The 288358-nt window shown below is 45.5% G+C and overlaps 1 protein-coding gene and 1 long non-coding RNA gene across 2 annotated transcripts; one reads left to right on the top strand and one right to left on the bottom strand.

The window, feature by feature from the left end:
- Positions 1 to 52858: 52858 nt before the first annotated feature.
- Positions 52859 to 94684, bottom strand: LOC141097185 (uncharacterized). The gene is made up of 2 exons (XR_012233868.1): positions 93985 to 94684; positions 52859 to 53102 (listed from the first exon to the last, which is right to left on the bottom strand). It is a non-coding gene; the product is annotated as an uncharacterized lncRNA (long non-coding RNA).
- Positions 94685 to 94964: 280 nt separating this feature from the next.
- On the top strand, positions 94965 to 210130 carry ZSWIM6 (zinc finger SWIM-type containing 6). Its single transcript, XM_073584273.1, has 14 exons — positions 94965 to 95553; positions 139853 to 140209; positions 160651 to 160799; positions 163577 to 163727; positions 184649 to 184828; positions 185033 to 185209; positions 185414 to 185560; positions 187830 to 187976; positions 197277 to 197537; positions 198592 to 198727; positions 199804 to 199961; positions 203951 to 204114; positions 206595 to 206676; positions 207291 to 210130. The coding sequence occupies exons 1-14, from the start codon at positions 95028 to 95030 to the stop codon at positions 208151 to 208153; spliced, it is 3498 nt and encodes a 1165-aa protein (XP_073440374.1). The 5' UTR covers positions 94965 to 95027; the 3' UTR covers positions 208154 to 210130.
- The last annotated feature ends 78228 nt before the right edge of the window (positions 210131 to 288358 follow it).

The raw sequence follows: 288358 nt of genomic DNA, 5'->3' as shown, positions 1-288358 counted from the left end.
ATTGCAGTGGACAGCACCTAGTAAGTTGGAATAGGCTTGGAAATAAATCTTGTTGCAACATGGAAGTTAGGAGATGCTGAGGAGGTGTCAGACACCTGGTCAAGTGAAGTAGATAAAATCTCCCGACCAACTTAAGACAGCTGTGGACAATTCCACTTAGTTCCCAAGCCCCTGGTCTCTGACAAAGCTGGCTTCAAATTGATTATCCAGATGATGTCAAATATGTTTGCCAGATTACCTGAAAAACCCAACATGGAATACTGTAAAGGAAGGTAGCCCTTGGAGAAAGGAGCAAACCTGGCACTTGTGCATTGTTAGGTGAATAACAGATAAATGCTTGAGATTACAATAGCCCTTTAATGTCTTTTTCTCCAGTATCATACAAAAATGGAGGTGATCATGAGGCTGTTTACTTCTGAGGTATCTGCCATATTCCAATAATACTACTTAAAGGAAGATCAAGAAAATCATACGGACTAACAATCAGGGTGGGCAGGTTTTCTTTAATCATTCATCTGAAGGTTTTGTGTTCCTTGAAGTATTTCTCTTTCAATTGCAGTGAATATGGATGTCTGACACAGAGCTCCATGCTTCCATTGACAACATGCAAGGTGATGAAAGGAAAATAAAGCATGACATGCCTTTCTGGAGCTCAGACGGCCATGCATGGTTAGCATTTTTGTTCCTATACAGAATTGAAAAAAGCTTTTCCATGCTACATAATCATAAGGTTCACTATTGTCTATTCAGTAATTCTACTATTGGGCATTTCTGGTATTACCGGTATTACACCATTTTTAAATATAGCGTATTGGGAAATATATGTCTTCATATGATCTTAGGATATACCGTGTATATACGATATTAATGCTACATGTGATATTAAATCCACTGCCTCTTAACAGGAAAGATAAAAAAACTAATAGTGCAATAATGCTTTTTATATCTGCCCATAACAAGTGTTGACTGTTGATATAAAAATATGCAAATTGCTTCTTCAGAAAGAGAGAGGACTTTTACTCTACAGCGCCACCTATTGGTAGTAGCGATCCTACATATAAAAATAGACTGCCACTCAATGAAGGTTCTTTTTCATGGGCTGATTCAAACTGTATGGGGACCGAAAGATGCTGGTAATTAATAGAATCACTATGTTCCCGTACATAATGCATATTGTCGGCAGCACATCCCCTGTTTTCAAAGGGAGAAAAGATGATTTTTGTACGCAAATTTACAATACAATCAACTGATGAACAAGTATTTTGCTCATTCATTGGCTGATCGGTGTTTTTTTTCAAAAGGCCCGTAAACTGAGGCTTCAGGACTGCGGCACCGTTTGGCGGCATCTAAGACACTTAAATATGTGGCAAACTCTAATTAAAGTGTATCTACTATTTGAAAAAGCTTTGTGTACAAAACATGTTAGGCTAGTTTCACATTTGCGGACGGAGGGCTACGGACTTCCTCCAGTTAGCTCCGCCTATTTCTGCATGCGGCTTCATGCGGCCTGCTTACCCTATCTTTAACATTAGGCATGCAGGTCGTGTAGCAGTATGCGGATACCACCACATGCGTCGTTTTGACGATGCGGCGCCCGCATAAAATTCCAACATGATTCGTTCTACGCGGGTTACCGCACCGTCAAAACGACGCATGCAGTGGCATCCATATACTGCGGCACGGCCTGCGTCCCCAATGTTAAAGATCGGGTATGCAGGCCGCATGAAGCCGCATGCAGAAATAGGCGGAGCTAAGTGGAGGAGGCGCGGCAGGGGACCGGGCTTCACGGAGGAAGTTCTCAGCCCTCCGTCCACAAATGTGAAACCAGCCTTACAGGGTTTCATGAAACCCGACTTTCGCAAAAGTCGGGTCGACCGCAATCGGCCGATTATTGTGAAAAGTCGAAGGCCGACTGAAACACGAAACCCAATGCAAGTCAATGGGGAAGAAAAGTCGGCAGTGAGTGGAGGACAGGAAACACACCTACAGTGCCCATTTTAATGCCAAAAACATCAATTCTTATTACTTAAGCTTGTCAACCTTAATTTACTTTATAATAATAGTTAGGCACTGAAAACTGGGGGTTATTTGGCTAAAGTTGTGGGGAGGGGAGGGCTGGCTCCAGATTTTCGTGGGCCCAGGGCCAAAGAGTGTCACTGGGCTCCTTTAACACATGCCACAATTCATGATCCTCTGATACGGCAGAGAAATAGAGAAATAGCGGTATAGTACAATGAAAAATACTTCACTTCTTACATCACATGACTGATATCCATTTTAAATTCTCCAATAGCTCCAAAAACGGATAGTATATTACTCCATACAGTATTATGGCCAGCGCATAGTGCGCCATACAAAGTAACGAGGCCCATATATTTCTCCACACAGAATCATTGGTCCCATATAATGTTCGATACAGTATATGATGAGCTCCACATAATGCTACCTACAGTATATGTTGGTCCCTATGGATGAAGCTCCACAGTCTTATGGGCCCAAATAATGCTCCATATATAATGGGCCCCATTTCTAATGCTCCAGTGTATAATGGACCCTGTAAATGCTGCTCCTGTGTCTGATGTCCACCTTTCACAAGTTGAGGATCAAGAAAAGCACTTCTGAGCAACCGCGCTGCTACAGTGACACGAATTATTCAGAAATCCATATAAATCTTTCAAGTTCTTTATTAAATGTACTACAAAAACTACGCGTTTCGAGGAGACAAACCTGCACCTCTTCTTCCGGTTACAGTACAGAGTTGTAATCGGTCTATACAAATGATTGTCTGAATGGGATACACAATACTATCACTATCTGGAATATATGTTTTTTGATATATATGTTATTTTGCCTGTTTTTGTTTTTCTTCTCAAATATCTTTATGTGCAACATGTGTGGGTTGACGCCCTTTTCTTATGACGGGGGGCCATGTCCACACAGCATATAAAGCTATCATTTGTATAGACCGATTACAACTCTGTACTGTAACCTGAAGAAGAGGTGCGGTTTGTCTCCTCGAAACGCGTAGTTTTTGTAGTACATTTAATAAAGAACTTGAAAGATTTATATGGATTTCTGAAGAATTCATGTCACTGTAGCAGCGCGGTTGCTCAGAAGTGCTTTTCTTGATCCTCAACTTGTGATTCTTAGTGGACATTTCCACCTGCACAAGCTCTGCAGCAGCTATACAACTGCAAAAAATGTTGTGAGTGGTTGTGTCTGAACACAACCCATAAAGGGTGAGTACTTCAGAGTACTTTTTTCATTTTCATTGATTTATACCAGGTGAAGCCCTATGTCTGCGCCCCCTCCCTTGTTTTTCCTTTGATGTCCACCTTTGGAATGCTCCAGTGTATGGTGGGCCCCATATATCATTCTCCAGAGTATAGTGCTCCCCAAAAATTGCTCCCAACCTTTAAAACAATTAAATAAGTCTCCTCACTAGGGAATCCCTGTACTCTGGACTCCTCATCGTCCCCATCTTCCATCTCTCTGCACTTGGACTGTTTAGGCAGAGGGAGTACAGATGTGATGTTATCGCGCTCTCTGACCAGAATGTCACTGTCAGGAAACGTGGAAGACGTCACAGCGGTGGAGCAGGGAGAGGTAAGTATTTCAACTTTGCAAGTGCTGTGATCCTGAGCAAGCAGGGGGGGCCCACTCGTTGGTGACGGCACTGGCACAGGGCCCCTCATAGTAGGGCGGTGTGTCTGATGGCGGGTGGGGTGGGGGTGGGCCCTCCCACCGGCAGGGACCCCACCCTCCCACCAGCAGGGACACTTTTGCGGACACTTTTGCGTACTATGAGGGGCCCTGTGCCAGTGCCGTCGCCCATGAGTATGCCCCCACCTGCTTAAGGAAGCTGCACTTTCATCTGCACCTTCCTCTTTGTCACCGTGTAAGGTGGTATAGTATGCGGGAAGGGGAACCTGAGTTTCATCAAGGTCAGATTCTGGCTGTGAAGAGTGCGAGGGGAATGTAGTGGTCTGGGTCAATGTACCAGCAGAATCATCTAGCAGTGGCTGGGCATCAGTGCACTTGTGGCGCCCCCAGGAGTACGGTTGCCACAGTGGCATTACCTTCCTCCTAGGGAGTGTGATGTCATGCTTGGGAGCAATGAAGGATTTCTCTAGCAGTTAAACCAACACACAACACAGTTCCCACTCCAGGCCAGCAGGGAGACCTCTGAACCTGACTGCTGATGAGCTGCTCTCTGTGGTCGGGAGGAGGGAAGTTAGGGCAGTCTGTGAAGGGAAGGGGAAGTGTTTGGACGTGAGAAGGGGAGCTGGAGGATGAGCAGAGTTAAGGCTCACTCTTAGCTGGAGCGCATGGTCCAGATTCCGGTCTCCGAGTTTGTAGGGACACTGACGGTCCTGCAGCAGAAGCCGGAGGAAGTAGCAGCTGTAAATGCTCTGTTCCCAACTAAGGCTCGGAGGCCCCAGTAGCGACATGTGTGAGCCAGAAGGAAAAGGTTACGGCTGCCTGCCATACGAGAAAGTTCCAAAAGAGAGTCAACAGGAGGAACTTCAGTGAACTCAGTACTGCGAGTACCTCAGATAAGCACTACCTATCTGCAGAGAGAGAATTCCTAATTTGCTTCCAGGCTGACCAACTCCTTCTCCATCTGTACTCTGGGTCCTGGACGGCACTTACCAAGTACAGGTAAAGGAACTGCACGACAGTGTCTGTCATCTTTCTCCTGCGCCTGGTGCACGGCTCTGCTACATCCTGCACTGCACACCATCTACCAACTCTTTCATCTGCCCTGCGACTACGGCCCTACCTGTGCAGGGCTTCTACATCTTAGCTGCACCACAACATCTGTCCCAGAGAAGTGACACTGCAGCGCGGGTCAATCTGATCAGAAACCACAGGTGGCGTCACGTATCATTCACCTATAAACGTTATTCACTCCTTTGCATGGACGCCCATGCCCACGGACCGGGTCACCACCACCATGACACATCCCTCTGAGACACCGGCCCGGTACCGATTAACCCCACTGCCCTGGCTGGCCACCCACACTCGATGTCAGATTCATCTTGGACTGGGGAATTCACGATTTGAATTGATAACCCAGGCATGGTATGTGGGAAAGAGCTACATGGACTAATGTGAAATGTGGCCTGCTGCATTATTCACTTTTGGTGGGGGTGAAGGACACAAGGAAAGGGGTTCTTCCTGACCAGGAGCTAGCACTTGACAACTCAGTGCTTGCATTTTTTTGAAACTTCAGAAGAGGAGGGCATATTAGCTGGAGTCTGTTTCGGCAATGTAAGCCCAAACCATTTCCTGATGCTCCGGCTTTAAAAGCGTTTAACCTACTCCCAGAAAAGGTAGCCTTCCAGGCGTTCCGTAGGCAGACCATGACGCAGGCTCAACACCTCCTGCCTTAGCTGCTATTGTGCTTTTGCCACTACCAGCAGATGCACCACCACCATCAGTACCAGCTGGCCCCCCAACATCCGTGGCCTCTTCCACCATACTTCAAAATTTAGGAGAAAATGTACCCAAAATAACATCAGATATATGGTACTGTATCAGAAGCGTACAGCTCTATACAGTCAAAGGACAATTGTTAATCTCCCTACATATTTCATGAGTCACACAGAGACGCTCACAGACTCAGTATGGATTACGCAAGAATATAAAAAGTAGAAAAAGGGTACAGTATCATCAGATAGCAGGTATATATAGTATAGTTTAAACATTCTAAATCTCTGTGTATATTTCAGGAGGCAGACACAGACGCTCTCAGGCTCAGTATGGATTACAACACAATATAAAAAGCTGTAAAACGGTAATAGATCTGAAGCGTACAGCTGTATACAGTGTAGGGGTCATTGTCAATCTCAGTATTTATTTCCAGAGTCAGAAACAGACTCTCACTTGGTCAGTTTGGATTAGACCAGAATATAAAAACCAGTAAATGGGTAATGTATCACAAGTGTAGAACTGTACACAGTGTTGGGGTAATTTTTAAATCTACATATAAATTGCAGGAGTAACCCTCAGACTCTCACACGCTCAGGATGGATCACATCTCAATATAAAAAGAAGATCCACAAGAAATAATCACACATGTGGGCCAATGTTCCAGGTGTCAATGATACACTTAGAGTGGTGGGTGGAGAAGGACTTTCTGGCAGAAAGGGTACAGTATCACCAGATACCAGGTATATATAGCATAGTTTAAACATTAAAAATGTACGTCTATATATCAGGAGTAGTGTTGAGCCACCCCGCTAGTGTTCGAGTTCGGTTTGGTTCGTCGAACAGGAGGCAAGTTCGTCGAATGTTCGTCGAACGTTCGACGAACACCATCGAACCCCATTGAAAACAATGGCAGGCAAACACATTTAAAACACATACAAAACACCTTAAAAGGTGTCCCAAAGCAGACAAAATGCTCAGAAGACACAAATAACATATGGAAAAGGGCAACTACATATAGAAAAGAGGTGGAGGAGTAGAAGGAGGAGGAGGAGACACAGATATAGGCATGTCATGCCCTTATAAAGTCAAGAAAAGCTGGAATAAAAATCTAAAACACAAACAAAATTCTAAAATTCTAAAATCAAAGACGATCATATACCGTCTGACTTCCCACCATAAATTATGCCAACTGCCGATCGGGCGGCGTTATTCGCATGACCCTCTAAACAGCGTCCATGAAGGCAAAGTGTTTGGTTTACGGGGGCAGTATGGTTGCAAAGCTGGACCTTAAAGGAATGTCCAGAAGGGCACCACCACAAGGAGTGGAGCCTGCGGTTTAATTGGACTCCACACGGGCAAACTCAACCATGCCAGCGACTGAAAAGATGGACAGATTGCAAGCTTTCTCGATTCTGTGGGTGGTGGTGCATGGCCGTTTTTAGTTGTGCTAGCGATTTGTCAGCTTAATTCCGTTAACGAACGAGACTTCGGCATGCCCCCGTGGTCCGCATCCAGCTTACTAGAGGGACACGCGAGGCTCTGGCACGCGAGATCGAGCAATAACAGGTCTGTCATGCCCTTACATGTCCGGGGCTGCATGTGCGCTACACTGAAAGGACCAGCGTGTGCCGCTTACAGGTGCGGATAACCCGCTGAACCCCGTTAGTGATGGGGATCTGGGATTCCAATTCTTCCCCACGAACGAGGATTTCCCAGTAAGTGCAGCTCAACCGGAATTCCGGAATTAGGCCTAACCGGCATTCCAGAAAGAATGTGCAAAAATTAAGTGTCCAAACCACAGGTTTGCTTAACAGCTGGGCTCCTCAGCTGAGTAGCACACAGTTCTTACATAAACAGGTGGCATAGCTAGGTTCCCGGGTGCGCTCCTCTGCTGAGCATTAGACACAGGTACTAGGCCCAAAGTATTGACTGGGCTAAATGGAGTTAAAAAATGGTTCTTACATAAACAGGCGACATAGCTAGGTTCACGGGTGGGCTCCTCTGTTGAGTAGCAGACAGTGCTACAAGGCCCAAAAGGATTTCCTGGACAAGATGCGGTAAAAAATTATTAGAAACACACACGGTGTAGCTCCTTGACAGGTGTACTACACCGCTGACTACCAGACACCGCTACTATGCCATGAAACTGTCTATTAACATTGAAAAGCATTATTAATGTGAGAATAAAGTTACGCTTTTGGCGAACGAACCGTTCTTGAACGGAACCTCGAACAGTCGAATTTTAAGCAAAGTATTCGAGTTCGACGAACGGCTCGAACACCGCCCAAAACAGCTCGAATTTGAACTTGGCAAACAGTTCGACTCGAACACCGCTCATCTCTAATCAGAAGGCATACTCAGACGGTCTCAGGCCCAGTATGGATTCGACAAGATTGTAGAAAGTTGAGAAAGGGTACAGTATCACCAGATAACAGGTATATATGTAGCATAGATTAAACATTAAAAATCTCTGTGTATATTTCCGGAGTCCGACAAAGACACTCACAGCCTCAGTATGGATTAGACAAGAATCTAAAAAGTAGAAAAAGGGTTATGTATTCGAAACGTACACCAGTATACACTGTTAGGGTATTTTTCAATGTTCATATATATTTCAGTCTCAGTAAGACAGTCCAGACTCTCCGTAAGAGGAAACGAGATGGATACAAGTACAGACGGAAAGTCGAGTGATTGCAGAAATTTTGGAATTACTAATCACGGGAAAAACTCCCGGGAGAATTCTCAGAGGTGATGCTGACCCTCAATTACTTTGTCTGTGGAGACAGCGAAAACAGTTCTTTGTGAAGAAAGGGTTGCTGTATCGCAGTACCGTGGATCCCATCACCGTTGCTCATCTCCATCAAATTGTGATCACAGGGAGAGATGTAGACATGGTCCTCACTGCCTATCATGATCTGTCAGGTAACTTTGGAGTGCAAAAGACAGAAGCCACAGGCCATAGGCGATTCTATTGGATTGGCATGAGAGGACACATTTAAAAATGTGGGCAGGAATGTCACACGTCTGTGTGTAGGAAAACTGTGAAAGCTGATGATAAACCACCACTGCATTATATACAAGTAGAAAAGCTACTGACCAGAAAAACACAGGGATCACCAAAAATAATGATAATTTTTATTGAGACAACCATTGACAACACACAATAAAAACAGTTAAAAGTCATAACACATGACAGATCATACACAAGGCTCCTAATAAAGCCAAACAAGCATCCCCCATAGAACAGAAATAAATGGGCAATAATGCAGATAATCTGAGGAGAGCAGTGTGTAACAATAATAATCAGTAACAATGATTCAGAATATAATATCCTAATAACCCTGTTACATATGGGGGAGCTTGTGCTGGGCACTCCACAAGCTCCCCCATATGTAAGAGGGTTATTAGGATATTCTGGGCAACGGTATTTTTTGCATTTTCTGCAGGGCACGTTTTGTGTGTTTATTTCTCACATGGCACAATTTGCTCTCTTCTACTTTGGTTTTACTTCCACCTGTCCCTATATATTTACTTATATTGCTGCAGCTATATTGTTGGACATGTTGTGAGTCTATGGATAACTAACAGTTTGCTATTAGTGGCATGTATTGAATTTTGTACTTTCTGAATCATTGTTACTGATTATTATTGTTACACACTGCTCACACTGCTGTGTGCCGGGAATGCCTCAAACAAACGGTTTACCAGAGTTGCTTGTTTGTTAGCCAATATTAGCTCTAGGCTCTCCTGTGGCATGATGTTTTGGAATTTGCCTTTATAGCGTGGATCCAGAATGCTGGCCAACCAGTAGACATCATCATTCATCATTTTGGCAATGCGGGGGTCCCTTTTTAGGATCTGCAAGGCATAATCAGACATGTGGGCCAATGTTCCTGGTGTCAATGATGCACTGCGAGTGCTGGGTGGAGAAGCACTTTCTGGCTAATCCACATCCCTCCAGTCACGCACAAACCCTGTACCTGACCTTGCCATGCCAACATTTTCTCTTGCCCCCTGAGAAGCATCCTCCTCCCTTAAATAATCATCCCCATCCTCCTCCTCTTCCTCTTCTTCCTCCACCTCATCCAGGAGAGTTCCCTGAGCAGGCAGTGACTGACTGTCATCAAGACTTCCTTCCTCCTATTCCTCCTCGGCTGAAGACGCCTGCTCCCTAATGTGCGTCAAAGTTTGCATGAGCAGACGCATAAGTGGGATGCTCATGCTTATGATGGCGTCGTCTGCGCTTACCAGCCATGTGCATTCCTCAAAACACTGAAGGACTTTACAGAGGTCTTTCAGCTTCGACCACTGCACACCAGACAACTCCATGTCTGCCCTCAAACTGCCTGCCCGTGTATCCTCCCACAAATGCATTACAGCCTGCCTCTGTTCGCACAGCCTCTCAACCATGTGCAGGGTGGAGTTACACCTTGTTGCAACGTCGATAATTAGGCGGTGCTTGTGAAGGTGGAGCAATCGCTGCAGCTTCAGCATACGACTGGAGTGTACGGGCGACCAGCGGATGTGCGAGCACAGTCTTCACACCTTATGGAGCAGGGCTGTTAACTCTGGATAATTATTGAGGAAGCACTGCACCACCTGGTTCAAGGTGTGAGCCAGGCAAAGTATGTGTCTGAGTTTTGAAAGGGCTATGGCTGCCACAAAATTCCAGCCGTTATCACTAACTACCTTGCCTGCCTCAAGATGAAGACTGCCCAGCCATGACTCAGTTTGTCGCTGCAAGAAGTCGGCCAGTACCTCCGCGGTGTGTCTGTTGTCGCCCAAACACATAATCTTCAACACAGCCTGCTGACGCTTACCACTAGCTGTTCGATAGTGGAACACCTCTTGTGCAGCACTGGCAGCTGCGGATGGAGTGCTCGTGTGACTGCGCTCTGTGGAAGAGATTTCGCTTCTGGAGGAGGAGGAGGGTCAAATGCCTACAGCCAGCTGTTTCCTATACCGTGGGCTAGGCAGCACTGTCCCATCACCGCTGTCCCCTGTGGACCCTGCATCCACCACATTAACCCAGTGCGCAGTGATGGACACGTATCGGCCCTGGCCATGCCTACTGTACCATGCATCTGTTGTGAGGTGCACCTTTCCACTCACTGATTGCATGAGTGTATGGACAATGCGGCCTTTCACATGCAGGTGGAGGGCTGGGATGGCTTTTTCGAGAAAAGAAGTGCCGACTGGGTAGGTCATAGCGTGGTACTGCGTAGGCCATGAGCTCGCGGAAAGCTTCGCTTTCAACCAACTGGTAGGGCATCATCTCTAACGAGATTAGTTTGGCAATGTGGGCGTTCAAACACAGTGTACGCGGTAGAGAGGATGAGTACTTTCTTGTCCTATTCATAGTCTCTGGTAGGGTGAGCGGGACTTGAGAGCTGCATATGGTGGAACTAGCGGTGGACATGGCGGACTGAGAGAGGGTTGGTGATGGTAATGGTGTTGGTGGTCTTGCTGATGGCCTAGATTCAGTCTTTCGTAGCAATAACATTGTGATTCCCTGACTGCTTTGGCCTTGCGACGACACCTCAACATTTGCTGCTGGTGGTGTGCTAACCGGTGGGCTTATAGTGGGGGAAGCGATGTAGCATTGCTGACTACCTTCATTCGGAGCAGGTGCACATGTGGTACGTGAGGTTTGGTAGTCCATCCACGCTTGCAAGTGCATGGTGGTTAAATGTCTAAGCATGCAACTGGTATTCAAATTTCTCAGATTTTTCCCTCGGCTAAAGGTCTTTGCGCACTTCTTACAGATAACTTTTGCCTGATTATAAGGATTTTGTTCAAAATAGTGCCACACTGCACTCTTCCTACTATGGAAGACATTTTGAGGCCTTGCACGCTGTGCTAATTTGACCGTCTGGCTAAGCTGTCCTGCAACTCTTTTGGTTTTTGTAACACATTTTTGGACTGCTAGGGGCCTGCCAGCTAACAGCTGTTGCGATGTTGATGCCTGCTGCGGATCCTCCTCCTCCTCTTCTGAGCTATTGGCAGCGGCACCCTCTTCCCCCAATGGATGCCGCATTCTTCACTTTTGGTAGGGGTGAAGGACAGAAGCCTCCACTGACGACTCAGTGCTTTTATTTTTTTGAAACTTCAGAAGAGGAGGCGATAGAGCTGGAGGCTGTGTCAGCAATGTAAGCCAAAACTTGTTCCTGAAGCTTCGGCTTTAAAAGCGGTTTACCTACTCCCAGAAAAGGGAGCCTTCGAGGCCTTGTGGAGCCAGACGATGATGCAGGCTCAACACCTCCTGCCTTAGGTGCTATTGTGCTTTTGCCACTACCAGCAGATGCACCACCACCACCACCATCAGTACCAGCTGGCAACCCACGCCCACGTTCATGGCCTCTTCCACCATACTTCCTCATTTTTGGGAAAATGTACCCAAAATACCACCAGCTATATGGTACTGTAAAACAAGGGACAAGGTGTATATAGTATTGGGGAGAATTTGAATCTCCCTAGAGATTTAGGAGGCAGAACTATTATCTCAGGCCCACTATAGATTACACCTCAATTTAACAGGCTGAAATTGGCTGGTGTATGACAAAGTACAAGGTGTATATAGTTGTTATGAATGAGTCACCGAGGAGGAAAAAACAAAAAGCAAGTTAAGCCCAGAAAACCGGAGAGGTTGGTAACTAGCGGATTGCAGATTCCTGATCCTATCCACAACAACTAGCAGTAGCCGTGGAGCGTGCCTACGGTGGTCCTAGACACCTCGTCACGGCCGGAGAACTAAATAAGCCTAAAGAAAGAAAGGGAAAAATTAAAACTGCCCCAGAGCAGACTCCAAAGCAAAAGACAGCCCCCAACATGTATTGTCGGTGAAACAAGATGAAAACACAGACACAGGTAGAAAGATAGGCTGAGCAAACGATGGGGCCCTCGCTAACTAGAAAGGACAGGAAAGAAAAGCTGCTGTCTGCAATCACGCAAAAAACCCTGCCAAAAAGAATGTCCAACACGTCTGATAGAGAAAGGCCCTGAAGTCGCTAGACTTCAAATCACTATATCAGCACTCAGGTATATTCTGAATACAGAGCAAAAGAGATCAACTGATCAGAGACAAAATGGGGATTCAGCCCAGTCCCAGCCAGGGCTGGTTGAACACAAAAACTAAGTAAACCAGACAAAAACTCATATGAACAATAGCAGGGAAAACTTAGCTTTAGGAAGGCAGGAACCAAACTGGAAACCAGGAGCCACAGTCAGGAAAAATCACCAGCAAGAAACTAGGGAGTCGGCTGCCTTAAATCCAATCAGAAACTCCTGATGTCCAATCGCAGTCCTCTTCCTCAGATGGCCGGTCTCTGCCATTTAGATCAGGTTCATTACCTCCCTTCACCAACAGAGGGAGTCCAGATAGAGAACTCACTACTCCTCTGTCAGCACAGCCAGCTCCATAACCCTCACCAGAAGCCAGAGGCAAACCCGAAAATGAGCTCACAACATATAGTATTGGGGAGAATTTGAATCTCCCTAGAGATTTTAGGAGGTTGAACTATTATCTCAGGCCCACTATAGATTACACCTCAATTTAACAGGCTGAAATTGGCTGGTGTATGACAAAGTACAAGGTGTATATAGTATTGGGGAGAATTTGAATCTCCCTAGAGATTTTAGGAGGCTGACAATGATGCTCTCAGTCCAAGTATGGCAGCAGGCAGCCTAATAAGCAGGACTGCTGCACACAAAAGTGTGGAAAAAAGAACGCTTGGTAACTGCAGAAAAGAGGAAGAAAAGTATTTTTGCTTTTAAAAAAGCAGTTTGCACAGCAGTGTGCAAACAGCAATGCAGCTATCAGGGAGCCTTATAAGGCAGCCTAATAACCAACAGAGCTGATGCACAAAAATATATCCTCCCCTGTCACTGCACACAAACTGTTGTGTTGTACAGTGAAAATCGCTACCAGCAGAAGCAGTTTTTTTGTTCTTCTTCCCTGCCTAACGCTCTCCCTTATTCAGAATCAGCAGCAGCAACCTCTCCCTATGCTAAGATCGGCAGAAGTAAGATGGCAGTCGGCGTGCACGCCCTTTTATAGCTCCTGTGACGCCACACAAAGCAAGCCAATCACTTGCATGCCCTTCTCAAAGATGGTGTTGACCGCTGCCGATGTCATTGCGTTGCCCACAGTGTGCGTCCTCCATCATTGGCTGAAAAAGGGCGCTGGAAGCATCTTTTGAAACGCGACTTTGGCGCTCTGGTCACCGACCTCATGGCTGACCTCATGCTATGGTTGGGTTTTGTTTCATGAAACCCGACTTTAGCGAAAGTCGGCGACTTATGAATTTGACCGACCCGTTTTGCTCAACTCTACTTCCTAGCATAAAGTGCTCCTGCCAATGTCAAATGATTTGCCTGTCCTGAACTGAAAGCCTGTTTCTCTGCTATGCCTGTATGAAGTTTCTCAGACAGAAGAGCAGGAGCAGAGATAAAAACACTCCCCCACATCATGCAATCCGTCTCATCATCTCTGCTGATAGAAACAGATTGAACAGGCAGTGCACATGAAGTTAGACGGAGGGGTGATACCTAGTGGCTGACACTTTGGAATTATTTTTTTTTAAGAGTATGATGAGAATTTTAAATAAAGTGATTTGCAGATTGTTTATCTATCAAATGAGATCAAGTTGTTTTAAGATATAGTCATAACAGAAAGAAAATAAGAAAATATTGGGAATTAAGCAAAGGTTTCAATATACAGCTCTGGCAAAAAATAAGAGACCACTTTCAAATGTTCAGTTTTTCTGATTTTTCACTTTATAGGTATATTTTTAGTAAAATGTAAATTGTTCTTTCAGTCTTTAAACTTCTGACAACATGTCTCCGAATTTTGTATTTTTTTCTGGCAAAGAAAAATGGTCAAAATTTAAAAAAAAACCAGTGCTTTCAGACTTCAAATAATGCAAAGAAAACAAGTTCATCATTATTTAGAAACAACAATACTAATATTTTAATTCAGGAAGAGTTCAGAAATTAATATTTTGTGGATTAACCATGATTTTTAATCACAGCTTTCATGAGTCTTGGCATACTTTCCACTAGTCTTTCACACTGCTTCTGGCTCAAAAATGTAAGCGGTTCTTCTTTGTTTGATGGCTTGTGACTATCCATCATCCTCTTGATTACATTCCAGAGGTTTTCAATGGGGTTCAGGTCTGGAAAATGGGCTGCCCATGACAGGGTTTTGATGTGGCGGTCTCTTAATTTTTTTCCAGAGCTGTATATATTAATTAGTAAAAATCAAGTAACCTTATCTGGCTGCTGTGTTTTGTATGTGTATGCGGTGAACACTGAATGCTGACATTTTATAAGTAGAACGAATACTTGCAGAGAGCCATTAAATGAAATACTTCTGACTGTGTGACAATTGCAGGAGAAATGGCAAACCCTTTCATGAAGCGTCTGACAGCCTAATCCACTGTCATATTTAAAAATATCAGAACACAATGTATGCTGCCATTACTTATTTATTGTCCCCACTGTCACCAAATGATGGGTCCCCTTTAAAGGCTACATCTTAAGGCCCCTTTATATTTAGTGATGCACCAGCGGTCCCGACCATGACACGACCCAGTCAGGATCGCTGGTGCATCGCTAAATGGTCGCTAGTGAGCTGCCAAACAGGCAGATCTCACCAGCGATGCAGCAGCGGTCGGCAGTCGCACTTACCTTTCAGACGTAGCGAGGGTGTCCGTCTTCCGCCTGCATCCATGGCTCGCTCGTCGGCGCCAGCAGGAAGCCGACGACGAGAAATGGACCAGGCCGATCTCGCGCGATCAACGATAGCCAGCGGAGGAGCCGGTCGGAGGTAAGTATCACATGTAGCGATATCGCTAGCAATATCGCTGCTACGTCACAAAATCGGTGACGCTTTAGCGATATTGCTAGCAATATTGCTATGTGTAAAGCCCCCTTTAAACACATGAACGTTGTGATAAAGAGAAAACAGGTTGAAATGCCGTGACCTATGGGCTTTATTGTCAGGCTCTCCGATGTCTTAAAATACATCATACTTTGTGTTAAGCGGAGTGAGAAACCCTTTTAATTCTTGTGAATTTTCCTATTTCAGATGTAGGGATGGACCAAGAGCTCAGAGGCTGGCTACACTCTTGTACGTATTGGCTTATTCATGAGAAAGCAGTGACACACTGATTCACTGCAAAATAGTTGCTCCAATATATATTACACTATTAAACGTGGCCGGGAATGGTTAACTGTCCGTATTATTGGTGTCAGGACGCTTCCTATCTCCCGAGAAGCTTCCATTGTTTTATCTGGAAATAACATCGGCAGGAGCTGCTGCCCGAGAGGTTGAAAGTGCATGGATGATCCCACTGTAATGCAATGCATTCTTCTTGTTCTTTAATGCAGGCAATTTAGGCCGCATATCGCCAATACAGATTTAATAGAACAAATACCGTATCGTTATGGAGTCCGCAAGGAAAGAAATGAGATGCTCCATTTGACAAATACGTGGCACAGGCTGCATACAAATCTCTGTAAGTGAGGAAATTGTTGGGTTATAGCCGAGATAGCACGAGCAGAAGAAGAAATGTGTAAATATCTGTTCTGGTATAAATAAATGTTCGAGGGAAACCTGTAACCTTCTTGTGACCCAGACAGTGAATTAAAACCATATCAGAGAATAACATTTCTATTCCCCGGAGATTAGGCAGCGGTAATAGAGAAGTGTTTTACCAAACACAACCTATAAATGCGGCAGTCACAGGAAAGCGAGAGCCTGCGGGGATATTTATCTTCCCTTTCCCTGCACCCACAATGGGAGGTGCCACACGATGTCCCAAACTGCTGTGAATGAGGTGATTAATAAACCTAAAGAACAAACTAAAGCCCTTACATTAAATATCACAAGCTTAAAGGGATTTTCAGACCTTTCAAAATACGGCACAGCAAACGGATCATTATCACAAGTCTGTAAAAAATGTATTTTCCAGGTACCAAGGTTTTTAGAATGGATTTAGGGTATTTTGAGGGTGCTAAATTCAAAAATTCCATTACTTTTGCTGAGTTTGTTCAGTTTTTCAGATAATTCATCCATGAAAATAATGCGACTTGTGCGTGATAACCAGGGTCAGTTTTTTTGACAAAGTGGGGCCCTAGGCTAAAGATTAAAATGGGGCCCCAAATGGTAACATATTGCACATCACACAGAAGCATTTCTGTTGTATTTACATGCGCTGAATTCAGGCCGCTAAACGAGTGTGATCGACAATACTGAAGTCGTTTGACCCTTGTTTCTCGGCCTTTTTACACCAACTGAGAAATATTCTGTTGTTTAAGTGTTCCCTTTATTTTTTTGAGCAGTGTAGTATAATACACTCCCCATGGTCCTCCATATAGTATAATACACTCCTCATAGTCCTCCATATATTAAAATACACTCCACAGTCCTCCATATATTAAACTACACTCAGTCCTCCATATAGTATAATACACTACTCAGTCCTCCATATAGTAAAATACACTACTTATAGTGCTCTATGTAGTGTAATGCACCACCATAGTCATCCATGTAGTACAATTCATATCCCATAGTATAATGCACCCCATAGTTCTTCATATAGTATAATGTATTCCCTATAGTCCTCGATATAGTATAATGCAGCTCACATATAGTGCAGCCACCCCATAGAGCATAATTCTGCCACCCCACAGAGTATAATGCAGTCACCCCAGAGTATAATGCAGCAACCCCACAGAGTATAATGCAGCCACCCAATAAAGCATAATGCAGCCACCCCACAGAGTATAATGCAGCCACCCCAGAATATAATGCAGCCACCCCACAGTGTATAATACAGCCACCCCACAGAGTATAATTCAGCCACCCCAGAGTATAATGCAGCCCCGCCATACAATATAATGTAACCCCCATAGAATATAATACAGCCCCCCTCATATAGTATAATGCAGCCCCTCCATAGAATATATGGTAGCCCCCTCATAGAGTATAATTCAGCCCCCACAGAATATAATGCAGCCACTCCATAGAATATAATGTAGCCACCTTATGTTGTATAATGTAGTCCCTCCATAGAATACAATGTATCCCTCCTCATTGAGTATAATGCAGCCCCATAGAATATAATGAAGCCCCCATGCAATATAATCTAGCCCCCCCATAGAATATAATGCAGCCCCCCATAGAATATAATGCAGCCCCCCATAGAATATAATACACAGCCCACCCATAGAATATAATACAGCCCTCATAGAATATAATGTACCCCCATAGAATAAAACACAGCCCACCCATAGAATATAATACAGCCTCCCCCACAGAATATAATGTACCCCCCATAGAATAAAACACAGCCCACGCATAGAATATAATACAGCCTCCCCCACAGAATAAAATGTACCCCTCTCAAAGAATATAACACAGCCTCCTCCATAGAATATAATGTACCCCTCCATAGTATATAACACAGCCTCCTCTATAGAATGTAATATAACACCCTCAAAGTATATAACACAGCCTCCTTCATAGAATATAATGTACCCCCATAGTATATAACACAGCCTCCTCCATAGAATATAATGTGCCCCCATAAAGTATATAACACAGCCTCCTCCATAGAATATAATGTGCCCCCACAAATTATATAACACAGCCTCCTCCATAGAATATAATATGCCCCCCAATAGTATATAACACAATCTCCCCTATAGAATATAATGTACCCCCATAGTATATAACACAGCCTCCTTCATAGAATATAATGTACCCCCATAGTATATAACACAGCCTCCTCCATAGAATATAATGTACCTCCTGTAGTATATAACACAGCCTCCTCCATTGAATATAATGTGCCCCCGAAATAGTATATAACACAGCCTCCTCCATAGAATATAATATGCCCCCCAATAGTATATAACAGCCTCCCCCATAGAATAATATAATGTACCCCCCCATAATATATAACACAGTCTCCTCCATAGGATATAATGTACCCCCTATAGTATATAACACAGCCTCCTCCATAGAATATAATGTACCCCTCCATAGTATATAACACAGCCTCCTCTATAGAATGTAATATAACACCCTCAAAGTATATAACACAGCCTCCTTCATAGAATATAATGTACCCCCATAGTATATAACACAGCCTCCTCCATAGAATATAATGTGCCCCCATAAAGTATATAACACAGCCTCCTCCATAGAGTATAATATGCCCCCATTAGTATATAACAGCCTCCCCCATAGAATATAATGTACTCCCCATAGTATATAACACAGCCTCCTCCATAGAATATAATGTACCCCCCATAGTATATAACTCAGCCTCCTTCATAGAATATCATGTACCCCCATAGTATATAACACAGCCTCCTCCATAGAATATAATATGCCCCCAATAGTATATAACAGCCTCCTCCATAGAATATAATGTACCCCCCATACTACACTCACTGGCCACTTTATTAGGTACACCTGTCCAACTGTGTGTTAAGACTTAATTTCTAATCAGCCAATCACATGGCGGCAACTCAGTGCATTTAGGCATGTAGACATGGTCAAGACAATCTCCTGCAGTTCAAACCGAGCATCAGTATGGGGAAGAAAGGTGATTTGAGTGCCTTTGAACGTGGCATGATTGTTGGTGCCAGAAGGGCTGGTCTGAGAATTTCAGAAACTGCTGATCTACTGGGATTTTCACGCACAACCATCTCTAGGGTTTACAGAGAATGGTCCGAAAAAGAAAAAAAATCCAGTGAGCGGCAGTTCTGTGGCCGGAAATGCCATGTTGATGCCAGAGGTCAGAGGAGAATGGGCAGACTGGTTCGAGCTGATAGAAAGGCAACAGTGACTCAAATTGCCACCCGTTACAACCAAGGTAGGCAGAAGAGCATCTCTGAACGCACAGTGCGTCGAACTTTGAGGCAGATGGGCTACAGCAGCAGAAGACCACACTGGGTACCACTCCTCTCAGCTAAGAACAGGAAACTGAGGCTACAATTTGCACAAGCTCATCGAAATTGGACAGTAGAAGATTGGAAAAACGTTGCCTGGTCTGATGAGTCTCGATTTCTGCTGCGACATTCGGATGGTAGGGTCAGAATTTGGCGTAAACAACATGAAAGCATGGATCCATCCTGCCTTGTATCAACGGTTCAGGCTGGTGGTGGTGGTGTCATGGTGTGGGGAATTTTTTCTGGGCACTCTTTGGGCCCCTTGGTACCAATTGAGCATCGTTGCAACGCCACAGCCTACCTGAGTATTGTTGCTGACCATGTCCATCCCTTTATGACCACAATGTACCCAACATCTGATGGCTACTTTCAGCAGGATAATGCGCCATGTCATAAAGCTCGAATCATCTCAGATTGGTTTCTTGAACATGACAATGAGTTTACTGTACTCAAATGGCCTCCTCAGTCACCAGATCTCAATCCAATAGAGCATCTTTGGGATGTGGTGGAACGGGAGATTCGCATCAGGGATGTGCAGCCGACAAATCTGCGCCAACTGTGTGATGCCATCATGTCAATATGGTCCAAAATCTCTGAGGAATGCTTCCAGCACCTTGTTGAATCTCTGCCACGAAGAATTGAGGCAGTTCTGAAGGCAAAAGGGGGTCCAACCCCTTACTAGCATGGTGTACCTAATAAAGTGGCCAGTGAGTGTATATAACACAGCCTCCTCCACAGAATATAATGTATCGCCCCTCCAATAGCGCCACAGTCCAGTTTTCACGGATATATTAAAAAAACACAATCCTCACCTGTCCTCATGCCCCACGCTGCTTCAGGCTCTAGTCTCAGCGGCTGCACTGCCCTGGCCTGGCACACAATGAGTGTGCGATGATATGATGTCATCGTGCTCCCGCAGTTTCAGAGGCAGAGGGGAATGATGGGAGAGGGAGCGTCATCTGACGCTCTCTACTCCATCATTTATTTGAACTGTACCGGCGCCTATGATGCCTGTATAGTTCAATGTGGGGTCAGTGCTGGCGGCAGGCGGGCCCCCCTGCCTCACGGGCCCCATAGCGGCTGCGTGATGTGCCACTAGCTGAGGGTCCCTGAGGGTCTGGGGGCCCTAGGCAGCTGCCTGGTCTGCCTGCCGCTAACGCCGGCCCTGGTGATAACAAATGCAATAGCTTTTGTTTTTTTGACTCTTTAACAGCGTTTTAGGCTGGTTTCACATTTGCGGTTGTGTCTGCAGCGTTTCTGCAGCATGCGTCGTGTTTTCTTATCTTTAACATTGGGGATGCAGGTACATGCGATTGGATTGCCGCGTTTGATGACGCATGCGTCGTTTTGTCGTCTGCGGCTGGGCACGGTAAATGCAACATGTTGCAATTTTGGAGGCATCAATTTGCTGCCTAGAACCGTATGTGGTTGTTTGCGGAAGGAATGCGCTAAAACAATGCATTGCAGTCTATGAGAAAGCATGCATTCGCAAGCACACGCGTTTGTTTGCATTTGTGAACACATGTGTTTTTCCTGAATAAACCTGTCTAGACACTCCTGAGAGTTTCTCTCATCACACACAGTTGTGTGATCCCGGCCAAAAGTGCATTGTCTAACCATTTTTTTTTCTTTACAGTGCTCAAGGTCAAAACAAGTTGGTGATCGATGAAGGATCGCTTCAACAAGGACCTTCGTCAGGAGAACTGGGTTCCCTGTGGTTCTGGAGCAAGGATCAGAAAATATAAATATCACCACATGCTGGCATTTTTGAGACTGGTCCTTGCCCAGACAACATAAGTATTTTTGTGGCCTATTGGATTGTGTTGTATTGCCTAATCTGTATTTTTCTATTCCACAGGAGTTGGCGCTTTTGCTATTGTAAATGTTTGGGACTAATGTTTTTGTTTTCTTTTCACAGCACCTGGAGCAGCACCCTTGAGCCTGGTTCCGGAGCGGTCCTTCATCGAACAACCACGGACCCGTCCCAGCCATCCACCATCGAAGCAGCAAGTGGGCCAGAAACACAGACTGGAGACCAGGAAGCTGATCCATGAGGTGTTCCCCTGTCCCAGACCTCTGTCATTTCTTTTTCGGCGTATCGCCGTCAGCGGCAGAAGGCCTCAGACAGGACACTCATGCCCGAGTTTTTGCAAATGAGCTCGATCTTTCATGAGGGACTCAAGGCGATGGGAGACAGACTGGATAATGGCTTCAACCTTATGAAGACACTTATCCAGGATGTCAACCAAAGCCTTGACCAAGTGAAAGCCGACCTCCAGAGGCCAGCACATCATTTTGCAATCAAATTGAACAGGACATATTGGAACACCTTACTCCTGATTTTCAGTTGAATGTCATGCAGGCCTGCAATGCTGCTTACGTGCAGGCTATGCAGCAGACTCTGTATTTTCAACAGTCAGTGGTGGCATTTCCATCTGTGCCAACACTGACACGCTTGACCTCAATGCCGAGCTCTGCTGCATACCACTGCACGGCCACCACCATTTCAAGCCCTGCTGGACACCACTACAGCGCCACCACCATGCAGAGTGCTGTTGGACATCCCACCACCACCACCATGCCAAGTGCTGCTCCTGCTTGGACATCCTCCACCGCCACCAGCATGCAGCATCAGTACCCGGACCCTGGCAGGACATTCTCCACCACCACCAGCATGAAGCAGCAGCACCTGGACCCTGCCAAGACCTTCACCACCACCAGCATGCATCAGCAGCACCTGGACCTTGACAGGCCGGCCATCTGCACCAGGTCCCATCAGCAGCAGCAACACCCGGACCCTGGTAGGACCTTCACCTCCACCACCACCACCAGTATGTAGCAGCAGCACCCGGACCCTGCAAGGCCGTCCACCATCACCAGGCCACAGGAAGACACCACACTGAGGCTCCCCAGAAACCAGCGCAGATCCCAACATAGGAGGAAAAAAACCTCCCTCTATTGAGAGTTCATTTTCTGGTCTACAAGTTGTGAGTTCTCCTTCCAGACTCCCTCTGGTGGTAACAGGAGGTAGTGAGGCTGATTTAATCAGTAGAGATCTGCCACCTGATAATGAGGATGACGATTGGACCTCAGGAATCTCAGATTGGATTTAAGACAGCCGACGCCCTACTCTGGTGCTGGTGATTCCTACTGCTTGTCAGGTCTTGGTTCTCAGCGCTGTTCCAGTCAGCTCAATCTAAGTTTCTCTGCTAATGTTCACACTTGATTTTGTTGTTCTATTCAGTTTTTTGTGTGGTCAGCCAGCCCCGGCTGGGGCTGTGCTGAATTTCCACTCTTATTTTTCTGTATTTGCCAATTTGCTTTTTGTCCCTTATTACATTGTCTCTTTGTGCTCTGTCTCAGAATATTTCAGAGTGCTGATATAGTGGGAGAAGTCTAGTGACTTCAGGGTTAATTTTGCTATCAGAAGTTTTGGACATTATTTTGTAGGGTTTTGGGCAGATTGCAGACAGTGTCTTTCCTTTCCTCTCCTTTCTAGTTAGTTTGGGCCCCATCGTTTGCTCAGCCTATTTTCCTGCCTGTGTTTGTGTTTTCATCTTGTTTCACCGTCAATACATGTGTGGGGACTGTCTATTCCTTTGGGGTCTGCTCTGGGGCAGTTAGTTTTCCCCTATTCTTGCTTTAGGCTTATTTAGTCCTCCGGCCGTGACGAGGCGTCTAGGTTCATCGTAGGTACGCTCCACGGCTGCTGCTAGTTGTGTGGTTAGGATCAGTGATCTGCAATCTGCATAGTTACCAACCTCTCTGGTTTTTCTGGGCTTAGCATGTTTAGGTTTTTTCCTCCTCGGTGACCAATTCATAACATCCCTCCCCCTCGCCTCCCAATGTGTCTGTGATGTCAGGTTTGTCTCTCCCTTCCAGTATGTCTCTCCCGTCCCATGCCTCCAGTACCATCCATGACCTCCCTGACCCCACTAGTTTGATCGCCCCTTCTCCTGCAACCCTTGCGTTATCCTTACCCAGCCAGGCATCACAGCTCAACATCCCCCAGTTCCGTCACTCTATCCCCAGCAGCCGCAGTTAATTTTTTAAATTTTTGCAAGTAAATTTAATTTTTTTGCCCCCAATACTGTTTGGTTCTTTGTGTATTTCACTGCCGGCAACATACACCGTGCGCCATAAAAACACTGCGCCGTACATTTTAAGTATTTGACACCACATAGTTCCAGGAGTGACACAGCTTGAGTTGTCAAAAACTAATATGACTTGTATTTTCTCCATCATCTCTTCAATCTGCTTAATATATGTGATGCAGACAGAAGAGACAATGGAGGTAATACAAGGCATATCTATACTCACCTGGCCAGCTGTCAGAAATAGTGAATTCAGGATGCACAAAACCCAGCATCCTGAACTCACTATTTCTGACACTTTGTATTATACGTCCATCGTCTCTTCAGTCTGCTTCCAATAGATACTGCAGAAGAGACGCAGGATGTAATGACGTCAACTACCATAGCACTGACATCATAAGTGGTTTTGAGAGGAAAGACATAGGAGACTCAGTACAGGTATAAAACACGTTGTTTATTCACAACAAACATTAGGAACATTTTAAACATGACTGGTACAGACCCAAACCCAACAGAACATTTTACACCATATCATCTTGCCACGCAACACGTCCGATGTCAGAAACAAAGGAGGCAGCAAATTGGTCCCTCATGTGGGCAACTTCAACTGTTGACCGCAGAGGGTGATGCTGGTAATCTGGCAATGGGTTTGCAACTGGTTCATCCAGTTCAATGGTGGGTCACTCCTTAGCCATTATGTAATTGTAGAGAACCACACAGGCTTTGACAACCTCATCGACTGTCTCCATTTTTAGATTAATGGCTGTACTAAGAATGCGCCATTTGGAGATAAGAATCCCACTCAACAGTTCATTGGGCCTTGGTCAGTCTGTAGTTAAAAATCCTTTTGGGGCTGTTCAAGTCCCGCCTGGGATATGGCTTCAGTAGGTTTTCACACATCTAAAAGGCCTCATTCCCAAGCATTACAAATGGTATCAGTGGGCCTTGAGTGTTGGGGAGAAGTCGTGGCAAGGGTAAACTAAAATTTTTTTCATACAAGCGTCGGCCCATATCAGAGTTTTTAAAAGTCTGGGAGTCATTGCCACGGCCAAAAGCTCCAATGTCCACGGCGATAAAGCGATAGTCCGCATCTGCTATTGCCATGAGCACTACAGAAAAATATTTTTTGTAGTTGAAGTACTCTGATCCGATTCTGGCGGGTTTAGTAATCCGTATGTGCTTTCCATCCACTGCTCCCACACAGTTGGAGAAATTACACACTCGCCACTCGGCAGTTTCAAGCCACATTTCCACGGTGGGTAGGGGGATAAATTCATCTACGAAGCTGGGTGTCCTGTCTCCGAATGGCTCCTTGGACACGACCAAGCAAATCCCGGAAGGTCTCTTGAGACATCCTGGTATATTCCAGAAATTGCTCTGGGTTGGCATTGAGCTCACTGTACAGGGTGTGGTAGGCTCCACGGCTCTCCCAGACTTTAATAATGGGGTGCTCCTGTAGGGTTGAGCAGGTTCGCAGGATGCAGTGATGAGACACTAGACGGATGGTGGTTTGTGAAATAACTTTTATAAAACTGTAGCCGCTAGGCTTGACTGAACCAACATATATGAAAGAAAAAAACTAACAGTCCACGCAGGGACTCAACAATATTAACAAGACTATATTGCACTTAGCCTTCCAGGGGGTTGACGGTTTCGAGAGCGTGGCCGTGTAGAGGTCGCTGAGGCAGCTGTCCTGACGCCTCGCTACTCCATGAAGGAATGGGGCTCAACAGGCCCTGAAGAAAGCGATGTCGGTGGGGTGCAACAGGCCCTGAAGAAAGCAATGCCGATGTGGCGCAACAGGCCCTGAAGAAAGAGATGCCGGTGGGGCACAACAGGCCCTGAAGAAAACGCTGCCGGTGGGGCGCAACAGGCCCTGAAGAAAGCGATGTCGGTGGGGCGCAACAGGCCCTGAAGAAAACTATGCCGGAGGGGCGCAACAGGCCCTGAAGATAGCGATGCTGGTGGCGCGCGGTGATGATGCAGTACCACAGATGATCTGAAGCCGTCTTTTTCAAGGAGTCTCTCCCAAAGCCGGGGTAGCGGGCCTTTAATCTCGCCTATGACGAGGTGGCGTATCGTCAGGCCGGTGACGGCAGGGTCGCCGTGGTGGGGGAAGGCTGGGGGAAGTGTCCAAGCCTCCGCAGCCTGGTTATATGTACTCATGGCCACAACCTGAGGTAAAGATTCTCTCCCACAAAGGTGGGGGGCAGCGGGGATGATTCTCTGAGAACGGGGGCGGGGAGCAGTCTCCGGTAACAGTCTCTCCCGTCTCTCTTGTCGGTAAATGCGCAGTTTCCTACTCACAGGCTCCTGTCGGTGCCCCTGCAAGTCACCCTGCTTCCTGCCTTCTCTCTGGCTCTCTCCCAACTGCCACCTCAGCGCGCCCCCTGCTCCTTGTGTCCTAGCCCCACCCCCTGTTGCCCTGACAACTTCAGTCGCATGTCTCCCTTTGTAATCCCCCTGGTGTGGTTCCTTCAATAACCCTGATGGCGGTCTCCCTGGTTCCGGCCCAAACACTATATGGGGGTCCTCCTCCCCACACTCCAATAATGCCGACGCCGTCTTCTCCGTCTTTCTCTATTTCTTTGTAGCTCACAAGCAAATGCATAGGCAAGAAACAGCTTTATACTTAAATCCAGGTTGAAATAAAAGCTCTCCATGCGAAGATCCATCATGACACAGGATACAGGAGCAAAATCTGAAGATTTCAGCTGTCCAAGGGTCTATATAAAGATATCCCATAACACACGCCCACTGTTGTCCCATTGGTGGTGTCTGTTCATCTAGATTTTTCTCCTGTAAAATTTTCCACCATGTGCACAAAAAATGCAAACGCATGCAAAATGCATGCAAAAGCATACAAACACTGCGTTTTTTGACCACATGCGTAAGCTGATGCATCTTAAAACCGCTGCACTTGCATGTTTTTTCCTGCATTTGAGTATGCGGAAGATATGCTGCGGATTCAACCGCAAATGTGAAACTAGCCTTAGGTAATGAAATATCCCCTATAATTATTTTGCATTTCAATTTATAGGCTTACAATGCTATAAAAGCAACTTTTTGAAGTCAGAATTCTACTGTAATAAATGAATTAACTATTAAATATCTCAAAAACTAATTATTTAATATTTCAGAAACTAGAGCCAACCTAGAAAAACCAAAGTCATATTATTAATCAGCACCATAAACTTAGTATAAAACTATTCAGACATCGTTAGCATCAAAATCACTGTATACCATTATTATAAAAAAAAAAAAAAGAATTCCCCCCTCTTGAGCACCACTGTTCTGGTGGTATCTACTGGTACTGGAAGCATATCTGATCAGTGACCTCAGTGGTCAGATGGCCATTAGATGGGATGCTAACATTTCTGGTCTCATTGAAGACCGCTTAGGCAGTAGCACAGGAGTGGGGGGATGTAGGTAGCAAGTAACACTTAATTCTCTGTGCTATATTTTCATGACCAGTCAATTTTCTGTTCTTTTCATTTTTATCTCGTTTTTCCAGGAGCCATTACTTTTTTAGTTTTCGGTGGCTCGGTGATACAAGGATAAAATTCAGGTATCTGCGTGCTCGGATGTGCTCGCCCGCATGTTTGGCGAATGGTACACAGCCAATAAGCATGCGGGGAATGCCTACAAGTCACTGTAATGCCTTACCCCTCTTGGTAGTTGCATTACTGTGGTTGACTGCCCATGTCACATCATTAGGGGTCATAAAAGGACATGCACTGCCACGCTCGGCACACTGAAGCCATTGTACAGCTCTGTGACAGTTGTTGCTATTGAAAGCAGAGAGTTCTTGTCCAGGCCTGTGTGTGCACAGTTTAACAAATCAGAATCCTGTAGTGTTGGTATTGGTGCTGAAGCTGAACCATCATACTAAGGTCAGGGTCACACTAGTGTATTGCATCCCATGCGAGAGCAGAGCAGGAACCGAGTGTCATGCGTCTGTGCTCCGAGTCTCTCGCACAGAGAGGAATCGGAGCAAAGCTGCAGAGGAGGCAGAGAATTGAATTTCTCCATCTCCTCCATTGCCAGGGTCAGCGTATATCGCACTTCACTCGGATGATATCCGAGTGATGTGCGTTGTCTCACTCGCACCCATAATAATAATAATAATAAATTTTATTTCTATAGCGCCGATATATTCCTCAGCACTTTACATTTCAGAGGGGACTTGTACAGACGATAGACATTACAGCATAACAATAATCACATAGATCATTGTTAGGGACAGCGGAATGCACTAAATATTAAATGATAGAAAGTGCGTTCGCCGCCCGGGGTCCACCGTGCAGTAGGTGTTAAAACCACTGCTAGACAATGGCAGACGCGATATATGGCGGTATAATGCGCACGGGTTCAACGTCACCCGATGTGCGCACAGCGGACTCTGTTAACTCACAGAGTCGCTGTAACATAAACACCGAGCCTGTTAGATTCACAGGTCTCAGCGAAATTACACACACGCAATCAGGTCACAGGACAGGGTCCAAGACAGGGGACGGTGTCTGTCTAGACCTACCGTGCGTGCGGCGTCGCTACTGCGGACGCCGGTAAGTGCTGCTGAATGCAGCGCGGCGGCAGACACAGCCGCTATGCGAATGCAGTGAGAGACGTGACACCACCGGACGCTAGTGTAAAGGTGCGGTGTGCACAGTGGCCTAAGGTTTGCCACTGACTGGCGCTGACTCTTTCAATGGTTCCCTATCCACATGCGTAATATCAGAGGGAGGGGAATCTTAATAAGTCAGTCACCAGAATCATACATCCTTCACTGTTGTGAGTTCATTTTCCCCTCCGTCACTGAGGCCTGGTGAACTCCCTATTCTAGTGAAGGAAGGTAGTGAGCCTGATTATCAGACACCTGGGACTAATGAAGACAATTGGCTGAGTGGAGTCACTGACTGGATTTAAGGCAGCCTACGCCCTTGCTGCCCTGCGGGTGATTTCTCTGTGGACTCTTGGACACCAGTCTGATTCCTTCTCTCCTAAAGCTAAGTTTTCTGTTTTGCCTTTTGCATCTAAGATTTGTTTTTGTTTTTCTTGCTTTTTGGATTCTGCCACTCCCTGCTGGAGTGTGCAGTGTTCCGTGAGCTCTGTCTTCTGAAGGTACCTGAGTGCTGATTTAGTTTTTGAAGCTTAGTTGCTTCAGGGCCATTTTTATATCAGCTTGTTGGCTTTTGTCTCTGATAGGGTTTTGGCAGATTGCAGACAGCAGCCTTCCTATCCGTTCCTATCTAGGTAGTGTTTGGGCCCCGTCTTTGCTCAGCCTGTCTTTCTGTCTGTGTAAGTGTTTTCATCTTGCTTCACCGTCATTATATGTGGGGGGCTGCCTATTGCTTTGGGGTCTGCTCTGGGGCAGTTAGATTTCCCCTTTCCTTCTTTAGGCCTATGTATCTCTCCGGCTGTGATCGAGGGGTCTAGGTCATTGTAGGAACCCCCCACGGCTACTGCTAGTTGTGATGATAGGTTCAGGGGTCTGCAATCTGATAGTTGCCAACTTCTCTGGTTTTCAGGACTTAACTAGCATTTCTGTTTTTGCCTCCTACGGTGACTCAATCATAACAGAATCACCCGCCAAACCGCAGATCCTGGGGTACTCAATAGCAGGAAAGAATTGTGTTTAAAAAAAAAAAAAAAAAAAAAAGTGTATATTCTTTCCTCTATATCTCTGAGGCCGTAGGGGGAATTTTTTTTTTTCTCTCAATGGAGATAAAGCAAGTGTCTGATCGTGTGGAGCAGCTCGCTGCTGAAGTGCAAGGAATTTCCGCCTATCTTGCTCGTTCACATGCTGTTGAACCAAAGATCCCCACACCTGATGTATTTTTTGGGGATCGATCTAAATTTTTGAGTTTCAAAAATAATTGTAAATTATTTTTTGCTTTGAAGCCTAACTCGTCAGGGAGCCCCGCGCAACAGGTTAAAATTGTCATCTCTTTGCTGCGCGGCGATCCCCAGGATTGGGCGTTTTCTTTGAAACCAGATGACCCTATTTTGACTAATGTGAACGCATTTTTTCAAGCCTTGGGGTTGCTGTACGACGAACCTAATGCTATTGATCAGGCTGAAAAGACCCTGTTAGCATTGAACCAGGGTCGAAAATCTGCAGAGTTGTACTGTCAAAAGTTCCAAAAGTGGGCGGTCCTTACTACCTGGAATGATAGTTCCTTGGCTGCTCTCTTTCGGAAGGGTTTGTCAGAAGCCGTAAAAGATACTATGGTGGGATTTCCTGTTCCCTCTGGTCTGGACGATTCTATGTTTTTAGCCATTCAGGTTAATCGGCGTTTACGTGAACGCAGGATTACACGAGAGGTGTTGCCACTGGATGAACAAACGTCTGAACCTATGCAATGTGATAGAGTTTTGTCTAAGGCGCAACATCAGGAATTCAGAAGGCGTAATAAGCTGTGTTTTTTCTGTGGAGATGCCTCACATGTTATTTCTGTTTGTCCTAAACGTGAGAAACGCTTTGCACACACGTTTTCTGTTGGTGGGGTTCAGCCTAAGTTTCTTTTGGCGATTACTCTGATCTGTTCCCTGTCCACATTTTCCGCCAAGGCTTTTGTGGATTCGGGAGCAGCGCTAAACCTAATGGACTTGGATTTTGCTAAACGTTGTGGATTTCCGTTGGCACCTCTGCAGACGCCTATCCCTTTGAGGGGGATTGATGCTACCCCTCTGGCTAAAAATAAGCCTCAGTTTTGGACCCAGTTGGTCATGCGGGTCGCCCCAGACCACCAAGAAAATTGCAGATTTTTGGTGTTGCATGGTCTGCATGATGCCGTTGTTCTGGGGTTTCCCTGGTTGCAGATTCATAATCCAGTTTTGGATTGGAAGTCTGTGTCTGTGGTGAGTTGGGGTTGCCGGTGTACCTTTAGCGAGGCTCCGGTTTTTTCCACCTCTCCTTAGTCGCATGAGATTCCTGACTATTTGGCGGACTACTATGATGTATTTAGTGAGAATGAGTCTGCGTCCTTGCCTCCTCATAGGAGTTATGACTGTGCAATTGAACTAAACCTGGGGTGTAAATTTCCTAAGGGTCGGCTCTTCAATTTATCTGTACCCGAGCACGAGGCTATGCGGTCCTATATTAAGGAGGCGCTGGAGAAGGGTCATATTAGACCATCCTCTTCACCCTTAGGTGCCGTTTTTTTTTTTGTGGCCAAGAAGGATGGTTCTTTAAGGCCTTGTATTGATTATCGTGCCCTCAATAAAATTACTATTAAATATCAGTATCCGTTACCCCTAATTTCGGATCTATTCTCTAGAGTCAGAGGTGCTTGCTGGTTTACCAAGCTTGACCTCAGGGGGGCGTATAATCTTATCCGCATTAAGCAGGGGGATGAATGGAAGACGGCGTTTAATACTCCGGAGGGACATTTTGAGTACCTGGTGATGCCTTTTGGGCTCACTAATGCCCCTTCTGTCTTCCAGTGCTTCATGAACGATATTTTCCGAGACTTTGTCGATAAATTTTTGATTATCTATCTGGATGATATTTTGATCTTCTCCAAGGATTGGGATTCTCATGTGGAACATGTTCGGACTGTGTTCCGGATCTGGAGAGAGAATTCTCTGTATGTCAAGGGATCAAAATGCCTTTTTGGAGTACAGAGAATTTCTTTTTTGGGATTTATTTTGTCGCCGTCAACTATTGAAATGGACCCGGCCAAGGTACAGGCCATTTATGATTGGGTTCAGCCCACTTCTTTGAAGGCCCTCCAGAAGTTTTTGGGTTTTGCTAATTTTTATCGGAAATTTATAGCAAAATTTTCTAGTATTGCCAAACCATTGACTGACCTGACCAGGAAGGGTGCGGATGTGTTGAATTGGTCTCCGGAGGCGGTTGCTTCCTTTCAGGAGCTGAAGCGTAGATTTACCTCCGCCCCGGTTCTGCGGCAACCTGATGTCTCACTCCCGTTCCAGGTAGAGGTGGATGCTTCTGAGATTGGTGCAGGAGCGGTGTTGTCCCAAAAGGATCCGGTAACATCTAAAATGAATCCCTGTGCTTTCTTTTCCCGTAAGTTCTCTTCATCTGAACGTAACTATGATGTGGGGAATCAGGAACTGTTGGCCATGAAATGGGCATTTGAGGAGTGGAGACATTGGTTGGAGGGAGCCAAACATCAAGTTGTGGTCCTCACTGACCACAAAAATTTGATTTATCTAGAGTCGGCTAAACGCTTGAACCCTAGACAGGCTAGGTGGGCCTTGTTTTTTACACGTTTTGATTTTGTGGTCTCTTTTCTTCCTGGAACTAAGAATGTCAAGGCAGACGCCCTCTCTAGGAGTTTCTTTGCTGATTCTCCTGTGGTGACCAAGCCTGCCACCATCTTAGGCGAAGGGGTAGTTCTTTCTGCCATCTCGCCCGATTTGAGACTTGCTCTGCAAGAGTTCCAGGAGGACAAGCCTGAGCGTTGCCCCAGTGGAAAGTTGTATGTTCCTGACCAGTGGAAGAAGAGAGTGATGTCTGAAGTTCATTGCTCTGCATTGGCTGGTCATCCAGGTATTTTTGGTACTAGAGATCTGGTGAGTCGCTCTTTTTGGTGGCCCACCTTGTCTCATGATGTCAGGAATTTTGTGCAGTCCTGTGGGACTTGCTCCCGGTCTAAATCTTGTTCTCGCTCTAATGGGTTGTTGATGCCTTTGCCGGTTCCCAGGAGGCCATGGACCCATATTTCAATGGATTTCATCTCTGATATGCCGGTCTCTCAAAGAATGACTGTTATTTGGGTGATTTGTGATAGGTTCTCTAAGATGGTTCATCTTGTACCACTCCCTAAGTTGCCATCTTCCTCTGAGTTGGTGCCTCTGTTTTTGCAACAGGTGGTTCGCATGCACGGGATTCCTGAGAACATTGTATCTGACAGAGGAGTTCAATTTGTGTCTAAATTTTGGAGGACGTTCTGTTCCAAGTTGGGAATTCAGTTGTCCTTCTCCTCTGCTTTTCACCCTCAGACCAATGGGCAGACAGAGAGAACAAACCAGACCTTGGAGTCGTATTTGAGATGTTTTATTTCCGCTGATCAGGATGATTGGGTTTCATTTTTGCCCTCTGCTGAATTTGCTTTAAATAATAGAGCTAGTTCTGCCACTTTGATGTCACCTTTTTTTTGTAACTTTGGTTTTCACCCTCGATTTTCTTCAGGGCAGGTGGAGCCTTCTGCCTGCCCAGGTGTTGACACTGTGGTGGAGAGAATGCACCAGATCTGGGACCAAGTGGTGGATAAGTTATCTCTCTCCCAGGAAAAGGCCCAGCGGTTTTCCAATCGACATAGGACCATTGGTCCCCAGTTTAAGATTGGTGATATGGTGTGGTTATCATCAAAAAATATTGCTATGAAGGTGGCTTCTCCTAAGTTTAAGCCTAGATTTATTGGACCTTACAAGATTTTGGAGATTATTAATCCGGTCTCTTTTCGTTTGGCTCTTCCTGTCACATTTAAGATCCATAATGTGTTCCATAAGTCCTTGTTGAAGAGGTTTGTTGAGCCAGTTGTGCCTGAGGTGGCACCTCCGGACCCTGTATTGGTTGAAGGTAACTTGGAATATGAGGTAGAGAAAATTCTGGATTCCCGTCTGGCTAGACGGAGACTCCAGTATTTGGTTAAGTGGAAGGGTTATGGTCAGGAGGATAATTCCTGGGTCTCTGCCTCTGATATTCATGCCAAAAGATTGGTGCGTGCCTTTCATCGGGCTCACCCTGATCGCCCTGGTAGCGTTGTTGAGGGTTCGGTGACCCCTCCTCAAGGGGGGGGTACTGTTGTGAGTTCATTTTCCCCTCCGTCACTGAGGCCTGGTGAACTCCCTATTCTAGTGAAGGAAGGTAGTGAGCCTGATTATCAGACACCTGGGACTAATGAAGACGATTGGCTGAGTGGAGTCACTGACTGGATTTAAGGCAGCCTACGCCCTTGCTGCCCTGCGGGTGATTTCTCTGTGGACTCTTGGACACCAGTCTGATTCCTTCTCTCCTAAAGCTAAGTTTTCTGTTTTGCCTTTTGCATCTAAGATTTGTTTTTGTTTTTCTTGCTTTTTGGATTCTGCCACTCCCTGCTGGAGTGTGCAGTGTTCCGTGAGCTCTGTCTTCTGAAGGTACCTGAGTGCTGATTTAGTTTTTGAAGCTTAGTTGCTTCAGGGCCATTTTTATATCAGCTTGTTGGCTTTTGTCTCTGATAGGGTTTTGGCAGATTGCAGACAGCAGCCTTCCTATCCATTCCTATCTAGGTAGTGTTTGGGCCCCGTCTTTGCTCAGCCTGTCTTTCTGTCTGTGTAAGTGTTTTCATCTTGCTTCACCGTCATTATATGTGGGGGGCTGCCTATTGCTTTGGGGTCTGCTCTGGGGCAGTTAGATTTCCCCTTTCCTTCTTTAGGCCTATGTATCTCTCCGGCTGTGATCGAGGGGTCTAGGTCATTGTAGGAACCCCCCACGGCTACTGCTAGTTGTGCTGATAGGTTCAGGGGTCTGCAATCTGATAGTTGCCAACTTCTCTGGTTTTCAGGACTTAACTAGCATTTCTATTTTTGCCTCCTACGGTGACTCAATCAGAACACTTCACCATTCACACATCTAGCAAGAAGAGTCTATACTAATGCATGGCCGAGCGGCTATGCGGGCCTTTTATAGCCGTGCGCTGCCGGGACCTTCCAGATCTCTGAGATGGACCAATCAGATCAGGAGAAGGACCTGAGCACATGACTCCCGATCTCCATTGGGAGATCGTCTCGTGAGCATGCCCAGTAACGGGATGAGAGGACTTAGCCTCTGGAGTGGCTTGCTGCAGGACAGCCTGCGCTGCTATTGCTGACCCAGAGGTGGCAGCAACAACCAGTCCTACGGAGCTGGTCTGAGCAGAGCGTCTGGGACGCCGAGATTGCCATGCAGGCTCCTGAGCGGTCGGTGACGAATGGGAGACCACTGGATGCAAGGCTCTGGATTCCCGCTGTGCAGCTGCAGGAACCCGACGCCTAACAGATACCAAGAAGAACGAGGGCCCTGCTCACAAGCTTACAATCTATGAGGAAAAAGGTAGACACGAAAGGTGGGTGGTAACAATTGCCCTGATTGTATGCACCAGCCATAATGTTAAGTGTGTAACAGTACAGACACAGAGGGCTAATGGATGCATAAAGCATGTGGGAACATGATGCGGGGAACCTGATTATGGTAAAACTTTTGGCTGTGCCACACAGGGATTGATTAGGTTAATGTGTTGAGGCGGTAGGCCAGTCTGAATAAATGCATTTTCATAGGCTTATCAGGTCTATATGAGACCAGCCGCCGCCCTGCTCGTCACAGTCACCTCCGGAATCAGACAGTGTAGGGAGAGTTGCTGCCGAGACAGGGTCAGATTTGGGGGTTTATAAGTTAGTGTGGGTATACCATAATAGAATACACAAATCAACAGTCCTTCTAAGGACTAATTACAGGGTATATAGATTGCAGTGCTAGGTAAGCAGCTAGTGTTTGCGGGTATATAGATATCAGTAGCAGGCAGGCATTGTATGTGGCATACTTCATTGCATACATCAAGTGGGTCCATTCCATTACTGTCTGCTGCTGCTGCCTATTACATATATTGACCGTATATACATAGCCCCAAGTATCAGTGGGCAGGAATATTTTTTTTGCATCCTAATCCTGATTATTTTACTTCAAAGCAATCCAGAGCTTTCTTTTTTCTCCATCTGCTTGTTGACACAGCAGAATACAGCCAGATCCTTTTCAAAGTCCAGAGTGAAAATCCAGCTATTTAAAACAGGTTTTCCAGTCCCAGCCATCACGTCTGAGTGTGCAGAAAATTCTGCCATTTTTGTGGTACTGTAAAAAAATTTTGAAGTGTCTTATATAATTTCTTGACACCATTTTGCTGCCCAAAAAATATTTAGCTGCCAAAAAAAATTTAGCTACAGGGCAGATATTTTACCCTGGGTTTTGTCCACCACACGGATCGCATATCGTTGTGCTCAAAATTGTGCCACTTCAGGCCTCCATAGAATGTTTTTTGTTTTGTCTTAGCCTACTTATTGACCCAATTTAGCTGGGCAAAAAAAAGTAAAAAAATACAGGCCAGATATTTGAAAGTGGGCTATCTCCGTCAGACGCCTCATCTATGTGTGGGTTATAAAATGTGGCATTTCAGGCCTCCATTTAACTGTTTTTGCTGTGTCTTACCCTAGTTCTATACACTATTGTGCTGGGAAAAAAAAATACAGACCAGATATTTGAAAGTGGGCTATCTCCGTCAGACGCCTCATCTATCTGTTGGCTACAAAATGTGGCATTTCAGGCCTCCATTCAACTGTTTTTGCTGCGTCTTACCATAGTTCTATAAACTATTGTGCCGGAAAAAATCAAAATCAAATCAAAATCTTTGGCATCTCTATTCAGCTGTGCACAAACTATGTCAAATTGATTGCTAGATCCCAGTGGGTCTTGTCCCAGAATCATGTTGACTACAGTCCACAGATGAAATCTAGATCCATAAGGTCACCTCTACCTTACCAGCATGATGAATTAATAGGAAAAGCACGTGGTTTTGATGGAGCTGTTTTTTTCTTTCCAAAGAAACTAAATAAGATCAATAAGGTGGTTAGCCACAAACGCAATGGAGAAATAGTAAAGATAACAATTACTTTCACAAATGAGTTACCACCAACTTGCTTTCACTTTTACCACATTATATTCCGAAGGCTAAAGAAGATGATGAATATGAAGCAAATAGGTATGAATTATTATTACTCAAATGATGCCACAGAAGTCAGAAAACACAAACTATCTGTCATGATCTGAAGTGATCTGACAGTTTTAAAAGCACAGAGTGAACTTTTTTCCCTTTTGGCAAGTTGCCAAGGTGACTTGACTGTCCCCGGTGGTGGTTAGTGGTATCGCACCTTAGGTTTTCAGTTTAAAGTTCTCTGTAATTATGATTCAGGTGTGGGGCTCTATAAATGAGTCTCAGGGTGTGTAATCACTGCTGGTGATACTGATTCATTCATTCATTGATTCTGAGTTGGGGAGCCTGGTGGAAGGATGGAGCTGAGGAGTCCTGCGCAGCATAGCCAGGGGGGACGTGTGTCAGCTATGGCGTCTGGACGAAGGGCTGGCATGGCGTGGTGGGGTCGCAGTGATGGTGTCGGCAGGAAGTGTCTGCATGGACTGGTGGAGTGGCGACTATGGAGAGTGGCACTCACCATGTGGGACTTGGCTGCTGAGCTGGACTCAAGCATGCTTGCCTTCGTGGCAGAAGCTGAACTCGTCTCTGGGACTCTGTTACTAAGCAGCAGCAACTGGTGGTGGACTCTGCTCCAAGGCTGCACTTTGGTGAAGGATCCTGTTATGGTGATGGATCTGGGTGGAGGAGAAGATGCACGCAGGTGGAGGGCTCTGTTGCAGGAGCATAAGCACAGAGCATAAAGCTAAGTGGTGTCCCCCTGTATTGTCTCTTTCCCTCATGTGTGTTATTAGTGCAGTGGTGGGATTAGTCTCCGCACCGCCCAATTCCCTAGTGAGGGTTTAGGGTCAGGGCGAGCAAGGGTTAAAGGTTCGCGTGCGGCGACAGGTGCGGAGCCTGTATAGGGAACGTTAGGAGTTCAGGGACACTGGCTCAGGGGAGCTCAGGAGGTCTCCATTTCCCTATTCCCTATCGCAGGGCCCACCTTTGTTAATGTTTCCCAGGTCCCCCTTATTATTTAAATTCGCCGTACTGGAGGCGGGGTTTCCAGAATGTTCATTAACGTGTAATACCTAAATTCGCCAGGTGGAGGCGGTGTATCCATCTGCACGTTTTATTATTTAAATTCGCCCCACTGGAGGCGCTGTATCCAGGGTCACGTGGGTTATGGGTTCGCCTTGCGGTAACATCTGTGTCCAGACACACGGTGACCATGACATTATCACACCAGTCTGCTCACCACAGGGATGTACCCCTTCACCTCGGGAAATACCAGGCAGCTCCGTGGGGCACCATTCCTCCCACCTGCCTGGATACCTCCCCGTGCATGAGCAAGTCCCGCTCCCCAGCAGCGACTCTAGGGGGCTTTTTGCCAAACGCCGCCATTTTGATTTCCTGGTTACCTGAGCAGAGGCCCCAGACCCTGATAACTGCTGCTGCAGCGGCTCTAACTCACCATGCCGCTCCTCACTCACCTCAGTGAGGCCCGGCAGCAATTACCACAGGTCTCCACATGGCCAAGGCTCACCAGAAAAAAGGTAGGGCTGGTGATACTGATTCATTCATTCATTGATTCTGAGTTGGGGAGAGCCTGGTGGAAGGATGGAGCTGAGGAGTCCTGCGCAGCATAGCCAGGGGGGACGTGTGTCAGCTATGGCGTCTGGACGAAGGGCTGGCATGGCGTGGTGGGGTCGCAGTAATGGTGTCGGCAGGAAGTGTCTGCATGGACTGGTGGAGTGGCGACTATGGAGAGTGGCACTCACCATGTGGGACTTGGCTGCTGAGCTGGACCCAAGCATGCTTGCCTTCGTGGCAGAAGCTGAACTCGTCTCTGGGACTCTGTTACTAAGCAGCAGCAACTGGTGGTGGACTCTGCTCCAAGGCTGCACTTTGGTGAAGGATCCTGTTATGGTGATGGATCCGGGTGGAGGAGAAGACGCATGCAGGTGGAGGGTTCTGTTGCAGGAGCATAAGCACAGAGCATAAAGCTAAGTGGTGTCCCCCTGTATTGTCTCTTTCCCTCATGTGTGTTATTAGTGCAGTGGTGGGATTAGTCTCCGCACCGCCCAATTCCCTAGTGAGGGTTTAGGGTCAGGGCGAGCAAGGGTTAAAGGTTCGCGTCCGGCGACAGGTGCAGAGCCTGTATAGGGAACGTTAGGAGTTCAGGGACACTGGCTCAGGGGAGCTCAGGAGGTCTCCATTTCCCTATTCCCTATCGCAGGGCCCACCTTTGTTAATGTTTCCCAGGTCCCCCTTATTATTTAAATTCGCCGTACTGGAGGCGGGGTTTCCAGAATGTTTATTAACGTGTAATACCTAAATTCGCCAGGTGGAGGCGGTGTATCCATCTGCACGTTTTATTATTTAAATTCGCCCCACTGGAGGCGCTGTATCCAGGGTCACGTGGGTTATGGGTTCGCCTTGCGGTAACATCTGCGTCCAGACACACGGTGACCATGACACTTTCTGTGTGGTAAGGATTTACCACCAAAATTTTGAAGTATGAGACTAGTATCATGTTGTGCATTGATGTGAGCCACAAACTCCTTCAAAGTGAAACTGTTCTGGATGTAATGTACAATTTGCACTTGAAAATTGGATCACATACCTTCTATGATGCTTGCATTATATAACTGATTGGACAAATATGTAAGGAGGAGGAAGACTGGGTTGTGGGTACCTGTGCTGCGCCAGGTCCGGAACTGTCGAGGGTGTGTCCCCTGTTTCCTGGGGGAAGGAATAGGGTACCGGACAGGCCACGACCCAGGAAGAGGCGGCGTGTTTTCACAGGGAACCCGGCTGGAAGCTGAGGGAAAAAGCGCACGAAGCAGGAGTGAGTCCCCCGCTGTCAGCATGCGAGCAGCAAGGATGGAGCGCGCAACACACCCGAAGCGCCGACGCTGCGATGGACTGCAGCATACAGACCCAGTGACCTAGAGGCAGGGGGCGAGGCTAAGAGAAAGTGCACACAACAGCAGAGAGTTTTGGCGGAGACAAGCAGTGCGTAGGAGTCTGAGCAGCGTGCTCCGTCCTTAGAGTACTGGCGCTGCGAAGGACTGTTCCCATTGGCTCCCGACGCTAGCAGCGGGACTTCTAGAGAGGGAGGCGCTCCAAGACCGTGAGTACAGTGCACGTGCACAGGAGAGAGAGACAGTTCATGCCACATGTCCAGCTTGGATATCCAAAAATAAGGCACAGAGGAATCACGGAGGACATTGCTACGATCAGCAAGGTACTAAATCAGCAGCTTCCAAAACTTTGCACTACTTGTGAGAGTACCCCGTGCCTCACGGCCAGGGCGATGGGAGGGTCTGAGAAAACTGTCCCAGAACTTTGCCAGTCTTCCACTACCTCTGCTGGATTGGAGTTGTGTCTCTCTCACCTGTACTCCTTGGTTGTCCAATGAACTGTGACCTCTGCAGCCAGCGTTTTCAGATGTGAATGTTTGTAATAATTCCATAAGAAGGGACCTCTGGTATTGCAACATTTTAGTACACCTGTCTGCCTCTGGAATAAGAGATATAAAGTTCTCCTTGTAGTGTGGGTCTAGAAGTGTCACCAATCAGTATTGCCTGTCACCCAAGGGTCACGGGAAAAGCAGCGTAACATAAACTCAGCCATGCGTGCAAGACTGCTAACATGCAAGACTTCCGTGTCCCCACCAAGAGGACGACTGACCATGCTCTCCTCCTCCTCCGGCCATCCACACGGAACAGACGGTATGACAGTTGTGCTTGTAATACCATCTATAGCACATGCAACTAGCTCCTGTTCTTCCTCCTCCTCTTCCTCATTGTCACCCAATCCACGTTGGGATGAGATGAGGCTGGGCTGTGTGTAATATCCCTGTATGGTTCCGTGCTCCATCTCATCATGCTCCACCAGCAATGCATCCTCTTTGATTGTGAGTAGAGAGCGTTTAACGCTCTATTAATTGGCCTCCCCCTCACTCGACTTTTCCTTCTCCAGTCCATCCTTAATGCAGCAGCCAGGGTCGTCCATCTGGCTAATTGGTACTCGGACGCGTCTGCTCTGTGCCAGTCGTTACACTGGCTGCCCATTCATTATAGGATCCAATTCAAAGTACTTGTTCTCACCCACAAAGCTCTCCACAATGCGGCACCCCCTTACATCTCCTCCCTCATTTCTGTCTATAGGCCTAGCCGACAACTGCACTCTGCAAACGACTTTTGACTAACCTCTGCACTAATCCGTACCTCCTGCTCCCGACGCAAAGAATTCTCCCTCGTTGCGCCAATCCTCTGGAATGCTCTACCCCAAAAAATTAGGAGCAGCCACAACTTGCACAGTTTTAGAAGCGCCCTCAAAACACATTTGTTCAGAGCAGCCTATCACGTTCCCTAATCAAAGTCATTTTATGTGTAAGTGTGTGTGTAGCCCATTCACTATCTCTATCTATCCCCCACTCCCTCATGATGGCTGGACCATTATTGTAAATACATCACTGTAAATACACACTTGTACTTTGTATCTCCCCCAACTCATTGTAGATTGTAAGCTCTCACAAGCAGGATCATTTTATTTAGTTTTAATTATTGTATTAATGTTAATGTTGTTACTTATGACTGTTGTGTTTGAAACTGTTAAACTGTAAAGCGCTGTGGAATATGTTGGCACTATATAAATACCGATTATTATTATTATTAGAGGATAGTACATATGTCTGACATCCTTGTCCACTCCTGAGGTCTTATGTGTGGAGTCTGAACTGAATACCGACTGCCTTGTTGATGCTGGTAGTTAACAACTGCCCTCTTCTGCGCACAAATCCTTTCCAACATCTGCAGTGTTGAGTTCCAACGCTCGGGGAGTGGACATTACACACCAGTCCGTGAGCCTGAAACTGCAAACGCTGCTGAAGTCTGGCAAGGGCGGCTGAAGCTGTAGCTCAGTGGTCCCCAACCTTTTTTGCACCAGGGACAGGTTTCAAGCAAGGCCATTCTTCCATGGCCCGGCAGGGCGGGGATGGAGGTGTGGCAGGGGCGGGGCTTTGGTCATAAGGGGGTGGGGCTATGGACATGGTTGTAGTGTAGCAGTGCATACTTATAATTAAATAACATTTATAATGTGACTCAACTCACCATAGGTTTTGAATAAGTGCTCCATCACCCCCTTCTCCCCATCATTGCCTTCACCCCATCACCCCCTTCTCCCCATCATTGCCTTCACCCCATCACTCCCCTCTCCCCATCATTGCCTTCACCCCATCACTCCCCTCTCCCCATCATTGCCTTCACTCCATCATTGCCTTCACCCCATCACTCCCTTCTCCCCATCATTGCCTTCACCCCATCACTCCCTTCTCCCCATCATTGCCTTCACCCCATCACTCCCTTCTCCCATCATTGCCTTCACCCCATCACTGCCGTCTCCCCATCATTGCCTTCACCCCATCACTGCCGTCTCTCCATCATTGCCTTCACCCCATCACTGCCGTCTCCCCATCATTGCCTTCACCCCATCACTCCCTTCTCCCCATCATTGCCTTCAGCCCATCACTCCCCTCTCCCCATCATTGCCTTCACCCCATCACTCCCTTCTCCCCATCATTGCCTTCAGCCCATCACTCCCCTTTCCCCATCACTCCCTTCACCCCATCACTCCCCTCTCCCCATCATTGCCTTCACCCCATCACTGCCCTCTCCCCATCATTGCCTTCACCCCATCACTCCCTTCTCCCCATCATTGCCTTCACCCCATCACTCCCTTCTCCCCATCATTGCCTTCAGCCCATCACTCCCTTCTCCCCATCACTCCCTTCTCCCCATCACTCCCTTCTCCCCATCACTCCCTTCTCCCCATCATTACCTTCACCCCATCACTCCCTTCTCCCCATCATTGCCTTCACCCCATCACTCCCTTCTCCCCATCACTCCCCTCTCCCCATCATTCCCTTCACCCCATCACTGCTGTCTCTCCATCACTCCCCTCATGGCCTTCTCCTCATGTCCCCATCTCCTCCAGGGCCAGGCTACACAAACACAGACCAACACACACATACACACACACACACATACACATTATACGTACATACACACAAACACCACCTCTCTCCTCTCACCTGCCCGCCGCCCGCGCTTCCTCGCTCTGACACAGCAGCGGCCGCGCTCCTCTCTGTGTCAGAGACAGGAAGCGTGGGCGGCGGGCAGGAAGCTGGACGGGTCCTTGCAGCTCCGCTCCTGCTATTCCCTCCTGCAGGCAGCGGAGCTGCTTGGATCGCTCCCTGCCGCCGCTACACACGCCGCCCCAGCCCCCGCTACGCCACTGACCGCCCCTGGCTCCCCTTGTGTCCGCGGACCGGCAAGGGCACTGCAGCGGACCGGCGGTTGGGGACCCCTGCTGTAGCTGACTTTCTAAAATGGGCACAAAGGCGGTGTACTTTCACAAGCAAATCCGGCAGCTCCGGGTAGCTTTTGAGAAACCGTTAAACATGAGGTTAAGCACATGTGCCAGGCATGGTACGTGTGAGCTCGCCTTGCCTCAGAGCCGCCACCAGGTTCCAGCCATTGTCTCACATGACCATGCCTGGCTGTAGGTTCAGCGGTGTCAGCTCAGATCTGTCTGCTCTTTCAGAGCTGTCCACAACACTTCAGCATTGTTCGGTTTGTCACCTAAACATATTAGCTTCAGCAGAGCCTGTTGCTGCTTGGCTGAGGCAGTGCTGCACTGCTTCCAGCTTGTGACTAATGTGGTCATTTCGGAGATGGAGGTTGAAGAGGAGGAGGAGGTGCAGGAGCTGAAGACTGTGGGGACAACCCAGATTGACGTAGGGCCCACAATCCTTGGCATCGGGAGGACATGTTCAATCACAAGTGCCTTTATTCCACAGCTTCTCCTCTCTGCTAGGCCCTTCACTGGCTTCCTATTGCCCAGAAGTTACAGTTCAAAACCCTAGCTATGACATACAAAGCCATCCACAACCTATCTCCTCCATACATCTGTGACATGGTCACCCAAGGTCCGACTGGGTCTCGGCTTCCACTATGTTAACCCAGTGTGCCGTCAGTGAGAAGTGCCGTCCTTGCCCACAAGCACTTGTCCACGGTTAGGTAGACTTTCCCAGTAACAGCATTGTTTAGGGCATGGGTAATGTGGGACATGTGCTTGTGTAGTACTGGGACAGCACACTGGGGGGAAAGAGTGGCAGCTGGGGACCGAGAACCTTGGGACGGCGGCCACCATCAGGTTGCTGAAAGCTTCCACCTCCACGAGCCTAAAAGGCAACATTTCGAACGCAAGCAGATGAGAAATGAGTGAATTTAGTACTGTGGCCCGTGGGGTGTTGGCTGCGTATTTACGCTTGCATTTAAATGACTGGGGTATGGACAACTGAAGGCTGTGCTGGGACAAGGACGTGCTTGATAATGGTGCCAGTTGAGTGTAGGCATCGACAGGTGCAAGGCAGGAGGCATCTTCGCATGCACCGTGGACAGGGTATTGGCTTGCATGCACAACACTGAAAGAAGCAGTGTTGTTACCCGCAGACACTGTTCCTGGAGCATGGGGTTCGGCCCACAAAGTCGGGTGCTTTGCTGATCTGTGCCTGAACATGCTGGTGGTGGTCAGGCTGGTAGTTTTGCTACCCCTGCTGATGAGGGCATGGCAGGTGGTGCAAATGGCCTGTTTGGGGTTATCGGCAGAGTCTTTACAAGACAACCAGACTCGGGAAGAACTAACAGTTGTATTGCCAACTTCCGTTGTGTTGGTGTTACAAGGAGTGGTTGCCTGCCTTCTGTCTGTGGCCACCATACTGCTTCTTCCTGCGTGTTGGGGTGCTATGCCTGTGTACTGCTGTCCTTGTTCTGCATGTCCTCCTGCCAGGTTGGGTCAGTTACTATATTATCCACCGCCTTGTCTTCCACTTCCACACCCTGGTCCTCCTCCTGACTTTCTGGCAATTGTGTCTCATCATCGTCCACCTCTTGTGACACGTTCCCATCGTTACCTTCATGTGACCGTGGCTGCTCAAATATTAGGGCATCGTACATGCAAACTCCTCTTGCCCCACTTCAAGTGGACCGGGTAAGAGGCCCGAATCTATAAATGGAAAAGTTAACAGCTCTTCAGAGTGTCCAAGTGTGGGATCAGTTGTCTCCGGACACTCGGTATGGTGGGAGCAAGGAGGATCAGGGTGAGCAATATGCGTTTCAGACTCAGGGCTACTGTGACTTGACTGTGTGGAAGACAGGGTGCTGGTGGTGGCAAACTGAATGGAAGCATTATCCACTATCCAACCAACAACCTTTAGACACTGCTCTGGGTTCAATAGTGGTGTGCTGCTGCGGTGCCCTAGTAATTGGGACTGGAAGGTCGAGCGAGAAGATGTGGGTGTTTGTTGTGGCCCAATTTCAGCTTGCCCACGGCCTCGGCCTCTTGCACATTTTAAATGGACTACAATATTTTCCACATTCACTACAAATGGCTGAATTTGGAGTGAACTTATATCTGGCCTGTAGGTAACAATTTTTTTTCAGCAAATTGGTGTCAATAACTAGGGTAAGACACAGGAAAAAACATTTGAATGTAGGCCTCAAATGCCTCAATTTTTAGCCCACAGATAGATGAGGTGTTTGACGGAGATAGCCCACTTTAATATATCTTGGCTTTTTTTTTTTTTTGTGCCCGAAAAATGGTGTGAATAAGTAGGCTAAAGAGGGTTTTACACATAGCGATATCGCTAGCAATATCGCTAAAACGTCACTGATTTTGTGACGTTATAGCGATATTGCTAGCGATATCGCTATGTGTGATACTTACCTCCGACCGGCTCCCCCGCTGTCCATCGCTGATCGCGCGAGATCGGGCGGCTCCATTTCTCGTTGTCTGCTTCCTGCTGGGCATCCTGCTGTGTGAGACAAGCGACGCTGGATGCGGGCGGGAGGACGTCTGGATCGCTGTGTGTGAAAGTTGAGTATCGTGTGCTGCGTCGCTGCTGCATCGCTGTGAGGTCTTCCTGTGTGGAAGCTCACTAGCGATCATTTAGCGATGCACCAGCTATCCTGACCGGGTCGTATCGCTGGTCGGATCGCTGGTGCATCGCTAAATGTAAAAGGGCCTTTAGACACAACAAAAACAATTCTATGGAGGCCTGAAACGTTCTGAATCTTAAAACAGAGCAGGGTCACCTGATCAAGCCTGAGAGAAGAAGATGAACCCTTTTTGTGCTGCCTGTCAGTAGGTCTCATAATGTATTTAAAATGCCCAGAACACAGCATTTACATGAAAACACAGTATATATCTGGTATCCCATAGAAATGGCCACTTTGAGAGATACCATACCACACATCCTCCATGTTTCTTCTGACACCACCACTAGATCACCAGGGTGAACGTGTTCCGTGATGCAACAGCCACGTTATTGTTTGCAAAGGGGTGTTTGTTGTTTCAGCAGAGTTCACCTATTGTTTCTTGTGTCTCCCCCCTCCCAATGAGGAGTCCAAATAAATATCAATTTTAAATGCAGATGAAGTTGATGGAAAACCTCAATGTGTGTCCTCCCAGCATTCCTCTGTACACATCTCAGTATTTATATCACTATTAGCGTGATCCATTTCCCTTCAGCATTTCTGTGTCTTCAGATCACAGATATCACAACATGCTTCAGCCACAGGGCAATAAGTATTGCCTTAGTATTTTTAGAGTGTGAAACATTAATTAGGCATAAAACATTAATTTGTATAGAACACAGTCGGTTGACACTTAGTAACGCCCCCATTTACTGGACTATGAAGGTCTTGAGATACATTTGTAGGAATACAGATATTAAAACTACAAAACAACAAAGATTATCTTTTAAGTAGAAAAAGATTATTGAAGAAATTTAAAAAAGTTATTCAACATTTATTTAGCCTCCCTTGACAGAACAGTAGAACCATAATCGTGCTGTATCACAATACTAGAGCAAGGAGAAAATTAAAATCATTGATGCAATAACGCAACTGTCCCACAATGAAGGTGAACTATACTACAATGCTGGGATCAGGATAAATTGTCCAATGTCTGATGCCAGACTCCTTCAAACATCAACTATCTGCTGGTGATCATCAGCGCTAAACAAAAACCATGAAGAAAAATTAAGGGTTTTTTGAAGGAGTCTCTGGGCCCATATGAGAATTGTGAATCTCTCTTATTACAGTCTCCAAGTTGTATCGGTGTCATCATAGCTTAATCTTAAATGCAGGTGGCTGGATGACTGCTGATGACCCTGAGGATTTAAACAGTGATTTTCAGATAGTATCAGGATCAACTTCAGGTGGAGGATTTTAAGCAACACTGGAGGAGGTTGTTTTTTCTAGATTCATCTTCCTTCTTTGATGGGGTGTCACTTAATCTTAGAAGTATGGGCTAGTCTGATGCTATCACACTACCATTCAAAGGAATATTGAAGTTCATTGGTTGTCCATCTAGGTATCTGTTGTTATATTTTTTTGTAGGTACCAATTGCATCTAACTTTCTTACAAACACAATCTCGGCAACTCCGTAACTCAACAAGCAGGTGCGCTTCAAGGCTCTGCATACACAGAAAAGCTCCACCATATCTTCCTCTGTGACACTTGGATGCAAATTATTAACGGTCATTTTTTGGCCTTCTAAAGGGCTAAAGACAGACTCTTTTGGAGTGGGCCCTACTGATGAACTGGCCTCATTTGTGACAAGTGTCTGTGACACATTGGTTAGAGCCTTTTTGTGCACTAAAGGTGTTGAAGTCTCGTGCTGACTAGACATGGGAGCTGTGTATGCCTCATTCTGTACCACTTTAGTATGAGGTTAAGTTTGACCAAGAGAAAATGAATTTCCAGACATTCACGGCCTTTTTTGCACATTGTTGGCAGCAGTGATCTTCATCTTCTTGGATGGGATGTGGGAAAGTTCCAAGTCATCATCAATACCATCATCGTCCATATCTTGTAAAGAGGAAATCTGTTGTTTCCCAGGGTCGTGGTTAACTAAATTTATTAGCATTCCTTTGACAGTGTTAGTTACACCAGAACAAATAGTTTTGGCTGTGAAATTTGGATATTCTTGGTAATATAATATGTATGGGTGAAGATCCTTGTGCCACGGGTGTGTTAATAGTTATGGCCGATGCACTCCTTTACTTAGTTTTTCACGAGCACCCATCAGTTTGTTTAGTTTTCCTCCATCTCACGAGCATCTTGCACTTTACCCTTTATAGCGACACGTGCATCTTTGGCAACCTATTTCTCATGGGCATCTTTTATGCCGAGCTTCAGATGCACATCTGTTACACCTATCTTCTGACGGGCATCAACCGCATTCTGGTAATTAGTGGTCGGTAAACGACTAATCATTATAGACTGGATCCTAGATCTCATACCTCCCATAGCCCCCTTTTATTAATCCTGTACGTTCCCATACCTGCCGTCACCATGCCCCTTTTCCTGATCACTTCAATCAATGATTCGTCCGCCATATTTACGCTAAAAACCTACACCTTCCCAGTAGCAACTGTGTAGGAAACCATGATACTGTTTTCAAGGGTGTTTATGATGCCCGTAAAAAAAGTTTACACACTATGTTGATATGTACCCCCAGGGGGAAAGGTTTGTCAGCCCATACTAAAGTGTATGGGCATTACAAGTATAGGAGACCCGCTCCTTTTTAATGGGAATTTTTTTTTATGAGGCCCTCCTCCACGTTTATTCCAAGGGGGATTGCGGTGAGTGCAAATTTGGGGCAGGCCTTGCATTCACTTCATGGGCAAACTTTCTGGGAGTACAAAAATCATAATAATGGGAACTTTGTTTTCATGTTGCCATTCAGTACATCGTTTCAAAGGGTTATTGGGGTTTGTGTAACTTTGGGGCAAGGAAGGCCTTGCATTCAATGCATAGGCAAACTGTATGTGAGTAAAAAAAAGAAAAAAAAAAGAAGAATGGGAACTTTGATTTAATGAGGCCATCCAGGCCATCTGTTACAAGTATTATTGGGGTGCGTGTAACTTTGGGGCAGGGCAGGCCTTGCATTCAATGCATAGGCTAACAGTATGACAGTACCAAATGAAAAAAAAGGCAACTTTGGTTTTATGTGGACATCCAGGATGTCTGTTACATGTGTTATTGGGGTGTGTGTAACTTTGGGGCAAGGCAGGCCTTTCATTCACTTCATGGGCAAACTATCTGGGAGTACAAAAATCATAATAATGGGAACTTTGGTTTCATGTGGTCATCTAGTTCGTCGGTTCAAAGGGTTATTGGGGTGCGTGTAACTTTGGGGCAAGGCAGGCTTTGCATTCAATACATAGGCAAACTGTATGGGAATAAAAAAAAAGAATGGGAATTTTGGTTTCATGTGGCCATCCAGGACATCTGTTACAAGTGTTATTGGGGCGCGTGTAACTTTGTGGCAGGGCAGGCATTGCATTCAATGCATAGTCTAACAGTATGGCAGTACCAAATGAAAAAATGTCAACTTTGGTTTCATGTGGCCACCCAGGACGTCAGTTCCAAGTGTTATTGGGGTGCGTGTAGTTTTGGGGCAAGGCAGGTCTTGCATTAAATGCATAGGCAAACACTATGGGAGACTCATTTTCTTCTAATGGGAACATTTTTTCATGAGGCCCTCCTGTACGTCTCATCAAAGGGTTATTGTTGTGTGTCCTAATTTTTGGCAGCCCAGTCACTCACTGCATAGACAATAACAATTTAGGAGACCTAATGATTAATAATGGCCCTTTAAGAAGATTAATGCCGCCTGATGCCCCTATAAAAATAGGCTTTGTGACTTTCAGAGTCCCTCCTTCATAAATGAAACATGATGTGTCTGTCTGATGATGTGTCACACTCCACATGGCCAGCTAAGGTTGTTAAATGATAAAATGACATTTCCCAGTGAATGAATTTGCATTGGCTGAAAGCAATGCTAAAGTTGAAAAACGCATCAAAAACATTACATGTGAACAAAGCCCATGTGGTGGAGGTACATTTTTTTGGGGGGGTTCTTTATTTTGCCTTACATACAAATCATTACCCTGGAAAGGATGTTCCTTAACATATTTCCCAGGAAAATTCATTTTGGTTTAGTTTTTGTATGTTTTAGTGTGCACCTGTAAAAGTGGCTTAAGACTCTGACAACATTGCTCACAGCTGTGACCTGGGAGTCAGAAATGCTTCCAGAGGTACTCCTCATGATGTTCCCATGGCATTTGAGCACTGTTCCCATCGATTTCAGACGATTTTAGACTCTAAAAAGACCTCCGGGGGGGATCGCGGCAAAAATGCTTAGTTTTCTCATAGACTTAGGCTATGTGCACACGCTGCGGATTCTGCTGCGGATTTGTCCTCTGCGGGTCCGCAGCAATTCTGCAGACAGTGTACAGTACAATGTAAGTCTATGTGACTTACAATCTGCTGTGCACATGCTGCGGTTTTGAATCCGCGGAAAGAATTGACATGTCAGTTCTTTCTGCAGATTCTGCTGCTATTTGCCAACTATTCCATTGTCCAGGTGGCAAACCGCAGGGGAAAACCGCAGGCCATTCCGCAGGTAAAACCGCAGGTCATCTTACCTGCGGATCCGCAGATACAAATCCGCGGGTGAATCCGCAGCATGTGCACATAGCCTTCCATTGGGCTGGTTGCTCTGGTTGGGCACCCAAGCATTCCAATTTGCTCGACCCGAGCAACGAGCACCCGAACATTTTAGTGCTCGCCAATCACTATTGAGGCTAAAACCCATTGACAAAAGCTATGGTAACACCTAATTGTCAATGTGTGCAATAATTCAGGGGGGACACATCATTGGTGCAACCTATGCAGCTGCACATAGACCAAGAGGCAAGGGGTCCACATGCAGCTCCAAAGCAGGTGGAATTGTGCATTATGATGCTATAGGATTGCAGAGGGCCCATATACTGTTCTTGCACGGAGACCTCTTCTGTTTGTGTTCACCGTGCAGGAGGAATAACACAGGAACATGCAGTTTAGGAAGTTACCATTTTATAGGGAATGCAAGTTTTTTTAGTTTTTTTAAAGCACCGTATTATTCGGATAAGATGCCCTGAATTACAAGACGCACCCCAAATTTTGAGGAGAAAAATAGGAATTTTTTTTTTTAATAAAATGGTGGTGCTTCTTATAATCCATGCGTCTTATTGCTTACCGGGGGTGGTGGCTGCGGTGAAGAGAGGTTCCTGCTGGCAGAGGCAGGAGTGGGGCGATGCTGCAGGCTGGGATGAGGGGGGTGGCCCGATGTGCAGAGCGCCTTTGCGGGTGTCCGGCATTGCGGTGGTGTCGTGCTGAGATCTTGGTGCCAAGATCTCCATCTGCGCATGCACCGCCCCGACGACCATTTTTCCGCAGTCCACCGCACAGGAAACCATGGAACTGCCGCGGCTCTGGCCTTTCACAAAATATCGGCAGAGCCCCGGCAGCACCGGAGACCACTGCAGCAGCATCAGGCAGCAGCACCGGGCACCCAAAGCACCAGAGACACCCGAAGCAGCACTGGGCAGCAGCACCGGACACCCACAGCAGCACCAGAAATCTGCAGCAGCGCGCCGCACATAGGAACAATCCCTCATCCCAACCTGCGGCCTGCAGCATCACCCCACTCCTGCCTCCTCCAGTAGCGACCCTGGGACCCCCTTCACTGCAGCCACCACCCCCAGTAAGCAATAAGACGCATGAATTATGAGCACCACCATTTTTTCTTATTTTTCTCCTCAAAATTTGGGGTACTTCTTAAAATCCGGAGCGTCCTATAATCCGAAAAATAAGGTAATTTTTTTACCTGCTGTAAATGCCACAGTTCTTCTCACTCTAGTGTTGTTTTTCTTTGTTCCTCCTCCTCTATATTCATGAGATATGGTCTCTTCTTCCATACAGGTAATCTAGTTGTTGTTTTTTAATCAAAATGGGCATAATCTTCAACTCATCTCTGTGTGTCTTCTTCAGCCACTACCAGTTGACTAAGAAGACTAAATTTATATACGGGAAGAAAAGACGATAACCTTGATTCATCAAGACTGTCGATTTTATCTGTGCGCCACGCAAGAAATATTATTTCAGTCAGGGACTAGAGTAAGGCTATGTGCACACACTGCGGATTGGTCTGCGGATTCTTATCTGCGGTTTGCCACCTGGACAATGGAATAGGTGGCAAACCGCAGCAGAATCCGCAGAAACAATTGACATGTCAATACTTTCTGCAGATTCAAAACCGCAGCTTTTCTGCAGTTAAAAATCCGCAGCATGTGCACAGCAGAATGTAAATCCCATAGGATAACATACTTCTGTACACTGTCTGCAGAACTGCTGCAGTTCTGCTGCGGCCAAAACCGCAGCGGGACCGCAGCAAAAACCTCAGCGTGTGCACATAGCCTTAGATTTCTAGTGTAGGGAATGCCACAGCTTGTCATAAATCAGATGAGCCGTGGCATCACGCCTCTGCCTTGCCTCCATGCCAACCCAGTTTTGCCCATTTTGGTGGAGCTGGGAGATACTAGAGTGAAAGAGCCAAATTCTCAAAATTTTGCCTCAATTCCAATTTGTGAGAAATTTTTCAACTTTTCAAAGATTTTACCCTACTTTTTTGGCATAAAAGCTTTGATGAGTCGAGACCCATATCCTTGGAATGGAGAAGAGCAGCGACAATAGAGAAACATAATCAGATTCAGGAGAACAGCAACATTTACTCCAGGTAAGAAACAAAAATTGCATAACTATGGAAAGTGACAGGTCTTCTGTAATGCCTACTATTTGGGAGGCGGTCCCAGCAGTCAGATACCAACATATCATACTTTATATTAGTAACTAAGAAAAGTAAAACAGAGTGAGACCCATTCAGACTTGCCTTTTTCATATACTTGTTCTACCTGTAATTTTGATGGCTAGAACATGTATCCACTATGATCTTTGGAGCTGTTCAGATGTTGTGTTTTTTTGAGGATCACATGTCGACAAAAAAAATCAGAGACATGTCCATTTTTTATGGGTATCACAGATGGAAATTACCCACACAAGTCTATAGGTCTGTGAAAATCACACATATGCCAAAGAGTGTACAATCTGAGATTAAGGCAACATTCACACGTTCCGTATTTGGTCAGTATTTTATATCAGTATTTATATAAAAAATACAGAAGTGGTGACGGGTTTCTATTATACTTTCCCTCTGACTGTTCCTCTTCTAGTTTTGGCTTACATATACTAATGTAAAATACTGACAGAATACTGAACGTGGCCTTAGGCCTGTTTCACACTTCCGTTTTTTCAAATCCGTCAAAATCCGTTGCTTTCCGTAAAAAAACGGATCCGCCATTTTTTGCAGGATCCGTTTTTTTTTGTCCCATAGACTTCCATTACGGTTACCGCGGATCCGTCAAAAAAACGGATCCGTTTTTAAAAAAACGGATCCGTTTGCATCAGTTTCCGTCAAAAAAACGGAAACGGATCCGTTTGGCGGACACAAAAACGGAAGTGTGAAACAGGCCTTAGACTGCAATGAATAACAGAAGCTTTGTACGTAAGGTATTTATTTCTTCATATGTGATTAAGGCCTCATTCATATGTCAGTAATTGGTCAGTATTTTACATCAGTGTTTGTGTGGGGGTGAGATCTTTAGTGATTGCCTGTTCTTGACCTGACAAATATGAGCAGAGTGCATGCTTAGAAGAGTTACACCAGACAAAGTCAGATGCGGGGTCCTCTCTCAGCGAGAGCTGGCACTGAACTGAACTTTATTAGTACAAAAGATCATGTAACAGACAGGAAAAGGGCGTCGCACAACTCCTGATTAGCAATGGTGTCAGTCTGTGATTGGTCCATGTTAGGTCGACTCCATATATAGTCTCTTGGTGTATCCACTTGACATTCCAAGGATTCCTTCCAGGTGTTCCACCAGAATGCAGACACCATCTTGTCACACTACATCTGAAATAGCTTATGTAACATTAATAATTGATTTCATTAGCCATTCTCTCCTTCACATTTGTATGACAAAACCAAGAATGAAACTTAAAGAGAAAAACTATAATTGCAAGATTGACATATTTTCTGTATTTTGGAGACACTTCTGGTTTTGGCTTACAAATACTGTTAAAACAAAAATACTGATATGTGAATAAAGAAACATTGTTGGCAGAAATTGACACATGTACCAAACACTGATGAAACCCAAGTTTGAAACATGGATGACATTCCGACCATTTTTTTGCGTATGTGAAAAATCAATGACATGTAAATCAGGCAGTATTTTTGGTCAAAAACAAAAAAATCACATGCAGTATAAAAATACTGGCATACATAGAGAACCAAATTCACTAATATATAGCTCTGTATTTGCTATAGGTTCAATTGTGGCCTATTCGTGCGGCTTATGGAGGCTGCTTTTCGTTATTAATTACAGCTAAATAACGTTGAGTTTAATCTAAGATTTTCGTGAGGCCACTAGAGGAAAAAGCTCCCTGTTGTTGATCTCTGTGTTCTGTAGCTCCAAGGACATGTTTTGTTTCTTCAAAACCTCACCAAGACCCCACATCCTGCAGCAAGACTTTGAACTAGCATGCTGCCAGTTCTGAGGATCACGAGCCGACTCCTGCATCTGATGACAAGCTTTTCTAAACACATTGAAGCACCTGCAAAACATTTTCATCTCTTATAGCTTTGTACGAATGTATCTCTGAAGACATAGTTCGATCTAACTAGTTAGCGCTTCCTCCTAGCTTACATCTCTGTACTCCGCTCGCTTCAGATCTCAGCTATCTGCCCCAGTTTTAAGGTCTTTTACTCTACGACAATACTATGTATTTGGAAAATAGTTCATCGCATGTTACTGTTAACCTGTTCAAAACTCTGATGCTGAGATTAACCCAAACCTAAAAATGTTTGCCTGCCTACTATCTGACATAACTAGTAGTGATGAGTGAGCACTAAAATGCTCAGGTACTCGTTAGTCCAGTCGAGCAATTCGTATTGTTCGAGTGCTCGACCCCAGTAATGAGAATATTGGAAGAGAATGGGGAAACTCGAACATTTTTCTGGCGGCCCTCCCCGGAAGTCTGTAGGGGGGTCTAAAAATAAGGGAACAGCATGAATCCCAGGTCGCTGCTGGGAAGAGTGTTGTCAGAGTATTACATCGCTTTTATGGACTGACAATAAAATATACAAAACAGCACTTAAAATGGATTTGACTGGAAAAAAGTTAAGAAACATTCTTTCCAGGATAATGACTTGTATATAAGGCAAAATAAATAAGAAAAAAAATGCTCCTCCACACCTTGGGCTATGTTCAGATGTAGTGTTTTTGATGCGTTTTTGCACATTTACATTGTTTTCAATGCTGAAAAAAACATTCCACAGGAAATGTTGTTTTATTATTTTAATATCTTATCTGGACATGTGGTGTGTGAGACATGATCAGACATATTGAACGTTTTTTTTTTTTTGCTGGGTTATCATATCAGCTGGCCATCACTATTTGTAGAGGGCCAGCAGGCGTCTTGTGGACAGATGAGATCAAGATAGAGTTTTTTGGTAATGCACATAATTCTACTGTTTAGTGTAAATGGAATGAGGCCTTCAAATAAAAGAACACAGTGGTTACAGTCAAATATGGTGGAGGTTCAAAGATATTTTGGGGTTGTTTTGCTGCCTGTGGCCCTGGGAGCCTTGAAATGTGAAGACTCCCAAAAGATTTTTGGTTGAAATGTAGTGTCTGGGTCAGACAGCTGGGGTTTGTATAGTAGTTGGTCATGTAGTAGGTCCAGCAGGACAATGACCCCAAACATACATAGATACATAGGATGAATAAAGACCTAGGTCCATCAAGTTCAACCTTTCTCCATCAACTGTTCTTTTTGTCACTAATCTAACTATAACTCGCAATGTTATGTCTATTAAGGAAATCATCCAGTCCTTTTTTAAAAGCTGTTACAGTGTCTGCTGTTACTACCTCCTGTGGTTGGGCATTCCACAGTCTGCTCTAACTGTAAAGAACCCTTTCCTGTTTAGCTGCAGGAATCGCCTTTCTTCCATCCGTAATGCGTGCCCCCTAGTCCTCAGCATGGTCCTTGGAAGGAACAAGTCATGTGCCAGTGTTTTGTACTGGCCACACATATATTTATGCATGTAAATGAGAGCTTTTCTGAGGTGCCTTTTTTCTAAGCTAAACAAGGCCGACTTTTCCAACCTCTCCTCATATGAGAGACCTCCATCCCTTGTAATAATCTAGTTGCCCGTCGTTGAACTGATTCTAACTTCTGAATATCCTTTTTAAAATGTGTAGCCCAAAATTGTGTCCCATATTCTAGATATGGCCTCACCAGTGATTTATAAGGGGGTAATAATACATTGGGATTGCAGGATTTTATCATTTTATATATCCTAAAATCTTCTTTGCTTTTGCAGCTGATGCTTGACTTTGAGTACTGCTGCTCAGCTTAATTGTAACGAGAATGCCCAAGTTCTTCTCTAGATCTACCGGGTGGGCCATTTCAATGGATACACCTACATAAAATGGGAATGGTTGGTGATATCAACTTCCTGTTTGTGGCACATTAGTATATAGGAGGGGGAAAAGTTTCAAGATGGGTGGTGACCATGGCAGCCATTTTTAAGTCAGCAATTTGGATCCAACTTTATTTTTTTCAATGGGAAGAGGGTCATGTGACACATCAAACTTATTGAGAATTTCACAAGAAAAACAATGGTGTGCTTGGTTTTAACGTAACTTTATTCTTTCATGAGTTATTTACAAGTTTATAACCACTTATAAAATGTGTTCAAAGTGCTGCCCATTGTGTTGGATTGTCAATGCTACCCTCTTCTCCCACTCTTGACACACTGACAGCAATACCACAGAATAAATACTAGCACAGGCTTCCAGGGTGTTGTTTCAGATGCTGCACATCTCTTATCTTCACAGCATAGACTATTGCCTTCAGATGACCCCAAAGATAAAAGTCTAAGGGGGTCAGATCGGGAGACCTTGGTGGAAATTTAACTGGTCCACGACGACCAATCCACTTTCCAGGAAACTGTTCATGTAGGAATGCTCGGACCTGACACCCATTATTGATGGTATGGTGTGGTATATGGGGTACAAAGATAGTGGGGCCATTCTTCATCAATGGAAATCTCAATGCCACTTTATATCTGAAATTGCTAAATGATGATGTGTTCCCCTCTTTATGCACTGAAGATGGCATGTTCCCTGAGTTTTTCCAGCAAGATGGTGCACCACCACATTATGGGTGTCAGGTCCGAGCATTTCTACAAGGAATCTGACCCTCTTAAGCCCCCGTTACACACTGTGATATCGCTAGCAATATCGCTGTAAAATCACCGATTTTGTGACGTTGCAGCGATATTGCTAGCGATATCGCTGCATGTGATACTTACCTCCGACCGGCTCCCCCGCTGCTCATCGTTGGTCGCGCGAGAACTCCCTGGACCATTCCTCGTCGGCCACTTCCTGTGGCGCCGACGAGCGACGCGTGGACGCGGGCGGGAGGACGCCAGGATCGCCGCGTCTGACAGGTAAGTAGCGACCCCCGACCCCCGCTATGTCGCTGGTGAGATCTGCCTGTGTGGCAGCTCAGTAGCGACCACTTAGCGATCCATATCATTGGCGGGATCGCTGGTGCATCGCTAAGTGTAACTGTACCCTTAGACTAGTATTTCTTCTGTGGTGTTGCTATCAGTGTGTCAAGAGTGGGGGAAGAGGGTTTCATTGACAATCCAACACAATGGGCAGCACTTTGAACACATTTTATAAGTGGTCATATACTTGTAAATAACTCATGAAAGAATATAGTTACATTAAAACCAAGCATACTGTTATTTTTCTTGTTAAATTCTCAATAAGTTTGATATGTCACATGACCCTATTTCCATTGGAAAAAATAAAGTTGGATCCAAAATGGGCGACTTCAAAATGGCCGCCACCCATCTTGAAACGTTTCCCCTCTCCCATATACTAATGTGCCACAAACAGGAAGTTGATATCACCAACAATTCCCATTTTATTTAGGTGTATCCATATAAATGGCCCACACTGTATCATCGCAAGTATACTCCCATTTAATGTATATGCAGCAATAGGATTATGCTGTCCTAAGTGCATTACTCCACATTTATCTATATTAAATCTTATTTGCCAAGTGTTTGCCCATTCAGTCATCTTATTCAGATCATTTTGCAATATTAAGGTCAAATTTTAATATCCTACATAGTTTGTGTTAGGCGTCAGGTTCCTGTCGCTGCACAGCAGGAATCCCGAGCTTTGCCTTCGTCGGTCTCCCATTCCTCTCCAGCCGCAGTGGAGCCTACTCAGCAGACGTATCGATCCCAGTGCTCTGCTCACACCAGCATTGTAGGTTTGGTTGCTACTGCTACCTCTGGTCCAGCTATAGCAACGCATGTTGGTCAGCAACGAGCTGCTCCAGGGACTAAGTCCTCTTGTCAGTCCACTGAGCATGCCCGTAGACGATCTCTCATTGGAGATAAGAGGTCACATGCTCAGGTCCTTCTCCAGCTCAGATTGGACCATCAGGAAGGTCCCGGAAGACCGCTGCTATAAAAGGTTCGCATGGCCACTCGGCCATGCGCTAAGATAGACTTTTGTTGAGACTTGTATGAGTGATGACGGATGCATGTAACTGGTGACTGACTCATTAAATAACCTCTTCCTTTGATACGTATGTGTTAGGGTTAGTTAAGCCTGAGTCAGTACCTCATGGTGGCAAAGCATGTGCTCCAGTCCAGAACAAAGGTTAGCGCCATAGTGCCGCCATATCTCCCGTGCCTCTGGGCAGTACGAATCTATCCGCAGCACCCTGTGACAGCTAACAGGGCACAGCACTTTCCTAGCATTACTCTCTAGCGCCGCTGCAACGGCTCTGTGCGCAAGTGGGACTAGAAGGACTCTGACTCCATGCCTCTGGGCAGAGTTCTGTGACCACATCGCTTGCGTTCACATTATATTAGTGCGACCTTGTGAAGTAATAGGGTTCGCCTCGCACACTCCGGGTGAGGTAACCCGAGCGTACTACTATCCGTCATTGTCTAGCAGCAGTTTCCTTCGCTGCACGGTGGACCCCAGGCTGCGAACACACCTTATTAACTCTATATTATTTGGTGCGTTCCGCCAGCCTAACATTATCTTAGCGACAGGGTCTGACTAGCAATGATGGACGAGCAGCGTCTGCAGAGATATGTCCAACAGCTGGAGGGCAGGTTGTCAAGCTCTCGAGCGATCAGCCTCAGCTGCAGATGTCACTGCGGTCGCTGTTCAGGCAGCTGCAGAAGCTGTCTCCCGTGCCTCCACGTCCATACCTGCGCTTTGTCCCGTCTCCCGCTGCCTGACAAGTTCTCGGGTGACAGCGCCTCCTACAGGGGTCTCGTAAGCCAGTGCTCTATCCAGCTTGAGCTGTTGGCCAAACGATTCCCCTCAGAAAGGGCTAAGGTGGGATTCATCATCTCCCTCCTGTCGGGCAGGGCTCTGGAATGGGCCACCCCACTGTGGGAGCGTGGTGACCCCATGGTACAGAGTGCCTCCCAGGTCCTGGTCTCCCTGAAACAGGTTTTTCTGGGGCCACGGGTCACGGATGACACCGCGCTGCTGTTGTTAGCACTGACACAGGGTTCCTTTTCGGTCAGCAATTACGCCGTCCGGTTCCGGACACTGGCTTCCGAACTGGAATGGCCTGACAAGATGCTCATTCCGGCAGGGCTGTGCAGTCGGAGTCGATGCTCATTTTGGTGGAGTCGGAGTTGGTATAAATGGACCGACTCCTAAAATATATAATAAATTGGGTACAGTAATTCAATGCAGAATGTGCTGAATATTTTTTCATAGGAATTTGGGAAAGTTATGAAATGTCCTATAAATGGCTGTTCTATTCCTGATCTAAGGCTACATTCACACACAGCGTTTTTCCTGCGTTTTTTGAGGATACGTTTTTCAGCTGCAAAAGCAGATCAGCTTTTTAAAAAAACGCATCACCTGAAAGGTTTTTGAGCTCATAGATAATGTTTTCAATAGCAAAAGCAGATTACAAATCTGCTCTATCAATCCATTTATCCATATCTGTCTATCCATATAGTATCTGTACCAAAAAGAATGAAAGCCGGATAACACACAGACTAACACTCTTTTTTTTTAGCACCAGTCAGGTACACCTCATAGCTGCCCAAAAGGACGCCCAGGACAGGCATTGCTCGTCTTCAGTAACATATCAACATCAATTGATAGTTGAAATAAATAGACTGTATTCATCACCACATCTTCTTAAGGTGCAGGCTTCATTTTAAAGTGTAGGGGTGTGCAGTATGAGGTCCTGCAGCAGCTGAGGTGTGCAGTATGAGGTTCTGTGGAACAGTATGAGGTTTTGCCCCCCCCCCCAGGTTTGATCCTGGCTATGCCCATGGTGTGAATGTAGCCTGAGGATCTAGGCTTTGTCTTAGCTGGGATGTCATAGTGATATATATATATATATATATATATATATATACACAGTATATATATATATATATATATATATATATATACAGTGGGGCAAAAAAGTATTTAGTCAGTCAGCAATAGTGCAAGTTCCACCACTTAAAAAGATGAGAGGCGTCTGTAATTTACATCATAGGTAGACCTCAACTATGGGAGACAAACTGAGAAAAAAAAATCCAGAAAATCACATTGTCTGTTTTTTTTTCATTTTATTTGCATATTATGGTGGAAAATAAGTATTTGGTCAGAAACAAAATTTCATCTCAATACTTTGTGATATATCCTTTGTTGGCAATGACAGAGGTCAAACGTTTTCTGTAAGTCTTCACAAGGTTGCCACACACTGTTGTTGGTATGTTGGCCCATTCCTCCATGCAGATCTCCTCTAGAGCAGCTTTTCGCTTGGCAACACGGACTTTCAACTCCCTCCAAAGGTTTTCTATAGGGTTGAGATCTGGAGACTGGCTAGGCCACTCCAGGACCTTGAAATGCTTCTTACGAAGCCACTCCTTCGTTGCCCTGGCGGTGTGCTTTGGATCATTGTCATGTTGAAAGACCCAGCCACGTTTCATATTCAATGCCCTTGCTGATGGAAGGAGGTTTGCACTCAAAATCTCACGATACATGGCCCCATTCATTCTTTCATGTACCCGGATCAGTCGTCCTGGCCCCTTTGCAGAGAAACAGCCCCAAAGCATGATGTTTCCACCACCATGCTTTACAGTAGGTATGGTGTTTGATGGATGCAACTCAGTATTCTTTTTCCTCCAAACACGACAAGTTGTGTTTCTACCAAACAGTTCCAGTTTGGTTTCATCAGACCATAGGACATTCTCCCAAAACTCCTCTGGATCATCCAAATGCTCTCTAGCAAACTTCAGACGGGCCCGGACATGTACAGGCTTAAGCAGTGGGACACGTCTGGCACTGCAGGATCTGAGTCCATGGTGGCGTAGTGTGTTACTTATGGTAGGCCTTGTTACATTGGTTCCAGCTCTCTGCAGTTCATTCACTAGGTCCCCCCCGCGTGGTTCTGGGACTTTTGCTCACCGTTCTTGTGATCATTCTGACCCCACGGGGTGGGATTTTGCGTGGAGCACCAGATCGAGGGAGATTATCAGTGGTCTTGTATGTCTTCCATTTTCTAATTATTGCTCCCACAGTTGATTTCTTCACTCCAAGCTGGTTGGCTATTGCAGATTCAGTCTTCCCAGCCTGGTGCAGGGCTACAATTTTGTTTCTGGTGTCCTTTGACAGCTCTTTGGTCTTCACCATAGTGGAGTTTGGAGTCAGACTGTTTGAGGGTGTGCACAGGTGTCTTTTTATACTGATAACAAGTTTAAACAAGTGCCATTACTACAGGTAATGAGTGGAGGAAAGAGGAGACTCTTAAAGAAGAAGTTACAGGTCTGTGAGAGCCAGAAATCTTGATTGCTTGTTTCTGACCAAATACTTATTTTCCACCATAATATGCAAATAAAATGAAAAAAAAACAGACAATGTGATTTTCTGGATTTTTTTTTCTCAGTTTGTCTCCCATAGTTGAGGTCTACCTATGATGTAAATTACAGACGCCTCTCATCTTTTTAAGTGGTGGAACTTGCACTATTGCTGACTGACTAAATACTTTTTTGCCCCACTGTATATAGTACAGACCAAAAGTTTGGACGCACCTTCTCATTCAAAGAGTTTTCTTTATTTTCATGACTATGAAAATTGTAGATTCACTCTGAAGGCATCAAAACTATGAATTAACACGTTAACAAGTGGAATTATATAATTAACAAAAAAGTGTGAAACAACTGAAAATACTGTATGTCTTATATTCTAGGTTCTTCAAAGTAGCCACCTTTTGCTTTGATTACTGCTTTGCACACTCTTGGCATTCTCTTGATGAGCTTCAAGAGGTAGTCACCGGAAATGGTTTTCACTTCACAGGTGTGCCCTGTCAGGTTTAACAAGTGGGATTTCTTGCCTTATAAATGGGGTTGGGACCATCACTTGTGTTGTGCAGAAGTCTGGTGGATACACAGCTGATAGTCCTACTGAATAGACTATTAGAATTTATATTATGGCAAGAAAAAAGCAGCTAAGTGAAGAAAAACGAGTGGCCATCATTAGTTTAAGAATTGAAGGTCAGTCAGTCCGAAAAATTGTGAAAACTTTGAAAGTGTCCAAGTGCAGTGGCAAAAACCATCAAGTGCTACAAAGAAACTGGCTCACATGAGGACCGCCCCAGGAAAGGAAGACCAAGAGTCACCTCTGCTGCGGAGGATAAGTTCATCGGAGTCACCAGCCTCAGAAATCGCAGGTTAACAGCAGCTCAGATTAGAGACCAGGTCAAAGCCACACAGAGTTCTAGCAGCAGACACATCTCTACAACAACTGTTAAGAGGAGACTTTGTGCAGCAGGCGATCATGATAAAATAGCTGCTAGGAAGCCACTGCTAAGGACAGGCAACAAGCAGAAGAGACTTGTTTGGGCTAAAGAACACAAGGAGTGGACATTAGACCACTGGAAATCTGTGCTTTGGTCTGATGAGTCCAAATTTGAGATCTTTGGTTCCAACCACCGTGTCTTTGTGTGACGCAGAAAAAGGTGAACGGATGGATTCTACATGCCTTGTTCCCACCGTGAAGCATGGAGGAGGAGGTGTGATGGTGTGGGGGTGCTTTGCTGGTGACACTGTTGGGGATTTATTCAAAACTGAAGGCATACTGAACCAGCATGGTTACCACAGCATCTTGCAGCGGCATGCTATTCCATCCGGTTTGCGTTTAGTTGGACCATCATTTATTTTTCAACAGGTCAATGACCCCAGACACACCTCCAGGCTGTGTAAGGGCTATTTGACCAAGAAGGAGAGTGATGGGGTGCTACGCCAGATGACCTGGCCTCCACACTCACCAGACCTGAACCCAATCGAGATGGTTTGGGGTGAGCTGGACCACAGAGTGAAGGCAAAAGGGCCAACAAGTGCTAAGCATCTCTGGGAACTCCTTCAAGACTGTTGGAAGACCATTTCCGGTGACTACCTCTTGAAGCTCATCAAGAGAATGCCAAGAGTGTGCAAAGCATTAATCAAAGCAAAAGGTGGCTACTTTGAAGAACCTAGAATAAGAGACATATTTTCAGTTGTTTCACACTTTTTTGTTAATTATATAATTCCACATGTGTTAATTCATAGTTTTGATGCCTTCACAGTGAATCTACAACTTTCATAGTCATGAAAATAAAGAAAACTCTTTGAATGAGAAGGTGTGTCCAAACTATATATGTAATAGATATTACATAGTGTATTACATATTTACAATTTATTACAGTTTTTTGTGTTCTAACGTTGTATTCCAATAAATATATATTATGTTCTATCTAAATATCTTGATTATTGGATCATAAAAATGATTAAATGTCTGATGTTCACATTGTACTACAATAAATTTTTCACTTAAATATAAGCAATATATGTGGGAGTCAGAGTCGTGGAGTCGGAGTTGGAGTCGGTGTAAGGGAAATTGAGGAGTCGGAGTCGCTGGTTTGGCTTACCGACTCCACAGCCCTGCATTCCGGTGTTCTAGAGGGGTTTAGCGGAGCACGTCAAGGATGCTCTGGCTACCAGGGAGGTCCCCGTTAATCTGGAGGAGCTCATTACCGTCTCCACCCGCATAGATCTCCGTTTCACAGAGCGCGGCATGGAGCGCTCCCAGTCCAGATCGAGTGTTAAGTTGGCTTCCATCTTTTCTAAACCGCTGGAACCTCCTGATCAGGGGATCATGCCTCCTGAGGCCATGGAGGTGTCTCGCACGGGCTCCAAGTCCCGCTCGGTGCATACCTCCATCCTCTGTTTCCAGTGTCGACAGCGTGGTCACCTGGCCAACAGCTACCCACAGCGGTCGGGAAACGCCTGCGTCTAATGGTAATTGGATGAGGCCTACTAGACACTGGAGCTTTCTCCTCCAAGCTGTCCTTTAAAGGGATGTTAGAGAGTGGAGCGTCCACCTTGGAGGTAGAGGTCTGCGTGGACTCCGGGGCGGAGGGCAATTTTATGTCTTCTGCCTTCGCCCAACGGCACGCAGTTCCTTTGGTGCTACTACCTCACCCCGTTACCATCAGGGTGGTGAACGGCTCGACTCTGTCCTCCCAAATTACACATCAGACTGTTCCCCTTAGGCTACCGCTGTCGCCATCCCACCACAAGACCTTGTCTCTCCTCATTATGCCCGAGGGCATCGATCAGGTTTTCCTAGGAGTTCCCTGGTTACATTGCCACTCTCCTCACATAGAGTGGTCCTCGGGGAGAATACTTGGCTGGAGCAAGTCCTGAGAGGGTAGATGCGTGAGCGAGTGCATTCAGGTAGCCTCTACCGAGGTCCCTGCGGATCTTTCCGCGCTCCCAAGGCACTACCAACAGTACGCGGACGTATTCTCTAAAAAGGTGGCAGAGACCCTTCCGCCCCATCGCCCCTACTACTGTCCTATAGATCTGTTGCCAGGTGCGGAGCCTCCTCGAGGTCGCGTGTATCCCCTGTCTCTCCCGGAGACGGAGGCCATGTCACAATATATCAGAGAGAACCTGGCAAGAGGGTTTATTAGGAAGTCAGTGTCACCAGCGGGGGCGGGATTCTTCTTTGTGCAGAAGAAGAGTGGAAAGCTGCGTCCTTGTATTGATTAAAGGGGTCTTAACGCTATAACCGTTAAGAACAAATACCTCTGCCCCTGATATCTGAGTTGTTCGACAGGTTGCGTGGGGCGAGGATCTTCTCCAAGCTAGATCTACAGGGGGCTTACAACCTGATACATATTCGCGAAGGGGACAAATGGAAGACGGCCTTTAACACCAGGGATGACCACTATGAGTATTTGGTCATGCCCTTCGGCCTCTGTAATGCCCCAGCCGTCTGCCAAGATTTTGTGAATGATGTCTTCCGGGACATGCTCACCACCTCAGTGGTGGTGTATTTAGATGACATTCTTATCTTTTCTCCAGGTTTGGCCTCCCACCGGAGAGACGTTTGCAAGATCTTCGACCACCTGCGAGCGAACTCTCTATTCACCAAGTTGGAGAAGAGTCAGTTTGAGCAGGAGTCCTTGCCGTTCCTGGGCTATATCATCTTGGCCCAGTGTTTTGCTATGGATCCTGCCAAATTGCAGGCGGTAATGGACTGGCAAGAACCCCACTCCCTTAAGGCGGTGCAGCGCTTTTTGGGGTTCGTTAATTACTACCGCCAGTTCATCCCCCACTTTTCCACCTTGGTGGCTCCCTTGGTCGCCCTCACCAAAACGGGAGCCAATCCCAAGGTATGGTCGGACCAAGTCTCCGAGTCCTTCTCCGCCATCAAGACCCGCTTTGCTGGCGCTCCTATCCTCCACCGTCCCGATGTGGATAAACCCATCATCCTAGAGGTAGATGCCTCGTCCGTCGGTGCTGGAGCAGTCCTTTTTCAGAAGGATGATCAAGGTTGGAAGCATCCCTGCTTCTTCTTCTCCAGGACCTTTTCACCGGTGGAGAGAAACTACTCCATCGGGGCCAGGGAGCTGCTGGCAATGAAGTTGGCCTTCTCTGAGTGGAGACATCTCCTGGAGGGAGCTCGGTTCCCCTTTCAGGTGTACACCAACCATAAAAATCTGGTGTACTTGCAATTGGCCCAGCGCATGAACTCTCACCAGGCCAGATAGTCACTTTTCTTCTCCTGTTTCCGTTTCACCCTGCATTTTCTGTCCTGTGAGAATAGCATCCAGGCTGATGCCCTCTCTCGCTCTGTGGTGTCAGCTGAGGAGGAGGAGGCTGAGCCTCAGCTAATTGTCCCCTCCGAGAGTCTGTGGACTATGGCTCCGGTTGCTCTCGAGTCAGTGCCTCCGGGCAAGACCTTTGTCCCTACCCGCCTGCGGCCAGAGGTCCTTTCGTTGGCTCACGCGTCTAGGGTGGGCAGTCACTTTGGGACGAAGCGGACCACGGAACTCCTGGCAAGGACATATTGGTGGCCGCATTTGGCTCGGGATGCGGGAGTGTACATTCGGGCATTCGTCTCCTGCAACCAGAATAGGTCCTCTAGGCAGAGACTGGCTAGACTACTTTACCCCCTACTGGTGGCGGACAGACCCTTGGAGATGGTCGGCATGGATTTTATGGTCGGTCTGCCCGAGTCCAGTGGCAGCACGGTCATCTGGGTGGTCATCGATCATTTTTCTAAAATGGTGCAGCTGGTGCCACTCTCGCGGCTGCCTTCTGCCCGAGGCCTGGCGGTGTTGTTCATAAAACACGTGTTTCAGTTGCACGGTATGCCAGACAAGATAGTTAGTGACCGGGGTCCCCAGTTTGCGTCCCGGTTTTGGAGGGAACTCTGCAGTCTGCTCAGTATTGAGCTAAATTTGTCTTCTGCCTATCACCCCGAGATGAACCGGTTGGTTGAGAGAGCTAACCAAACCCTGGTCACATACCTGCGACATTTTGTCTCGGCCAGGCAGGATGACTGGGCATCCTTACTACCGTGGGCAGAATTTGCCCTGAACAACGCTGTAGCCGATTCCACAGGTCAGACCCAGTTCCTCCTTAACTACGGCCAGCATCCGCGCGTCCCTGTCCCGATACCAGTGTCGTCCACTGATTCCAGGGTGGCAGACTGGGCAGTGGAGGCTCGGGACATTTGGGACTGCACTCAGGATGCCATCCGGGCCTCTAAGGAGAGAATGAGGGCATCTGCCGACACGCATCGGTGTCCCGCTCCGACGTTTGCCCCTGGCGACTTAGTGTGGCTCTCTGCCCATAATATCAGGATGCGGGTCGAGTCCACTAAGTTTGCACTGCGCTATATTGGCCCCTTCAAGGTCCTTGAGCAGATCAATCTAGTGGTCTACCGCCTGGCCCTTCCACCACACTTGGCTATCGCTGACACCTCCCCGTGTCCCTCCTTAAGCCTGTTCACATGTCCCGGTTCTCCGAGTCATCTGCCGGGACATCAGACTTGTCTTCGGACGAGTTTGAGGTTAATGCCATTGTGGGATGCAAGGTAAAAGGCAGGGCAAAAAGTTTTATTTGGTGGATTGGAAGGGTCATGGTCCAAAGGCTCGGACCTGGGAGCCAGTGGAGAACATCCACGCTCGGCACCTTATTGCGGCATTTGAACATAGCGAGACTCAGAGAGGAGGTGGCCCTAGGAAGGGAGGTAATGTTAGGCGTCGAGTTCCTGTCACTGCACAGCAGGAATCCCGAGCTTTGCCTTCGTCGGTCTCCCATTTCTCTCCAGCCGCAGTAGAGCCTGCTCAGCAGACTTGTCGATCCCAGCGCTCTGCTCACACCAGCATACTAGGTTTGGTTGCTGCTGCCACCTCTGGTCCAGCTATAGCAATGCATGTTGGTCAGCAGCGAGCTACTCCAGAGACTAAGTCCTCCTGTCAGTCCACTGAGCATGCCCGTGGGGCGATCTCTCATTGGAGATCAGAGGTCACATGCTCAGGTCCTTCTCCAGCTTGGATTGGACCATCAGGAAGGTCAGGAAGGTCCCGGAAGAACGCTACTATAAAAGGTTCGCATGGCCGCTCGGCCATGCGCTAAGATAGACTTTTGCTGAGACTTTTATGAGTGATCACAGATGCATGTAACTGGGGACTGACTCATTAAATAATCCCTTCCTTTGATACGTATGTATCAGGGTCAGTTCAGCCTGAGTCAGAGCCTCATGGTGGCAAAGCATGTGCCACAGTGCTCCAGTCCAGAACAAAGGTTAGCGCCATAGTGCCGCCATATCTCCCGTGCCTCTGGGCGGTACGAGTCTATCCGCTGCACCCTGTGACAGCTAACAGGGCACAGCACTTTCCTAGCGTCACTTTCTAGCGCCGCTGCAGCGGCTCTGTGCGCAAGTGGGTCTAGAAAGACTCTGACTCCATGCCTCTGGGCAGAGTTCTGTCACCACATCGTTTGCGTTCACATTATATTAGTGCGACCTCGTGAAGTAACAGGGTTCGCCTCGCACACTCCGGGTGAGGTAACCCGAGCGTACTACTATCAGTCATTGTCTAGCAGCAGTTTCCTTCGCTGCACGGTGGACCCCTGCTGCGAACGCACTTCATTAACATCTATATTATTTGGTGCATTCCGCCAGCGTAACAGTTTGGTGTCATCAGCAAAGACTGACACTTTACTCTCAATCCCATCCACAAGGTCATTAATAAAGAAGTTATAGAGAATCGGTCCTAGCACAGATCCCTGCGGTCCACACTGCTGACTATATCCTATTTAGAGAACATACCATTTATGACAACTCTATGTTTCCGGTCATTTAACCAATTCCTTACCCATCTGCATATAGTTTCCCCCAGTCCTTGCTTCTGTAGCCGCGAGTCTGAGGATTTTTGGGTGTAACTGGATCGAACTGCTTGGAGGAAATCATCAAACCAGGAATTGAAGGCTGTGGGAGATAATTTGCATATTCCTGGCGCATTCTGGGAAGAGTGGTCGCGAGTCTGACGATCTATGGGTGTAGCTGGATCAAGCTGCTTGGATGAAATCGTCGAACCACGTGCTGTTAAGGTAACAGCCTAAAGGCGTGTGAATCTTTACAGTGATTCCACAGAAAATTTGTTTTGTTCAATATGGACAAGGATATTACCCATATGGTGTGCTGCAATGTGTGCGATATGTTTACAGGATTGCCAGAGGAAAAGACAAGCTTTACGTGACACAAATGCAAGCTTGTGAATCTGTTAGAGGATAGGATGAAAAGTATTCAGGAGAGAATAGCTACACTGAAGTTAATCAAAGAAAGATTTCCTCGACAGAGCAGAAGAACTGCTTCAGAATGTTCCAAGAGAAGAACTTTTCAGTGTTCCTGCAGAAGATAATGACAGAGTAGAAAAATCTTTTCAGAATATTCGAAGAGGAGCAATTTTCAATGTACTTGCAGAAGAAGAAAATTGGAAGCATGTGACCCAAAGAAGCAGGAGGATGAGGAGGCAGTCAGCACCCATACTGCTAAAGAACCGCTACCAGGCTCTCACTCAGGCCAATTATGAAGATGTGCATCAAAAAAGTGCTTTGCTCACAACGAACAACCCTGTAAGAAATCAGAAGCCTCTTGAAGGGAGAAAACGAAGCTGTGTGGTGAAGAAGGAGATGGTGGTGGTCGTGGGGGGATTCCCTACACAGGGAAACAGAAGCCGCTAACTGCCGACCGAACCTTACTTCACGAGAACTATGCTGTCTTCCAGGTGCCCAAATCAAAGATGTGTCTGATAGGGTATTAAGACTCTTCAGTGCTAAAGATGACTGCCCATATCTATTCATGAAGGAACAAATCACCACCCTACATCTCCTCCCTTGTTTCAGTATACCACCCTACCCGCGCCCTCCGTTCTGCTGATGACCTGAGGTTAGTATCCTCAATAGTCAGAACCTCCCACTCCCGTCTCCAAGACTTTACACGTGCCGCGCCAATTCTTTGGAATGCACTTCCCAGGTCAATACGATTAGTCCCCAATCCCCACAATTTTAAGCGTGTCCTGAAAACGCATTTATTCAGACTGGCCTATCGCCTCAACACATTAACCTAACCTATCCCTGTGTGGCAGAGCCAAAAGTTTTACCATAACCAGGTTCCCAGCATCATGTTCCCACATGCTTTATGCATCCATTAGCCCTCTGTGTCTGTACTGTTACACACTTAACATTATGGCTGGTCCGTACAATCAGAGCAACTGTTACCACCCACCTTTCGTGTCTCCCTCTTTCCTCATAGACTGTAAGCTTGCGAGCAGGGCCCTCACTCCTCTTGTTATTTGTTATAATCTACTGTATGTGATTATTGTTATGCTGTAATGTCTATTGTCTGTACAAATCCCCTCTGAAATGTAAAGTGCTGCGGAATATGTCGGCGCTATAAAAATAAAATTTATTATTATTATTATTATAAATCACACAGCAAAAAAGGACGTGAAAACTATAGGCAGAGACTTTGAAGACCTGGGCCGGAAAGTGAAGGAACTGGGAGTGAAGGTCACCTTCTCATCCATCCTCCCAGTGGATGGACATGGAGCAAGGAGATTGAACAGGATTCTACAGGTAAACAACTGGCTTTGTCGATGGTGCCGTGAGCAATGTTTTGGGTTTCTTGTCCATGGAGTGAATTTCCTGTATGATGGACTTCTTGCTAGAGATGGGTTGCATCATACGAAAACAGGAAAAAGCCAGATTACTCACGGGTAATGCGCTTTTAATGAGTCCACGACAGCACCCACATGAGAGAGGGATCCGCCCATAGGAACAGGAAACCTACAGAAATAAAAGGGGCGGTCCGCCTCTCCTCCTCAGTTTGATTTCAGATTATCAGAGGAACCGCCCAAGTATTTAGGCAAAATGCAATATATTCTTTTATATCCAGGAACCACATTCTACGATATACAATTCTATATACAATTTCATATACAACCACCATTATGTGCTTTTATTTACATCTAACTTAGGGAGGGTAGTGAGTGGGTGCTGTCGTGGACTCATTAAAAAAGCATTACCGGTGAGTAATCCGGCTTTATACTCTTTGCCACGACAGCACCCACATGAGAGATTTATAAAGAACCATCACCTGGGAGGGACAACCGTGCTGAGGACAGCTCTGCCAAAGACTAGGTCAGAAGAAGATGAAAGATAGAGTCTGTAGTGGTTATAGAAAGTGGACGGAGTCGCGACGTTGCGGCCTTACATATAGACTCAATTGGAACGTCTGCTCTTTCTGCCCAGGAGGATGCCACAGCTTGAGCTGAATGCGCCCTTATACCCTCCAGGAAACTTTCGCCTTTTGCAGAGTATGCCAGGCAAATTGCATTCCTGATTCAACGAGATAAAGTGCTCCTCGTGACTCCATACCCTTTTCTGTGGCCCTGAAAGGATACAAACAGAGCACTACTCTGCCTCCAGGCCATAGATCTATCTATGCACTTCAGGATGGCTTTCCTCACATCTGGAGTGGAGGGATCACTAAAGAAGGAGGGAAGAAAGATCTTTTGTGACCTGGGAAACTTCGCTGCTACCTTAGCAAGATACGAAGGATCTGGTTTCAGCACTAATTCGTCCGGAGATACTAACAGAAAGGGTGGATCTATGGACAGTGCCTGGATGTCGCTAACTCTTCTAGCTGATGTCAGTGCTACTTAAAGGACTGTATTTAATGATATGTATTTCAGTGGGACAGACTCTAAAGGCTCAAAGGGAGGACCCGTTAGGGCACCCAGGACCAGATTTAGGTTCCAGGAGGGAACTCGAGAAATGTGAACCGGGTTAATACGTTCACAGGCTGAGATGAACCAAGAGATCCACCTATTCCCTGCTACATTATAACCGTAAAGGGCCCCCAAGGCAGATATCTGGACTTTTAGCATATTAACAGACAGGCCCAGCTCTCTTTCCCTCTGCAGGAATTCTAAAATAGCTGTTATCGGAACTTCACTAGAGAAGGTATCCGTATGGAACTCTAGGAATTTCCTCCATACCTTATGATAAATCTTTGTCATAGATTCTTTTCTACTCTCTGCAGGAGCGTGTTAAACTAGTCCCTCCGAAAACCCTCTTAATAACTGCCTCTCAAGTTCAATGCCGTCAACTGGAGACCCTCCACTTGAGGATGAAGTAATGGACCTTGAGAGAGCAGATTGGGGACCGAGGGGAGGACTCACAGGTCCAATATTGACATGGCCCGCAGCCAGGAGAACTACGGTCTCTTGGGCCAGATCGGTGCGATCATGATTATTCTCACCTTCTCTTCCCTGATCTTTCTGATGACCAGTGGCAACAGCATTATTGGCTTGAACTGCCATGGAGCTTGAAGGGCATCCACTATCTCCGGATGATCTGCTATATTTCAGGGAGGTCAATCTCTGCACCTGCTTGTTCTCTCTCGTGGCAAAATGGTCTATTTGAGGAAGACCCCATAACCCCACGATCTCTCTGAATATCTGGCGATTCATACACCATTCCCCTTGACGTAACATGACAGCTCAGGAAGTCTGCTTTTAAATATGAGAGCAGAACAGAACTTACTGCGAAGATATGGGAGCAGAACCAAGCTTACTACAGAAGTACAGGAGCAGAATGGAGCTTGCTACAGAGATATGGGAACAGCTTACTACAAAAAGATATGGGAGCAGAACCGAGCTTACTACAGAGATATAGATCAGAATGGAGAATACTCCAGAGATATGAGAGCAGAACGGAGCATACTACAGATATATGGGCGCAAAGCCGAGCTTACTACTGAGATATGAGAGCAGAACCGAGCTTACTACAGTGGTATTGGAGCAGAACCAAGCTTACTACAGCGGTATTGGAGCAGAACCGAGCTTACTACAAAGATAAGGGAGCAGAACCGAGCTTCCTACAGAGATTTGGAGCAGAACCAAGCTTACCACAGAGATATGGGAGCAGAACCAAGCTTACTACAGAGATATGGGAGCATAGCCAAGCTTACCACAGAGATATGGGAGCAGAACCAAGCTTACCACAGAGATATGGGAGCAGAACCAAGCTTACCACAGAGATATGGGAGCAGAACCAAGCTTACTAGAGAGATATGGGAGCAGAATCAAGCTTACCAGAGAGATATGGGAGCAGAACCAAGCTTACCACAGAGATATGGGAGCAGAACCAAGCTTACTACAGAGATATGGGAACAGAACCGAGCTTACTGCAGAGATATGGGAGCAGAACTGAGCTTACTGCAGAGATATTGGAGCAGAACAGGGCTTACTACAGAGATATGGGAGCAGAACCGAGCTTACTACAGAGATATGGGAGCAGAACAGAGCTTACTACAGAGATATGGGAGCAGAACCAAGCTTACTACAGAGATATGGGAGCAGAACAGAGCTTACTACAGAGATATGGGAGCAGAACCAAGCTTACTACAGAGATATGGGAGCAGAACCGAGCTTACTGCAGAGATATGGGAGCAATACGGAGCTTACTACAGAAATATAGGAGCAATACGGAGCTTACTACAGAGATATGGGAGCAGAATGTAGCTTAGTACTGAGATATGGGAGCAAAACGGAGCTTACTATAGAGCTCTGGGAGCAGAACTGAGCTTACTACAAAAATATGGGAGCAGAGCCAAGCTTACTACAGAAGTATAGGAGCAGAGCGGAGCTTACTACAGAGATATGGGAGGAGAACGAAGCTTACTACAGAGATATGGGAGCAGAGAACCAAGTCTTTAAAAAAAAAATAATGGAACCTGAGTGCCCCTATCAAAACTAACAATGTCCCCATTTATAACAAATAATGTCCTTTGAGTGCCCACAAAGCTCTGACTATACAGAATGATGGCCCTACATACCACTAAACAAAATATGATGGTCCCCAAAGCCCTTTATTATACATTGAGGACCCCAGATCTCCCTATATATAGTAAAATGGCTACATAGCCCTTATATAAAATAAGATGTTCCCATTGCCCCTAAATATAGAATGAAGGTCCCCAATGACCCTATATACAGCATGAAGGTCCCCCTGCCCCCTATATATAGTATGAAGGTCCCCACTGCTCCCTGTATATAGTATGAAATCCCCACTGCCCCCTATGTATATACAGTTGAAACCAGAAGTTTATATCCACTATATACTGTACAAAACCACAAATCTGCATGTTTTTCTCTATCTGACATGAAATCACAATAAACCTTTCCCATTTTAGGTCATATGTGCCTTTTTATATTGTGTATGGAAACTTCTGGATTCAACTGTATAGTATGATGGCCCCACTGCCCTGTATGTATAGTATAAAGGTCCCCACTGCACCAAATAGTTTGCTGGCCCCAGTTGCCCCCGTGTATATAGTAGGATGGTCCTAGTTCCCCCATATATATAGTATGACCCCAGTTCCCTCATATATAAAGTATGATGGTCCCACAGCCCCATACAGTATATATACATATAGTGTGAAGGCACCAGTTCTCCCCATATATATTGTAAGATATCCCCAGCTCACCCCTTATGTATGATGACCCCAGTTCAATATATATATATATATATATATATATATATATATATATATATATATATATACAGTATATATAGATATATATATATATTGTGAGGTAGCGCTGTCATGTAAGTAGTAGGGGATCACTCGCTTGCAGCCACAAAACCAGATCCGGCACAGGGTTTTCCATAAAACATCATAGTCCATGCGGTTTATTTAGCAGCATAAACCACAGAAGCAACATAAAGTTCATTTATATAGCATAGCGTCCATTATAGCTTCACTCTGGTTATCCTTATATCATCCAGGTCAAGCTAATGTCCATTACACAGGCTCTTCAGCCTCAGTGTTATCTCACCCACGTCAGGGTCACTCATGGTTCCTTCACCATCATGCGGCAGACGTCCATTCCATCCAAGGAATTACCAGGCACGAGCAGCCATTACACACAGCGTTCACTTGCTGTCAGAAGGCAGTCCCATCTCACTCAGACGGGACCTTCCACACTGGACCAACCAGGTCCCAGCATTCACGCCCATGTGACCTACCCTGGCCACATTATATGGTCCATAGCCACGCCCACCGGGTCACATGACTGACCTCATCACAGGTCCTTCAAGCCTTTACACACTCTTTACAATAGTGCTTTAAACACACCCCCTGGGTGGGTTGTAGGTAACCAGGTCCGCCCATCTCTCTAGTTACCTGGAGACTTCTCCCTTACACAATGAAACAACACCTCAGCAGTATCACTGCTGATCAATATATAACTCTCCATCCCAAAGCCACCCACTTTGAGATACATAACAGCCATTCAGTAATCTGCCATTCATCCTTTCTCCTGGGACATCCACACAGCGCCCCCCTAGCGAACTCAGTGGTTACTACACCACAAAATATATATATATATATATATATATATATATATATATATATATATATATATATATATATATATATATATAAAAAAAAAGAAGCCAGCGCTGCTTAAGGTTAGAACGCATAACATAAAGTGCATATGCACATAATATCTAACTGTATTCAAAATGAGATATTTGGCAAAAAAATTGATCAATTCAATTGAGCCACCCCGCCGCGCCAAGGCAATCTCATGTGGGGGGTCCTACTCTACGTTTTTAATAAACACTGTGCCATTATGGCCTCCTAAATACATTAAAAGCAAGACCACTTTAAGTGCAATCCGTACCTGAGCATTTCTGGATCGCTCCCATGAAGCCAGAAAAATAGTTAGATATTATGTGCATATGCACTTTATGTAATGCGATCTGACCTCAAGCAGCCCTGGCTTTTTTTCTTTTTTTGTATGTTGGTTTGTGGCTGACCACCACTGTTGCCGTGCGCGCTGGGTTATGTTCGCCATTTTTTCTGTGTTCACAGTGATGGATCTAGGCTGCTGTGCACACACACAGCAGCCCCGCCCTGCCCCAAGCTTTATTTATTTGTGCACCTGTGTCTGAACCTGCATCGCCCTTCATCTATGTTTGCTGGTCGGGCAATGTGTGGAGGCTAAACCTGATATGTCTGCATTCAGACCTGGTTGGTCTTCATCTGCACTTGCTTTTTCTGGCTTCATGGGAGTGATCCAGAAATGCTCAGGTACGGCTTGCACTTAAAGTGGTCTTGCTTTTAATGTATCTAGGAGGCTGTAATGACACAGTGTTTATTAAAAACGTAAAGTAGGACCCCCCACATGAGATTGCCTTGGCGCGGCGGGGTGGCTCAATTGAATTGATCAATTTTTTTGCCAAATATCTCATTTTGAATATAGTTAGATATTATGTGCATATGCACTTTATGTAATGCGATCTGACCTCAAGCAGCGCTGGCTTCTTTTCTTTTATATATATATATTATATATATATAGTAGAATGGCTCCAGTTCCCCATGTATATAATAAGGTGGCCTCAGTTCCCTCATATATATAGTATGATGGCCCCAGTTCACTCATATATATATAGTATGAGGGCCCCAGCCCCCATATATATAGTATGATGGTCCCAGTTCCACCCCATATGCATAGAAGGATGGCCCCAGCCCCCATATATACAGTATGATGGCCCCTCAGCCCGTTCATATATACAGTATGATGGCCACAGTTTCCCTCCCATATATACAGTATAATGGCTGCAGTTTTCCCGCATATTTCTAGTAGGATGGCTGCAGTTCCCCCCCATATATACAGTAGGATGGCCGCAGTTTCCCCCCCATATATACAGTAGGATGGCCGCAGTTTCCCCCCCGTATATATAGTAGGATGGCCGCAGTTCCCCCCCCCCGTATATACAGTAGGATGGCCGCAGTTTCCCCCCCATATATACAGTAGGATGGCCGCAGTTTCCCCCCATATATACAGTAGGATGGCTGCAGTTTCCCCCCCATATATACAGTATGATGGCCGCAGTTCCCCCCTCTGTCCTGCGCCCTGTATTGTTCAACATCTTTATCAACGATTTAGATGAAGGAGTTGAGGGTAAACTGATTAAATTTGCTGATGACACAAAGCTAGGAGGGATAGCTAATACTAGAGAAGAGAGAGAGAGGATTCAAAAAGATTTAAATAAACTGGAGAACTGGGCAGCAACTAACAGAATGGTTTTTAACAGGGAGAAATGCAAAGTACTACATCTGGGCAATAAAAATGAAAAAAGCATATATTGAATGGGAGGAATAGGGCTAAGTGACAGCACATGTGAAAAAGAATTGGGTATACTAATAGATCACAGACTGAATATGAGTCAACAGTGTGATGCAGCAGCAAAAAAGGCAAATGCAATTCTAGGATGTATTAACAGAAGCATACAGTCTAGATCACGTGAAGTCATTATTTCCCTCTACTCCTCTTTGGTCAGACCTCATCTGGAATATTGTGTCCAGTTTTGGGCACCACATTTTAAAAAAGACATCAACAAACTGGAGCAAGTTCAGAAAAGAGCGACCAGAATGGTGACCGGTCTGCAAACCCTGTCTTATGAGGAAAGGTTGCAGGATTTGGGAATGTTTAGTTTGCAAAAGAGAAGACTGAGAGGAGACTTAATAGCTGTCTACAAATATCTAAAGGGCTGTCACATTGTAGAAGGATCAACTTTATTCTCATTTGCACAAGGAAAGACTAGAAGCAATGGGATGAAACTGAATGGGAGGAGACACAGATTAGATATTAGAAAAAACTTTTTGACAGTTAGAGTGATCAATGAGTGGAACAAGCTGCCACGAGAAGTGGTGAGTTCTCCTTCAATGGAAGTCTTCAAACAGAGGCTGGACAGACATCTGACTGGGATGATTTAGCGAATCCTGCTTTGAGCAGGGGGTTGGACCAGATGGCCCAGGAGGTCCCTTCCAACTCTACGATTCTATGATTCTATGATATACAGTAGGATGGCCGCAGTTTCCCCCTCATATATACAGTAGGATGGCCGCAGTTTCCCCCCCGTATATACAGTATAATGGCTGCAGTTTTCCCTCATATATACAGAAGTAGGATGGCTGCAGTTCCTCCCCCACATATACAGGATGGCCGCAGTTTTCCCCCTGTATATACAGTAGGATAGCCGCAGTTTCCCCCCCCATATATACAGTATAATGGCTGCAGTTTTCCCCCATATATACAGTAGTAGAATGGCCGCAGTTTCCCCCATACATACAGAAGGATGGCCGCAGTTTCCCCCCCTATACACAGTAGGATGGCTGCAGTTTCCCCCCCATATATACAGTATGATGGCTGCAGTTTCCACCCCATATATACAGTATAATGGCTGCAGTTTTCCCCCATATATACAGTAGTAGGATGGCCGCAGTTCCTCCCCCATATATACAGGATGGCTGCAGTTTTCCCCCCGTATATACAGTAGGATGGCTGCAGTTTCCCCCCATATACACAGTAGGATGGCCGCAGTTTCTCCCATATATACAGTAAGATGGCTGCAGTTTCCCCCCCATATATACAGTATAATGGCTGCAGTTTCCCCCCATATATACAGTATGATGTCCGCAGTTTCCCCCCCATATACACAGTAGGATGGCTGCAGTTTCCCCCCATATATACAGTAGTAGGATGGCCGCAGTTTCCCCCATATATACAGTATAATGGCTGCAGTTTCCCCTCATATATACAATAATAGGATGGCCCCAGTTTCCCCCCCATATATACAGTTAATGGCTGCAGTTTTTCCCCATATATACAGTAGTAGGATGGCCACAGTTTCCCCCCCATATATACAGTAGTAGAATGGCCGCAGTTTCCCCCATATATACAGTAGTAGGATGGCCGCAGTTTCCCCCATATATACAGTAGGATGGCCGCAGTTTCCCCCCGTATATACAGTATGATGGCTGCAGTTTCCCCCCATATACACAGTAGGATGGCCGCAGTTTCCCCGTCATATATACAGTAGGATGGCTGCAGTTTCCCCTGTTATGAATGGGTCACCGAGGAAAAAAAAACACCACAAGTTAAGTCTCAGAAAACCAGAGAGGTTGGTAACTATGCAGACTGCAAATCCCTGATTCTAACCACACAAATAGCAGCAGTCGTGGAGCGTTCCTACGTTGGTCCTAGAGGCCTCGTCACAACCGGAGAGCTACATAAGCCTAAAGCAGGAAAAGAGGAAAACTAACTGCCCTAGAGCAGACCCCAAAGGAAAGACAGCCCCCCACATGTATTGACGGTGAAACAAGATGAAAACACACACAAAGGCAGGAAAATAGGCTGAGCAAACGATGGGGCCCGACTAACTAGAAAGGACAGGAAAGGAAAGACACTGTCTGCAATCTGCCAAAAACCCTACCAAAAATAATGTCCAACACAACTGATAGCAAAATTAACCCTGAAGTCACTAGACTTCTCCCACTATATCAGCACTCTGAAATATTCTGAGACAGAGCAAAAAGAGGCCAATCTAATAAGGGACAAAAAAAGGCAAATTGGCAAATACAGATAAATAAGAGTGGAAATTCAGCACAGCCCAGCCGGGCTGGCTGACCACACAAAAAACTGAATTGACCAACAAGAGCAAGTGTGAACATTAGCAAAAACAAACTTAACTTGAGAAGACTGGAACAGACCTGAGTCCAAGACCTGAGAAGCAGACTAAATCACCAGCAACAGGATAGGGCGTCAGCTGTCTTATATCCAGTCTGATACTCCAGAGATCCAATCATTATCTTCCTCATCAGGTGGCAGATCACTACCAATTAAACCAACCTCACTACCTCCTGTCACCATCAGAGGGAGAACGGAAGGAGAACTCTCAACTGGTGGAGCAGAAAATGAGCTCATAACATTCCCCCATATATACAGTAGGATGGCCGCAGTTTCCCCCCATATATACAGTATGATGGCCGCAGTTTCCCCCCCATATACACAGTAGGATGGCCGCTGTTTCCCCCATATAAACAGTAGGATGGCCGCAGTTTCCCCCCATATATACAGTATAATGGCTGCAGTTTCCCCCCTCATATACACAGTAGGATGGCTGCAGTTTCCCCCATATATACAGTAGTAGGATGGCCGCAGTTTCCCCCCAATATATACATTAGGATGGCTGCAGTTTTCCCCCCATATACACAGTATAATGGCTACAGTTTTCCCCCATATATACTGTATAATGGCTGCAGTTTCCACCCATGTAAACAGTAGGATGGCCGCAGTTTCTCCCCATATATACAGGATGGCCGCAGTTTCTCCCCATATATACAGGATGGCGGCAGTTTCTCTCCATATATACAGGATGGCCGCAGTTTCTCTCCATATATACAGGATGGCCGCAGTTTCCCCCATATATACAGTAGTAGGATGGCCGCAGTTTCTCCCCATATATACAGGATGGCCGCAGTTTCTCCCCATATATACAGGATGGCCGCAGTTTCCCCCATATATACAGTAGTAGGTTGGCCGCAGTTTTTCCCCATATATACAGGATGGCCGCAGTTTCTCCCATATATACAGTAGTAGGATGGCCGCAGCTTCTCTCCATATATACAGGATGGCCACAGTTTCCCCCCCATATTTATAGAATGATGGCCCCACATCCCATTCATATAAAAATAATAAAATTTATACTCACCTCATCCTGATTCCCGGCACCGCGGCCTCTGTGTCCTCTTCTGGCCTGTAGAAACTAGAGCGGCGCGAGACAATGACGTCAACGCGCCGCCTACGTGCCCATCATAGCATGTCTCATAAGCTTAAAGCCGCAGAGCGCAGCTGTGTGCAGGGGCTGAATGAGCGCTGACATTATATCCTTTTACTGCACGCATCACATCACAGAACGGCAGACACGGCCGCACGCAGTACACTGTGCAGGGCCATCAGGCGGCCAGCCCTGCACAACTGCTGGGGGAGCGGGCCGGGGGGGCATTTGCCTCCCTGCTACCCGGCCCAGCCCGCCTCTGACTGTAGTGTTGTCTAACAGGACTCTTACATGTGAACCATGAAGCTGTGGAAGAAAATGGTGCAGTGCATGACTGACTGCATCCAACTCTTTCAAATTTGATTAATTCTTTAATCTACGTTTCACCGTCCCTGAGCCACACTATTCCTCATGTGAGCACCCCATCCTTCAGGGATAGCATTGGTAGTGATTACACAGGATGGCCTTATCACCCATGGGACACCTCTAGATAGATCGTTATCATCCAACCACCAGGCCAGGGAAGTTAAGACTTCCATGGACAGGGTTATCATCCCCCAAAGATGACCATGCAAACATCTCTCCTCAAGAGCACCTGATGCTGCATCCCCTGGGTATGATACTGGGCCCATTGGACCGCCAGAATGCAGGAGGTAAGGGATCCTAGGAGGGACATAGCTTCCCTTAGGGACATCCGAGGTGTGTCCATTGCTGTTGTAACTTTCTCTTTTATGAGCGATCTTTTTACCTCTGGAAGCAGGCACCTCTGACTTGTTGAGTCTAGGTGAAGACCCAGAAAAGACTGAAGGGTCTGCAGCACCAACCTGGACTTCTCGAAGTTGACGATCAACCCCAACACCTGCATGGACGAAATTGTGTTAGCCAGGCGATTACTACATTGGGTGGTCGAGTTCCCTACTACCAGAAAGTCATCAAGATATGGTATCATTAATGTGTCCTTCTGACGCAAGAAGGCCATCACCTCCAACATCACTTTTGTAAAAACTCGAGGTGCCATAGAGAGACCAAAAGGCATCGCTGTGAACTGGAAAAGCTGGATTTTTCCTGCAAAAGACACTGCCACCCTGAGATATTTCTGGTATTCGGCATGTGTGGGAAGATGATAATACGCTTCTTTTAGATCCAATCCGGCCATAATACATCTAGGAAACAAAAGTTTAATAGTGGATCTAATTGATTCCATCTTGAATTTACGATTGTAGATAAAGGTATTTAACCTCCTTAAATTAATGATAGTCCTAAATGACCCATCTGGTTTAGAGACCAGGAATAAAGGGGAACAAAATCCCCTTCCTTCCTGACCCACTGGAACTTCTATTAGGACATTCTTGGACAGCAAATTTTGAATTTCTGACTCAAGCGCCGTTTGCTGCACCAGTGACTTGAGTGATGTTACGATAAATGACTCATAGGGGATCTGACGGAATTCTAATTTCAACCCAAATCTCACCATGTCCAAGATCCAGGTGCTTCCTGTTATTGTGTTCCATTTTTGGTGGAAAAATTTCCGTCTGCCTCCCACCAGAGGATCTGGGCTCTTGGTATCTACTACACTTCTGGGAAGAAGACCCCTTAAACATGGCACCTCTTTGTCTTCCTTCGTAGCCCAACAGTCTTGCTTCTCCGACGTCTTCCTTCTGTTAAACGGATGTCTTTTAAACGCCCTCCTATAGAATGGGAAAGATGGATTAGGAAATCCTTTTTTCCTCTCCTTTCCTTTGGTATCTCATCCAGGACACTTCCGAAGAGGAATTCACCCTGACACAGGATAGCGCAGAGCTTTGTCTTATACTGCGTATCTCCCTTCCAACCCTTAAGCCACAGGGCGCGTCGAGTGGTATTGACTAGACCAGCGATCTAGCCGCTAAGCGTAATAAATCTGCCGACGCATCCGCCATGAATGCTGCCGCTCCCCTAATTAAAGGAATGGCAGACAATTTCTCCCTGGGCACCTTTTGTTCAATCTGCTGTTTCAGCTGGTCTACCCATACCAGCATCGACCTAGCTGTGCGCTTGCTGGCTATGGCTGGTTTAAAGATTCCAATAGCAGCTTCCCACGTCCATTTAAGTGAGGCTTCAGCTTTGCGATCAAGTGGGTCTGATAACATACCTGCATCTTCCACGGGTAGAGCTGATTTCTTGGAAGTGGAGGCTACTGCTGCATCTACCTTAGGAACCTTGGCCCAGTTTAACAATTCTTTGTCGCTGAATGGGTATTTTCTTTTGGAGGCTGAAGGAAGAAAGCCCCGCTGGTTCTGTTTGTCCCATTCTCTCTTAACTAGGGTTTTTACAGCCAGAATCACAGGGAAGGCCCTTCTCTTCCTTTGTGCAAGTCCCACAAACATTATGTCCTGTGTTGTTTGGCCTCCTTTTGTATCCGTGCACCCCAGTGTTCCTAACTGATTTGACTAGGTCGTCGATACTATCTATAGGGAAACACGAACGCCCTTCTACGTCAGATGACAGGGATGACGAAGATATCTGCAAAGAGTCAGAAGCCCTTCCTTGGTCACTGTCCGATTCTGAACTGGAAATGGGGGACACCTTCCTCCTTTTACTCAAGTGAGTCCTGGGTATGCTGGTTTGACCTAGGGCCTGCAGCTCCTCCCTTATTAACATCCATCCCCGTCGATGTTACCGCAGCTTCCCCCTGTATCGTTTCACTGATGCAACCCTGACATAGCTTTTTTGGGTAGAAGTCAGGAAAGGACTGTTTGCATAGGGCACACTCCTTATGTTTAGATTTTTGTTTCTTGTTGGTCTGAAAGAAGGAGGTATATAGTAAGAAGAGAATTCAGCTTAATAGGTAGAGCCCCATACAGTCATGCAGTGAAGCTTATACGGTACCGATTCTGGAGGCCGAGATACAGTCCGAGACTTACGCGTGTTCGATGTTCCACCCTTGCGACTCCTATCTGTGGAAGCTCTATCCCTGGAGCGTTTCCTGGTTTTTCCCACACTCTGTTCCTGTGAGTCCACCGCTGGTGGGTGCGCGTCATGTTCACCTGGGGATGACATGTTAGCACACTGGCTGTTCTGTAACCACCGGATTTTATAGTTACCTGCCCAGGGTTAAACAGCGCTGTTCAGTGCCAACTGTACCGCCTCCTCCGGAAGTCAATCCACCACTTCCGGGGCATGAGCGCCCCCCGATCTACTGCTCCATTTCTCCCCGACATGCTGATATCGGTGTTTGCGGAGATGCCCGAACCCCCACTCCCTCTGGATGCTCCCCATGTTCCTGTGTCAGGACGGCCTCACCCGGACCCTGACCACACGCGGCGTGATCCACGTGAGACCAGGAGGCCCTCCCCGTACCTCATGGATATGAGCCAGACGAGGAGGGAGTCTGATAGACAGGACTCCCCCAACGTTGCATCTGGCACCACTGCCCCTGCCGCTCTCAACAGAAACTGCACAAGCGGCATGCCTTGGCCCATGTATTTTCTTCCGTAGGTCTTGTCCTTCGGTTCCCATTGGAACAGGAAACCAACAGAGGAGAGGCGGACCATCCCTTTTATTCTGTAGGTTTCCTGTTCCTATGGGCGGATCCCGCTCTCTCATGTGGGTGCTGTCCTGGCAAAGAGTAAAACATATTTGGTAGATGCCTTGCTACACTCATCAGGAGAGCTTTAAATTAGAGCAATATGGGATGGGAAATATACAGCATGGAAGACATATGCAGCTAACAAATTCTTTTGCGAACTCGGCTATTAGTGGAAAGGAAGAACAAAAACAAATTCTGAATGAAAATAGATGCGCAATAGAAGTAGGCTACAAACTAAATTGTGTCTATACAAATGTACAGAGCATGGGAAACAAACAATGAACTGGAGCTGCTAACACAGGAAGAGAGATATGATGTCATAGGCATCACTGAAACTTGGTGGGATGATACACATGCTTGAAATACAAACCTTGAAGGCTACAACTTGTTTATTAGAAACAGGATTAACAAGAAGGGAGGAGGTGTTGCATTGTATGTTAGGAAAACTTATTTCTCCACAGAGATCCAAACTTCAGAGACATAAGGGAACGAAGGTAAACTAATCAAATTTGCAGATGATGCAAAGATAATAGGGATAGATAATACTTGAGAAGACAGAAAGATTCATAAGCTTGAACAATGGGCAGCGACCAATAGAATGGTATTTAACAGGAAGAAATGCAAGATTCCACATTTGGGCAAGAAAAACGAAAATTACATCTATTGAATGGAGGGAATAAAACTAAACAGCACGCGTGAAAAAGACTTGGGTAAACTAATAGATCACAGACTGCACGAGTCAACAGTGTGATGGCACAGCAAAAAAAGGCAAACACAGTTCTAGGATGTATTAAGAGAACCATAGAGTTCAGATCACGTGAAGTACACTACATTATATTAAATGCATCTCAGCAACAAGCTGTGGGCATTCAGTACATGTACGCACTGCCCCTTTAAGAACAGGGGAGTGTGAACACGTGCATACTAGGTGCACACACCAGGAAGGACACGTCGGGAGACCACGCAGCTGATCTGGGGCGGTAAGCCAGCGTCCCTGCATGGAGAGAGAGGGGGAGGCCATGCAGAGGCGCCGGCCATATCACTACACAAAGAATGGAGAGGTCTGTAATTTTTAGCATAGTTACATTTCAACTGTGAGAGATAATCTAAAAATAAAATTAAAAAAAAATACAGAGAATCACATCGTATGATTTTTAAATAATTATATCGCATTTTATTGCATAAAACAAGTATTTGATCACCTGCCAATCAGCAAGAATTCTGGCTCTCACAGGCCTGTTAGTTTTTCTTTAAGAAGCCCTCCTACTCTGCACTCATTACCTGTATAAGAGACACCTGTCCACACATTCAATCAATTTCCAACCTTCCACCATGGCCAAGACTAAAGGGCCTTTCACACATAGCGATATCGCTAGCGATATCGCTAAAGCGTCACCAATCTTGTGACGCAACAGCAATATCGCTAGCGATCTCGCTTTGTGTGACACGTACCTGCGACCGCCCTCCCCCCCGCTGGATATCACTGAGCGCGCTCGTTGTTGGCATCCCACTGGCACCAACTAGCGACTCATGGACGCAGGCGGAAGTCGTCATCATTGCTGCGGTGTGAAAGGCAACAGCCACCGCCGACGGATCGCTTATCGCTGCTGCGTCACTGGTGAGATCTGCCTGTTTGGCAGCTCACTAGCGACCATTTAGCGATGCACCAGCGATCCTGACCGGGTCGTATCGTTGTCAGGATCGCTGATGCATTGCTAAATGTAACGGGACCCTAAAGAGCTGTCTAAAGACACCAGGGACACAATTGTAGACCTGCAAATAGCTGGGATGGGCTACAGGACAATAGGCAAGCAGCTTTGCGAGAAGGCAACTGTTGGCACAATAATTAGAAAATGGAAGAAACACAAGATGACTGTCAATCTTCATCGGTCTGGGGCTCCATGCAAGATCTCGCCTTGTAGGGTAAGGATGATTCTGAATAAGGTCAGAATTACATGGAATATAAGAATAAATGTTAGCACAGCCAAACTGAGAGGTGCCACACAGTAGGTTCCCAAACCTTAAGACTATATATCAAATACTGGGCACATTCAGGGATTTTAAATGCAAAAATTAGAATTTTAATACATACAGTAGCCACCAGTAACAAACGTGTCGGTCGTGATAGACCTTCATCAGTGTACTAGGGTTAATTATAAGATGCTAATGTGAATAACTCACAAAATGTAGACAGAGATCGGATAAAGGGTGTAGCCCGGAGCATAGGTGGTCAGTGACCTGCAATCAGGTATGCCAAATAGATACAATATGTCGCGGAGGCGTGTCTTGCGGTGGACACCGCGACATGATACCCGGCTTGTATCTATTTGGCATACCTGACTGCAGGTCACTGACCATCTATGCTCCGGGCTACATCCATTATCCGGTCTCTGTCTACATTTTGTGAGATATTCACATTAGCATCTTATAATTAACCCTAGTACGCTGATGGTCTATCACGACCGAAACGATTGTTACTAGTGGCTACTGTATGTATTAAAATTCTAACTTTTGCACTTAAAATCCCTGAGTGTGCCCAGTGTTTGATATATAGAATTACATGGAATGACCTGATCAACAACCTGAAAAGAGCTGGGACCATAGTCTCAAACAATAGTGTTAGTAACACACTACACTGTCATGGATTAAAATCCTGTAGGGCACATAAGGTCCCCTGCTCACGACAGCACAAGTCCAGGTCCGTTTGAAGTTTGCCAATGACCATCTGGATGATCCAGAGGAGGCATGGAATAAGTTCAGGTTATCAGATGAGACCAAAATAAAACTTTTTGGTATTAACTCCACTCGCTGTGTTTGGAGGAAGAAGAATGAGTACAATCCCAGGAACACAGTCCCAACTGTGAAGCATGGTAGGGGAAGCATCATACTTTGGGGAAGCTTTTCTGCAAAGGGGACAGGACGACTGCACCGTATTGAAAGGAGGATGGATGGGATCATGTATCACGAGACTTTGGCCAACAACCTCCTTCCCTCAGTAAAAGCATTGAAGATGGGTCATGGCTGGGTCTTCCAGCATGAAAGTGACCTAAAACAAACAGCCAGGACAACTAATGAGGGGCTCTATAAGAAGCATTTCAATGTCCTGGAGTGGTCTAGCCAGTCTCCAGATCTAAACGCAATAAAAAATTTTTGGAGGGAGCTGAAATTCAATGTGTTAGGGACTGGCGGAATGCACCTAATTAAATAAACGTAGACTAGGTGCGTTCGCAGTCCGGGGTCCACTGTGCAGAGGTGTTAACTGCTGCTAGACAATAACGGACAGTGTATGGTAAAGAATAGCCGAACTCACGCGGGTTAAAGTCACTCGATCTGTTACTTCACAGAGAGTGCCCTAAATGGCGTAGGCACCGTAACCTATTCAGCCTCACCGACTATGGCTAGGAGAGCGCTAGTGTGATGTCACAGGACGCTGCCCCAAGGCACGGTGTCAGCGCCCCTCTAGACCCACTCGCGCACGGAACCGCTACTGCTGTGCCAGAGGTATAACCTTAAGGTACGCTGTGCCCTGTTAACTGTCACGGGTGCAGCAGACAGTTGCTTACCACATAGAGTGTGTACAGAGCCGCACTGGTGGACGCCACTAACCAGCCTAAGCTTAGAGCTGGAAAGCGGAATATCTGCGTGTGCGGAATGGCGCCCTCAGGCGCAAATATGTAAATGGTGCTGAGAGCACTGCGGCGCTAGGCAGTGCCAGTACTCGGTGCTGACTCAAAACCCTACACCCTACTAACATGCGTATCAAAGGGAGGGGAAATATAAGTCATTCACCAGTCTCAGACATCCATCATCAAACACAACACTTTAGCAAAAAGTCTCTATATTAGGCTGGTTTCACATTAGCGCTTTTTAAGCGCACGCACGGCCGGGGGTAGCTCCGCCCCCGAGCCGGCTCTCTGCCCGGCGTGCCCACCCCTTGCTTGTAGCGCCGCCTCCTATCGAACTTTTCGGATTTTGGCTCGCACGGCGCACCGTCAAAAGTGCGCAGCGCAGGTCAAAGCGCAACTAGCGCACGGCCTGCGCACGATCTGCGCACCCTATGCTAAAGATAGGGTGCGCCGATCGCAGGCGCCGCTGTCCGCTAGGAGGCGGCGCTACAAGCAAGGGGCGGGCACGCCGGGCAGAGAGCCGGCTCGGGGGCGGAGCTACCCCCGGCCGTGCGTGCGCTTAAAAAGCGCTAATGTGAAACCAGCCTTAGCGCATGGCCGCCCGGCCATGCGAACCTTTTATAGCTGCAGCCTTCCGGGACCTTCCTTGTGGCCCAATTGGAGAAGCAACAGGACCTGAGCACGTGACCTCCGACCTCGAATGAGAGGTCGTCCCACGGGCATGCTCAGTAGGGGAAAAGCAGGACTTAAGGTACTGTCACACTTATCGATGCACCAGCGATCCCGACCAGCGATATGACGCGGTCAGGATCACTGGTTCATCGCTAAGCGGTCGCTAGTGAGCTGCCACACAGGCAGATCTCACCAGCGACATAGCAGCGGTCGGGGGTCGTTACCTGTCAGACGAGGCGTTCCTGACGTCCTCCCGCCCGCATCCACGCGTCGCTCGTCGGCGCAACAGGAAGCCCAGCAGGAAGCTGACGACAAGAAACAGTCCAGGACGTTCTCGCGCGATCAGCGATAACCAGCGGGGGAGCGGTCGGAGGTAAATATCACACATAGCGATATCACTAGCAATATTGCTATAACGTCACAAAAACCAGTGCCGTTATAGCGATATTGCTAGCGATATCGCTTAGTGTGACAGGCCCTTTAGTCCCAGGAGTGTCTGCTTGCTGCTTACTCACGCAGGATACAGTAGTAGAGCCAGAAGGAGCAACCAGACACCTAGCATCAGCCTGAGCAAGGTGCTGGGACTGACATCTCTGCTGAACAGTCTCCTCTCTGGCTGGAGAGGAATGGGAGACTGCAGAAGACAAGGCTTGAGTTTCCTCCTGTGCAGAGGCAGGAACCTGATGCCTAACACAATGTTGCCCACCAAAAGCCCCAAAATGTGAAAGATCTGTATTGTAGTGCAGTGTGACAGATAGGCAGGGACCATAGGAAAGTTCACAGCAACCGTATTTAATGCCCAAATAACTCATACAATGAACAGCACGTGATATCCTCCGGATCGCAGCTGGGGTGCCACAACAGTCTGTACGCGAGATGAGTTGCCGAGGGCGACTGCACCACCGTATCCAGCTGCGGGGTGCCAGGCGTTCGCTGATCTTGGCTCTGTGTTAGGCCGGGTTCACACTTGCGTTTGTGCGTAGGGCTGCGTACTTCTTCCCTTAAGCTCTGCATGTGTCCTGCGTACCTATCTTTAACATTGTGTACGCAGAGACAAGCATTGTATGCGGATCCATCCACATGCGTCGTTTTGACATGCCCGCCGACCAAACGGAAAAGCAACATGTTGCGTTTGGCACGTATTTCATGCAATAGAAAACAATTATGTAAAAATCGTACAATGTGATTTTCTGGGGGATTCTGTCTCTCACTGAAAAGCACAGAAAGAGGACTTAAAAATCCTCCAATAATAGAAAAGAGCAAAAAGGTTTACCTGTCCAGGCCTCCAGACAAATGCACTATCAGGATGCAGTGGACCCATATAGTTAAGATGGTAACACAGGTGCAAGAATACCGATGAAACAACCGCTCGCAGCCTACCAATACATGGAGGGGGCGGTTGCCTGGTATGTTAGTGCACAGTAAAAAACTTGTATGCGGCGCTGTTCACACTATGGCCATGCACAGCATCCAGGCCAGCCTAGTAGTGACACCCTTCTATTAGGATTCTGTCTCTCACTCTCTCACAATTGATCATAATATGCACTACAGAAGTGGCAGTGGCAGTGACATTTCTGGTGGAGGCGGCCGGCAGTCACGAAATGCACAAAATTCTTGTGAGTTCGCACCCCTAGCAATGGGTTTGGCACATCTTATCCCTTCCCGAAGCGGCCAATTTCGTTTTTCTTAATTTTCGCTTTTTCCTCTCCTTGTTCTAAGAGCCATAACTTTTTTTTTCCTGCCACATAGACATATGAGGTCTGTTTTTTTTTTACCACATAGTGTACAGGAAAACAAATGCTGTGGAAAAAGGCAAATCAGACATCAGCTTTTAGGGAGGGGGATGAATATTCTGGGTGCACAATGTGCACATTACAGGGGGAGGGGGATGAATATTCTGGATGCACAATGTGCACATTACAAGGGGAGGGAGATGAATATTCTGGATGCACAGTGTGCACATTACAGGGGGAGGGGGATGAATATTCTGGATGCACAATGTGCACATTACAGGGGGAAGGGGATGAATATTCTGGGTGCACAATGTGCATATTACAGGGGGAAGGGGATGAATATTCTGGATGCACAATGTGCACATTACAGGGGGAGGGGGATGAATATTCTGGATGCACAGTGTGCACATTACAGGGGGAGGGGGATGAATATTCTGGATGCACAGTGTGCACATTACAGGGGGAGGGGGATGAATATTCTGGATGCACAATGTGCACATTACAGGGGGAGGGGGATGAATATTCTGGGTGCACAATGTGCACATTACAGGGGGAGGGGGATGAATATTCTGGATGCACAATGTGCACATTACAGGGGGAGGGGGATGAATATTCTGGATGCACAATGTGCATATTACAGGGGGAAGGGGATGAATATTCTGGATGCACAATGTGCACATTACAGGGGGAGGGGGATGAATATTCTGGATGCACAATGTGCACATTACAGGGGGAGGGGGATGAATATTCTGGATGCACAATGTGCATATTACAGGGGGAAGGGGATGAATATTCTGGATGCACAATGTGCATATTACGGGGGGAGGGGGAAGAATATTCTGGATGCACAATGTGCACATTACAGGGGGAGGGGGATGAATATTCTGGATGCACAATGTGCACATTACATTGGAGGGGGATGAATATTCTGGATGCACAGTGTGCACAGTAACCCCCCCCCCACACACGGACTCCTCTGTAAATACCTGCAGGGGGATTATGCATAAACAATGCATCCAGCTATTCACGGGGGGGGGGGGGGCCGTGGCTAATGTGCCCCCAACTATTAAGGGGGCGATAGTTTCGGGGCTGATGAGCAGATACACCGGCTCGCCCTGTATTTTCTATACCTCATCTCTCCTCACCTGCACAACACTGTGACATTAACCCCATTTCTGCCATGTGACGTACTATCCCGTCCATGTGCCCTGGGACTTAATTCCCAGAGACGGAATATTACGTCACAGCGATCAGCGGCGTCCACGTGGTGAGCGCCGCTGATTGCAGTCGGGTGTCAGCTGGTTATTACAGCTGACACCCGACACAATGTGTCAGGGGCAGTCACAGACCGCCCCCGACACGTTAACCCCTTGCACACCGCGATCAAACACGATCGCGGTGTACCGGGGGTTAAAGGAAAGCATCGGCAGGGAGGGGGCTCCCTCCGTGCTTCCCTGAGCCCCCACAGCAGCGCAATATGCAGCCCTGCTGCGGGGGGCTCCATCCCTGCTGCGGGGGGCTCCATCCCTGCAGGTCCCCGAATCCAAGATGGCGACGGGGACCTTCGGGGGCCTGTAGGGAGCTGACTTCCTCACTGCCTGCAAAGCGCAGGCACGAGGAAGTCTGCAGCACTGCCTGTGACAGATCACTGATCTGTCACAGTGATCTGCGATGTGACAGATCAGCGATCTGTCACAGGACAGTGATGTCCCACCTGGGACAATGTAATAAAGTTAAAAAAAAAAAAAAAGTGTAAAAATAATTAAAAAAAAAAAATCGCTAAATAAATTTAAAAAAAAAATATTCCCTAATAAATTCATTTTTTGGAAATAAAAAAACAAAAACAATAAAAGTACACATATTTGGTATCGCCGCATCCATAGTGACCCACCCTATAAAACTGTCCCATTAGTTAACCCCTTTAGCGAACCCCTTAAAAAATAAAAATAAAAAAAGAAGCAAAAAATAATGATTTGTTATCATACCGCCGAACAAAAAGTGCAATAACATGCGATCAAAAAGACGCATATAAATATCCATGGTACCGCTGAAAACGTCATCTTGTCCCGCAAAAAACGAGCCACCATACAGTGTCATCAGTGAAAATATAAAAAAAGTTATAGCTCGCAGAATAAAGTAATGCAAAAATAATTATTTTTTATATAAAATTGTTTTCATTGCATAAAAGCGCCAAAACATAAAAAACGACCTAAATGAGGTATCGCTGTAACCGTACTGACCCGAAGAATAAAACCGCTTTATCAATTTTACCGAACGCGGAACAGTGTAAATGCACCCCCCAAAAGAAATTCATGAAACGCTGGTTTTTGTTCATTCTGCGTCCCAAAAATCGGAATAAAAAGCGATAAAAAAATGTCACGTGCCCGAAAATGATACCAATAAAAACGTCAACTCGTCCCACAAAAAATAAGACCTCACATAACTCAGTGGGTCAAAATATGGAAAAATTATAGCTCTCAATATGTGGTGATGCAAAAACTATTTTTACAATAAAAAGCGTCTTTTAGCGTGCGACAGCTGCCAAATATAAAAACCGCCATAAATAGTAAATCAAACCCCCCGTTATCACCCCCTTAGTTAGGGAAAAATAATAAAATAAAAAAAATGTATTTATTTCCATTTTCCCATTAGGGTTAGGGCTAGGGCTGAGATTAGGGTTAGGAGTGTGTTGGGGTTAGGGTTGGAGATAGAATTGGGGGGTTTCCACTGTTTGGGCACATCAGGGGCTCTCCAAATGCAACATTGCGTCTGATCTCAATTCCAGCCAATTCTGCGTTGAAAAAGTCAAATGGTGGTCCTTCCCTTCCAAACTCTGCCATGCGCCCAAACAGTGTTTTACCCCCACATATAGGGTATCAGCGTACTCAGGACAAATTGCAAAACAACTTTTGGGGTCCAATTTCTCCTGTTAACCTTAGGAAAATAAAAAATTGGGGGCAAAAATATCATTTTTGTGGAAAAAATGTTTTTTTTATTTTCACGCCCGGGCATTATAAACTTCTGTGAAGCACTTGGGGGTTCAAAGTGCTCACCACACATCTAGATAAGTTCCGTGGGGGGGTCTAGTGTCCAAAATGGGGTCACTTGTGGGGAGTTTCAATAGTTTAGGTACATCAGGGGCTCTCCAAAGGCAACATGACACCTGCAGACCATTCCATCAAAGTCTGCATTCCAAACCGTCACTACTTCCTTTCCGAGCCCCGACGTGTGCCCATACAGTAATTTTCTCCCACATATGGGGTGTCAGCGTACTCAGGACAAGTTGGACAGCAACTTTTGGGGTCCAATTTCTCCTGGTACCCTTGGGAAATAAAAAAATGGGAACTAAAAGATCATGTTTGTTGAAAAAATACGATTTTGTTATTTTCACGCCTGGGCGTTATAAACTTCTGTGAAGCACTGGAGGGTTCAAAGTGCTCACCACACATCTAGATAAGTTCCTTAGGGGGTCTAGTTTCCAAAATGGTGTCATTTGTGGGGGGTTTTCACTGTTTAGGTACATCAGGGGCTTTCCAAACGCAACATGGTGTCCGATCTCAATTCCAGCCAAAAACGTCAAATGGCGCTGCTTCCCTTCCGAGCTCTGCCATGTGCCCAAATAGTGGTTTACCCCCACATGTGGGGTATCAGCGTACTCAGGACAAATTGCACAATAACTTTTAGGGTCCTGTTACCCTTGGGAAAATAAAAATTAGGGGTGAAAAGATCATTTTTGTGGAAAAAATATGATCTTTTAATTGTACGGCTGTGCGTCATAAACTTCTGTGAAGCCCTTGTGGGTTCAAAGTTCTCACCACATATCTAGATAAGTTCCTTGGGGGGTCTAGTTTCCAAAATGGGGTCACTTGTGGGGGGTTTCCACTGTTTAGGCACATCAGGGGCTCTCCAAACGTGACATGGCGTCCGATCTGAATTCCAGCCAATTTTGCATTGAAAAAGTCAAACGGCGCTCCTTCCATTCTGAGCTCTGCCATGCGCTGAAACAGTCGTTCCCCCCCACAAATCAGGTATCAGCGTACTCAGGACAAACTGCACAATAACTTTTGCAGTCCAATTTCTCTTGTTACCCTTGGTAAAATAAAAAAAAATTGAATCTGAAGTTTTTTTTTGTGAAAAAAGTTAAATGTTCATTTTTTTTAAATATTCAAAAAATTCCTGTAACGCACCTAAAGGGTTAATAATCTTCTTGAATGTGGTTTTGAGCACCTTGAGCGGTGCAGTTTTAGAATGGTGTCACTTTTGGGTATTTTCTATCATATAGACCCCTCAAAGTGACTTCAAATGTGATGTGATCCTAAAAATAAAATGGTGTTGCAAAAATGAGAAATCGCTGATCGACTTTTAACCCTTATAACTTCCTAACAAAAAAAAAAATTTTATTCCAAAATTGTGCTGATGTAAAGTAAACATGTGGGAAATGTTAGTTATCAAGTTTTTTGTGTGCCGTATCTCTGTGATTTAAGGGGATAAAAATTCAAAGTTGGAAAATTGCTAAATTTTTGCCAAATTTCCATTTTTTTCACAAATAAACGCAAGTTATATGAATGAAATTTTACCACTAACATGAAGTACAATATGTGACTTACGAGAAAACAATGTCAGAATCACCGAGATCCATGGAAGCGTTCCAGAATTATGACCTCATAAAGGGACAGTGGTGAGAATTGTAAAAATTGGCCCGGGAGTTAACGTGCAAACCACCCTTGGTAGTGAAGGGGTTAAAGGGGATGTCCGGTTGGTCTTTAGCTGGTAGTGTGAGCCCCTCTGTGAGCGCAGCCTGGCGGGTCCTCACCCCCGGGCACTGACAGTAGGTGATCAGCACAGGCCGCACTATCATTTGGGGGCCCGGTCAGACCTTTCCCCGGGGCCCCTGTCTGCTGTGGCCGCCGCTTCTCCGCCTCTCCGCGGGCCACCGCACAGCTGTATCCCGTCACGTGACGCGCTGTGGCTCCCGGCACACACAGGGTTCCCGAGGGTGTGTCCGCTGCTGGCCCCGCCCCCTGTCAGCGCTCGCCTCTCTCTCACTTCCTGACTCTGCCACATTTCTTTTGTTTTGAAAGGTGCCGTGACGTCAGCAGCCGCCTTCGCCGCCGGGGCTCCTCGCCAGCCGAGGTCACAAGGTTCAGCCGGCTACGCCCACAGCCCTGATCCACCTCGGCCACGCCCACGTCCCCTTTCCGCAGAGTCCTCCTGTTTTTCCCGTCAGGAGGCGCGATATCCCGGTCACGTCCGACATCAAAGGCCGTGGAGAACATCAAAGGCCAGCCCTCCCCGTGTCACACCTCCCGCCGCCCACTCGTGCTCTAATTCCCATACAGCCTCCACTCCTCTATTTACGTTTCCTAATGGGAGGTGGATGTTTGTGGACACGCCCATTTCCCTTGACGTCACGATATTTAATCTTATTTTCAATTCTGGATGGGCGTGTCAAGTGTGAGAAATGGGCGTGTTTACCAGGTAAAGTGGGCGTTACGGGCAATCTAAAGGCGTGGTTACACTAGGCTAGGCGTGGTAACGCGCCGGAGGGGCGTGGTTTTTGCGCCGCTATGTTCTATGCCAAGCTCGCCCTTCCTCCCCCCAGTTTATAACGTGCGGCCACTTCCGCTGGCTGCTCAGACGCGGTGCGATCATGGCGGAGCGCGGTCAGCAGCCTCCCGCAAAACGGCTCTGCTGCAGACCAGGCTTCGGCTCGGCTTGCAGGCCGGGCCAGCGGGCGGCTGGTGGAGGGGCCCAATGCGGGGCCAGCGGCTCGGCGCACGGTCACACCGGAAAGACACAGAACCCGGAGTCCCTGTTAGACATCGCGGCCCGCAAGGTGGCGGAGAAGTGGCCCTTCCAGAGGGTGGAGGAGCGCTTCGAGAGGATCCCGGAGCCCGTGCAGCGCCGCATCGTCTACTGGTCCTTCCCCCGCAGCGAGAGGGAGATCTGCATGTACTCGTCCTTTAACACCGGCGGAGAGGACGGGGCCTCCTCCGGGGGGGCGAGCACAGTGGCGGGGAGCACTGCGTCCACAGGGGCGGCCTCAGTGGCGGCGACAGCGGCTGTGGCAGCGGCGGTGACAGGCGGAGCAGACGGCAGCGATGAGAACAGACTCCCCTTCCGCCGGGGGATCGCGCTCCTGGAGGGCGGCTGCGTGGACAATGTCCTGCAAGTGGGTGAGTCCCGGCCCCGCGATCACACACCATGTACCGGAGCCCCGACCTCCTCCGCGGAGAACAAAGGCAGGAATGTGACGGCGGAGGAGCCGGCGAGGAGGGGGGTCTGCACACAAAGCTCTGCGGCCGGGGGTCTGCGGGACACAGGGCCTTTATGGTGGGCTCTGTGCGTGTCCCTGCCGGGTGCAGGCTGGCGCGTCCGTCCGTGTCCCTGCCGGGTGCAGGCTGGCGCGTCCGTCCGTGTCCCTGCCGGGTGCAGGCTGGCGCGTCCGTCCGTGTCCCTGCCGGGTGCAGGCTGGCGCGTCCGTCCGTGTCCCTGCCGGGTGCAGGCTGGCGCGTCCGTCCGTGTCCCTGCCGGGTGCAGGCTGGCGCGTCCGTCCGTGTCCCTGCCGGGTGCAGGCTGGCGCGTCCGTCCGTGTCCCTGCCGGGTGCAGGCTGGCGCGTCCGTCCGTGTCCCTGCCGGGTGCAGGCTGGCGCGTCCGTCCGTGTCCCTGCCGGGTGCAGGCTGGCGCGTCCGTCCGTGTCCCTGCCGGGTGCAGGCTGGCGCGTCCGTCCGTGTCCCTGCCGGGTGCAGGCTGGCGCGTCCGTCCGTGTCCCTGCCGGGTGCAGGCTGGCGCGTCCGTCCGTGTCCCTGCCGGGTGCAGGCTGGCGCGTCCGTCCGTGTCCCTGCCGGGTGTAGGCTGGCGCGTCCGTCCGTGTCCCTGCCGGGTGCAGGCTGGCGCGTCCGTCCGTGTCCCTGCCGGGTGCAGGCTGGCGCGTCCGTCCGTGTCCCTGCCGGGTGCAGGCTGGCGCTGTGTGTATATACTGTATGTGTATTCCACTTCTCTGTACAGGCGGGTCGTGTGTGTGTGTGTGTGCGCGTGCTTGGTACAGGCTGGCCGTGTGTATATACTGTGTGTATGCCACTTCTCGGTACAGGCTGGTCGTCTGTGTATACTATGTATGTGCTCGGTACAGGCTGGTCGTCTGTGTATACTATGTATGTGCTCGGTACAGGCTGGTCGTGTGTGTGTATGCTGTGTGCTCGGCACAGGCTGGTCGTGTGTGTGTATGCTGTGTGCTCGGCACAGGCTGGTCGTGTGTGTGTATGCTGTGTGCTCGGCACAGGCTGGTCGTGTGTGTGTATGCTGTGTGCTCGGCACAGGCTGGTGTGTGGATGTCATTAATGTGACACTAGTGAGGGCTGTTCTGTATGTGACCCTGTGTATTGTACAGCCTGGTGCTGTGTGCCAGTCCTGCTGTATATCTCTGGTGTACGTGTCAGTCCTGTGCATAGCCTGTCACGTGTATCTAGTCTCAGCTTGGCATTCGCATACGTCTTATATCTGCTCCATAACAGCAGGCAAGAGACTGAAATAAGTAACTGCAGCGACCCTTCTAGAGCACCAGTGCTCACTGACAGTCTGTTTATTGTTCTACATGTCGTGTACACCCATGTGACCGCTGCAGTCAGTCACTGGCCTCAATGATCCTGTGCTATACAAGCAAACATTGGCACTGAGCTCTCTGATTGGCAGCAGCAGTCATGTGAATGCATATGACATCATGTAGGACAAGTAAACAAAGGCTGTCAGGGGCCACCAGTGATGTGACTATATCTAATAATAATAATAATAATAATAATAATAATAATAATAATAATAATAATAATAATAATAATAATAATAATAATAATAATAATAATAATAATAATAATCTTTATATAGCGCCAACATATTCCGCAGCGCTTTACAGTTTCAAGACACAAGTCATAAGTAACAACGTTAACAATACAATAATTAAAGCAAAATAAGACCACCCTGCTCGTGAGACCTTACAATCTACAATGAGGTGGGGGAGATACAAAGTACAGGTGTGTATTTACAATGATGTATTTACAATGAAGGTCCAGCCATCTTGCGGGAGTGAGGGATGGATGGAGATAGTGAATGGGCTACACACGCACACTTACAGAGAATGACTTTGATTAGTGAACGTGATAGGCCGCTCTGAACAGGTGTGTTTTGAGGGGGCGCCTGAAACTATGATCCCTGACATGATGGCTCTCATCTTGTGTGGGTGGCATTAGTCCTTCTCATCGAGGTTTTTTGTATTGGTTTAGAGAGCCTAAATGCGTTGTCTGTCTGCTGTACAGTCTATTGTTCCCTGGTATCATCCATTTAACGCATTGGGATTTTTGACAGTCCATGAAGTCTGTTCTTGATCGCTGCTCCCTCTGACAGCAATGTTCTGTGACTACTGACATCAGCCGAACATTGTATGTCGGGGTTAGCGGTCCCTTTAAATCAAGGTTGTCCTCTTCTTGTCTCTGGACTGTTCCTTACTAATTGCGTGGATGTGTCTTTGAAGATTTGGGTGTCTGGGAGAAAGGAGAGGTGGCATCTCCCGGTGGGCTGTGCTGCATGGCAGGGTGGTGTGTGCCTGGGGAGAGGGGGTGGCGAGGGCTGGATCACACCCCAGTGCTGTGCTGCATTGTGCCAGCCAAGCTGAGAATGGAGCTGCTTCTTGTCAGGACGAGGGAGTGAAAACAATCCGCACCTTTCATGTCCCCCTCCTCTGCCGCCTCGCTTCTTATCCCTGTATTTGTATTGTTCCAGCCCATACCTTGTTATTGGCACAGGCAGCTTTGGCCACCGGTCCAGGCATGTGGTCGGTCACTGCCCAGACCTGCGTGCCAGTTTATCGGGGCACTGGTCGTTTTTGCCTGGTATGGCGGAGCGCTATGTTCGGATAATTAGAGTGTAATGCCGATCTACTGGGAACAATACAGAAGTCTGTGTGCTGGGAGTGGAGGGTCCGCGTCATGTATGGCGGTCGCACATCTCAAATAGCCGTCAGGCGTCTTCTGGTTTGTTCTCATTTTCATGTTTGTGTCTTTTCAGTTTTCCGTCACCCCCTTGAAAGGAAACCAAACAAAGGCGGCTCTTCTAGTGCTTTCAGGGCTCATTAAATAGAGGAGACTTGACAAAGCTGGGCAGGCGGCAGATTTAAAGCGACAGTGCTCTATTTCTGTAAGGCTGGGAAAATGGACGCCCTGGATCATTACTGCCATCTAAAGCGGTGGCTACACTGCCCCTCATATCTAATGGAGGTTGACTACGCTACATTTGATCTATAACGTCTGATACCAGTATAGATCTTTGGACCAAGGCCGTACTGTTCAGGATCTCGGCCGGTCACCCCTTAGCACCACCTAGAGGGTTGCTGCCTTCTGTCTCTAGCTGCGTCTCCTTTTCTTGCATCTTTCTCCTGGCACATTCTTGTAGTCGTTAGGTACATTTGTGGTTTCTGTGAGGAACCCACCTCTTTAGTTGGCATTGACGAGGAGTTTTTGTCTGTGCTTGACTCTGCACGCAGGCGGTGGGGGATGACAGCCGAGTTCACAGGGAGGGAGTTTTGGCTGATTGCTTTTTAAGCTAGGAATTCATTGTAAAAATAAAGCCAAGGGGCAATAAATAAGAAAAAGATGCAATCTACTGGAGACAGGCGTGCAGGCCAAGCTCCGAGAAGGCCCTTTCTGGAGATGAGGCATTCTCCTACAGGCAGGGAGTGGGCCTGTGCTCCCATGATCAGGGCGTGCTGATGTGCTTCACAATTGGGCACAGTTTCGTATAGCTCAGGCATAATAACATGGCACAAATACCACAGATCTGCATCGTACCGGACATGGGCATGACACTTGTCCATATTGGCTTTATCTGCAGGTTTTTTACTTTTTCTCTCTGCACTGAAAGAGGACTGTGGTTCAGATTTTAAGATCCGCAGAATAGCCTTGTCTGGTGTGCATTTTCACGGTCTTGTGCTTTTTAATAACACATTTTGCAGTCGTAGACAGCTACAGATGTGGGCCGTTTGGTGGTTAGCACTAGTGATGAGCGAGTATACTCATTGCTTGGGTTTTCCCAAGCATGCTCAGGTGTCCACCGAGTATTTTGGCTTTCTTGCAGATTTAGTTTGTCGCCTCTGCTGCATGATTGGCGGCTGCTGCTAGACAGGCAATCTCCACATGTATTCAGGCTGTCTAGCAGCCATAAATCATGCAGCTGAGGTGACGAAAACTAAATCTCTGAGCACGCCAATATACTCTGAGGACACCCGAGCATGCTCGGGAAAACACGAGCAACGAGTATACTCGCTCATCACTAGTTGGCACTGTAGTATTGCAGCACTGGGCTCCTGCAGTTTGCATGTTATCTCAGGACGTCTCAGGATTCCTCCAGCAATCTGGATTGTGAGACCTGTGTAAGGGTACCGTTACATTTAGCGATGCCCCAGCGATTCCGACCACGATACGACCCGGTCAGGATCGCTGGTGCATCGCTAAATGGTCGCTAGTGAGCTGCAAAACAGGCAGATCTCACCAGCGACATAGCAGCGGTCGTTACTTACCTGTCAGACGCGGCGATGAAGACGTCCTCCCGCCCGTGTCCACGCGTCGCTCGTCGGCGCCTGCAGGAAGCGGCCGATGAGAAACGGCCCAGGACGTTCTCGTGCAATCAGCGATAACCAGCGGGGGAGTCGGTCAGAGGTAAGTATCACACATAGCAATATCGCTGCTGCGTCACAAAATCGGTGATGCTTTAGCGATCTCTGTGTGTAATGGGGGCTTTAGGCCACGTTCACACGTGCAGTATTTTACATCAGTATGTGTTTCAATACTCTTCTGTAAAACTTTTAAGTATATACAGGAGTATATAGGTAAACCAGGAGTGCAACAATCAGAGGAAAAGTATAATAGAAACACGTCACCACTTCTGTATTTATCACCCACTCTTGCTGGTTTTGGCTTACAAATACGAATGAAATACTGAGCTTGGGAACGTGGCCTTAGTGTGTAAAATAAATACAGACCTAGCTGTACTGATGTCTTGTGGAAGTGCGCTATGGGCTTCCTTGGGACTATAAGGTCTCAGTTCAGGTTTTTTTTTTTTTGTTTTTTTGTTTTTGCAGACACCAAAAACTGGGCCATATTTACGGTAATTATTTTCTGGACCGTCCACCCCCCGCTGTCTGCCTTTGAAGCATTGTATGAGGATTGCCCACATTCCAGGGAAATGTTGTTGTTGTCCCCTTTGCTATTTTATACTGCTCACGTCAAGATGGCGTCTGCTGCGTTCTCACACATTGTAACCAAGGGCAAACCCATACATAGTATAGATTCCTGTGTCATGTTTATGTGAGTGGAGATCATATCGATGTCTTCGACCTTTTTTTAAACGGATTTTATTTGTAAGCCGGAGACCAGTTTATTTAGAGGGCGGCCTAGGCCTGGTTATCTGCGCTGTGGGTGTAGACACATGGTGGGGTGGTAAATATTTGCACACAGGACTCTGTACGAGTTGACTAACTCCAGGATGGTAACGTCTCAGTGCGGCTCAGATGGCGCTCCGGGCGGTTGATTTGAGGGAGACTCTGCAGACCTTGTCCTTGTGATGTAGCACCAGATGATCATTCTTTTCCTTGCGGAGACTACGACTTTGGTGATACCCTTGCTCTTTGTGAGCGTTTTGCCTGCCTGTTGTGCGGCGGCTGCCAATTCACTTTGCCATCAAACATTTGGTAGTACCAGGGACTGCCCCTGCATCTAGTAATCTGAATTGGCCTAAGTACAGCAACGGGCATCAGGACCCGGTGATTTGTGTTCCCTCGCTTGCACTACAACATACTGATGCTTAATATTGGGCTTATATCAAAAGGTCATGATATCCTGGTGAATAAAGCGGATTGTGTGCAGGATGTATATATGTTGTGGGTATCGGCCTGCGTGTCACATATACAAACATGTCTGCCTGCTGTTTTCGTTGCCTACCCTGTGGAAAATCATGTGAATTTGGGAAGGGCTGTTGGTTAAATCATTGGCACGACGGGCAACACCCAGCTGTGGAATAGAGAAGACAGAGGAATCTGTTGGCTCACTGTCGGTACTGGCATGGAAATAGGACTCTGGGGCATTTAGAAACCCAGGTGCAAATAAACGAGTTTTATTGCAAAATTATATGTGAAGGACACGGCTAAGGAGGTAAAAGGTGCGGCCCAGAACCTTCCATGGCCCTAGTAAAATGCATGCAGCTAACTTTTATGCTTCCTTTCGTAGCCGATAAAGCAAATAGTCGCACAAGTAGAATGATTGCCTGACGGTTTCTTCAGTGTTGGTGACTTTTCTGCTCTGATCAATCACTGGAAATCTTTAAACCTCAGAAATCCATCTCTGGGCTCATGAGAGGTCCAGATTATTTCTCCCCTATGCTTTTGCACTGCAGCTCTTTGCGTTGTGTACTCTGCTTACTAACTGGCTTCCACTTGGATGGAATAATTATAAAAATATATATATCTGCCAAAGATAAAAATATCTGGAAGCAACTATTGCTGCCATTTGAGTCACAGTAAAAGTTTAGGATGCCAGACTATTAGGGGTTGTTGGAGCATAAACATTTAGGCTGTGTGCCCACGTAAGCGTTTGTCCCAGTCAAAACGCTTTAAAAAAAAAAAAAATGCATAGAAGAAGCATGCCATTCATTTTAAATGAATTCCGCACTTTTTGTGCAGTTTTTTTTTTTTTTCTATTTTCCTGGGCCAAAAACGCAGCATGCTCATTAATTTTGTGGAAAAGTCTGCGTTTTTAGCTTTTTTTTTTTTTTTTAAATTAACATTTTTTTTTCCATGTGCAGAGTGGCTTTTTCCCTTCCAGCTTAAATATTGCACCATTTTGCAAAACGTGCAGCTTTTTGCACGAAGAGCTCATAAAAATAAATGCAAAATTAAGACCATTTGTAATTTGGTGCACACAGGTTTTTTTTGTGCAATTTTTAAGTGTTTTCTGCAGAAGTGGAAACTAAAAAGACAAAAAAGCAAAAATGACCTAAAAAAATTATCAAAATCCTGCAAACGAGAAATGTGCCCTCAGTGATCGCTAAGGATTAGGCTTTGTTTTTCAGCAAAGTATGATCAGATTTTAGTCATTGGTTGACTGTTTCTACACCCAGTGCTCAGTTTTTTTTTGTTTTTTTTTTTCCTCCCCCTCTGCACTAAAAAACTGACATTTTTTTTCTTTACCTACCAGTAAAAAACTAATAGTAATAGGAAGCCATCAATGTGATATTTGCGTTTACAGATCCTGTCCATAAACCATGAACCATAATCTAACACGGGCAGAACATGTACCTGGTCCAGGCATCGGAGGCCTTGGACATCACACTCGTCAGATGCTCAGAAAAGTCTAAACTATTGCAGGGTGGGCCTTCCATGCACTGTCATGGCTGTTGCGTCAGTTTTCTGTGCCCATTGAAACAACTGTTCAATCCCCGTTTACTTTGGATCACGCTCAGTAAGATTTGTCGAAATGTTGACGAACTTGCCGGTCTGTCTTGGTTCTTTCCATTCATTTACGTTTCCCAGACTTTTCAAGTGCACTTCCAATGACCTTTTGCAAAAACAAAATATGCCCCCACCCCACGACCTTCTCAGGCACTTGCTTTAAATACAATAATATGGTGTTATCTATCTTCAACCTTGAGAGAGGTCCTGGTGCACACCGGCGAGCGGTGCATTCCCCGAGCTGTGCAGGAGTCCAAGGCCTGCTGATTAATGGCCGCATTACTGGCTCCATTATAGCCCTGTTTTATGCATTCTGTGGTAGTGTTTTTTTTTTTTTTTTTTTTTCTTTTCATAAATGCTTGCTTATTTTCAAGGCTGCTAAAAAGGTCATGTATTGTGACTTGTGGTGCCTTATGACTCTGGCCCCATGGTGTCATTGCCGCCTCAACCGCGAGTTTCACATGTAAATAACAATGTCGCCTGTCACTATCATTCTCAGCGTTAGTTTGGGTCACACGTGTGCAGACTCCTCATTTCAGTGGGTGTTTGGTGTCGCCCTTTGTGAAGGAAACATGCGGCATTCGCTCTCTGCTGGTAATAGATACTAACATGTATGGATAATCCCAAATATATACCGCCATCAGTGTGGTCTGTACACGTGTACTGAGCAGGAAACCTGCGCCATAATGTATCGCCCACGGCAACCAGAAGAGCCATGATGGCGGTTGTTGCTATGGGTTACACAAAGTGCAGCCTGTCATGAGCCTAATAAATGTAATTAATGAGGGCCTTCTGTCTTGGATATTGCTCATATTATGTAGAATTGCTCTAGTTCAGCATTTAATGATGGAATTTTGGTGTAACTTGGCAGAACGGTGAAGAAAAGAAACCAGCCATGTTTATTGTGGAATATTTCTGTCATACGTACAGCGATATCCTCACTTATTCTAGAAATTTTCTGTCATGCGTGTTCGCCCATGTCTGTTTTGTAACCCTGAACCTGTGAAGCCTGTTAGTTTCTGGGCTTGTCCTCTTCTGACGCCCCCTCCTCAGATGCCTGAGATGTTATCTTATGAAGTAATAAGCTGACTAAAACTTTCATCACAATAAAGCGGTTTGTGTAATTACTTGTCAAGTTTTGTGGGCGAAGGTTTTTTTTTTTTTTTCTGATCTATTGTGCCTAACCAGTCATTGTAATGGTGAGAGAGGCAGACTATAGTGGTGGCCTATAGCATTACAAAGATGGCTGCCTCGGTATCAGTTCTGACAGTTGTCAGACGTTGTAACTCTTTGAAATTAGTCACCATACACACAAGTGGTGCCGAATCTTCCCATTTTAGGGGTTTTTGCCAGCCATCTAATGTGTATGGGGGTCCGCCCAACCATTCCTGACTACTCATGTCAGGCACATAAGGATTGGGCAGTAAGGCTATGTGCACACGCTGCAGTTTTGGCCGCAGCAGTTCTGCAGACAGTGTACAGTAGCTTTTTATCCTATGGGATTTACATTATGCTGTGCACATGCTGCAGATTTTTAACTGCGGAAAAGCTGCGGATTCTGCTGCGGTTTACCATCTCCTCCATTAGAGTTGATAAACCGCAGGTAAAAAATCCGCAGACCAATCCGCAGCGTGTGCACTTAGCCTTAAGGGGGTCTTACACATAGCGATATCGCTATGTGTGATACTTGCCTCCGACCGGCTCCCCCGCTGTCCCATCGCTGATCGCGCAGCAATGTTCGGCTCCATTTCTCGTCGGGCGCTTCCTGCTGTGACGACGCGCGGAGGCGGGCGGGAGGACGTCAGGATCGCTGAGTGTGAAAGGTGAGTATCGTCTGCTGTATCGCTGTTGCATCGCTGTGAGGTCTGCCTGTGTGGCAGCTCACTAGCGATCATTTAGCGATGCACCAGCGATCCTGACCGGGGTGGATCGCCGGTCGGATCGCTGGTGCATTGCTAAATGTAACGGGGCCTTTAGAGTTGAACCTTCTAATCCCTTTGTTTGGTGGGGGAGTTATTGTGATCCTGGCAGCAGCTTTATAATTAAGACATGCAGTTTGGATGGACCCTTTGGTTATCCAGGCATTACGCCGCCACCAACTCTTTGGCAGAAGCTTTCTCCACTCTGCTTTGGAAACGCATGTATGGCCTTATACTTGTGGGGGGGGGGGGGGGGGGTGAGTCGGTGAAAGGCTGTCGGCTATCGATGCCTGAATTTTTTTTTTTTTTTTTTTTTTTCCCTTCTCTAGCAGTCTGATTACCGTTACTCGGAAGCTGCAAACATTTGGGACCATTTTATCAAAAGTAAGGATAATTAGCTGTGGTTCCTCCACTCTCGTATCGCTCTAGTTTTAGCTAAATGTCGTATGTTGGAGCGTAGTCTGAATTTCTGTTTGCAGCTTATATAAATGGCCCTGTGTTTCATATGCCTGTGGCAGAGCGGATTCCTGTAGTTTTTTTATTTTAATTTTTTTTTTTTTTTTTTTTCTTGGAAGCTTTCATTGTGCTCCTGCTGTCATTTTGCAGTGGTAAAGCAGAAGCCATGGGAAGTGAAGAAATTGCACAAGGATCCCTTCGCGGCCCTGTGTCTGTCAACATAACCCTTCCTCTTGTGCTCCTGTGCCTCACATCCCATTATCTGAGGGAAGCAGGTTCCCATGTGACTCCTGACTTCCTCAAAGTACCATATCCTGTGTGGCAAGATGTTGTGTTGTAACAGTTCAGGCTTTTTCCTCCTCCGTGGCTAGGAAATAAATATTTAGCAAATGCCATGTCTTCATGGCGTCTAGGCATCCGCACAGCCCCTGCCTGCTGCCATAAAGACTTTTTTTTTTTTTTTTTTTTTTTTTTTTTTGTCTAGTTTTTGCAGAATCTGTAGAAAAAAAATCCTGTTTGACTGTCTCCCATTTCATAAGGTAACTGGTTTCTAAAAACGAACAAGTGGTGTTAAGCCTTTTACCAGATGTTTGCTTCTAAAGTCCTCATTCATGTGCAGCAATTGGACATACTCCAAACTGGATAATTTTTAGGCAGCCATGTTGAGTGTGGCTAAAGGTGTGCATTTATACAGATTTTTGATAAGTGTTTACAGGAGCGCTCATCTCACAATGATCTTGCAGGCTGTCTTAATGCCCCGTATCACGTAGCGAGATCACTAGTGAGTTCGCCGATGCGTCACCAATTTTGTGACGCAGCAGCGATCTCGCTACATGTGACACGCAGCAGTGACCAGCCCCCCTGCTGGAGATCGCTGATCATGCAGGAATATCCTAGGCCATTTTTTTCGACGTCCCACTGGCCAGCTCGCATCGCTGTGTTTGATCGCTGGATCGTTGCTCCGTTGCTGAAGAGATCTGCCTGTTTGGCAGCTTACTAGCGATCATTTAGCAATCCCTACAGGTCGTATCATTGTCATCACTGGTGTGTCGCTAAGTGAAACGGGACCCTTAGGCTAGTTTCACACTTGCTTTTTTTTGCAGCGCGTTTTTCCCGCAAAAAAAACGCATCAAAAAACGCATACAAAAGCATACAACTGCTGCGTTTTTTTCAAGCATTTTTATGAGCATGCATGAAAAAAACGCAGCGTTTTTAGTGCGTTTTTACCGCGTTTGCGTTTTTTTCCAACATTAGGTGGCCCCTCACACTAACCCAAACCATGACTTTACTAACCCTAACCCTGACCCTAACCCTAACTAACCCTGACCCTGACCCTAACCCTTAACCAAACCATACTTGACCCTAACCCTTAACCAAACCATACTTAACCCTAACCCAAACCCTAAACCCTAACTAACCCTGACCCTAACCCTTAACCAAACCATACTTAACCCTGACCCTAACCCTTAACCAAACCATACTTGACCCTGACCCTAACCCTAAACCCCTTTAACTAACCCTAACTCTAACCCAAACCCCTAAATTCCATGGTTAAAAAAAAAAAAAACCGCTTGTGCAAAAAAACGCATACATAAGCATGCCAATGCGCACCCATAGGCTATAATGGCCATTTTTAGCGCAAAATGTGCGCATGCGCTTTTTTGTAGGGCCAAAAAATGCAACATGCTGCGTCTGGAAAATACCAACGCACACCCCAAAAAAACGCAGCGCACGAAAATCGCATACGTGCGCATGCCAGCGCGCAGGTATGCGCACCCATGTTAAATATAGGGGAAAAAACGTATGCGTTTTTTCCAGCGCAAAAAAACGCAAATGTGAAACCAGCCTTAGATTAAGGAGCAAAAGTATTGTTCGTCGTGTGAAATGATCTTTTGTGCTGCATACAAATCCTTGTTATCAGCAGTGTGTCGTTCTATGTAAACAGGACCTGGAGTGTCCAACAAGATCAACCTATGCTTACTATACGATCTGATCTACATTAACCTTTGTCGTCTTGTAGAAATGGGCTATTAAACTTCCACCAGTTGGTAACTATTTATTGACTGTTTAATAGCCAGTTTTATACAAGCATATTTTGGTGAATTATCATTCAAACCGACCCCCCCCCCCCCCCCCCCCCCCCCCCTTTCACCTGGATCTGCGTGATTGCTCCTGGGTTCTGAGAAGCACCCGCAGTCTGGAGGATCGGCCATTGAAACTTCACTGGCAGTGGCCTTCTCTTCCCCCGACATTTGTTTGGGGTCAGCCCCATTACCCACCTAAACATTAGATAATTCAGCTGAACTTGCTGTATTTGTCTGGGCACCTTTACTTCAAGCCACAATATGGCTGCCTAATGTCAGGTATGGCTTAAGGTCCCGTCACACCTAGCGACGCTATAACGATCCCGACAGCGATACGACACGACAGGGATCGTTGCCGCATCGCTATGTGGTCGCTATTGAGATGTCAGACAGTCCAATCTACCCAACGACGGAGCAACGATCTAGCATGTCATAGCGATCTTTGTAACGATGTCGGTGGTCATTGGGACCCTGTCACACTGCATGTTCCATTGACGATTCACACCTCGATGAGGGATGTACTGTCTGACGCTGTATTTACACAGGCGTGGATTGCGCTCCCTTTCTCGCGCCCTCTCAGCTCTGAATGGTGGACGCTGACGCGTCCTGATTGGCCGTGCATTTAAAAGGTGACGTACTAGCGCTCCATTTCATTCAAAAAATACCAACCATTAACTGGCTAGAGAAGCAACGAAGATGGAAAAGCAGATGATCCAAAATGGAGTCGCAGCCGTTGGACAAAAACAGGATCTCAACTTGGACACACCCGGGTCAGGAACAAAGAACTGAAGCGCTACTTTGTTAGCTTCTTTTAAAAGGAAGCCCGCCAATCATGACGCTGTAGTGACCACCAATCGGAGCTGAGGTAGGCGTGGAAACGGGAACGCTAATCCCCGCCTTGTCTTGCTTCTGAGTCGCTAACGAGGTCTTTAGGCTAGGTGTCAAACGTGACGATACAAGCGACTCAGCGGGACATGAGCGACCAAAGAAATGTCCAGACACTTCGGGCACGATCAGCGATACCCGGCAGGGGGGCTCGTCACTGTCACACACAGCGATCTCGCTGGTAAGATCGCTATAACGTCAGTTCTAGTGACTCGGCAGCGATCTCGCTTAGTGTGACAGGGCCTTTAGGCTGTTTGATATGGGAAAATTGTCTTCTGTGCTTAGGAGAACCTAAAGATGCGCCAAGTTTATTAATAGGGGTTTGTCTTGTAATTGTGCCTAACTTCTGATAAAAGATTTCCATTGAAGCCTGACTTATAAAATGCTGTAAATCTGGCCTCAAAGCAAACAGTAATCCCACACACATCTGCAGTTTGGACGTTCCACTATTTAGTTGAGCTGAATGTATCTGTTGCCCATGGGGCAGGGTTCATGGTGGCCACACCTGATCAGTGATATGCTGAATTGCAGTTGGCACCAAGGAGGGTGGCACGGACTTGCGCTTTAGTGTTAACTGCTTTTTAAAGTTAATGCTTGTAAGTGTTTTATACTTTTACTGCAGCTCGAGTTACCGTATATCAGATTAAGATTAGCATCCTGCAACTGGTGAAAGACCTTGTCTTTTGCAACCTCGAGAATGTTCTCCTTTAAGAGGTCACCTCAAGCTCCCCGGCACTTGGCACATGGCAGGTCTGTACGATCCAGGAAACATTCATTGGCTGCAGGGATGTGAAAGATTTATTTGATGAATGGTGGCTTTTAGAGCTCTTTAATTCTTAAAGTAGCAGCACCCACTGCCTGAATGAATTCCTGCCAAGTGGTATATAACAGTGGGCCTTTTGTGAGCTCCGAGGAGAACAGTGCTGCATAATGTGTTTGTTAATAATTCAAGAAGATCGCAGAGTAAACAAAATCATAATCAGAGCTCTTCTTTGTGCTTCATCCCTGATTTTCTAAAGTAGAATTAATTCTGGGCCCTGGAGGATCCAGAGCGACTATCACATTTTTCTCCCAATATCCCCCAATGTACTGTGAATTTATTACATCTCATTGTAATGTAAATGTGGTGGGTCTCATATGACTTTGAAATGTGGTTGGTCCTTCCTTATTCCATGTGTGCATGAGGCAGATCCTCCAAGAAATTCTGATTTGTCTTGGGGTAGTGTTGCTGGCTCAGAAAATCCATTTTGTCTGGGCTATTTTTGATTAAGGGAACTTGTTTATGAAATGTCTGGACAACTCTTTGGGCGTTAGTTTCTTTACCTGTGTAGAAAGTGGTATCCTCTCCACCCTTTTATATTTTCTTCACTCAAGCCCCACCTCCCCATACACATTAAACTAAAGGCCCCTTTACATTTAGCGATGCACCAGCGATCCCGACAACGATACGACCCGGTCAGGATCGCTGGTGCATTGCCAAATGGTCGCTAGTGAGCTGCCACACAGGCAGATCTCACAGCGATGTAGCGACACAGTAGTGGTTGTCACTTACCTTTCAGGCGCGGCGATCCTGACGTCCTCCTGCCCGCGTCCATGCGTCGCTCTTCGGCACCAGCAGGAAGCTCCGGACGAGAAATGGAGCTGCGCAATCAGTGACAGACAGCGGGGGAGCCAGTCGGAGGTAAGTATCACACATAGCGATATCGCTGCTGCGTCACAAAATCGGTGACGCTTTAGCGATATCGCTATGTGTAAAGGCCCCTTAAAGGGAAGAGTCAGACGGCCTTATAATGTGGCTGAGGACTGGCCGTCAGCTCTCTGGACCAGAGTGTGGAAGCTGCATAGAAATACATGCTGTCATTCTGTTTGGTTGAGCTGACTGCCAGTCCGAGGATTGTGTTGCAATCCTCACCCTAGTTATACAGTTGTCTGACTCTTCCTTAATGCCAGCTGGGAGGCCCTGACACGTGACTTTTGGGTAATTTAGATGTTGCCCACTACTCTAGCATTGCTGACCTATCCATAGGATAGGTCATCAATGTCTGATCGGTTGGGGTCAGACACCCCTGCCAATCGGGGATTATCTGTGTCGGCAGCAGCCGCTGGCCAGAACTACTCGATTGCAGAGTTGTGGCGGCCACTATCGGAAGATGGCCAACTCCACAAGTCAGCACTTGTAGTCGACACCGATAAAAGCTCATTGGTGGTGCTGAGTGTTGGATCCCAACTGATCAGGCATTGATGACCTGTCCTAAGGATGGTTCATCAGTGTTAAAGCAGCGGAAACCTCTTTACTGCAGCAGTAGAGGTGTCTCATAGAGAACACGGGAGCACTCCCATGTAGAGAAGATGGCGGGTAGCCGAACCATCATTCACCCTACAGACATCTAGTGTGTATGGTGAAACCTATAAAAACTTTTTTTTTTTTTTTTTTTTTCTGGCACAAACTTGACCCGTGTGAAATTTTCGCACATTGGTCGTTGGGGGCGCAGGCAACTTCAGAAAAAGCAAGCTGGTCAAATGTAAATGTATTTCATGAGCTGATGAACAGACAGGTATTTGTATATGTAGATTGGTAATGCAATAAATTGGTTTGATAAGTAGAGGCCAAAAAAGTCTTCCGGTTGAGGTGCCACCTGCAGGTCATTGTCTTTCTGCAGGTTTGTGAAAATGAATGTTTAAACTGTATTTAGTGATAAAATCATGAATGTGTGGTTTGTTTGGCTATTTTCTTGCTGAAGGGAGCAAGTTTACCTTTCAAATGGTGTATCGTTTTTGTGAGTGTGGGGCAAAGTAATCACCAAAAAAGCGGTGCATGTTTACAAATGTGGTGATAGGTAGTGTGCTATGGGGTACTGTGGTGCCACCTGCAGGTCATTTTTCCTTACTGCAGGTTTATGAAACTTAATGTTTAAACTGCATTTTGTGATCAAATTGTGGATGTGTGGCTTGTTTGGCTATCTTCTTGCTGAAGGGGGCACGTTTACCTTTCAAACGGTGTATAATTTGTGTGTGTACTGTATGAATGGGGATACAAAGGAATCACTGAAAGTGTTTAGAAATAGAATAGATAACTTAACAAATTGCAAAACCTAGGAAACAGATGCACATTATTTTTTTTTTTTTTGTATGTCATCTTGTACACAACAGTCTAAGGCCTCTTTCACACTTCAGTTTTTTGCATCAGTCATAATCCGCCAAAAGTACTGATGACGGATGCCACCCGTCCGTTTTTTTGACGGATCCGACAAATGAAGAATTTTAAAGGAATCGCAGCCGAGAGAGAGAGACCTTCTATGCCATCAGAAGGCAAATGTACCACCTCAAACCACTGGTGAGAGTCTGGCTCAAGATATTCGACAGCGTCATCACACCTATACTGCTATATGGCAGCGAGGTATGGGGTCCAGCAACCTATCCAGACCAGAAAAAGTGGGATTCCAGCCCAACCGAAGTCTTCCATCTGTAGTTCTGCAAATATCTCCTCCAGGCACATCGCAGCACCTCAAACATAGCCTGTCGGGCAGAGCTGGGCCGATTCCCCTTATGGCTCACTATACACAAGAGGGCGCTCTCACACCAGGCGCATATACAGAACAGCAACCCCAGCTCCTACCATCATAAAGCCCTGCTGAGCCAGAGCCAAGAGCAAGCCAGGAACCTCGGCAGCCAGCTCAACCAAAGTCAGCAACACACCCTAACTAAAGCCCAAATAAAAGATCTCAGAGAGCTGCAAGATGCAATACATAGAGGGTTGGAAGAGTGAATTGGAGAACTCCCAGAAACTCACCATCTACCGGTCACTGCGGAGGGACTACACACTGGCTCCATACCTGGAAAGGCTACTCCACCCCAAAGACAGGCAGACCCTGAGTATATACAGATTAAGCGCCCACAACCTAGAGGTGGAAACAGGGCGGCATCGACAGACATACAAGCCACGAGAGAACAGACTGTGCCAGCAGGGGGCTCTGGAAGATGAGGTGCATTTCCTGCTGCACTGCAACAAATACTCAGCAGTGAGGGACTCCCACTTCCAGAAACTTACCACCCATACCCCAGACTTCCCATCCATGGACGAGGAGAGGAAACTCTGCATCCTACTGGGGGAAGAAGAATCAATGGTGGTCACCGCCCAATATGTCACCACATGTCATAAGATGAGCGGAACTAAAGACCTCCTCCAAATGGACAATCACTCCCCAAATTTTGCCCCCAACACCCCATCCCCACTACCCTAAACCACTCCCCTGCCACACTTCTTTTCTTGCTTTGGCAACACTAATTGTATTTTGGTCCTGCCAATGAGAGAGAGAATTTCGGGTTAAAACAGTGTCTGGAGGATGCGCCAGAGGGAAAAAACGTTGCAAGCTCAGTTTTGAAATCTTTGAGGATGGTGACGGACAGCAACTTTTGGCGGATCCGCAAAAAAAAACGGATGCAACGGACGGCAATCCGTCACAATCCGCCGATAATGGAAGTCAATGGGGAAATAAACGGATCCTCAAAAGAAAATTGCGGATCTGTTTTTTTTTCAAGACCTGGCGGATTGACTGTAAAAAAACTGAAGTGTGAAAGAGGCCTAATTTGTCAGGGTTTTTCTCCACTGACTGGTTGCTAGTAAAAACTACAGGGAAAAAACCTCCAAGCTTCTCATGGCAACCAATGGTGAATAGCAGGGAGCCCTAGGATGCCAATCTTGTGCTGTCCCAAGTCTTCCATGGGGCCATAGACTTGCATTGGCGAGTTTGATCTATCTGTCAACATTTTCCCTTTACTTTGGAGGAGAGGTTGGTGCTGTCTGCTCATCCCGATTCTCCATGTTTTCACTGTGGCTTGGTCTTTTGGTCCTTATGTAGGTGGTGACACCACAGTTGACATGGGCGCATTACTAGCTCAGTCTTGTCCAAACTGTTCCCTACTACAGACAGACCTGATGCAAAATCTTTGTTACAATTTTAGTAAAACCACCTATCCTCTAACCACCAATGGATATTTATAGGTCCTGGTGGTCAAATTATTGAAGCGCAGATCTGTGACAGCCTCCTCCCCTCCACCATGAGGAGATGACACCGTCATCTAAAAATTAGTATTGTAATAATATAACGGCTATCACAGATGGAGAGGGGGGTTGTTCAAGGAGGGTCGCACATCGAGTCTTTGCTGCTCAGAGTTCGGATTATATTCTCCTTTTGTTTTTGTAGTGTTTTTTTTTTTTTTTTGTGGAAAATGGCCTTGGTTAATGTAATACAACATGGTTCTCACATTAGGACCCTCTGACGGGCTCTGCATGACCTGCTGACTGCAGATGTGGTGATATAAGCTTATTCCATACACCCGACCCTGTAAAACTGTTGTATGTGAGCCTTACTATTGTTTCCTTTGATTTTACGCTGATAATAGTCCCAGAAGTGGCTACTTAGTCACTGTAACCATTTCACAAGAGGCTGGTGGTGCAATCTGTCATTCTGTACATCCCCGTTCTGTAGCTATCAGTAACACTTGTAATAACACTTCCCATAAATACCATTGTCAAATTTAACTCTGGGTTTAGGCTGCTTTCCTAATATTTGGCACTAGGAGGGTCCCTGTTGTGTATGATCTGTATCCATAGGCCCCCATGCCACAGGTGGAGGCCCAAGGGTTCATGTCGGTATATCTTTCTATGTACCGGGCTTTTTGTTTCCTCCTTCCCCCATCAACCCTTCCCCCAATCCACAAAAAAACGAAACTTTTTTTTCCCCCCAAGTCTGTAAAAGTCTCATCTGTCACTATATAAAGTTATTAAATCTGTTAAGATGACTTTGCACCAACACGTTGCCCTAGTACAGATGTTCTCCAGCTCATGTCAACGCCTGACTTTTTTAGTTTTGATTTTTCAGTCGCTGCGCTTTTAAAATGTTTAACATGTACCAATAAGTTATGACTCTTGGAAGAAGGGGATAAAATAAGGCTGGATCTTTAAGAGGTTAAGCAGAGAAGAAACGACTGGTATTGGTGTCTGGTTTTCACAGCTCGCGTATTGCCACCTCTCCTCACCATGCCGTCTTCCATGAAGGTTGAGAACGTGCTGGTATAACCACGTGTACACGGCTGAGCAGTCTCTGGTTTCTGGTCGAACAATTGTCAATGGTTAATACATAATGTGTAAGGTTGGATCTCGGGGCCCTTCCCCCCCCCCCCCCCCCAACAAGGCGCTGCTTGTTAAGATGTAGACTTAAGCTGGCTCATGAAAATGTAGAGCTCCTGACATAAGAGGCTGGAATAATTCCCACTTGCCCATTGAGTTGGCAGAACATCTGTTCAGTGATTCTTCAGTACCTGAGTCTGTACCGAATGCGGCGTGTGTTTATCTGCGATTTTCTTTGTTTTGACTGTAACGTAGACTCCATGGGGTCATTTTATTTTTTTCTTTGTGCGAAGTGCTGCATTAACACCCAACAGCTGATGAATATCCGAAAGTCGGCCGGATGTGTGGTGTGCACCTGTCATGGTTACACAATGGAGAGAGGGCCACTTCATGTGCCTGACCAATGTTTTCCTCATTACTTTTTTTTTTGGACCCTTTTGCTGCAAAATCAGCATATGTAAATTATGGATTTTGCTGCCTATTTTGCCAGTTGTGTAAGACAAGATTGATACCATAGGTAATTTTTTTTTATATTTCCCTCCGTGCAGAAAGTGAGATTTAAAGTCTCATTCACACTGCTAAATACAGCAGACCCTTTTAATCTATTTTGACAACCCCTCAAAGCAACCAAGACTTGTGGCCTGGCATTGCCATCCTGCTGTTGATGTAGACCCTTGTAGACAGCTCTCTATTCCTAGGTTACAGTGAAGGCGATGTAGTCGTTGCGTTGCCTCCTCCTTGCTTGCACTAGCTTCCTTAGCGTGCCCTGTGTTGGCTGAGAGGAGCTGCCATCAGAAGGTTTGAGTGATGGGAGCAGGAGGTTGGCTTCCTTCTCTTGACCCCTGTCCCATAGCACTTGCTCTGTTTCCAGCGCTCCTCGGATTCAGCTGTTGTTGCAGTTGTGTTACTTGCTTCTCTACGGGGAGAGCCAGAAGTTTGGAACTCGTCCTCAGTGTGGGCACGTAGGTGGCCCATTCCATCTGTAAATGCTGCTCATTCCTGACCGACCCGGGCAGCGGTGTGGGTGGATAGAACGGATCACTGTTGCTTATTAGTTTAGCAGATGGGTGACAAACAAATGTTCCCATAAGTCATCACCCACCTGCTCAGCCTCATGCCCTGGCAGCATGGCTGGGGGGTGTTCTCCATGGTAATATTGGGTGCATATATTTGTCAATGATTGCACACAGTCTCAGGGCCCCGTCACACATAGCAACTCACCAGCGATCCTGACAGCGATATCAACTTGTCAGGATCGCTGGTGAGTCACTACATGATCGCTGGTGAGCTGTCAAACAGGCAGCTTCACCACTTCACCAGCGATGCCGAGCGCGCGGCGTCACTGTTAGTTACCAGCGCGCTGATGCAGGGAGCTGGTAACTAAGGTACACATCGGGCTTCTAAGCGCCGTACGTCACTTAGATACCCGATGTGTACCTTGGTTACCAGCTCTCTGCATCAGCGTGCTGGTAACTAAGGTACACATCGGGTTTCTAAGCACCCGTGCTGATCGCTGGTCTCCCGCCTGTCACGCAGCGATGCGTGCTGGCCAGCGGGAGATAAGTGATCAAAAAAGTGTCCTGGCTATTCCAGGACGATCAGCGATACCCAGCAGGGGGGTCACTGGTCAGTGTCACACATAGCGATCTCGCTGGATGATGCAGGGGAAGTGGTGACAATCCAGAAGGTCATACGGCGGCCTGTAAAGAGGTACTACATAGCAATGAGATGTATAAAGGTTAACATGGTGCCATCTGCCGGCTCTTTAAAGGGTTTGTCTGGGCAAAAAATAAGAGCTCCACAGAGGCTTAAAGCTGTGCTTTAAAATGGAGAAGAAAACCTCTCCTATTAACCCATCCTGGGTTAACACAGGAAGAGGATGTCACTGGTCCAACCGCAGCAGGACCACTGCAACCTATGAATTGCCAATCGTGACTTTTGCAGCACATTATTGATTAAGTCATTGAGCGCTGCAGCCTGTTACAGGCAGCTGTAATCCTTTTGGTGGACTAGTGATGCCTTCTTTTTTTTTTTTTTTTATCACCAATTCCCTGGAAACTCCTTTCCCAGGAAAACCCCTTTTATCCTAGTAACTCTAGCATAAGTCTGCAACTGTTGTGCCATGCAAATAGTGCCTTGTATAGAGCTAAACACCACTGACTTGTCTGGCTGTGCCACCAAACGTTCGGTGGCCGCAGACTGGATGTAGACCTTTGGTTCTCGGACTGCTCTGTATAGTTGTGGTCCCTTTCTTGCATCTGTGAATACTCTTTGCACTTTCTTCATCTGTTTGCATTCAGATTCACATTAAAGGATTCCACTTTGACTCTTAGAAGAATAATTACAAAGTGTTTCCACCCCTTGTCTCTGGGTACTCTACACATGACTGCTCAAGTGTATAGGTTAGAGGCATCCCATTAGCTGTGTCACTATGCTGCTGGTTCCTCTCCTCGCTTGTGAGGGTTAATCACATGCCTGTTAAAGGCAGGATTTTCTGTGCATCAGATTTATGGGAATTGTGTGGCTCGCAGCTGTCGAGTCGGCTTCAAAAGCCCCAGAAGGTAAATACAATATAAAATTGATCTTTGAAGTAAGGTTATTAATTTATGGGGGGATGAGGTGTTATGACAAGCTGCACCAGACGTTCCTGAATTTCCAGGTCTTATATTTATATTCCTCTGTTCACTTAGTGGCTACAAAAACTATTTCTAAACTTGAGGATTTTTTTTTTTTTTTTTTTTTTTTTTTTTTTTTTTTTTTTTATATTTGCACCTTCATAATATGGCTGAAATGGATATCTTTGATTTGGCTCCTATTCAGATAGAGGTCCAAGTTTTTTTTTTTTTTCCCCATATTTAAAAAAAAAAAAAAAAAATTCAGTTTACGATCAGTGTGCTGGATCGGACTTTCATGCATCTATGATCTGTTCATTTTTAACATCAGTGTTGCATCTTCTCATACGTGCAAAGAGAACATAAAGAAAAAAAGTCCAAGCTGTCCCTATCCTTTATATTGTAAAAAAACAGGCAGCATTTTTTTTTCCTCCAATAGTTTAGTGACATGGTGTTAATCTTTCTTTGAAGGGAATAAATCTTTTTTTTTTTTTTTTTTTCTTCTCATTCCCCCCCATTAATGGACTGGCTGAGGCTCTCTTCTCCTGAATCGAACCCATAGACATAAGGCTTTGGTTTGGTCCAGGAGGCTCATGATCTGTAAATGATTCATGAATTCAGACTCTGGCCTCAGGGTAATTGCTCACAGTGACTTTCAGGCTGATTCTGCATGGAACTGCCTGTTTAACATAATGCACAGCAATGTGAAAATGACAAAGCTGTGCACATGTTCCCTTTTGTCGCTACTTTTCCCCATTTCAGGCTTCCAAAGTTGGGAAGCAGTCAAGAGTAACATTCATTTGGGCAGCTTAGAAGCCACTCTTTTTAAAGATTAAATTTCCCCAAAAAGGGACCCCAGTGGCAAAGCTGCTTCAGGTATGACCGAGGAATTTTTGTTTTCTTTCAAGTCTGCCCAGCCTAAAAACCTCAGGTGCATCACTGTATAAAACCTCTGTGTGCGCGTACACTTAGACTATTAGTTAATAAAGGGGATACCGTTCTGTTTCCTGATCTTTGGAACCTCGCTACACTGACTTGAGGACCTGACTTTTCCTACATTATTAGACAACTCCTTTTTATTTGTCGGCTGTGAGATTAAATATATATATTTAATGTGGAAATCTGGGATTAAAATGCCGCACCTGATGACTGAAGGCAAGCTACTGCAGGGGGAATAAAACTTTAAGTTCCCTATTGCCACAAGGAGAAAATGAATGCTAGTTGCCTACAGGTTACCCTGTGGCTGGAAGATGGGGCAAATGGTGACTAAAGAGGACCTGCCACCAGGTCAAAAACAAAGTAGGAAAAAAAAAAACCCAAATGGCATATCACAATCAAGTGATCCTTGGTTTAAATCTGGCTTTTGTGGTGGTCGTTTATATAAAAAAAAAAAAAAAAAAAAAAAAAAAAAAAAGTTGTAATCTTGCCTATCAATCTATAAATTAAAGGGAACCTGTCGGTTGCTTCATACAGCCCAAACCATGAGCCGTGTGAATCAGTGCTTGTCTGCATGAAGGCATCTTGGGGTGTTCTTCTGTAAAATGCTTCCTTGTATAAGAGTGGGCTGGGGACATGGTGCAGAGCAGTCTGCACGTTCTAAAAGGCTGGTCTACCAAGTGTGTATGTAGGGATCTACTGGGGCCAGGAGAAGTTGGTTGGAGAAGATGCTGGACTAGTTGGCTCCATTCCTCTGGTCCTCAGATGGCTCTTCAGATGATATTAAGAGGCCAAAGTGTTTCAGAGAATAACAATCCTCAATGCAAATGTTCTTCCTGGCACCAGTTTATGCTTTGGGCAGCATGAATCGAGTGGTTCAATTTTTACAAATGTTGCGGTTTTTTGATTGACCCCCCCCCCGGGGCTATTTTTGACTTTTACTACTTGTTTTCTCCACTTGTGCCTTTAACCCTGACTCTGTCTACTGTGGTTAATTTACTGCATTAAAGCATCAAATGCTTTAATGGTGGGGGCAAAGGTAATTTTGGGAGTGGATGCTGTGTGTGTGTATATATAGAAGTGGTACTTGATGCTAATCCAGCCTCTGAGGAGCCTCCAGAAGCTTTCTTAAATGGAGTGTATGCATTCTATATAGCCAGTGTGAAAATTGCAAGAATTCCTACACTAATTAGATTGTTCAGGATTTAAAATAAAAAAAGTATTTTGTTTTCAATCTATATTAAACAAAATTGGCAATCTTGTAACTTCGATGTGTAAAAAGCCCCAGAAGCCAGTGTGAAAATTGCAGGATTGCCAACTTTGTGTAAATATAGATGAGAAAAGTTTGTTCATGATTCAAAATAAAAAAAAATCTAAGCTAGCGCATGAAGTATTGCTCGTATCTGCTATTCTGTTGACACCTCTGTAGGCCCATTAATCTTCTGGTGTAAGACCCTGATATGTATGGAGTAGGGATGATCACGCCTGTGGTTATGATGGGACCCTATAACCTTGTGTATAAGGGTTCACGTCCTTGTGACGCATGCGCTATATACTAGTTGTGTAGTGAATGTGACTCGCGTCATGACGTGACTGTTTGGCTCTGTGCCCAGTAGTGTGAGATCCGCAGCTCACACCCATCCTATCTTTAGCCGTGTATCTGCAGGATTTTCCTCTTGCTGGGTAAGGACGCAGGATCCATGTGAGTTCAGGCGGTATCCTGCTCCACTGTGGAGCAGACGGGGTGTAAAAAAAAAATGTTCCTTGTTAGACCCATGAACCATGTGTGTGCTGCCATCTTATGGTGTGGCGTATTTGGTTGCCTGAGCTGTGAATTCTGATAAAGCTGCTTATCCTGTTCCTCTTAAATGTCTTAATTTTTTTTTTTTCAATTCCTGATGTGGCATAATGATGCTGTCCTATAGTATGGCGAGGTCCGTACTGGCTTTCATACATAATGCTGCTTTATCGGGGTTACAAACTATCTGCTCTTGCCCCCTTTAATTATATCTGCAGGGTAAATCACTGGGACCTTCACCAGTCCCAAGCCCTGTGTGGCGTGGAGGTGGCTCATGTGCATGACGGCTCCATTGTTACAGTACTGCTGGAGACGACTACTGGCAGTCCCATAGAGCATGTGCTCCCTTCAGACGGGGTCCTGCAGAGCCTTGTTCTGTGGATCGGTGGGGGTCTCATTGGCTGTACCTCCAATGATCGCTACTTTATGGATGTGGAATAACATGTCCTTGGTGCAAACCATATGCTGAGATGCTGCTGAAAATTCTGAGTAAAGTAGAGTAAATTCTGCAGCAATTCCACATCAAAATCTGCATGAAACACAGAAAAACCATTAAATGGGCCCACATGCAGTATTTTTGGGTGGGTGCATGTGCCAACTCATAGGCCTATACCTAACAGGACATGGTCTCCATCTGACCAGATTTGTAGCAGATGTCTTTCTCCTGGTCAGCTGGGATATGCTCATAAGAAGTTCTAGGAAGTTCTTTCAGGTTTGCAAAGCTGGGATTTGTTTTGGTCTTGGAAACATCTCCTCCCGTAATTCTTTGCGTATTACTTGGGCCTTTTTCCTCCCCGCAGATGTTTGTGTTATTGAAGTAGGTGCTTCGGGGCCCCTCACAGGATGACACTGCCCACTTGTCCACTCCAGATTTTTTTTTTTTCTTCCCATTTGTCCCCCCTTCTCGGCTTCCACTACCTCCCATCTCCCTCCAAGCTGACTAGATGCGGAGAAGGGGTTAAAGGTGGATTGGCTGAGGCATTATGCAAGCTGTTAAGTAAAAAGGAAGTGCATTACAAAATGCTGAGCTCAGTAGTCTGGCTCCCGGCCAAGCCTTTGCTTTCTTCACTACAGCTGAGGGCTTTCTAAGCTTCCCACAAGTGGGTTTGTCTGAACTGTTTAGGAATGCTGCCTCAGTCGCCAGCTGACGTCAGTGCGAGCGGTTCAGCTGAGGGCCAGGCCAGACTGACAGTGCGGCGGGGAGGCGCCTGCCCTACTGCTGTGGTAGCTGCACAGCCCTCCTCTCCTTTAGGATGAGTGCTTTTTTTTTACTTTGCACTTTTATTTTTCTCTTCGTTTCCCTCCATTGTATTGGTAGTAACATGAGCAAATCGACTTGCCGTGTGAGCTTGCACTCCAGTGTGACATGGCGGTATGCTATGCTATATTACGTAAGACAATTGTCCAATGTAAGGGGAATGCAAAGAATGACTGCAGCATTTAAAGAAAAAAAAAAGGCATGGCAATTAACTATAGATATTGATATATATCATTCCATAGAAGAGGATTGCTATTCCCTGCTGGGAAATCCTGGATCTGATCACAATACTCTGAAGGCTGGAATGTATGAAAAAAATGAACGCTGCCACCCTCGCCCTTGGATGGGATCTGGTATTGCAGCTCAGCTTTACTGAGTGAGACAGCTCTGAGCACCACACATCCTGAGGGTCGAAGTGGAAATTGTTTTTTGGGGGAAAAATGATTTCTTTTGAATATGACCATACACATGAGACTTATCTTGAGCTTTCATATTTTAGAAGCATCTGATATGACATCACTGAATTTGGGCTGTGGCCACACTGACTTTGGCAGTGGCACTGGTCGCGCGGCCTGTGATCTGTCTCATCACAGCAACACGCACATGAATGGGGCAGCATTGTAAGCCGCAAGGTATCGCGTCCAAGTCACAGAAAAGCAAACTTGTTCTGTCAGCAGCATATGACGTCTTTATCCCTATGATGTCGCTGTCAATAAATCGCCACGTAGCCCCAGCTTACATTCAGGGTTGCCACCATCTAATGTGAATGGGGGGCCACCCCACTAATCAGGGTCACGCTCCCTTCTGGAAACTCATGCATGCTCAAACTGAGCGTTCATGTGTATGGAAGTCGGACCAGCTAGCTGTTGGCCAAATGGAAAATCAAATGAGTTCTTGACATTATTTAGCCACCTTTTAGCTGTATCTGCCAGGTTTAATATGTCAATGGGTGACTTCAAACCTCCTCGTTTCCCAGCCTGCGTACTGACTAACGTCTGGATCAGTCATGGCCTCCGCAGCCTCCTGTATGAGGCCAGTCTGTACTTGGATGGTGAAGATGCCACCTGGTATGGAGATGTTCTCCAGTGACTGGCGTGCGGTAGGTGATGTGGTGGTTCCTGCAGCGTTTTTCCTTCCCTTTCATCACTTACTAATGGCTTGTGGCAGGAGCTCGGTGCAGGAGGCCTGAGCCGCTCAGCACTTTGTCTACGTGTCCAGAGGAGGCAGCTGCAGCTCTCATATTTAGACTTTGGAGACAGCTGAAAGCATTTACACGGCCTCGGTAATATTAAATGTGGGGGTAGATCAGTCGGCGTCGCCTGGCTCCTGCGCGCTTGTGGCAGGCTCCAGTTTGCACACATTTTTCATTTTCTGCTAAATAAAGGAGCGTGTGGTTTTCCTCTTTGGTAGGGCCCCACATCTGATGCTGCTAAGAGCAGGGCTGTGGAGTAGCTCTCCACTGTGTGGCTTTATTGGAAGAAGGGTGTTGTGTGCAGGGGTGTGCGTCTCTCTGCTCTTGGCCTTGTGTCTGTATGCTGATGTTTCTGGGAGTGGTTTTCTGCTTTATAATGAAGAGGATACTGGCTCGCTCACTTCCAGGCTTGTTGCCAGGGAGCGCAGGAAGGAAGTCTGCACCCCAGATGTTCTCGTTGATACTGAGCCTGCATTATAAGTGCGGACACTTAAGAGCCGCTGCTGGGGCTGATCAGAGCCGGGATAATTAGTGCCGTTCTCTTCACAAACCCACAAAGAGCCGCTTAGTGCTGTCCGCTCCCCCCTACCTATTCACATTTTCCAGTATGCATGCTTTACTTGGCTTATTCAGCTCAGAGAGCTAAAAATTGCCACTTATTCAACAAAAAGGAGGTTATAAGGACTTGCTGGGCATTCTCGCTCCAACAATTCACCATTGTGGATGCCCAGCCTTAAAGGGAATATATGGGGAAAAACAAGTTGTAGCCTATCACTTCTTGATTGGTGGTTGACCGCTGGGACCCACAACTGGCAGAACAGGGTAGTTATCCCCACTGGGCGTGCTCCACTGCTGCTTATTTGCTTATGGGGGCCACAGAGGGCTATAATCTGCTTTTCTGGTAGCCCCATAGTGAAGTAGCAGTTGGATGTACTCGTTGCTCTCCTTAAGTTCCAGTTCTGCTGATCGGTGCAGGACCCACAATAACGTATCGCCTGATGCCTTGTTTTTTATGTAGAACTTCTGGGATATTTTTGGACCCTTTATGATTTCTTAATGTGCAATAGACAATTGATGTAGGCATCAAACAGGTGTCTAGCCCTCGGAGGGGTGAGAACTTTCCATAGCAATGAACTTTCCCTAATAATTCTTTGATTCACGTTTTGGGCTGCTAGTTTGGTGTTGGGTGCAGCCAGCGGTTGGCCGTATGCACGGCTCCTGTATATGTAGACCACCCCAGGTACAGCATGCATACTCAAGGTCTCGGATGTCCTGCTGTATGCACATACTACTTGTGATTGCAAGGTCATGTGTGATTACACAGAGGGAAAATGGAAACCAGGCGTCAGTTGCAAACCTTATTATCCTATTTTACATGATTAAGTAAGACCCTCCCCATGTAAAGTGAATGCATGTTGGCGTCGGTCGATAAGGGGGGAAATCCTGAAAGTGAGTCATTTTGGCTGTGCACACAATTCCACTGATGGCTGAAATACAATGTAGGGAAGTCTTTCCTGAAAATCTCCCTATGAATGCACACTTTGTGGGGCTACTAATTCCTGTAGTTTCCAGCTCTAAAAGGCTGAGTCACTTTTCTGCAGACATTGCTGATGGCGCTCTTAAACCTTACCTTAATGTTTGTGGTTCGGAGAGGAGGGGCGAGCAGCAGGATGAGACCGGTGCTGTTCCTCGAGCACACATAGCCATTTTTTATTTATTTATTTTTTCATACAGCCCTTTTTATGGGGCTGATTGCTTCGTGTGATGGATGTCGGGCTTGGATGACGGTATCCTTCAATATCAGTCAGGTGCCTTCAGTTTGTCTGGCCCATAAAATGAATTTTTAACACCTATTTTGCCATTTACTTCACTCTGAAAATGTTGCTGTCTAATTCCAATAAGTATTATTTTCTCCAGTCTGCTGATCTGATGGTGAAGGAATTGCTCTTGGACAACGTATTGAAATTAAACCTTGCGTTTTGTGATTTTTGCCGTCCGGGAGCTGAGTGGCACAGTGAAGCGTGTCTGCTTGGGCTTTTGAGCATTAAAGTTGCTGTGGTTTCCTTCAAATAGGGTCACGTACAAAGCAGGTGACTATAAATAACCTTGGGAAATTCTGCAAACCGAAATGTATTCTGTCTGAGATGCTTGGCCTATGTTTAATTTGGGGCTCTCGTTTAGGTTCCTTGATGCCCACACCCCTTAGGCCACCCTGCTGTATAGCTGCATGTCTTGCAGAAAGAAATGTGTGTGCATGCAGATCAGAATATAGCACATTATGGGTTAAGGCAATGGCTATCTCTGCTTTGGGTCCATAAGTTAAGAGCAGGTCAACTTGCCGTATCTACTGATGTTGGAGCACTGTTCTCAATGGGGCTGGCAAAATATCTTTATCAAGAAACCTTTTTCTGTGTAACAAAATTCTGTATTTATAGGAGACAATTGGGGCCCCTTTAGAATCTAGGGGATGTTCCCACATTTTTGTGCTGTATGAAGCCAACTATGGAGAGCGATAAAATATATATATATATATATATATATATATATATATATATATATACCTCATCTCTGCATGCAGAGCTTAATGGCTGCACTATTCTGTGGGTAAAGTGAGGTGATGTGGCCAAAATGATACTGGGTTGATTTTTAGCTGCAGTGCTTAAAACTGCACTCTAGTTGTTAAACGCCTCAATACTCCACATGTGGCGGTCATTCTGCCTCTTGTGTCAATGCCAATACTTGTCTCGGGACTGTGATCAGTGACTAATGTAAAAGTAGTGTGGCTCGTGGCTTTAGCTCCTGTCTGCCGTTAGAGGTTGTAGATTCAAGTATCAGGGCAACTCACAAAAAGAGTTCATTGACTTAACCAAGCTTTCTTTTGCAAATATTCTCACAGCGGATGAGTTGCCACCACGCTAGTGAGGAGCGCCGATTTCTTGTGTTCACTGCCTCAAGCCATCGGGTCCCTTTGACTGTAGCATTGTGATCTGTTAGGACACTGTAAAGCTGGAGTCACACATAGCAACTTACCAGCGAAACCGACAACGATATCAACATGTCAGGATCGCTGGTGAGTGGCTATGTGATCGCTGGTGAGCTGTCACACAGAAGAAGCCCGGCTCACCAAGGTCGCCATTTACAGGGGTTTGCTGATCACTAGTGAGTCCTGATAAGGGGCCGTCACCCTGCGTGAGTTTTGGTTTTCTCTTGGACATCCTTTGAGAGGACTGACATGGGGGCACAACATGTGTTTTGGGAGCAAGAATATATGGGAACTCCTCAAATCTATAACTGTTTGGATAGCTCAATCTGACTGTTTTGATGGGTTATCCTAATTCTTGGTGTCTTGCAGTCTGTCATAAAATGATCTGAATTTGGAGAAGATTCAAATGAGTCTCCCTGTTTAGTCTTACATATTTACTTTATTTTTCTTTTTTAAAGCCAGATATGAATATTTTATTTTTGTGTGATTGTGATGCTATCATGCCAGTGTCCAATGAAATGATAGTTTGACCTCAGGGATCATCAGCGCCTGAAGAGCGAGATCAGTTGACCATCGCCTGTTTTTTAAGGCCAAGTTCATATACCCAGTAATCATCTTGGCAGTCAGCAGGGATCAGTTAACAAAAAAATTGTGCATTTTTTTTCCTAACAAATAGATTCTAACTGGATCTGTTTTCTATTTATTTTGCAGTACAGTCTGTGCAAAATGGATCTGTTAAATAGCCATACGTTCCTTCTTTTTTTTTTTTTTTTTTTTTTTTTTCTTACTAGATCACTTTTCAAATGGAAGATCCAACCGCAAGTTGTAACTGGTTACTGGGTATGTGAACATAGCGTAAGCCTGTCTGAGCTGAGAAGTGATCTCTAGAGAACAGGAAAGGCCTGTGTCCAGAGTAAGAACTGCAAGACTTCAAGATTATATACGTTAATCAAACTGAATATTCAAATTATTGACACACATAATGGATTATTTTCTGATTTTAAACATTAATTTTCACATTTTTGCTCAGTGGCCAAGTTCTTGGTGAGTGGTGTAGGCCACTTGTCATCAGCTTTACAGAAGGTTCGCAGGCAGCTCTGCTAGATCATCCACGGCCGCTGATATCTTGCATATCTTTAGTTAATGGTTGCGAACCTTTGATGGCGCGATGTAGTCAGCACATTACTAACTCCAGATCCCTGGGACCCACAGGAGAGCAGTTTTTATTTGGGAAGACTGACGGGTTAATGATTTTTGCCTTATTTGACCTTCTTGGAACCTGAAACTCTGAATGTGACGTGGTCAATGTGTGGTGGTTGAGTGTCGCCATTGTGCCAAGTCTTGCATTGCTCTAACCTTAGCGATTTTCTTCTGTTTATCCTATTGTCTTGAATTGCTTTCTTGTTTGGCTTAAGGGTGTAAGATAAAATTGTGTAATTTTGTCTGTGCACACGACCTAATGTTCCAAATTTCACTGGGATCCATTTTAAAGCAATTCCAGACAAGAGTACATTACAGCTGAGCAAACAATCAAAGCGCAGCGCATCATTTTGCCCATTATGCAGTGACATTAAATATACATATCGGGAAGGTAGCAGATGCTTTTGTTCAGGAATTGACATGTAAAGAAGCGGCTCTCAGCAGGGCCGTGCTCAATCTGCTGCTCCTTCACATGTAATGAATAGCTAATTTCAGCAGAATGGTCCATAAGAGACCAAGAGGGAGGTTGCGGGAGTGCAGACCAGGAGCATTGCAGCAAGCAAAAACAGCGGGATGTAGAGCGATGCGCTTCTTAATGGGGAAGCGTTACCACACTCGCAGGGGGTGCAAATCATAAAGCGCTTGCTCATCTGTTAGTTCGTATTCAAATAAGAGATTTACACAAACAAGCAGGTGCTTAGGTTGGTGAGCGGCGCCAAGGCTGAGACATGCAACGACGGGCGAGCCTGTGACTGCGTGATGGCAAGCCAGGAGTGTCCTTGTACCGGGTGAGTCATAAAGGACGGACGTTTTTAAACTAATCATAAAATCGTTAAATATTTATTAAATATAAATGTATTCACAGATTTGGTTACGTATACTAATAGCATTTGACAAATTCAAGTGTGGAAAACAACATCTGCCATGTGGTGGCCATTATCAGTGATGCATTTCCAAAGGCGTTCTTGGAAGTTGGCATCAACACGTTCCAACACAACTCTGTCGATTTGGGCAACTTCCACTCGAATAGCTTCCTTCAGTTCTTGTAATGATCGAGGCTTAAGCTTGTATACACGTGATTTGAGGTGACCCCATAAGTAATAATCGCACATGGACAGGTCTGGGGACCTAGGAGGCCAATTAATATCGCCAAACCTGGAAATGATGCGACCAGGGAAGAGAGGGCGAAGAACGTTCATTGTTGCTCCGGCTGTGTGGGCAGTTGCCCCATCTTGTTGAAACCACACACTAGAGATGGGGATATGTTGCCGTCGTAACTCAGGAACAAAGAAGTTATTTATCATGGCGATATAACGTTGAGAGTTCACGGTAACAGTATTGCCATTATCGCCTTCGAAAAAGTACGGACCGATCACGCCATATTTGCCCATAGCGCACCACACCGTTACCTTAGGGCTGTGCAGCGGTACGTGCCGTTCGTGGAGCCCCCGGTGGTCGTTTGTTCATTAGTGTACCTCGTGTACGGAGTGCTTCAACCCAACGTAGGATAGTGTTACGAGCGGGAACAGCTTGATTTCTGTGAATATTGAAATGACGCCGAAACTCACGCTGAACGGCTGTGATACACTCATTATTCTTGACAAAACTGTCGTACGCAAAAACGTGATGTTCTATCGTCCACGGCACCATAGCTTAAACTGAAACTAAAATAAAAACAATGCTTTCACCTCACAAACATAACCCCGCCTCCCGCACATCTCTACCTCCACCTGGTGGTGAGTTATAGCCACTTCAAATACATCCGTCCTTTATGACTCACCCGGTAGAAGCTGCACTGTCTGCTTGGGCCGAGATCACACCTGCCCTCTGGAACTTCTCATTCTGCCAAAAGACGAAAACATATTGAAAACCAATTTCCCCTGAAAAGGGTTATATGGGGTAATTCTGTAGGGGAAAGGGATCACCCCCCCCCCCCAAAAAAAAAAAAAAAAACCCAGTGTGCTCCTGATGCAGCATTTCACACATGTAAGCAGAACCTTAATATTGTGTGGGTTTGATTGCTTGTTTTTTGTCTTGGCACACAAAAAAGGGAAGATGGGATCTCTGTACTGCAGCCTTGCACTAGCAGCTCTTTAAACTGATAGATTAGAGGCTTCTCGCTCTCACCTACTTATCTTATCTATTATAATTTTTTTTTTTTTTTTTTTTAATGGAGTTGCTTAAAATGGGTACCAGTCTGGTATTTGTGGCACATGGGTTGTAGCTTCTGGGTAAAAAAAATTAAAGGGAATATCTGTAGGATCAGCCCTCCTAAGCAGTCTGTGGGTAATATTTTAAATATGTAAATGAGCTGTTAGGGAGATCTATGTCCAGCCCATAGATCTTGATGATCTGCCCCCAGAGTTTATTATAAATGAAGTGTTACCAGTGTGAGACATGTAACGACCATCTGCTCTCCATCTACATGTCTCACACTGGTAACACCTTTCATTTATGTTAAGCTCTGGAGGCAGATTCTCAGAGGGATCCATGTCTGGCCCATAGATCTTAACAACTCACTTTGCATATTTTAAAAAAACAAAAAAAACTGGAATCGTTCATAGGTTTGCAGGTATGGAGGTATTTGGGTCAACTTCCTATGACCCTCATGCCTATATACAGGTGCTCCTCACAAAATTAGAATCTCATCAAAAAGTTAATTTTTCATTTCTTCACTACAAATAGTGAAACTCGTATATTATAGTCATTACAGAGTGATCTATTTCAAGTGTTTATTTCTGTTAATGTTGATTATGGTTACAGCCAATGAAAACCCAACAATCATCTCAGTAAATTTAAATTAAAACACTTTATAACACCAGCGTAAAAAAATGCTTCAATGCAGCGTGGCATGGAGGCGATCAGCCTGTGGCACTGCTGAGGTGTTATGGAAGCCCAGGTTGCTTTGATAGCAGCCTTCAGCTCGTCTGCATTGTTGGGTCTGATGTCTCATCTTCCTCTTGACATTACCCCATAGATTCTCTATTTGGTTAAGGTCAGGCAAGTTTGCTGGCCTATCAAGCACAGTGATACTGTTTTTTTTTAACCAGGTATTGGTATTTTTGGCAGTGTGGACAGGAGCCAAGTCCTGCTGGAGTAAGATATTTCCATCTCCAAAAAACTTGTTGGCAGAGGGAAGCATGAAGTGCTCTAAAATTTCCTGGTAGACGGCTGCGCTAACTTTGGTCTTGATAAAACTTAGTGAACCTACACCAGCAGATGACGTGGCTCCCCAAACCATCACTGATTGTGGAAACTTCACACTAGACCTCATGCAGGATTGTGGCCTCTCCACTCTTCCTCCAGACTCTGGGACCTTGATTTCCAAATGAAATGCAAAATGTACTTTAATCTGAAAACACCTTGGACCACTGAGCAACAGTCCAGTTCTTTATCTCCTTGGCCCAGGTAAGACCCTTCTGGTGTTGTCTATTGGTCATGAGCAGCTGACACAAGGAATGTGACACTTGTAGCCCATTTCCTGGATACGTCTGTGTGTGGTGGCTCTTGAAGCAATGACTCCAGAAGCAGTCCACTCCTTGTGGATTTCTCTGGAATTTTTGTATGGCCTTATCTTAACAATCCTTTCGAGGCTGCGGTTATCCCGGTTGCTTGTGCACCTTTTCCTTCCACTCCCCTTTCTATTAATATGGATACAGCACTCTGGGCTGCAAGATTCTTTAGCAATAGTAGAAACAAAATAGGAGAGCGGAGGGGGTGCTCCTGGTGTGATACCCGGTGGTCAAATAGAGTATGTTAGGAACAGAGTACACTAACCTGCCGTGGTTATGCTGCCGGCATAACCACGTTTGCAGAGCCTGCAGTGCTTATCGTGCACCATTCATCCTGGCTTCCAGGTTTCAAGGTTAGCTGGTCACAAGGGGCATCACGTGATGCTGATGTCACCACAGGTCCTCCGTCTTTCAGGTCTTGCAGGATGGTTGTAAGCCTGCTGGGTCTGTGCTGCACCAAGCCGCTCACCCAGAAGGGTGTAAAATACAAGGAAAGCGAGAAGTACGGCTGATTAGGGCGCTCAGAGCAAGACAGACACTTGTTTTAGATGGAAAAGAAACTTCTTTACTTGGTCATTATGTCCTCCCAAAGCTTTTCGGCGGTGAATGCGCCTTCATCAGGTGATTCTTTAGCAATGACCTTTTTTGGTTTGCCCTCATTGTGGAGTGTGCCAATGACTTCTGGACATCTGTCAAGTCAGCAGTCTTCCCCATGATTATGGAGCCTACTGAAACAGACTAGGGGACCAATGCTTAGAAAGGCTCTGCAGTTGCTTTTTGTTAATTTTAATTTACTGAGATAATGACTCTTGGGTTTTCATGGTTTCTAAGGCTACTTTCACACATCCGGTGTGTGGGGTGCGGCGAAAAGCCGGGCCGCCGGATCCGGCCTGCAGCCGTGACACCGGATGTGTGTGCGGCGAGATGATACGGCTCGGACATTATTAAAGGAGCCGCAGGACAGAGGCAGCCAATGAGACAGCTGCTGAAAGGGAGGTGAGGGGAGGAGAGGATAGGAGAGGGGAGGGGAGGGGGGTGGAGAGAGAGAGACATGGGGGGTTAACATTAGTGTCCAGGCAAGAGAATCTCTCTCTTGCTGGGCACTTGTGGGGTTAACCCCACAGAGAGATCTCTCTCTCTCACCCAGACACTGTGAGTGTTAACCCCACAAGTGCCCAGCGAGAGAGATCACTCAAGTGTCCGGGTGACAGAGAGAGATCTCTCTCTCGCCGGGCACTTGTGGGGTTAACATTCACAGAGTCCGGGCATGCGCTGTGGAAAAAGCCGGTCCGGCGCTGCAAAAAAACGTTATATGGAACGTTTTTTCCAGACGCCGGACAGGCTGTTTTTGCCGGATCAGGCAAAAACCGGATACGCCGCATAGGTATCAGGCGCGATGCGGCAATAATGAAACTGAATGGGGGAAAAACCGGATCCGGTGGCAACCGGCGCCGGATCCGGTTTTTACACTTTTCGCCGCATCGAGCCTGATGCTGAAAACCGGATGTGTGAAAGAGGCCTAAGCCATAATGTTGATGATTAATGGAAATAAACACTTGAAATGGATCACTCTGTAATGACTATATAATGAGTTTCACTTTTTGTATTGAACTGAACTAATTTAAATTTTTGATATTCTAATTTTGTGAGCAGCACCTGCATATGGGTTAAGGACAGTTGATCTCACTGACAAGATTCCCTTTAAAATGATTACCATCTCTCAAGGGTAAGGGTACTGTCACACTTAGCGATGTACCAGCGATATGACCCGGTCAGGATCGCTGGTGCATCGCTAAGTGGTCGCTAGTGAGCTGCCACACAGGCAGATCTCACCAGCGACATAGCAGGGGTCGAGGGTCGCTACTTACCTGTCAGACGAGGCGATCCTGACGTCCTCCCGCCCGCGTCCACTTGTCGCTCGTCGTCACAGCAGGAAGCCGACGACAAGAAACGGTCCAGGACGTTCTCGCGTGATCAGCGATAACCAGCGGGGAGCGGTCGGAGGTAAGTATCAGACACAGCGATATCGCTATAACTCCACAAAAACCAGTGACGTTATAGCGATACTGCTAGCGATCTCACTTAGTGTGACAGGCCCTTTAATCAGCTCCCTTCCACATGGAGAGTTGAGTTGAGTATGTGCCGCTGTTTATGGGTATCGGCAGGATTTATGCACCTATCTTTTTCCCATCCCAGAAGGTGTTGGTAGGTGTGATCTGTCCCGTCACCCCTCCTTGAAGCAGAAGAGTGGAGGAGGCCTAACCCTTTAGTTATTCCACTCATGACCGTGTATTCGGTAGACATAAGTTACAGGTTTTTGTTGTTTTTTTTGTTTTTTTTTTTTGTTTTTTTTTTTTAGGCTGGGGCTACACATTGACTTTAGCGTTGACGTTGGTCACACATCCAAAGATCTCGTATGCCACTATTACATCAAAGCATAATACTGGCTGGGATCACACTGCATCTCTGAAAGCAAATCTCAGTCCAACCGGTTGAGTTCTTGCAATGTGCTTGTAGCAGTTGTGACTCCTGTGCATTATGCCGCAGCATGCGGTGGCCTCGCAGCATGTTGCCGTGTAGCTCCAGCCCTAACAGCAGTGCAGAGGTGAGGTTTGTGGCTGTACCACCATCAGCAGTTCTATAGCCAGAATGAATACTATAAGATTTTTTTTTTTCTTCCCTTCACACTTGTAACATGAATTACTTTGACACAGTAAATTTCTCTCTAGAATGAGGATCTGCGCAGCATTTTGTGGTGAAGCGTCTGTCCTGTTACACCCAGGGAAACCTCGGGGTGAGTTCCCCTTTACAGGTCCTAAGCTGAACCTGTAGCTCATTTACAAACTAATGATGGCGACAAAGCCATTTAGTTTCAGGCTGCTCAGATTAATTAGGAATCCAGCAGACCTTTACAGCATAGCTGAGCCTAATCCCGGTGCCCGTACCCTCTGTAGGAAGGGAGTGTGGTGCTAATGGCAGCGTAGAAAGCTTTTATTGGCGTGACTGAGTGCAGACACTCCAAGACCTGTCCTTGGGTTGGGGATTGTTTCCAGGACCAATATACAGTGATGCAGGTCACTGGCCCCTCCTCATTACCCACATTTTACTCTGGCCGCTATTTGGGTGGAAGGGGCTGAAGTGAAAGGACGTTGTACAGGCATGACCGATCTGCATTTACCTAGTCGGACACAGGGTTTCTTGCATCTGTAGGAAAGCAAAGAATGCATATTCAATCCAGCGGTTGGGTTCTTGCTGCTTTAGACAGATGTGGACCACTGTTCGCAATACCAGGCCTGACCACGGCTGCACAGCATGACCGATCCACATCGTTTATCTCATGATCCACCTTGGGGCCAGGAACTGTAGTTACAGAATGAACCCATGAAACTGTGCACCTAAAGTTTGGATCGGCAATCCTACTTGCGGTTCCTCTGACATCTGAGGCCAGACCTTGGGGTTTCCACTGTTGATCTGCCGGTACATGAAGATTTTCTGGATAGGATATTCAAGATGCTGACAAGATATCCTATCCAGGATTTCTTGAAGATCCTTCTTGGGTCTGGTGCCGTCTGCAGCTCTCCTATTATGCTATGTGTTGTGCATACTCGCGACGTGTGAAGGTGAGCATTTTACCTTACAGTAAACTAATTGCTTGGTAACCGCTATTGCGCCCCTCTCTACCATTTGTGGTACATGAAGATTGGCTTTCTTCAGTGGCTCTACCATTCATGGTTTGTCAACTCTTACTAGAGTGTAGTGATGAGTGAGTATACTCGTTGCTCGGGTGTCCTCCGAGTATTTTGGCGTGCTCGGAGACTTAGTTTCTGTCGTCTCAGTTGCATGATTTGCGACTGCTAGACAGCTTGAATACATGTGTGGAATGCCTGTTTGTTAAGGAATTCCGACATATATTCAGCCTGTCTACAAATCACAAATCATGCAGCTGAGACGACAAAAACTAAATCTCTGAGCATTCCAAAATACTCGGAGGACACCTGAGCATGCTTGGGGGAAACCTGAGCAACGAGTATACTCGCTCATCACTATTAGGGTGCAGTTAGACATATAATAGAGTGTCGCATCGCAGTGCTCAGTGTCCGGTGGCTTTCCTGACCCAAGTGCGACAGCTTCACAGAAATGCATGCTGTCACTTTCTGGTCAGGAGAGCCGCCGGCCAGTCCTTGTTCTGCGATGCTCCTCCATGTTATACGGCCGTCTGACTGCATTGTAAAGTTCTTGAGGAGACCTTATAAGATGCTGGAAGCGAGCGTGCGTTAAAATGCTGTGAGTTGTCTGAGCAGTCTTGTTGCCCCATACTATGTACCCCTATGACTGGGTGTTCTTTCTATAATGCTTGTGTGTTGTGTATTTTCCCTCCTTTGCTCTCTGGCCATTTTACTCTTCTAGTTTTGTATGCAGATGAGCAAAATGGGATTTGGCCTCCATTCCACAAGAAGATCTGCATTTCAAAGAGCAAGCCCTGATAATGTAATCTCATTGAGCCGCGCTCCCCAGAGATGTCTCCAGCCCCCTGTGTGGAATAAATTAGGGGGAGGCTTCAGCATCACAGGCCTCATCTGACAGCGTTTTCATGGCGGTGTATTTTCTTGATTTCTAGTAGTAGTTTTTCTTCACTTTTATGCTGCCCTGTTGAATGTTATGGGGAAATTTGTACACAATTTGTTACTGTTCCTTTAAACTGTATTCTATAAGGAAGAGACCAGTTTTAGACTTTTTTTTTTTTTTTTTTTTTTTTACTTGATACATGTACTCCAGTTTGTGATCTGTCCCAAATTACAAACTAATCTGATTTTACCAGTCAAAAATAAGGTTAACGTCTCTGAGCAGCAGCAAGAATAGATCACGTTTCAAGAGGGCTGAAGGTGTGAAATCCTGATTTTTATGTGAGAGTTGTTGGATGAAACCTTAGCCTGATAGCTGAGACCCTTTGAGGGGGGAAACTCTGGAGATCCCGGTGGCTTTGCCAGAAATCTCTGATGTCCTTTCCGATCCCTCGCTGCCTCCATCTGGGTATTCCTACCGTATGTCATCCCTAAAGGAGTAACTAGAAGCTTCCCCTCTTTATAGCCCCTGTCCTTGGAGGAAAGTTTGCTGCTGCCTCATGGCTTTCTTGTTACGTCGGAAGTGGGGGGTGGTGGGAATGAAGCGCGGTGCTTCGGGCCTGTCTTCTGTCTGGTGCCGCCTGCATTATTCTGGATAGAACTTCTTGCTGTTTGGGTTTTTTCTCCTCTTTTCTCCCCCTTTTGTGGAGTGCTATCTGTTAAGTTGTGGTTTGTTAGTCAGATGACTTGTGTCTGGAGACGAAAACCCATGCATTTCTGGATTCATCTGAGGGTAATGTATGTGCGCTGTAATCCCATCAGTGCCAATTATTGCCTTCTATAGGGGCTCCATATTCTACCTTCTACATGGCTTTCCCTGGGAGGCTTGTTTTGAGGAACACAATGGTATTTGAATTTCTATTTTTAGTGTTTTTTTTTTTTTTTTTTTGGTTATTTTTTTCAGTTCTGTTTGTGTATTTACCACTTCAGCCCTGAATCATTCTTTACATTTTTATTTTTCCCCCTTTTTGGACTAAATTCATTATGGTGCTTGTCTTTATGAAAGCTTTTTCATTCCTTTTGGTTGACTCAGAAGATGTAGTTAGTTTTTCATTATCAAGAAATTTTTGACAAGTCGTAAATTTCTAAAGTTTTTTTCTAATGTCACAAAAATTGTCAATGTACCTTACTATAATTTTTCAGGAGAGCTCTGAGCAGGATGTCTGGATTTGTGTTCAGTCAATACTTTGTACGATCATCGCCTTTCCCTGCAATTACTGCTGCAAATCTTTTTTTTGATCTGTCTCCACCCGCTCTGCACATCTAACAGCTCACTCATACTGGCGGATAACACGGCCAAGTGCTATGCTATTTATCAGATGGCACTTGGCCCAGTGTTGTACTATGGGGCAGAGCATATCTGATAGAGATAGATATATTTTTATTTATCCCTCCCCCCCCCCCCCCCCTGCTGGTTTGACATGAAATGATGATCAGCGCATTCCGTGTTTGACTCAGATATTTGCATCAGTCGCCCATAAGTCTTTGGCTGCTTGTGAAACATCGGACTGCACTCGGATGTCCTTAGAGTGCAGCCTGATTACCATGGACAGACAATGGAGAAATTTAAGTTCAGTCCTCTTCACACCTGTGCTACAATTCTCTCGTGTGAGGGAATTTGATCACTCTCAGATGACACTCGCACCAAATTGACAGTTTGAGCCGAGTCATTAACATAGTTGGCCCAATTCTCTTGCGCAAGCGAATTTGCGCCACTGCGAGTGGACACTTAAGGGTGACCATTTTGCCCATTCTTTGATACATTCTCTCAGTGAGATCAGATTATGAGCTTCTGTGGCAAGACTTAAAAATTGTTATTCAGACGCTCAATGGTATTGGAGTCTGGACTATGACTGGACTATTCACACACACGACTATGCTTTGTTCTAAACCATGCATTGTAGCTCTGGCGGTTTGTTTAGAGTCGCTGGCCTGCTGGAAGGTGAACCTACACACCCCAATCTCCGGTCTTTGTAGCCTCTAACAGGTTTCCCTCCATGATTGTCCTGTATTTAACTCCATCCATCTTCCCATCAACTCTGACCCGCTTCCCTGTCCCTGCTGAAAAGCTTCCTCACAGCATGATGCTGTCCCCACAGTGTTTAACATTGGGGATGGTGTTTTCTGGGTGGTGTGCAGTGTTGGTGGGGTTTTTTTTCTTAAACCTAATCCTGCTTTACTCCTCTCCACAACTTTATCCCTGACTTGTCTGGTGTGTTCCTTGGTTTACTGTTTGATCCCTATTGTTAAACAAGTTTCGGAGGCCTTCACAGAACAGCTGCAGTTCATCATTCCAGGAGGCGAAAGAAGCAGATTTCTGCAATAAGATGTATTATAAAGCTGCTTTCTTTCATGTGTACTATTGATTTATGGAGAACTAAAATGGCGTACTTTTTTTTTTTTTTTTCATAAAGCAACTGCTAAATTAAATTTATCACTGCATTTGCATAAATACATTGTTTTTTGGCTTATCTTTGCTGATAAGAATTTTCAGTGTCAGGACTCAGTAAGGGCCCCGTCACACATGGCGATCTCACTGGCGAAATCGCTGCTGAGTCACAAGTCCTGTGACACAACAGCGATCTCACCAGCGAGATCGCTGTGTGTGACACTGACCAGCGACCGGCCCCCCTGCCGGGATCGCTGTAGGAAACCGCTGGACATTTCTTTTGTCGCTGGTCTCCCGCTGGCCAGCACGCATCGCTGCGTGTGACAGGCGGGAAACCAGCGATCTGCTGGTAACTAATGGACGCACGTCCCTTGGATACCCGATGTGTACATTAGTTACCAGCTCCCTGCATCAGCGCGCTGGTAACAAACACAGCGATGCCGCACTGATCACTGGTGATATGATGGCCCTCTTGGTGGTGCTCTGGATATATCTGATATAAACAGTAGTTCAGTATTTTGGATGCGTTCCCTTATATATTGGGCTGCATTATGTAAGTGACCTTCATATTGAGCATATTACCATTTGTGAGATTGTCCATCCTTGTTTTATATGTAGATTTTCACGATGGTTGCACCGAAAGACATCAGTTACTTTCTCCCGTTAGATCATCCTTTGTTGGAGCAGGAGCGTATTCTGCATCTGGAGTCCACTTTGGCTAGTTTAGCTTGGCTCGTCCGATCCTGGAGTGATTAGTACTGGCCACACTTCATGTCCTGCACTGATGAGAGCTAATAAGGCTTTTATGATACTAGTGGTCATTTGGCTGATTTCCTTGCTTTTTTTTTTTTTTTTTTTTCTCCTTCAGTACAGCACTTGGTGCATTCACATCTAATGGACTTGCACGTGTTTTTTTTTCATAACTTGCTGATAATGGGTTTTGTGTACAGTATATCCTGTCGCTGCAGAGCTGTAGAGGGGTACACATCAGTTTGGACCCATAGTGTACACATGAGGAGGAGTAAAGTCCTTTGCATGCCCGATCCTGTGCTTTGCTCCCTGTGGTCCTGTAAATCGGCCCCTCAGTGTTCCCCTTACTGCTGCAGTTTGGACTCTGTATTTTCTTGGCCTGTGTGGTACATTGGTATTCCCATTGTGTAAAGCGATGATATATTTCTGGGAAATTCCTTCACTTTGGTGGTCCAACCTCATATACCCCACTGATCCTATAAGTGTTGCCTTGGCCACCTCTGTGCAGGGGGACTCCAGGACCTCCATAGCGAACAGGCCTGGCTGCTGTTTCCTGCAAAACCAGGTGGAAAGGAGCACTTCTGTGCAGGGGTGACTGGAGGGGACCTCTGGCACCCCTATTGATGCCAAGCATGAAGAAGCAGCAGGGGTCAGACCTCCACAATCAAAGTGCTGGCATTCACAATTTATAGTCTTCACTTTAGAAGATGTTTGTTTAAATGGAATCTGTCACCAGGCTTTTGCTGCTCTGTATGAGAGCAGCATGCTGTAGGGGCAGAGATCCTCATTCCAGCGATGTTGGGTGGCTTCGGTTTTGATTTAAAATCCATCAGTTCTCTGAATAACCATGCCCACACCACTGATGGCTTGAAAGCTACTAGTCATTGGTGTGGGTGAGGTTATACACATACGCAGGACTACCTGGCAGCAGGTCTACTAGCCCTGTGATGATCTGCTAATTTTAAAACTGTCATTTTATGAAAACTACAGCATGCAGCCCAGTAAGTGATACATTGTTGGAATTGTGTTCAGTGTAAGCAGAGATCTGCACTCGGCCTTCCTACTAGTCATCGTCCTGTAATACAACCTGTTACAGACAAGCTTATGTTCTCCTGTCTGCTCCTGGGAGTTGGTGTGGTGGATTTTCTTTCTTTAGCCATTTCCTGAATTACTCCTACTTCTAATTTTAGTAAGATGCCTATATTAAGGAATTTCCTTAATGCAACTTAAAGGGGTTGTCCCTTATTGTTTAATAGATAAAATGCTTGTGAAGGAAAAAATTTCCCTGTTTGACCATGGAGTAAGATATTATAACATACTGTTACCGGCCACTTCTGTTTTAAACACTGCCTGCCTCTTGGGCAAGAAGTGCAGCACTTACAAACTCTAAATCAAAGAGCCTGTAAGTGCTGCTGTGAACCGGGACAGATCTGCCAACTTCAGTGACACTGCGCTTTACTGATGCTGCAGAGGTAGCATCCTCTGCTTAAGGCATGGAAAAATGGTCCTTTTTATAAATGGGTGAAAGAGTGAACTTGATGGACCTTGGTGTGTGGGGTTTTTTCCCTCTTCCAACCTATGTAACAGTTCAGGGCTAGGTTCTGGCGTTCAAACTGTCAGTAATGAGAGTAGGCTGTGAGCATTCGGCTATGTGCACACGTTGCGGATCCATAGCAGATTTAGCTGTGTTGTGCATTACCATTGTTTTCAATGGTAAACTGAAACGCTGTGCACATGCTGCGGATTTTTCTGTGGGTTCATAGCCGCAGCATGTCAATTCTTTGTGCAGAATCCGTAGCGGTTTCACACTTTCTCCATTGTTTAGGTGTGAAACCGCAGGCTAATCCGCAGGTAAACCGCAGGCCTTTTGACCTGTGGATGTACCTGCGGCTTTTCCCAAATCCGCAGCGCCTTTCACTACGTGTGCACATAGCCTTAGTCTTGGGCTACACGGTGAATCCGGTCATGGATAAGGTTGAGTAGGTGTTGCTGCCACAGCAGAGTACAAGTGACTGACGTCTTATTGTGACCCCCGAGAGTCCTGCAACAAGCAAGTTGCAAAATAACCACTTCAGTTGAATCTTGACTCTCGTCTTGTACGCCATTCACAGGTGTCTCGGCCAAAGTCTGTGTAGCCCCGGCCTTTGTCATTGTTGATCCTCTGCCATAACTTCCCCTAAGCATTCCTCCTGTTTGTTACGTTGGTGTGTGGTAATGGCATCTATTTTATCATATTTTGTTTTTCTCCTTTTTCTTAAGGTTTCCATTTGAGCGGCACAGTGACTGAGCCCGCGACGCAGTCTGAACCCGAATCCGTTTGCAATGTAGCCATCAGCTTTGACCGTTGCAAGATTACCTCAGTGACCTGCAGCTGTGGGAACAAGGACATCTTCTACTGCGCTCACGTGGTGGCGCTGTCTTTATATCGCATCCGCAAGCCCGATCAGGTCAAGCTTCATCTTCCTATTTCAGAGACCCTCTTTCAAATGAACAGAGACCAGCTGCAGAAATTTGTACAGTATTTGATTACAGTCCACCACACAGAGGTCTTACCGACCGCCCAGAAACTAGCCGACGAAATTCTGTCACAGAACTCCGAAATCAATCAAGTCCATGGTGAGTGGTCCTTCTTTTGATAAGTTCACCCTTGGTTTGTTTCCAGGATCCTGGCTCTCTGGATTATTGCTGTGGGCACACTTTGTCGCTCTTCATATCTTTATTGCATGGTTATTTTATGCCTGGATTAAAAAATTTGACGTCAAGGGGAAAGTGCGTGTTTCTCGCTACTGCATACTAGTTCAATCTCTTATTACAGCATGTTGTATAAAAAAAAAAAAACCCGTGGAGGTTGTAAAGATTGAAAGTTTGTTGCTGTGGGTCCAAGTATTTCAGTTCAAATGTTCCTGATGACTTCAATTAGAAGATTGTGACCTCCTTATAAAAATCTCAGGAGTTCCTGGTCCTTGTGGACCTCAGTGAATGGTATCTTCTGATGTAGTATACATTTTTGGCTATTTACTACCATACCAGGTTATTACAGCCCCATCTGGGAATGGGATAAACTAGATACCATGATCTCGGTGATGCATAAAGCAAGCCATCTGCTCCAGCTCTGGTAGTCTTCTCAATGATGAGCTCTTGCTATGTAGCCCTTGATACTTGCGCTCTGTCTGTCCTTGCCCACCATTACTAATTATCAGCTTTCTGCCTATGCACAGTTTACACTAAAAGCTATAATTAAATGGATTGAGGGTGGGAACATGCAAAGGTCATGACGTCAGGGCTAGCTGAGCTGCAGCATGGCGTCAGTCATAAGCCTCCGTTTTTAAATGTTGAGATATTTCTGGAAGTATGTAAGCTATGTGTGGTGACACGGGGGGGGGGGGGGGGGGGTCGGTGGGCGCCCTGGGTCCACTAGCCAGAACCTCATGGACCAGGGATTGTCCCGCCCAACCCCTGCTCTCCTTTTAACCCAGGCATAACGCTACTTAGACAACCCAGGGTGAGGGTAAAAGTGTGGCAATGCTTTATTGAATCACAACAGGCAGATAACACATAGAACAGTCCCAGCACAGTGCCCATTACAGTCTCACCCTTCTACTGACTTGCTTGGGATAACAGCAGCTGTTACTTCAGATCTTCCAGGGTCGATACCCCCACCTGTGGCGTGCACACACAGAGGAGGTAATGACAAGTGTCGGAAGAGGACAGTCCATTGAGTCCGTACAAGGCCAATTGATCCAAGGATCACAACCTGGCTTCATCTTCCAGGGTCGACTACTCCACCTGCGGAACTCGCACAGGAGGTAACGACAAGCTTAGGAAGATGAGTCCATACAAGGCTAGTTGATCCAAGGATCACAACCTGGCTTCTCCAAATGTCTCCATGGAACCAAGCAACCAGTGGGTTTCAATTCTAGCTTTCTCCAAACGTATCCATGGTTCAGTGATGGTCAATGGAGCAGATCTGTATTCTTCCAACTGGAGCCAAAAACGCCTAGGTTGTTTCCTGTAGAGTGATAGATCCGTGTCCCTCATGATGGTGCCATGATTAATTGGCTGCAGTCCTGTCTCTGGATTTTTGAGTGTTAGGATGTCTTGGCAGAATCTCTGGCTGTCTCACTCAGTCTGTGTCTCTTTACACAGAGGCATGTAACCTACTTTTAGACTTGTGTCCTTCAGTCTAGCATCACAGATAAGGGGGAAGAATGGTGATGAGATCAAGTAGCATTACTTTGTTTTCATCTATTTGAATAATCGCTTTCCCCTCTCTGCTTTCGGAGTCAACAAACTGACTCCATAATATAACGCATAATTAGCATATCAGCAAACCTCACTAGTCAAAGATAAGGGCACATCATGTTATATGAAATATCAGCTTGCAAGTTAATATTACAGGCTTGCACAAGCAAAGGTATAGATAACAGACTATTCTTAGGGGGCCGTCACACATAGCGAGATCGCTGTGTGTGGCACGCATCAGCAACCGCCCCAAACCCAACACCCCCCCCCCCCCCCCCCCCCCCGCCGGTTATCGCTGATCGTGCAGGAATGTCGTTTTTTGATCGTTGGTCTCCCCTGGCCAGCATGTATCGCTGCGTGTGGCAGCGGGAGACCAACGATCAGCGAGCTTCCAGCGTCCAGCGCTGGGAGCTGGTATCCAAGGTAAACAGCAGGTAACTAAGCGCACGGCACTTAGTTACCCGCTGTGTACCTTGGATACCAGCTCCCAGCGGGTAACTAAGTGCCGTGCGCTTAGTTACCTGCTGTTTACCTTGGATACCAGCGTCCTTGCTGGTCCTGATCGCTGGTGTGTCTGCCTGTTTGACAGCTCACCAGCGATCATGTAGCGATGCACCAGCGATCCTGACCAGGTCGCATCGTTGTTGGGATCGCTGGTGCATCGTTTGGTGTGACGGGACTCTTAATTTGCTAAATGTAGCCGTCTGGGTAAGATATAATCCTGTTTCTTCACGTCATGATGATCTTGAATTAATTATGTTTAAGTGGAGTAGGGGGGCACGTCTCAAATAGTAGCTTTGGGGCACCACATCTGAAATATTAGTAATTTGCCATCAATATGCCACAACTGGTGGCATTTCCAACCCTCGGAAGGTAAAATTGTAGCTTTTAATGGTTTTTTCATTAGTTTTGTGTTGGTGGTGTGTGGGTTTTTTTTTTTTTCTTAAGTGTGTTTTATACCCTGTAACCAACAGGCTCAGAAATGCAGGCTGTGAATAGTTGCTGACAGTAAGCTTTCACATGGTGGACTTGGCTCCATCTTTTCGCCAGCAGTCTCAGATAGTGACAGCGCGAACGTCATTGGGAGCTCAGAGCTGTGGAATGGGCCAACGTTTCACCGAGTAATACAGATGGTTTGAATTTTTTTTTTTTTTTTTTTTCTTATAGCTCTGCGCATTATTCGACACCCAAGAGTAAGAATCGCTCTGACAGGAGCCAAGGCACGTGCTCCGAGAAGAGGCCTGTGCTTACTCCATCCAGCAGAAGTGACTATTCAGTCCCCTATTCATGTGTTGCCTTTCGCCTCTCCCTAATATCCTTGCTATTTTTGTTACTTGGTCACCTATTTCACCATGCAGAGATTTCTTCTCCGTGCTGTATATATCTCTGATTTTATATCCATAAAGAAATATTGATAATTCAAAACTGTTCTTTCTCTTACTCTTGGCACCTGAATGTCTCCCGATGTTGGTCTTGCCTTTGTTGGCCAGGCAGCTGGATACTAAAGTAAAGACGACAGAGGGGCTCAGACGCCAAGCTAGTAAAGTGAATTCTTGGAGACGGTGTCACCACAGGGGCCGAGACTTTGCTTTTCAAGAGCCGGTACTGTGTGGGTGTTTGGTAAGATGACTTGCATTGTGACCTGCTCCTCCATGAATTGGTTCCCTAGAGCCCAGCTGGACAAGGTACCCGGAGCAGGAACTCGGTACAGTCCGGGCTCTGCTGGCACACTGGCCTTTTTAACTTGTGTCTTGGGGTTGAAATTTATGCCACACTTAAAGCTTTATGAACCTTCCCTGCTCATGTTTGTACAGGGAGAATTTCTGGAAGTTTCATGAATTCTGTAAATTCCAAATTTAATGCAAAAGGATTTTACATGGGCCTGCCTTTTTGGTTTGATGCCAAGGACTTTCCATAGAACGACTCGCGCGTGTTTGGACTTTGTGCCCATTTCTTATTTTCAGGAAAGTGCAAAAACAAAGACCTTAAATGCCTGTTCATAAAGCCAACATCATAATTGTAATTAAAAAAACAAACCTACGACTCCTATGAAAACTGTAGTAACTCTAGCACTTGTCAATTCTGTCATAGTAGAATACCTCCATAATTTGTTTCCTAATAATAAAGCTCATGGTCACCTCTGTTCTGGTGTTTTTTTTTTTTTTTATAAAAGTTTTTTCTCTGCTGCAGAACTCCCAGTTCTCTGACTGCTGATCCCTGTGTAACATCCCCCACACCAGAATGGCAGCTTTCTGCCTATGCACAGTTAAGAATAACCAGTGGTGGGGTTGGAGTTATAAGTATGGAGGACTAGCGGTGCAGACATAGTAGGGGCCTCTGCAAGGACAATATATGGGCCCTTTGCAGTTTAATAGCTCATCTTGCACAACTCTCCCTGCTTTGGAGGTAGACATGGCCTACACCTTACCGCTTGGTCTCCTGTGTGACTGCCCAGGCTGCACCAATGGTGTCCACCCCTGCAGCAAGTTTAGTGGTCATCTAGTGAGCTGCTGATTTAGTGAAGTGTTTTATCTACAGCAAGCAGCCCAATATTGGACACATTGCTGGAATCCAGGTATCAGTCCTTAGATTTTATTGTCTGATTTAAAAGACAAAAACAGTTAAATTCTCTAAAAGAATGGCCCAATTTTTTTTGGGGGGGTGAAAGCAACATCATTTGCAGGGTGATATACTGTTTAGTTTTAGTGGATATGACATTGGGTGTAAAAATCTGCCACCTCTTCCCCCACACCTATGGTAAGCGGCAGTTCTTGATATACCCGAGGTATATAATCTGCTAGGTAGCATTCACGGACTATATACATTTTGACTAGCTTGTTAGTTGTAACTACGGTGAAACATATTGTGGGGAGGTCATGGCCTCGCTCCAATCGTCAACAGGTAGAGATCTTTAACAAACATAAAATGGTCAAAACCAGGGGTGGGGAGTTTAGGGGCCAACATGTGACTGTTGCAGAGGGTTGAACCAATAGCCTAATATGTAATTCTGCTCGATACGTAAGGGGTTGTCCACTACTAGGATAAGCCCCTTCTCAGTCTGAATGTTTGCCCCTGGTAAAATAATACCTTATACTCTCCTTCTGGGCTGCCGCTGTTCCAGCAGTGTCGGCACTCGTGTGCCTGGGCTCACACAAGGTTGTCACACGGTCCCCAATTGACCATATCCCGTCTTTGGACAAATGGTACATAAAGGGGGAGTCTGAGCAGCCACAGCACTGGTATCTGGTGCTGATTGGGCTCAGGGATCTCATGACACAACAACCTTTAAATGAGTACTGGGAAGATGAGTGCTGACCCACCCACCCCCTGGAACAGCTCCAGAACTGGAGCAAGGTATAATTGGGATTTATTTTAACGGGGATGGACTTTTTAATTGAGAAGTGGTTGTAATAGTAGTGAACAGCCCCTTTAATGACATAATTGCTATAAGCCCTTCATTAACATCATAAACGGTTATCAGGAGCAGCTAATCAGAACCAGACAACTTACTGCTCATAAATCCTATTGCTCTTGGACGGTTACAGCTCTCGGTACACACAGAACACATACTCTACTCTTGCTCCCGTTACACTGGCACTCTCGCCCTGTCTTTGTGTCTGCTGTGCAGACCCTCAGCGTGCACACAGCACTGGTGCCATCATCTGTGTCTGTCTTGCAGCCGGAGTGGTGGAAGATATTCTGATATCTGCATCCTCAGGACAGGAATAAGCCTAAGGGTCAGTTGTAGGTTCACATGGCCAAAAATGATGGTTTATACCAGACCAGGGCCATCACTGGTGTCTTTTTTTTTTTTTTTTCATGATTGATGTCCAGTTCACTTGTGGAGTTGGGAAGCCGGACCTGCTACTCTGCATGAACTACTGCATCTGACCACTGCTATGACAGTCCATGAGTGGAAGCTCGATCCAGGCTGCATGTGGCACCGGAGACTTATCACTGGTCTTCAGGGTTGGCAGAAGCCCTTTACTAATGTACGAGTAGCTTTGGTTCTTGTAGTGCACGGACCTCTGGTCACTGGGAGCATAAAGCCGTCTGTATTGAGCTTTGGATGTGACTGGAGAAGGACCACATCATTGCTGTTCTGTACAGCAGTGGTTTCATGTGTTCTGCCTTGGCGGTCTCTAACCTGTTATATAACTACAATTTCCAGCATGCCCCAACACCCACAAGCCTGACTGTAGTGACCAATCACATTACTTCTCATGGTTTTCTTACAACCTATTTAGTCTGCTCAGTTTCCCTATGGGCCCTGCACTCCATTATTACTACATGTGTGTATTGTGCTCTGTAGACCCCTCTCTATAGTACCAGGGGGTATAAGGCGATTTCACAGCAGGCCGCCATGTGGCTGCATTGTCCTGGGCAGCTGCTTCTGTACAGGTGAGAGGACATTAGGAGACCATAAAGCCAGATTAGTGTGCAGCAGAACAATGCTCCCATTCACACCGTGGATCTGCAGAATCACACAAGGGGTTTTCACCCTCCGCACCTTGAGCCAACATTCTTTTTGCAGGCATGTGGGAGTTTTGTATCTCACAGCTATGTTCCATTGTTACACTTTACTCCTCTGGACTTCTGTGATGAAATATTGGGTATTTTTCCCTAAAATATGTAGTGAGTATCATATTTTTTTTTTTTTTGTCAAAGGGGTTGTCCTACGAGGTACACTTATTTCTTGGCTGATTGAGCATGCATTTCCATTTTCCTCAGACATGGAAGGGAGACGTGACAATCACTTTATTTTCACTCCCCCCTCATTGCACAATTACGGGAAAACTGATCCTCCTCCTTTCTGGTTATCAGTGGGGTCCTAGCCATACCATGCCAGCGCACCCAACGCTAAATATAGGGTACGCTGGTCGCATGCAGTATCATACGCCCATAGGAGGCGTGGCTGGGGGGCGGACCTTAGTGGCGGTCCTGCGCTGCACCTCCTAACGCTAGTGTGAAACTAGCCTGACTCCACCCCACCACTGATTAGCAGCTTTCTGCCTATGCACAGTGTACACCAGAAGCTGTCAATCAGTGGTGTGGGCAGGGTTACACAGGGCTCAGCAGTCTGAGCACTGCTACATCTGCAGCTGGAGAAACAGAGTTTAGCAAAACGGCACCAAGTAGTCCAGTAAATGATACATTGTGCAGGAATTAGGGTCTCTGCCCCCAAATAATGCTGCTCTCAGATTCTATAGCACAAATTGTCTTGGAAAACATTCTTGTCCAAGGTAAAATGCAGATGAGAATATTCTTAGACGATGTGTAAATGGGAATTTCCATGTTTTACGGCTAGAAGCACACACAGGGTACAGGGGACCCCATGTTTTTGGGAGCAGTTGAATTGCATTAGGCCTTAAAGGTGCCAGTGGGAATCGTGGGAGATCCAACCAATGGGATCCCAATCGATCACCTGAGCGGGGCACTTTTATTCCGGTTAGGATGTAGTGGCGGTGTGCATGCAGGACTGCTGCTCCAATGGTTCGTTGTGGTATGACTGGAGAAAGTGAAATATAGTGCCCCCTTCTGGTGGCTGGACCTGATCGCCTATCCTGTGGACGTGTGCTGTCTTCTTCCTCTCAGACTGCCCCGCTACGGTCCCAACTCGCTATTCCCCTTCTGTGTTGCCCCAGCCATGCACATCCTGCAGCAGGTTGCCCATTACTCCGTCATCCTGGTCACACAGATTTGGTTTGCCGCCCATTCTTACTGAATATCTATGAATTTAGTTAAAATTACAAACAAAATCGTCTCTTGTTGGATAAAACCTTAAGACTAAGCAATCATTGGGTTAAAAGCTTCCATTTCTATCAATTGTGGCTTTTATGCATCTGGTTTGTCACTTACTATATGAAAAGCGGCCATTACACTGCCTTGTGCATGATCCATAGCATGCAGCCTGCGTTTTGGGTTCTCTACATCCCCTCATTTACATGGTGATGTCGCCGGTGACTTTGGGCAGTCTCTTAGCCAGTGAGACCCCTTGTACCTGCACCATATGGCCTGATGCCCCCCACAGGCATTACTGCCTGACTCTAGGTCTTGAAACTTAAAAGGGCCGAGACATTTGTTTGCTTTTCACACACCTATTCCTAATGGAGACTCCAGCCAAGAGCAATCTTATCACGGCCATAAAAGCAAAGGTTCACTCAGTCAGTAGGTAAATACACCTTACACTAAAGCTGACCTCAGGAAGCCTCCCCGGCTGACATCCCTGCTGGAACGCATGCAATGTGACGTTTGCCTTGGTCCATTGTGGCAGGTCTGCGTCTCCTCCGTGACTTCACATCCACCTCTGATTTTTATTTAGTTTTTGTTCTATAGTGCGAACCTATTCCTCCGGGACCTGGATTCCTGAAACGCGTCCTGCTTCCTATAGCGCAGACCTGGACAAACTATGATCTGCAGACTGAAACAGCCGAAGGGTTGAATCACTAGCCCACAAGCCGCACCGTCCACTGTCGCCACTATCCGCATCCTCTGAGAGCAGCCAGCGGTGAATACATTTAGTGGAGGACGGCACGGCCGGTTCCATCTTCAACCAGTCGGCGTGTGAGACAACAGACGCGATGACGTCATTTCATCTCTGAAGCTGTGCACTGCGGAGAGTCCGCCTGCTCTCCAATGCACTATGTGGGGGCTCAGCTGTATATGGGAGACTACATGGTGCTCATTGTATAAAGGATGCTATGTGGAGGCTCTTACTGTATATAGGGAGACTGTAGAGGCTCATACTGTATACAGGGAGACTATGTAGAGGCTCATACTGTATATAGGGAGGCTATGTAAAGGCTCTGTGTATAGGAGGCTATGTGGAGGCTCATACTGTATATAGGAGGCTATGTAGAGGCTCATACTGTATACAGGGAGAATTTGTAGAGGCTCTTATAGGGAGGCTATGTAAAGGCTCTGGGTATAGGAGGCTATGTGGAGGCTCATACTGGGTATAGGAGGCTATGTGGAGGCTCATACTGTATATAGGAGGCTCATACTGTATATAGGGAGGCTATGTAAAGGCTCTGTGTATAGGAGGCTATGTGGAGGCTCTATGTATATAGGGAGGCTATGTGGAGGCTCATACTGTATATAGGAGGCTATGTAGAGGCTCATACTGTATACAGGGAGACTTTATAGAGGCTCTTACTTCATATAGGGAGGCTATGTAAAGGCTCTTACTGTATACAGGGAGACTATATATAGGCTCTTACTGTATATAGGGAGGCTATGTGGAGGCTCATACTGTATAGAGGAGGCTATGTAGAGGCTCATGCTGTATATAGGGAGGCTATGTGGAGGCTCATACTGTATATAGGGAGGCTATGTAAAGGCTCTTACTGTATACAGGGAGACTATGTAGAGACTTACTGTATATAGGGAGGCTATGTAAAGGCTCTGGGTATAGGAGGCTATGTAGAGGCTCATACTGTATATAGAAGGCTATGAAGAGGCTCATATTGTATATAGGAGGCTATGTAGAGGCTCATACTGTATATAGAAGGCTATGTAGAGGCTCGTACTGTATATAGGAGGCTATGTAGAGGCCCATACTGTGTATAGGAGGCTATGTAGAGGCTCATACTGTATATAGAAGGCTATGTAGAGGCTCGTACTGTGTATAGGAGGCTATGTAGAGGCTCATACTGTGTATAGGAGGCTATGTAGAGGCTCATACTGTGTATAGGAGGCTATGTAGAGGCTCATACTGTGTATAGGAGGCTATGTAGAGGCTCATACTGTGTATAGGAGGCTATGTAGAGGCTCATACTGTATATAGGAGGCTATGTAGAGGCTCATACTGTATATAGGAGGCTATGTAGAGGCTCATACTGTATATAGGAGGCTCTGTAGAGGCTCATACTATATATAAGGCTCTGTAGAGGCTCTTACTGTATATAGGAGGCTATGTAGAGGCTCATACTGTATATAGAAGGCTATGTAGAGGCTCATACTTTATATAGGAAGCTCTGTAGAGGCTCATACTGTATATAGGAGGCTATGTAGAGGCTCTTACTGTATATAGGAGGCTATGTGGAGGCTCATGCTGTATATAGGAGGCTGTGTAGAGGTTCTACTGTATTTAGGGAGGCTATGTAAAGGCTCTTACTGTATACAGGGAGACTGTAGAGGCTCTTACTGTATATAGGGAGGCTATGTAAAGGCTCTGGGTATAGGTGGCTATGTGGAGGCTCATACTGTATATAGAAGGCTATGTAGAGGCTCTTACTGTATATAGGAGGCTATGTAGAGGCTCATACTGTGTATAGGAGGCTATGTAGAGGCTCATACTGTATATAGAAGGCTATGTAGAGGCTCGTACTGTGTATAGGAGGCTATGTAGAGGCTCATACTGTGTATAGGAGGCTATGTAGAGGCTCATACTGTGTATAGGAGGCTATGTAGAGGCTCATACTGTATATAGGAGGCTATGTAGAGGCTCATACTGTATATAGGAGGCTATGTAGAGGCTTATACTGTATATAGAAGGCTATGTAGAGGCTCATACTGTATATAGGAGGCTCTGTAGAGGCTCATACTATATATAAGTCTCTGTAGAGGCTCTTACTGTATATAGGAGGCTATGTAGAGGCTCATACTGTATATAGAAGGCTATGTAGAGGCTCATACTTTATATAGGAAGCTCTGTAGAGGCTCATACTGTATATAGGAGGCTATGTAGAGGCTCTTACTGTATATAGGAGGCTATGTGGAGGCTCATGCTGTATATAGGAGGCTGTGTAGAGGTTCTACTGTATTTAGGGAGGCTATGTAAAGGCTCTTACTGTATACAGGGAGACTGTAGAGGCTCTTACTGTATATAGGGAGGCTATGTAAAGGCTCTGGGTATAGGTGGCTATGTGGAGGCTCATACTGTATATAGAAGGCTATGTAGAGGCTCTTACTGTATATAGGAGGCTATGTAGAGGCTCTGCTGTATATAGAAGGCTATGTAAAGGCTCTTACTGTATACAGGGAGACTATGTAGAGACTCTGGGTATAGGAGGCTATGTAGAGGCTCATACTGTATATAGGAGGCTATGTAGAGGCTCATACTGTATATAGGAGGCTATGTAGAGGCTCATTCTGTATATAGGCGGCTATGTGGAGGCTCTTACTGTATATAGGAGGCTGTGTAGAGGCTCAGCCTCATACAGAATGAGCCTCTACACAGCCTCCTATATACAGTATATATGTATATACTGCTATATACAGCTATGTATACAGAATATGTGGAGGCTCATGCTGTATATAGGAGGCTTTGTGGAGGCTCATTCTGTATATAGGAGGCTATGTAGAGGCTCTCACTGTATATAGGAGGCTATGTGGAGGCTCTCACTATATAGGAGGCTATGTGGAGGCTCTCACTATATAGGAGGCTATGTGGAGTCTCACTGTATATAGGAGGCTATGTGAGGGCTCCCTGTGTATAGGAGGCTATGTAAGAGGGCCTTACTGTATATATAGGGCTTTGTGGAGTCTCATACTGTATATAGGGAGGCTATGTGAGGTTGATGCTTTATATAAGAAACCAGGTCGGGCTCACACTGTATATGGGGTGGCTATGTGGGTCTTGTACTGTGTGAGGCCTCATTCTGTATATAGGAGCTATGTAGGGTTGATGCTGCTTATAAGAAGTGGGGGCTCTCTAGGGTGCTATGTGGGGCTCATACTGTATATAGGGGGGCCTTTGTTGCTCTCATACTGTAGGGGGCTATATTGGGTTGATTCTGCATATAAGAAGCTATGTGGGGCTCAGTGTATATAGGGGATGATGTGGGGCTTGCACTGTGAATGTATGTGTGGGGCTACGTGTGGAATTGTACTGTGTACCTACTGTAGCTGATGTTGGCATACTTAATGTTAAGTGATACAATTAATAATATAAAATGTAATGCTGAGCAGAATTAATCTCAGCCAATTGTCTTGGCCCTCCACATTGTACATTTGCTTAAGGTACTGTCACACTTAGCGATGTACCAGCGATATGACGCGGTCAGGATCGCTGGTGCATCGCTAAGTGGTCGCTAGTGAGCTGCCACACAGGCAGATCTCACCAGCGACATCGCTGGGGTCGGGGGTCGCTACTTACCTGTCAGACGAGGCGATCCTGCGTCCTCCCGCCCGGCTCCACGCGTCGCTCGTCCTCACAGCAGGAAGCGCCGCAGGAAGCTGACGACGAGAAACAGTCCTGAACGTTCTCGCGCGATCAGCGATAACCAGCGGGGGAGCGGGTCGTAGGTAAGTATCAGACACAGAGATATCGCTATAACGTCACTAGTTATAGCGATATTGCTAGCGATATCTCTTAGTGTGACAGGCCCTTTATTCTCGTGTACATTCACGCTCCAAACTCTGGGCACATAAATGCTAGGGCTGCGGCCATTGTTAGTGGAGTCTTCCCAGGGTCACCAATGTAAGTTATAACCAATATATGGAGTTTGTGCTTTCTGTACAGCTGACTGACTGGTTAGGTCTTTAGTTTCCAGAAGTTGTCAGGTTCCTGTGCTATAGTGAATAGGGGGCCATCCTGCTGACAGGATGCGCCCCCTACTGGGCATATTTACATGCACAAAAGAATCGTGATAAAAAAAACTAAATAGGGAGTTCTACTAAAGAAAAAAAGAGGAATAAAGAACCATGTGCTTTCTTTATTTTTTTTAAATTACTACTCCGAAACGATTGCATTTGGAGAATGTAGAAGTTTATATCAGCCAAATTGGGCATAAAGGGGTCATCAAAGATGGTTATAAAGCAGTCTACAGGCGGAGTAGCTGCTGCAGTTTCCATGATGCCCCCTTCTCATGTACAGCACCATGGAATTAAAGGTGCTATAAAAATAAATAATAATGATGCTGGTCCATATCATACTCACTAGGGACCTGTCCCCATTGGCACTGATGTGTGGGGTGTATTTGTGTGAATGTATTTTTTTTATCTTCAGTTTTTTGTCTTGCCGCTGTTAAGGTGAACCCGTCACCACGTCAGATATGGTCAGTTTATGCTCTTCATTCCCCCTGCTGCCGGGTATTGCAGTATTTTTAATGTAATTTAAAAAAAATCCACCATTTTGTTCCAGAAATTAGGGCTTTATTTAGTGCTAATTGTATGTTTTTTTGCTAAGGGGGTGGTGCGCAGAGTAATTGTACAGAGCAGCCCCCAGAAAACGCCTACTTGGTGAGGATTATTACAGTCGTACCAAACACTGTAGATCTTCAACCGTACGGTGCATTTAAAAGAAAAAAAAAATGGAATATTCAGGGGAGCAATGGAAGTAAAATAAGAGCAGCACTGCCCACTGGTGACACGTCCTCTGTAACAGTGTTGTGTTGAAAAGATGGAAAAAAACCCCATTAAAAACACATGCGGGGGAGATGTGACGACCCACTCGTGACTTGTTCACTTTAAAGAGATCCTGTCATTGAGGTTTTATACCTCAAACGAATGGCATGAATGTAAAAGTGCTCAAATTCTGATTAGAGCGTCACCTTTCTTGTAGAGAAATCCATAGCTGAACTTGCAGGCTAAAAATCTGCAAGTGCTATGGGCGGGTGCCGAGCGTGCAGCTCTCCTTCCTGGTCCTGGCCCCCTGCCTGACTGACATGTTGGAGCTGTAATCCAGCACCTAAGAAAATATTGCAAATTTTGTTCATATATTTTCATTGGTTCCCAATTACAGCTACTGACGAATCACTGAAACCTGAGTGAGCTGTCAGTCAGACAGGGGGCAGGAGAGCTGGAAGTCAGACCTCGCCCACTTCAATTTCAGCTTCTTAGCATACAATTTCAGCTATGAATTTCTCCAAGGAAGGCAAGGATTTACTCAGCATGACTATATACATGACATTTTTTTGGGGTATAAAATCCCGATGACTGGTTCTCTTTAAAGGGAATCTGTCTGCAGGTTTTTGCTATGTAATCTGAGGGCAGCAAGTTAGGGGCTGAGACACCCATTTCAGAAATGTGTCGCTTATTGGGCTGTGTTCTGTTGTTTCCATACAATGAAGGTATTTATCACCAGGAAATTATCACTGCCTGGACTACTGTGTGTGTGAGCCCTGGTATGACCACACCCCCTCCTGTGATAAGCAGCTCACTGTCAATGGGCAGTGTACATGGAGAGCCTGGTGTGGGCGGGGGCAGCTTTCTCAGCTCTGCTTCATTCTACATTTAAAACTGATTGTATCACATTGGCTGCACCCAGTAATCTAAGTGACACATCGCTGGAATCAGGGTCTCTTTCTACCTCTTGCTGCTCTCAGAAAAGGGAGCAAAAACCTGCTGACTGATTCGCTTTGTTTGTGAGGAATCTGCATCAAAAGGACCATTCACCACTTTTTTTTTTTTTTTTCTTTTCATCTTGTAAAATGGTATATCAGAAGGACATTCATCATGATCGGTGGGGGATGCCCTCTGGGTTTCTCCTGCACCTGAGAATGAAAAGTGCTTCTGTTCTTCCCTGTTCGGACCCCCACAATGATAAAGTGGTTGCATATCCGAGCGATCTGCCATCACTGTACAAGATGGGGGGGAGGCGCTCCTTTTAAGTGATCCTTGTGCAGGTGCACCCTTTCTCTTTAGATTTACTCTAGAATACTCATTGCGCTTATGTTATGGTGGATTATTTTTCCACACCCAGGCTGTGTACTTTACATTCACCGATGAATGAGGGGGAGCTAATAAGTCTGGAAGAATGTCCTGACAACAAGAGGAGCTGCTTGTTTGGCTGAACAGTTGCTCTTTGTTAGGAACATGGCTTCAGGCTTGTGAGCTCAGCACTCAGGTATGTGATGGGAACGCAGTAGGCACAGGTGTGTGGTAGAAGCGCCACTAAACTGTGTACTAGACCCCAGTAACTCACCGGATTGCGACCGGCCCTGACGTAGTAAGCTCAGAGGCAGATCTCGCACTACAGATCTCCAGCAAGTTAGCTTCTGATTGCAGTGACCGACAGGCCTACTACACGAGCAGCCATTGTATCAGGGAGACTCGGACCCACTGCTGTTTACTGATCTGTCCGGCTGACGGCTCCCTTTCTTCGTAGATCTCTCGACACTACCAATGTCGGCAAAAATGGTGGGGTAGAGCGGCTGCTCAAGTTTTCTTCTGCGAGGTCTGAAACCTGCTTGTTAAATTATGTACTGCTCTGGGTGTTACCTCTGCCGGTGCTCCCCAGAATAGACCATCCATGTGGAGCTTTATAAATGACTACAAAAGTAAGGGTCGGCGCCCCCAGACCGACCGGCTGCACAGTACGACCGGGGGCACGATATGGCCGCCGATCAGTAACCTTTTACCAAATAGCGTTGGACCGAAGGAAAGGACATGCACTGAGTGATCTGTAGTAGATCGCTCCGCCATGATTCTCGGCAGTGCCAGTCCTGTTGACTATTCACTGCCGAGAACGACATCTTTTATGCTGCACGAAAGATCATTTCACCCAAATGAATGAGCGTTTTTCTCATTAATTGTGTGATTAACTCTGCAAAATAATCACAAAGCTAGAGATATTTATAATGTGCGATCATCATGAGCGAATGTTGTTTAAAACCACGCAACTCTGTTCGAAGCGACCCACAGTCTCCAACCTGCTTATGTGGCAGGAGTCCCACAGCGCATACTTTCCACGCTTTCTGCTAACGTCCTATTAAAGCCTCATTCAGACATCTTATTCACTTACACGAAAGACCCAGCGCTTCACTCCTCCTCCCATGGTCCAACACTGAATTTCTGATTCAGCTCCCAGTGTCTGTTATTGTCTGCAGCGATGATGTCCCTTCTGTACGGCAGTAAACGATTGGTGAGATCGTCCGCTCTATAGATAGCGGTGTACCTGCGGTCACGCACCAAATAACCCCCCCCATCTAGCTTCTCTCCATAGAAGTGAATTGACACCTATTTTTGTAAGTAACCCTTTAAGTTATAATCCGTAGCATAGGGGAAAATGTACTGATTGATGGGGGTCAGACCGCGTGGACCTCCAATGATGGGGCTCTGCTGATCCCGGTGTTGCTCGACCCTCCGCCATTCATGATGGGGCTTTGCAGAACCCGGTGTTGCTCGACCCTCCACCATTCATGATGGCGCTCTGCAGACCCCGGTGATGCTCGACCCTCCGCCATTCATGATGGGGCTCTGCAGATCCCGGTGTTGCTCGACCGTCCACCATTCATGATGGGGCTCTGCAGATCCCAGTGTTGCTCGACCCTCCGCCATTCATGATGGGGCTCTGCAGATCCCGGTGTTGCTCGACCCTCCGCCATTCATGATGGGGCTCTGCAGATCCCGGTGTTGCTCGACCCTCTGCCATTCATGATGGGGCTCTGCAGATCCCCGTGTTGCTCGACCCTCTGCCATTCATGATGGGGCTCTGCAGATCCCAGTGTTGCTCGACCCTCTGCCATTGATGATGGGGCTCTGCAGATCCTGGTGTTGCTTGACCCTCTGCCATTCATGATGGGGCTCTGCAGATCCTGGTGTTGCTTGACACTCCTCCATTCATGATGGTGCTCTTCAGACCCTGGTGTTGCTCGACCCTCCTCCAGTTGCTCGACCCTCCTCCATTCATGATGGGGCTCTGCAGATCCCGGTGTTGCTCGACCCTCCTCCATTCATGATGGGGCTCTGCAGATCCCGGCTCCGTTTCCACAGCCCCAGTCTCTGGATTGTGGGGGGTTCAAGCGCTCAGACCCTCAACGATCAGTCAGTTATCCCCTATCCTCATGATAGTAACTAACTTGATAATTTTGTGGATAACCCGTTAATTATGACAGTGTTGATGTAGAGATTAAATGTTTGCAGGACAGAGTATCTTTGGGCCTTCAGGGCTAATATGGGCGGGTTCCTTGGTTCCATAGTGATTATTATTGATGGACCTCTGTAAGAACCCAGCGTTCTTATTTGATTAGTTTTATACCTGGCAGCAGCGGGTTAAGTTGTAGCATAAATGTGTAAGCGCCGAGAGCCTATGTGGGTCAATCAGCGGGCGCGTGTTGTACATTTCTTATAATAATTGAATGGCAAATCTTGTCCGGAAAACAAATGATTTTTCGCCTGCGCCGTGCGGGAAGATCAGATCCCCAGTTATGAAACATTTAGGAATCTGTGCAAGATGATATTAGAAACATACGCTGACAACAGCTGCCTCCTCCAGCAGCGCCGAGCTTTCCTCCTGTGTGTTATCTGCAACCTTTAGAAGAGGAGTCGGGAAGGAGTCCCGTCATCTGAACCCTTTATAGAAGATGAATCGCCGAGAGCATCGGGAACACTGCGTCTCAAGGCCCCGTGTTTGTACAACCCTGCGAGGGGCCGTCTGTAGTGCCGTCATATCATCCCCACCTTCCACATCGCTCAGTCTTGGTAGTAAGGAAAATGTCGTTTACTGCATCAGAAATACAATTGTAAAGCTCATTTGAAAACTGCTTTGATCGTTTTGTGCCCACAGCTCCTATCCAGACCTATGTGTTTCCATAGTAACTGCTTTTTTGTGTTTAGTTTTATTCTTCTGTCTTTTTTCCTTTCTAGCGGTCGTCTAATTTTTTATTAACTGATGTTTAATATTTCTGTGTCTGAACTAGAATTGTATTCTGTTACAGTGGAGCTTCATGTGTCTGCACTGGAGCTGGAAACACAGACCGGTAGCATATTTTGGAGATTTGCCTGGAAAAGCAGCAGAAACTGCATGGGGGACACAGAGCTTAGTAGTGTATATGGAGGACATAGAGCTTAGTAGTAGTGTATATGGGGGACATAGAGCTTAGTAGTAGTGTATATGGGGGACATAGAGCTTATTAGTAGTGTATATGGGGGGGACATAGAGCTTATTAGTAGTGTATATGGGGGGGACATAGAGCTTATTAGTAGTGTATATGGGGGGGACATAGAGCTTATTAGTAGTGTATATGGGGGACACAAAGCTTAGTAGTGTATATGGAGGACATAGAGCTTATTAGTAGTGTATATGGGGGACATAGAGCTTATTAGTAGTGTATATGGAGGACACAGAGCTTAGTAGTGTATATGGGGGACAGAGCTTATTAGTAGTGTATATGGGGGGCATAGAGCTTATTAGTAGTGTATATGGGGGACATAAAGCTTATTAGTAGTGTATATGAGGGACATAGAGCTTATTAGTAGTGTATATGGGGGGCATAGAGCTTATTAGTAGTGTATATGGGGGGCATAGAGCTTATTAGTAGTGTATATGAGGGACATAGCTTATTAGTAGTGTATATGGGGGGCATAGAGCTTATTAGTAGTGTATATGGGGGATATAGAGCTTATTAGTAGTGTATATTGGTGGCATAGAGCTTATTAGTAGTGTATATGAGGGACATAGAGCTTATTAGTAGTGTATATGGGGGATATAGAGCTTATTAGTAGTGTATAAGGGGGACATAGAGCTTATTAGTAGTGTATATGGGGGATATAGAGCTTATTAGTAGTGTATAAGGGGGACATAGAGCTTATTAGTAGTGTATATGGGGGATATAGAGCTTATTAGTAGTGTATACATGGGACAGGAAGCTTAGTAGTGTATATAGAGGACATAGAGCTTAGTAAAAGTATATAATCTCCCTTGTAACATGTCAGAATATGTCACCTTTGTGGTGAAACTTGGGAATGACCAGAGTTGTCAGTGTGCTAAGGGAAATGCATTTAGTGGGAGGACACCTTTTAGTCTTCCTCAGTATAGGGAGTAAATGTATGATCGTTGGGAGTTCGCTCAGTAGCGCCCCCAGCAGTGCCGAGCATGGTGTCTGTGTGAATACCGTGGTGGTGCTCGCGTGTCCTCACCACTCCTATCACTTACGTTATAGCTAATGTGGTGAGGGCACTGTTGCTTTATTCACACTGCTGAAAACTGGGGTCACAAAGTTGCCCATGGCTGTCCCATCTGTCGGCCGTTGAGGGATCATCCATTTATTATGAATTCTTTGTATTTACTTTAGCTCTTAAGGAGTTTTTCTCTACAGCCGTGGCTGTAATGTTGTGGATATACAGATTCAGATCCACAAAGCGTAGTTATCTGGTAATGAGGATGATGCACAGGACGGGACGGTGCGCCGGGTCTTCTCCTGCACTCTGCCTGTCTCTGGTGTTTGAATGAGCAGCCACTGCAATGCCAATCTGCGCATTCTCCACCCCGGTACCATTTTATTGAAGGCAATCAGGGAAATCAATCTGCACACGTACCGCACATAGCAATGGCGGAGCAAAATTTCAAACAGGAGACAGGTCCGCGAAAAAGCAGTGATCGGTCAATCAAACATGGGAGGCAGGCGGGGGAAGGGGATGCGCAGGTACACAGTCCGGCCCCTGTGCTCCAAAATCTCAGTGCCAGAAAACTTCAAATGCTGAGTATAGTAGAACCATAAAGTTATGACACAGTCATTCTGATGGGTCTCTTTATCCCCTTTATGACTTTGATTTTACAGTTTTTGTGTCTTTTTTTCCTTCCCTTCCAAGAGCCATCATTTTTTTTTTTTTTTTTTTAATTTTTCCGTCAATATGGCCGTATGAGGGCTTGTTTTTTTTTGCAAAACGAGTTGTACTTTTGAATTTCACCATTGATTTTACCATATAGTGTGCTGGAAAATGGGGAAATAAATTCAAAGTGTGGTGAAATTGCAAAAAAAAAAAAAAAGCGCAACTTCACTTTTTTTTTTTTTTTTTAATTTTTTTTTGGCATACGCTATATGGTAAAACTGACCTGGCAATATGATTTTGCAGGTCAGTACGAATACGCAGATGCCAAACGTGTAGATTTTTTTTTTCTCTATTCATTTATGTTGTCAAAAAAATTCTGACATTTTGCAAGAAAATTAAAAATTAGTTATGTCACCATTTTCCAAGACTCGTAGCGTTTTTCATTTTTTGGGATCTGGGCTGGTTGAAGGCTTACTTTTTGCGGCTTGAGCTGATGTTTTTATTCACACCGTTTTGTGCCATGTCTGGACCGTCCATGAGTCGCCTGACTTACTGAATAGTCTTAAGCATATATAAGCCAAGGTTCTGGTCAGGAGATCCGCGGGTGGTCTGGACATATTGGACGGTACTGAGATCATGGAAAATCCATAGGAAATGCACGTAGCTTTGACACCCGCTAAACACACATATTACCTTTTGTGTCTGAGATGGGGATCCTTTGATTGTGAGCCCCACTGGGGTCAGGGACTGTAAAGGCCCGCATACACATTAATGTCAGCTGAACCCGTCGACCGTTTCGGCCCATGGTCTTTGTACTGATAATCGGGGGAGATGTCTATCAGGCATGTCTGATTCCGGACTGCCGGCCACTTTCCTCTTCCGGGGATAAGCCACCCCTTGACGTGTTGACCTGCAGCTTTCTCATAGAGAGCACTCTGAACGATGGCTCCTGTGTAATGGGGGAATCGGGCGATGGCTGCCGGCCAATGCATCGTTCGTCTGACAGCCGTTGAATGTGCACAGCCGGCTTCAGCGATGACCACTTATTTGTACAGTACTAGCTTGTGTAATTTTGTATAGGAGCATTTATTTCCTGGATCGATCTCTATATTCAGTCTTGCTCCTATGGTAAAGGCACCTCCTAGTCGCTGGTAATTGGAACCAATGGTAGGTGCAGTCGTGTCTTGTAATCCCCTCAGGGGCCCGGACTCCTTCAGTAGAAATGACGGGTATGATCAGAATGTAGAAAGTGGTTGCTGTTAACCCGGATCCATGGCGGCTTTTTAATCTGCATGATCTCCTTGCACAGAGCGGACCACCGCCCGCCCCTCTGCCCATGTCCTGTGCATTAATATACAGCTGTCTTTCCATGTGAACAGGTGCTCCAGACCCGACAGCCGGCGCCAGCATAGATGATGAGAATTGCTGGCATCTGGATGAAGAGCAGGTCCAGGAACAGGTCAAGCTATTCCTCTCCCAGGGTGGTTACCATGGATCCGGAAAGCAGCTCAACTTGCTTTTTGCCAAGGTATGACTTTATTATATGGCAAGGACACTGAAAGCATAGGGGTATACAAAGGACGTACGGCTAGCGGGGGCCGTGCCCATCCTTACCCAGCTCCCCTCATTCATCTGATATTGCTGTGATGTATTCTGCCCCTGGATGGACGCAGCTCATGTGAACATTTTATATCGAATATTCATCGGGATATTTGGATGTCTGCAGACGATCAGAGATTATAAATTATCCGTCTTGTAACAATTGACACTGACAATCCCCAAAAACAAACCCCGAAGATTTAGTGCTGGCAGGTACAGTCATATGTAAAAGTTTGGGCACCCCTATTAATGTTAACCTTTTTTCTTTATAACAATTTTGTTTTTTGCAACAGCTATTTCAGTTTTATATATCTAATAACTGATGGACTCAGTTATATTTCTGGATTCAAATGAGGTTTATTGCACTAACAGAAAATGTGCAATCTGCATTTAAACAAAATTTGACCGGTGCAAAAGTATGGGCACCCTTATCATTTTCTTGATTTGAACACTCCTAACTACTTTTTACTGACTTCCTGAAGCACTAAATTGGTTTTGTAACCTCATTGAGCTTTGAACTTCATAGCCAGGTGTATCAAATCATGAGAAAAGGTATTTAAAGTGGCCACTTGCAAGTAGTTCTCCTATTTGATTCTCCTATGAAGAGTGGCATCATGGGCTCCTCAAAACAACTCTCAAATGATCTGAAAACAAAGATTATTCAACATAGCTTTTCAGGGGAAGGATACAAAAAGTTGTCTCAGAGATTTAACCTGTCAGTTTCCACTGTAAGGAACATAGTAAGGAAATGGAAGAACACAGGTACAGTTCTTGTTAAGCCCAGAAGTGGCAGGCCAAGAAAAATATCAGAAAGGCAGAGAAGAAGAATGGTGAGAACAGTCGAGGACAATCCACAGACCACCTCCAAAGACCTGCAGCATCATCTTGCTGCAGATGGTGTCACTGTGCATCGGTCAACAATACAGCGCATGCATAACGCCTTTTTGTATGACCAAACAACTCAATCTTTGTTTCATCAGTCCACAGGACCTTCTTCCAAAATGTAACTGGCTTGTCCAAATGTGCTTTTGCATACCTCAGGCGACTCTGTTTGTGGCGTGCTTGCAGAAACGGCTTCTTTCGCATCACTCTCCGATACAGCTTCTCCTTGTGCAAAGTGCGCTGTATTGTTGACCGATGCATAGTGACACCATCTGCAGCAAGATGATGCTGCAGCTCTTTGGAGGTGGTCTGTGGATTGTCCTCGACTGTTCTCACCATTCTTCTTCTCTGCCTTTCTGATATTTTTCTTGGCCTGCCACTTCTGGGCTTAACAAGAACTGTACCTGTGTTCTTCCATTTCCTTACTATGTTCCTTACAGTGGAAACTGACAGGTTAAATCTCTGAGACAACTTTTTCTATCCTTCCCCTGAAAAGCTATGTTGAATAATCTTTGTTTTCAGATCATTTGAGAGTTGTTTTGAGGAGCCCATGATGCCACTCTTCATAGGAGAATCAAATAGGAGAACTACTTGCAAGTGGCCACTTTAAATACCTTTTCTCATGATTTGATACACCTGGCTATGAAGATCAAAGCTCAATGAGGTTACAAAACCAATTTAGTGCTTCAGGAAGTCAGTAAAAAGTAGTTAGGAGTGTTCAAATCAAGAAAATGATAAGGGTGCCCATACTTTTGCACCAGTGAAATTTTGTTTAAATGCAGATTGCACATTTTCTGTTAGTACAATAAACATCATTTGAATCCAGAAATATAACTGAGTCCATCAGTTATTAGATATATGAAACTGAAATACCTGTTGCAAAAACCAAAATTGTTATAAAGAAAAAAGGTTAACATTAATAGGGGTGCCCAAACTTTTACATATGACTGTATCAGACCTGTTTGTATATAGCACAGGACACTTGGCCTATGTGGACACAGATTTTGTTACTGATCTGGTGGCACCATTACTGAACATTGCATGGAAAATCCGCAGATGAATGAGGAGGCTGCAGACATTGGAAGTCTACGCCATGCTCTTATTTTTGTGCTGGTTTCTTTTTATTCCGCATCGTGTGAATGGGATTTTGTCAGCCCCAATTACTTGTGCTGTAAACTGCTGAGGATGTTTGGAGCACATACGTGAACTTCTAATCCTATTCCATTTCCAGGCAGGCGCTCTGCTGGGTATACATGTGGATATCCATACGATACAATACTTGCCCATAAGGGCCATTTGGGAGCTTTTTTCTTTTCCCCCAGCTATTACATTGGTGCATTGCTTGGAATATATACTTGAAGGAAAACCCATTTCTCAGGCCTGACCATTCCCATCTGACGTCCATATCTGAGTCACTGCAGAGCGCTGAAGTGCCTTGCAAGGTCGCCCCCTGAAGGCCAAATGTATGTCTGCAGCTCTGTGCTTGTGCAGGTTGGGCTAATAAACATTCATCTGCTTGCCTGCTCCTCTGTCCTACACATGCAGTGTTCTTATATAATTTGTATTCATTGTTGATTCGTGTATTTTGGTCATTCTTGCTGTTCACATGGCATACACTAATATATATATATATATATATATATATAGATATATACTTTGTTGCCCTATTTTGTTATATATTGAACTGATATTTTGTGTTTTATACTGTAAAGTTAATGTCATTTTTTTATGATTCCACTCATTGATAATGTGTGCAAACTAAAGCGCTGCGGAATATGTTGGCACTATATAATAATGAAGATTATTAATTATTATTTTTGGCAGGTACGGGAGATGTTAAAAATGAGGGACTCCAATGGAGCTCGTATGTTGACCTTAATAACAGAGCAGTTCATGGCTGATCCCCGTCTTTCGCTCTGGAGACAACAAGGCACTGCGATGACTGACAAGTACAGGCAGCTCTGGGATGAGCTAGGTATGTCTTACCTTTTATTTTAACATCAGATGGGTATTGGATAGACTGGCCTCTGCGTTCTGTGCGGCGTGGAGCGCTGGCCTCTGCGTTCTGTGCGGCGTGGAGCGCTGGCCTCTGCGTTCTGTGCGGCGTGGAGCGCTGGCCTCTGCGTTCTGTGCGGCGTGGAGCGCTGGCCTCTGGGTTCTGTGCGGCGTGGAGCGCTGGCCTCTGGATTCTGTGCTGCGTGGAGCGCTGGCCTCTGGATTCTGTGCTGCGTGGAGCGCTGGCCTCTGGATTCTGTGCTGCGTGGAGCGCTGGCCTCTGGATTCTGTGCTGCGTGGAGCGCTGGCCTCTGGATTCTGTGCGGCGTGGAGCGCTGGCCTCTGGATTCTGTGCGGCGTGGAGCGCTGGCCTCTGGATTCTGTGCGGCGTGGAGCGCTGGCCTCTGGATTCTGTGCGGCGTGGAGCGCTGGCCTCTGGATTCTGTGCGGCCTGGAGCGCTGGCCTCTGGATTCTGTGCGGCCTGGAGCGCTGGCCTCTGGATTCTGTGCGGCCTGGAGCGCTGGCCTCTGGATTCCTTGTGGCGGGGGAGCACTGGCCTCTGGATTCCGTGTGGCGGGGGGGGGACACTGGCCTCTGGATTCCGTGTGGCGGGGGGGGGACACTGGCCTCTGGATTCCTTGTGGCGGGGGAGCACTGGCCTCTGGATTCTGTGCATCAGGGGGCACAGGTCTCTGGATTCTGTGTCGCTAGGGGCGCTGGCCTCTGGATTCTGTGCGGCCTGGAGCTCTGGCCTCTGGATTCCTTGTGGCGGGGGAGCACTGGCCTCTGGATTCCGTGTGTGTGGGGGGGGGGACGCTGGCCTCTGGATTCCTTGTGGCGGGGGAGCGCTGGCCTCTGGATTCTGTGCATCGGGGCACAGGCCTCTGGATTCTGTGTGGCTAGGGGCGCTGGCCTCTGGATTGCGCGGGGGGGGGGGGGACGCTGGCCTCTGGATTCCGTGTGGTGGGGGGGGGACGCTAGCTTCTGGATTCCATGTGGCTATAGGCGCTGGCCTCTGGATTCTGTGCATCAGGGGTCAATGGCCTCTGGATTCTGTGTGCCCGGGGGCGCTGGCCTCTGGATTCCGTGTGGTGGGGGGGGGGGGGGGACGCTAGCTTCTGGATTCCATGTGGCTATAGGCGCTGGCCTCTGGATTCTGTGCATCAGGGGTCACTGGCCTCTGGATTCTGTGTGCCCGGGGGCGCTGGCCTCTGGATTCCGTGTGGTGGTGGTGGGGGACGCTAGCTTCTGGATTCCATGTGGCTATAGGCGCTGGCCTCTGGATTCTGTGCATCAGGGGTCACTGGCCTCTGGATTCTGTGTGCCCGGGGGCGCTGGCCTCTGGATTCTGTGCGTCAGGGAACACTGGCCTCTGGATATGACACCAATGTGGGTTTTGTGGTCTGAACCAAACCAACCATTTTCCCACCTGACTTGTTGTGATGATGTGGTGCTTCATGTTGACATTGTGTAAGATTTTTTTTCTATTTGTATTTTATATCAAAAAGATTTGAATGCATATTTCAGCCCTAATGACTCCTGCCTCCATGATTTTGTGAGGAGCCTCTACCATCGGTGTGGATGGTATAAAGTAAAGCTCTTGTGCACCTCATTAATTGTGAAGCTTTTCTCCTGGTCGTCTCTTCCCTTTTATTTATGTGGTATGAACCGTGGCTCTGCCATTGTAAGCTACTTGGCCGCAGCTCGCCTTCTCTCTGTTTGTGTATTTGGCTTGATGTTTAATTCCTGTTTTGTCGCCTTAATCCCTTGTATGTGTTTACTATTCTAATGAACACGTTTGCAGCCAAATTGGCAGTGGTCGGAGTTATTTGGCATACAGTGCAGGAACTGTGTGTTCACTTTTTTTTTCTCCTCCCCTCCCTGTGGTTGGGACAAATGAACCATGGGAATGGCCCGTGGTCCTGGCTCTAAGAGGATCCATGAGCGTCTTTCTGTCACTGTTACCACAGGCGGAGAGGGAACTGGCTGTACTTTGTAGAGGAAGGACTCTGCTGGACTTTTTTTTGCTTGTGTTAATAAGTGACAAACCCTTTCCATCTAAGCTCTGTACAGACTAACATGTGGACATGGCCATATTTGATTTATTTTTTTAATTGCACAAAACTTTACTTTATTATTACAGATCTGAAGCTGTGAAATAAAATTAGTGCACCCTTGTTCTAATGCCTGGCATTGCTATTGCTCGAGTCTGTCGGCCGCTGTGACATCGCTTAGATCTATTATTACACATTTGATGGCCTTCATCCCTACGATGCTTTGGCTGATATTTTCAGCCGATGTCTATCTCAGCCGACTACCATACACAAATTTTTGCGAGCGCTCCTGTGGTCCCTACGAGGAAGCCCTATGTCTGAGAGAATCTGATCGAATCTCCCGACCATCGGTTGGCCTGCACCAACATACAGATTAGGCTGTCTGCATCGGAGGGTTCGACCAACATTGGTCTCAGTATGGGGGGTCTTAAGGTACTGTCACACTTAGCGATGTACCAGCGATCCCAACCAGCGATATGACGCAGTCAGGATCGCTGGTGCATCGCTAAGTGGTCTCTAGTCAGCTGCCACTCAGGCAGATCTCACCAGTGACGAGAAACTGCTCAGGACGTTCTCGCGCGATCAGCGGTAACCAGCGGGGGAGCAGTCGGAGGTAAGTATCAAACACAGTGATATCGCTAGCAATATCGCTATAACGACACAAAAACCAGTGACGTTATAGCGATATTGCTAGCGATATCGCTTAGTGTGACAGGTCCTTTACTCATGAGATGGAGATATTATTTTTTTTTTAAGTTGTTGGTTTAAATGGCCAACCTGTGACTTGGGCCATGTTCACATGTTGAGTATTTGGTGAGTTTTTTACCTCAGTTTTTGTAAGCCAAAACCAGGAGTGGGTGATAAATACAGAAGTGGTGACGTGTTTCTATTATACTTTTCCCCCTGACTGTTCCACTCCAGTATTTGGTCAGTATTTTACATCCATATTTGTAAGCCAAAATCAGATCGTGGCCTTATATCACTATCACAAATTCCTCTGTAAATATGAGACTGCCCCTCTGATATCTGCTGTACAACTTGGGGCTCATCTGCATGCGGCGGTCCCATGGCTGTTCAGGGCGGTTCACTACTTTGACTGCATTTGTCCACATGTCTGTATGGCTTTATCTGTCATTTTAATGCTTAACGGATACCTTTCTCTTACCCTAAAATAACTTGTGCTATTTCTGTGGTAATGTGAGAGGCCTAAACTGTAATTTTGACAGTAATATCTTGGTTAACATGGCCAAAGCTAGAGAAACAACAAAGTGTCTACGCAAGTTGCTGCGATCTTGGATGCTGGAATTTTTCCATTTTTCTTTTTTTAACTCTGCAAAATGTATAAAATGTTCTTGTATTATTGAGTCCAATCTGTGACAGGCTCCTTGGCTTGTCACTATTGTGTGCCGCCCAGGCCGTAGCCAGATGTGTCGGCTTCCTCCGTATTGTGTACATTGTCGCCTCATGGGATGGAGCATGGCATACATACAATGGTAAATAATTTTTTTTTTTCTCTTATGTCGTAGTCCTGTGGGGGATGTTCTGTGTAGACATAATAATAATAATAATAATATGCTCTAAAATGGGGTAGAAGGCACAAGAACATCTGAGACCACTGCTGTGTAATTCCTCAATGCCCATCCACCTCCCGGGACAGTTCTCCCATCTTGGGCGTCATGAAGTAACCTGACAATTATGACAGACGCCCTTGGCTTCTAGATGCACCAGAGAACGACCTTACTGATGTACCTGATGGGAAGGTGAACTAAAGTAGGGTTTTTTTTGTGAGTAAATGCCTCTAGCACTCCATCCTTATATTGATCTTTTTGTGACACAAGCTTCACAGATGTAATGGAAGAGGTTACTAGTTCATAGATACTTTCTCGTTGCCCCTGGTCCAGCGTCCAGTCCCATCTTACATTGCAGCCAGTCTTCACTTCTGCGCCCAGCATTCTGGATGCCTTTGACGTCAACTAAGCCACACAACGTCAAGACTGCACGGGTCCGGCAAGTATGTCGAAGTGCGCAGGTCTAGCGAGTATGTCGAAGGGCTCGGGACGGCGAGTATGTCGAAGGGCTCGGGACGGCGAGTATGTCGAAGGGCTCGGGACGGCAAGTATGTCGAAGGGCTTGGAACCAGCAAGTATGTCGAAGGGCTCGGGGCCGGCAAGTATGTTGAAGGGCATAGGGCCGGCAAGTATATCGAGCTGCACAGGACCTAGTAAAAGCCAAAGGCGGCAAGTACGTCAAAGGGCATAGAAGGGAACAGTATTTGCCAAGGAGGACCGTAGTAGACGCTGGACCATGGCGGTGCACAGTGAATTGCTAATCTCTAGATAATACTAGTTGTAGTAAAACAATGTATAAGTAACATCATATATCCAGACATCAGAATAGAGGCATATTAGCTCCAGGTTTTCGTATTTTTTTCCCTTTTTTTGGCTATCAGAACATGTTAGGAGTTGTAGTCTTTACAGGAGATTTTGGTTGTTGAACCCTTATTTTTTTTTTTTTTTTTTTCCTTGCTGGTGGTTCTGCACCGGATTTGTGCCAGTGTTAAATAGCGATCCTGGTGGAAGAAAACTAATGTTTTGGATAATTTGGAACACGCATTACTGCAAAATGTCCAATTTTTTTTTGTTTGTTACTGGTAATCCTTGCTGTCTGCTGTCAGATCCTTCTGGTCTTATAGCTACAGATATGAGAAACTTGCATTCAGACCCCAGATGGAATATATCGGTAATTGGCAAAAGTTATAACATCATAACCTCATATGGGGCTACCAAATAGCAGAGACCCCAGTCCTAAAACTGCTCACCCTCGTGTCATCTGACAGGTGCAATGATCGCTGCTGACCTGGGAATCTGCCTCCAGGACTAAGGCTGGAGATCTACCCAGAGCACTGGTAATGGCGCTCCTCTCCCACAGCCGAATCTCTTGTTCTTGTATTATAAAAACCGAACATCACTTTCCAAGCGACAGTCATCTTGCTCCATTATTATCCTGGCCATATGTCCACAACAGCTATCCCGCCAGAAAGTTTTCAGTAAAATGTCCAGAATGTGAAAGTTTCCCTCCTGCTCATTGCGCCTCCGAGAGTGCGGGTGCCAATCACGCAGAATGCCACGGCACATCGCTGTACAGGCGGCAGCTTGTGGCAGAGATGTCCAGAACGAGACAGGCCTGTGGAGGTAATCCAGCACATTTGTGACAGGAAACTGCAGCAGGGAGGATATTCGTCTTCTCGATCTGTGCGCTGCCTTCTGTCAAGACTGCAGAAAGGAAGAACAATCAGCAAATGTAGGCTTTTTTTTTTTCTTCTCTAAATAGGCAAGGAAATTGCAGTTTCATTCCGGCGGAGAAACAATTGCTGTCAGACTATTCATAGATGTTGTTGTCTGTTGTATTTTACATACTTTCCATAAATCTTTATTGGAAATTATAGGCTTTTTACAAAGCATGTTGTCATACATTGTGCATAATGTGTATAAATGTGTGATATTCATGGAGGGTGAACAGTGTGGAATATAAAATCGATATGCAAGGACCCATTAATCGTGTGAATTTTCTTTTTTATTTTTTTTATTAAAATGTTAATTGTATTATTTATGTTTTTAATATTGATTAGTGGGAGTTTTGCAGTGCTCAGATAAATACCCCATATGGTTGTCAGACCTGGGTAAAACCATCCCGTCGTCCTCTCCCATGCACATGTATGCAGTGAGTTGCCTCTATATGGCTGTCCCGTATCTCCCATACTGACAGGTGGCGCTGTGTCTGACTCCCTTTCCTGTCCTTACCCACAAATCTATCATTCTAACAGGGTGTTCACGATTACTAAACAAAGCCTGTTTTTCCTCCAATAACTGCACCACATTAGCTCCTCCGTGGAGCTTTGCTGCAATACCCCACACAACCTGTAGACAGGCGTGGCGCTGTTTTTTAAAGCATTTTTTACTAAATTCGTACAACCTATCTGATGAGTTGATAATTGTTTGCCCTGGCCAAGATATGGGAAGAACATCGGCTGCTGCCCCTACAGCGATTGTCAATCAGTGGTCAACTGTGGATAATCTGCAATTACCAATAAGGTGGCCATTGTTGGCTAAAGGGCCCCACATGCAGAAGATGAACCTCAAAGCCATCTTCTGTGTAAGCGAGTGTCCTGACACCCCTAACAGCAGATGTCAGGGGCATATAGGGTCAGACATAGTGGATTTCATGTGTTTAACAGCGGCGGGCTACCCTCTCCCCATTGTGGGCATCTGTCAGAGTAGTCCGGCGGACCACAATCTAAGGTTTCATAAGAAACCACTGAATAAAATGACAGATATAATGGATAGTTAATTCTTCGCATCTACGGTATATAGATATATTATCACTAAGAGGAAACCATAAGGTGTTGGGGCCAACACCAGCTGCACCGACTGGTGACCTCCCCGCAGTATAATACAAGCCTTTCTTTTTATTTATTTTTTTTTATCCTTTTAATCTTGATTATTAAAAAAAGAAGTGACTTGTGCCCTTGTGTGGGTCTGTGCTCACAACTGAGCGCCACCAGATGCTAGACGTTGAGAAGAGGGCCGACTCTTGTCAGCAATTGGGATCTGCAAGTTAATTGGTGTTTTCTGCTCGCTCCTGGCTGCAAAATGAAATTGGAATCCCTTTAGCAAGATGGAGAACATAGGACCTGAATACAAATGTCACAAGTCACCGGTGGGGATCACTGCGAGACAATGGCATGCTCACTCAAACACTGGGCCATTACCGATCATTTAAGTATGAGGATTATATTGAAACTAAAAGCCCCATTCGCCTCTGCGCTGCAATTTAGATGTCTCCTTTAGACAAAGATAAGTGACAAATTAAATGAAAAAATACCCACAATTTTTTTTCTAACCTGTAATGCAAAACAATCTCTATCCTTCTCATGTGCCACCACTGAGTCATTATACTTGTCAACTGGAAAGCAATCTGTAATTGGGGCGGCTATCGGAGGACGCCGATTCATTTGACGGTTTAATAAAGCGGAGACTGAAACAATAAAGCCACAAAGTTTAATTGAAAGTTAATTTGGGGAACAGAATTTTCAGGCCTGACGTCATTAAAGGAGTTTCCCAACATGGAGATATGGCCAATCTACATCTACCCTGAATGATCTTTGGAGGTCCTGATTTGTGCAGGTCCTGATTTGTGCAGGTCCTGATTTGTGGAGTCTTGATCTCTGGGTGCCTGGCCCTGTGGCCCTTCTTTATCGATGTCAATGGCTGATGTGCTTGCTTTGCTTCTATTGGACCTTCACCCACCCCTCCAATCACTGGTCAATAACAGAAGGATAGCTGCTGTATCGGATGGTAAGAAACATGCGGACCTGGGACTCAAGCAGTTGGAAATCTTCTCTTTTGCTTTAGGCTTTGCAAAAAAATTGTTTCTTTTTTCAATGTGATTTTTGATTTAACCAGTTGAAAAAAAAAAAGATTGTTCTCAGTGGGAGAAACAAAATAGTCTTGTAGTTATGATACCTTTTTAACCCCTTAAGGACCAGTGATACACATTAAATCAGCTGCCATTAAAGAGCCTTATTCCTTCATTGATGTGTTAAAACTGCGATCGGGAATGCAGTTATAGTTTCCCCTTCCCCCCAGCTTTGGAAAATCTCCGGGGTTTCAGCTACCTGGGGTAGTTGAGACCCTGGAGAACTCAATCAGGGACCGTTTTTATGGTCTCCGATCACGCAAAAAGTGTGCCAGCTATTAAAAAACATTTGTCTCTCTTCTGACAATGATATACATGTCAGAAGAGAGATAAATGAGGTCCCCAAGTCCCCCCAGCCCTCTTCCTCCTCTTCCTGAAAAAGAAAAAAATGGCGGACGGCAACAGAAGAGATTTTCCCTATTAGTTAATTTTGATTACGGTAATAGACCCTATCACAGTGATAAAAAGCCAATAATTAGTATCTCATTCTCCCTGTGTCATCCCTTTAGTCAATTACACTTTTTTATTTTTGTTTCTTTCATTCTTTGCTGTTGGGGTTGGGCTAGGGGCTTTTTTCAAAAGTTATAAAGATAAAAGACGGTATGACGACTAGTGTTGAGCTCAAGTGGTCTCTACTCGAGTTTGCATAGGGGTTGCTCTAGCACCTGCGATACTTGATGCATACCGGAGCACCCTGAAGCAAACTCGAGTAGCCAGTAGCGCTCAACACTAATGACGACATATTCAATATGACGACCTAATGTTATCAAATTCTGTGTAGTAACTTTGGGTTAAAATCCCCACTATATCCTTGGATAATATCCTTGATGAGTGTAGTTTCCAAAACAAGGTCACTTGTGGGGGGTTTCCACTGTTTGGGCACATCAGGGGCTCTCCAAACACGACATTTCGTTCGCTACCATTCCCAGCCATTTATGCATTCAAAAAGTCAAACGGCGCTTCTACCCTTCCGATCTTTGCCATGCACCCACAGTAGTTTTCCCCCACATATTGGGTAACTGCGTACTCGAGAAATTGCACAACACATTTTCAGGTCCATTTTCTCCTGTTACCCATCTGAATGCAAAAAAATTTGGGGCTAAATTTTTTGTGAGGGGGAAAAAAAGTAAAATATTCATTTTTTTTTTTTTTTTTTTTTTTTTCCCCCCTTCCACATTACATTTCTTCCTGTGAAGCACCTGAAGGGTTAATAAACTTCTTGACTGTGGTTTTGAGGGGTGCAGTTTTTAGAATAGTGCCACTTTTGGCTATTTTCTGTCATGTAGACCCCCTCAAAGTCACTTCAAATGTGATGTGGTCCTTATTTTGTTATACCACACAACATAGTTGTATACAACAAACTATATAGCTGTGGTGTAACAAGCTGATTTATGGGAATTAAAATTTTAAAGTTTGAAAATTGCAAACTTAAAGTGTCAAATTTTTGATATTTTTCATAGATATGCACAAATCATATCGATCAAAATTTTAAATTTACCACTAACATGAATTACTAGATGTCATGAAAAACCAAGCACTGGGATCTGGTGAAATATTACCACATAAATTGGCACTGTTCAGAATTGTAACATTTGGCCTGGTCATTAAAGTCAACATTGGCTCTGTCACGAAGGGGTTAATGGCTAACAAAAGGAAAATGAGTGATGTTACAAAGCAAGCTTTCCAGACTTCTCAGTCACCTGCAATGGTATATCAAAGTATCTGAAGAAACAAATGACTACACAAAAAGAGCAGAGATGTGAGGAATAAATAGACATTTACAAAAAAAAACAAACCTGAGCTCAGAGAGTGAATTCTATCATTAGCATAGATAAGTGGTGTGGAAGTTTTATTGTCCCAATATCCATGTGAGATCAGAGGCCTGGTGCCCTCACTGTCTCAGGAGCAGTATCAAAGACTGTCATAAGGCCGGGGTCACACTGTGTTATAGGCAGTCCGTTAACCCCGCCATTGTGCCCCATTGTCGGGCGCCTCGCGACTCGTGCCGTAAAGTGGCATGCGTTCGCGATGTGCCGTCATTCGCTGACGGAGCCTCGGACGCGCCTGCAGGGTCTGAGGCTCCGTCACGGCTAGCGCAGATGATTCATCTGCGCTAGCGGATATAGCATAACGCGATATGCTATACCGTTAGCAGCCAGTCAACGCTATGCATAGAACTGGCTGCTAAAACGTGATGTGAACCCAGCCTAAGTCAGGTCAGTGTTTTTGTGATTTTTGAAGTTTCCTTTTAATTTAACAACTTTCATATTGTGTTATGTCCTGGACCACAGAAATGTTTGGCCACAGGTTGATGAGTTTTTTGTCTGTAATAGTGCGGTGATGAGATATCATCCTTGTCCTCAGTTTCTGTCCTGTTTCTCCAACATAGAGACCCCCCAGTTGATCAAATGGTTCACAAAATTAAGTATACCATGTTGGAAGAGGAACATGTGAATGTCTCAGGAATCTTATAGTCCTGTTGTGCATTGTGGATCTGTATCTGGTCTGTTGCCTTCACATGAGTGCAGGTCTTGCAGCACCTCGGTTCCTCTTGGTGTATCAGAGGGTATTGAGCTTCTGGTCACGATATTTCTTTAATTTGGAGGTTGGCTGTAGCATGGCAGGGTCTTTCAATATTATTTTTAGCCGGTCGTCTTAAACCAAGGCTACTGCCCCACCTCCATTGGTGATCAGATCAATGGAGCCACAAGAATCCCTAAGGCTATTTGCACACGCTGCGGATTTGTATCTGCGGATCCACAGGTAAAACTGCAGCTAAAATGACGTGTGGTTTTACCTGTGGATTGGCCAGCGGTTTTCCCCTGCGATTTGACACCTGAACAATGGAATAGGTGGCAAACCGCAGTGGAATCCGCAGAAAGAATTGACATGTCATTTCTTTCTGCGGATTCAAAACCGCAGCTTTTCCGCAGTTGAAAATCCGCAGCATGTGCACAGTCACATAGATTTACATGCTACTGTACACTGTGCAGAACTGCTGCAGATCCGCAGCAAAAACCGCAGCGTGTGCACATAGCCTAAAAGTCAACTACTTCAGCATGGAGGAAAAGAGGGAAAAAAAGTCATGTACCTGTGGTGGTGACCTACAGCCCACAGCTTGCAGAGCTTTCTTTTCCCTCTTACCTTTTCCCTTTCCCCTTACAAGAGGATAAATGATGGGTATAAATTGTATTTACAAAATCTCTTTAACTCTACAAATATTAAATGCATTTCTGGAAACATTTAGCATGTAAAGAAAAACAATAACAAAACCATAATATTTTGCAAGTGATATAAGGCTGCATGTAAAGATTAACAATGGGAGAGTCCAGTCTTCCTTAGGTTCCAATGATAAGGCGATGGTTCACACTATGCAGTCAGGAGAAGCTTTGCTGTTCACGCACAATCCATGCATGGAAGATGAGCATAAAACTGAGGTCCTGTCAAGGAAATAATCAAAATCCTGGCTGTGAATTCACAGATTATACCATTCCTCGGCCCATCATTTCATGTCGGCATGTGTAAACCATCGCATAATCACACCGAGGCCTTTCGCCCCTCCAGTCGTTTTGTAAAACGCCTTGAGAGAGTCTGGATGGGTGAAAAGCCTCGGTGGGACATCATTATGCTGGGGTTTACACCTGCCGACTTCTGCCAATGAGATGCACTGACCACCATTGTCAGAGGACCTCTGCCTAGTGTTCACCTTTCCAGCATGGCCCTGCCCTGATACATTGTCCAGAACTTGTCAGGCAACACTGCTCAGCCTCCTCTTATCTTGTAAATTCACAGCCAGGATTTTGATTTCCTTGCCAGGACCCCTGTTTTCTGCATGGATTGTGTGTAAATAGGATTCATCATCCCACTGATTGCATAGTGTGAATATCCCCCCTTATTCTCTAATGAAGACCTGGACTCTTCCATTGTCATTCATTCATATATTCAAGTGCCTCCATTGAATCTCAATGCTTGTTGATTAAAGGTGTGACTATGGCTCCATGGAGAACGCCCTTTTACCTTCCAGGGTTGTTTACACTCTTTTTGAATGGTGATCCGGAATTTCCTGTAGTCGCCCCATAATTGCATGTAAACCACTTTCCCCCTAGGCCTGCACACAGATTGCATGATTAAATTGTTGCATCCTTGGTGATTATTTCCGCACTTAAGAGGGTTAAACATTAAATTCTGCTATATTTGCAAATCTTTATATGCCACTATTTAGGACTTGCAAAATATATTGTTTTTGCTATTTTTGTTTTCTCATTGGCCAATGACCAGCTAATGTGCATAAGAACAAATTCAAAATGAAATGCATAAAAAAAAAAAATTATATGTACAATTTTACCAGTAATGTTCCGTATTTAATGTTTTGAGAGTTTAGGGGATTTTTTTTTTTTTATAAATAATACAATTTATACTCATTATCCTCTTGTATTTGTTGGAGGGCTTGTTAGCTCTGAACTGTTTTGGTTACTTTTTTGTACTAAGTTGTAGAAAAAGCACACAAATAATTCACTATTTTAGAACATTTGGAGCATTTAAATTTTCTTAGTTGTGTCTGGTCCTCTATATATTTTTTTTCTTCTGTTTTTTTTTTTTTTTTCCCCTTGCCTAAACCTAATCCTTTCATATTTTCGTGTGTAGTGCCTCATAGTGCACTGATCCTAAAGATTCCTTGATTTTTTTTTATATATATATATATATATATATATATATATATATATATATACACACACATACACTGCGATCAATGAAATAGAAACTTGTTCTGAGCATGGATGCTTCCATCACAGAATATGCTGCCTTTTTCAAATACAAATTGAGCAGCAGCTGCAATATTTCTCTAAGGGTATGTGCACACGCTGCGGATTCCGCTGCGGTTCCGGCCGCTGCGGACCCGCAGCAGTTTTAGCTGCAGTGTACAGTACCATTCAAATGAATGGTAAACAAAAACCGCTGTGTAGACGGTGCGGAAAAATCCACGCGGATTTCCTGCGGTTTTGAAACCGCAGAAAGAATTGACATGTCAATTCTTTCTGCGGAATCCGCAGCGGGTTCCTATCTCCACCATTGTGGAGATGGTGAATCCGCAGGACCAAACCGCAGGCAAAACCGCAGATAATCCACAGGTCTTTTGACCTGCGGTTTATCTGCGGTTTTTGCAAAATCCGCGCGGATTAATTCGCAGCGGATTCCGCAGCGTCTGCACACACCCTAAGGCAGTGTTCACATTTTCAGTATTTTAAACCTGTATTTTTCACCCACGCCTGGTTCGCTTACAAATACAGAAGTGATGCACGAGTTTCTATACTTTTCCTCTGTTTTTTGTTCCACTCCTGATTTTGGCCTTCCACATACTGATGTAAAAGACTGAACCGAATGCTCAACGTGTGAACGTGGCCTAAAACAAATTGGCTGCTCGTCTTGGTTGTGTCTTCGAGTGTTTTTCAATGGGGAAAGAGGAGAAACAGACTCTGATATCCTCTGGGAGGGGGGAAGAAAATGATCGTTGAAGTTGTAACTGCGCGATCATTCTCTCCCATGCCATGTGTCAGTTTGGCTGTCCAGTCCCACTGAAATCGCTGGTGGCGGGGTTCGGCTTTAAAGTGCTCCCTGTACAATAGTGTAACGTCAGCTGACTGTCTTGTGTGAGAGAACCCTACATAACATCGTCGGGGGAGATGAATGTCCCGTTTCGGACTACAGATCCTTTTGTTCTCAGAGATAAGCAGCCGCCAGAGATGCAAAGTGAGTGCCTCGGTGTATGAGAGAGATGGGCGAGGGTTTGTCCTACAGCTATGTTTTGGTTGCTTTTTGGAGGGGTCTCCAGAGTTATTTTTTTAGTCCCTTGAATGTATATATTTAGCTTTTTTAATTTCGATTTACTGTCCAAAATGGGCGCTGAGGGGTCAAACGCTCTTTTCCTGAGCTTCAGTACTGTTTCCTGTTCTCCCATCCCCCTATGCAGTCTTCAGGACAGCGCCGGCTCCCCCCTTGCCATCAAAAATCTATTGCATTAATCAGCCAGCCAGTGCGAAATGCATGGGGAGTGATTATACTATCATGCACAATACAATCAGCATGAAGCACTTGTCAAGACCAATACATCAAAGTTTAATTCAGTAATAGAATGAATTAGAGCAAAATGAAACATTCTGTTCTTCCAAGAAACGCGGCCTCCAGACCTGGTTGTTTCTGCGGCCGGCATTCAGGAGCACTGAGGCCTTCAGCCAGTGTCGGTGTAGAGCAAGGGTAACCACTGTGACTAGAGAAGGCGATTTGCTTGTGTTTGAGTATTTTCGGGTTTGTATAATTTACGGTTATGCTTGACTGCAGGAATTTATTTAACCGGATAGGTCTGTTGTGGTCATCTTTTTCTGTAATGGAAAGGGTCGACGTGACAGGAGATGGCGCTACCCTGGGTCTGACTCCTAATCACTATCGGTCCTGATGTAAAATCCACTTTGTGTGATTGGTTGCCAAATGCCGTCAGCACACCAGGGGTCAAAAGAGCACTTTCCTGATTTATCGCAGCTACAGAGCTTTAATACAGATGAACTCCCCCCACCCTACTTCTGGAAAAAGCCAATACCCCAGTCCTTCGAGAGAGGACACGGTTACTGGCCGTAACAAAGTGTGTAAATTACGTCAGGTCATGTGGGATTGTGCCTCTGAATTATAGCTATGGTTCATGTATGGCTCCTTCATGAGTGTTTTATTACACCAAGACCCTGAAATCGAGGTTTGGTGTATTCTAGGCCTCTGAATCTGAAGGATGCCCCCAAATTTTTCCTAAGTCTGATGTCTTCATTTTGTTGTTTTTGTTTGTAGGACGCACTTTTCATTTTGTTCATATAGGTAAGGCTCTATTCACAACTGATTTTAGGCATCCTTCAGAAGGATATATTAGTAGTATTTATCGACTTAAGCTTTTGTCTGCCACCGAAAAGTCTCTTATGGCATCCCTCTGCACGAGAAAGCATAGTATAGGGCTTTTTTCTATGCAGTGGGGGACAAGGTATGCCAATGCATAATGACTCTGCGTATACCAAAACCCACCACCTCCCCGAAAGCACAGAGGATTATACATTTTGGTGGCTGAGCATGCTCATTGCTAGGGAGTCTGTGCAAAATGGCGGTCCATGCCTAGTACGGGTGCCCGGCGCACCCATGACAAGGTGCGACCATTTCAGTTCACCTCTGACCCACTTGTTCTCCATTCATCACTTCTGTCATCTAGTTCCTACAAAGCCACAGCTGTCAATCAAGGCGGAGATGGATGTAACCTAAGTAGGTGGATGAGCATAATAATCAAAAATAAATTAATAAATTTGAAGACAGGACTTTATTTTTAACTGGAGAAACATCCTCCTGTATCTTCTCCTAACAATTTGTGAAGTCTTACCCTAGATACACCGATCTCCCCCAATCCTGTGTGATACAGAGTAGTACTTCGGCGCTATATCATCTGCCTGTAACAAGTGGGGTATGATGATGTGGAAGTGGCGCTCGTTTACTTCTATACAACTCCAGTAATGGTTGGAATGATCATGTGTACACAAACTGCACGGTCGATCATTCCCCAGATTGGCGGGGGAACAGCCCTGGTTACGCAGTGCTATGCGCTGCCCATAATATTTTTTTTTTTTTTGCATAAAAGTTGCAACGGCCAAATGATCGTTTTGTCATTTGATCACCAGACATGTTCACAAGAGGCCATGATCAGAAATGAATGTTCATTTGGGGGACCACAGCTCCATGTAAGTTGGCATTAAGGTCATAGTCCATGTACATCGCTATGGATTTTGTTGGCGCTACATAAAGCAAAAAATTACACTGCTCCCATCTCCAGATTGCAAACGTCCACTCTTTACTTTTGATAAAATCTCACCTGTATTTTCCACGCTCATAAAACGGCGTCTTTCAGATTTACAATGTCTAAAGATTTTTGTGGCGACGTGTCCTTTCATTTATTCCTACTTATCAAATCCTCCAAAAAAATGTATACAAGGATTTTTGGCTTTAGAAATGGCGGCTGCTGACTTGAGACTCGCCCATTAGCTTTGGATAAAATATTGCTATTTTTATCTGTTGTCGCTTGGATTTGGGTTCCCTAGAATTGTAAGTGCCTATTAAAACGTAATTGGGGGAATATGTGATTGGCAGTGGCATATCCACCACATATGTTTTGAGAGTCAGTGTAGGGTAAAGTGTTTTATTAGATGCTTTCCCGGGAGACTTGAATGATGAGCTGGATACAGCAGAACAGAAGGAGCGCATGTGGCGAAGGAATGTGACTGCCATCAAATCCTCCTCATATCGACCATTTCTCTTATCTCGAATTTTTTTTTTTTTTGTAGTCTTGCGTGACTTCCTTGGTGAAGAGTTATCATTTTCATCATCCACAGCTTCCCACTCTATTGGATGCCTTGAAATCCTTAAAGGCCCACCTTCAATCTTTTCTGTAACAAAGAAGCTTGTGTGAAGGTTCTCTGATGGATTCCTGCATGATCTGTGGGAATTATCATTTCTGCTGTAAGAACGCCTGCGTGCAGTGGTGTTGAAATGGTTAATGGGGGCTAATATCTTGGCAAATAGTCCACAAATGTATTTATTTTATTACCCTGCATCAATGTATCACTTTTATATAACGCTATACAGACATGGTCATCCCTGTCCCCACTGGGACTCACAATCTAAATTGCGATCTTACATTAGTATGTCTTTGGAGTGTTGGAGGAAACCCACACAAACACGGGGAGAACATACATAGCGGATGTTGTCCTTGGTGGGATTTGAGCTAAGCGCTAACCACTGATCCACCGTGCTGCCTCTGTGCCATCACCAGAGACTACTAACCTGGGCTTCCGCATCCCTATACATGGTGTGCACCTTTACATTTGTGCTTTGTGGCTTGCTTTCCGGAAAGATGGTGGGGTTTATGAAGCTTTGCTGATTCCTACTTGGACGATTTTGTGCTTGGTAATTCGACAACTGACTTAAAATTGTTCCATTCATGGCATTCAGATGACGTTGGTTATAGATTAGCATCCCTGCACCACTCCTCTGGATCCATGCTTTTTCTTGGTGGTGACTCTCTACCCAGTTGCTTGAGTCAATTGCAAAAATTTGGTATACCAAAGCCTGGAATATACCCCCAATATCACTTGTATTGCATCATCTTTTAATAAGTGACCAACATGGCTAAAGTTTTAGCCACAAATGGCCTTTATCAAGTGAAAATTTGGCTTAAAAAAGGCCATTTGTGGCCATCTTCGTCAATGTTTAAAAGATGATGCAATAAGTGATGTTGAATGCGTATCCGGTGCCTTGGGTTTCCAGTTTGTTTAATTAAAGCCTGAAGAAATGGCCAAACTTTATTAGTCAACTAGCTTTTATGAATTACGTAAAGAATCACTGAGACGACAGGTGACGCTATCAGGTCTGTCAGGATGTGTTTTTATTTGTTTTGGGGTTTTTTTTGTACTTCTTCCCCCATCTTTCTTTGATTGGGCTTGCTGCAAAAATGTGGACAATTGAGACAACACGTCTGTCTTTCTACTCTGCTAAGTTAATATACGGTATGTTGATCATTGTTTTGTTTATCCAAGTTCTCGCATGTCTGACCGATGGGCCACGTTCTTGAGTGTATGGTCAGCTTTAGGCCACATGCACACGTTCAGCATTTGTCAGTCAAAACCAGGAGCTGGTGAAAAATACAGAAGTGGTGACGTGTTTCTGTTATACGTTTCCTCTGATTTGTTCCACTCCCGTTGTTTGGCTTATAAATACTGATGTAAAACACTGACCGTGGCCTTAGTGATACTTGAGGAATGTAAGGTTGTCATATAGCTTACTTTAATCAGAATATACTAATATCTTGCATCATTTGTGTTTTCTGGCTCTGTCTTCCAAAGCCTACAGAGATGTTTCTCCATCATGGTGTTTTTTTGTTTTTTACCATTTCTAGTTGTCGTGATCAAGGTCAAAGGGAAATGCTTAATACAATTACCATAGTTCAATCAGGGCTGATTCTTTATCCGAATCTACAGTGGATGGCAATCCTGCTTTCACCCATCCCCCTTTTCGCTATATCTTTGTCCAATCCTTCAAAGTGTGATTCCATGCATGACCTCTGGAGGTAATTGCATGAGGTTTTCACGGTGCACCGCGTCCGTCCGCGTAGACAGGCCTTAAATTCAACCGTTCGCTTTTTCGGCCTGCCTCCTTGTGAAGGCACTCATGGGGTTAAACGTTGCTTTTGGCGTCTTCCCCCCGCTTCCATTATTTTTGCTCCTTGTCTGTAGGCAGCACGCTGGCCAGAATATAAGGAGGGCCGGCTATGCCCTTGCTCAGATTGCCTCGTTCGGCACTTTCTCGCAGATTCCGACTGCTCCAGCAGATTGTTCAAGTGACTGAGCAAATGTCCTCAAGTGTGTAAAAACGCATCCTTTAATGAGCAAATGAAGTGTGGCTGAATAGCACTTTCAGACGTTCTTCACACCGCTGTCAGAGTTCACGTCGGTGGAGAGACAACTGATTAAAAAATCTCCTCCATGTGAAAATTGGCTTGTTTCAGACCTTGATGCATTCAGACGAACCTGTTATGCAGTGTCAGGGATGCAGATTGTGAGCCCATGCTATGTGTGAAATGTCAGCGCAAATTAGATTTTTCTTGCAGATCTTCAAAGGGGGGGAAAAAAGATAATGTTAAACAAATTTCTCGGTTAACCTAATTACGGAAATAATGACAATGAAAAGAAGTCTGGTCCCATTAAACCGCCGCCGAAGTCCTGATGACTGATGGGCGTCTGACTCGCGCTCTGTAAATGAGACGCTGAATAATAATTTGTCTTTTGTTTGCTTCAGGTATGTCTGCGTTAATTTATTCACACGCAGGCTCCTTCCTCCTCGGCAAGCGACGTTTGACAGGTCCCTGGAATTTATTTGTGTGGCTGCATGTACAACACGTCTTAATATTGTTTTGGGAGTTGGGTATCGGCTCTCCTTGAAGAGGCCCAGTGAATTTTTTTTCTTCAAGTTATTGGGGAAAAATATGCAAAATATCGCATTCCAGACAAACTAGAAACCAATTAGTTTAGGGGGTGTTTGTTCATCAGTACAGAACTGGGTATTGGTTGACTGAATAAGATGCTTAGACACAGCTCAGGGTGCTGTCCATGAAGAGACATCTCATTCAGCCAACCAGTGCCTTCCTTTGTCCTGATGAAGGGGAAAAAAACCTCAAAACAGTGCCTTAAATATCTCATGCCAGCCAAACCAGAGACTAACAGACTAATCTGTAGACAGCAATGCTCATGGGGAAAAATGTAAAGTAACTCTTACGAGCCAAACCAGACACTCGTTTGTAGACAGCACTGTTGCAAGGTTTTTGCCCCTCATTAGTACAGAGCAAGGTGGTACTGGCTGGTTGAATGAGATGGTGTCTTGAATGAGAACCCCCTAAGCAATGCGTAGGCATATCATTCAGCCATCCAGTACCCCCATTATGTACTGATGAAGGGCAGAAAGCCAGAAATGCCAGTCTACAGATGGGGTTCTGGTTTGGCTGGTATGAGTTACTTTTAAGATAAAACCGATGTATTATGATTTGATTTTGCCCCTTATTAGCTTTTTGTGGTAGGCATTTCTTAATGTAATTGGTTACCTTGTGCATTCTAGTAGGAGTGAATTTTTAGACTATTTTGTAGATGAGGGCACATGCAGCTCACAAGTTGGCTCCACTAAGAGCTGAATGGCAAAGCCAACTATCTGTGTTGGCATGGGCCTTAAAGTAAACGATTACTTATTAATCCAGGTACATATTTTGGCGTAGTCAGCGCTCCCCTGTACTTTTTATGCCGTGCACTGATCTCCTGCTTCGGTGATAGATTCCACATGGCCTGTTTTATTTTTCAGAGAGGGGCATTCTGCCAAGCACATGCTATCACCAATATCATAGACTGTAGAGCAGAATGGTGCAGGGGCGCACACATCGTTGGGGCATCCTGTGCGGCTGCTCAGGGGCCCAAGAGGTAAGGGGGCCCATCTCCACCTCTGACGCAGGTGGAATTGTACATTACGATGAGCTATTGGGCTACAAAGGGCCCATATACTGTACTTGCACATGAGCCCTCTCCAGACATGTGTCCGCCAGTGGAATGGCGCATGCTCTGGCTTATAGTTGTGGTCTTGCTTTTGGCGATCGGATGGCCATCGATATAGTGTTCGTCATTTATCTGGAGGCTATGTCAATCACTTCTCTCTGCAATACCCCTTTAAAAGCTGTCCCAATGGCTGCCACCATGGGGTTCTCTAGAGAGTGATACATACTAGGCCTCATTTATTAGTAGTCTGTTGCCGAGAGCAACCAGTCATATCTCATGCTTTTATTTCTTATTGCTCTGCAAAAATCAAAGCGACATTGTGATTGGTTTCAAGCTGTAACGATATGGGGTTGATTTATCATCCGCATACACAGGCTGTGAGCACACAGCACCTATATCAACATCTGTGGGGGTTTTCTCTAAAAAATGTACCCCTTATCTATCCCTATAAATCTGTATTGTACAAGTAGCACCTTTCAAAATTTGGTGCCATTTACAGGGTGAACATTTCCTTTAAGGACCAATTTTACCTCATTTAATTTTGTCTCGCCTACATATATTCTTGAAGAAGCTCCCGACATGTATGGAGACCGTTGATTTGATGCAGTGATTTGATGCCATGTTAATGGTGTCCTTAACACTTCTAGAGGTTGTCCACTACTTAGGAGAAATATTATGACTCAGAGGTAGTTTTCCAAGTAAAGTGTTAACACTTATACTCACCGTTGGTGTCGGCCCTTGCTCTCCCCAGGATCGCGGAACATAATGTCACACAATCCCTGTGGCCAATCAGGGCAGGCTTTGTATGTTTGGGGTCTTTAATCTGATGCTGTATTACATATAGATTTTTTTTCTTTTTATTCTTGTATACGCGAGGTCTTCACAAACCATTTTTTGGGGGGGTATTCTAAAATTCCCTAAGCCTCTCGCATTGGGTACAACCGCACAACGCACCACCCTCTATGGCAGCGACCATGTCCGATTACTCAGTTACACAGTGCATTACTTCCATGCTTTCATTTCTGATATTTGCATTGCTTGCTATGCTTTTCAATTTCAACATGTCAGAATTGATATCTGTGCATTTTTGTATTTTTTTTTTTTTTTTATAAAGGTTTATAGAGGGTTTTTGAATAATTTTTGTGGTGTTAATTACATCCTTACCTCTTGCCATTTTTATAGGCATTCTATCTCGCAATGCAAAAACGCTAGTCCTTGTTGGACGTCACGATGTGACCGTTGCCTCTTTCCTTCCCCTGGCTAGGTGCTCTCTGGATGTGCATAGTCTTAAATCCCCACTGCAAGCCGGAACAGAAGGCCAGTTGGCTGAAACAGCTGAAAAAATGGAACAGCGTGGATGTTTGTCCCTGGGAAGATGGCAACCACGGGAATGAGCTGCCTAATTTAACCAATGCGTTGCCTCAGGCTGGAAATGCCAACCAAGGTGAGTGTAACTACACTGAACATTAGTGATTTACCATGAATGTTGGTTATTCCTTATGTGATGGGTTTTCCTGCAGTCCCATGTAAAAGATGAGTAATCTGTGAATTGAGCTAGCACACATTCCTGCACATATCTACGACACATTTAGATTGTTGTTTTGCAGATTTACTTATTCTGGTATCTTTTTTTTTTTTTTTACCTCAGACTCCTCACACAGGCCTCATCGAACAGTGTTCACACGAGCCATCGAGGCGTGCGATCTCCACTGGCAGGACAGCCACTTACAGCACATCATCAGCAGTGACCTTTATACCAACTACTGTTACCATGACGACACTGAAAACTCCCTCTTCGACTCTCGTGGGTGGCCTCTCTGGCACGGTAAGTTGCCCGTCCTCAGACCGCTCTGTGACTGGCGGCTTTGTTCACTACTTTTTATTTTTCCCCTCTTTTCTTATGGAGCTCTAAATTCAGGAGTGGTGGTGGGCACGAGAAATGCTCTGCTATGAGAGATGATTTTGTTCTCATATCAGGCTGCAGGGTAATGAATATATGCCGACATGACTGTAACTTCTGTCTCTACAGAGCACGTCCCTACGGCCTGTGCGCGGGTGGACGCCCTGAGGTCACATGGCTACCCACGGGAGGCCCTCCGACTAGCAATAGCCATTGTCAACACTCTTAGAAGACAGCAGCAGAAAAGAATGGACATATTCCGGCTACAGAAGAAAGGTATGGGTCTGGACATCTGCACCTATCTATATAACACGAGGATGGCCTGGTACCACTACACATGTCTGCTGCGGCCATTACACGGACAACATAGCCTTTATATCCCCATACCAAGGTTTCTGCATGAGGTTTTTCATTCACTCCAATAAATGGGCATATTTCTTATTCTTTGTATGTTTTATAGGAATGGCGCCCTGCCTTATTACAGGTTGGAAGCTAGTGCAACTGGAATAGGGGAGAAATCCCAACCTACCTGGCTAGCCACACTGGCTACTACAGTTTTCTTAAAGATGGTGACTTCACATGCTTTACCTACATTATCATGTGGCCATGAACCATATGGGTGGCGATGTGGTCGCATGCGACTACCAGACCTTGTGGTCTTGTATTTGGCACCATACTAGGAGTATAATATTCTGCAAAGGTTTATTTCCTCTGTTATTCCTCCTGTAAAAAATAAAAAAAAATCACAATTGTGCTTGTCAGTAGAGATGAGCACTAAGAATTGCAGCACCCTGGCCCGGTGCCTACTTTGCAACTCAATGACAGCCAAATCTGGGCAGTGCAAAATTCCTCAGCCGGCACTAGAGTAGCAGCATATTTTAGCATCTTTTACTAGGCTCGTGCTGGCCTAATAGTTTCAAGAGGCAACCACAATACTGGCATTTGAGGCAGTCTGCGCTGCTTTGGGTCCAGTTGCCATAAAGTACCAAATTGGACCCTGGAGCAGGGTAGCTTACATTTTTTTTGCTTCTCTCTAAATTCCAGTGTGGTGTCCTTAAGCATTGACCATGTCTGGTAATGAGTGAGCAGAACAGTGATACCAAGCTGGCAACTCTAGGAGTCATAATTGAAAAATGGAAAAATAAAAAGGTTGTTTGCATAGGTCCTTTTATTTAAAAAAAAATATATATATATTTATATATATATTTGTGTGTGTGTTTCTTTGTATTGTCCATTTTTCTTTTTAAAAGCGTCTAGATGACCATGTAGCACTAGGCGATTGCTGCCTTTTGATATTGCCGTTGAATTGAGCATGCCATTATAGAGTAATTCGATGTAGGGCTTGCAGGGAGCCCTTGAAGGGTTAATCTGTTCCAATTGAAAGTCATAATTCAATTGCTTGGAGATGACTGACTCGCTGCAGACTGTATAAATAATACAGGACCCACCACTCTCCGGAAATATTTCTTCTTTTGACTCGGAGCCACAGAAGCTGCTTTGAACACTACAAATCTGCACACTGTGTCCACTTCACATGAAGGCGGAACAGCTTAATAAAGAAAAGCACCCGGCCTAATATTTCCTTAAACGTCTCCACGCCATCCAAATGCCATAAAACGGCACCATAACGGGACTTTATTAAGTCAATAAATATTCAGATGCTCCACACGGAGACGTTTAATTTATGCCCATTGATAATGACTTGCGGCTGTTTTGCTTATTTTATGGGATTTTTGCCAATATTCCTCCCCCTGATAGATCGATGTATAGTGTATTGCTTGCACATATAGCAATGTAAATTACAGCGATGGAAATCATTTTTCCTCCCTTTCATGGCTTCATCCACAAGTACTGGGCTCACCATTGGCTATAATAATAATATAATAAAAGGTGATGACATATGTATGGTGGCCTCTCCGTGGGGATCGGATCCCTGCCATCAGTATTTTATATATTGTGACGCTTACATGGGAATTCACTGATTTTTAGGGGGTTTTTTGTTTGTTTTTTGAGTTTTACATTTAAATTTTTATACATGTGAGTCGACCATGACTTTTACATTTATAAGATGTTGATTTTGTGAAAGTGGCTTCCACCAGCTGCGAGAATTAACGTTCCATCATGATGCAGACCAGTATCCCTTTTTGCTGAGAACAAAATGTATGAAAAAGCTGATACTTTAATCCAAAAATTGTAAAAATTACATGGCACCCAGATGAAACAGCAACGCGTTTCGAACACCAACTGTGTTCTTTGTCAAAGCTCAAAATCCCCTTTTGCTGTCTTTACCCAAACAGCGACTCCCCAGCCATCCCATTGAACAGGGAATTGCACCCAGACTTGTTCACTTGGATGGGGCTGTGCTGTAGCTCTGCACAGCCGGCTATCAGGTTATGCAAGGACAAACTACCAAAAATCTGCAGCACTGCCCCTTCATTTCTGGGATTTGTGAAGTGCTAGATGTCAGGCATCACCCATCATGAAGCCACGTGCCTTTACTTGGTTTTGGGTGGAAATATATGATTTTTTTTTTTTCTTTTAACAGAGCTTTTACATAAAGGCGTCACTTCCATCACCAATCTAGAAGGCTGGGTAGGGCATCCTTTGGATCCAATTGGTACTCTCTTCAGCAGTCTAATGGAGGCCTGCAGAGTGGATGATGATGGGTTTCACGGCTTTCCAGATTTTGCAGGTAAGGCATCCCCTGAGATGTTACAACAGAATAAGGGCTCTGGTTGACTCTAGAGAAGCCCGTCAATGCTTCTGATAACCTCATGTGTAGTCCCGTGGAGTTCAGAGGCTTTAGGAGAATCGCCACGGCTGCAGATGTTTTACTGTTACAACTTAATGTGTAAAAAGTATTTCAAGAGACGAAGGACTTGATGCATTTACTGTGTATGCAAATAGGCCTTTGTCCATAGGTTTCCCATGGCTAACGTTGCCTGCCTTAGTTTGGCCTTATAGTGTATAGCTGGAGTCACACATAGTGACTCACCAGCGATCCCGACAACAATATCAATGTGTCAGGATCGCTGGTGAGTCGCTATGTGATCACTGGTGAAGCTGTCACACAGACAGCTTCACCAGCGATCAGCACAGCGACGCCAGGCGCGCGGCGTCGCTGTGTTTTATTAGTTACCAGCGCGCTGATGCAGGGAGCTGGTAACTAACGTACACATCGGGTATCCAAGGGACGTGCGTCCATTAGTTACCAGCAGATCGCTGGTCTCCCGCCTGTCACACGCAGCGATGCGTGCTGGCCAGCGGGAGACCAGCGACAAAAGAAATGTCCAGCGGTTTCCTACAGCGATCAGCGATATCGGCAGGGGGGCCGGTCGCTGATCGCTGTCACACACAGCGATCTCGCTGGTGAGATCGCTGTTGTGTCACAAAACTTGTGACTCAGCAGCGATCTCGCTAGCGAGATCGCTATGTGTGATGGGGGCCCTAAGGCCTTTTTTTTTTTTTTTTTCTTTAGACCTCCATATTCACATGCTAACTCAGTTCATTGGAACCAGTTACCTAAAATAATGTGCACCCGTGAGAATAAAGGATTGGTCCTGTTAAAACTCCAGTCCTTATTCAACATCCATATAACAGTCTGTGCCGTCAGGCTCCACGAATATAAATAATCACAATCACAACTGGATTTATAGTTTTGGTCTTTCATCCATTGTTCAATGTTAAAGTATTATTGTCTAGTATTAGAGGATAACTTCCCCATCACTGTGGGCTTGACCGTTGGGAATCCAGTAATCCTGAGAACTAGGCCTCTAAAGAGCCCAGTGAGACTCGAGCGGTGCTCGATCATACACACTGCTGCTCCATTCATTCTTATAAACCTCCATGGTTACACAGCTATTTCCACCACAAGTACACATGAATATCAAAATAGCAACTTCACATGTAATCAGTTGCAAAAAGGAGGAAAATAACAAATGTAATTGATTGGTTGTCATATAAAAAAAGACAAATGGCATACAAAGATCAGCATAACCAATAGGTAACCAAGCAGAAAATGAACACTTGCAACTATGAAGAAAAGTGAGTGCATGAGTGTGTATTAATACAGATATAAGCAACAGTGGTCATCAATTTATATGCAGACATACAGGTATCATGGCAAAAAAAGACTTACACGTGACAGTAGTGGAGATTGCAAGGTCACCACATAGAAACATGTCCCCAACGCACGTTTTGCATATTTAGGTTGTTGCTTCCTTAGACCTCCCTGAGGAAGCAACATGCTAAATACTCGAAGCGCTTGCTGGGGACTTGTTTCTATGTGGTGACCCTGCAGGCTGCACCATTGCCATGTGTAGGAGCCTTATTTTTACAATATACCTACGATACCTGTATGACTGCAAATACATTTATGACCACCGTGTCGATCAATATTTATACTAAAATACACTTATGCACTCATATTTTTCTTAATTGTAGCAAGTGTTCATATCCTGCCTGGTTACCTATACTGTTTTGTCGATCTTTATACTCTCTCTATTTGTCTTTTTTATGTTAACTAATAAATTACGACTTTCTCGTTCGCCTTATTGGGGGACACAGAGACCTTGGGTGTATGCTGCTGCCACTAGGAGGCTGACACTATGCACAAAAAAAGATAGCTCCTCCTCCGCAGTGTACACCCCACCGACCGGCAGAGAATTCCTCAGTTTAGCTTAGTGTCAGTAGGAGGTGGACACGGGTCTTTTATTAGACCCATATCTACCTCGTCGTGCGTCGTTCCTTTTCAGGTTCTACGGAGGGATACAGAGTGAAAAGTCACATCTGTACTCCCACATGGAGTCTGCAAGTACGGCGTGTACTGCCACCCCGTATCCTTGCAGTTCTCCGCGGCAGGACCAGCCAGACGGACGCCGACACCAAGACGTGCCAGCGACTCCAGGGGTCCTTGTCGCCAGTCTCCCTCCCACTCTCCTACCAGAGCCTGTCGGTTGGATGAGACGCAAGACTTCTTCAGACAGGTAACGGATCGTGGATGGGTGAGTATTAGGCCCCGGCTTCATATTTATTTACCTGGCTGCCCATTCCCGACGGTCACCTCTTCAATGGTCACAGGGGTAGGCGCTGCGGTCGCTCGCAGTCGCCACAAGGCTATAGGCAGCTCAATGTTGCTGGGCATCCCCCCCCTTCCCTCCCCCCTTTCTGGGTACAGGGAGCACAGGATTTTTTCCCATTGGGAGCGACTTGCGACTGCGGCGTCCCACTTTTTCGGACCTCCGCGCCGACCCCCTGCTGACAGGCGGCCGCCGCAACTAATTTAGGCCCCGGCTTCAGTTCGGGCCTACCGCTGCGTCGCGGCCACGCCCCCAGCCCCTTTCTTCTAAGCGGGCTTCTCTCCCGCTCTTCCCAGGCCCTCCCACCGCCTGTCCTTCACCTGCCCAGCCTGTTATTGGCTAGAGGGCGGTGAATCGTTAACCCTGCGTGGTGCTCCGCCCTCCCTCCTCTCCTAAGGCGCGCTTTTTCTCAGGACGGCGCCATTTTCCCAGCCTGTTAGCCGGGCACCAGCTCCTCACTGGACAGCATCTTCTCCAGCTGTTTTTTTTTTTTTTTTTCCAGGAGGTCTGTCGGCCGGATTTCGCTCTGACCTGCATCCACTGACAGGTCGCAGAGCATCGCTTCTGGGGACACCGGATCGTGAGTAGCTCTGCACTGCAGACTGACCCTTCTCCGCCCTCTGTCCCCCAACCTTCCGGCATTACCTCAGCTTTTCACTATGTCTAAGTCTGATCGTACCCGCTCTACCGCCCCCCCTGCACTTTAGTCAAGTACTTTGCATGTTCTTCGTGCAATCGCAAACTTCCCTCAGGCCAGTCCACTCCCCTCTGCCTGGATTGTAGCAATCCAATTCAGCCTGACGCCGTCCAGGAGCCATCTGCGGCCCCAGGTGAGAGTGAGCCCCCCATGCCTGGCTGGGCCTCCTCGCTACTCAATCAGTGGCAGACCTCACCAGGGTGTCTCAGTCCCTGGTGGCCGTTCTTGATAAGTTGCCCCTGGACTCTTCAGCAGGGCCAAGCAGGTCCCAAATTGTTCCATCTGAATCAGCCAGCGGTAGTCGCAAAAGACCCAGGCAAGATTCCCAGCCGGAATCCTCTCCTAGTCCCATCTCACCGCATAGCCCTTCTCACCAGTCCCCCTCTCGGGCCTCCTCTCCCGAGTCAGGGGAAGCGCTTTCGGACAGGTCATCTGAGGGGATTTTAGAGCTGGATTCAGACCAGGATGCAAGCATGAAGGTCACAGTGCAGGACCTCATTGCTGCGATCCATCATACCTTCGATATTGCTGACTCCCCTGCGAAATCCTCAGAACAGGAGGTTTCGTTCAGACGGGCAGAAACTCCCTCCAGGGTTTTTCCTTTCCATTCCCAGTTTGGGAAAATTTTTACCAAGGAAAGAGAGGATCCGACCAGACGCTTTCAAAGAGGAAAACGTCTCGGCATACTCTACCCATTTGCTAAGGAGCTCACGGACAACTGGTCGGCCTCTCCCTCGGTCGATCTGCCCGTGTCCAGGCTATCCAATAACACGGTTCTCCCGCTTTCAGGCGTGGCATCCCTAAAGGATTCTAATGACAGGATTATAGAATCCCTGGCGAAGTCTGCCTTTGAAGCGGCTTCAGCGGCGGTGTGTCCAATCTTTGCTTCATCCTGGACAGCAAAGACCATAGCCACGTGGGCAGACGACCTTCGGCAGGGCATCTTAGATAAGGCGCAACCGGAGCATTTGGCCAATCTCGCCAATCAGATCTCCCATGCTGGGGACTATCTTCTCTCCGCTTCCTTGGATGCTGCATCCTGTGCAGTTCAGGCGTCAAGCAACGTTATTGCAATTCGACGTACACTTTGGCTAAAGGCATGGCAAGCGGACTTGTCTTCTAAAAAGTCCCTCACTAACCTGCCTTTTCAGGGGGTGCGCCTCTTTGGGTCCCAATTGGACCAGATTATTAAGGACACCACCGGAGGCACGAGTTCACTCCTCCCTCAGTCCAAGCCTCGCAGACCCCCACTAAGGCGTCAGTTTCGACCCTTTCGGACTTTCCGCCGTTTCAATACGGCGGACAACTCCTCCAGCCAACAGAGACCGCAGGCTCGCCAGGAGAGAAGGAAAGTTTCCTTCAGACCCACTCCTTCCTGGCGACCCCACTCCTCCCAGGGCAGACCGTCCAGATCTAGATCTGGACGGTCTACTTCAGCATGACTATCATCGGGCACGCGAGGGGCCTTTCCAATTGGGAGGTCGACTTCTTTCCTTCAGGGACGTTTGGCTGGCCGCCGTGGAGGACGCCTGGGTCAGGGAGGTCGTATCCTCAGGATACAAGATAGAGTTCGTCTCTCTCCCACGGGATCGTTTCTTCGAATCCCGGCCTCCAAAGGATCCAGCCTTGATCCCGGGGTTCTCTACAGCTATCACCGCTCTCCTCAGTTCCGGGGTGATTGTGCCCGTTCCCGAATCGGAGCGCTTCACGGGGTTCTACTCGAACCTGTTTGTAGTGCCGAAAAAAAGACGGCGCAGTTCGACCCATCTTGGATCTCAAGCTGCTCAACAAGAGGGTCCGCCTTCGCCACTTCCGCATGGAGTCGCTTCGCTCGGTCATCGCCTCCATGGAGGAGCAGGAATTCATGTGCTCAATAGACATCCAAGATGCCTATTTACATGTTCCAATTTTCTCCGGACATCAGAAGTTCCTGCGCTTTGCGATTCGACAGCACCACTACCAGTTTGTCGCACTGCCCTTCGGTCTTGCCACCACTCCCAGAGTCTTCACGAAGATCATGGCTGCGTTGATGGCTTTGTTGAGAGTCAGAGGCCTCGTTCTTTTCCCGTACCTAGATGATATTCTGATCAAGGCTCCCTTATTCCAACAGGCTCACCAAAGTTTGTCAATCGTCCTGGACACTCTTTCCAATTTCGGGTGGATCGTCAACAGGAAAAAGTCCTGTCTGGTTCCTACCCAACGCCTGGTCTTTCTAGGTCTTCTGTTCGACACTCGTCGGTCAAGGGTCTTTCTCCCACAAGAAAAGATTCTCTCTCTGCAGCAGGAAATACGATCGCTGCAGACCTCGCGATTCCCATCCCTCCGTACAGCCATGAGGGTCCTGGGAAAGATGGTCGCGGCGATAGAGGCAGTTCCGTTTGCCCAATTTCACACCAGGCCTCTCCAGCAGGCCATTCTGTCGAAGTGGAACAGGTCGCCTCGGTCCCTGGATCGCCCTGTCCATCTTTCTTACCGGATCAAGCGGTCTCTCAACTGGTGGTTGTCGTCACCTCTCATTCTATCGGGTCGATCCTTCCTTCCCATTCACTGGCAGATAGTAACCACAGATGCCAGTCTCCTCGGTTGGGGTGCTGTGTTCCGCAATCACACTGTTCAGGGTCGATGGTCGGATCGGGAATCAGCGCTACCGATCAACGTTCTGGAGATTCGAGCGATCCATCTTGCTCTGGTCCACTGGGAAAGGCTCCTCAAGGGACTGCCGGTACGGATTCAGACAGACAACGCCACAGCGGTGGCATATGTCAACCGCCAAGGGGGAACACGGAGTGTTTCAGCCCTGGCGGAGGTGTCCAAGATTCTTCGTTGGGCGGAGATTTCCGTCCCGACAATTTCCGCGGTTCACATTCCCGGCGTAGACAACTGGGCCGCCGATTTTCTCAGCCGCGAGGGTCTCGCGGCGGGAGAATGGTCCCTACATCCGGAAGTGTTTCATCTGCTCTGCCTTCGGTGGGGAACCCCGGATGTAGACCTCATGGCGTCTCGCCTCAACAGGAAAGTCCCACAATTCGTGTCCAGGTCTCGGGACCCTCTGGCAGTGGGCGCCGACGCCCTGGCCGTTCCTTGGTCCCAGTTCGAACTTCCCTACCTGTTCCCTCCTCTGCCTCTTCTTCCCAAGCTGTTGAAGAAGATCAAGGCAGAAGGACTTCCGGTCATTCTCATCGCCCCGAATTGGCCCAGGAGGTCTTGGTTCGCGGACATTGTCAACCTTCTCGCGGACGCCCCCTGGAAGCTTCCAGACAGAACAGATCTGCTGTCTCAGGGTCCGATTTGCCACCCCAATTCTCGGCCGCTCAATTTAACAGCGTGGCTGTTGAGACCGAGGTTCTGAAACGAGCAGGATTTTCCGACCACGTAATTCAGAACATGATCCGAGCCAGAAAGCCATCATCTTCCAAGATTTACTACCGTACTTGGAAGGCCTATTTCACTTGGTGTGAGACCAATGACGTCGCGCCCATGTCCTTTTCGCTCCCTTCAGTCCTAGCGTTTCTTCAGGCAGGATTGGATGCGGGGCTTGCCCTCAGTTCCCTGAAGGGTCAAGTTTCGGCGCTGTCCATTCTGTTTCAGAAAACGTTGGCTTCCCGTCCTCCGGTTAAGACCTTTCTTCAGGGCGTGGCTCACACGGTCCCGCCGTACCGGGCGCCCGTGGATCCATGGGATCTTAATCTGGTTCTTGAGGTTCTGCAAGGTCCGCCCTTTGAACCCCTCAGGGATATTTCCCTTTCTCTCCTTTCTTGGAAGGTAGCCTTTCTGGTGGCCATCACCTCCGTCCGGCGCGTGTCGGAATTGGCAGCTCTTTCGTGCCGCTCTCCCTTTCTGGTTCTCCACCAGGATAAGGTAGTTCTGCGGCCTCCGCCCTCGTTCCTTCCGAAGGTGGTGTCCTCGTTTCACCTCAACGAGGATATCGTGCTCCCGTCCTTTTGGCCGAATCCAACTCATCCCCGAGAGCGGTCCTTGAACAAGCTGGACCTGGTTAGGGCGGTAAGAGTCTATCTGTCTAGGACGACTTCCTTGCGAAAGACAGAGTCTCTTTTCATTATCCCTGATGGAGCGCGGAAAGGTCACCCGGCGTCAAAAGCCACCATTGCTCGCTGGATCAGATCGGCTATCCTGGAAGCCTACCGTGTTAAGCGTCGCGGAGCCCCTCCGGGTATCAGGGCCCACTCTACTCGAGCAGTGGGTGCCTCCTGGGCGGTGCGCCACAGAGCTTCCGCACTGCAGCTTTGCAAAGCTGCAACATGGTCATCGGTTCACACGTTTGTGAAATTCTACAGAGTCCACACCTACGCTTCGGCGGACGCCAGCCTAGGTAGACGGATTCTGCAGGCCGCGGTGGTGAGTCCGCTGGCCTGATGGAAGTTTGTTTCCCACCCCAGGGACTGCTTTGGGACGTCCCAAGGTCTCTGTGTCCCCCAATAAGGCGAACGAGAAAACAGGATTTTTGGGTTGCTTACCGTAAAATCTGTTTCTCGGAGCCTTCATTGGGGGACACAGCACCCTCCCATGTTTTACAGCTCCTGTTCTTACTTTGGTTGAATGGTTACAGTTGAGTTGTTTATGTTGTCAACCTATTCTGTTACTTCTCCTACTGCTTTCTCACTAACTGAGGAATTCTCTGCCGGTCGGTGGGGTGTACACTGCGGAGGAGGAGCTATCTTTTTTTGTGCATAGTGTCAGCCTCCTAGTGGCAGCAGCATACACCCAAGGTCTCTGTGTCCCCCAATGAAGGCTCCGAGAAACAGATTTTACGGTAAGCAACCCAAAAATCCTGTTTTTTATAGCTTAGAAAACTCAGTGATGTCTCCTTTTTGCAATTCATTCATTAAGATTGTGCGAAAGAGCAGCCGAGCGTAGCGCTCAGCAATACTCGGCTCACGATTTGACCACGGCTCCGTTCACAGTGGGCTCCTTTGAGCCTCGGTTCTTAAGCCCCCGTTACACATAGCGATATCGCTAGCAATATCGCTGTAACATCACCGATTTTGTGATGTAGCAGCGATATTGCTAGCGATATCGCTATGTCTGATACTTACCTCCGACCGGCTCCCCGCTGATTATCGCTGATCGCGCGAGAACGTCCTGGACCGTTTCTCGTCGTCAGCTTCCTGCTGGGCTTCCTGTGGCGCCAACGAGCGACGCGTGGACGTGGGCGGGAGGATGTCAGGATCGCCTAGTGTGACAGGTAAGTAACGACCCCCGACCCCTGCTATGTCGCTGGTGAGATCTGCCTTTGTGGCAGCTCACTAGCGACCACTTAGCGATGCACCAGCGATCCATATCGTTGTCGGGATCGCTGGTGAATCGCTAAGTGTAACGGTACACTTAGGATCAGTGGGGGGTTCCAATGGTTATATCCCCAGCGATTTAGAAATATATTCCCTAGCCAGTGGATAGAAAATCACTTACAATCTTGAAAATACCCATTTCGAAAGACCCCACATTTATGTTCTATACATATGTGATCATGCACATAAGCATTGTAGAGAGCCCCCTGTGGTCTTGGATTCTAATTCATTAACAATCTGTGCCACCAGGGTTTCTCAGCGAGCGATCACCGAGCCGTGACTGTATGGAGACACTGGTACATCACATGACCACCTCTCCTTACATAAGACTCGCTGCTATGTTCTGTATCGGAAGAATACGGATTGGATGAAACTGTTAATGTTTTATATCTGAATTCCATATTGAAGTGACTCTGACACAGGCGCGCGTCGTTGCTTGGTGCCAGCGTTTCAATAAGCGACTCAGGATACCCACTGCTGGTACTGAATGATTGATGGCGTTCCAGCTCCAGAGTTATTAACTTCTAAGGGGATATTATTGAGATTTGTCACAAGGAATTGTGGGCTGTTTCTGTCGTAGATGCCGGGTTTTCCTAGAAAATGAAATTTATGATTTGCTTTGGACTGATACTAATTTAAAGCGGTAGATCTTGCATCCATATACCGTAATGTAATAAAAGCCAGCCTTTCACTAGTGTATGTGCGACCATTATCTACACATCATCTAATGCATGCCATCAATATTCATGAGCAGTCAAAATCTGGATCACTTGGCACCGCCGCGGTACGAGGCGCCGCGTTCCTCTCTCTGTCGGGATGTTAAACAAAATGGCAGAAACGGGTAAGAACGTGGATTTTGTACATTTCTGGATGTTGCTGCAGTCTTATCTGTTCTGTTTCTTGTGTCGCAGATGGCTTTGGGCATTGTAAATCTCTGGAATACCAACACCTGTCTCCTCACAAGTTCCTTGAAGAAGGCGAGTCGTACTTAACGCTGGCGGTGGAGGTAGCGCTGATCGGGCTGGGGCAGCAGCGAATAATGCCAGATGGCTTGTATGCACAAGAGAAGGTCTGCCGCAACGAGGAGCAACTCATTTCTAAACTGCATGAGATTGAGCTGGATGATACGCTGGTGAAAATCTTCAGAAAACAAGCAGTCTTCCTGTTAGAAGGTGAGTAACTACACATTTGTACAGTCGTTGCAGTGTGTGTGTGTGTGTGTGTGTGTGTGAGGGAGGAGAGCTGGCGTGCAATTCCTCCAGGGCAGGACTTTTTGCAATTTTGTAAGGTAATTGACAAATAAAATGTGTATCGCAACAGTAGCCGAATGTTTGACGGCCCCCTGAGGAAGCCCATGCGAAACATGCGTTGGGCCTGTCTTGTGCCTTGCTAAGATCCACATGGATAAGAATCAGTCCTTTATGTTTTAGAATGTGGGTTCTTTTAATTTATGTATTTTTGGCACAATGCTAGACAGAAGGCCTTCATCCTGGTTTGCTTGCAATGAGCTCTACAGCTGTTTTCATCACATGAGTATGGCTGATTTGAATATATAAAGTAGATTTGACCAAAAAAATTACCAGGTCTGACGTCCATGTCTGTACTCTGTGGCAGCCAGATCTGGGCAGGGTGAACCGCCATGGCAGACGCTCTTTAATTCCAGCATCCTCTTGTGATTACTAGACTCGCATAACATGTGTGACGCCACAAGCTCACAGGGGAATAGTATTCACAAGAGGCGCACAAGAAGCCCCCAGTTACCCAGGTACGGCTGCCACGTGGATCCCGGACCAGGGTCCTGTGAATCTATTTGGCCAACTCCAGCAAGCAATTATTGGACCTATGGCATGACAGCAAGCAGAGCTCTGGAAACACTGTGGAATTGAAATAGAAAGTATTTAGGCAAATTACCTTTTATAATACAATAACCACCATTCATTTGCTGAAATTATCTGCTTTTTACATACCTGCTGTTTTGTGTTCCAGTATCTGGTTTTAGAAAGTTGAATGTGTTTTATAATCTGTTCAGTATGTTTTCTGTTTTTATTTTTCCTAAATTTTCCTAAGTGGTTTTCTGCTAGGAAATGAGGGATCCGAGCCGCCCATTGCAGCTTCTGTGAAGTAGCCAGAATGGCAGCAGATGCTGACGTGACCTAGTATTTGTGCCTGTGTTATTATGCAGAGCGGTGTGAGCACATTGAAGTAATGTATGTTTTCTTGGCACAGCTGGGCCATACAGTGGATTGGGTGAAATCATCCATCGAGAGAGCATTCCAATGCACACATTTGCCAAGTATCTCTTCACCTCCCTCCTACCTCACGATGCTGAACTGGCATACAAGATTGCACTGCGAGCAATGAGGTGAGTCCCTATCTCCAAGTCAATAACCCCATGTGCAGGGTCAATAAATTATCCACCATGAAGCCCATAGTGTGGAGACAGGACCCGAGCGCCCCACGTCCTCATGGATAACTATAATGAGACTGCAAAAAATTACAGGCGAAGACATGCAGCAGCACTATGGTAGCAGTGTGAATGCTGCCCAATGCTGGTGCTTCAATTGGAAGATAAGGTGGTGCTGGTGACAGGAGCGAGGCTGTGCCAACCTCTGAGTATAGGGCCAGATTATCAAACTTTCCTTTCATGAAGTTTGGATACATTTACCCCTCAGGGACCAGACACTGAAAGTAATAGGAATAGTAAGGCAAAGTCTGCATGTTCACGATTCTCTGTAGGGTTGCGATGCCGACTCCAAAACCAAAATCTGCAGCAATGTACAGTATACGTCATTGGGGTTTTCAAAATCTGCTCGTTTTTGTGCAGATTTTCATTGCAGATGTTGCCCATTTCAATGCTTTGGGTGAAATCTGCAGTCAAATCTGCACCTCACACATGTGGACTTGTGAAAAAATTTGTAGTGGAACTTTTCTGCAACATGTGAACTTTAGCTTAAATGTAACCTGGAGCATCAGCATTCCTATAAGGGATTCTTCAGCCCATCTCATTTCCACACTTGATATTGAAAGAAGTTGCTGCTTGCAGACTGGACACATGACGAGAGAACCGTCCGACGCCTGCCATGTTTTTGATGCACATGTCTTGTTAGGAGATGGGCACGATTCCTGATGGTTTCCTTTGAAAATTTTCATTTCAGTGCGGAGGCGCATCCCTCAAGGTGCGATGCTGAAATAAGATATTTAAACTTTTTGTATTCTTAATAAATATATATATATATATATATATATATATTCAGAATATGAAAATATTATTTTTTCTTTATATGTAGAAAATGTGCATCAAAGTTTAAAAAAGTGTCCAAAAATAAAGATAGCCTATAAATGTGTGTTTAATACGGCATTGAATACATTCCCATTTGTTATGAAATAAGTGATTACTGGGCTTCAGTTTAATTATTGATCTCTTTGTTTTGCATGCAGGTTGCTTGTGTTGGAATCCACAGCTCCCACTGTAGACATGTCCCGGCCACACCACATCGCCTCAGTTGTTCCTAACCGTTATCCCCGTTGGTTCACCCTGAGTCATATTGAGTCACAGCAGTGTGAGCTGGCATCTACAATGCTGACCGCAGCCAAAGGTACGTCCTACTGCCAAGTGTGTTACCAGCGTGGTGAGAGCTGGTGCTTGAGCTCTAGTGTTCTTCACATCTCTCCATAATCTAAGGTGTTTGCATAAAAATAAGTTTCCTGTTGAAACCACAAAGCCATTTATTGTAAATTCTAGTGACATTGTTTAGTCATGAGCGAACGTGCTCGGATAAGGTGTTATTCGGCGCGCCTTCGCCGTGCTCAAAGAATATGTTCAAGTCCCTCACGCCTGCTTGTCTCGCCACTGTTCGACAACCACAACACATACAGGGATTGCCTGTTACGCAATCCCTGCATGTATTGCGCCTGACGAACAGCGCGAGACATGCAGCCGCAGGGACTCGGGAACATAATATTCGAGCATGCCGAAGACACTCGGTTAGCACCCGAGCATGCTCAGAAAACGTCTAATCCGAGCACGTTCGCTCATCACTAGCATTGTTGCTATGGGTCTGCTCCGTCGTTACCTGTGAGGCATTTTGCATAAATGTTCCCTGGTCTGCAGCATGCATATATGATGTGAATGCATTCCGATGGCTGCGATTACACCCAACCAGCATGTGCAGAACTGTGGGGGATACAAAGGTTTTCATTTAACACATGAGGCCCATAATTTAGAGGAAACAATTGTCTCCAATTTCTACAGGAAATTAATTCTCTGTTGCCCTTTTAAAAGGATTGCATAATATAAAAAGTTATGGACTATGCTAAAACAAATACCCGCAGGCTTTAGGCTATGTTCACACGTGGCTCCCTTGACAGTAAATAAGCTGCAGAAAAAAGCAAGTTTTGCTTGTTTTTTTTGCTGCATTTTTGTGATGCTATATTTGTCTCTTGTGCATGCTGATGAAGTTTAGTGAGAAAAAAAATCATAGAATCGTAGAGTTGGAAGGGACCTCCTGGGCCATCTGGTCCAACCCCCTGCTCAAAGCAGGATTCGCTAAATCATCCCAGTCAGATGTCTGTCCAGCCTCTGTTTGAAGACTTCCATTGAAGGAGAACTCACCACTTCTCGTGGCAGCTTGTTCCACTCATTGATCACTCTAAAGGCCCTTTTACATTTAGCGATGCACCAGCGATCCGACCAGCGATCCCACCCGGTCAGGATCGCTGGTGCATCGCTAAATGATCGCTAGTGAGCTTTCATACAGAAAGACCTCACAGCGATGCAGCAGTGACGCAGCGCACGATACTTACCATTCACACACAGCGATCCAGACGTCCTCCCGCCCGCCTCCACGCGTCGCTGGACGTCACAGCAGGAAGTCTCAGCAGGAAGCGCCCGACGAGAAATGGAGCCGGACATTCTCGCGCGATCAGCGATGGACAGCGGGGGAGCCGGTCGCTGGTAAGTATCACACATAGCGATATCGCTAGCAATATCGCTATAACGTCACAAAACCAGTGACGTTTTAGCGATATTGCTAGCGATATCGCTTAGTGTAAAACCCCCTTAACTGTCAAAAAGTTTTTTCTAATATCTAATCTGTGTCTCCTCCCATTCAGTTTCATCCCATTGCTTCTAGTCTTTCCTTGTGCAAATGAGAATAAAGTTGATCCTTCTACAATGTGACAGCCCTTTAGATATTTGTAGACAGCTATTAAGTCTCCTCTCAGTCTTCTCTTTTGCAAACTAAACATTCCCAAATCCTGCAACCTTTCCTCATAAGACAGGGTTTGGAGACCGGTCACCATTCTGGTCGCTCTTTTCTGAACTTGCTCCAGTTTGTTGATGTCTTTTTTAAAATGTGGTGCCCAAAACTGGACACAATATTCCAGATGAGGTCTGACCAAAGAGGAGTAGAGGGAAATAATGACTTCACGTGATCTAGACTGTATGCTTCTGTTAATACATCCTAGAATTGCATTTGCCTTTTTTGCTGCTGCATCACACTGTTGACTCATATTCAGTCTGTGATCTATTAGTATACCCAAGTCTTTTTCACATGTGCTGTTGCTTAGGCCTATTCCTCCCATTCTGTATATGCTTTTTTCATTTTTATTGCCCAGATGTAGTACTTTGCATTTTTCCCTGTTAAAAACCATTCTGTTAGTTGCTGCCCACTTCTCCAGTTTATTTATATCTTTTTGCATCCTCTCTCTCTCTTCTCTAGTATTAGCTACCCTCCTAGCTTTGTGTCATCAGCAAATTTAATCAGTTTACCCGCAATTCCTTCATCTAAATCGTTGATAAAGATGTTGAACAATACAGGGCCCAGGACAGAGCCCTGTGGTACCCCACTTGAGACATTCTTCCAACTGGATGTGCAGCCATTTACGACCACTCTTTGGGTCCGATCACTAAGCCAGTTATGAATCCACCTAACTGTTGCCTTGTCCATTCCATACTTAGTCATTTTTTCAATAAGGATTGTATGAGATACTTTGTCAAATGCTTTGCTGAAGTCAAGATATACTATATCTACAGCATTTCCTTGATCCACCCAATCAGTGATTCCGTCATAGAAGGAAATTAAGTTAGTCTGACATGACTTATTAGTTACAAACCCATGCTGACTCTGTTTAATCACTTCATTCTTATCCAGGTACTTACATACATGTTGTTTAATAATTTGTTCAAAGATCTTTCCTGGTATAGAAGTCAGACTCACCGGCCTATAGTTGCCTGGGTCCACCTTCTTCCCCTTTTTGAAGATAAGAACAACATTTGCTCTTCTCCAGTCTTCTGGGACTTCTCCTGTTCTCCAAGAATTTTCAAAGATTATGGAGAGGGGTTCAAAAATTTCTTCTGCTATCTCCTTCAGTACTACTACTCCTTCACATTCTACTTCATAAGGTTTCGCACAAAAAGCGCAGCAAAACGTTTTCAAAGGTTGAAAGAAGTGACATGTTGCATTCTGCAAGAAACAAGCAAAGCCCAAAATACTGAAGACAAAAAAACAAGCTGTGTGCAGGAGATTTCTTAAATCTCATACACTTTGCTGGCACTGTAAAACGCAGCTGAAAATTTGCATTTAAAAAAACAGCAATAAAATGCAGCAAAAATGCCACGAATTAACATGCCCTATAGCCACCGTTTCTACAGTATCCGGCACTCTATTTACTGTCGAGCATCCGATGACGTGTCGTCTAATGACGTAACCACTGAGACCAGTGACTAGCCTCATCTGCACCACAGCTGAGGTCAGTGCATGGCCACTCTAGAACCAGGTCTGTGCACAACATAAGGTTGAGAATTCTTGACGTGTGACACAACCATACGACACGCGTGACCTCTATGGCCTGAATGTGGATGTAAGTCCCTTTTATAGTGAAAAGGCAGGCTGCTGGTTGGGAAAAGAAAACTTGAGGACCAGGCAGCAAGCGGTGGGGTGACCGGAGAGGAATATTCATTAGTGATGAGCGAGTATACTCGTTGCTCGGGTGTCCTCTGAGTATTTTGGTGTGCTCGGAGATTTAGTTTCTGTCGTCTCAGTTGCATGATTTGCGACTGCTAGACAGCTTGAATACATGTGTGGAATGCCTGTTTGTTAGGGAATTCTCACATGTATTCAGCCTGTCTACAAGTCGCAAATCATGCAGCTGAGACGACGAAAACTAAATCTCCGAGCACGCCAAAATACTCGGAGACCACCCGAGCATGCTCGGGAAAACCCGAGCAACGAGTATACTTGCTCATCACTAGTATATAATGTGTGGTGTTTTTTTTTTTTTTTTTTTCTTTTTTGTTTTTTTATATAAATATACAATCGATTTTCATTTTTTAGAAATTGGTAACGTATAAGGGGTCATCTAGACTTTTTATTATTATTTTTTTTGTGTGAAATGGTCTCCTGAAGTTGTACTTTCGCTGAGAGCGAAGTGTTTGCGTTAAAGCTTCCCCTGATCAGCCATGCTCCAGGTCCATGTGCTTTCTTTACGGGGTTTCTTCCACTGATTCTTGAGTTCTGCCTGGAATAAGTAATTTTGCATGTACCTAGATGCTGATAAAATGCCTTTTCTCCTCTTCCATCTGCAGGTGATGTTAGGAGACTGGAAACAGTGTTAGAATCCATCCAGAAAAATATTCACTCCTCATCGCACATATTTAAACTAGCACAAGATGCATTCAAAATCGCAACGTTAATGGACAGCTTACCAGATATAACGCTGCTGAAAGTATCCTTGGAGCTGGGCCTTCAGGTTGGTAGCATCCATTAGTCGTTTCGAGTGTTACTATGCAGCAGCAATGTTGCTGGGATTTGTAGTTCCGATTCTCCTATTCGTTTTCTACATAGGTTGCACAACCTTTTGCAAAACACCTGAATATTGAGCAGAGGGGTGATGTATAGGTTACGCTCCATATTGATTCCTCATAATGGTTATCTATGGGCCCTCTAATAGTGTTGCCAAACAGCGTGTGAAATCAATTCCTGTATTCCCGAGTGGTAAATGGACAACATTCAACATTTTTTCCTTTTATAAACTGCAAAGCAAAACGAATTTCCCCTGGCACATCCGGCATGTACAGTCAGAAAGGTGCATCAGCTTTTTACCAGTGCTGCAGAAAAAAATGAATGGGACCGATCAAATCCCAAGATTCATTATTTGTGGAAGAGCCCAGCGTCTCGTTTCTGCGGGCCGTTGCAGTGATTAGGATAATTTTCAGCCTGCCTAGGAAATATGTTGCTATAATTGAGCCCTGTGCTAGATTCTGCCTCCTTCCATTGTCAATATGCTAATCGGTCAATTACCAATAGATTAATAATAGGCTTTACTGGTAAGACTTGTCAAAATAGATCCGAAAAAAGCAATGTCCTCACAAAGTGACCTTCCAGGGTCCTAAAAAGAATGATGCCGTGTTCTGTATTAGGCCAGATTCGCATGGAGACCTAGATGTCTGGATCTGCCTCTAATCTCCTGACCCAAAATCTACAGACTTGGCAAATACTTTTAAGGCTATTGAGTTTGGGTCAGGAGAGCCGTGACTGCATGGGATATTGCAGTCCTTGAAAGTCGGATGTGTGAAACCGACCTTTTCCCGTGACGTACACATTTGCAGATTATTTTTCTGGTAGCGGCAAACAAAATGAAAGCTGTGGGGGTTGTTTGTATTGAAGTGATTTTTAATCCCAGAGCACTCCACATCTCAAATTACATAAATACTGGAATAAAATATGGCCTTAAAAGGGTTTTGTAGAAGTGACTCTTGTCATAGGTTGTCCTGCTAATAGGACGCCTGGGGAATCCAATGTCAGGTGGTAAATTCCCCTGCAGCACCTCTGCACTTGCCGCACCTCCCGCACTTGCCGCACTTGCAGCACCTCCACGGGGGAAATCGGTGGTTATTACAATCAATGGCTGTGCACAAACATTTCTGGTCCTCCAGAGTGACCCAATATATTTGAAGCTGCTTTGCATTTTGGCCAATAGTTGTCTCCTTCAACTTTAGGCTGGGTTCACATGTAGTGGAATTCCTGCGGAAGTTACCGTGAGAATTCTGGAATTCCATTCCGCGGGAAAATCACATTTTAAATTCCTGTGATTTTCCCGCGGAAAAACTAGCATCAGTAGTAAAAAGATCTACTGTTAAAAATAATAAAAAATAAATAAAAAATCGGGTTATATTCACCTTCCGATGTCCCGCGCAGCGTCCCCAGGCCTCCGCAATGCTCCGGCAAGTCCCGTTCAAAGTGATGCATTGCGGCAATGACCTTTGACGTCACGGTCTTGCGAGACCGCTACAGCATCGTGAGACGCAATGTCAGCAAAGGTCATCGCAATGCATTACTGGGAACGGAAGCTGCTGCGTGTATCGCTGAAGCCTGGGGACGCTGCGCGAGAAATCGGAAGGTGAATATAACCCGATTTTTTTTCTATTTTTTACAGGGATATGGTACCCAGAGCCCGGAGGACAGTCTCCTCCGCCGGACCGTGGATACCATCCGCAAATGTTCTGCTTACTTTTCGCATGGTGGGCACAGCCACATGTGGGAAGTAAGCGGAACAATGCATTCCTATGTGGGCGGAATTGCCGCAATTCCGCAAAATAATGAGCATGCTGCGTGTTTTTCTGCGATGCGATTCCGCCGCGGGAAAATCCGCAGCATTAGCACAGCATTGCGGAATCCCATAGGATTGCATGGGTTGCTGTTTTTTTGCGTTTTCGCCGCAAAATTGCACATTAAAAACCGCCACAAAAACGCGAAAAAAACACTGTGTGAACACGCCTTACAATTTTCTAAGTGTGTTTTGAAAATCGGCTTGATCTTTTAAAGAACCTGTGGCCAGTTTGTGATTTTTTTTTTTGTTACCCATTGCTCCGCTGTCTGTGTGAGGTTTTTTTTTTTTTTTTTTTTAATCTAGAGATAAGGGCCTTTTTATTGTCCTTTTTCATGGTCTTTACACTTTTCTGCATTATTACCCCTTGAGCACTGCCACATTGGAAAAGACTATAAAAATGACCACCAAATAAAAAGGCCCATATGTCTGGAAATGCACTGTAGATAAAATAAATAAATACAAATTCAGGGAAGGAGCAGGAATAAAAGGGCAAAAACTGGACACTTTTGAACTGGTGGCAGCTCCTCTTTAAAGAAGTCCCTGTGAAAGGAGTACAGTGATATTGTGCATATACTCCTACTAAACTGCCATCTTAATAGCATTGTCATTTTTCTTTATAGGTAATGCGTATGACGTTATCCACTTTAAACTGGCGGCGGCGGGAAATGGTCCGGTGGCTGGTAACATGTGCAACTGAAGTAGGTGAGTACATAGTGCTGCTCAGTTGCATTTGTAGTTTGCATGCACAACTTCACTAGTATCATTGTAACTTATCTCGGAGCGTTATACGGTGTAATTTGTTTAGCTTTGCTCATTGTGTGGAAATTTGCTCCATCTGTGCAGATCTTGGGTCCCCTACACCTTTCCACCAGCCCCTTTTATCCTCAGTAGTTACACAATTGGTTTCCTGGCAGCCATGTTCCTATGGTACAGATGTGATACAGAAATCGCTCTGATCATTTCCATTTATCTAAATGAGCTGACTTTGGCGGCCAGCTTCTTTCAGGTAACTGGGACAATCTGTTTCTGCAACAAATCTTTTGCATGCCATTAAAGCTAAAGCTTAAGAAAATGCTCTTTTTGGAATTCTATTCCCATATTCCTTACCCTCATCCAAATTTTTATATGGAAAAAAAATCATTGAAATTGTGAAACTACTATTGCCATTTGTCATTTGTAGTGGATTCATTACAGCCGCTTTGTTAGGACAGAATAAGGCACATTATTGTGAATATTTAATATGAGTCAGCCATTGAGTCGCTCCAGAAATACAAATGTTGACGCCCTTGGTAATTCTCTCCTCCTCTTGTACACAGGTGTTTATGCACTTGACAGCATCATGCAGAGCTGGTTCACTCTCTTCACGCCAACGGAGGCCACTAGCATCGTAGCCACCACGGTGATGTCCAACAGCACCATCGTCCGATTGCATCTGGACTGCCATCAACAGGAAAAGCTGGCCGGCAGTGCTAGGACGCTTGCGCTCCAGTGTGCCATGAAGGACCCTCAAAACTGTGCCCTGTCAGCACTTACTTTATGTGAAAAGGATCACATAGCTTTTGAGACTGCTTACCAAATTGTTCTGGATGCTGCTGCGACTGGCATGAGCTACACACAACTTTTCACGATAGCGCGGTACATGGAACACCGGGGTTACCCCATGAGGGCATACAAATTGGCTACCTTGGCCATGACGCATCTGAACCTGAGCTACAACCAGGATACACACCCTGCCATTAATGACGTTTTGTGGGCATGTGCGCTCAGCCACTCTCTTGGGAAAAATGAGCTAGCAGCCATAATACCTCTTGTGGTCACTAGTGTCAAATGTGCAACAGTACTTTCGGACATTTTGCGCAGGTGCACTTTGACCACCCCTGGGATGGTGGGACTTCATGGACGGAGGAACTCTGGCAAGCTTATGTCACTGGACAAATCCCCTTTGAGACAGCTCTTGGATGCCACAATTGGGGCCTACATAAACACAACACATTCGCGGCTCACACACATCAGTCCTCGACACTACAGTGAATTTATAGAGTTTCTTAGCAAGGCCCGAGAGACCTTCTTAATGGCTCATGACGGACACATTCAGTTTACACAGTTCATCGACAACCTTAAACAAATCTACAAAGGAAAAAAGAAACTGATGATGCTGGTCCGTGAGCGCTTCGGTTGACAATGTGTGAATGGGGGAGGGGGGAGAAGGTTTGTTTTTACTTGAGCCTGCCTTTTTATCCTTTTTAACTTAAGAAAAAAAAAAAAAGTCAAAACACAAAAAAAAGAGCCACACCGGTATTATCTGTATAGTTAAATTGAGTTTGCAAACTAAATTGTCATGTTGTGAAAGTTTGTGTTTGTTTTTTTATATATTTTTCTTTTCTTTTTTTTTTCTATTTCTTTTTTTAGTATCTGTGTGTGAGAGAGGTTTAAGGTTTGGTTTACACTGAGTATATGTTGTCGAGTGGCAAAAGCCCACATAGCTCTCCTGTGTCTGTATTCGTTCACAGCCTGAAAGGAAAAAAAGAAGAAAAAAACAAAAAAAACGCAAATGGCTTTAAGAGACAGAAAATCTTGAAGAAAAAGAAATACCAAACGAAAAAAAAAAATCCTTAAACCCTTCATCCCCGTGACAAGTACCTCGAAAGGATCCAGCTTTACTCCTCTGTGTACCATTCTTGCATTTCAACATACTTAACCACAGAACCCCCCCACCCCCCAAAAAAAACCTACAATAGTAGTAAGATGTGAAAAATACACGTAAAAAAATAAAAATAATTAAGGCTGACTTTATGTGGCTTTGCAACGCCGTTCATCTAAAAGCATGACACCACAAGCATGTGGAAACTTAGCGACTGTCAACATACATTCTCAGGGATTATCAAGAAATAAAGAATGAGAGCATTTATTGTACTGTATATATATATTATAGTATATGTCTGAATATTGAAAACAAAGTATAACATTAACTAATTTATAAAGATTATTCTATGTAATGCAAAATACTTGAAGCTGCAGTAGCTTGGTTTTAAACAGACTAAACACGGGAGGAGAACATATCCAAGTGAGACATGAGCCTCGCTTCAGTGTTGGCTTTGGTGGTGATCATTACATGCTGGGCATCTATGCAGAGCCACCTTGATTCACTGCATGGCTGGGCTGATACTGGTTGGAAAATACATTTTTTTTATTTTTATTTTTTTAAATTATTTTTATTTTACTTTTTTCTTTTAGGAATATTTTACAATACTATATGCATACCTGGCCTCTTAATTAGAGAAAGTGACATCCTTTATTAGCCAGAGCTGCAAGCCTTATCATTAATACTATAATATGCCACAAGAAAAAGGGGATTTGGGGCCGTAGAACGATCTTCCAAGAGACACTTTAACAAACGGGGGGAAAAAAAAAATGCATCCAAAAATAGATGTTCATCCATATGACGCCTTGGCAGCAAGCTAACAATAAGCTAACCTATATACATGTCTGCATAGGTGTTTTGACTTTGTGCAGGACAGAAAGTTGCATAGGTATGACTGTTCAAACGTGTTCAATTTCCGTATTTTTTATTATTATTTTTATTTTATTTTTTTTTTTTGCCTCTAGATTTAATCAAACAAGAATAAAAAAAAAAACAGCCTTCTATCTTGCCTTGTCTTAATGCTTTAAAATAACCAAACTGGAGATCTAACTACCAAACTGTTCATTATAATTAAATACCAACTTATCGGTTCCGATATTGTGTCCTTTTTTTTTTTTTTCTTTTTTTTTCTTTTAGCTGAATGGTTCTGTATCCTTTTTGCTTACTAAAGCATTTATTTTAATATTATTTTTTTTTTTTATTTTATATTTTTGGTGCAAAAGTTGTCTAGTGTCTCTCCTTCCCTTCATTAGAGAACATGCTTTAGGTATGTTTGTAAGTATTTTTTGTTTAGAAGAAAAAGAGAACTTTCATGCTCTTTAATTTTATTTATTATACTAGGTAAAAAGGTTGTACTTCATCACCCCATGTAAACATGCTCATGAAGTTGAAAGTAATTAAGATTTGATACACTGATATCAATTTATTTATGTAACTAAATCACTGTTTTATAAACTTGTTAATGATCAACAATTTTTTTTTTGTTCTGATTAAAATTAGTTTTTTGAAAGTTGATTCTGTTTCCTTTTTGGTTAAATGGGATTATTGACTGCACTATTAATGGCATGTGAGCAATATTTAGATTTGCCTCCAAGACATGGTGGCTTCGTAAAGAAGCGCTCCTCCTCCTCCCATCAAAGTTTGCATCCTCTTAAAAAATTGCAAGCATCATATTATATAGCACTGTGTACTTACAATTGCTCATTTTGACTTTCTACCCAAATATTTCTTTTCTCTGCGCTATAAAGAAGCAGGAAGTCTCTTTTTCCCCTGTATAATTCATTCCCCTCTTCACCTCCAGACTCAGATGCTCCTTCCTCCTCCTGCCTGAGACTTTTGCAGTAACTGATGACTCATGCAGGGAAAATTGACCTCCTGTTTCTAGATAGAGCTTCAGCTACTTAGTTTTCAATCATATGATGTCATAGACCTAATGGAAAAGAGAGGAATTATCTGCATAGAAAGGCAAAATGAGCAATTGTAAGTACACAGTGCTGTATAATATGATGATTGCAATATATTAAGAGAATAAAAACCATGATGGGAGGAGGAGCAGTGATTCTTTGGTTTCTTTGAGGCATTACTGACAACACTGGTTCTTTTCTAACTTTAGCTTTTTTTTTTTTTCCATAATCTGTTCATTTGATTTATTTTCCATGATCTGTTCATTTTAGGATATTCATGCATCAGCATTACAAGGGTACGAGTTGGCTCAAAAAAGGGTCGGCAGATATCGTTTTCCCCTTTTTAAGGATGTGACACTTATTTAATTTTTTATTATTGTTTCCGGTCTACACAGTTATATGGCAACAAGTTGTAATTCTGAATGACACCATCTGTTTTGCCATATAGCATATTGAAAAACGGGCAAAAAAAATTCCAAGGTGAAATGAAATACAATTCTACCATTGTTTTGCCATTTTTTGGGTTTGTTTTTAAGGCATTTATAATGCTGTAAAAATTACTGGGCAATATGATTTTTCGGGAAAGTGCGATTTCAGCAATGCCAAGCTTACATTGTATGTGTGTTTTTTGTTTTGCTTAAAAATTCCAGAACTTCATGCCGAGCTGGAGTTTTTATTTACAACCTTTTCAAGGTACTTTTATGTTTTTTTTTTTTTTTTTTTTATTACTTTGGATTGCTGTTTTTTTCTTTTAATAATGAGACATTACATGTCTCACACTGGTAAGACCCCCTTCCATTTATAATTAGCTCTGGAGGCAGATTTTCAGGGAGATCTATGTCCAGCCCATAGATCTTAGCAGATCATTTACATATGAAGAAAAACATGGATTTCTCTAAATTAAGACTTTGCATCACAAATATCAAAGTGTCATTTTATTCCGCTTCCTATGACCTGCAGGCCCCTATAGATGGTTTAGGAGGGTTGATCCTACTGACAAATGCCCTTTAAGGGGTTTTCTACAATTCATAACAAAAAAAGCCTTCCTCAAAAAATGGCACCGCATAATTTTTCTGTATCTGGTTGACTTGTGTGGCTTATGTGAGATTACTACAGATTTAGTTTGTTATTCCTAGGCCACGTTCCTTCATGTCATTAAGGCTGGTTTCACATTTGCGTTTTTTAGCGCTGGAAAAAAACGCACACCTGCGCATGCGTTTTTTCCCCTATATTTAACATGGGTGCGCATACCTGCGCGCTGGTAAGCGCATGTATGCAATTTTCATGCGCTGCGTTTTTTTGGGGTGTGCGTTGGGATTTTCCAGACGCAGCATGTTGCATTTTTTGGCCCTACAAAAGAGCGCATGCGCACATATGCGCACGTTTTGCGCTAAAAATGGCCATTATAGCCTATGGATGCGCATATGTGCGCACTGGCATGCTCATGTATGCGTTTTTTTGCATATGCGTTTTTTTTTTTAAACCATGGAATTTAGGGGTTTGGGTTAGAGTTAGGGTTAGTTAAGGGGGTTTAGGGTTAGGGTTATGGTCAGGGTCAGGGTTGGGGTTTGGGTCAGGGTTAGGGTTAAGTATGGTTTTGTTAAGGATTAGGGTCATGGTTAGGGTCAGGATTAGGGTTAAGTATGGTTTTGTTAGGGTCAGGGTTAGGGTCAGGGTTAGGGTCAGGATTAGGGTTAAGTATGGTTTTGTTAAGGATTAGGGTCAGGGTTAGGGTCAGGATTAGGGTTAAGTATGGTTTTGTTAAGGGTTAGGGTCAGGGTCAGGGTTAGGGTTAAGTATGGTTTTGTTAAGGATTAGGGTCAGGGTTAGGGTCAGGATTAGGGTTAAGTATGGTTTTGTTAGGGTTAGGGTCAGGATTAGGGTTAAGTATGGTTTGGTTAAGGGTCAGGGTTAGGGTTAGGGTTAAGTATGGTTTTGTTAAGGGTTAGGGTCAGGGTTAGGGTTAGGGTTAGTTAGGGTTTGGGTTAGGGTTAAGTATGATTTGGTTAAGGGTTAGGGTCAGGGTTAGGGTTAGTAAAGTCATGGTTTGGGTAGTGTGAGGGGCCACCTAAAAATGTTGGAAAAAAACGCAAACGCGCTAAAAACGCATACAAACGCATAAAAACGCTGCGTTTTTTTCATGCATGCTCATAAAAATGCTTGAAAAAAACGCAGCAGTTGTATGCTTATGTATGCGTTTTTTCAATGCGTTTTTTTGCGGGAAAAACGCGCTGCAAAAAAAAGCAAGTGTGAAACTAGCCTAATGCTGCGTTTTTCAGTGCAGAGACCTCTACATACGAAATAGTACCCACTTATCTTGTACTTTTATAGATACTCATGCCCACTATATTTAAAAACTGCCGTGTTTTTTGTTTTGTTTTTTCTTGAATTTTGTTTTGGTGTTTTGTTTTGTTTTTTGTTTGTTTTTTTACCACTATAAGGAACGAGCCAATTTTGGAACACCCAAGGCCCATTTTTTTCATTTTTTTATTTTTTTTGCAAATCTCATGTGTCTGTTTGTGTGGTAATAACTCTGGAATGCTTTTACATATTCCAGTGATTCTGACATTTTTTTTTTTTCTTCCATGGCAGATTGTAGTTTGTTTGTGGTGAATTCAAATCAATGTTTTAGATTTATGAAGAGGTCTGAAAAATGGTTAATTTTTCTAAATTTGTTAAACTTCAAATGCTTATACCCTTAAACCAGATCATCGTGCTACATTTTTCATGTCTACTTTTACGTCATCGTTTTTCAAATTTCTTTTCATTTTGTTAGGATGTTAAAAGTATGAAATACTATAACTAAATTTATCATTTTTTTTCCAAGAAAATTTGAAAATCCAATTTATTTATTTTTTTTTCACAGACCTTTTCAGTTTTTAACAAATATAAGCCACAGGTCTTGTCTATTTACTATTTGAGCTGGAATAGATAGTGGACACCATGTCACATTTGCAGAGCCTTCGAAGTACCAAATCACAAACAATCACCCACAACGGACTCCATTTTGAAACAAAACTCTTCAATAAATTCAACTGTGTTCAGCATTTTCAACTCGTAGGATCTTGACAGGATTTTAGTACATTTGGATGTGAGAATGAATTTTTTTTTTCCAGAAAAACATTTTTCTAATAAATTTGCTTTTCACAAGGGGTAATAGGAGAAAATGGACCAAAAAATATGTATTTATGGTAAAAAGCAAATGTTTGGTTACACAGCAGGGCCTAGAATGGAAGGAGTGCTATTTGACTTTTGGCGTGCAGTTTTGTCTGGAAGAGTTTGCAGATGCCATGTCACATTAGCAGAGCCCCTGACATGTGAAAATGGCAGAAACCCCCTCACAATTGAACTCATTTTGGAAATGTCACCACACTAGGAATTCATCTAAGAGTGTAACCAGCATCTTGAGGCCACAGGTGCTCACAGAATTTTAGAACATTAGACTTGAAAATAAAAAAAAATAAGTAATTTTCCATTAGACGCATTTAAGACCAGCAAGTCAGGGCTGGAAAAGTAGTAAAAAAATAATTAAAATATATTATAATACTAGATGGAGGCCTGATGCTATTGCATTGGGAGGGTGGTAATGTCACGATGGGGGGCAGGCTTTGCTGCGTTGAGAATCTCTCCCCCATGTGCTCACCCACCTATCCACTCTCCCCATGTGGTGACTTCTGTCTGTGCTCTCTTCTTTGACCTTTCTACCCCATGTGCTATCCCCCTTGTCTCCTTCCTGTGCGGTGTTCTCCCCTCATGTGCTGTCACGTTTGAGCTGTCTCCCCCCTGTGCTTTGTCTCTCTCATCCCTATGCCTGATCGTGTACAGAACATAGCACAGCTCCTGGGCAGGGGAGGAAGCAAAAGACAATACTGACATTACAGCAGGAGATCGCAGAGGATACATTTTGTAAGGTAAAATATTGTTTACAGTCAGTGAAATATTCTACCTCACAAAATGAATCCTCTGTGATCCCCTGCTGTAATGTCAGTATTGTCTTTTGCTTCCTCCCCTGCCCGGGAGATGTGGTATGCTCTGTACACAGTCAGACACAGACAATTTTTAAAATGAACTTTCGTTCGTGGGAAAACCCCTTTAATGTGACCGGTATCTGCCTGTAGACATGTCGTGCATGTGCCACCGGGATCAGCCGAATGATTCACTGCGCCTACGTGGAATTCGCGCAGGCGCATTGTAACGGTGTTCCGCTGGTGGTACCACGCACTAGGTTGGTACCAGCGGTATTTTCCATATTGAGACGCCCATCACTTGGGTGTCCCAATATGGCGGTCGGTGAACTTCCTCTGCTTGGAATTCTGGGATACGGTGACATCTGGACAGAACAGGAAATGAAAACATTACAAGGCAATTATATAAATAGATAAAATATTTATGTAAAAACAAAAATATCCAAAGTTCACATATTGGGCAAATCTGGAACGACCCGACCTATAAAACTGTTCCACTAGTTAACCCTTTCAGTGAACACTAAAATAAAAAACAAAAACAATGCTTTTTCATCATATCGTGGAGTAAAACGCGAGCAAAAAGTAATATATAACTAAAAATGGTACCGCTGAAAATGTCATCTTGTCACACAAAAAACAAGCTGCCATATGTCTCCATCAGCAGAAAAATAAAAAAAGTTATACCTCTCTGAATACAGCGATGCAAAAATAATTCTTTTTTTTTCTATTAAATAGTTTTTGTGTCAAACATAAAAAAATGATATAAATGTGGTATCACTGTAATCGTACTGACCCGAAAAATAAAGTTGTCTTATCAATTTTACCATTCGGTGAACGGCATAAAAGAAAAAAATCCTGAATTGCTGGTTTTTGTTCATTCTGCCTCTCTAAAATTGAAATAGAAAGCAATCATAAAATGTCATGTGCCCGAAAATGGTATCAAGAAAAACAAAAACAACTTCTTCAGTTAAAAACAAGCCCTCACACGACTGTCGGTAGAAATATAGAAAAATGCTAGCTCTCAAAATATGGGGAAGCAAAATCTTTGTTTTGCAAAGGAAAAGCGTCTTTTAGTGTGTGACAGCAGCCAAACATAACACAAAACTATATAAATCTGGTATCGCTGTAATCGCACCGACTCGAAGAATAAAGTATTCTAATCACTTATACCGCACGAGGAACGACTTAAAAATAAATAAAACCAGTTCTTCACCTGCTGTTGATTTGTTCATTCTGCCTAACAGAAATCGCAGCATGGCTCGGCTCACATTTATCCTGCACTCTACGCTGAGTGCTTACACTGGGGTTTCCATGTAAATCTCTGAAATACTTGATTAAGATGGAACCCCGGTGGAAGATTCCCTATAATGAAGCAGATGGAGGCACTGTGGACTCTCCCATGATCCAGCGGAGTGCGATTTTTTTTTTTTAAGCGTGCATAAAAGCGCAGTCCGCCACAGTTTTGTACACCTATGAAAAGAACACTCCTGAACAGAGGCCAGGTGGAGTCCAGAGTAACTGCTGCCTCATTATAGTGAATGGATCCCTCCGGGGTTTCATCTGAATTGCGTCACTCAGATATTTAGATGTAAATGCTGATGTAAGTGTTCAGCATAAAGCGCCTGATAAACGTTATGTAAAATGTTCCCTATAAAACCCTCAATCCAATCCACAAAAAATGTCCCCACTCAGGACTCGGGTCCATCATCTGTCAATGGAAAAATGGGGCTTCCACGTTACTGGTTGTACAAAGGCTATGGAAAAACGCTATAGCTCCTAGCCCCCACAAAATAAATTCTGCACTCCCAAATCCAAAGCCCATTCCTTTCTGAGCCTTTCTTTCTGGGAGGTTTCTGCTTTTTGGCACCTTAGGGGGTCTGAGAATGTGACATGGCTTCCTTATAACTTACCAGAAAAATGGCCACTACAATATGGCTCTCCTTCCCTTCTGTTCCCCCAAAAGTAGTTTTTATCATATATGACGTATTGGTGTACTCAGGAGAAATTGTGTAGCATATTTTGTGTTCCATTTTCTCCTGTTATCCCTTTTTAAAACTGAAAACTTGGGGCCAAAGTAACATTTTAGTGGAAAAAATTGTAATTTTCCATTGACCCATCCCAATGTTATACAATTCTGTGACTTGTTTGAGGGTTAGAAATGCTCCTTACATTACAATCCTCAAGAGGTGGAGCTTCCAAAATGGGTCACTTGTCAGAGTTTTTGCTGTTTAGGCATGTCAGGGACTCTGCCAATGTGACATGGTATCCGCAATCTGCTCCCGCAAAATTGCGCTCCACAATTCAATTGGCGCTCCTTCCCTTCTGATCCCTGCTGTGTGCCCAGTCAGTAATTCTTCACCACATATGGGGTTTCTGCGTTCTCTGGACAAATTGCCAAATTGTATGGGCCATATTTTCCTGTTACCCTTGTAAAAATGAAAAATATGGGGCTGAAGCAATATTTTTGCGGAAAAAAATGTATTTTCCCATTTTCACAACTCAACGTTATAAAATTCTGTAAAGCACCTGGGGGTTCAAGGTGTTCAGCACACATCTAGATAAGTTCCTTGAGGGGTGTAGTTTCCAAAATATGGTCACGTGGGGGGGTTTCGCTGTTTAGGCACATTAGGGGCTCTGCAAACGCGACATGGCGTCCGCTAACTTCCAGACAATTTTGCTCTCTAAAAGTCTGATGGTGCTCCTTCCCTTCTGAACCCTGGCATGTGCCCAATCAGTAGTTTTCCACCACATATGGGGTATCTGTGTACTCAGGAGAAACTGCACAACAATTTGTACTGTCTCTTTTCTCCTGTTACCCTCGTGAAAATGACATATTTGGGGCTAAAGCATCATTTTTGGGGGGAAAAATTAAAATGTCCAGTTTTTCCTTCCACATTGCTTTGATTCCTGTGAAACACTTGAAGAATTAATAAACTTTTGAATGTGGTTTTGAGAGTTTGAGGGGTGCAATTTTTAAAATAGTGTAATTTCTGGCTATTTTGTGTCATATAGGCCCCTCAAAGTTACTTCAAACATGATGTGGTCCCTAAAACAAAAAAAGCTTTTTTGTAAATTTTGTTGGGGAAATGAGAAATTGCTGATGTTTAACCCTTCTAACTTCCTATTTTATTTTTTTTTGTTGTGTTTTAAAAAATGATGCAGATGTAAAATCGACATATGGGAATTGTTATTTATAAATTATTTTGTACAACATGACTAACTGGTTTAAGGATATTAAAATTGAAAGTTTGAAAATTGTGACATTTTTGCCCAAATTCCTATATTTTCACAAATAAATGCTAAGAATGTTGACCTAAATTTACAACTAACAAATTACAATGTTTAATTTAAAAAAAATGATCTCGGAATCAGTGGGATTCGTTGAAGCGTTCCAGAGTTCTTGCCTCACAACGTGACACTGGTCAGAATTGTAAAATTTGGCTTGGTCATGAAGGTGAAGACAGGCTCGGGGGGTGAAAGGGTTAAGGATAATACTAAAATAGTGCAATTTTAGGACTGACTGGTGTATATGTTGGGTTGTTTTCCATTTTGTGCAGCTTGTGTGGAGCCAGACGATGCTTACAAAGCGCAAATTACTGTAAATGAAAAATAGTGCTGTTGCTGAAAAGATCTAATGAGAGGTTTGCTTACATTTTCTAAAGTGTACTAGAGTTAATGTAAAACCCCAGCATGGTCTAACTGAATTATCTTCTGTACATGATGACTACTTATATTTTTCATATCTGGATTGGAAGTGGCCTGGTCAGAAAATTTTTAATGATAGCTGTGAATTTTTCACCTTGCAAGGAAAAAAAATAAACTGTTACACTAGTTAATATGTTTATGGACATGGGAAATAATGCTTGAACTTGGATAAACTTTCATATTCTCATTTGTTTTGCAGATCACAGTCAGCCATCAACGATCTATATAAAATAGATAACACGCTGAAGACAACGGCCCCAGCGATTACCCCAGAATTCTGGCATGAATTGCTTTGAAAAGTTGCAAATGTTTTTGCTCAAAATTGTTGTGGGTTTTGGTGTTTTCACTCCAGTTTTGCACTGTTCTGTTAAAAATTATATACAGAAATCTTATCGTTCCTGGCTGGAATAAAACTTGTTGCGAGGCTCACGTCATTTTCCAGTATGTCCTCTCATCAAGACTGGAGTGAGCTGGCCTAGAAGAACCGGAACCATACCTTGTACGTCAGAGTTCCAGCCAAGTGTCATCCATTTTTAACAGACCCATTGTTAAGAGTCAATGAATAAACAGCGTTCAGATAGTTTACCTGCCCCAGTTTAAAAGAAATCATATATATATATATATATTAATAATAATATGTTGCCAACTTGTTCATTTCATGTCTACAAGACTTGGTACTGTCCTTGAAAATAATGAGGATCTGAAAGCTCAAGATTTTTTTTTTTAATGAAAGTTATATTATTAACTCCTCAACTTGGTACTTAATGATCAAGTAAATTTTTGGCATTCTGACCACTGCCACTTTAAGAGGTTATAGCTCTGGAATGCTTCAACGTATCCCACTGATTCGGAGATTGTTTTTTGTACTTCATGTTACGGGTAAAATTTCTTCGATGTAACTAGCGTTTGTGAAAAAATGAAAATTTGGCAAAAATTTTTAAAATGTTGCAATTTTCAAACTTAATTTTTGTACACTTAAATCAGTGAGGGGTGTCACACAAAATAAGTTAATAAATAACATTTCCCACGTGTCTACTTTACATCGGCACAATTTTGGTAACATAATTTATTTTTGTTAGGATGTTATAAGGGTTAAAAGTTGGCCAGTGATTTCTTATTTTTTCCAGCAAAATTTACAAAACCATTTTTTTAGGGTCCACCTCACATTTGAAGTGAGTTTGGGGGGGTCAGTATAACAAAAAATACCCAAACGTGACACCATTCTGTACTTCTCAAGGCGCTCAAAACCACATTCAAGAAGTTTATTAACCCTTCAGGTGCTTCACAAAAACTAAAGAAATGTGGAAGGAAAAAATGAAGATTTTACTTTTTTCACAAAAAAATTACTTTGGAACCAATTTTTTTTTATTTTCGCAAGGGTATCAGGAGAAAATGAACCACAAAATTTGTTGTGCAATTTCTCCTTAGTACGCCGATACCCCATATGTGGGGAAAAGCCACTGTTTTGGTGCATGGCAGGGCTCAGAAAGAGGGAGCACCGTTTGACTTTTTGAACGCAAAAACTGTCTGGAATCAATGGTGGCGCCATGTCGTGTTTGGAAACCCCCCAATTCTAACTCCAACCATAACACTAACCACAACCCTAACCTCCAACACACCCCTAATCCTAACCATAACCCTAACCACAAACCTAACCATAACACACCCCTAATCCCTAGCCCCAACCCTAACCCTAACTTTAGCCCCAACCCTATCACTAACTTAAGCCCCAACCCTATCACTAACTTTAGCCCCAGCCCTAACTTTAGCCCAATTCACTTTAGCCCAACTTAAACCCTAATGGGAAAATGGAAATACATTTTTTTATTTTACTATTTTTACCTAACTAAGGGGGTCATAAAGGGGGGTTTGATTTACTATTTTTTTTATATTGATCACTGTGGTAGGGTCTATCACAGTGATCAAAATGAACCAATAGGAAAAATTTCCTATTGTTGCTGGGTGCCAGCTGGCAGATCTCAGCGGGCGCACTACGCAAGCGCCTGCCATTTTCTCCCGGAAGAAGATGCTGGCGGCCCGGTGGGGTTTGCAAGGACAACGGAGGTATCGGGGGACCCTATTTCTCTCCTGATGTGCGATCACATCAGAGGAGAAAGAAATTAAATGGAAAATCAGCCTTTTTTGCGGTCTCCGTTATACCGTTTATAACGGCGATCACAACATCGGGATCGGTAAAAACCGACCTGAATCATGTTCTCTGGGGTCTCAGCTACCCCTCAGTAGCCAAGACCTCAGAGAAATTCCAACTCTGGGGGGCGCTATACCCTTATTCCTCAGCGCCATTAAAAAGCGGCGCTGAGGCATAAGTGTCCTTAACTGCCGCCATTAAAAGGCATATCTGCAGTCGTAAAAGGCATAATCTTGCTTTAATGTTATGGGTTAAAAAATGTTTTATGAACTCCGTTTTGTCAGAATTTTGGAAATTGTTCTTATTACGTTAGATAAGATCATTAAAATCATACCTTTTAAAGGAGTGTACCCATTTATGCTGAGAAACCTATATAAATAATAGTGGTATGAAAGTGTTTCCTCCTTGATTTTCTGATCTATTGCATGTTTGGCACACTTAAATGTTTCAGATCACCAAACAAATGTAAATATTAGACAAAGATAACTTAATCATAAAATGCAGTTTTTAAATGAAGGTCTTTATTATTTAAGAAAAAAAGAAATACAGACCTTCAGGGCCCTGTGTGAAAAAGTGATTGCCCCCTAAACCTTAAGATTGTATAGGCCACCCTTAGCAGCAATAACTGCAATCAAGCATTTGCAATAACTGGCAATGAGTCTTTTACAATGCTCTGGAGGAATTTTACCCCACTCATCTTTGCAGAATTTTTGTAATTCAGCCACATTGGAGGGTTTCCGAGCATGAACCGCCTTTTTAAGGTCATGCCACAGCATCTCAGTCGGATTAAGGTCAGGACTTAGATTGGGCCACTCCAAAGTCTTAATTTTGTTTTTCTTAAGCCATTCAGAGGTGGACTTGCTGGTGTGTTTTGGATCATTGTCCTGCTGCATAAACCAACTGCGCTCAAGCTTGAGGTCATGAACAGATGGCCGGACATTCTCCTTCAGGGCTTTTTGGTAGTAACATAGTTTTGAAGGCTGAAGGGAGACCTTATGTCCATCTATTTCAGCCTATTTTTAGTGCAGCTGTTCTGCATTGTTGATCCTGGGGAAGGCAAAAAACCCACAGAGTAGAAGCCAATTTTCTCCATAGGGAAAAAAATTCCTTCCCCTAAGCTGGGTCAACCATCTACCTATAATATTCTGTTATTCGTAACCTTCTATACTGTTACTCACAAGAAAAGCATCCATTCCTTTCTTAAATTCATTCAGTGAGTTGGCCATCCCCACTTCCTCAGGAAGAGAATTCCAGAGCCTCACTGCTCTTACCGTGAAGAACCCTCTTCTATGCTGGTGCAGAAATTGTCTTTCCTCCAAACAAAGAGAATGCACCCTTGTACTTGTCACAGTCCTTGGTACAAACAGTTCATTGGAGAGATCTCTGTATTGCCCTCTGATATACTTGTACATATATATTAAGTCTCCCCTAAGTCTTCTCTTTTCTAGAGTAAAAAGACCTAATTTTGATAACCTTTCTGGGTATTGTAGTGAACCAACTCCATTTATCATTTTAGTAGCCCGCCTTTGAACCCTTTCAAGTTCAGTAAAGTCTTTCTTGAGCACCAGCGTCCAAAATTGCACACAATACTCCAAGTGTGGTCTGACGAGTGATTTGTACAGAGGGAGAATTATGTTTTCATCTCGTGTCCCCAGACCTCTTCTAATGCATCCCATGACCCTATTTGCTTTGGTGGCAGCTGCCTGACACTGGGCACTCCAATTTAGCTTCTTATTGACTAAGATGCCTAAGTCTTTTTCAATGTCTGATTTCCCCAGCAGTTTCCCATTTAGTAAGTAATCGTAGCATCTGTTTCTCCTTCCCATGTGCATAACCTTACACTTATCTGTGTTAAACCTCATTTGCCATTTTTCAGCCTAATTGTCCAATTTACTCAAATCTGTCTGTAGTTGCAAACTGTCCTCCTTTGTGTTAACTACCTTACATAGTTTTGTATCATCTGCAAATGCTGATATTTTACTGTGCAAGCCATCCACTAGATCATTAATAAATATGTTAAATAGTAGGGGGCCCAACACAGAACCCTGTGGTACCCCACTAGTAACCCTGGCCCAATCTGAGTATGCACCATTAATAACCACTCTTTGTTTTCTATCACTAAGCCAGCTACCTACCCATCTACACACATTTTCCCCTAGCCCAAGCTTTCTCATCTTACTTACCAATCTTTTATGTGGGACAGTGTCAAATGCTTTAGAGAAGTCGAGATAAATGACATCCAGTGATTCTCCTTGGTCAATTTGTGAGCTTACATCCTCATAGAAGCTGATCAGGTTAGTTTGACAGGAGCGATCCTTCATAAATCCATGTTGATATGGAGTTAAACATTTATTAACATTGAGATATTCCATAATGGTATCCCTTAGAAACCCTTCAAAAATTTTACCCACAACAGATGTTAAGCTTACCAGCCTATAGTTTCCAGGTTCCCTTTTACACCCATTTTTGAATATTGGTACCACATTTGCTTGCCGCCAATCAAAAGGAACAGACCCTGTTTCTATAGAGTCTTTAAATATAAGGAATAGAGGCCTGTCTATCACATTACTTAACTCCCTTAATATCCGAGGGTGAATGCCATCAGGGCCTGGTGATTTGCAGAATTCATGGTTCCAACTACCATAGTAAGTCTTCTAGGTCCTGAAGCAGCATGACAGCCCTAGACCATCACAGTACCACCACCATAAGTTATCATTGGGATGATGTTCCTTTTCTGAAATGCTTTGTTACTTCTACAGATGTAATGGGACATACACTTTCCAAAAAGTTAAACTTTTTTCTCATCAGTCCACAGAGTATTCTCCCAAAAGTCTTGGGGATCATCAAGATGTTTTCTGGCAAAACTGAGAGAAGCCTTTATGTTCTTATTGCTCAGTGATGGTTTTCGTCTTGGAACTCTGCCATGCATGCCATTTTTGCCCAGTCTCTTCCTTATGGTGGAGTCATTAACCTGACCTTAACTGAGACAAGTGAGGCCTGCAGTTCTTTGGATGTTGTGGGATCTTTTGTGACTTCTTGGATGAGTCGTTGTTGCGCTCTTGGGGTAATTTTGGTTGGTCACTCCTGGGAAGATTCACCACTGTTCCATGTTTTTGCCATTTGTGAATAATGGCTCTCCCTGTGGGTTGCTTGAGTTCCAATGCTTTAGAAATGGCTTTATAACCTTTTCCAGACTGATAGATGTCAATTACTTTGTTTCTCATTTGTTCCAGAATTTCGTTGGATCGCAGCAAGATGTCTAGCTTTTGAAAAGCTTTTGGTCTGCTTCACTTTGTCAGGCAGGTCCTATTTAAGTGATTTCTTGATTGAGAGCAGATGTGGCAGTAATCAGGCCTTGCTGTGGCAAGGGAATTTGAACTCGCCTTACCAAAGATGTAATAAACCACATGTCCTTTATGTTTTAAGGGGGAAAGAAGGGGGTAATCACTTTTTCACACTGGGTCCTGTAGGTTTGTTTTCTTTTAATAATAAAGACCTTGAAAAACTGCATATTCTGTTTACTTATTTTCCTTGTCTACTAATTAAACTTGTTTGGTGATCTGAAAAATTTAAGTGTGAGAAGCATGCAAAAGTAGAGGAAATCAGGAAGGGGGAAAACACTTTTTCACACCACTGTGTGTATGTATATCTATAGATAACATTGGTGTGACCTCCCTTTGCCTTCAGAACAACATCACACCGTCTATTCTTCTAGGTACACTTGCACACAGTTTTTGAAATAATATGACAGGATGGTTATTCCACGCATTGTAGAGAATTAAGCAAAGGTCCTTCAGATTTTGGAAAATATTACCTAAGAAAAACCCTCAGTGTGAACAATTTATTTCTATTGTAAATCGACTTTATTGTTTATATGTTCATTATTTTTCAGCAATATTTTTGCTTTGGGTCTTGAAGAATGCCTGATGCAAAAAAAAGAGTGCAGGTCACGTCTTTGAAGTTGCTCCTGACCGAATATGCTCAATACTAGCCATTGTCCAAACAAAAGGCTGCGAAAACAAACTCTTCATAGAAAACTCTTCAAAGCGTCAGGAAAACAAAAATTGATGGCTCAGAGTTCACATTTGATCATTGTACTGTAGCTCAATATTAGTTACCTCTATGGCTGGCCTACACAATGGGAATTATTTTATCTCATTATTTCTGTTAGCTTTTAAGAAACCTCTCTCACTGGTTTAATATAAACTTGCAAATAGAGATGAGCGACTTTACCTTTTTTTGGTTCGAGTCGGGTTTCACGAAACCCGACTTTCGCAAAAGACGGGTCGAACGAAATCGGCCGATTATTGTGAAAAGTCGAAGTCCGACTGAAACACGAAACCCAATGTAAGTCAATGGGGAAGAAAAGTCGACAGTGAGTGGAGGACAGGAAACACACCTAGAGTTCCCATTTTAATGCCAAAACATCAATTCTTATTCCTTAAGCTTGTCAACCTTAATTTACTTTATAATAATAGTTAGGCATTGAAAACTGGGGGTTATTTGGCTAAAGTTGTGGGGGGTAGTGCTGGCTCCAGATTTTCATGGGCCCAGGGCCAAAGAGTGTCACTGGGCTCCTTTAACACATGACACAATTCATGATCCTTTGATATGGCAGGGAAATAGCGGTACAGTACAATGAAAAATACTTCCATACTTCACATGACTGATATCCATTTTAAATTCTCCAATAGCTCCAAAAATAGACAGTATATTCCTCCATACAGTATTATGGCCACCGCATAGTGCGCCATACAGAGTAATGAGGCCCATTTATTTCTCCATACAGAATCATTGGTCCCATATAATGTTCGATACAGTATATGATGAGCTCCACATAATGCTACAGTATATGTAGTTCACCATGGATGAAGCTCCAGTGTCTTATGGGCCCAAATAATGCTCCATATATAATGGGCCCCATTTCTAATGCTCCAGTGACTGATGTCCACCTTTGGAATGCTCCAGTGTATGGTGGGCCCCAGATATCATTCTCCAGAGTATCGTGCTCCCCAAAAATTGATCCCAACCTTTAAAACAATTAAATAAGTCTCCTCACTAAGGAATCCCTGTACTCTGGACTCCTTGTCGTCCCCATCTTCCATCTCTCTGCACTTGGACTGTTTAGGCAGAGGGCATACAGATGTGATGTCATCGCACTCTTTGACCAGAATGTCACTGTCAGGAAAAGTGCTTGGTTTCCAGAGGCAGTATGTTTGCAAAGCTGAATCTTCAAGGAATGTCCAGAAGGGCACCACCAGGAGTGGAGCCTGCGACTTAATTGGACTCAACATGGGCAACCTCAACCATGCCATCCACAAAAAAGCTGCACAGATTGCAAGCTTAATTCCGTTAATGAACGAGACTCAGGCATGCCCCTGCGGTCCGCGTCCAGCTTACTAGAGGGACACGCGAGGCTCTGGCACGCGAGATCGGCTAATAACAGGTCTGTCATGCCTTTACATGTCCGGGGCTGCACGCGTGCTACAATGAAAGGACCAGCGTGTATCGCTTACAGGTGCGGATAACACGCTGAACCCCGTTAGTGATGGGGATCTGGGATTACAATTCTTCCCTGCGAACAAGCATTTCCCAGTAAGTGCAGGTCAACTGTAATTCCGGAATTAGGCCTAAACGGCATTCCAGAAAGAATGTGAAAAAATTAAGTGTTCAAACCACAGGTGCTGTAGCTGGCTTAACAGCTGGGCTCCTCTGCTGAGTAGCACACAGTTCTTACATAAACAGGCGGCATATCTTGGTTCACAGGTGGCCAACTCTGCTGAGTAGCAAACACAGTTACTAGGCCCAAAGTATTAAGTGGTGTAAATGCAGTCAAAACTGGTTCTTTCATAAACAGGTGGCATAGCTCGGTTCACGGGTGGGCTCCTCTTCTGAGTAGCAGACACAGTTACTAGGCCCAAAATGATTTTCAGGACAATATGCGGTAAAAAATTATTAGAAACACACACAGTGTAGCTCCTTCACTGGTGTACTACACCGCTGGCTACCAGACACCGCTACTATGCCCTAAAACTGTCTATTATCATTGAAAACCATTATTAATGTGAAATAAAAGATACGCTTTTGTTTAGCGAAACGTTCTCGAACGGAAACTCGAACAGCCGAAATTTAATCAAAGTGTTGTAGTTCGACGAACGGATCTAACACCGCCCAAAACAGCTAGAATTTGAACTTGGCCAACAGTTCCACTCAAACACCACACATCTGTAATCAGGAGGCAGACTCAGAAGGTCTCAGCCACAGTATGGATTCGACAAGATTGCAGAATGTTGAGAAAGGGTACAGTATCACCGGATAACAGGTTTATATAGCATAGTTTAAACATTTAAAATCTCCGTGTTTATTTCCGGAGTCCGACAAAGACACTCACAGCCTCAGTATGGATTAGACAACAATCTAAAAAGTATTTTTAAATCTTCATATATATTTCTGTCTCAGTAAGACAGTCCAGACTCTCCACAAGAGGAAACGAGATGGATAAAAGTACAGACATAAAGTCGAGTGATTGCAGAAATTTAGGAATTACTAATCACGGAAAAACTCCAGGGAGAATTCTCAGAGGCGATGCTGACCCTCAATTACTTTGTGTGTGGAGACAGCAAAAACAGTTCTTTGTGAAGAAAGGGTTGCTGTATCGCAGTACCGTTGATCCCATCACCGTTACTCATCTCCATCAAATTTTGATCACAGGGAGAGATGTAGACATTGTCCTCACTGCCTTTCATGATCTGTCAGGTAACTTTGGAGTGCAAAAGACAGAAGCCACAGGCTGCAGGCGATTCTATTGGATTGGCATGAAAGGGCACATTTAAAAATGTGGGCAGGAATGTCACACGCCTGTGAGTAGGAAAACTGTGAAAGCTGATGATAAACCACCACTGCATCTCATTGTGAGTCGACGTCCATAAGAAATGGAAGCCATTTATCATCTGAAGCTAGAGACCGGCCAGCAGGACAGGGCATAGCTACGTCTTAACCATCATCTATCAGTTCACCAAATTTGTAGTGGCAGTCCTAGGGAAGGATTTGACAGCCCAGACTACACAGCGGAGGAGCAGGGAGAGGTAAATATTGCAAGTGCTGGGGCCCTGCCCAAGCAAGGGGGGCCCACTCATGGGCGTCGGTACTGGCACTGGGCCCCTCATAGTATGCCGGTGTGTCTGACGGCGGGTGTGCACCCCCACCGTCAGAGACACTTGATTGCATTATGAGGGACCCTGTGCCAGTGCTGGCACCCAAGAGTCGGCCCTCCCACCTGTACAGGGCAATGGCACTCGCACGGTTGCGTGCACTAGGTGGTGACCCCGGCCATGGGGGGGAGGCAGCCCAGTTAGGGAGGTTTAAAAAATGGCATATGTTGATGTTGGAAATTCAGCAGCTGCAAATGGAGGAATTGGAGAAGTCCGAGGAAGAGGAGGTCAAAAGCGAGCCATTTTTCTGGCAACCTATGTGTCATCAGGGGAAGATGGGACAAAATCCTTTGAAACCCATGCATGGTTCATTTTAATGAAGGTTAGATCATCAACATTTTGGGTCAACAGACGGGTCCTTTTTTCTGTCAGGATTGAGCCAGCAGCACTGAAGACTTCGATAGCACACTAGCAGCAGGGCAAGCAAGCAAGCTAGCAAAATGTAAGGCATATTGTGCCAATTCAGGCCAGGCGTCCAGTTTAGAGGCCCAATAGTCAAAGGGGAATGACCTGTGAGGGAGAACATCTATATGGGATGAGAAGTAGTTTGCAACCATAGTTGACAACTGCTGTCTCCTGTCACTTTCAATCGATGCAGTATTACCAGTCGTGTGAGCGGGACTTGAAAAATCAGTCCACAACATGATCATGAAACCCCTGTCTCCAACGCCACTTCTGATGTGTGCTCCACGAACACCTCTTCCATGTTGCCCCCTATGGCTCGTTGGAGAACCATCACTGCTGTGTGCTGGGAATGCCTCAAACAAACGGTTCACCAGAGTTGCTTGTTTGTTAGCCAATATTGGGTCAAGGTTCTCCTGTGGCATGAAGTTTTGGAATTTGTCTTTATAACGTGGATCCAGGATGCTGGCCAACCAGTAGTCGTCATCGTTCATCATTTTGGCAATGCGGGGGTCCCTTTTTAGGATCTGCAAGGCATAATCTGACATGTGGGCCAATGTTCCAGGTGTTAATGATGCACTGCGAGTGCTGGGTGAAGGAGCACTTTCTGGCAAATCCACATCCCTCCAGTCACACACAAACCCTGTACCTGACCTTGCCACGCCAACATTTTCTCTTGCCCCACGAGAAGCATCCTCCTCCCCTAAATAATCATCCCCATCATCATCCTCCTCCCCTCTTCCTCTTCTTCCTCCACCTCGTCCAGGAGAGGTCCCGGAGCAGACAATGGCTGACTGTCATCAAGGCTTCCCTCCTCCTCTTCCCCATCCTCCTCGGCTGCAGACGCCTGCTCCTTAATGTGCGTCAAAGTTTGCATGAGCAGACGCATAAGTGGGATGCTCATCCTTATGATGGCGTCGTCTGCGCTTACCAGTCGTGTGCATTCCTCAAAACACTGAAGGACTTTACAGAGGTCATTCAGCTTCGACCACTGCACACCCGACAACTCCATGTCTGCCCTCAAACTGCCTGCCTGTGTATCCTCCCACAAATGCATTACAGCCTGCCTCTGTTCGCACAGCCTCTCAACCATGTGCAGGGTGGAGTTCCACCTTGTTGCAACGTCGATAATTAGGCGGTGCTTGGGAAGTTGGAGCAACCGCTGCAGCTTCTGCATACGACTGGAGTGTACGGGCGACCGGCGGATGTGCGAGCACAGTCTTCGGACCTTCTGGAGCAGGCCTGTTAACTCCGGATAATTATTGAGGAAGCACTGCACCACCAGGTTCAAGGTGTGAGCAAGGCAAGGCATGTGTCGGAGTTTTGAAAGGGCTATGGCTGCCACAAAATTCCGGCCGTTATCACCAACTACCTTGCCTGCTTCAAGATGTCGACTACCCAGCCATGACTCAGTTTGTCACTGCAAGTAGTCGGCCAGTACCTCCGCGGTGTGTCTGTTGTCGCCCAAACACATCATCTTTAACACAGCCTGCTGACGCTTACCACTAGCTGTTCTATAGTGGGACACCGAGTGTGCAACACTGGCAGCTGTGGATGGAGTGCTTGTGCAACTGCGCTCTGTGGACGAGCTTTCGCTTCTGGAGGAGGAGGAGGGTCGAATGCCTTCACCCAACTGTTTCCTATACCGTGGGCTAGGTAGCACTGTCCCACCGCCACTGTCCCCTGTGGAGACTGCATCCACCACATTAAAACAGTGCGCTGTGATGGACATGTAACGGCCCTGGCCATGCCTACTGGACCATGCATCTGTTGTGAGGTGCACCTTTCCACTCACTGATTGCTTGAGTGCATGGACAATGTCTTTCACATGAAGGTGGAGGGCTGGGATGGCTTTGCGAGAAAAGAAGTGCCGACTGGGTAGGTCATAGCGTGGTACTGCGAAGGCCATGAGTTCGTGGAAAGCTTCGCTTTCAACCAACTGGTAGGGCATCATCTCTAATGAGATTAGTTTGGCAATGTGGGCGTTCAAACCCAGTGTACGCAGATGAGAGGATGAGTACTTTCTTGTCCTACTCATAGTCTCTGGTAGGGTGAGCTGGACTTGAGAGCTGCATATGGTGGAACTAGCGGTGGACATGGTGGACTAAGAGAGGGTTGATGATGGTGATGGAGTTGGTGTTCTTTCTGCTGGCCTAGATTCAGTCTTTCGTAGCAATAACATTGTGATTCCCTGACTGCTTTGGCCTTGTGACGACACCTTAAGATTTGCTGCTGGTGGTGTGCTAACCGGTGGGCTTACAGTGGGGGAAACGATGTAGCGTTGCTGACTACCTTCATTGGGAGCAGTTGCACATGTGGTACGTGAGGTTTGGTAGCCCGTCCACGCTTGCAAGTGCATGGTGGTTAAATGTCTAAGCATGCAACTGGTATTCAAATTTCTCAGATTTTTCCCTCGGCTAAAGGTCTTTGCGCACTTCTTACAGATAACCTTTGCCTGATCTTTAGGATTTTGTTCAAAAAAGTGCCACACTGCACTCTTCCTACTATGGAAGACATTTTGAGGTCTTACACGCCGTGCTAATTTGACCGTCTGGCCTAGCTGTCCTGCAACTCTTTTGGTTTTTGTAACCCATTTTGGGACTGCTCCGGGCCTGCCAGATAACAGCTGTTGCGATGTCGATGCCTGCTGCGGATGCTCCTCCTCCTCTTCTGAGCTATTGGCAGCGGTACCCTCTTCCCCCTATGGATGCCAATCTGGGTCAACAACTGGGTCATCCATCACCTCCTCTTCAATTTCATGTGCACCTTCCTCTGTGTCACCATGTAAGGTGGTATAGTATGCGGGAAGGGGCACCTGAGTTTCATCAGGGTCAGATTCTGGCTCAGTACACTGCGAGGACAATGTAGTGCTCTGAGTGAATGTACCAGCAGATAAATCTAGCAGTGGCTGTGCATCAGTGCACTCCATGTCAGATTCATCTTGGACTGGGGAATTCACGAATTGACTTGATAACCCAGGCATGGTATGTGAAAAGAGCTCCATGGAGTAATCTGTAGTGTGGTCTGCCGCATCCTTTACTTTTGGTAGGGGTGAAGGACACAAGGAAAGGTGTGGTTTCTGACCATGAGCCTCCAATGACGACTCAGTGCTTTTATTTTTTGAAAGTTCAGAAGAGCAGGCGATAGAGCTGGAGGCTGTGTCAGCAATGTAAGCCAAAACTTGTTCCTGAAGCTCCGGCTTTAAAAGCGGTTTACCTACTCCCAGAAAAGGGAGCCTTCGAGGCCTTGTGGAGCCAGACGACGACGCAGGCTCAACACCTCCCGCATTAGGTGCTGTTGTGCTTTTGCCACTACCAGCAGATCCACCACCAACACCATCATTACCAGCTGGCAACCCCCGCCCACTTCCACGGCCTCTTCCAACACACTTCCTCATTTTTGGGAAAATGTACCCAAAATACCACCAGCAATATGGTACTGTAAAACAAGGTACAAGGTGTATATAGTATTGGAGAGAATTTGAATCTCCCTACAGACTTGAGGACGCTGAACTATTATCTCAGGCCCAGTGTAGATTACACCTCAATATAACAGGCTGAAATTGGATGGTGCATAAAATGTCTTTCTAGGACTGGGGAGAATTTGAATCTCCCTACCGACTTGAGGACACTGAACTATTATGTCAGGCTCAGTGTAGATTACACCTCAATATAACATGCTGAAATTGGATAATGTATAAAATGTCTATATAGGACTGGAGAGAATTTGAATCTCCCTACAGACTTGAGGACACTGAACTATTATCTCAGGCCCAGTGTAGATTACACCTCAATACAACAGGCTGAAATTGGAAGGTGTATAAAATGTCTATATAGGACTGGGGAGAATTTGAATCTCCCTACAGACTTGAGGACACTGAACTATTATCTCAGACCCAGTGTAGATTACACCTCAATATAACAGGCTGAAATTGGATGGTGTATAAAATGTCTATATAGGACTGGGGAGAATTTGAATCTCCCTACAGACTTGTGGACACTGAACTATTATCTCAGGCCCAGTGTAGATTACACCTCAATATAACAGACTGAAATTGGATGGTGTATAAAATGTCTATATAGGACTGGGGAGAATTTGAATCTCCCTACAGACTTGAGGATACTGAACTATTATCTCAGGCCCAGTGTAGATTACACCTCAATATAACATGCTGAAATTGGATGGTGTGTAAAATGTCAATATAGGACTGGGGAGAATATGAATCTCCCTACAGACTTGAGGACACTGAACTATTATCTCAGGCCCAGTGTAGATTACACCTCAATATAACAGGCTGAAATTGGATGGTGTATACAATGTCTATATAGGACTGGGGAGAATTTGAATCTCCCTACAGACTTGTGGACACTGAACTATTATCTCAGGCCCAGTGTAGATTACACCTCAATATAACAGACTGAAATTGGATGGTGTATAAAATGTCTATATAGGACTGGGGAGAATTTGAATCTCCCTACAGACTTGAGGACACAGAACTATTATCTCAGGTCCAGTGTAGATTACACCTCAATATAACAGGCTGAAATTGGATGGTGTATAAAATGTCTATATAGGACTGGGGAGAATTTGAATCTCCCTACAGACTTGAGGACACTGAACTATTATCTCAGGCCCAGTATAGATTACACCTCAATATAACAGGCTGAAATTGGATGGTGTATAAAATGTCTATATAGGACTGGGGAGAATTTGAATCTCCCTACAGACTTGAGGACACTGAACTATTATCTCAGGTCCAGTGTAGATTACACCTCAATATAACAGGCTGAAATTAGATGGTGTATAAAATGTCTATATAGGACTGGGGAGAATTTGAATCTCCCTAGAAATTTTAGCAAGCTGACAATGTTGCTCTCAGTCCCAAGTATGGCAGCAGGCAGCCTAATAAGCAGGACTGCTGCACACAAAAGGGTGGAAAAATTAACGCTTGGTAACTGGGCAAAAAAGAGTATGAAAAGTATTTTTGCTTTTAAAAAAAGCAGTTTGCACAGCAGTGTGAAAACAGCAGTGCAGCTATCAAGGAGACTTATAAGGCAGCCTAATAACCAACAGAGCTGAATGAACCAAACTATAGCCTCCCCTTGCACTGCACACTAACTGGTGTGTTGCACAGGCAAAATCGCTAGCAGCAGAAGCAGTTTTTTGTATCTTCTTCCCTGCCTAACGCTCTCCCTACAGAATCAGCAGCAGCTCTTCCTATTCTGAGATCAGCAGAAGTAAGATGGCGGTCGGCGTGCACGCCCTTTTATAGCCCCTGTGACGCCACACAAAGCAAGCCAATCACTTGCATGCCCTTCTCAAAGATGGTGGTGACCGCTGCCTATGTCATCGCATTGCCCACAGTGTGCGTCCTCCATCATTGGCTGAAAAAGGGCGCTGGAAGCATCTTTTGAAACGCGACTTTGACGCCATGGTCGCCGACCTCGTGGCCGACCTCACGCTATGGTCGGGTTTCGTTTCATGAAACCCGACTTTTGCGAAAGTTGGCGACTTTTGAAATTGACCGACCCATTTCGCTCAACTCTACTTGCAAAGATGTCACTGTGGCAGTTTTTCTAGAAGGAACAGTTTGCAGTATAGGAAGTGATTTTAAATGCCGCGTGTCAAATGTGAGCAAAGAAGAACTTGCATTCCTTTGTAATTTTCCTTTACGTCAGTATGACATAAAAAATGGAGAAACAACTCTTCAATGAGTTTTTTTTTTGCTTCTAAATTTCTGCTGGATGCAATCAGATTGTGTCTTTAATAGTTCTAATTATGCATTTGGTCAGGGTAATGTAGGTCATATCATCATTCGTTCCCCAGGCTACTCCCAGATCAGCTTAAGGCACAGCTCCAAATTTTCGAAATGTTCAGCCATTCGAAGTATAGAATATGCTGCCCAAAATAGGACTCTCAAGTGTGAATGCTACGAAGAGCCAAAGGATCCTTGTCACTTCTGCTACTTTGCTCGGTTACTTTGTAACCCATATATTTGACATATTGTCTTGTGTGGATGTCACTTACATCTACTATGCCACTTTCTTACAAACTTACCACATATATTGATCTATTTCTAAATGTCTAAATCAGGTTTTTATGATAAATTTATTTGTTTTAAATATATATATACTGCTCAAAAAAATAAAGGGAACACTATAACATAGGATGTGGTATTTTAGTGTTCCCTTTATTTTTTTTGAGCAGTATATTTTTCATATCAATGTATTTAAGAAATGTTGACTTTTTCATGCTGGCCGATAAACCTATTAGGCTGGAGTCACACTAGTGAATAAATCGGATGAATACAATGTGATAAAAAAATCGCATTGCATTCGTCCCAATGTTATTCTATGGGGCAGCTCCCATCATCCAATTTTTTTTCGGAACGTTTCCTCGGACCGAGACAATCGCAGCATGCTGCGATTGTCACCGATTTTCGGATCGGACTCGCCAATGCAAGTCTATGGGTGCGATTAAAAATCAGATTACACACGGACCACAAGGGTGACTTGCGATAAAATCGCAAGACTTCTCCAGGTCAACAGGAAAGAGCATCAGGCATTGGCATTGGATGTCAATTGGATGCTTAGATGCGAATAAAATCGGTTAATCTCTGGAAATTCGGATGACAGACGAATCCCTGGACAAGAAACCTGTGTGCGATTTCGTACCGTAAAAATCGGACCGATTTTTTAATCATTGTGTGTGACTCCAGCCTTAGGCTTCTCTTTCCTGTTCTTGCTAAGGATATTGGCAACAAGAGACTGACTCAGACCCTATTTGCTTGTATAGAAGGATAAACTGAGCATGCTCTAATCAGGGCAATGTCAATCGATAAAGAAGGGGACGAGGTGAGCTGTGACCATGTCCGATTAGATAGTGATATGAAGAATAAAAAAACATACAAAATGTTCAAGAAATACTTTTAATCTGAAAAACTGACTTAAACAATAGGTTATTTCATGACTACACATTCCTGTTAACAAAAAGCTTCCCAAAATATGGAGTAGAACATAGTACAAAAACCTAAAGACCCCATTAAATTACCACCCCTTGGCTCTTACTCGTTACACAGGTAACTTCTCTTTCTCAAGTCCTCCAAGGCTTTATTAGCACAAGTTTATTTAGGCACTCTGAGTTTTTTAAGCATAAACCGCTTCAGTAAAGGCTCCTTTAGGCTATGTGCTTATGGCGTCTTTTATACTCAGGACAACCCTAAAGGCCCCGTCTCACATAACGAGATCGCTAGCGAGTTCGCTGTTGCGTCACTGAATTTGTGACGCAACAGCGATCTAGCCAGCGATCTCGCTACGTGTGACACATAGCGGCGACCGGCCCCCGCTGGATATCGCTGATTGTGCTCGAATGTCCCAGGCCATTTTCTGATCGTTGGTGTCCCGCTGGCCAGCGCACATCGCTGTGTTTGACGCTGGCGAGCGACCTCGTTGGCGACGCAGAACTCAGGGACGCAGGTGGGAGTCGTCAGAATAGCTGCTGTGTGACAAAGTACCAACGACCGCCGAGGTCGTTATACGGATCGCCATATCGTTGCTGCGTCGTTGAGTAGATCTGTCTGTTTGGCAGCTCACTAGCGACCATTTAGCGATGCACCAGCGATCCTTACCAGGTTGTATCGTTTTTGGGAAAGCTGGTACGTCGCTTAGTGTAACGGTACCCTAACAGTTTTTCATGCAGAAGATGCTTCAGGGAACTATGGATTTTTTTTTCCTAAAGCGTCTTTGTGTAATTTTTTTCTTTCATTTCCTGTACATTTTTCTGAGCGTTTTAGCCATTTTCTATGTTCACACATAGTTTTTTTTAGGAGATTTTAGAGCAGAAACTGAGAGAAAACTCTTCAAATCCTTCTTAAAAAAATGCAACACTTCTCAAAAATTTGTGGGTTTTCTCTCCAAAAACTCAGCAAAATGGCTCCATGTGAAGCATAACCACTGGAGGTATTTTTGAAGAGTTTTCCCATGGCTTCTGTGAAGTCCTTTTTACTGTTGTTTTCTATTAATTTTTTCACTCCATTGAATAATGAAGAAACCTCTAGCATTTTTTTAAGCAAAAAATGATGGCAAAACACTCCAGAAAATGTCTAGCACTCCGCTGGGTATCTTTTGAACTTTCCCTTTGACTTCTATTGTATAAGGTACAGAGCAATATTCCAAATGGAAACCGCAAGAAGAATTGTCAGGTTTTCTTTTTAGAGACCTGAAGTGGTTTAAAATATGTTCAAAAGCCTGAACATTTGAAAAGCAGCAAGTTGTTTTTTTCCACAGATGCATCTGTTCGTTCTTTTGAGAGGTTTTGAATAGGTTTTTCAGGTCGCTTCTGTTTTGGAATCTACCTGAAAAAAAGATGCCGTTTGCACATAGAATTTTTGGGGAGTTTGAGTTTTTCTTTTACTGAAGTGGCTTTGAAGAGTTTTTTCCTTAAGCGTACTTTGCAACCAACACCAGACATTTTTTAAAACCTCTGCTCAAAAAACTCCTCATATACAGAGCGAAGTTGTTCTGCCATAGAAATGAACAAGCAAACTTTTCCAAGAGTTTAAACAGTTTTAAACAAGTTTTGAGTATTTTTAATAGAATCTTCTAAAAAAACAAAAAAAGCCTAGTCTTGCATTTTAAGAACACAGAGGGCAAGATTTTCTTTCTAAGGCTGGAGTCACACACAACCATTAAAAAAACGGTCCCATTTTAACGGTCTGAAATCGCACAAAGATATCTTAACCAATGATCCGTTTTTGATGCGATTTTTCTTAATTGATGCGATTTTAATCGCATGTAAGGATCCCTTTGACATCCGTCTGGCGAGATTTTCTCGCAGGGTAGCTAAATGGACATATAATGGAGCCCAATGACAGGTTTCCCCACACAAAGAATGGCACCCGGTGTCCTTTAGCAGAAGCCGGCAATTCTTCAAATACAGTAAAATCACAGAGACCGGTTAAATAAAGAATGAATAGATCTAGACACATATATATATATATGTAGGGGTTAATTTAAGGGGTTAATTCATTGTATGAAATTGCAGGGACTCCTGCTGACGTCACTGAGGCTGCAGGGAGTCCCCATTATTTCACACAACGAATTAATCCCTTAAATTAACCCCTACAAGTCCAAAATTTTATCCACAAATCCTCATCTAATTAATAGTGATAGACCTAACAAAAAAAACATGAAATGAAATGGTTAACTATATGTAAACCATGTGTCATTTCACGTCGGGCAGGTGCATAATTATACAAAAGCCGGCAAATGTTTCTGGGGCTATTCTGCTATGATGAACTGTATGAATTAGAAATATATATATTAATGTGTCTCTATGAGATGTATCAAATATCTATATATACACTCACTGGCCACTTTATTAGGTACACCATGCTAGTAAGGGGTTGGACCCCCTTTTGCCTTCAGAACTGCCTCAATTCTTCGTGGCAGAGATTCAACAAGGTGCTGGAAGCATTCCTCAGAGATTTTGGACCATATTGACATGATGGCATCACACAGTTGGCGCAGATTTGTCGGCTGCACATCCCTGATGCGAATCTCCCGTTCCACCACATCCCAAAGATGCTCTATTGGATTGAGATCTGGTGACTGAGGAGGCCATTTGAGTACAGTGAACTCATTGTCATGTTCAAGAAACCAATCTGAGATGATTCGAGCTTTATGACATGGCGCATTATCCTGCTGAAAGTAGCCATCAGATGTTGGGTACATTGTGGTCATAAAGGGATGGACATGGTCAGCAACAATACTCAGGTAGGCTGTGGCGTTGCAACGATGCTCAATTGGTACCAAGGGGCCCAAAGAGTGCCAAGAAAAAATTCCCCACACCATGACACCACCACCACCAGCCTGAACCGTTGATACAAGGCAGGATGGATCCATGCTTTCATGTTGTTTACGCCAAATTCTGACCCTACCATCCGAATGTCGCAGCAGAAATCGAGACTCATCAGACCAGGCAACGTTTTTCCAATCTTCTACTGTCCAATTTCGATGAGTTTGTGCAAATTGTAGCCTCAGTTTCCTGTTCTTAGCTGAGAGGAGTGGTACCCAGTGTGGTCTTCTGCTGCTGTAGCCCATCTGCCTCAAAGTTCGACGCACTGTGCATTCAGAGATGCTCTTCTGCCTACCTTGGTTGTAACGGGTGGCAATTTGAGTCACTGTTGCCTTTCTATCAGCTCGAACCAGTCTGCCCATTCTCCTCTGACCTCTGGCATCAACAAGGCATTTCCGGCCACAGAACTGCCGCTCACTGGATTTTTTTTCTTTTTCGGACCATTCTCTGTAAACCCTAGAGATGGTTGTGTGTGAAAATCCCAGTAGATCAGCAGTTTCTGAAATACTCAGACCAGCCCTTCTGGCACCAACAATCATGCCACGTTCAAAGGCACTCAAATCACCTTTCTTCCCCATACTGATGCTCGGTTTGAACTGCAGGAGATTGTCTTGACCATGTCTACATGCCTAAATGCACTGAGTTGCCGCCATGTGATTGGCTGATTAGAAATTAAGTCTTAACACACAGTTGGACAGGTGTACCTAATAAAGTGGCCAGTGAGTGTATATATATATATATATGTGTCTAGATCTATTCATTCTTTATTTAACCGGTCTCTGTGATTTTACTATACTTGAAGAATTGCCGGCTTTTGCTAAAGGACACCGGGTGCGATTTTTTCGCAAGTCACACATCTGGTCCGCTTTTAGTCCCATTTTTTCTCGTCCCCATAGACTTGTATTGTCGAATCCGATCCGAAAATCGGTGACAATCGCAGCATGCTGCGATTGTCTCGGTCCGAGGATCGGATCCGATCAAAAATCGCATGATGGAAGCTGCCCCATAGAATAACATTGGGACGAATACAATGCGATTTTTTATCGCATTGCATTCGTCCGATTTAATCGCCAGTGTGACCCCGGCCTAACATTTAATTACAATGTAACATTGGTGGAGTCCTTAAGATTGGACAATCAAGAAAGAGAGGGGTTATGGTGCACTGTACGGCACATCGACCTCTCCAGGCACCATTTTCAGATGTTCGGTGATTTACAGAAAACACATTGCCACTTTTGATTAGTCTTTCGCTTAAAATGTGGTGTCAGTGAATTCAAGCAATGGCAGATTTTGTATAGGCTGCCAACATTTCCACCTAAAAATGTCGGCCTGGTTTAGGTTGTGTTAACACATAAAAGCATTGCGACTTTTTTTTTTATTTTGCTTGAAATTCGGTGCACAAAAATGGTCAATGTAAATAGACCAGAACATTGTTATAGAAGAACTCCCAGACAATTTGTATTTCTTAATCCGTTATAAATATGTATTTAGTTCTGAACAGAGTTCCACATGATTGTGTAGGTTTCCTCTAACACTGTGAAATTATACTAGTATAATAATTGTCATCCCATGAAACTGACCCTAGTGTTGAAGTACTGTTGAGCCTAGTGTCGGAGGAGGGTGTCAATAGCCCACCAGTAACATTGACTCTAGAGCCCACTGTTCAGTAATATCCAGTGGCGTAACAATCACGGTGGCAAAGAGTGCAAACACGACCAGGCCTGCCAAAGCCAGACCCATTTCCTGCTGAATGTTCATTCTCAGATGCACATTTGGCTTAAATGTACTGTGGTGCAGAGTGCTGCCAGCTCCCTGTGCCACAATAGCTATAGTAGATGCCTATCAAAGGCCGATAGCTGACGGCGTGCCTGTTACAGGTGGCGCATGATGTCACTTCCATGCACCACCCCCATGCGCTGGCTATGGAGTACGCAGAGGGCATTGCTCGCCTCAAGAGCGAGGAAGAATTGCTTACTTTTTTATATTTATATATGTTTGCAGAAAGCATTAGGACAAGGGAGGCTTTGTTACACAAAGGGACCAAGATAAAAGATATTATTAAATGATGTGGTCCAGGTCAGGGGACATTATTACAGAATGGAGCCCAGGACAAAGGACATTAATACAGGACAGAGAAATTGTTACATGATGTGGTCCAGAATGTGCGCCATTATTAAATAAAGGAGCCATGATGGGGGCCATTATTACAGGCAGGGGAACATTATTACAGTAAGGAGTCAGGAGATGGGACCTTACTAAATAAAGGGCCCATGAGAGAGCCATTATTACAGGATGGGGGATATTATTACAGGATGGGGTCAGGATGGGGCCATTATTACAGGGTGGGAGATATTGTTACATGGTGGAGCCCAGGAGGGGTGACATTATTACAGGATGGGGCCAGGACAGGGGAAATTGTTATAGCATGGGTCTCAGGAGGGAGGACAATATTACAGGATGGAGACATTACAGGAAAGGGCCAGGACATGAGTCATTATTACAGGATGGGGCCATTACTATTGGATAAGTGCCAGGACATTATTACAGGATGGGGACATTAATAAAGGGCCTAGTACGGGGCCATTATTACAGGAAAGTGCCAGGTTGGGGGACATTAATACAGGGTAGGGACCCATAAATCTGACCAACATGCTGGTGGGGACCCCGATCTAAATTTTGCACTTGGGCACATAGGACTCTAGTTATTCCACTGGCAGCATCCAAATATTACATTTCGCTCATTCACAAATTTACCTATGCTTCTATGTAATAATAAACTAGGAAGTTCGTTAAACAAATGATGAGCTCTTGCCTTTGTCTGTATATAGAGAATCAAGTGCATTGTGCCAGCTACTCCCCATATTGGGCGTGGATGGCCCTCTCATGTACAGGGGCCTAACCGTGGAATTACTTTTTTCTCTGTGGACTACTATGAGCCTGGTAGAAAGTTATGACCAATCGCTGTACAGTGCTGCGGAACATGTTGGTGTTATAAGCAAGATAAATACATTTAAGCTGGAATATTGTGACGGAGTCAGCTTTCGCTAAGTCGCTTTCTAGAGTGGACCCTCTGGGTCGTGGCATCCACCCACTGAGGGCGATCTGACCTTTTGAGGAACCACCGCCTATACAGGGAGTGTCAGGGGCAAGACCAAGGGGGTGAGCCACCGCGACTGCTGGAACCAGATGGCCGGCTCAAGGAAGACACGAGTTTCTGACGACAAGGGACATGCAGGAAACAAGACAAAACAAGACGTGATTTTAAGGTATCTTCATTAAGGCAAACTCAGGGTAACATCAGGTGCAAAACGTGAAAACAGGATAACACAGCAAGGTGCGTGTGTGGGCACGCCAAGGTCCATGGCATGGTACGTGCTAGATGGCACGCCAAGGTACAAGCAAGGCTCGATGGCATCGGACTCCGGACAGCTGGCAATGATCGACAAGATCAAAGCATCAGGCTGCGGACATCAGGCCGCAGTTGTCAGACTTACGATCTCTGGCAGCGATTGTCAGGTTCCTGGCATCTGGCAGGCAAAGCAGGGTTCAGGCAAAGAGGCATGACAGAGCTCCAGACATGGTGCGTGTTAGGGAAACGCCAAGGTCCAAGGCAAAATTCAAGGCAGGGTGCGTGCTAGGGCACACCAGGGTCCAAGGCAAGGTGCAAGGCAGGGTGCATGCTAGGGACACGACAGGGTCCAAGGCAAGGTGCAAGGCAGGGTTCAACACACTAGGCATGGTGCTTGTTTAGGGTAAACGCCAAGGTCAGGGTTCAAGGCAAGGTCCTGCGTGTGCCGAGGGACACGCCAGGGTCAGGGTTCAAGTCAGGGGCCTGCGCGTGATAGGAGACACGCCAGGGTTCAGGCTAAGGCAAGGGCCTGCGCGTGCTAGGAGGCACGCCAGGGTTCAGGCTAGGACCTGTGCGTGCAAGAGGACACGACAGGGTACAAGCTAGGGCCTGTGCGTGCAAGAGGGCACGACAGGGTATAGGTTAGGGCCTGTGCGTGCTAGAGGGCACGACAGGGTACATGGCAAGACCTGCACGTACTTTTACAGAAGCACGGGGAGGTATGCCAAGGAGCAGGCTAGGGCCTGCACATGCCAAGAGGGCACACAATGCACAGTGCAGAGGCAGCGTGGTTGCAAGGAAGCACAGAGCATGGCTGGGGCACTGGCTAGTTGGTCGGGCTGAGGCTCAGACCGGCGGGCAAGACTGAGGCGAGCACGGCTGAGGCACATCAGGCGGACACAGCTAAGACACTGGCCGACGAGCACGGCTGAGGCACAGCAGACAGGCAGGCACGTATAGCGTGGCACGGCTGAGGCACAAACAGGCGGGCGAGGGAAGGCCAGGCACGTGCAAAGGGCACGTGAGGAAACATGGCAAGGCAAGGCAAGAAACAAGGCAAAGCAAGGCTATTCAAAGTACGGAACAAGGAGCGGAACGTAGGCAGAAGCACTGAGCCAGTTCAGAGAGAGTATAGAGCTAGTAGCGGAGCGTAAGCCGAAGCCCAGAGCCGAGTCAAGGGAGGACCTTGAGACTAGCCTGGAAATGTGCTAGAGAGCACCATAGGACAGAGTCTAGCAGCGGAGCATAGGCCAAAGCCCAGAGCCGGGACAAGGCAGAACATTGAGACTAGACAGGGAATCATAGGAAGTACTTCAAGGCTAAGGCTAGCAAAGGCAAGACATGGCAAAACAGGCCAAGGCAGAGAATATAGGAAGTACTACAAGTCCAAGAATAGCAGAGACAAGACATGGCGAAACAGGCAAAGGCAGAGAACAGAGAAAGTACTACAAGGCAAAGAATAGCAAGGACAAGACATGGCACAAAAGACAACACAAGACAAGGTACGGGTCAAGAGGTAGAATACAAGCACAGAGCGTGTGCAGAGAGGCACAACAGGGCAACATGCAGGGGCACAGAATACAGAAAGCGACCCAGCATGACCATGCAGCCTAGCAGGAAAGCAACATGATACTCAGGCCCTGACTATAGGAAGGGGGCCGTCTGATATAGGGCATTAGCACCTAAACTTCCAGGTCAGGACCAGGAGAGGACTTCCGGTTCAGGCCTCCAGGATCATAGAGAGGCTAGCTAGATCAGATTCTGTTGGACCATAGAGAGGGTCACATGATCAGGGCCTCCAGTACCATAGAGAGGATTGCTAGATCAGATACTGCTGGACATAGAGTGGGTCACATGATCAGGGACTGCAGAACCATAGGGAGGATTGCTGGATCAGATTCTGCTGGACCATAGTGACGATCACAGCAGGCAGAGCAGAGACGGGTGCGCACACAGCCACGGCATACAGCCATGAGGTGAGGTGCGCATGCACACTGCTCCAGGAGAGACGCAGCACAACAGTCATGAGGTGCACGTGCACACTGCTCCAGGGATCATGCAGCATAATAGTCATGAGGTGCGTGTGCACACAGCTCCAGGGGTCATGCAGCGTAACGGACATGACAGATATAACAGTGAGGTGCGCGTGCACACTGCTCCAGGGGTCATGCAGCACACAAGACATGACGGGCAAGACAATTAGGTGCGCTTGCACACTGCTCCAGGGGTCATGCGGCATATCAGACATGGCGGGCATGACAAATATAAGGCTAAATTATGACCTTTGAAAAATAAGTACAGAATACATTTATTGGACCTTTATAAACATTCCAGTGGACAAAGGGTTAAGAAAATTGGATGACGATAGACTCATATGTCTGTGGCTTCAGAATAAATTGTTGTAATAAAAACAATAATAAATCAAAGAGCACAAGATCCTGAATGTCCTGAGGATAGATGTGCTAAAATCAGCACCAGATATAATTGGATAATACGGCCGTGTGATTTACTGGAGAGCATTAATATGTGGCTGCTGCGTCTAATAATATCTAATGATAGGAATGCGAGAATACATCACTGTCTATACTGACAAAAAACATCCATCTTCTTCTACATTGATTGGGAATTTTGTATGTTGGGATCCTACAGGAAATCCACCAAAATTCAATTTTCACACAGAAGTCCAATAAAACGTGGAATAGTCATAATAGGTATGAATAGTCATATTCTGAGCAAAGGATTAGATTTCTTCAATATAAGACAGTTCTCTTCTTTTTTTGTTCTCCATGCTGTGTGGCACACGCAGACATACAATGCAAATATTGAGTCAACTTCTCCCCTTTTTTCTGGTTTCAGGTGTGATTTTCATATTGCTCACATCTCTAACCTGCTGCAGGTGAGTTAGAAGGAGTTTTGGAAAGGTTCCAACAATTATGACTGGCCCATTTTGGGGGTTATGTGTGAAATTATGTTCAATTTGCCTTTTTTTTAACTTTTTTTGAGCTGTTCAAATATGCACAAAAGAAAATAAACATGTTTAACACAAAATGTGTAATTCCTATAATTTTCTGGGAGAAATACTTCATTTTCTGGAGCAATGTCAAAGGTGACAACTCTTTCGGCCAAGTATATACATTAATATATATATATATATACACTGCTCAAAAAATAAAGGGAACACTTAAACAACAGAACTCCAAGTAAATCAAACTTCTGTGAAATCAAACTGTCCACTTAGGAAGCAACACTGATTGACAATCAATTTCACATGCTGTTGTGCAAATGGAATAGACAACAGATGGAAATTATTGGCAATTATCAAGACACCCTCAATAAAGGAGTGGTTCTACCGGTGGGTTCCTCAGAACCCACCCATCTCAGTACCAATGCTTTCTGGCTGATGTTTTGGTCACTTTTGAATGTTGGTTGTGCTTTCACACTCGTGGTAGCATGAGACTGACTCTACAACCCACACAAGTGGCTCAGGAAGTGCAGCTCATCCATGGCACATCAATGCGAGCTGTGGCAAGAAGGTTTGCAGTGTCTGTCAGCGGGAGACCAACGATCAAAAAAACGTCCAGGCCACTCCAGCATGATCAGCGATACCTGTCACACACAGCGATCTCGCTGGTGAGATCGCTGTTGCGTCACAAAACTTGTGACTCAGCAGTGATCTCGCTAGCGAGATTGCTGTGTGTGACGGTGGCTTAAGTCTGGGCCTACACAGTAACATTTGTCTCCTGACAATTCTCTGAAAAGTTGCGCTATAAAAACATTGGTGCAACTTGTTTGTGACTTGCTGTCATGCGGCTACTTTAGAGCCCTGATTATTGTCACATGACATAGGTTGTGGTGTAGTTTTAGCCTAAGACATCATGGGAGCATCAGTGACAGTAGCTGCTGTCACTTTGCTTATCATGTTAAAGGGAAACTGTCACTCAATTCAAGCAGCATTAAAAGGGTTGTCCACTACTACTGTCCAACTCTGAATGTATGCCCCATCTATAATATAACGTTGGGAGCGTCACTCTGTCTGAAGCCTCTATAGACTGCGCACGCGCGACGCGCTTGCGCAGTGCAGAGTGACGCTCCAAGCATTATATTATAGAATCACCTCTGGGCGCCATCATGGTGGTGTGGTTCACGGGGAACTCCCCAATGATGTCAGTGACCCGCACCCCTCACTAACAGGCGCCGGAAGCGATGCTCCGGCCGCACTCGCATCGGAGAGCTGCACATTAGTGTCTACACTGACCTGTCAGGGTTTCTGTCAGTTGCCGGGGGTGGCGTGGTGCCAGGCTCCGGAGCACGAGTGCGCGTGGCCTGTCAGGTAGACTGTGCGCAGGGTCTCCACTGCACACCGGGGAGGGGGAGGGGAGCTGCTCCACGTCCTCCTCCCTCCTCATTATGAGCAGCAGACCTGGGGACTGAGTGCCTGGCCGGACTGCGAAGCAGGACACATGGCAGGGTCCGCCGCGTACCATGCACACTAGGATAGGGATGAGGGGTACCATGCATACCATTATAGGGATGAGGGGTACCATGCATACCATTATAGGGATGAGGGGGCCATGCATACCATTATAGGGATGAGGGGTACCATGCATACCATTATAGGGATGAGGGGGCCATGCATACAGGATAGGGATGAGGGGGCCATGCATACCATTATAGGGATGAGGGGTGCATGCATACCATTATAGGGATTAGGGGGCCATGCATACAGGATAGGGATGAGGGGGCCATGCATGTCATTATAGGGATGAGGGGGGCATGCATACCAGGATAGGGATGAGGGGTACCATGCATACAGGATAGGGATGAGGGGACCATGCATACCATTATAGGGATGAGGGGGCCATGCATACAGGATAGGGATGAGGGGTGCATGCATACCAGGATAGGGATGAGGGGTATCATGCATACCATTATAGGGATTAGGGGGCCATGCATACAGGATAGGGATGAGGGGGCCATGCGTGTCATTATAGGGATGAGGGGGGCATGCATACCAGGATAGGGATGAGGGGTACCATGCATACAGGATAGGGATGAGGGGACCATGCATACCATTATAGGGATGAGGGGGCCATGCATACAGGATAGGGATGAGGGGTGCATGCATACCAGGATAGGGATGAGGGGTACCATGCATACCATTATCGGGATGAGGGGGCCATGCATACAGGATAGGGATGAGGGGGCCATGCATGTCATTATAGGGATGAGGGGGGCATGCATACCAGGATAGGGATGAGGGGTACCATGCATACAGGATAGGGATGAGGGGACCATGCATACCATTATAGGGATGACGGGGCCATGCATACAGGATAGGGATGAGGGGTGCATGCATACCAGGATAGGGATGAGGGGTATCATGCATACCATTATAGGGATTAGGGGGCCATGCATACAGGATAGGGATGAGGGGGCCATGCATGTCATTATAGGGATGAGGGGGGCATGCATACCAGGATAGGGATGAGGGGTACCATGCATACAGGATAGGGATGAGGGGACCATGCATACCATTATAGGGATGAGGGGGCCATGCATACAGGATAGGGATGAGGGGTGCATGCATACCAGGATAGGGATGAGGGGTACCATGCATACCATTATCGGGATGAGGGGGCCATGCATACAGGATAGGGATGAGGGGGCCATGCATATCATTATAGGGATGAGGGGGGCATGCATACCAGGATAGGGATGAGGGGTACCATGCATACAGGATAGGGATGAGGGGGGCATGCATACAGGATAGGGATGAGGGGGCCATGCATACCATTATAGGGATGAGGGGGGCATGCATACCAGGATGGGAGACCATATAACAATAAAAATGTTCCCCACCCGGACGGAGAGCAGGTTCATAGCTAGTTAAAATATAAACACTTATACTCACCTTCCATGCCTGCGCCTTTCTAGCGGTGTCGGCACTAACGTCACTAACGAGCCCTGCACTAAGTCGGCACTGGCGTCACTGTCCCTGCCTTCGGACATATAAATCAATAGTTAGTAAGAGCTGCAGCTGGATGCTCACTTCTTCTTGCTTACTTTTGCGTTTGAAGGTGGGGACAGTGACGTCAGTGCTGATTGAGCGCAGGGCTCACATGACATAACAATCTCACACTTATTTCATGCAATGAAATGCAAATTAATTATGAAAAATCATATAATGTGATTATCAAGTGTGGACATGGGGAAGTCCGGTGGACGGCACAATATAAACCAACAATGAAATGGAATAGGGAGAGGTAGGCTCTAACAGTAGGGAGCGAGGGATAGCACACCTCCTGACTTTAACCTATGCCTATCCCTAAGATCCCCTAATGTTCTTCCCCCCCCCCCCGCAGCAGTCACATATCTAGTCACTAGCTGTCACCTCAGTATTCCTTGACTAGTGCACTGGCTGGTGAAGACGCTTGCCTCACCACTGCAGATGATAAACAACAGAGAGGACGAGACGAACACGAAACAGACAAAGAAAATTCAAAATAATACTCAACTGTCTCTGGTGTAAAGCTTCAAACAGCAGAGGATACGGCACCAGGAATTCGAACACCACAGAAACAGAAGATACACCACGGAACTCAGAGAGCTCCTTAACTCCAGGCTGGTCCTCGATTATTTAAAGGATGATGGGAGTGGTCACCCATCACTAGTGATTACAGGACACCTGCCAATGTATTTAAAGGCTCATTTTGGCTGTTCTGGACATAGACCTTCTGTTCCCTAGGGTTGGTCCTCTTCGTCAGGGCATTCCAGTTTAACTGTTGCTACTCCCCTTCGTTGTGGCCACTTCTCCGCCACTTCCTGCAGATAGGCCTCCCTTGAGTGTCAAACTGATCTGTGGGCCATCTTCCTGGGTCACCATAGATACTCTATCTGTGAGGAATCTTTAGGATGCCAATCCTTCTGCTGCTTTAAATGCTTTATCTCATCCCACATCACTGTTAGTGTTATGGTCAGTTCAACAACTTGCTCGTGCAGGTCTCCTGCAGTATTATGGCTTAAACTTGAGCACACTTAGTAACAGTCTCTTTGAGGCCAGTTAGTGATGCTATTCTGGGTTCTGTGAAAACATACTTTTGGCTCTTTGGCTGGTTACATGGGCTGCTGCAAGTGGGAACTTGGCTGGAATCCACCATGATTGATCCATGGGGGTGTATCAATCATGGTGGATTGATCTACCCCCATGCTTAATCGTGGCCAAGATGTTCTTTTCCTGAAATTCTGTGTTCTTTTTTCTCCAGACATACTGTACCTTTGATCATTGTGGCCAAAGAGTTCTATTTTAACCTGATACGTCCACAGTACTTATTTCCAAAATGCATCACGCTTGTTTAGATGTTCTTTAGCATACTTCTTATGCTGAATTTTATCTTGAGGACACAGGAGAGGTTTTCTTCTGATGACCCTTTCATTAAGGCCACATTTGTTTAGGTGTAGCTGAACATTAGAACAATGTACCACAATTCCAGACTCTGCTAAATCTTTCTGAAAGTCTTTTGTAATCAAACAAGGGTTGTGATTTGCCTCTCTAGCAATCCTACGAGCATCTCTCTCTGAAATTTTGCTTGATTTTTCAGACCTTATCTTGACTTCCACTGTTAACTGCCATTTCTTAATTGCATTTCGAACTGAGGAAACAACAACTTGAAAATGCTTTGCTACCTTCTTGTAGCCTTCTCCTGCTTTGCGGGCCTCCATCCTTTTAATTTTCAAAGTACTTGGCAGCTACTTAGAAAAACCCATGGCTGTTTTTTACAGAAAGTTAAATGAGCCTGGGTTTTTATAAAGCTGGGAAGTGTGCATCACCTGGACTTTCCTAATGATGATAGTGAACAAGCCATAACCCTAACAGGCTAATTAAAGTCTGAAACCTTGGTCAAAGTTTTCTGAGCAAACAAATCTCCAAAGGTGCCCAAACTTTTTCATGGGCCCATTTACTTTTTTGTAATTTTTAAAATGAAAAAAAATTACCATGTACAGTGGGGAAAATAAGTATTCATTCACTGTCAATTTTTCAAGTTTTCCCACCTTTAAAGAATGGAGAGGTCTGTAATTTTTATCATAGCCACACTTTAACTGTGAGAGACAGAATCTTAAAAAAAAATCCAGAATATTACTGTCACGATTCATTTTTGGATTCATGGTAGCTCTGGTTTCTGCTATAATTTAAATGTAGCTTTTTTCATTTTTGGGCCAGAAAGGGTTAATGTCAATATCCTTGCTGGCAACTGCTTTGTTGCTGGTCAGCTAATGTGGGTGGTGACCACTTACACCATCCTTTACATAGTCACATGACTAGTGTTGAGCGATACCATCCGATATCGTGAAGTATCGGATTGGATTGGATCGGACCAATACCCAAAAAGTATCGAGTATCGCCGATTCCGATACTGGAAACCCATGCAAGTCAATGGGGCACAAATATCGGAATTAAAAAAAACCTTTCTTTACTTGCACATCCAGTTCGGGAGGGGGGAAGAGTGTGGGTGGTGCGTGGACGGACACTGTGTGTGTCTGTGTGTGCGGGCAGGGTCTGTACGGGCCTCTCGGGGGTCTGTGCGGGCCTGCCGGGGTTCTGTGCGGGCCTGCCGAGGGTCTGTACGGGCCTGCCGGGGGTCTGTGCGGGCTGCTGGGGGTCTGTGCGGGCCTGCCAGGGGTTGTGTGTGTGTGCAGGCATCGTCCGATGGGACTACAAGTCCCATCGGGCTATGCCTGCTACAATGACAGTGATTGACACATTAGCCAATGATGGGACAGTAGTAGTCCCATCATCCGGCTAACGTGTTGAATGTAAAAAAAAACAAAAAAACATACTACATACATACTACATATATACTACATTCATACAACACACATACATACATGCATACTACATACATACTACATATATACTACATTCATACAACAAACATACATACTACATACATACTACATATATACTACATTCATACAACATACATACTACATACATACTACATTCATACAACATACATACAGTACATACATACTACATACTACATATATACTACATTCCTACAACATACATACATACTACATACTACATACATACTTCAAATATACTACATTCATACAACATACATACATACATACTACATAAATACTACATTCATACAACATACATACAACATACATACACACTACATTCATACAACATACATACAACATACATACACACTACATTCATACAACATACATACTACATACATACTACATATATACTATATTCATACAACATACATACTACATTCATACAACATACATGCTACATACATACTATATACATACTACATTCATACTACATATATACTACATTCATACAACATACATACATACAAACTACATATATACTACATTCATACAACACACATACATACTACATACATACTACATATATACTACATTCATACAGCATACATGCATACTACATATATACTACATTCATACAACATACATACATAGTACATACTACATACATACAACATACATACAACATACATACAACATGCTACAGACATACGACATACAAACTACATACATACTACATACAATACATTCATACAATACATACATATAGACATACAGTACATACAACTAGAGTACATACTCACCATCACTTGTCACTTTGATCCCCGAAGCCAGTGTCATATGTAAAAAATATTAAAATAACAAACAAGCAATATATTCCCTGATCCACAGAAATCCACGAGTGTCCCACGACGATCTCCTGTGGAGAACAACAGCATCAGCTGATGCGACCGCTCTCTAGGGGCTCCAGGAATACAATGACAGGAGGTAGGTATCCTTCCACACTGTATTCCTCCGCCACTGTAAAAAAATATTCCCTAGTCTCACTTTTGGCATTACTGTGTGAGAAAGTTCCCACGCAGCTTTTGCCATAAAGTGAGACCAGTGAACTATAGTTACCTCTCAGTGATGCACTGCAGGAGATCGTCGTGGGACACTCGTGGATTTCTGCGGATCAGGGAGTATATCGGTTGCTTGTTGTTTTAATATTTTTTACAGTGAGATGACACTGGCTTCGGGGATCAAAGTGACAAGTGATGGTGAGTTTGTACTCTATGTTATACTGTATGTACTGTATGTCTATATGTATGTATTGTATGAATGTATTGTATGTAGTATGTATGTTGTATGTATGTTGTATGTATGTAGCATGTTGTATGCATGTTGTATGTATGTAGTAAGTATGTAGTATGTATGTAGTATGTAGTATGTATGTATGCATGTTGCATGAATGTAGTATGTATGTATGTTGTATGAATGTAGTATATATGTAGTATGTATGTATTATGTAGTATGTATGCTGTATGGATGTAGTATATATGTAGTATGTATGTAGTATGAATGTAGTATATATGTAGTATGTATGTCTCTGCCTGCTCTGCATCACCCCACCCTCGTTCTACATACTGACTACTAGAGCATTGTGTACCTTCCTCCTCTGGAGAGATGTCTTCCTCCTCCATTGACTCCTTCTCATCCTCCTCACAAAGTGTCCCCTGCCTAGGCCTTTGTGAGGAACCATGTTGCGCAGACTGTCCAGAAGCAGATGGCATTTGTGACTCCTCATCCTCCACCTCTTCCAAAACCTCCTCCCTTAGTGCTTGCAGTGTTTTTTGAAGCAGGCAGATAAGGAGGACAGTCATGCTGACTGGTGCATCATCTGCACTCGCCATCCACGTGGAATCATCAAAGGCACGCAAAACGAGGCAGATGTCCTTCATAGAGGCCCACTCAGTGGTGCTGAAGTGTGACCGATGCACAGTGCGACTTGTTTGCGCATGATGCAGCTGGTACTCCATTACTGCTGCCTGCTGCTCACACAACCGCTCCAACATATGTAACTTTGAATTCCACCTGGTGGGTAGGTCACATGATGCGATGTTCCGGAAGGCGGAATCGGCGCTGCAGAGCAGCAAGGCGCGATCTTCCCATGCTAGAACTCCGCAAGTGAGCGCACTCTATGCGGACCTTGTGCAGCAGTGCATCAAGATCCGGATAGTCCCTCAGAAAGCTCTGCACGACCAAGTTGAGCACATGTGCCAGACATGGGATGTGAGTGACGTTGCCTAGGCCCAGAGCTGCCACCAGATTTCGGCCAGTCACACACTACCAAGCCTGGCTGGAGATTCGCTGGCACAAACCACACGTCGCTCTCCTTCTTGATGGCATTCCAGAGCTCCTGCGGTGTCTGGCTTCGATTCCCCAAAGAAATTAATTTCAGTATGGCCTGTTGACATTTGGCCACGGCTGTGCTCATATCGGTCGAAACAGGCTCCTGCAGCGCTGATTCTGAGGAACTGGAGTATGAGGAGGAGTCAATGTGTACAGACTGGATTCCTGCAATCCTTGGAGTTGGCAGAACACGTACAGCGGCGCCACTCTCAAGATCTGTACCCGGCTCCACAACATTGACCCAATGGGCAGTGAGGGAAAGGTATCGTCCCTGTCCATGGTTACTGGTCCACGCATCGGTGGTCAGGTGGACCTTGCTACTGACGGCGTTTAGTAGCGCATGTTTAATTTTTCCCTCCACATGCTTTTGCAGGGCAGGGACGGCTTGCCTGCTGAAATAAAAGCGGCTGGGCACGGTGTATTGTGGGACTGCCAATGCCATGAAGTTACAGAAGGTGTCAGTCTCCACCAGCCTGAATGAGAGCATTTCAAGGGCCAGTAGTTTGGCAATGCCAGCATTCAGAGCCTGTGCTCGGAGATGGTTTGCCGAGTATGGCCGCCTTTTCTCCCATGCCTGTGCTACCGATGGCTGTAGAGTCTGTGATGGTGTAGACATTTGTGGCGGGCACACAAAACTTTGCCACATTTGGGCCATACTGGTCTTGCCTTGTGCTGAGGCGCTGCCTCTGCTCCCTCTTTGTGCAGAGCTTCCTCCACTGCCTCGACGCACAGAGCTGCTTTGTAAAGCACTAGCAGCACTGCTCTCGGGTGGAATGGAGAACATGATAGAATGCACCAGTGTGTCTTGCTACTCCCGCATTTTACGCTCCCGGTTCAACGGTGTTATGAGGCTTTGTAAGTTGTCCCGGTAGCGAGGATCGAGGAGTGTGTACACCCAATAATCAGCCGTGTTGAGAATGTGGGCGATGCGGCGGTCGCTTCTCAGGCACTACAGCATGAAATCAACCATGTGCTGCAGACTCCCAACTGGCCAAGAAACGCTGTCCCCTGCTTGAGGCGTCATCTCTGCCTGCTCTGCATCACCCCACCCTGGCTCTACATACTGACTACTAGAGCATTGTGTACCTCCCTCCTCTGGAGAGATGTCTTCCTCCTCCATTGACTCCTCCTCATCCTCCTCAAAAAGTGTCCCCTGCCTAGGCCTTTGTGAGGAACCACGTTGCACAGACTGTCCAGAAGCAGATGCATTTGTGACTCCTCATCCTCCACCTCTTCCAAAACCTCCTCCCTTAGGTTTTTTGAAGCAGGCAGATAAGGAGGACAGTCATGCTGACTAGTGCATCATCTGCACTCGCCATCCGCGTGGAATCATCAAAGGCATGCAAAGGCTCTGTGCACATGCTGCGGTTCCGCAGCGGTTTTGGCAGCTGCGGACTCGCAGCAGTTTTAGCTGCGGTGTACAGTACCATTCAAATGAATGGTAACCAAAAACCACTGTGTAGACGGTGCGGATTAATCCACGCGGTTTTCCTGCGGTTTTGAAACCGCAGAAAGAATTGACATTGCAATTCTTTCTGCGGAATCCGCAGCGGTTTCCTATCTCCACCATTGTGGAGATGGTGAAACCGCAGGACCAAATCGCAGGCTAAACCGCAGATACTGTAAACCGCAGGTCTTTTGACCTGCGGTATTATCTGCGTTTTTTGCAGAATCCGCAGCGGATTCCGCAGTGTCTGCACACACCCAAAACGAGGCAGTGTCCTTCATAGAGGCCCACTCAGTGGTGCTGAAGTGTGACTGGCGCACAGTGCGACTTGTTTGCGTATAATGCATCTGGTACTCCATGACTGCTGCCTGCTGATCACACAACCGCTCCAACATATGTAACTTTGAATTCCACCTGATGGGTAGGTCACATATGATGCGATGTTCCGGAAGGAGGAATCGGCGCTGCAGAGCTGCAATGCGTGATCTTGCCATGCTGGAACGCCGCAAGTGAGCATACTCTATGCGGACCTTGTGCAGCAGTGCATCAAGATCCGGATAGTCCCTCAGAAAGCTCTGCACGACCAAGTTGAGCACATGTGCCAGACATGGGATGTGAGTGACGTTGCCTAGGCCCAGAGCTGCCACCAGATTTCGGCCATTGTCACACACTACCAAGCCTGGCTGGAGATTCGCTGGCACAGATTGTGCTACCGATGGCTGTAGAGTCTTTGATGGTGTAGACATTTGTGGCGGGCACACAAAACTTTGCCACATTTGGGCCATACTCGTCTTGCCTTGTGCTGAGGCGCTGCCTCAGACGTAGACGTAGGCCAACCTACAGCACCACCTACCACCTCTTCAGCTCGTGTTGTAGCATCTTCCTCCAGCTCACACACAGCTGGTCCGGCTTCCTCACAGGATTGCCATGGAAGAACCTCTGGCACTGGGTCTCTGGACATCAGTGCCAGAGGTTCTTCCATGGCGATCCTGTGAGGAAGCCGAGCCAGCTGTGTGTGAGCTTGAGGAAGAGGCTACAACACGAGCTGAAGAGGTGGTAGGTGGTGCTGTAGGTTGGCCTACGTCTTCAGTGTGTCTTTGTAACTCCATTACGTGCTTGGTCCGCACATGTTTCCACATATTTGTGGTATTCAGGTTGCTGACACTTTTCCCTCTTTTGACTTTCTGATAACACAGCTTGCATTTGACAAAGCAAATGTCATCTGCAACTGTGTCAAAAAAGGACCACGCACTGCAAGTCCTGGGAGCGCCCGTTTTGGGTTTTGGAAGAGGAATGCTCCTAACGGGTGCCGAAGTGGAGGCTACAGGCAACCAAGTCTGCCCCCTCCCTCTCCCTCCTGTTTTGGCCGTTTGGGGAATCTCTTCCTCAGAGCTGCCCCCACCACCTTCCTGTTCCTCACGCCATGATGGGTCAAGGATCTCATCATCTATACTCCCCTCTTCAAACACCTGCTTCTCCTGGGTAGTCTCGCCAGCATCGTACGCAACAGAAAGTGGCAACTGAGTCTCATTATCTAATGCGTACTGAGGTGTGCTGACCATAGGCACTGGCCCACCCGCCTCTTCAGATTCAGAGGGACAAAGCATCACTGCATACTCCCTCTTCTTCACATTCTGGAATGCTGCTTGGCTGGCCCCCTCTTTCCAAGCCAACAGATTCAGAGAACAGAAGTAGAGAATGAGATGGCTCCTGTACAGGGCTCTCTGACTGCCTGGGCAATTTGGAGGTGGTGAAGAGACAGATGGTTGCTCTTCAGTGCTCTGGCCCTGAGAGGATGTGGAAGTCATTGAAGTCGATGCGTTAGCTGCCATCCATCCGACAACGGCTTCAATTTGTTCGTCCCGCAGCAGTGGGGTACGGCGAGGTCCTACAAAGCTGCGCATAAAGGACTGTTGCCTGGTAAAACTGGGGGATGGTGAGTCACTGGTGCCTGCAGCAGGCACAGAATCCCCACGTCCTCTCCCTGCTAAAACTCCATGCCCACGACCACGTGCCTTACTCCCTGCCTTCTTCATCTTGGTAGACTGATAAAGATAGGCAGAAAAGTACAAAGGGGGGGCTTAGTGTGCTTATTCTTGAACAGCTGCTAACAGGTATAAGAAACACTAATTTTATAAAGTGTGTGGACTACATTTTAATATGAGCTAATGTGGCCTACACAACTGTCAAGTGGAGTGTTTGGTGAACATTATTTACGTTTTTTTTTTTTTCAAAAAAACTAAAAGGATGTGACCAAAGATGTGAAAGCGATAGCATCACAAACTTTTTGGAGCTATTACAATGCAGGAAGGTAACCCACAATGCAATAGATGAGGCACCAAAAAATAGGCTAATACAAATCTGGCTGCGGCTGCAGGGCACAAGCCAGCAAAATGGCTCCTCTATCTACTCCTATATAGTGTTTGCAACCAACCAATGTAGATGGATACGGATGGAAGCACACTAATAGGAGAAAAAAATCTGGAAAAATGAGCTGCAATAAAACCAAAAAAGGACTATGTATGAGGCAGTGACGCACGCTGAGCGGACTACAACCAGAGGTGCCTGCAGAACACACTACAACGTGGCTGCACTCACACACAGAGACCTCTCAGACAGCCGTGAACAGTGCAGAGAACTGGGCACTAGCACTGAAAGGCTGCAGAAAGGCTCCGCTGTCTACTCTTATAGTGTTTGCAACCAATGTATATGGATACGGATGGATGCACACTAATAGGAGAATTAATGAAAAATGAGCAGCAATAAAAGAAAAATATGTATGAGGCAGTGACGCACGCTGAGCGGCCTACAACCAGAGGTGGCTGCAGGACACACTACACAGCGTGAGCTGCACTCACACAGACCTTGCACACAGCTGTGAACAGCGCTGCAAGGCAAAAGAAAGCTACAGTGATAGATAATGTAGCCTGGGTAAAGCACAATATTATTTTGAAAATCGCTATCTCTAACTGTCCCTCAGAGTCTTGAACAGCAGCCTGTCCCTAACTGAATTCACAGCAGAGTGAACCCTAAATGGCGGCTTTTATAGTGCATCATGACATCATTTCAGCAGCTAATCACAGCCATGCCATTAGTTAACATGCCTACATGCCTAACAGGATGTGCCCACACTTCTGAGGATTCCTCATTGGCTGAATCAAATCAAACTGGCTCATAGCATTATGGGAACTTCCGATTCCGGTATTCGATATGCTAAAAGTATCGGAACTCAGTATTGGAATTCCGATACCCGATATTTGCGGTATCGGAATGCTCAACACTATCCGTGATACCAGCCGGAATACACAGTAGTGTGTGAGGAGCGTACACTGCTGTACGGTGTGTGTATGAAAAATTGCCAAGCTCCGTATATTTGTATACAGACTGACACACGCTGTCTCTGTCTAGTTTTGACTGTAATCAAACAGCAGATATACGAAACTGTTTGAAAAACGGACACAACTCTAAGGTGTAGGTCTGGAAAAATGGACAAACTCCTCAGCTTTCTCTTCCAGAGTCACACCCAGATAGCTTGTATTTGTTCGTGATACCAGCCGGAATACACGGTAGTGTGTGAGGAGCGTACACCGCTAGACGATGTGTGAAAAAAAGAAACGCTCAGTAACTCACCAGGACAAAATAATAAAATTTGGAGTGCTTTGAAAAAAGTAGTTTGAACAGCAGTGTGCACACGGAAATGCAGCTAGCAGGTAGCCTTAAAAGGCATCCTAATCACCACTAGCGCTGCTGCACACAACAAAAGTCCTCCCCTTTCACTGCACACTAACTGTACAGTGAAAAGCGCTATCAGCAGAAGCAGTTTTTTTTCTTCTTCTTCCCTGCCTAACGCTCTCCCTGTTCAGAAATAGCAGCAGCACCTCTCCCTATTGTAAGATGGTGGTCGGCGTTCACAGCCTTTTATACCCCCTGTGATGCCACACAAAGCCAGCCAATCACTTCAATGCCCTTTTCTAAGATGGTGCTGGCCGCTGCCTATGTCATCGCATTGCCCACAGTGTGCGTCCTCCATCACTGGCTGAGAAAATGCGCTGGAAGCATCATTTGAAATGCGACTTTGGTGCTCGGGTCGCCGACATCATGGCCAACCTCACACTATGGTCGGGTTTCGTTTCATGAAAGCCGACTTTGGCGAAAGTCGGCGATTTTTGAAATTGACCGACCTGTTTCGCTCAACTCTAATTGCCACGCTAAGGCCTTTACCTGAGCTCTGTTGCACTGCCTGTCACCTGAGTAATACACTCCACAGATGTCGTCACTCTCTGGGACATATCCTGTAATTACTCCATTGTTGCTCAAAACAATGCAAAAGATACATTCTGCTTGGTTGTGTAGTTTCTAGAAGAAGTGCGTAGGCTTGTGCAGATTGGTCAATGGCACTCCTTTCTCTTTCCCTTGAGGAGGCTGCTTCCAAGTAAAACGAGGCTTGTACATGTTCCTGACATGGGTTTCAGGCCTGACAGACTGACAACAATACAGCTTGCATACACTGTATTCAGAATTTAATTCTAATGCTTTTGGTGTCTGGTAGAATTCAATTTACTGACATTGAGCATACAGCTCCCTCAACTCCTGTATTATATTCACCTTACAGCGGCTTCACCTGCTATGGCAGTGGCTCCATTGGGATCTGGTGGACAAAATGAACTGTGAAGCTCACAAAACTCAGGTTTCACCGCACCTGCTGGCCTTCTGAAAGTGTCAAGCATAATGACATGGCGGTGGACGTGGTGGTGGCGGGCAAAGCCCAAAATTCAAATGGGCATGTTCTAGCTGGCATTCTAAAGTGATGGGGAATATGTATTACACTATCTAGCTAACAATTTGGAATGAGGGCGAGACCTCACCAATGTTAAAGGAAAAACTAAAGCCAAAACGCTCCATTTGAACATATGCTAAAGGGGAGTTATAATTTTAACTAATTTTTAATTTTTATTTTGCATTATATACATGTTATATGAAGAAGAACTCTTTCTTAGCATTTTTCCCTAAAAAATTAGGTTTGGTTTGGTAAGTGTGTAAGAGGGGCCCCAACGGTAGTCGCAGCCGAGGACACCGGGGCTCTGGTGTCCTGGCCTCCTCCCACAGAAAAACCATCAGCTTCTACCTGCATACCTGTTTGGGGTGCTGGTTCCACAGACAGGGATTCCACTGCGTTGTGACCCAGCTCCTGCACACTTGGTTTCAGTGCTCAGGGTTGAAATAACGGACACAGATACCGGTTCTAATGCCAAATCATAGACCTTACTTGCTTCTTCAACGATCCTGGACCCATCAGTTACATTACAGTCCACACAGCATTCCTCCTGCACTTTCCCTTGCTTACTTTCTAGTTCCTCACGCACATTACGGGGTAGTAGCAGCCTTGGCGGTACCGCAGCATCATTCCTGTAGGACCTCATGACATAGGGGAACCTGTTCATCCGTTTCACCCCAGATTTGCAAGCTTCAGCCCTATTAAGGATCTGCCACATGGTGAACACTCTGCACCCTGCACGACTTTTGGACCACGTTTCCTTTTCCGTTCCTGCGGCTGCCATAAACTGTAATTTCCCAGGTGCTCTGGTCTTATCCAGCACCCGTCAGACTGTGCCCATGCTTCTCTTTTTTAAATAACATTGCGTAGCTGCTCTGATGTCCTGGGCTTAGAGCCCTTGTGGACTTGTCGGGCGTGCTCTCCATACTGACTTATCCCTATAACCTACACTTACTTAACCCATAGCAGCTCCTCCTACAAAAAACCCTTATGTGAACTACCTATCCATTATACCTAACAAGGCCCACTAGTATACCCCCATCTAGTGGACCACTACACCTACCCATTTCTATGCACTCTATACTAATAGTGCCCTCCGCTATTGAATCCAAAAGATGCACTGTCTTACCCTAATCTATGCATTTATATACGGCATACAATACTATGTAAAACAATATATTACATCTTGGTAACACATAGGTAATGCACCGTAGTGTAGCAGTACCGAAAAATCATAATATCTGTACATTATTTACAAAAAATGTTAATATTACAACTCCTTAAAGTGGAGGTGGCGTAGAAGGGATATTCTGCTCAATCCCTTACAAGTCTTCTTATAAATCCATAAAACTGATGCAATAGTCTGACAACATTATTCTCAGATACCATATGCAGGGCTGCCATTAGGAATTTCAGGGCCCCATACTGTAAAATTGTTTGGGCCCCATTGAGACTCCATCCAGGCTCCACCCCAGCCCCGCCTCCACCCCTCAAATCTTCCAGAGTCCCACCACCCACTCTTGGAAAAACTCCACTTCTGCACCACGTCCTCACCAATCACACATTAACATTTCCCAGATCATACATATAGCCATCAGCTTTTGTTCTGGCCAAAAGAATTTTAAGCCGCCACCACAACAAGGTAGACTCTTTTGGATGAGCTCTACTCTACTGTAACTTATTAATCATTTGTTAAAATACCCAATACTCTGTTTAGGTATATTTTTCTTTTTCTTTAAGGAAATGAGTCACATACTTTTTTTTAAAATAATTGAAACCAGATTGTGACTTTTTTATAATCTGTATTTCTGATTGCAGATTATTGTATTGTTTTCTGTACATGTATGAAGCTGTCGGTGGATATCGATCTGCGCTCGGACCACAGTGCATGGACGGGCCGCGGGTCTCCTGACTAGAACTCAGCAGCCTCACAGCATGTATGAGGATGCAGGCCAGGAGATCGGCACCCAGTCCATGCACCGCAGTGCGAGTGCAGAACAATTTCCCACATAAAGATGTTTCCCAGTCATATATACCTACTTTTTATTTTTCCATCAATATGGCCGTGTGAGGGCTTGTTTTTTGCAGAACGAGTTGTACTTTTGAATGACATGACTGGCTTTATCAAATAGCGTACTGGTAAATGGGAAAAAAATTCAAAGTGCGGTGAAATTGAAAAAAGTGGAATTCTAGAATTTTTTTGGTCGTTTCAGTAGCCTCCCATCTCCTCACCTCAGCAGCCTCCCACCTCCACACCTCAGCAGCCTCCCATCTCCTCTCCTCAGCAGCCTCCCATCTCCTCACCTCAGCCTCCTCCCATCTCCTCACCTCAGCCTCCTCCCATCTCCACACCTCAGCAGCCTCCCATCTCCTCACCCCAGCAGCCTCCCATCTCCACACCTCAGCAGCCTCCCATCTCCTCAGCTCAGCAGCCTCCCATCTCCACACCTCAGCAGCCTCTCATCTCATCTCCTCAGCAGTCTCCCATCTCCTCACCTCAGCAGCCTCCCATCTCCTCACCTCAGCAGCCTCCCATCTCCACACCTGAGCAGCCTCCCATCTCCTCTCCTCAGTAGCCTCCCATCTCCTCACCTCAGCAGCCTCCCATCTGCTCACCTCAGCAGCCTCCCATCTCCTCACCTGAGCAGCCTCCCATCTGCTCAGCAGCCTCCATCTCCTCACCCCAGCAGCCTCCCATCTCCACACCTCAGCAGCCTCCCATCTCCACACCTCAGCAGCCTCCCATCTCCACACCTCAGCAGCCTCCCATCTCCACACTTCAGCAGCCTCTCATCTCATCTCCTCAGCAGCCTCCCATCTCCTCTCCTCAGTAGCCTCCCATCTCCTCACCTCAGCAGCCTCCCATCTCCTCACCTGAGCAGCCTCCCATCTGCTCAGCAGCCTCCATCTCCTCACCTCAGCAGCCTCCCATCTCCTCAGCAGCCTCCCATCTTCTCTCCTCAGCAGCCTCCCATCTTCTCTCCTCAGTAGCCTCCCATCTCCTCTCCTCAGCAGCCTCCCATCTCCACACCTCAGTAGCCTCCCATCTCCTCTCCTCAGCAGCCTCCCATCTCCTCACCTCAGCAGCCTCCCATCTCCTCACCTCAGAAGCCTCCCATCTCCACACCTCAGCAGCCTCCCATCTCCTCTCCTCAGTAGCATCCCATCTCCTCACCTCAGCAGCCTTGCAGCCTCCCATCTCCTCAGCTGAGCAGCCTCCCATCTTCTCAGCAGCCTCCATCTCCTCATCTCAGCAGCCTCCCATCTCCTCAGCAGCCTCCATCTCCTCACCTCAGCAGTCTCCCATCTCCTCAGCAGCCTCCATCTCCACACCTCAGCAGTCTCCCATCTCCTCAGCAGCCTCCATCTCCACACCTCAGCAGACTGCCATCTCCTAAGCAGCCTCCATCTCCACACCTCAGCAGCCTCCCATCTCCACACCTCAGCAGTCTCCCATCTCCTCAGCAGCCTCCATCTCCTCACCTCAGCAGATTGCCATCTCCACACCTCAGCAGCCTCCCATCTCCACACCTCAGCAGCCTCCCATCTCCACACCTCAGCAGCCTCCCATCTCCACACCTCAGCAGCCTCCCATCTCCACACCTCAGCAGCCTCCCATCTCCACACCTCAGCAGCCTCCCATCTCCTCACCTCAGCAGCCTCCCATCTCCTCACCTCAGCAGCCTCCCATCTCCTCACCTCAGCAGCCTCCCATCTCCACACCTCAGCAGCCTCCCATCTCCTCACCTCAGCAGCCTCCCATCTCCACACCTCAGCAGCCTCCCATCTCCACACCTCAGCAGCCTCCCATCTCCACACCTCAGCAGCCTCCCATCTCCACACCTCAGCAGTCTCCCATCTCCACACCTCAGCAGCCTCCCATCTTCTCTCCTCAGTAGCCTCCCATCTCCTCACCTCAGCAGCCTCCCATCTCCACACCTCAGCAGCCTCCCATCTTCTCTCCTCAGCAGCCTCCCATCTCCTCACCTCAGCAGCCTCCCATCTCACCTCAGCAGCCTCCCATCTCCACACCTGAGCAGCCTCCCATCTCCTCTCCTCAGCAGCCTCCCATCTCCTCACTTCAGCAGCCTCCCATCTCCTCACCTGAGCAGCCTCCCGTCTGCTCAGCAGCCTCCATCTCCTCACCTCAGCAGTCTCCCATCTCCTCAGCAGCCTCCATCTCCACACCTCAGCAGCCTCCATCTCCACACCTCAGCAGTCTCCCATCTCCTCAGCAGCCTCCATCTCCACACCTCAGCAGATTGCCATCTCCTCAGCAGCCTCCATCTCCACACCTCAGCAGTCTCCCATCTCATCAGCAGCCTCCCATCTCCACACCTCAGCAGCCTCCCATCTCCACACCTCAGCAGCCTCCATCTCCACACCTCAGCAGCCTCCCATCTCCTCACCTCAGCAGATTCCCATCTCCTCACCTCAGCAGCCTCCCATCTCCACACCTCAGCAGTCTCCCATCTCCTCAGCAGCCTCCATCTCCTCACCTCAGCAGCCTCCCATCTCCTCACCTCAGCAGATTGCCATCTCCTCACCTCACTCCCCTCTGCAACTTCCTGCAAGTGCTCACACACTGCCCGCCTCCTCTGCCGATTTCAGCATCTTCTGTCTCCCAGAAACGTTACATGTTGCTGCTCTGCTCGAGAATGAAGAAGAGCGCGCAGTGTGTCACATGACCTGCGTTAGGACCATGATGCACTTGGTCCTGCTTCTGCTTTAAAGGTACAGCACTGATTTCTGGCCACTGCATTCACTAGCAACACTGTAGGTGTATCTTTAAATCACCGCAGTGTTGTTATGTATCTGGCTTGCAGCGGCCATGAACTCTTGCACCTGTAGCCCAAACAGCAGTATCAAGAGAGGATGGCCCGGTCTGCCAGCGCATCCGGGCCCCTCTTTTTGCTACTGTTCATGGGGCCCCATACAGTAGTAAGGGCAGTAATGCCCTGATGGCGGCCCTGACCATATGTGAGTCAGAAAGGCATGCAGGCATCTTCTCCATGCTGTTCCCATTTAATTTTAGCTCTTTCCCATCCATTTCAGCTTTTTCCCATGCCCCCAGATCTGTTTGTTGGTTCCAGCAGAAAAATATTCAGCTTTCCCATTGACTTGCATTGGATTCGTTATTCGGCACGAATACACGGATATTACAAATTATTTGTGCCGATTGTCCCGAATCCGATTATTTCATTAGTCGCTCATCATTAGTAATCACCAATAAAATTGATGGAATTCCTTCCTTTTCAAGCCTTACTGGACACAGGTTTACAAGTCACCAACTTTCAAGCCTCCTACTATGAATGCTACAGGAATCCTGAACAGTTACTGCATCTTCCATAATCCTTATTAAATGTTATTGCCAGCAACAGACAAGCTGTTCCCCAGCAAGGTTATTGGGAATCTACAGTAAAAATCTATCATGTAGTACTTCCAAGACAGGGCCTTGTTGACGTCCAGGATTATGGATTTCCCCCTGTTATTCTGGGTATAAACATTTTCCCAAACTACCTGCAAGAGATTCTGGATGCCCTGAAGCACTAATTGACCGTGGTTCAAAGAAAGAGTGATCCAGAGGACCGTCTGCCTACTGCATGTGCACCACAAGTTTGTTGGCCCAGATGGAACAATCAGTATGGCCCGGGTGGTGAGTAGATGACCTATCATTTTACCCACAGGTACTGAGACTGTGGTCTGGTTTAAAGCACTAATAGGACCGTGAGGTCAAAATTATGATGTCCTGGTGGAACAGATTCCTCTGAATGGTGAAGAGTCTGTTCTGGTAGCACGGATTCTAGCTACTGTATGGTAAAAACACAACAAGAAAACACAAAATGACAAAATGGAAAAATACTCTGCAGTAAAAAATATGACAGTAATCAGCAAGTGCTGGATAACAAATACAGGGTATTTAGTCGATACATTTTTTGCAAAAAATATATGCCAAGCTGCTCCACCACTTCACGGTAACCCTTCACGGAGCAGTCCCTATCTAATGTATTTAAAACCTGAACATGTAAACAGTGTCTAAATGAACAGGATACAGACAGGCGCCTCCTAGTATATGGGCTTGTGGTGTAAGGCAGCTCATTTATCTGCATGTCACACAAGAGAGGGGTGGGGTCTCCCAAACCATGCTGAGCAAGGAAAAAACAGATTAAAAACATATGTGACATGCACAAAATGTGAACAAGTGGGTCAGACAGTGCTCACGCCACCCAATGGCTGAAACACAACAAGAAAACACAAGCGACAGTCCATATTTGTTTGCTGAATCTCAGTGATAAATAGGTGAAGTTTAGAAAGTCCCAACATGTTGCCAAGCTGTCAAATACAGTGGGGCAAAAAAGTATTTAGTCAGTCAGCAATAGTGCAAGTTCCACCACTTAAAAAGATGAGAGGCGTCTGTAATTTACATCATAGGTAGACCTCAACTATGGGAGACAAACTGAGAAAAAAAAATCCAGAAAATCACATTGTCTGTTTTTTTTTCCTTTTATTTGCATATTATGGTGGAAAATAAGTATTTGGTCAGAAACCAGCAATCAAGATTTCTGGCTCTCACAGACCTGTAACTTCTTCTTTAAGAGTCTCCTCTTTCCTCCACTCATTACCTGTAGTAATGGCACCTGTTTAAACTTGTTATCAGTATAAATGACACCTGTGCACACCCTCAAACAGTCTGACTCCAAACTCCACTATGGTGAAGACCAAAGAGCTGTCAAAGGACACCAGAAACAAAATTGTAGCCCTGCACCAGGCTGGGAAGACTGAATCTGCAAAAGCCAACCAGCTTGGAGTGAAGAAATCAACTGTGGGAGCAATAATTAGAAAATGGAAGACATATAAGACCACTGATAATCTCCCTCGATCTGTTGCTCCACGCAAAATCCCACCCCGTGGGGTCAGAATGATCACAAGAGCGGTGAGCAAAAATCCCAGAACCACGCGGGGGGACCTAGTGAATGAACTGCAGAGAGCTGGGACCAATGTAACAAGGCCTACCATAAGTAACACACTACACCACCATGGACTCAGATCCTGCAGTGTCAGACGTGTCCCACTGCTTAAGCCTGTACATGTCCGGGCCCGTCTGATGTTTGCTAGAGAGCATTTGGATGATCCAGAGGAGTTTTGGGAGAATGTCCTATGGTCTGATGAAACCAAACTGGAACTGTTTGGTAGAAACACAACTTGTCGTGTTTGGAGGAAAAAGAATACTGAGTTGCATCCATCAAACACCATACCTACTGTAAAGCATGGTGGTGGAAACATCATGCTTTGGGGCTGTTTCTCTGCAAAGGGGCCAGGACGACTGATCCGGGTACATGAAAGAATGAATGGGGCCATGTATCGTGAGATTTTGAGTGCAAACCTCCTTCCATCAGCAAGGGCATTGATGATGAAACGTGGCTGGGTCTTTCAACATGACAATGATCCAAAGCACACCACCAGGGCAACGAAGGAGTGGCTTCGTAAGAAGCATTTCAAAGTCCTGGAGTGGCCTAGCCAGTCTCAAGATCTCAACCCTATAGAAAACCTTTGGCGGGAGTTGAAAGTCCGTGTTGTCAAGCGAAAAGCCAAAAACATCACTGCTCTAGTGGAGATCTGCATGGAGGAATGGGCCAACATACCAACAACAGTGTGTGGCAACCTTGTGAAGACTTACAGAAAACGTTTGACCTCTGTCATTGCCAACAAAGGATATATCACAAAGTATTGAGATGAAATTTTATTTCTGACCAAATACTTATTTTCCACCATAATATGCAAATAAAATGAAAAAAAAACAGACAATGTGATTTTCTGGATTTTTTTTTCTCAGTTTGTCTCCCATAGTTGAGGTCTACCTATGATGTAAATTACAGACGCCTCTCATCTTTTTAAGTGGTGGAACTTGCACTATTGCTGACTGACTAAATACTTTTTTGCCCCACTGTATGTCTTTCCAGTATATCCTGAGTCAAGAGGCGCTGAACTGCCAACAAGGTGCCAAGACAGGAGTTAATGCCCCGTCACACTAAGCGACTTACCAGCGATCCCGACACCGATATCAAGGTGTCAGGATCGCTGGTAAATCGCTATGTGATCGCTGGTGAGCTGTCACACAGACAGCTTCACCAGCGATCAGCACAGCGATGCCGAGTGCCCGGCATCGCTTGTCATCCCTGTAAAAAATAGGATCAAAATAAAAAATATAGTTATTCTCACCTTCCGACGTCCTGTTCAGCCATCCTGCCTCTCTCCACGCTCCGGTCCCAGTGATCCTTTGCACGAATGACCGCGAGATGTCACAGTCTCGCGGGATAACAAAGTCTCGCGGTCATTCGTGCAAAGGATCACTGGGACCGGAGCGTGGAGAGAGGCGGGATGGCTGAACGCGACGTCGGAAGGTGAGAATAACTATATTTTTTATTTTTTTAATTATTTTTTACACCTGACCGCTGGTCTCCCGCCTGTCACACGCAGCGATGCGTGCTGGCCAGCGGGAGACCAGCGACCAAAGAAATGTCCAAAGATTTCTTCCAGCGATCAGCGATACCGGCAGGGGGTCCGCTCGCTGATCGCTGTCACACACAGCAATCTCGCTGGTGAGATCGCTGTTATGTCACAAAAGTTGTGACTCAGCAGCGATCTCGCTACCGAGATTGCTTAGTGAGATGGGGCCTTTAGTCCTATAAAAACTCATGAAAACCCACAGTGGGAAGAGATTCATGTTGGGGATTAGAACATCCTAAAAGAAAAGGAGGAGTGGAGTTCTGAAGGTCGCAAAAGAACACCATCAAGCCTTTAGTAGGAATTCTGTGGACTTGGGGAAAGTGGAAGTCATCCAGCACACCATCCCCACTGGTTCACACCCATCTATCTGGAAAGTAGTTTGCCAAAGACAAAAAGAGAACCACAACTTGAATGCCAAAGCAAAGCGCCTGACAATTGGAGATTGAGTCTGGATTAAAAAAAATCATTGCACCAGCAAGCTAGATGAGTAGTGGGAGACTTGCCCATACATGGTTTGAGCTTCCCCTCTACCTGGTGTAGAAATCTACAAAATCTCTAAAGAGACTGAAGCGACAGCCTGGATGGTACACTGTAGCCAGCTGAAGCTTTGCCTGACAGATTACATCGCCAGCCATCCACAAGATTACTGTACTTCAGAGCTGATACCAATAAAGCTAAAAACTGGGAGATTGTTAAAAGAAAAACCAGGAAATAAAATATGTCTGTATATAAATAAATAAGTAGACAGGTATACAGACAGGGAAATTTAAATGATTTAAAAAAAATGCCTTTATTGGAAGTATTGGCAACAGAAAAAGTGCTGTAAAAGGTGCACCGCACAAATGAAATAAAAATACATAAAACGCAGAAAAATAAATAAAATGTAGCCGGGACCAATATTAAAAAATTAATATTAAATCTAAGGTGCAAAAATATGCTAATACAAGAAAATAATTAAATTTTTAAATAAATAAATTGTATAACCTTAGATAAACTACATGCTGAATGGAGTATAAAAAATCTATAATATATACTGATTAGCCATAAAAAAATATAAATATATAAATAGTGTATACATATATATAAATAACAATTTGAACAAATTCAGAGAATGTAACAATTAATATAAATCAAAAAAGTGAATAATTTAAATATCAGTGAAATAACTCAAAAATAAATAATAATCCTACATCACGAAGGCTTCACCAAATTAATATATATGTATATATATATATATATTAAAAAAAAAAGTGAATGTTGGTGAATATGACCCAAAAATAAATAAATAATAAAAGTCCTACATCACAAAGGCTTCACCAAGTTAATATGGCCAAAGGGTATAAGGTTAGGAATAGCCAACATCAGTAGAAGGTATCAAAATATATTTAAAGATATGCAGCATGAAAGGGGTTACCTGAATCAAATAATGGTCCTGGGAGAGGTGCGGATGGATCGGTTTGGATTCGCCGAACGGATCTCCGATCTCTGAACAGTTCACCGAAAGGTTCCAGAAACGTACCCGAACCACATTAGATTCAATAGGAGGCAAAACCAAATGCATAGACAACACCTTAAAGGGTGAAAAAAGGCTTCCCAAACAGCTAAAATTAGGGGCAGACATGAGGAAAAGTGGCATCAATTAACCCACAGTAGAAAATTACAAATGGCACAGCAGCAGTCAGCCATGGGCCATGCATAAGGTATCAGGGTCTGGAACAGCAATTACAGCTTGGAATTTAAGTTTTAATGAGGACCTTGTGGTTAAGGGAGCAGTGTAAGCCTTCTTAGCTGAGAGACCTTAAGCCTCATGCAGCACCAATTTTTTTTTTTATTCCAGCCACATTCAGATGGCACAAACATCAATTTTTTAGACTACTAATTATAGAAAAATGTAAGAATAGTAACACAGGCAGTTGACTGATCTAATTATAGATCTAGATCAGTGGTTCCCAAACTCCAGTCCTCGCGGACAAAACAGGTCATGTTTTCAGGATTTCCATAGTGTTACACATGTGAGAGAACTCCTGATGCCTTGATGATATTTCTATCACATGTGAAATACTAAGGAAATCCTGAAAACATGACCTGTTGGGGTCCGCGAGGACCGGAGTTTGGGAACCACTGACCTAGATACACGGGCAACATACCAGATGGAGGCTCATCTTGTAGTCTCCACATTTCAAAAAATAATTGTCACACACCACTAAAGTGGCATCAATTTCCACAGAGTAGAAACAGTATAATAGGCCTTCCACTCAGGCAACGCACCAGATGGAGACTGAACTTGGAGTCTCCACATGTCAAAAAAATTGTTTGTAACATCAGCACCAGTAGCAACAGCAGGCACAGAAGACATCACAAAGATAGCACCGACTGCAATAACGCAAGATCAATTGTTGGAATATGTTTGGTGCAACAACTCCATTCCTGTCTGAGTGTTTAGTTGCTAGATTTGTATGCTGTTCATAAAGTTAGAATAAAAAAAACTCCCAGAGGCTCACACAGGGAGAGAATATGACTGTTTTTCCTTTTTTCCTGTGTCTGTGTATGAGAGAAGCAGCCTGCTGTAGACGATGCACAGATAGACACACAAATGATTTATTCCTGATCTATTAAGCATATTGTTCCTGATTGTTCCTGAATAAGGAAGCTCTGTTGTCACATGCTTGGAAAGTATCCTGAATAATCCACTGCCAACAGGTTATGGATCCAGAGTGACACAGAACCCCAGAGTAACACAGCAACAGAAGCCCAGAGCAAAAGCAGCACAGAACAACAGAGAAGATGTCCGCTAGCAGCTATCCTGTCATGTTCTCAGTGCCAAGCCTCACTAACCAGAACTACCTGTCCTGGAAATTCAAAGTGAAAATGCTGCTCATAAGTGAAGGTACGTGGAAATATACTCAGGAGCAAGTGCCTCATCCATTACCAGATGATTGGCTAGAGAAGGATCAAAAATCACAAAGCACGATCTCCCTCAGTGTAGATGATAATAAGAATGTGCATATATGCAAGTGTGCAACTGCAAAGGAGATGTGGGATGAGTTGCAGAAAGTGCATGAAAGATCAAATTTCTGCAATAAGCTTTATCTCATGAGAAAGCTGTTTTGGTTTAAGCTAAGTGATGGACAGAATATGCAGTACTATATAAGAAATACCCTGGAGATTGTGGAATGTCTCAGGGGTATTGGAGAAGAAATTAAAGATTTTCATGTTGCTACATTTCTATTAAGTGGTCTTCCAGTGAGATATGACACACTCGTGAATGCACTAGATGCACAGCCAGATGATGAGCTGACACTAGGGTATGTTAAAGGCAAACTTGTGGATCATTTCAAGAGAAAAATGCAGCGTGCAAGCAGCAGTAATGAATCCAGAGCAGAAACAGCATTAACACTAGAACTACCGGAGGGGTCATTTTGACCCTTTTGCTATTTCTTTTTCCTATAATTTCTAACATTTTAACCAATGAGTTCTGACTTTTTGTGACTTTTATTTATTCATGGTAGTGTATATTTTAGGACACAAAAATGAATTGTAACTTTTTCAGGGGCCCGGATTTTACAAAGTACTGAAGGGGTCAGTTTGACCCCATACATAAAAGTAGTAGTGGGCAAGTCACCTAATATTACAGAGTACAGAAAATCACAGTGCTTCTCCCTAGTTGTAGAGTGTAATTGTATCTTTGCATATCAGGGATGATTCAGCATTTTGTTTTGTCTAAACTTGTCTGAACATATTTGATCCATGTCTCTTGTAGCGATTTCTGTCTGCACTTCAGTAGCAAACATTACCGTTGAAGCTACAACTCTGCATGTTTGTACAGTGTCGTTTTATTACTTCTGCGATCTTACAAGTCCCTTTTTGCAAAGTATATTTGAAGCATGAGTAAGCAGAGGGGTCTGACAAGTGATGAAATTTTGAAATGTCTTCAGAATTTATCTGAAAATGAGTCAGACGAAGTGGCCCATCATCCGCAATGTCTGAACCACAAACAAAAGGACAAGAAATCCGCAAGCATCGAAAATGTGGAGTCAGAAGATGCAACGAAAGCAAAACAACTAAAACTTGCGCAAGCTGTAACAAACCAGTTTGTGGAAAATGCACTGGGAAAGTGGAAGAAAGTACTGTTTGTGTTAACTGTTGGACACCGCATGCTATGACCATGTAAAAGGAAAATGCGTGCTGTACTTGATCTTAACACTGTTCCTACTAAGTTAAAATAAATGTTCTTTAATTTGTTGGCAACAAAAAAGTTATTTTTACTCCAGAGTCAGTACTTTTGAATGGGGGTCAAAATGACCCCTAATGATAGTTATAGGTATTATGAAACATGCGGTAGTTCTAGTTTAAAGACACAGGATTTCCCTAAATATAAGAGCAATCTAAGAGAAACTCATGAATGTTTTGTCTGTTAGGCTGTGTGCACACGCTGCGGATTTTGCTGCGGTTCCGCAGCGGTTTTGGCTGCTGCGGTGTACAGTACAATTGTTTTCTATGAGAATTAAAAACCGCTGTGCACATGCTGCGTAAAAACCGCGCTGAAAAACTGCGGTTTATTTTCCGCAGCATGTCAATTCGGTTCCGCACCCATAGGACTTCATGGACCTTGTAAAATCCGCATAAAAACCGCAGATCTAAAAAGATCTGCGGTTTTTCATGCGGATTGGGTGAAAAAAACCGCAGCAGAATGGGGGGAAATGATGTCAAGGCGGGAGGAAGTGTAGTGTGTGGGCGGAGTATAGTGTGCAGTGACAAGATTTCTGGGAAGATGGACAGCTACCGTCGCATGGAGATGGACGTGGGGCATTTGATAGACTTGGTATGTATGTATGTTTGTATGTATGTATGTATATATGTATGTGTCTGTCTGTGTGCGTCTCCATGCGACGGTAGTGCGACAATTGTGCTCAATCGCCGCATGGGCCTGCTGCTCCCATCCGGCCATGTGATGGGAGAGTAGGCCCTGCGGCCACCGAGCACAATTGTACAGTGCTAAACACGTAACAAAACACATAACATACATGTAACAGACATTACATACAACATACATGTAACAGACATGACATACAACACAAAACATATACTATATACTCACCATCCAGGCCCGGCCATCTTGTTCCCAGAAGCCCTCGCTCCCCTCGTTGTTGAATAAAGTTAAAAAAAAATCCTTTCCCCCCAAAAAAATCATGTCCGCCGAAAATAACCAAAAAACAAAGGTCCCACGGCGATCTCGGAAGTATTCTGTATACACCGCCGTTCGGGCGAGTTTCCCGTTGTTCGGCCGCTCCGGGACCTCGCTTTACGGCTCTTCTGCTGCGTGTGACCTTTCCCACGCAGCAGTGCCGTAAATGAGGTTACCGGAGTCACTGAACTCTGGTAAACTGTAGGCACATGCGCAGTTACACACTGCAGGAGCAGAGCTCCTGTCAGTGTGTTCCTGGTGACATGGAGAATGGTCACATCTGCTGATGTGACTGTTCTCCGTGATTGATCGACATGGGACACTCGTTTAAATGGACTGCGACGGAACGGTAGGTATCTAATTGGTTTGTTATTTTATTTTTCTCTAGGTGATCGATGGCATCGCAAATGGATTGAGCGTGCAATAAAATTTTGTCAAAAACAGTGGTTTTTATTTGAATAAAAATTATTATTTAATGTGTCTGTGTGTTTTTTTCTATTCTTTATAATTGGATTAATAATGGATCGGCGTCTAATTGACGCCTCTCCATTATTAACCGGGCTTAATGTCACCGATCAAAGGTGACATTAACCCCTTTATTACCCCACATCCCGCCGATGCGGTGCGGGAGTGGGAAGAGAGGGGCTAAGTGCCAGAATTGGCGCATCTTATTGATGCGCCATTTCTGGGGCGGCTGCGGCCTGATATTTGTAGCCGGGGGGGGCAATATCCATGACCCCTTCCTCGACTATGAATATCAGCCCGCAGCTGTCTGTGTAGCCTTTCTGGCCCTAAAATATGGGGGACCCCTACGTCATTTTTTTTGGGGGGTCCCCCTTTTTTTTTAGAGCCAGAAAGGCAACGCAGACAGCTGTGGGCTGATCTTCATAGCCTGGGAAAGGGGACATGGATATTAACCCCTTCCCAGGTTGGAAATATCAGTTTGCAGTTGTCTGCTTAGTCTTTCTGGCCCTAAAATATGGGGAATCCCTACGTCATTTTTTTTGGGGGGTCCCCCTTTTTTTTAGAGCCAGAAAGGCAACGCAGACAGCTGTGGGCTGATCTTCATAGCCTGGGAAAGGGGACATGGATATTAACCCCTTCCCAGGTTGGAAATATCAGTTTGCAGTTGTCTGCTTAGTCTTTCTGGCCCTAAAATATGAGGGACCCCTACGTCATTTTTTTGGGGGGGGTCCCCCTTTTTTTTAAAGCCTGAATGGCTACGCAGACAGCTGCGGCAATATATGTAACACCTGGTAATCAGCCTGCAGCTGTCTGCATAGGCTTTGTGGGCCCAAAAAATAGGGGGAACAGCACGTATTTAGTTTAGTTTTCGGTAATTTTTTTAAATAGCAAGATAAGCTACGCACAAATACCCTGTTCCCTGCCTTGAGGGGCCGCTCCGGGACCTCGCTTTACGGCTCTTCTGCTGCGTGTGACCTTTCCCACGCAGCAGTGCCGTAAATGAGGTTACCGGAGTCACTGAACTCTGGTAAACTGTAGGCACATGCACAGTTACACACTGCAGGAGCAGAGCTCCTGTCAGTGTGTTCCTGGTGACATGGAGAATGGTCACATCTGCTGATGTGACTGTTCTCCGTGATTGATCGACATGGGACACTCGTTTAAATGGACTGCGACGGAACGGTAGGTATCTAATTGGTTTGTTATTTTATTTTTCTCTAGGTGATCGATGGCATCGCAAATGGATTGAGCGTGCAATAAAATTTTGTCAAAAACAGTGGTTTTTATTTGAATAAAAATTATTATTTAATGTGTCTGTGTGTTTTTTTCTATTCTTTATAATTGGATTAATAATGGATCGGCGTCTAATTGACGCCTCTCCATTATTAACCGGGCTTAATGTCACCGATCAAAGGTGACATTAACCCCTTTATTACCCCACATCCCGCCGATGCGGTGCGGGAGTGGGAAGAGAGGGGCTAAGTGCCAGAATTGGCGCATCTTATTGATGCGCCATTTCTGGGGCGGCTGCGGCCTGATATTTGTAGCCGGGGGGGGCAATATCCATGACCCCTTCCTCGACTATGAATATCAGCCCGCAGCTGTCTGTGTAGCCTTTCTGGCCCTAAAATATGGGGGACCCCTACGTCATTTTTTTTGGGGGGTCCCCCTTTTTTTTTAGAGCCAGAAAGGCAACGCAGACAGCTGTGGGCTGATCTTCATAGCCTGGGAAAGGGGACATGGATATTAACCCCTTCCCAGGTTGGAAATATCAGTTTGCAGTTGTCTGCTTAGTCTTTCTGGCCCTAAAATATGGGGAATCCCTACGTCATTTTTTTTGGGGGGTCCCCCTTTTTTTTAGAGCCAGAAAGGCAACGCAGACAGCTGTGGGCTGATCTTCATAGCCTGGGAAAGGGGACATGGATATTAACCCCTTCCCAGGTTGGAAATATCAGTTTGCAGTTGTCTGCTTAGTCTTTCTGGCCCTAAAATATGAGGGACCCCTACGTCATTTTTTTGGGGGGGTCCCCCTTTTTTTTAAAGCCTGAATGGCTACGCAGACAGCTGCGGCAATATATGTAACACCTGGTAATCAGCCTGCAGCTGTCTGCATAGGCTTTGTGGGCCCAAAAAATAGGGGGAACAGCACGTATTTAGTTTAGTTTTCGGTAATTTTTTTAAATAGCAAGATAAGCTACGCACAAATACCCTGTTCCCTGCCTTGAGATATTAAGGCCTCCGATCTCGGTAGCGAGATCGCTGCAGAGTCACAACTTTTGTGACGTTAAAGCGATCTCACCAGCGAAATCGCTGTGTGTGAGAGCGATCAGCGAGCGGCCCCCCTGCCGGTATCGCTGATCGCTCTGGGAAATCTCTGGACATTTCTTTGGTCGATGGTCTCCCGCTGGCCAGCACGCATTGCTGTGTGTGACAGGCGGGAGACCAGCGATCAGGTTTAAAAAAAAAAATTACCGAAAAAATATTGTTATTCTCACCTTCCGATGTCCCGCGCAGTCTTCCGGCCTCTCTCCACGCTCCGGTCACAGTGATCCTTTGCACGAATGAGCGCGAGACGTCGTTGCCGCGAGACCGTGACATTCTCGCGGTCATTCTCGCAAAAGATCACTGGTACCGTAGCGTCAAGAGAGGCCGGAAGACTGCGCGGGACATCGGAAGGTGAGAATAAAAAGACTTTGTATTTTAATACAATTTTTAACGGGTGGCCAGCGATGCCGCACGCTCGGCATCGCTGTGCTGATCGCTGGTGAAGCTGCCTGTGTGACAGCTCACCAGCGATCACATAGCGACTTACTAGCGATCCTGACACCTTGATATCGGTGTCGGGATCGCTGGTAAGTCGCTTAGTGTGACGGGGCCTAGGCCGCAGCTGTCTGCTTTGCCTTTCTGAGCCGAAAATATAGGGGGACCCCACGTCAAAATTTTTTTAGGCCTCCCAGGAATTTTACAGCCAGAAAAGAAACGCATACAACTGTGGCCAATCAGAGCCTCGAAACAGGCCATGTTTATGAACCCCAACCCAGCCTCCATTTACCATCCCATAGTTGTCTGCTTTGCCTTTCTGGCACCAAAATATAGGGGGGACGTTGCATGTACATACAAGTTTGCACTCAGAAAGGAAACACGGACAACTGCGGGCTGATATTAATAGCCTATGAAAAGGCAATGAGTGTTATCCCCTCACTCACATTCTAAAAATATGAAGCCGCTAACGTATGGCTACTTTTAGTAGCTATACAATATCAGTGCTCACTACCTAAATTAGTTGTTAGGGCTTATATGTAAATGTTTGTTTTTTTAGATTTTTATTAGTGTAACTGATATAGTTCCTAATTCCATTTTCTATTTGTGTGTAGACGCGTGATTTCCCAGCCCTTTGGGACCCGGCAGACAGGCTGTACAAAGACCGTGGCAACAGGGATCGTTGCTGGAGCAAAATTTTGAGTGATCTGTACCCTGACTGGCACTCCTTTCCAAAAGCCACACAGTCACAAATTGGTAACTAACTTTTTCAGGATTATTTTTGTTATCACGTGTTAATAAAGCAAAAAAGGTGGTAAAAATGTTGTTGTCTTTCTTTTGTAGACAGTGATGTCAAACAACGTTGGCGTTCTGTTCGGGACAGATTTAACAAATTCATTGCCAGCTGTCAAAAAAGTGGCGCATCCCCAACCAGCAGAACATTTCCATACTTCCAAGAGCTTCAATTTCTCATCTCCAGCCGGACATTGCGAAGATAAGTTTACCCAAAAAAAAATACCGCATTCAAACAGTTTTCTTTATTTGCATTACTTCTCGGATATAGAAATTTGACATCTTTTAATTTTCTGAAATGCTTAGCACACTGATGGTTCCAGTTACTCCTTGGAAATTGTCATCCACCTGTCTTGAAGGAGTTTCCACAGATGCTTAGCACTTGTTGGCCATTTTGACTTCACTCTGCGGGCCCACCTCAACCCACACCATCTTGTTTGGGTTCAGGTGGTGACTGTGGAGGCCAGGTCATCTGGCGTAGCACCACATCAGTGTACTTCTTGGTCAAATAGCCCTTACACAGGCTGGAGGTGTGTTTCTGGTCATTGTCCTGTTGACTACACAAATTATGGCCCAACGAACAGCAAACCGGATGTAAGAGCATGCCGCCTAAAGATTCCGTGGTAGCCATGCTGGTTCACAATGCCATAAATTTAGACTAAATCCACAACAGTTTCACCAGCAAAGCACCCCCACAGCATCACACCTCCTCCTCCATGCTACACGGTGTTAAACAAGCATTGCAAGTCCATCCGTTCACCTTTGTCATTGTATACTTTTTAGCCCTTCATACTGATTATACAATTTTCATTATAATGAAAATACATAAAAGTCTTTGAATGAAAAGATGTCTAAGAACTTTTGGTCTCTATTGTGAAGCTCCAATAAATTCAGACATGTGCCGCAGCTTCTAACAATACTGCATGTTTCGCTGCCATTTGTTGGCGCTGATTGACAGCAAAGATAATTTGCACTGTGTATATATAGCACGCACTGATTCCAAATGAGTGAAATACAAACATGCGTTATAATCATGCAATGTAAAATGGGGCACCGCAGTTGTCATGAAATGTTTTTGGAGTTGGCCAAACAGTTAGTCAGAATAAAATATGTAATTTTTAATCCTCATTTTTTTCTTTTTTCTCTCAACAGCACTCAAGGGAACATAATTCAAAACGTTGAAGAATCAGAAGATGGAGCAGGGTCTTGTGAGGCAGGTGACATCTCGGCACCATGTAGTAACACCCCTTCTGATGTAGCCCCATCTTCATCAGCTGCAGGAACATCTGTTTCTGCAGCTGATGAACCATCGGGTTCCTCAGAAGCATGTGTAGCCACTGCCTTTCCGGTGTCTGGGGAGCCGAGCAAGAAAAGAAACAAAAAAAAACACATTGACACCACCTTAAAGGCATCCTCGGATACACTAGATTTGATTAAAAAGACCACGAGCGAGGATGAGTTCGATTTCTTTGGCATGACAATTGCCAATAAAATTCGAAGCTTGACACCGGAGAGGCAGTCTATATTAATGACAATGGTGCAGATGTCAATCACTGCTTTACAGGACCCTGCTCCCATAGCATCGTACACTAATATTTTAATGGGCGTTTTTAACCTGTTCCGACCAACACCACCCACCCAACAGCAGCGGCCAACGGAGTATAGGCCAACAAATAACACCAATTACTTTTCTGACTCAGGCAGCTCCCAGGCCAACTATCCCTATACCCCTGAGTACCATTATCTCCCCTAATTGTTACCGTCAATGGTGTACAAAATATTTGTTACAATAATTAGACATGTTGTCTGTTTCTAACAACTTGCCCGCTTCAACACAATAATCCCCCTAAGAATTTGTGTTGGTTAAAAATGTCAGGTTTGTAGTTGTTCAAATCTAATAATATTTGGCTGTATTTCTGGTTTTTCGATGCCAACAATGTCCTTGAATTTATATATTGTTTTCTAAATAAAAAATATTGTATTTACAATTTGTTTGGTTTTTTTGGGGACAGATTAATGTAAATGCAGTGATCTCTGCCTGTCATGTGTCGAGAATCAAAGGACTATGGGCGGGAGGGTCAAAAAGGTGGTTGATGCAGCAGAAACTGTAGGATTTCCAGCCAATGTACTGTGAGTAGGCTTTGAAGAAGGAAAATGAGGTGAAATAAATGAAACACACACCATCAATACAGAATCAACATTTTTTTATTGATTAATACAACCTAATTTTTGTTGAAATATTTTGAAAAAGTTTTTCATTACAACTTGAGTGGTCCTTTCTTTTGTGACACTCTGTTCTTCCATCTTTCAGTGCTGGTCAGGCTGCCCAACACCAGCACAGGAGTATTGCCAATGCACGGCACCTTCGGGACTCATAAAATAGTCAGTAAAGGTTTCTCTCACACGCACACCACAGTTGGATGGTCTTCCCAGACAAACGTTGCGCAGCTGATTACATTGTGGCTGCTGGTACTCCAAATTTACCTCTGAGCTGTACTCCCGAGCATAGTTATGGAGTACACAGCAGGCCTTAATCACAGCGTCAACGGTGTCTGTATCCAACTGGATGGCAGTGTGAAAGATCCTCAACTGACTAGTCATGATCCCGAAGGTGCATTCCACATATCTGCGTGCACGACTCAGCCGATAATTAAAAATCCTCCGCCGGTCATCCAGTCCCCTTCGTGGGTATGGGCGCAGCAGGGTTGTCGTTAAGGGAAACGCCTCATCCGATACCAACACAAAGGGCACTGGATCTGTGGAACCCGGCAAAGGTCTTGGGGCTGGGAGCGTTCCGCCATCTTGAAGAATTTGCTGACCAATCTGTGATGATCGCAACACCCGAGAATCCCCAGTACTACCATAGGCACCAACGTCAATGGCAACAAATTTGTAATGTGCATCAGCCACCGCCATCAGGACCACAGAAAAATACTTATAATTAAAGAAGCATGATCCTGATCGTGGTGGCTGCTGAACCCTCACATGTTTACCATCAACTGCACCTATGCAGTTTGGGAAATTGGCCACAGACTGAAAGCCTGCTGCGACCTGCAGCCAAATCTCCTCGGTTGGGGAAGGCATCACCATGGGCTGCAATTTCTGCCAGATCACGTTACATGTGCACCTCACAATTTGAGAGATGGTGGATTTACCAACTCTAAATTGGAGGTGTAGGGATGTATAGCTCTCTCCTGTGGCCAAAATCTGCAAAGAAAAAGAAAAACAATATTAGAAACGTTAGCAAAACATGATATTAAACATGTTTAACATATTCCCATTTAAGAGACTACATGAAAAAATGTTAAAAAGATATCCATGTCCATCTATGTGTGAGTGACGTGTGAAAGAACCTCAATCACATACAAACCAAAAAATATATACTTACCGCAAGGTGATGAGCAGCCTTTCCTCAGCAGTGATGGCCTTCCTCATTATGGTGTCCGCAAAGGTCAGATGTGGTGCCAATATATGTAACAATCGGTCGAATGCCGGGATGGACAGCCGACAAAACAAGATGAATTTGTCCGGATAGCTGAAATGATATCATGACAAACATTTTAAATTCATAATGATAATATTTGAAGAGACGGATTAAAGATATTTTGAACTTACCGCCTCAAATCTTGGTAAAGGACATAAAAATGACCCTTCTCCTGTCGTTCAGCTACAAGCGGGTGCACCCACATCCGTCTGTTCCTCTTCCTCCTTCGTCGCTCCTGCAACTAAAATACAAATAAATGTTACGAAAAAACAAAGAGGCAATGTGCACACATAGCATATTAGCTGGCCAAACTTCAGCACAACTTAAAGAAACTCGCAACGCTGCCTATTCTGCATCTGTCCTAAAGACAGCATGTTCCCAAAAAAAAAAAAACAATGTCCCCCACTAGACAAAACGGCAACTGAACAGAAGATGCCGTGAGCATGGTGAACGGCTCAAAGGACTACATAGTCCGACGGAGGATGAGTATATCACTGTTTTTTTTTTTTAATATATATTGGTTACCAGATTAATTTATCCTGATCTGGAACACAGTAACCACTACTCCAGACCATGGGTACCATCCGCACATAAAGCAGTAAATTAAAAGGATGGTTTCCACTCCTATGGCAGCATTCTTGCCACCATTATGAAAAAAATTGAGATGCTGAATATTTAGCCACTACCATAGGAGTGCTTCGGAAGCAATTTTGTACAAAACCTTAAGCATAAGGCCGGGGTCACCCTGGCGAGGAATACGGCCGGGTGAGAGGCGCTCAAAACACGCATTAGACACGGACCAATGATTCTCTATGGGGTCCCTCGCACCAGGCGTATATTTCTCATCCGTATTCTACGCTCCATGCCAATCACAGCATGCTGCGATTGTCAGCGTACTACGCCAATAGTACGCCAATGCAATGCAACTGATGATTAACACATGCAAGCACTATACCCTGCGGCCGCCATGTTAACGATAGGGAAGCATTGCAGATGCGACCTATAGCGCATGATGTGCTGCACAATAAAACGTAAGCTGAAACCAGCCTTACCTCCTCTCTGTGGTGATTAATGTTTTGCAGAATAAACCACATCAAAAGGATTCGATATGGCCTGCGGAGCAGGCACCGCTGTGTGATCTGGTTCTCGGCCATCAGGGCACTATACTGGGCACTTGAATGCTGGATGTTTGTGCTGATACTTGCTTTTGGCTAGAAAAATGGAGAATGGTGGGGGTTGGCCAAGGAAATGACATCACCTTCTTTTATTTTTCCTCATTCAAGTTGCCATAACTTTATGTATGTTGTCTGCTTTGCAAAGCGCAGTCAAAACTGCATCAAAAAACGCACTCAAAAACCACAGGAAAACTGCATGAAAACCGCACCAAAAACCGCATCAAAAATGCAAAAACCGCACAAAAAAACAGCACTTGCGTTTTCCAGCGATACATGCAGTTTTCAATGATGAAAAAACCGCACCAAAATCCACAGCGTGTGCACACAGACTAAAAAGTCCGGCCACCTTAAAGCAGACTGCAGAATTTGGAGAGCAAGAATGAGTCAGCTTAAAAAGCGGAACAGTCAAATGGTTAAAACAGCTGTAAAGGAAGATTCTGCATATGTTGAAGCTGCATTTAATGCCAGTACAGGCCCATCTGCCAAGCATATATGGTGTGTAGATTCTGGTGCAAGCAGCCATATGCCAAATAACAAGGATTTCTTCACTGACCTTAATGAAAGCAAGTCAGAAAAGGTCATCTTAGCTAATGGTCACTATATGACTTCAGAAGGAGTAGGAGATGACCGCCTCCACTGTCCAGTTTCCTCAGCACAAAGTAGAAAGATCCAAATAAAAGATGTTCTCTATGTTCCTAGCCTTGAATGCAATCTTCTGTCCGTAAACAAGCTCACACAAAAGGGGAATGTAGTTACTTTTGGAGATAATAGCTGCATCATCTCAAACAAGGGTCACACTCTTGCAGAAGGAAAAATCCAAGATGAACTTTGTCAGCTAAAATGCAAAGAAAGAGTGTACAGTGCTAGACAAGATCTACATAAGAATTGTATCCATGTATGACACAGACATCTTGGGCACAGAAACCCAGCAGTAGTAAGGAAGCTAACTCAACTTGCAAATGATATTGAAATCAACCAGTGTAGTCAAATGATGAAGTGCACTAGCAAAGGGAAAAAGTCCAGGAGATCTTTTCCTAAAATAAGCACCACTAGATCTGCACAGCCACTGGATCTGATACATACAGATGTATGTGGTCCAGCATTGAGTGTTCAAACTCCTAGCAAGAAGATATATTTTCTCACATTTATTGATAACTACTCCAGATATACAGTCGCCTACCTGCTTCACAGTAAGGATGAAGTTTCAAAGAAACTTGAAGAATATCTTGCTGTAGTGTTTAATAAATTTGGAAGAATGCCAAAAGCCCTGCTTTACAAGTATAATGGAACCGAATATACAAGTGGTAAGGTGCAAACCATTTTGAAAAGGATGGAATCGTGTTCCAGACTACCATTGCATACAACCCAGAACAAAATGGCATTGCAGAGAGAAAGAACCATACTCTCTGTAAAAGTGGAAGAAGTATGTTGTTTGATGCGTATCAACCTACAACGTATTGGGGAGAAGCCATCATGAAAGCTTGCTATCTTCAAACAGAGTGCCAGGTAAAGACACAAATAAAACTCCATATGAGCTTTGGAACTGCGAGAAGCCTAACCTCAAGCACCTCAGGATATTTTGTTTATGTATGGTCCCACAGAAAAACGTTACAAGTAGGAATCATATGCAAAGCAAGGAGTCCTGGTGGGCTATAGCGAAACTCAAAAGGAATACAGAAACCTCAACCCAGAGACCAACACAGTAACAATCAGCAGAGATGTAGTGATTGATGAAAACTCTGTATCGCTCAAATTCCATGAAGTTACACCAGTTATTCAACGTAAGAAGCAAGAACAAGAATCTCAATCACCAAATCCAGATGCCGAAAAGGAAAGTACTGAAGTGTGAATAAGCTCTGAAGCCACCAAGGAAGACACACAAGAACCAAGTCAACCTCCAGTCAGTAGATCAGAAAGGCCAAACAAAGGTATCCCAGCTAGATGCCTTTCTTATATGGTCAGAACACTTCCTGAACCATGGTCATGGCAAGAGATGCAAAAACTGCCTGCCACGAGAAACAGAAGTAGATAATTGCTGCTAATGGAGAGATGGAGTCCCTTCACCAACTCCAGACATGGGAGCTTACTGAGCTACCACAATGAAAAATAAATTGGTGAAATTCTCAACCAGAACTTTGAGACTAAGGACCTTGGAAGTGTGACATATTATATGGGGATCCAAATCCAGAGAGAGGAAGATGGGAGTTTTCCTCACAACCAAAGTTCTCAAATTTCCACAATACTAAACCAGTTTGGAATGTCAGAAGCCAAAGGTGCATGAACACCATTGGATCTGTCCTACTTAAGGTTGGAAGGAGAAGAAGATCTGCTACCCAGCAATGAGAGTTACAGACACGCAGTGGGGTGCTTCTATACATAGCAACCACAATGCATCTGGATATCACAGCCACAGTTGGAATTCTCTACCAACGTGTAAGCAAGCCACACCAAAGAGACTGGAATGCAATTAAGAGAATTCTTCAATATCTTAAAGAAACTCAAAGGCTAAATCTTAAGATATCTGCATCATGAGATCTCACTCTCAGAGGTTATGTGGATGCAGATTGGGCTGGAGATTCAAGTGATTGGAAATCAACAAGTGATTACTTGTTCAAGTTAGGAGAAAATTCAATTTCTTGGTCCAGCAGAAAACAAGTGTCAGTCGCATTATCTTCTACAGAAGCAGAATATATGTCTGCTGCTTATGCAAGTCAAGAAGTAATTTGGTTGAAACAACGTTTGGAAGATTTCGGCAAGCCATTAGCTCAACCAATAGTTATCTATAAGGACAACCCAGGATGAATTAAACTTGCCAGCAGTGAGAAGATTAGTGCACATTGATGTAAAACATCATCACTTATGTGACTTAGTGGAACGTGGTGTACTCAAGTTTGATTATTGCGAGTCTAACAAGATGAAAGCCATTATCAAGAGCCAAGCTTGTGGACTTCAGAACCACAATGGGACTAACAGGATAAGTAGTTGTTGAGTGGGGATGTTGGAATATGTTTGGTGCAACAACTCCATTCCTGTCTGAGTATTTAGTCGCTAGATTTGTATGCTGTTCATAAAGTTAGAGCAAAAAAATACTCCCAGAGGCTCACACAGGGAAAAAATGTGACTGTATTTTCTTTTTTCTTGTGTCTGTGTATGAGAGAAGCAGCCTGCTGTAGATGCTGCACTGATAGAGACACACAAATGATTTATTCCTGATCTATTAAGCATATTGTTCCTGAATAAAGAAGCTCTGTTGTCACAAGCTTGGAGAGCATCCTGAATAATCCGCTGCCAACATCAATACATGACACTAAAAATGATACCATCGCCTAGCCTGCTCAATCTGTGACTGGGGTGCAAAAGTCATCGGAGATCCATGACGTGTTCATTTTAATGTAAGTTAGGTGGTCTACACTTTGAAGGGACAGCTGGATGTGCTTATCCATCAGGACACCATCAGCAGTGCTGAAGACACTTTTTTTGAGAGAACACTGGCTTCTGGGAATAACAAAACTTCCAAGGCATGTGCTCCAGATACTCCTGCACCATCCTATCTAGTCGTTCACAAAGTGACAGACTTGTACTCTGTTCTGCTGGTGCACTGGCTGGTCTAAAAAATGTGTTAAACGACTCACAGAAATTGCTCTTGCTCTTCAATAACAGTTTGTCTGGAACCATGAGACCAACTTGATTGCTGTAAGCCACCCTCCCATGGCACCCGCCTGTGCGACGACAGTCAGAAATTTGCGATATTGTTATCCCTTCCGCATCCTCCTCTGCTTCCAGCTCTTCCTCTGAGACCATCACCTCCTCAGACAGACTATTCAAAGTATGCTCCAGCATCACGGGGCTAGTCCTGTTCCCTATTCTTTCCCCCGGGCAACATGGGAGGCAGCCTCACCAGTTCCAGGCCCAGCATTATGCAGGTACCTGCAGCCTGGTCTTCCTCCTTACGCTCCTCCTCTCCTTTAGCTCTTCATTCCACGGGCGAGGACTCTTTGTGCCCCTTTACATTCTTCGGAGGTGGGCCAGATGTCCACAGTTTTCGCACCCATTTCCGCTTCTCTTGCACTACGTTTTGCCAAAGAAAATTGTTTTGTGTAGCGTGGTCACTCTGAGTACTTTGAGGCATCTCTTGAATTTTCTTCTTAAGATGTAGGGCTCTTCTCCATGGCATTCAATGTCGTCCTCCACTATGTCATCTGACTGCGCACTAGGTGTGAGCCCTACCTCTGCCTCTTTACTGGGGCTGACGTCATCTTCAACTAACTTGGCACCCTCCGGCTCCACCTGATTCACCTCCATGCTCCTGAGTAATGCAGACATCTCGCTGCAGGCAGATGACGCCTTCTCCCTCTCTTCTCAGCGTCCGACGCCATGGCTCTGCCTTGCTCTGGGTGAGACTTCCTTCCTCTCACCGTGCCATTTCTTCCAGGTGCAGGGTTCTCCCCAGTGAGCACGACCTTTGGAGGGGTGAGCGAATCTTCGCCGTCGGCTGTCTCGTGTAGGGCAACTCCTTGACATGTGTCCCATTTTTCCACAAGTCCAACACTCACTTTGGAATCTGTCTGGTGGATGCTTTGGTCTGGGTCGCCGTCCTCCAGGAGAGGCATACCCCCTCTCTCTCCATCTCAGGATATCGGATTAGATTCTGGGGCTGCTGCTGGAGTTTCTCTTACGCTCCATATCTCTCCTCTAATTTCACTTATCTCTTGCTGTGAGTTACCCCGGGGTATGGGATTGAACTCCAAAGCAGCAGCAAGGGCTTCCTTTAAGCTTCCTATTTCTGCCCTCATTTTTTGCATTTCCTGCCGTAATTCGCGGGACCACTCCGGCTCTGCCACGTTCGGGGTAGGTACTTCACGGCTCCGGACCATCCCTGCCAAGGCTAGGGTCCTCTGCTCCTGTTCCCTTATGCGTGCATCAGCCCCAATTTCTAAGAAACTCATACGCAGCCTAGCATGCAGGCAATCCCGCAAAGCTTGTTTAAGCGGCATATCTCTGAGGTCTGCCACGAACTGTTCTCTCAATATCACGTCAGGAGACCCCACTCCATTTACCCCCACATCATGCAGGTGGGCAATATGCACTTGTATATCCTGTAACGCATTAATGTACTGAGTCACGGACTCCCTGTTATGATTAGGTAACCGAGGAGGATAACAGGTAAATAGGCAGATAACCAGAGAGGTTGGTAACTTAGTGGATTGCAGACCCCTAAACTGACAACACATCTAGAGTTAGCCGTGGGACGTACATACGATGCTCTAGACACCTCGGCACAGCCAAAGAATTAACTAAGCCTAAAGAGAGAAAGGGGAAAGCTAAACTGCCCCGGAGAAGAACCCCAAAGGAATAGATAGCCCCCGAACATATATTGCCGGTGAGACAAAATGAGGCACAAACACAGGCAGAAAATAGAGTAAGCAAATGATGGGGCCCAAACTGTCTAGATAGAATAGGACAGGAAAGGACACTGTCTGCAATCACGCAAAAAATCCTAAGAAAAATCCCAACACATCTGATATGCAAAAATACTGAGGCCACATGACCTCTCCCCTACTAAATCAGAACTCTTGTGTGACTGGACGCAAACAAAAAATACTGATATACCAGGGGATTAGAAATACTGGAAAAACTGACATGAGCTGTGGCAAATGAAGCAGAGTCCAGCACAGGTCCCAGCAGGGAGCCAGGCTGGACTCACACCAGCAAGGCAGAAATCAGAGAAAAGCAAAAAATGGATCAAATGCAAAAAGATTCAAGCAGACAAATAACTTATCTGAAAGATGTAGGACGAAGCAGGTGGCAACCGACTTCCAAGAAGCTCAGGAAGAAAACCAAATCACCAGCAAGAACTGAGAGCAGGTTGCTCACTTAAATCTCTCCAGTTTGTAACACCTGACCTCCAATCATCCTGCTCAGGTGACTGATTTCTGTCAGCCAGACCAGCTTCATTACCAGCAGCAACCACCAGAGGGATCCCAAACTCAGAGGCCATGTCAAAAGTGTTCACAACAACTCCCCCTCCCTTTGGACACGGCAGAACAAGCACATCCACAGTTCCCCAACATCAGTGGGATTATCGTGCATTTCCTCTAGGATCTGGAATACCTTAGCCAACGTGTCCCGTTCATGAGGGGGGCAGAACATTACAGAATACTGTGCCTCACCGTCTAGGGACATTAACACTATCTCTGCCTGCAGCGCAGGGGCCATGGGGTATATTCGCAGCATGCTCAAAACCTCTTTCAGTCCAGTGCCACAACATCAAATTGCTCCCAGTGAACTTTGAGAGGTAACTAAGCATTGCCCCAGAGGAAAGCTGATTCTTTGGGCACCCATAACCATCTGGTCTGCTGCCTCTGCATTCATGGACTGCATCCTGCCGACTGCGCCAAGTGTAAGCAGGTTAAATGGATGCAGTACGCAGGGATTGCAGAGCAGTACAGTATAGCAATACTATTTATTGTTTTATCAGAAAGAGTTAAAGTAATCTCCTCACAGGAGTTAATAGGCAGTAGCAAAGAGCTATTGGAACAACAAGGGTTAAATGAAGTAAGCAAAACGAGTGCGACAGTCTAAGTTTCAAACAACACTTATTGTACAGTAGCTCCTGGTGGGGTCCTTAGTCCACAGACCGATGGGAGTAGTAGTACTGGCAATGGCCGATGTAGCATCCTCAGATGGAGTACAAAGTTTACAATGTGTCTTCGGGCAGCAGCAGGCGGTCACCGGTTTTAACCGCTGAGCCCCTAGGCCATAAGCCCACGCAATCAACGCGGGAAAAGATGCAGAGCAAAAGAGTAAAGCTCTCCGCAAGATTCCTCGTGGTACGTGTCTCTGTCAGCAGCTACCATCACCTGAATGGCTGCTCTGCACGGCTCTGCTCGGTGTGCGCTCCTCTATGAGCCAGCCAAAGTGAGGATCTCTGCAGTAGTCTCTGTCCCACAAGGGTGCCGCTGTGCTTCTGTCAGCAATGGGGGCGCACCTCAGGGTACTACAATGGGTCCTTGCTCCTCTGCGCGAGCGGTGCACTCTGCTTCTCTGCTTAGCCGGGCGCTCGGCGCTCTCACTGGCTCAGTGGCCCGTACGCGACAGCTCTGCTGCAGTTTGTTCTGTCTTTCATACTGCAGAGTGCGCCACATGCCTACCTCTGCCAGCCGGAAACTCACTGTATCTTTGCGTGCTTTCTCCTCACTGCCTGGCTTAGTCACACCCCCTCTTCCTGGCTCATGTGGCCTGTCCTGTCCCCTATTCTTTCCCCCCGGCAACATGGGACGCAGTCTCAGCAGTTCCGGACCCAGCATGCTGCAGGCACCTGCAGCCCGGTCTTCCTCCTTAAGCCCCCGTTACACACTGCGATATCGCTAGCAAT

The sequence above is a fragment of the Dendrobates tinctorius genome, unplaced genomic scaffold (genome assembly GCF_039654945.1).
Source record: "Dendrobates tinctorius isolate UK_male_01 unplaced genomic scaffold, ASM3965494v1 ptg000083l, whole genome shotgun sequence".
Lineage (NCBI taxonomy): Eukaryota > Metazoa > Chordata > Amphibia > Anura > Dendrobatidae > Dendrobates > Dendrobates tinctorius.
Note: the sequence above shows the minus strand (reverse complement) of the source record. Positions and strands in the feature narration are given on the sequence as shown.

Excerpts from the sequence above, each read along its gene's own strand:
- ZSWIM6 (XM_073584273.1), top strand. The coding sequence starts at position 95,028 with ATGGCGGAGCGCGGTCAGCAGCCTCCCGCAAAACGGCTCTGCTGCAGA. Across the intron at positions 95,554-139,852 it reads GGACAATGTCCTGCAAGTGG|GTTTCCATTTGAGCGGCACA; the intron begins GTGAGTCCCGGC and ends CTTTTTCTTAAG. Across the intron at positions 184,829-185,032 it reads GGCTGGAAATGCCAACCAAG|ACTCCTCACACAGGCCTCAT; the intron begins GTGAGTGTAACT and ends TTTTTACCTCAG.